Source organism: Ursus arctos, unplaced genomic scaffold (genome assembly GCF_023065955.2).
Source record: "Ursus arctos isolate Adak ecotype North America unplaced genomic scaffold, UrsArc2.0 scaffold_6, whole genome shotgun sequence".
Classification (NCBI taxonomy): domain Eukaryota; kingdom Metazoa; phylum Chordata; class Mammalia; order Carnivora; family Ursidae; genus Ursus; species Ursus arctos.
The window spans coordinates 70,104,305-70,351,633 of record NW_026623078.1 but is presented as its reverse complement, the minus strand read 5'-3'; the positions used below and the strand labels follow the sequence as shown (position 1 = coordinate 70,351,633).

At 49.3% G+C, this 247,329-nt stretch overlaps 1 protein-coding gene, 2 long non-coding RNA genes and 1 other non-coding gene across 7 annotated transcripts; 2 read left to right on the top strand and 2 right to left on the bottom strand.

Annotated features, from left to right (window-relative positions):
- Nucleotides 1-19,951: 19,951 nt before the first annotated feature.
- On the bottom strand, nt 19,952-172,290 carry ZHX2 (zinc fingers and homeoboxes 2). Its single transcript, XM_026495497.4, has 4 exons — nt 171,651-172,290; nt 102,728-102,798; nt 30,997-33,748; nt 19,952-21,235 (listed from the first exon to the last, which is right to left on the bottom strand). Exon 3 carries the CDS (start codon nt 33,520-33,522, stop codon nt 31,000-31,002), a length of 2,523 nt encoding a protein of 840 aa, XP_026351282.1. The 5' UTR covers nt 33,523-33,748; nt 102,728-102,798; nt 171,651-172,290; the 3' UTR covers nt 19,952-21,235; nt 30,997-30,999.
- Nucleotides 122,654-169,376, top strand: LOC130542960 (uncharacterized). The gene is made up of 2 exons (XR_008957906.1): nt 122,654-146,222; nt 148,599-169,376. It is a non-coding gene; the product is annotated as an uncharacterized LOC130542960 (long non-coding RNA).
- Nucleotides 172,291-188,641: 16,351 nt separating the features above from the next.
- TRNAE-CUC (transfer RNA glutamic acid (anticodon CUC)) lies at nt 188,642-188,714 on the bottom strand. The gene has a single exon. It is a non-coding gene; the product is annotated as a tRNA-Glu (tRNA).
- A 21,700-nt stretch (nt 188,715-210,414) lies between these two features.
- Nucleotides 210,415-241,567, top strand: LOC113252764 (uncharacterized). 4 transcript variants are annotated; one of them, XR_008957838.1, is made up of 4 exons: nt 210,415-210,573; nt 212,529-212,620; nt 217,039-217,194; nt 240,262-241,567. It is a non-coding gene; the product is annotated as an uncharacterized LOC113252764 (long non-coding RNA). The 4 variants fall into 4 exon arrangements; XR_008957836.1 differs by having other exon boundaries at nt 210,425-210,636; XR_008957837.1 differs by having other exon boundaries at nt 210,425-210,636; nt 212,526-212,620.
- The last annotated feature ends 5,762 nt before the right edge of the window (nt 241,568-247,329 follow it).

Below are 247,329 nucleotides of genomic sequence, written 5' to 3'. Positions count from 1 at the left end.
AAGTGAGAACTGCCAAATCTCAGAGTACGTGCATATTTAGCAGTAGTGGGAACTAGCAGTTTTCCAGAGTGAGTGCCCCACGCTACACTCCCCCAGGGGCCTGGTGTTTGAGGGTGCCAGCCCTTGGTTGTCTGCCTTACCCCAGCACTTCTTGAAATCCTCGTCCTGCTTTGCTCCATTCTGTCCCTCACACCTGAGCGTGTGCTAGACCCCCGATGCCTCACCTCCGTGAAAAGTCCCCAAAGGGAAATGTTTGAATCTCAACTTTTCCCCTTTGCTCTCTCTTCCCTCACCTCCATTGTGGTCGCTCCCAACCCCTTCCCCGGATTCTGTGTCCCTAAAACGTGGGCGCCAGCCAGGCGGGAAGCGAACCCACGGAGAGGAGTAGGGGTGATGGTGGGAGGGACTGGTGGCGGAGCTGAATACACCGAGATAAAATTTCCTTTAGAGAGAGTGGGTTGTTAGGGGTTGGAGCTGGGATCGCTCACTCATTAACAATGTCTGTATCTGTCACACAGAGAAAGGGAATTAAAGACAACCCTTAAAACCATTAAGATGAAATACCTGGGGGCGCGTGGGGTCTGATTAATATTCACAACCGCGTGGCGGGTGATGGGAGCGGTGAGCCGGGCACTGAAGTGGGGAAGTGACTCCCCTACAACCCCCCTGCCAGCCCCATATGGAAGAGGGGGCGGCGGGGTGAGGCGGGGCGCAGGGCAGCAAGGCCTGCTGCAAAGGCTCCTGGACACTAAGAGTCACCCCTGTGCTGGGGTCCTTGCCGCGCTCTTGCCCAAAGGTCACTGGTCACAGCTCTAGGATCCCCGGTGGTCGCCCTGATTAATGCGCACCCCGGGCGGGCCCTGGGGCAGGAGACAGAGTTGAATGCTCCCCACTCTCTTGAGAAATGCATAATCATTAATCAACATTACTGGGCCCCACTCAGACTAAGTGGCCTCTTGTGATTAGGAATGGGCCCTTGAAAAATAAAAACGTAGTCTTTTAGCATTTTGAGTGTGTGCATTTGACAATGGCTTTCTTGATAGCAGTGGGGGGTTGGGAGGGGAGCTTGCTGTGCAGGGCCTGTGGGGTGTGTGTGTTGGGGGGTGCGGGCCTGGCTTCAGGCTCTGAGGAACAAAGGCAATTGGAGGAGTTACGCGTTTGGCCTTAGTGGCGGGAGATTGGACGCTTTGCTGGGTTCATTCTGACGGCACCCCTTTCCCTGGGCAGGAACTGGCATCTCCAGGAGTGATGAGGGCAGTGGGGGCTGGCTTCCCTCGGGACTTCTGAGTCACAATTCATGACACACCCGAATGCCCCAGCTGGAAGGAAGTAATCTGGCTCCCACCTTGGAAGGCTGTGGTGAAAATTAACTCGGTAGTGTGTGTAAATCACTTGGCTCGCCTCAGAAACGTTAGTTTCCCTTCCCTACCCAACCATGAACTCATTTCACCCTCACAACTGCCCTCTGACGGTTTTACTGTCCCCGTGCCGCAGATGAGTGCAGCTGGGGCTCAGAGGAAGCCGACGACTCCCCTCCGCGGGGAGAGGCATCTACACCTGTGTGTATTCAGCACGGACTGGGGGGGTCTGGAGACATGGGCAAAGCTGATGCTGCCCTTTACCAGCCCTGTGACCTCGAGCCACATTTAGGACCTTATATAAATCTCTGAGCTCTACTTTCCTCAACTTTATAAAGAGAAGAGTGAGACCCACCTCATAAGATTATGGTGACACCTCAGGGAGTTAATGTTCGGGAAGCACCTGGTACAGAGACTCCCCACAGCGATATTCATTCACCTGCCTTCTTCCCCTTTCCTTCAGGTCGATCATCAGTTTGACCCTCACAACAACCGAATGAGGTCGGTGGTATGGTTACACATGAAGAAACTGAGGCCTGGGGGGGGTGACACTGTCCGTCTGCCATGTTCCCCAGCAATGAAACAGTGGCAGTGTCCCTTAGCACCAGCCTGCCACCAAGGTGCTGTTGATGACGGGAGGCTGTGGGCCCAGGGAGTCACCCTAAATGCCTCCATTTGAAATGATTGTGCTCACTTGAAAGCCGTTGGGGGAAATTTTTTTTTTTTTAATCACTTTTTTCCCCCTTGGGCACCTGGGTGGCTCAGTCGGTTAAACGTCTGCCTTTGGCTCAGGTCATGATCTCTGGGTCCTGGGATCGAGCGCCACATCGGGCTCTCTGCTGAATGGGGAGCCTGCTTCTCCCTCTCCCTCTGCTGCTCCCCCTGCTTGTGCTCTCTCTCGCTCTCTGTCAAATAAATAAATTAAATCAAATTAATTAAATAAATTTAAAAAATCACTTTTTTTTCTTTATCAAAATCTGAGCTGGCCTCAGGTCTGCGCCCCTCACGTGACTGCCCAGCGCGGCAATGCACGGGAGCGCACGTGCGGGAATGCTGACAGCAGCGTCAGTGATCATAAGCCTAGGAGCAGCCCCGTGTCCATCAGCGGCAGGACGGGTGAACCGTGGTTTAGTCCCCCAGTGGAATACCATACAACTAGGAACACAGAACATAGAAAGCAACATCCGGGAATCTCAGACAGTGTTGCACAAAAGAAGCCAGATGCAAAATAATATCAGCTTTATGCTCCATTTATGTAAAATTCAAGAAGAGGCACCTCGGACCTATGCTGTTAGAAGTCGGGGTAGTGATTACATTTAGAGAGGGGGCAGTTTCTGGGAGGGCCCCTGGGGGTACTGGTAATATCCTATTTATTGATATGGGAGATGGTTCCCTTTATAAAAATTTCATAGCTGCAAACTTACATTTGCAGATTTTTTTGTAACTTTTTTTTTAAAGATTTTATTTCAGAGAGAGAGAGAGAGAGAGAGCATGCAAGCATGGCGGGATGGGGCACAGGGAGAAGCAGACTCCTCCCTGGGGGGGGCTCAATCCCGAGATCCTGGGATCATGACCTGAGCCCAAGGCAGATGCCAGCCAACTGAGCCCCAGGCGCCCCCATTTGTATACTTTTTGTAAGGACGTTATACTTTAGCTTTCATGTTGCTGTCAAAAGATTGTTGGGTAAATCAGAGAATCTTGGGAAGGCTGGGGACTCGGCTGACGCTGACTGCCCCCCACTCCCACCCCGGCGCTGACCTGCACGACCCTGCCACAGAATGGATCCAGTGAGAAAGCGCCCCCATCAAGCAGTACAGGGAACGCCCCGCCACCGTGGTCCCCAGAACACCCCCTCTCCCACCGCCCGGGCCTCACATGGCTGCTGCAAGGGCCTCGCTTCTGTCCAGTCGCTCCCGCGGGCAAATCTGATTTGCGGAGCCGATGCCCCACTCCCAGCTGCAAGGGAGGCTGGCTGGGCGAGAGCTTCACTTCTGTTTTGCGGTCGGAGGCAGGAGCTCCTCACAGGTAAGGAGACTGCCGACAGGTGCAGGCCCGAAAGCACAGCCAGTGTGCCCGGTGCCTCGAGCTCCCACAAGGGCCTTTTGGGCACATCACCTTGTCTGGTGGCCCTAACGGTGTACAGATGTTGTCTGCTGCAGTTCGGCGCGACGCCTGCCCTTTTATCTCTCCCCCGCCCCCACTGCCAACACGGAAAAAGAGCATTGTCCGGACTCTGTTGCCCTAGGGTCCTGGTTAGTTTTTGCAAATGAAAGTTACCCGAGCGGGACTGGGAGGCGGGAAGAAGGGAGAAGGGTCAAGGATGTCTGGGCTCATGGGCTCTGGGTGATACCACGCTCTTCCTTTTGTGCCTTCAGCCCTCCCACTACATGTCATGAATGTTCTGTGGTCACCTACCCCTGTTTTCCTGAGGGACATGGACCTAAAATCATGGGGTGGGGTTCAGACACGTGTGTGTGAGGGCTGCCCGGGGGAGACTCGAGTCTCGAGCATCCCACTAAGGAGGAGGACCAGGCAGTTTCTGCGGGGCCCTCATAGTTACCATGTCGCAGGAAGGGCCCAGGGAGCGACTCCTCCCCTGGAACTCAGGCTGGAGGCTCCCCTGGGCAAGGCCAGAGGCCCAGTGTGTTCAATGATGGAAAGCAGCGTTGCTGGTGAACCAGTCAGACGGACCCAGGGCCCGCCAGCTCTCTGCCACCTCCCAGTGGCCAGGCAGGCAACTCAGCCACCTTCTCTGGGCCTCCAGTCCGGTCCCGTCTGGAAGTGAGAGATTAACACCAACCAAAGGACCCTGCTGACTGGAAGCAATCCCTCAGTGGCTCCCGCGAGAGAATAGATGCTCATGCCTCCCCCGGCCCGGCAGTCAACAGGCCTGGTGCTGTGCTGGGTGCTGGGCATACAGGGTTGAAAAAGACTTGGTCTCTGCCTTGAAGGAGCCCTAGTGAGAGACACAGCACGCAGTCTGGCAGTTACAGCTCTCCAGGACCTGGGGGTGGGATCGTGGGAAGCTTCTTGAAGTAGGGATTTCTAAGCTGTGACCTGAAAGAGGAGCAGGGGTTAACTAGATAAAGGATCGGGGCTAGGGCCAGAGGGTCAGGTGGAGGGGACAGCGTTTGCTCAGGTCTGGATGCAAGAGAAATGGGGAGCTGGAGGCGAGTATAGGCAAAAGGTGGGAGTGGGGAGCAAAGGGCTGGAGGGTGAGTAAGGCCAAACATGTCTTGCTAAGGGGATTGGACTCACTGGGCACATTGTCTCCCCAGGAGAGACACAGCTGGCCCTGGGCCCAGCTGCAGGCTGATTTATAAGCTCCCAGTGCCAAGAGTGGCTGTGTCACCTGTTCTGAAATCCGAGGCGCGTCAGGCTCTGAGGTGAACGCTCTCTGTGCCTTTGTCCAATGTTAACCTGAGCTGAGAGGAGAGGCTGCCCCAGGCGACCCTGTGGACTCTGGCCCTGACCTTCTGCCCCACGGCGAGCAGGACAGGTCAGGACTGCAAGCTGCCCCCACAAGGACCTTCTCCACCCTCTTCCCGCCTTTCGCCCTGCTCCTGGTCAGACCCGATGCCCTCTCTCTTCATACTTGTCAGGCCAGGCAAGAGCGACTACTGTGATTTTCCACCTGCCTTCTAGACAGGTGACTTTCAATAGGAGACCAGAATAGGCTCACACAACTGATGGTGATTTTCTCATCTGAGAGTAAAAACTGGTCAGCTCTGCAAGGAGAGGCAGAGAGCAGTTAAGCAGAATTGAAAACGAGAAGAGAGAAAAATCTAAGCCTGTATCAGATTGATTCTGCTAAACCCCGCCTCCTACCGTCTCCTGTGTGTGGGTTACTCTTACATGTCTCTGATCTCGGGTCAGCCGGCACCTGCTGTAGGAGGACAACCATACCCCTGTTTTGAATCGATGCCCCTGCTCTGTTTTCCCAGTTCTCTCTGTGTATATGTCTGATTGTGGCTGTTATTGACTTGTCTGCTTCCCTCATTAGAATGAGCTCATTTCATTTAACGAGAGTGGATTGGACACCTTCTATGTACCGGACTATATAACAGGTCCTGGGTTGTGAAGGAGGAACTAACTGGTCAAGGGCCTGGAGGGACCTATGACCAAACTGAGGGCACAGACAGTGGGGCCCATCGGGGGCAGGGCAACATGTACAGTTTTGTTTTCCTAGCAATTAAAGGCCTCGACACCAAGTAAGCACTCAAAAAGTGAATACTGTATGAGTGGTGTTGACATTGTGGATGCATTTTTTGAATTTGGTGGAAGATTTGTCCTTCATTATTCCTTGAGCTCTGAAGACTGCTCGTACTTCCTGCTTGCCTGAGCGCGTCAAAGATGAGGTGACTGTGGTTTCTCACGGCTTCTGTTGGGCACAGTATACAAGGGGTGATTAACCTCTTATGGCTCAGCAACTTTAGGGATAAGCACATTGATGGCTCTACCAAAGACAACTTTGATGCATGACTGCATAATAATGTGTATAGTTAAAAAAAAATAAAAGCTGGTTCTGGAGTCATAATACTTCAGTTTTGGTCCTGGATGTGTAACTAGCTAGAAGATGATCTTAGGCAAATTACTCACGTGGGGCAGCTCTTTTCCCATCTTTAAAACAAGGGTTGGGGGTGCTGGGTTCGATGAATTCCAACACCTTCCATTTGGGTTCTCTGAATTGATGGCTTGTTCACCTGGCTTCCTGGCCAGAATCCTCTTGAGTCCATTTGAACTTTGGCCTTCCTCAGACTCGACCTCCTCAGGTGACCTGGCTATTCCGTGCCCTTGCGAGACCACTGCTTTCTGCTGGGCTGCTGAAGGCAGTCAGCATCCCGGCTGCCATGACATTGGAAATCGAAACATGCCCCTGAATGGGTCTGCATCACCCAGAGTCCCTCGCCACTGCCCTCTGCTTGGGCTTGGCCCTGGTCACAATGGCAGGAGGCTGGAGGGCCAGAGGAGAGGAGATGCCGCCTTTCTTCGTTTTCTCTTTTTTTGGTCATGTGACCAGCAACAGCTACATCTGTGACTCCAGCCGCATGGCCCCTTCTCCACGGTGCTAGCAATCTCTGGGTTCTGGTAACTCGCTTCCCTCTGCTGTTCCTTCCACCCTGCAGGGGGTAATGACTCCCACTCGCTGTTGCTAGGCTCTGGGTGCCTTGCTTGTCCCCTGAACCCTGCCCACACCTGTGTGACAGGTCCCTGCCATGAAGTCTCTTCCGTTGAACTACCTGTGATGCGTAAGGGTTCCTCTTGGGCTTCGGACCACCCAGTGCTATACAAGCCCCCAAACTCCATTATGCAGCCTTTATCTTCCCATTTTACACCCAGGAGAACCAAGGCTCAGAGAGGTTGTGACTTGCCCTAAACTATAAGATTTGAATCACCTGGCTTTGAAGTCTGGGTCCTTTCTCCCCATTTGGGCTCACCACCCGAAGTTTCCATCTCCTTCCCTATCTCCACGCAGAGTGGCTTCTAAACCCTTTTGTTCTTCTTATTTTTCCTTTCTGGCATCTTAGGACAGGACATGAGTCTATCTAGGTCCTAACTTTTATGTCTAGAAAATGTCAATGTGCCTACATGGACCCTTCAATCATCCATGTTGGCAATCAGATGTGAGTTGTTAGTTTAGACCGACCCTCAAGCTCAGTCCGCAGGCAGCTCACACAGGCAGGGACGCAGCCTTCTAAGGAGCTTTGTTCTGGCTGCAGGGATAAGGCAGGGATGAGGAAAGACAACTGACAGCCCAATGCCACTCTCTCTGACTCAGGGCTTGAATCCTTGAGACATGGCCTTGACCTTGGGGACAAAGATCACAGTGGCAAAACAACTGGAAACAACCTGAGTGTCCATCGGCAAGAGGCTGGTTAAATAAATCATAGTCTGACATTGGAAATGGCTCATTTAAAAAATCCACTAAAACTAAGTTGCATGTGTTGACGTGGAAAAAATGTCCAGAGCAAGTTGTGAAGTGAGAGGAGCAGATTATAAGACCGTGTACATGGAGGGATGCCATTTTTATAGAAAATCATCTTTATTGTTTTGCTCTCTATCTCTATACCCAACCTGGCCATGCTACAGTCTCTAAACTTTAGGCACATTGACTCTGGGGACTGCTTCCAAACTGTGGCAGCTCCCGCTGGGTCGGGATGAAGTTACTTCCTGTCTTCCTCACCAGTGAGGCCGTGGTTGGATTCAGCTTGGGGACTCCAGAGCTCAGCCCCTAGGACATGCTCTGCACATGGTTCTTGAATCAGTGGCCGACATCTGGTACCTCCCGATGTGTCATATGGCATCTTAGGTCACATTGCTGCCTGAATCCTGGAAGATTCAAGAATCAAGTCGTGGACACACTTGCACAAATGTGACGAAAGAGCGTATCAATGTGAAAGGCAAAGAAAGGCTGAGAAACTGTTTCAGATCGAAAGAGAGCAAAGAAGCCTGACAAGTAACTGAAAAATGTGATTCACGATTGGATTCTGGAAACAAAAAATTGGTATAAAGGGCAACATTAGCCAACTGGCAGAACTGGAGTATGGGTTATATATAAGAAAGTAGTATTTTAGCGAGGATAATTTCGTGAATTTGATAACTGCACAGTGGTTTATCTGGAAAACTCTTTTATTGGAATTTTGTATCATAGAAATTTCAGAGTACAGAAAAATGGGGAAAATGGTATAATAAACATCTGTCTACTCATTACCTAGAGTTAACAATTGTTGATTTGCCATCCTTTGTTTTCTTAAGTATTTTAGATATTTACAAGTGAATTATATATAACTCATGATATTTCACCTCTTCATTGTGCATCTTTAAACAATAAGGACATTTTCTTAGGTGATCCCAACACCATTAACATACCTAACGATTAACAGTAATTTCCTAGTATCATCTAATACCATCCCTAGTCATATTTCCCCATTTGCCTCTAAGTATGTCTTACAGTTTGTTCAAGGCAGGATCCAATCAAGACCATGTATCTGTCGTAACTGGTTGTTACACAAGAAAAGCCGTAAATGTATGTCCTAGATCCTTATTATCTTTATCTTATTCAATTCAATTCCTTCCCTCCCTCCCTCTCTCCCTTCCTTCCTTCCTTTCTTCCTTCTTTCCTCCCACCACATTGATCAAGAGCCTTATGATGTGTTCGGCATTGGGGACGTAAAGATGAATGAGATGAAATCCCTGCCTTAGGGATGTCGCACCCTAATGAAGGAGGAAGAGTCACACAGACGGATGATTACAGAACAGTGTGTGAGAGCCCTGCCCGAGAGAGATGCTGGGCATTCCACAGTTCTTTGCAACTTCTATCAAATGATGAGCAGGAAAAGAAAGAAACACTGGTTTAGGAGGTAGTTGGAATAATTCAGTAATCAAGTGGAGCAGTTTTATAGGTCACGATGTGGACTTCGAATTCTCTTAATCTCCTGGTCCTTCATTCTTATGAGTAAACAGGGGTTGATTAGTAACAGCATTTGATGCCCAGTTGTACCAGGTCTGTTTTTATTTCGCCTCACAGCTCCTTGAAAGGCTCTCCTCAAGCCCTGCCTCAGTTCCCAGTCAACGTGCTGTGACCACAAACATGAAAGCCGGACTCCTAGGAAGGAGTCCTGTCCACCCCCCTGGTCTGGGAGCCAATGGCAGAATCCTCAGGATCTATGGCCCTTAGGGCATAGACCCCACCTATGTGGGGGTGCTCTTTCCACCGCTGGAATGGATTGTGAGCCAAGACAACCCACTGAGGAGGTGCTAGAGCATTCTGGTTGAAAACATGGGCTTCAGCCTCTGAGAGCCCTGGGTTCAAACTCTGGCTCTGGCACTTGTTAATTTCTGTGGCCTTGGCCACATTCCTAAATCCAATCTTGAAAAAATCTTTCTGGAGTCTAAACTTTCTAGAGTCTGGTGGGGAAAATGACGCAATTTTCACGTGCCCTGGAAGTCCTTCTTTCCCGGGGTCCTAGCCATTCTTACACAATATGTTCATGATCTGGCACGCAAAGGAGTTAGAGACACCGTGGGAAACTTCTGGAACACACATGGATTGAACAATCCCTTGAAGAGGAATTCATCCTGCTAAGGTCCCCTCAGTCCTCAGCCTCACCAGGTGGCCGGGGCCTGGGGTTTATTCACCTCTGCAGGGCAGGGACGGTGCTTGGGAGACTGCGTCCGGGCCTAGATGAGGGCAGCTGCCTTCCCAGAGCCGGTTAGATGACCCCAAACAAAGACTCCCTGTTTCTCGAACAAAGCCGTGGTGAACGGTGCTTGGCTGGAGGAGAGATGCGGAGTGACGGGTTCTGAATTTGGAGAAACATTCCGGCGCAGCCTGCTTTTCAGTTTTCCATGCTGCCATTTGCGGCTCTTTAATTAAACACTGTTTATGGGCACATATGCTTCTTCAAAGTTCCCCCAGGGAAGCCTGCCGACAGTCTTTGCTCCAAAGCTGTAGAGCTCTTGTCCTCAAGTTTCTTGAGCTCCCTGCTGTCCTGAAAAAACTTCCTGAAGCCTTCAGTTGAGGGGAGGGGTTGGGGAGCTGGCATTGGGAGACTTTGAAGAGGGGTATCGGCCCGGGCTCCTACAATCACAGAATCTGAGAGTTGGAATGAACAGTTAGTTGACGGTCATCTGGTCTAAACCCCCTCATTTTTCAAATGGGGAAACTGACGCTTCAAGAGAGGCAGTGACCCTCCCGGGCTCAGACACCCATTGGTGGTAAAGCAGGGGTCAGGATTCAGGGCTCCCGAATCCTGGGGTGACCTTGCCGTGGACAGTCATGTGATTGTGTCCCCTGCTGCTTGCCCACGTTTCTGCTGTTCCAGGACGCAGAATTCTTACCAGACAGAACAGTACGAGCAAGTGTAAGACAAGCAGGATCCATGGAAATGGGTGATGAGTTTTATCCTATTAATAGCAGGACATGCTTTCGGTTGGTTTCCTAGTTTCATTTTGCATTTGCTGCAACGACTTCATGGCAACCTATCCCAACTGTGACCCACATGCTCCAGTCCTAGAACGACATATAGACGCACAATCCAAATAAGCCAAAACCTGACAAGAGGGAATTTAGCTTTGTCCTCATCTTTCTGAAAGAACATGAAGCAGGCTTCCAGGTACTTAGCCCGCGGGCAGTGTGCCTCCTCTGCCGCGTAGGCTCTTGGCCCGTTTTCTATTTCCTACACGCTGAAGCTGTTCGCTAATCAAAACTTCAAAGAACTCCTTCCTTTTCTGCCAGCCCTAGTGACTCCTACTTCCTGGACTTTCCCGCTTTTCTCTCTCCACTCTTTATACACAGGGTGATTTAACCTCCTTCCTTAAGCCCTCCTACTCCTCCTTTGACCTTTTTGCCTGCTCTCCTTCTTTGCTCATTCCGGATCCTGCCCCAAAAAAGTCTAGAATAGGGGAGATAGGGGAGAAAGGAGAATTAGGTTGTCGACTAGAGGTTCTCTTGGGCGGGTTGGGTGAAGGGAAGGAGTTTGTGGACATTCATCTCTTTGATCCCATCATGGATGTTTCCCTGCAAAAAAAATTTGTTTTTCAAATATCTTACCACTATCCCTAGTCTAATTAAACTTGTGGTATTGCTGGTGCAGATTTCTTCCTACAACACACGATTGAATGCATGCTTGCTTTGTCCCTGTGGGGTGGACTCTGTCTGCAAGGGGACAATACAGAGATAGTTAAAATACCATGTGTCTAGAATTATAATAGAGACATGCGAAAGGGGTTTTAGGGGCACAGAGGAAGAAGCAAGTGACTCGGCTGGAAGGGGTCAGGAGAAGAGTCTTGGAGGACCAGATATTCATCTGGGACTTGCACGAGGCAGGGGAATTTGCCAGGTAAAGAAGGAAGAAAAGGGATGTTCAGGCACCTGGAACAGCAGGTGCACAGGCACAAGGCAAGAAAGAAACTGGAAGGGGTCCAGGACACTAAGTGGTCAAGAAAGGGCTTGAACTGTGTGTGTGTGTGTGTGTGTGTGAGAGAGAGAGAGAGAGGGAGAGAAAGAGAGAGAGAGAGACGGAGGGAGGGAGGAGTGGGATGGGGGATACAGCAGATGTGAGGTTAGGAGGTACAGGCAGGGGCTGGAGCCAAGAGGAACTTATGTAGAGCCCAGGAGCTTGGGCTTTGTTCTGTAGGCAGCGGGAGCCACTGACAGGCAGACAAGAAGTGTGATCAGACTTGGGTTGTAGGAAAAGTTCCTCTAGCTGCAGTCTGCAGAGCCAATGGGACCGATGGAGGTGAGACTGGGGTAGGGAGACAAGTTAGGAGGCTGTGCAGGGCAACAGGTGAGGGTCTGGATGATGACAGTAGTAAGGGTGGGGGTGGATGGGTCACTGGGGAGATATTTGGGGGCTAGAAGTGAGAGAACTTGGTGTTTGGTTAAAACTCAAGGAAGAATGATGAGGAGGTAAAAATTGTCGCTCCAGATTTCTGACTTGTGGCCATTCACCAAGACAGGAAATGCAGGGGCAGGTTATGGGGCAAAACACATCTGGGTGTGCCTTAAATTCCTGTAACTCACCATTTAACTTTATCTGTTTGGTTTCTGGTTTCTTTTTTTTCTTTTTTTCTTTCTTTCTTTTTTTTTCTTTTTTTGAGATTTAAAAAAAGATTTATTTATTTATTTTAAGAGTGGGGTGGGGGCAGTGAGGGAGGGAAAGAGAGAATCTCAAGCAGACTCCCTGCTGAGTGTGGAGCCTGAGCCCAAACCAAGAGTCCGACGCTCAACCTACTGAGCCACCCAGGTGCCCCTGGTTTCTGGTTTCTATTATCATAGTAAGTATATATATTATATAATATAATATATAAAATATATAATATAATATATTATATATAATATATAAAGATATATTATATATAATATATAAAGATATATATAATATATAAAAATATATTATATATAACAATTTATTTATTTATTTTTATTTTACATTTATTTACTTGAAAGAGGCTTTTTAAAAATTTTAATTCCAGGGGCGCCTGGGTGGCTCAGTCGTTAAGCGTCTGCCTTCGGCTCAGGGCGTGATCCTGGAGATCTGGGATCGAGCCCCGCATCAGGCTCCTCTGCTTGATGCCTGCTTCTTCCTCTCCCACTCCCCCTGCTTTTGTTCCCTCTCTCGCTGGCTGTCTCTCTGTCAAATAAATATATAAAATCTTTAAAAATAAAATAAAATAAAAATTTTAATTCCAGTATAGTTAACATACAGTGTTCTATTAGTTTCGGGTGTACAATATAGTGATTCAACACTTCCATACATCACCTGGTGCTCATCAGGACAAATACTCTTCTTAATCCCCATCACCTGCTTCACCCCTCCCCCCCACCCACCTCCCCTCTGGTCACCATCAACTTGTTCTCTAGAGTTAAGAGTCTGTTTCTTGGATCCTTTCTCTCTTTTTTCCTTTGCTCACATGTTTTGTTCCTTAAATTTCATATACGAAAGAAATCACATAGTATTGGTCTTTCTCTGACTTATCTCACTTAACTCGATACCCTCTAGCTCCATCCCAGTCTTTTGTTTATATTCCTACTGTCACACCCCCACTCCCACCACTTTCTGTCCTATAGATTTGCCTATTTGGGACATTTCATATAAATGGAACCATAGCCAATACATTTTAAAATATAATCTAACCTGCCCTTGCATTTCTAGTTATCACTTCTGCAGACGTGTGCTGGGCAGTGGGGTAACAGTATCTATTTTAGTCAAAACTCTCTCATTTCCAAATGACTGTAACACAACTCCAACTAACTAAGCAAAAGGGGGATTTACTGGCTCACATAACTGGGAAAGATGGGTGAACCTACCTTTAGAGTTAGCGGGATCTGACACTCAAATGATCCCAGACTTCTTTGTTGCTTTTTCTCTTTCCTCTCCCCCCTCTCCCGCTTAATTTTTATAAACCTCAAGAAAGATGTTGATTGGTCTGCCCGAGTCATGTGGCACCCCTTGGCCCACTCACTGAGGTCAGAGATGAGTGCCATGATTGGCTAGGCCAGAGTCACATGACTCCCCACAGCTGGTGCCACACCCACAGACAGCCATTGGCCCAGGGAAGAAACAGGTGCATGGAAGGCTTCCCCAGTGGGAAGGGATGGGAGTGTGGCGGAAACAGACGGGAAGGGATGCTGAGAGGTAAAAAACCACCGATGCTCAGCACACTTTTTTTTTTTTTTAAAGATTTTATTTATTTATTCGGCAGAGATAGAGACAGCCAGTGAGAGAGGGAACACAAGCAGGGGGAGTGGGAGAGGAAGAAGCAGGCTTATAGCGGAGGAGCCTGATGTGGGGCTCGATCCCATAACGCCGGGATCACGCCCTGAGCCAAAGGCAGAGGCTTAACCGCTGTGCCACCCAGACGCCCCCCTCAGCACACTTCTGACTAGGGGAGCGGCACACAAAGAGGAGGCTGAACAGCAAACCCACACGTGGCCAGAACTAGACAGATCCTGTTGCTGGTGAGTGCTCCAGGAGTTCCGAAAGCAGGGCTCCCTGAGAGCCGGTGGGGTGGGTGTCTTCCTTAAACCCAGCTTCCCGTCACCCAAGATTTACCTTTATTTGGTCTCGTGGGACTTCAGCTAGGCCTGGAAGAATAGGGGGTTAGGTGGGGGAGTCTAAGAGGGGAAACTGCGTGAAGACAGGGAGTGTTCAGCGGTCAGCAAGCCGACCAGTGTGGCCACAGGAAGAGCTTGTGGAAGGAATTAGGGGATAAATTTGGAAGTACGGACCTGATCCCAAGTTTTGTGACCCAAATTCAGCCATGGGAAGCAAGTCTGAGGTAAAAGGCTTCGAATATATTTTGTTTCACTTTACATCTGTTTTATATAATATTTTATTTGTTTTGGGAAATCCCAAACCACTTTTTGATTTCCCATCATACAAGCAAATAACAATCTTTGGCTGTTTTTCAGGTTCTTTCCAAGTAGATAATCACTTCTGTTTTTTCATGACGGGGTTTGAATTGAATTGGTTGTTCAACCCTGATGGTTTCTTCTTTTGTTACACGTCCTAGAGCGCAAGCTGGTTCCTAGTACTTACCACCCTGCCATTGTGTACACTCCTTCATTTCTGCTCCTGGTACCTTCTTCTCCTTTATCCATCTGGCAAACTCCTACTAATCCTTCAAAATATAGATCAGGTTTCCTTGAAGAGGCAACAGACTATTCCTACTTTTTCTCTCACCTGGCAGTTAGCACAGGGATAAATAAATACACGTGTGAGTGAAGGGGTTCACAGCTACCTAGCATAAGTATGGCACAGACATTTTGTGTCAGTTATCAGTGTAGTTGATTGCAAGTATCAGACAAATCCAATGAGTGGTGGGTTCAACAAATAGAGATTTACTTTTCTCACATATGAAGACGTTTGGAAAGGGAATCTTCGTCCACCGTTGGTGGGAATGTAAACTGGTACAGCTACTATGGAAAACAGTATGGATGTTTTTTGTGTTTTTTTTTTTTAAGATTTTATTTGAGCGAGAGAGAGAGGGAGATGGTGAGAAAGAGCACGAGCGGAGGGAGAGGGAGAAGCAGGCTCCCCACTGAGCAGGGAGCTTGACATGGGGCTCGATCTCAGGACCCTGAGATCATGACCTGAGCCTAAGGCAGACGCTTAACTGACTAAGCCACCCAGATGCCCCAACAGTATGAAGTTTTATTAAAAAAATTAAAAATAGAACTACCCTATGATCCAGCAATTCCACTTTTGGGTATTTATCCAAAGAAAAGAAAAACACTAATTTGAAAAGATATTTGTACCCTTATGTTCATTGCAGCATTATTTATGATAGCCAAGATACGGAAGCAACCCAAGTGCCCATGGGTAGACAAATTGATAAAGATGTGGTGTCTACATAATGGAATATTACTCAGCCATAAAAAAGAATGAAACCTTGCCATTTGTGAAAACATGGATGGAGCTAGACAGTATTATGCTAAATGACTCAGTTCCAGTGTTCCCTCTCTTTCCTGCAAGGATCTGGACTAAGGAAGTCTGTAATGCTTTGGGGGCTTGTTCTGGGTGAAGGTGTTAGAGTTACTGGTGGACACCTTTGTCTCGCCCTTCCTCAAATTCAAGGGTAGTGTGCCTCCTACGCTCCGCGGGATACCTGACTTGCCACAGGCTCTGGGATACACAAAAGGCTTTTTTTATTGATTTTTATTGGTCAACCCCTCAGGGACAATGATGCATCTCTGCTGTGGTTTTTAAGTACATTCAGCTGCGAGGCACTCCAGCTGGGAGCTTTCGGCAATCAGTAGGCGGGAGCTGACAGGCTGGTTCTCTCCAGACTATACTGGGGCAGGCCAGGGAGAGCTGTCATTTCCGAGAGCTGTTGGTTGGAAGTGGCCGTGCACCAGGTGGCCTAGAAGGACAAGGGTGCCCACACTTTGGTGGGCCACGCGCCCTCTGTCCTGTTCCTGCCTCTGGCTCCCTGCTCCCCAAGGCCTTGGAGTCTCCATTCTGGAAACAGGCTCCGTGGTGTGCTATAGGATTAGGTCCCTCCCCCCTCCCAGCCAGTGTGCTGCCGGAGGTGGGGGAGGAGACTTTCAGTGCCTTCAGAGCAGGGTTTCTTAGACTTGAATGAAGATGTAAATCAGCGGATGATTGGTGTCAGCTTGCAGGTTCTGATTCAGCAGGTCTGGGTGGGAGTCGGAGATCATGCATTTGTAACGGGCACCCTGGTGAGGCTGGGGCTGGGGCTGGGGCCCCTGGTCTAGGGAGCGCACTTGAGTGCAAGGACTCAGAGGTGGGCCGTCCATTCCGGGAGCTGCCAGCCAACAGGTGGCTGTGTCCATTTAGTGTCTTGCCTTCGATTCTTACCTCAATCTCATCAACCCATCAGAACCGAGTTTCTAGTAACAGCTATTTGGCTTAAATAAAAAATAGAAGTATGTTAGATTTTATGAAACTGGGAAGAGAGGATGCTGGCCTGGGGAATGGCAGGGTTCAGGGACTCAAATGATGTTGCCACTGTCATCGTCACCACCAACCACCTCTTTCTCTCGTCGCTCCTCTGCTCCTTTATTTTTTTTGGCCCCTTCCTCTCTACCTACTGGCTTCCTGACTCAGGCAGGGGCTTTGGTGGCTGGTGGCAACAGGCTAATCACACACTGTCATCTAAATGGAAAAAGGGAACTCTCTCCCCCATTCCGGAGCGCTCCTGCTAGACAAGGCACCCGGCTCTGGATAGGGGGCTGGAGCGTCCTATGGGAGGGGCAGGTCACCGCCATGGGCAGCGCCCCAGAATCACATGAGTGGAGGGGGAGCTGAGTGGAACCCCACGGGAAGAGACGGTCATGCAAAGACGGGGCAGACAGAAGCAGCAGCCAGTCAGGCCCCGCCACTGCCCTCTTCACCCAATGAGGCTCCTCTCCAGCTGTCCCCCCTAAAGAGCCTCTTCTTTCTTCTGCCACCCTCTCATCTCTCCCCGGCGAGCAAAGAGAGCTTGACATATTTTGCTGGATGCTTAAAAGAGCACAACCGTCTTTCCTGTGTGTTTTCACTGCAACCGATTATCAAGGCTTTCTCTTTGGTGCAGGAATTAAAATAAAAAGACAAATGTGCTGGCTTGGTTTGCCCTTTGGTTCCTTCATGCATCTGATAGCGTCTCACGCTGCCTTGCTTGAAGAATTTCTTTCCGTTGCTTGAGAGTTAAGCGGAGCTCAAGGGCAGTGAGAACGGGAGTGGAAGGCAGATGCCCAGGGGAGATGCTGGAGGCCGGGTTTGGTCTGATGTTCGTTGATGAGCTGGAAGGACAGGTCAGCGTGGGGAGATGAGGTCTGTGGCAGGTGCCGTGCTGGGAACACACAGGGAAGGCGGTGCAGGCGGGCACCGGGAAGGAGTCAACATGGCCACGCTTCATTTTTTTTTTTCCCTACTAAGAAAATTGCATGTTGGATTTTGGGGACTTTTTTTTTTTTTTTGGAAGAGGGGTATCGGGAGAGTTTGGGGGTCAAGGGGAGGAAGGAGAGTATTGGCTGCACATGGCGAAGTCTCCAAAGCCAGAAGCACAGGTGTCCGGAATATCATCTCCTAGACCTAGACCCCGCTTCCTGTCTGCCTTTCCCACACAGGCATCCCTTGTGGACATGGAAGGGCACAGCCATCGCACGGCCTGGCCTGATGTCACTCCCCAGTCAGAGCAGCACGAGGGGAATGGACATTTGTAGAGCACCCATGTGCTGGTTACTTCGAGTACTGGAGCTCAGTTAATCCTCACAATGGAAACAGCAAAGATCTGCACCTCCAGGTCTCAGATGAGGAAGTAGGGCTGCGGGAAAAAATTAAGTAAACCCCGCAAGAGCACTGAGCTTGTGAGCTAGAGAGCTGGGATTCAAACTTGGGTCTGACTGCAGAGCTGGCACTCTTCATCCATCCATCTGTCCATTCGTCCATCTGTCCATCCATCCGCCACCCATCCATCCCACAGATATCTAGGGAGCATCTCCTCTGTGCCTGATGCTGGGCTAGGGCTAGAGGATGTGGGAGAGGGGACAAGATAGACACAACCCTTGTCCTCGTGGAGCTTGTAATGCAGTGGGGTGCAAAAGACAGTAAACAGACATATGATGACACGTTGTGAAAAGCCAGATGGAGGAAACTAAAACAGGGCTGGAGGAAGGCACGGCAGCTAGGCAGGGCTAGGGTGAGGCACATATGGCACCTAGGAGGCAATATTTAAGGAGGTGTCCACTCTCAGGGTCCGGCATGTCCGGACTTGGCCCTGGCACGGCCTTGGTTCCTTACCTTTTGCACCCGTCGGAGCTTGCTTGCCTCAGTCTCATCCTGTCCTGCAGGAAGGGAATCCTGGAGGGCGGGAGACACTTGAACAGAGAACAGGTGCTCTTGCAATGGTCCAGGTGGAGTGTGGAGTCTGGAGCATGAGCTCCGGGGGGGAGGGGTAGTGGGGACCAAGCAGATTCCACTAAGAAGATATCTCTGCCTCTGGACTGTGTCAGGGACCAGGGGATGGAGAAGGAATAAGAGGAGAAAAGATTAGTGGGCAGGTCTCTCCAAGGCAACCGGAGTCCACAGACAACAGCCGCTGCAGGACTGCCTGGTTTTTCAGCCAAAGGCCAGCACGCTACGATAGTCAATACTGAGCGCATCTTCCAGAGAAGGCCAACTTCTTCAGAGTCCCTGAATTTTCAATGTTTCCTGTGTGTGGGGAGGTGGGGGGACTACCCGAAGAATATGCTTATACATGCTTTATACACGTGCTTAGTTTAGATAAGCTGGCCAAAAGTCAGTCCCTGGAAAATTAAACTTCGGGACCAGAGATTCCCAAAGCGGGTTCCCTGGACCAACGGCCTCAGCCTTACCTGGAAACTTGGTAGCAACGCAGATTCTCGGCTCTCGCTCCGGACCTACTGATTCAAAAACTCTAAGTAGCCCTTCCAGGTGATTCTGGGGCCTGCCCCTTTCAAAAGCACCGGGTGGATGAGTGGCACTGCTGAACAGGGAGGGACGCTTTTTTATTTTTTGTCTTAAGATTTTTTAAATCTAATTTAAATTCAACTAATTACCATACAGTATATTAGTTTCAGAGATAGAGGTCAGTGATTCAACAGTCTTATATAACACCCAGTGCTCATTACGTCACATGTCCTCCTTAATGCCCATCTCCCAGTCAGCCCGTTCCTCCCTCCCCCCCCAACCTGTCCCCTCCAGCAACCCTCACTTTGTTTCCTATGATTAAGAGTCTCTTATGGTTTGTCTCCCTCTCTGGGTTCGTCTTGTCTTATTTTTCCCTCCCTTCCCCTATGATCCTCTGTTTTGTTTCTTAAATTCCACATATGAGTGAGATCATGCGATAATTGTCTTTCTTTGATTGACTTATTTCACTTAGCATAATACCCTCTAGTTCCATCCATGTCATTGCAAATGGCAAGATTTCTTTTTCTTTTCTTTTCTTTTCTTTCTTTTCTTTTTGGTGGCTGAGTAGTATCCCATTGTGTGTAGATATATACCACATCTTCTTTATCCATTCATCTGTCGACGGACATCTGGGCTCTTTCCATAGTTCGGCTATTGTAGACATTGCTGCTATAAACACTGGGGTGCAGATGCCCTTTCGGATCAGAGTGGCTGCCCCAGCTTGCATTCCCACCAACAGTGTACGAGAGTTCCCCTTTCTCTGCATAGTGAGGGACTCCTTTAAACCTTACCTGGGCAGAGACACAAAAGCCAGCCTTCTCCGAGAAATGGCAGTGTCCTCGTCGCCAGTCATCAGCAGTCCAGGGGGGAAAGTGACTAATCTTGGGTCACCTGAGCGTGGGCAGTGGTGCTGCACATGGCCTGCGGATCTCATTCCCACCCTGCGGTATTTTATGAATCTATTTGTGAAGACCCTGCAGGAGGGAGGGCCTCACTTACTTGTCTGTGTCAAAGAGATATGACAGATTTCCCCATCACCATTTACGCCCTGTTTTTAAAGTCCCATTTGTGCTGTCGGACCTCGCCAAGACAGAAAATGAGAAATGACAAATGAATCTGTCATAACTGCTCTGAAATGGGGGGTGGCTGAGTTGCAACCCTCGCGCCGTGCCCTGGGAGCCAGACGGCAATGAAGAACGAGGAGCAGAGGAAAAGGTTATAAAAATGTTTAGTCTTTGCTTTATTGAGTTACAACAGATGAGCAACAAGTTAGAAAAAAAGGTTTTTTTCCAAACTCCCTAGCATTTTATTTGTGCATGTACCCAAATGGGGGGCAGTGGGGGGGTTGCAAACACAATTCATATTGCAACATTTACACCAGATATGTCTCTTGGTTTTTCCTCTTTAAAAGTTAGGACTAACTGGGGAAAAAAAAAAAGTGCACTCAGGAATCTAAAATTGGCCCAAAAACAAACACACAAACAAACAAACAAAAATCAATTCATGGTGAGGCTTCAGGCTGAAATCTTGTCAAAAACCACACTGAAAAAAGCCAGTCAGGAACAGAAATCAAAACCGAAGCTGTTCATCTTTGTACCATCTAGATAGGAAGACCTCTTTTTGTTTTAATTTCATAGAAGTAATGATAATGCTAAAAATGTGGGAGCCCTTTCTGCTGGTATCTGAAAAGAGGCTGAAAGTGGGGAGCCACCTGCTCCCCGGGTCTCTGGTGCTGGCTTGGCCCAAGGTCAGCCAAAGAGGCCAGGCAGCTGAGAAACCAGATCTACCTGTTGGCAGTTCGGAAAGCCTTGTGCGTGGCTAAACTGGGACCCCAGGGGTGGCTGGGGGAAGCACTGGAAATGGGTCTGATTGGGAAGATCTGTCATCTGTAAACCGTCTCCACTGTAAACCCTCTCCAAGTGGAGACAGATGCCCCAATCCTAGCCCTTCCCACAGAGAAATCACCCAAATTTCAAACTACTTAAAAAAAAAAAAGAACTCTCCCTACCTAAAATCCAGTAGATATAATGGCACTAATGCTAACATCCCCCCTCCCCCAAATTAATAAAATAAAAATTAAAAAAAAAACGAAAAAAGAGAAAAGCACGTGTGATCAGCCCTCCCGCCTGGAAAAAACCTTACAATGGTAGTGCTGGAAAAGGACGTTGCCCTTGATTAAAAAGGTAACAAAATTCCCACATTGTACAAATTGGTTCCAGTATAGCAAGAGGTGGGGGCCAGGGCAGAGGAGCAAACTATTTACAGGGACCCATTGAAAACGCAGTAGTAGGACTTTGGCACTATGAACAATTCCCACCGGTCCTCTGGGCGGTGTGAGTGAAGGCTGGGGTTCCTGTGCCCTGCAGCCGCACACCCGCTAAGTGGTTCCACTTGGAGTCTCTGGCCAGGGTGGCCCACGGCCGGGGAGGGAGGTTCTCTTCTTTCTTCAAAGACAGAGCGTCCCCTTTATCAGCAATGCAGTTCTGACGGACATCCCTAGGAAGATGACACAAAACCAGAGACGAGATGTCAGGAGATGATCATTCCTGGGTCGGGGGGGGGCGCTCTTCCTGGCTCTCCTGGGGCGGGGGGGCCCTTCCAAAGCCATCCTGGGGCTTGGAGGAGAGAAAAGTGCCCGTGTTCGGGGCCAGGTTTTAAAAAGAACTGTGTGTTTCTGAGCCCAGCTTGACATCACAGGAAACGGCCCCAGAAGCAGGCCTTTGAACACAGGAGGGTTTTCTGGGCACGTGGAGGTGGTGGCCTGGGATTCTTTACATCATTACAAGGCCCTTTCCTTATTCCTGGAGGGGCGGCCAGACACAGTGGTTCCTAAGAGGTTCCAGAGTCTGACAAACTGGATTCGGGTCCTAACTGTTCTGTTTACTGACAGTGGGGCCATACACACGTGACTAAATCTCTCTAGGGCTTAGTTTTTGCTTCTGTAAAACGGGTAATAATAGAGTTTGCGGTGACGATTACGTAAGCTGACATACGCCCCAGCATTTGGCACAGCGTCCGGTACGCGATTACATAGTCAGTATTATACTACATGGGATTACATACTTTCGTTGTTCTGTTAGGTGCAGCCTTTTCCAAGCATGGTAGGATCATAGCAAGAGGAGACATCTTAAGTGTATTTTTAATTTGATGTTCATAGCAACCCAATGATGTGTGACCATTATTCCCATTTTATGGCTGAGGGAACTGAGCACGGGGAGGCTAAATACTTTGCCTCAGATTACACAGCTAGGAAATGGCTCGGTCAGGATTCCAACCCAGGCAGTCTCCACAGTCTGCTCATAACGTACAAACAGTATTTAGTAAGAATCCGTATGAAGAAATGCTTAATTCTTATATTCTCTGAAGTTATGAACACAGAGCAAGGGCCCTCTGATGAGTTGAATTGTGTCTCCCCAACAAGATATATTGCTGTCCTAATCCTCCGGATCTCAGAATGTCACCCGATATGGAGACTCCTTCACAGAGCTAAGTAATCAAGATGAGGTCATTAGAGTGGCCCCTAATCCAGGACGGCTGGTGACGTTATACACAGGGACTCTGGACACAGGCGGAGTCACTTGGGGAGAGCACCACGTGAAGACAAAGGCAGGGACCACGGTGATGCATCTACAAGCCTACGGGTGCCAGGGACTGCCAGCGACCCAGCAAAAGCGAGGAGCGAGGCGTGGAACACTCTCCCTCACAGCCCCCAGAAGGAAACCACCCTGCCAACGCCAGACTTGCAGTCTCCAGCACCGCGAGAGAACACACTTCTGTTGTGTAAGCCACCCGCTGTAAGGAGCCCTAGGAGGGGAGGACGGGCCACCATGATCACCCCATGGGCTCCCGGGATCTGGAGCTCCTGGGAGACAAGCCCAAGGGGGGCGCCCAGGGCTGTCAAGGGTACAGCGAATAGTCCATGACAGACTGGAAGTGTATCGACTCTACGGATTCCTGAAGCCACTGGCTTTTTCTCTGCCTCCCTCCTGGTGAGGCTGCTGTTGCCTGGCCACTTCTCTGGCTGAGAAGGGACTGGAGGGGGCCCTAGGAGAGCTTTAGCACCAAGAGCCCGTCATCTATCTTGTCATTCGTGCCTACTGCTGATCCCATGGAGAGCCACGTGCACCCCTGGGTGGGCCCACGGACCGCAGCCGGCCTCCTGCTGTGATCCCCCAGGAACTGGGTTTCCCAGCAACCAGGCAGCGAAGGGGGCTGCCTCTGCTTGGATGTCCACCCGAACGGTGCTCGAGATGCCGGTTGACGAGGCCCGAGGCGGGTAGACAGCTACTGCTCTCCCTTCTCCCAGCCAGGCCGAAGAGCACCAGGTCGGCACGGGACTGGGGGTACTGGCCGTGGTGGGTCCGGGCGGAAAGAGCGGAGTAGCGGGGATCCAGGGTCTGCCACTTCCTCGCTGGGTGCCCGTCAGTCCCGCACCCTCCGTGAGACTCGCTTCCGTACTTCACACCTGCCGGGCCGCTGCGAGGGTTAGGGGTGAGCGCAAGGCAAGCAGGTGCTCCCGAAATACTGCTTCGTTTTTTCTTGAGGAAGGCCAGTGTAAAGTCGGGGCTGTAGGGGTCGGTGAGCTCACCGGTGTGCGTGTGCGTGTGCGTGTGCGTGCACGCAGTGAGTAAACCTATTTTCTTTCTCTCCCTCTCAAAAATGGAACGGAACCCCGTCTCTTCAAGTGAATGGCAGGAACTCTCACATTTTCAGACATACCTCAGTATTAAGGTGGTTCTTCATCTGCCAATGTGTTATGACGCCCTGTGTCACTTCTTGTGGACACGAACACACATAATCCTCCAACCAGATGTATTAATGAAGAAAAGAACTGAACAAAACCCTTAACCCCTCCCGCCCCCCAACAGACTGCAAGGGCAAAAGGGTGACCCGGAGGAAAGGAGACAGAGCTGCTTTTGCAGAGACCTGGATGTCTGTGGACGGCTCTGGGCCCTTGGGAGCGCCCTTGGAGCTGCTGGATGTCAACTCTCCTTTGACCTCTCCCGGGCTGTGTAGCAGCGGGCAGGACTGTGGGAGCTGGTGGTGCTCTCAGAGCGAGGCTGGGAAGATGCTGGAAACAGAAGGCAGGGTGCTGTCCCTGGGAGGGATATAGCCGTGGCCCAGACGCCTTCCCCGTGGGCAGCCTGGGCTAGCCACAGGCTGCTTCCCCAGAAGGCCTTGCTCCCCAGGGCCCTCGGGTCTCCTTGTGAAGTGCTCCTGCACCTGGGGCCTCCCCAGTACAACCGTATCGCACTGTCTTCAAACTGCCCGGTCAGTTGTACATCCTGCGAGGACGTGGTCGGGGCCCGCAGCTCACTGCTCACTGGCCCCTGACCCCCTCCCCGCACTGGGTCTGGCCCACACAGTATACTCCAGAGTTCATTCATGAATGAGAAACGGGAAAAGCACGGTGCTTCTGGAGGGCTGGCTGGTTACACAAGGTTGGTGACAGAGCTCCCATTTTCGAATAGCACAGTGATTTTGACGATGTGGCCTCTTGCTAATCCCCTGGGCTTCTAGCTGCAGTCTTACCGCTGGATCAGAGACATTCCCCCTGCCGAGAACCAGTAACGCGATGGATTGATTACTTGATCCTAGGGCACGGCATCTCAGCTTTGGGAGGAAGCAGCAAGGTCATCAGCCCTCTGCCTATGGCCACTGTTCAAACACCTCTACCAAGCCGACATCCAGCCTCTCCCTGAACACTTCCCAGGACAGGGAACCCTCTGCCTCCACAGCGTCCCGTTCTATCTCGCGGACAACTTGGAAGGTTAAAAAGTACTATCTAATTCTTTAGCAAAATCTGCTTTATTATTTTACCCGTTGGGGAAACATGAAAAAATTAGAATTCTTTTCCCATGTGATACCTTTCTGTTTCTGTGTCTCTTTCATTTTCCATGTAGGGATTTCCCTGAGCCCTGCAGACCCGGGAGAGAGTAACACTGTAACTCCGTGAGGAAGAGAAACAAGCACTGTGATAGGGATTTATTATCTTAATAATATTTGAGTCAAACTTCCTTTTCTTGAGAGAGGGCATGGTCTGATTTTAATTAGAATTGGGAAAAGGAAAACATGGTGGCAGGGAAGGGGATTAAGCAATTTCTCAGGGGACGAGGAAGACTCCATCCCATCCCAAATCATTCCCTTGCCAGGCTTCGGTCAGCTCAGGCACGGCTGGCCAATGCTTTTGCCCTGCAGCGGTCTGGAGAGCCTCTGGCCTTGGGGAAATTGCTAAGACATAAAAGTCTGGTAAATCTCCCCCAGGCTGCTTGCAAGGAGGCTCGATGGCCGAAGGAGTCAGAGGGGCTATTGGCTCTTCCTGCCCCCTTTTCCATCTGAGGATATTATCCAGAGGAGTCCAAAGAATTTGAGCAAACAGAATTATATTTTAAACTCACAAGGCACAGCCCTTGTGTTTCCCCATGTGGATTTGGGTTTGAATGCCGGCTCCCCCACAATGGCCACCTGATGTCTTAAGTTCCATCTGGCCTCAGGGCCTTTGAGCATGCTGTATCTTTTGCCTGGAATGCTGGTCCCCTCCTCTCTGCTCAGCCAGCTCCTACTTGACTTTTTGGATTTCAATTCATTTATGATCTCTTCAGAGAAAACTCCCCCAACCACTTAAATCAAGTCAAATCCCCCTATTCCGTATTCTCACAGACCATGTACGTTTCCTTCAAAAAACTTGTCAGCATGGCAGTCTTTCCTTTTTGTTTGCCTAAAGCTTCATTCCTCATGAGACTGTGGGCTCCATGAGGACAGGGACACGCTGGGCACCACAGCCCCCCAGAGTCTGGTGTGCTGCAGGCATTCCACAAATACCAGATGCACGAAGGGGCCAAGTCACTTATGACGGATGCTTCTGGACCAGTGACTTCCTCTCCTTGGGGCCTGCATCCTTCCTCTGACAAAGGAGGGAACTTAGACTTCATAGTTCCTAAGTTGCTACAAGCTTCCCAGAGCACAGTGAGAGCTCCTACTGTGAGAAGCTCCAGAATTAGGTAAATGGAAGTGGTCACAGCTAATTCTCCTTAGGTGCCGGGGCAGCGAGGCTAACGTGCAGTCCCTGAGAAGCATCGCCCAGCGAACACCCAGTGATGGATCCTCCAGCGGACTTTTCCCTTGAGCTGCTCGCACACATGGAGAGCAGACTGTCCCCAGCTCCCCTCCTCTGCCTGCTGTCAGCCAGGAGCAAAGGACTGAAATACCAGATTCCAGACAACTGAGAGCCAACTATGTTTGTTCGTTCTCAGGGTGGTTCAATACATCGCTGTTATGGATCCACTCTGAACCAGGCACTGGGGACTCAGAGATTAATGGGATATGGTCCCCGTGTTCAAGGGTCTGGTGGAGGAGAGACAGGGAAACAGATAATTACATTGCCAGCCAGCCAGCCAGCCAGCCATCTGCTCACTCAAATATCTGTATTTAGATAGCTCATCGGAACAGATCGTGGGGGCACACATATCCCGGGTCCTAAACTGTAGCCAGGATGCAACTCTTGGTAGCCTTGAATTTTTGAAGCAAGCTGAACTATGGAAAATATTTTTCTGACATTTCACAGACTTTAACTCTTCTCCAAAGCCATCCCTAGTGACGGGCTGGAAACTAACTGAGGTAGCAGAGTAAGTGAGTGAGTACTTGTGTATTAGTTTTTGTGTATGGTTATCAGGAAACGGCCAAGTCCTGCCGGTCCAGCCCGAGTGGGAGGCGTGCCCTCCCTGTGGTTGGGTCAGGCGCTGGCCTGACAGACGAGAGGTGGCCCTGAGCCCCCACCAGCCCCGAGCTGAGGAACCCAGGGCAAGTCTCTCCGAGCCTCAGTTTTGCCCTCTGCAAAATGGGACGAAAGCCATACCTATCTCACGGGATGACGTGAAGTGTAAATGACTTACTGGATGTGCTTGAAGAATCCCAAGCACGTGGCGCAGGCCAGTAAATAGAAACTCTTAGTAGTAGGAGTACTGGGATATTCCATCTGGCCAAACATCGAGGCATATGTCTGGCAATGTGTGGTTCAAGTATTCTGACTCATGTTTCGGAGAGGAGGAGTTTACTGTTCAGCCTCTCACCAGGACAGGTCTCTCAATGGATGGCTCGATCATTGGACCCAGAGGATGAATCAAGACACACAATTCAAGGTCTGGAAAGGACTCCTTATCTTCCTGTCTAACCTCAAGGCTGAGGGAGGCCGGCCTAACTCGACCGCTGTCGTAAGCCTTGTGAAGCTTTAGCAGCGGGGATGCTTAACTCCAACCGAGGGGAAGCCCTGGCATCTGCTCTCAGCTGCTCACCCAAGTTCATCCTCTCTCTCTCTCTCTCTCTCGTATATACATCCCATAACACCTTTCCCGAGGCCAAAACTGTGCATTATTTTCAGGGTTATTATATGTGTAACAACTGAACTCAACTGCAGCTTCCTAAATAAATATGTGTTTAAATGAAGGCATCACTGAATATTTATGAATTTCAAGAGACCCATGTGTTCAGTTCATAAAAGCTGTGAAGTCATTTGGAGGGATTTCTTCCAAATTGAAAGGTTCCTTTAAAGGGTCCCCCGTGCAGGATGCCACCACCAGCGCGGACCGCAGCCCCTTGCTCCATACAGTGGCACCTCAGAAATATTGGGAAGCCAGTTAGGGATGTCAGATGTCACCAGGTGTCGAGCAGACCTTAGCCTCTTGTTTGGGAACCTTTTTCAGCTCATGATTGTGGTGTTTACCATAAAGAAACATAAAAGAGGGTTCCTGGTTGTTCCTGATTTTTTTGCGGGGGAGAAAGGGGAGAAAGGGGAAGAAGACAGCTAGCTCCTTCAGCTCTGAATTGTCAATTCTCAACACCCGAGGTATTCCCCACCTCTCAACTCCGCCGCTGGTGGGGAGGGGTTCAGCCAGAAATGGGGAATTTCTTCTGTCAAAAATAGAGAGGCAGAGACAGCAGTAGAAGCCAGGGCTCTGGAGTGGAACTGAGGTGCTGGCTGGGAGAATGTGATAAGTTCCTTGGTTTCTGAACCTCAGTTTCCGGATTTATAAAAATCTAGAGGGGCGCGCCTGGGGGCTCAGTAGGTTCAGTGTCTGACTCCTGATTTTGGCTCAGGTCTTGATCTCAGGGTCGTGGGATCGAGCCCCGAGTTGGGCTCCACGCTCAGCAGGGAGTCTGCTGAAGATTTTTTTTTCTCTCTCTCCCTCTGCCCCTCTCCCCACTTTCTCTCTTTCTCTCTCGAGTGGGAACATAAATCTTAAAAAAAAAAATCTAGAGAAGCTTCCCTGTCAGGGTCACTAGGAGCACTGAATGAGACCATCTGGGGCCAGAGCGCCTAGCTCTGCCTCGGATCCTCAGGAGGCCTTGTAGGCCCCCTTCTGCCCTTCCCGCCAAAGCTTCTCTCTGTGGTTTCCGCATTGTGTCCCCTCTTTGTGTTTCTCTTGGGCCTCAGGTTAGTGGCAGCCAACACAGGTGGACATTACCAACTGCTGGCGGTGGTACAGCTTGGGGGAGAAGGGATGGGACAGGCGGCCTCAGGGGCCTCTGGGGAGCTGCCACCCTAGACAAGCCCCACTCGGGGTTGGGGATCTGGACATGCCATCCGAGCTCCCTTGGGGATCCAGGGACAATTCACATTCTTATATGCAAACTCAGCGCTGCGACTGGTTCGGAATAGCTTTGCCTGCTGGGGAAAACCATCGTCTTCTTCCAGCTGCCCTTCCTCCTCGTCTGCTGAACCCCACACTCGGCTTTCTGGCTATGCCCAAACGCTCTTGGTTCCTCACCTGCACAATTCCGTCCTTTGTCTCTGGAACTCCGCCTTGTCTGCTCCTTCCACATGCACCGCTCTTCCCTGTGGGCGCACTGGCTAACTCCTTCCCCTCCGCTAGCCCGAGACAGATGTCCTTTCCTCCAGGAAGCCTGCCCTGCCCTCAGCCTGGGTGCCCCTCGTGGGTGCTCCCACGCACAGCTGTGCACGGCTGTGCCACAGCAGGAATCGCCCCGGCTAGGAAAGAAAAGAGCCGTTTCCTCTCTCCGGGGCCTGACCGAGCTCCACGTGACTGCAGACTCTCATCTGTCTTCTTCATCCCGTTACCTCGGTGCTTAGCACAGAGCCCGGCACACAGTAGGTGTGCAGAATGGATCTGCTGAATCGAATTGAACCCTACTGCCTACTCCATGGCAGGAGGAGAAAGCAATCAATTAGGTGTCTGTCAGGCACTGGAAAAGGTCAAGGACAGAAGACAAGGCAAGCTAGGAGCTTTCAGGCAGATTCTGATTAGACAAAAAAAATTGCTCCCTCATTTCAACAAGGGAGATCTGGGCTGGGCTGGCAGGGTCTCAAAAGAAGGCAGGAAAATAGCCAGAGGGAGGAAGCAAGGTAGCCAGATGGTGGGGGGCAGGTGGTAGTATCGGTGGCCTCCGTAGCCTTTAGCCCCCTCCTATCACCAGCCCCTCCCCTCCTCGCTGCAGCCTCACCTGTAACCCATTACCACGCCCTCCTGAAAAGCCGGGGGGGGGGGGGGGGGGGGGGTTGGGCGGGGAGAAGACTTGATGGAATCTGCAATTGGCTGTTCCTTGATGGAACTGGCTAAAGCAAGGTTTCCAGAAGACTTTGTTTTGTTGCCAGGCACCTTATCTTACCACAGAATAAATGAATCGATGAGTGGGTGACCAGTCAAAGTTGTCCGAACTCATTAATAGAGGTATGGAAATTTCCAGGGCTCCTTTTGGGACGTTATCAATCATTCTAGAGGTTCCTACCTTTATTTCATTATTTGTAAAGATGACACCAGGCGGGGCGGGTGGGGGGAGAGTCCCCTTCTGTTGCCTTTTAAGCGACCTCTGGAGAAGCCCATCTGGGGAGACTGTAAATCGCACGTCCTCCTCCTGGTTCCAAGCTGCCCTTGGAACGTTTCAGCTTTGGCCAAGGTGATCTTTGCCTCCTGCGCCCCTCTCCCCGCTGCCCCCTCTCTTCTAAATCCACCACCAAGCAAGCGGCTGGGCTTTTAGGCCCTGATGTGCACAGACCTCTTGTGAAAGCACAAACACCAGGGCTTGGGTGGCATGTCCCGTCATGTGGATGACACGGCCATTAGTAACCATGGTAACCTCCCTTCCCAGGCTTTTGCGGCTCCCCAGGCCTCATTTACATCAGTCTCTTCCAGATTTGAAGGGGTTCCAGGGACCCAATCAGCACAATTATAAGCTGGGTTACTTAGTGAGATCCGTGCCTCCCTTTAGCCACGCCAAGGCAAATACCCAGACCTGTCAGGTTAAAAGAAACAACCCCAAATCTCCAGCCAGTAAACTTGGTTAACTACTCTTAAAAATCCAAAAAGGAAAGAAAATGAATAAAAAAACCACGTAAAGAAAAAGGAAACGACACAACCTTTTCCCGTTTGTTTCTTACAGCAGTGAACACAAAACAGGTGAACGATGTGTCCTTGCATCTAGACTTTAGAATGGACAGGCCCTGGAGGGTGGTGTCACCCATCAGCACAGCCCTGCAAACGGGGACACAGAATCCGCCAGCCCCTAGTGGGACAGGGAAACTGAGGGAGTCTATAAAAGTCTGCTTTTTGCTCCTATTCCTGCTTCTGTTCTCGCGAGGACCTGCACCCCCGCCCTACACACGCCTTAATGTATGTCCTCTTTGTAAGGGGCAAGGAGTTAATGATTTCTCTGGAGCCTTCCAGCACAACAGATAACATCCCAGGAATGACCAGGCGAGGCCGGCATGCGCATACGACTATTCCAGATCACTGGCGCTAGACATCTTGACGTGGAGACCCTCTGGCTCCGGGGAATGAGTGACTTATGATGACACCCTGACCCTGTCCTTGTTCTGACCCATTCCTGGGTGCCTGAGAGGCTACGTGCACTAGACCACGATCGTCAGTAAAACCCCAGACCCCAGGCACAGATGGGACTCAGGCTCCTTTCCTTTCTCAGTCTCCCAGACCCTCCATCTGTATCTGCTCTCTCTATACGTTCAGTAGACTCTGCTCTCGCTTCCTGCTGGCTCGCATCTGACTTCCATCCTACGTGAAGCCAGGGACCCCCTTGGAAGGTCCTGCGGGACCCCTCTGGGTCCTCTGACCCGGCCTGCTGGCATCACTACTACTTTTCTTCCTCCTAAAAACAAGACTCTTTACGAAGAACCCCTCCTGTGTGTCAACGTCTCTGGCCCCCCCAGCCCTACTGACCCCGGCAATAAAAAGAAGGAAAACCAGCATCCTCCCCTCGTTCCCTGATGGCGAGCAGGTGGAGCTTACCTGTTAGGCCTGGCCAGCCTCGGCAGGGATGCTGTCGGAGTCCGAGCCGGCCAGTTCTGCGGTGCCCTCGGCTGCGGTCTGACTCCAGCTATCGGACCTGTCTGAGATGGCGTCCTCCTCTCCGACCGTGACCTCGACCCAATCCACGACGCCCGACTCCTCATTCTCGTCGCTACCTGGGCCGTCCCGGCTGCTACCCTCCGACCTGTCCGAGGGGGCTTCTGAAGGCTTGGCCAGCGCACCATCTTTTGGTTGCTCGTTGCTCACTTTCACCCTGGGTACCAACTTCTCCAAGTCCTCTTCGCAGAGCTTTTTGGGGTCCTTGTAATGGGGCTGACCCGCCTCGCTCCCATTCTTTGGGTTCTCGGCGACACCGGCTCGCGCGGCCTTCCTCTGCGCCGCGTCGTAAGCGTGCTCGCCTGCTAGGTGCTGGGGCTGGGGCTGGGGCTGCTCCATCCACTTCAAGGTCCCCGTCTTTAGCAAGCATCTGTTCTCCTTGAACCAACGCACAATTTCAGTTCGGACCAGGCCGGTCTTGGCTGCCAACTGGTCGTACTCCTGGGGGGTAGGCCACTGGGTTCTTGCAAACGTGCTCCTCAGGAGATGGACCTGTTCTGGATTTTTCGTAATTGCTGGTGAAGGGCTGGGCAGAGAACTGGCCAGCTGGGCCCCGGAGAGCTGGTCGAGCCGAGACAGAGCACCGTTGGGGGCCACCACATCTTGGCCCTTTTTGCCAGCCCCCATGGAATCCAAGACGGCCTGCTCCATGCTGTCCCGAAGCTTCCGTCTCTCCGAGAACCAGGATTCAATCTCTCTCCTGCTCAGTTTCGTGTCCACCCTTAGCCTATCCAGTTCCGCTTGGGTCGGGAAGGAGCTTTTCAAAAAGCTGTCTTCCAGGATTTTAACCTGACCCTGCGTTTTTTCTTTGAATTTCTGTGGGGCAAAGTCTGGGTATGCGTGGTATGTGCGGCCGTGTCGGGAGGCCGCGATGGCCAGCTGGTCTTTGGCAAGGGATTCGCTGGTGATGTGGACGATGCCTCTCTGACACCGGTACCGGTGGTCGCTGAACCACTTCTTGATCTCGCTCCTGGCAAGGCCGGTCACGTCGATGAGCCGGTAGACCTCCGCGTCGTCAGGGAACTGGCTCTGGAGAAAACTTGCCTTGAGATGGGCGATCTGCTCCTTTGTCTTCTTGCGTTCGCTGGCCGGGGTCAGGGAAGGGTTGGCCACCTTGGGTGGGGGCTCTGGCACCTGAGCGATGTGTGGACGCTTGGGCTCGGAGGCAGCTTGGGGAGTCACTAAGGGTCTCTTTTGGCCGTGGTTGGTCACTCCGGCCACGGCGAGCGTGATGGGGGAGCAAGAGACAGTTGTCGACCCGCTCGTCACCTGAGTCAGCACCAGGCTGGTCTGGCCGAGAATCTGGCACGGCAGAGCTGTCTGGAGGATGGGCTGTGACATCTTTGTGGGGGCCAACTGGGCTGGCAGCACGGTGATCGTCGGGGGTACCGACTGGATGGTGCCATTAAACATCTTTTTCCGGGCCTCCTCCACCTCCTCTGGGGACCAGCTGATGCCGTGTTTCAAGCGCTGTGTGGCAAACCAGATTCTGATGTGCTCCTCGGGGTGTTTGGAAGCTGCGGTCAGCCAGGACAACTCAGCCTGGGTTGGGTAAGGGAACTTGTTGAAGGAGTTGATCATGGTGGCATTCGTGTCCAGGGCGGAGTTGTATTTGGTAGTATTCAGCGGGACGGGGACCTTGGGGACAAGGTTGATATTTGGTGGGAGCTGGACAGAAGGCATGACGTGCCCTAGCGTGTCCTGGAGGAGCTCCACGCCTCCGAGTCTCGACAGGATCTCAGCCGCGTCGGTCACCAGGCGGGCGGTCCCTTCCACGTGGTTCTCGGGGGTGGCCTCCTCGGGCTTCTTGGGCACCTTCTTGGCATCAGCTTTTGGTTTCCCTGGCTTCATGATGGGCGTCTTACTCATGGAGATTCCTGGATCACCGTCACCGCTCGCAGGGCCGCTGGTGGCGACGGACACGATGTGGTTGGTGGCTTCGATGGACTGCTCTAAGACAGTCTGGTTATTGCGCTTGATCAACTTCAGCTTGAAGTTGGTCTCCCCGGGATGGAACTTGGAGTTGTGGTCAGACAAGGAGTCGTACTTTTTGGTTGTGAAGTTACATTCGGCACACACGTAGAGGGGGTTGAGAATCACGTTGGGGTGCTGCATGTCGACGTGCTCCGTGAACTCGTTCAGGTTTTGCGTGGAGTAGGGGCAGTATTTGCATTCGTAACCACCTTGGAGTTTTTTGGATTGGTTTTCCCCTGTAGATTTCACCTCTATCACTTCATTTTCTTTGGAAGAGTTTTCGGGTTCCACTGTCCAACCGTCCTTGGCTGCCTCAGGCTGTGGCGTGCTGACTCCTTTCTCTTTGGCCCTGTCTCCTTCCTCGGGGACACCCTGTTCTACTACTTGTGGTGTCCGAACCATGCACGGGGTGGTGGATTTCCGCTTGCTCGCCATGCCGCCTGTCTGTTTGCTTAATTTGGGGGGAGGTGGGACGGGCAGGTAGGAAAGGGGCAGTGAAATTTTTGGAACAAGTAAGATAAAAGGCTTTGGGCTTCTATTCCCCCTCCAATGGCTTTGGCTTCCCTTGAATGCTGAAGTCTAATGTTTGAGTGTTGAGAACGATCTCAGCACAGAAAATTGTCACTGCTCCAATGGCTACGCACAAGAGACAGCATCGTATCTGTGGGACAAGAACAAAGACAGGGTCAGTGTTTTTCCACAAGGCGGAAGAAACTAGCATTTCTTTCTAAGCCACCCCAACTGGCACCCCAAACAAAGCAAACACCTAGGTAAGGACAGATGGTGAGAGCGGGGCACATGAAAATGAAAGATCATACTCTTCTCTTCCTTTCTTTGGAAATGCCAGTGGGAACTGGCCCAGAGCAAGCAAATGAGGGCGCAGGTCACTCGCTCATGTTTAGAGGCAAACAGATACAGAAAAGCAACAAAGGCACTGAGTGGTGGGCGGGCTGCTGGAGGGGATATTGAAGACGAGATGTCACTGGGCACTCAAGCTACTTTAATTGATGCTACATCAGAAGCAAGACGGGTACCCGGGGCCGGCAAGTGGTGTTTACACGGGCATTAGAAAATGGATTTCAACATTTGTTTCTTATCCTAAGAGTAAAACCACCAGTTGAGAAAATCCAGAAAATGCTTTGACGTATAAAGGAGGAAAAAAATCACCCCAAATAGTGTAGTTCCTTCCTTTCACTCATTGAAAGGTTTCTTGTTTCTATACATATTAAGCAAAATAATGATTTTTAAAAAATGGCTGCATGGTATTATCTTGCAGAGATAGTCCACACGTGATGTGTTCCGCCATTCAACTTCTGTTGGACATTTGAGTCACTCCCAATTTTTGGCTCTTCTCAACGAAATTATGGTCAACACCCTGAGTCCTTATTTCTGACGACTACCTTTGGGTGAACGCTTAGCTGTAGAAGCAGGGGGTCAGACAGTGTGTGCACGTGATGTCCTCTTGACTCACACGGACGACTCTAGCGCCAGCCAGCCCCTCCCCTGGCAGTGAACGAGAATGCCCGACTCACCACGCCACCTACACGAAATAGAACTGTGAAAAAGCCTTGCCGATTAGATAGGGTTAAACCGTCTTAATATGCCTTTGTGCTTTCCTTGATTGCTAATCAGGTTGAACTGTTTTCGGAGAATTACTTGCCACGTGTGTTCTTTCTTTTTGAAAGGCTTATTTATGCCATTTTTATCTTGTGATGCTCAGTAGTTTTCTTATTAATTTACAAGAGTTCTCTCCAGATTAAGAGTATCAGTACTTTATTATATTTGTTGGAAAATGTTTCTAGTCTATCATTTACCTTTTACTTTTGTATGTGGTGTTTTTCTTGTTTTACGTGTAAAAATTTTAAGCTTTAGGCAGCAAATTTGCCAACCTTTTTCTCTTGTGGGCCCCTTTCATTATGATTTTATATGCAGAAAGTGATTCCTAGCTACAAGAAACAAACTGCTGGTTACCAGAGAGGGGAGGGTTTGGGGGGCACATGAAATAGGTAAAAGGTAATGATCAAGAGGTACCAATCTTCGTTTATAAAAAAACAAGTTCTGGGGATGTAATGTACAGCATAGGGAATATAGTCAATGATACTGTAATAACTTTGTATGGTGACCGAAGGTAACTCGACTTATCATGGGGATCATTTCATAATGACAAGAAAACATGGAATCGCTACAACGTGCACCGACGAAACTAACAGGATATTATATGTCAATTATACTTCAACAGAAAAAATAAATAAAAATCACTTGCACGTTAAAAAAAAAAAAAAGAAAGTGATTGCCTTGATAGCTGAGACATGTTATTCTACATTTTCTTAGAGTGTTTTAGCTTTGTTACATGTAACTCATCTGGAATTGAGACGATCTTGGGTTAAGCTGTAAGATATAATTCTAACCATTTTTCTTGAAAGTTACCAATTATCTCATAGCATGTTTTGTGTTATCTTTTCTCTTCTCACTAATTTGTGAAATCATCTTTGTCATACATTAAATTTTTATATATTCTAGGGCGTTTCTGCGTCATCTATTCTGTGCCTCTTATCTAGCTATTGGGAGCCGTACTTACGCCTCACTTAATTTTTTTTTTAATAAATTAGAGTATGTTTTAGTATCTGGTTGAGTGAATTCCTCCTTATCACTCTTTTTTTGCAAAACATTTCTGGGTTATTTTGATCACTTATTCACATAAATCAATTCTCACAAATCAGAATCATCTGCAAAATAAAATCCTGTTAGAATTTTGATTGGAATTGCATTAAACAAATTAATTTGGGAGTACAGGAACAATTTGCTTAATAGGAGTAGGATATGTTAACAGAACGCAAACTGGGGAACTGCCCGTGCTGAGCGTCTAAACGCATGGGCTGATACAGAGAGGCCCTTTCATTGTGTGGTTAGAGGAGGGAGATGTGTTTTGAAACATGACTAGCTGACATCCAGGGAGAAAGGGAATGGAAGAGATGGCATATCACTTCCTGCCCCTTCCACTGGCTTAGGTTTGAGTCCCACTGAAGAGAGCAGTCAAGGGTGGAGGTGAAGCCTTATTTTTATAAGCAAGTCTGTGGGACTCTGCCCACACCCGTCTGCTTAGGGGCTCAGGTGACAGAGCCGAGCTGGACCCAAGGGGGGCATTTCCCCTCCTGAACCCAGGACCCAGCCATTCTGAGGAGGCGCCCTGCCCTGGAATGTCCATGCTGGGCAATGTCATCAGTAGTGGGTGAAGATCCCCCAGGGCACTCGTGAGGAGAGGACGCAGGGCACAGCAGAGCAGAGGGGACGTGTCTTTTTGCTGAGCACACCCAAACTGACCTCTCAGCCTCCCCACTCCTGCTGATTAGACTCTTCCTTCCCCCTCGGCCGCACGCTGCCTCCTCCAGTTTCTCATCTCTGCCACTGGCTTGACCATGGCTCATTCTGGCCCAAACCCTCTTTGTCTCACTCCAATGGATCCATCAGCAACCCTGTTGATGCTATCTCCAAAATAAATCTAGTATCAGACCGCTTCGTGCCACTTCCCCTTCTCCCTGCTTGTCTCAGCTACCATCGTCTCCTGCCTGGAAGCCTGCGGAGCCTCCCGCCGCTCTCCTGCTCCCTTCCTCTCCAGAGCAGAGGGATGTTTTAAGATAAGAATCAGTTCACGTCACCTTTCTGCATGAAGCCCTTTCTCCGTGCCCTTGTAACAGCCTGCAAAGCCTGGCATGTTCTGGCCCATGCTTCCTGTTCCCCCTCGGGCGTCACACTCCGGCTGCTGGAGCATGTGGGTCCCCTCCGTCTCGGGGCCTCTGCTCCACGTCCCGCCCCCCAGCTCCTCGGTGCTCACTTCTCCATTCAAGACTCATGCTGCCACAGAGAGGCCTTTCCTGACCGCCACCCCACCAAAATTAATGCCCCCCCATCACTCTATCTCCTTACCCTCCTTTGCTTTCTTCATAGCACTTTTCAATATTTAAGATTTACTCATACATTTTGTGGTTAAAGGAGGGAGGAGAGAGTATTTACCTACTTATTTCTTCCTCTACAACTGTGCTTTCAATACGCCGGCCACTAGCCACATGCTGTTCTTTGAATTTAAATTAATAAAAATAAAATTAAAAAACCAGTTCCTCAGTCACACTGGCCACATTCCAAGTGCTCAAGAGCCACATGTGGCTGGTGGCTCTTGTACTGAGCAGTGGGGGCTCTTTCGATCCTCGAGGGACCTTCTACTAGACGGTGCTATTTTGGAATATCAACTCCACAGATGCAGGAACTTTCCCTGTGGTTTCCCCAGAGCCTAGAACCATACCTGGCCCATAGTATGCTTTCTAGAAATGTTGGCTGAAAAATGAAATTAACTGCAGGATGGCTACCTTGTAGGAACTGTAGCTGACGTGGGGTGAAGAGGCACAGCAAAATCTCAGTCCTGTGTGTGCACACGTGTGTGTGCCCTCGTGTGTGCACCTGCGCCTGCGTGTACCGGGGCTCATGTGAGTGGAGGGACTCTGGAAGGGGAAGGGGGTCCTAAAGTTCCATGGAGGGTGCTCTTGACACAGCAAAAGGTGGCTAAATTTGCACACACTAGCCAAGAGACTTGGGCATTTGAAATACAATTTTTTTTTTTTAAGATTTTATTTATTTAGTTGACAGAGATAGAGACAGCCAGCGAGAGAGGGAACACAAGCAGGGCGAGTGGGAGAGGAAGAAGCAGGCTCATAGCAGAGGAGCCTGATGTGGTGCTCGATCCCATAACGCCAGGATCACGCCCTGCACCGAAGGCAGACGCTTAACCGCTGCGCCACCCAGGCGCCCCCTGAAATACAATTTTTTAAAAAGTTTTGTTTATTTATTTATTTGAGAGAGAGAGAGAGAGAGCACAAGAGGGAGAAGCAGACTCCCTGCTGAGCAGAGAGCCCAACGTGGGACTCAATCTCAGGACCCCAAGATCATGACCCGAGCCGAGGGCAGACGCTCAACTGACGGAGCCACGCAGGTGCCCTGAAATACAATTTTCAAGACAGGGAGCAAAAGGAGACTTTTCTCCTGCAGAACAAAGAAATCGGGCAGGAATGGGCACAGGGGAGAGGAGATTTTTTTCTAAGAAACTCCCCATATGTAGGATGATTTAAATCTCTTGGTAAATGAGGCCCAGAGGCAAATGAAAATTGTGGTAAAACATCCTAAAACTTCTCAATGTTCCAAAACCTGCATTTCAGAATAAACAGTATCTTCTAAAACTCACTGGGCAACCAGGAGTCCAGACCACAGCAGATCAAAAGGAAGGAAAGATGAAGGAAGAAAAGCGAGAAGTGGAGGCAGGGCTCGGAACACATCGGGCCTTTGAAGAATTCATCTCTCGGGGTCCCTGTGACGGAGCTGCAAGAACCAGTCCCCTTGGAAGAATAATCCTGGCACGGCGAGGGGGCGAGTGTCTACAGAACAGCAGCATGTGGCGTCTGTGTGTTTGAAAGCCTGAGAGCCACCAGCGAGGTCAGGACCAGAGCCACAAAGCCTGGTCCTCGCGGGCACGAAGGCTACAGTATTGCCAGCCATCTTCAGACTCAGATGTATACCGGGCAGAACTGGCAAAAATAAACAAATGAACGAATGACGGAATGAATGAATGAATGAATGAATGAATGAAATGCATGTGGAAACTCCCACGCAGCCCCTTCCATGCGGGGGTGGGGGTGGGGGGGTGAGTATCTTAAGAGACTCGCCCCGCGTTGCTGGTCTCTTCCTGGCCAGCGTCGCACGGGTCTGACATTCTGTGCCAACCTGCAAACACCCCACTCATGGGCAGCACCCCGTTGTCTGCTGGCTGCTCCAGTCACGGTGCCGAGGGCCGGACAGGGGGCGCCTCAGAAGGAATCCCTGCCTTCGGCGGTGGGGCCTGAGTAGGTGAGGACGAAGCCCATTTGTGACGAAGATTCCGGGGCCCCGAAGGAGAGGAGAGGTCAGGGATCTCCTTCATCTGTGACCACTCTGTACAGCATGTCCTTCTTTCCAGCCGTCCCAGCCCTCACAGCACGACGGAGACAGAGCGCGACAAGTTCACAGTTCATGGAAAGGGAGCCAAAGCACCAAACACAGACCCTTGCCCCCTCTGCATGTTTTGGACATGGATTGGTTTTCCTTGTATCCGCTGCGGCATTTATCACACACCACCAAGAACCCAACGCAGAATGAACAACGACAAAACCTTGGAACAAACAGTATATCATGAAGACGGCAGCCTCTACAGGCCATTACAAACATGGCCTCTCCCCTCACCACCTGGTGCTTCTTCCCTCATCACCCTCCGTGTTGTGGACAGAATGCAATTTGATCAGACCCCTGTGCTCGGAGTTTGGGCGTGGGCTGAGCCCTGTGCAGGTGGGAGCACGAAGAGGAAGAAAGCCACACTCTCGTCCTCCAGAAGCTCACAGCCAGAGTATCAGTCAGCCAGGCCTCCCTCCTCAGCTTGCAGATGGCCCCCCTCCCGCTGTGTCCTCACACGTCCTTCCTTCTGTGTGTGTCTACTTCCTGACCTCCCCAGAAGGACACCAGTCATACGGGACCAGGGCTCACCCCTACGGCTTCCTCACCTCTTTGTTTTATTTATTTATTTTTTAAAGATTTTATTTATTTGAGAGAGAGAGGAGCAGACTCCCTGCTGAGCAAGGAGCCTGAGGCAGGGCTCGATCCCAGGATCCTGAGATCATGACTGGAGCCCCCCAGGAGCCCCTCTCCTCACCTCTTTAAAAACCCTATCTGCAAATCCAGTCACACTCTCAGGGGTAGGACTGTAACACGTGAATTTGGTGGGGGGAGCAGGGTGGGGGGAAGCGGAGGGGGAGACACAATTCGGTCCATAACGGCCAGGCAGGGCAGTGCCGACCGAACACCTTCCACGGTACAAAGTGCTCTATTCAGGTAGTCGACAGACACTGAGCGGTAGGAGTGCAGACACACCCGGGACACCTGAGCGAACGGGCAGGAACAGGCCGAAGCCCGACAGCTGAGAAGCACTATGGAGAAGTCAAGCAGTGATGAGGATGGGGTGCAGACTGGGGTGACCTGTCACTCTAAGCAGGGAGCTCAGGGACTCCCTCCACGAGAGGGTCGTCAGGGGAGCATCTGGACGCTACACAGACAAGGAGGAGAAACAGTTTATGAAACACAGAGCAGGACAGGGTGGGAGGAAGGCAAAAGGCCTCCCTGAGGAGGTCATCTTCTTCTAGAAATAAAACGGCCATGACTCTGATTCACTGAAGCTCTCCTCGCTGTGTGGTGAGTCCTCACAACAACTCTGCCAGGCAGCTGTTATGAGCCTCAGTTACCCAGGCCAGGGAGGCCAAGTGCCTTGCCCAAGGTCACATGGTGAGGTCATGGCAGAGCTGGGATTTGAACGGCCAGTCCAAGCTGAACCCGTGCTCTTGGCACACGATGCAGCCTCCGCCGGTTAAGCAGGGCTCCAAGGGTGGAGCAGGGTCCTGGCGTAGAGAGAAAGGGGAGGGGGACCCCAGTCAGAGGCACGTACTCCCAGGCAGAGGAGACAGCAGGAGCAAGGACATATCTGAGGAATGACGGGACTGAGGTCAGAGGGCAGGGCGTGAGGGTAGAAGCTGGGAAGAGGCCGCCAAATCAGCTTGGGCCTTGCCCGTGGAGGGCCTTGAATGCCACGGTAAGGAGCTGCCATTTCATTCTGCTGTTCACAGAGTCGTGGAATTGGCAGGGTCTTGGAGATACGTTTGTGGGGTGGGAGGCGGGGGTGGCAGGAAGAGAAGGCACATCAGTGAAGGTGGGAACCCCCAAACCGAGCAGATGAGCAATAAGCTAAACTAACCCCAAATTAAACAGTGAGGGCGCAGGCTGCCAGAGACACTCCTCTCTCCATCCTGATGTTTGTTCGCTAAGCACGTGTCGAGGGCTCTTCAATTTTCATCTAGAAATTTCTCCCATTTGGTCTGGACCTCCTTCCCCATGGCTGGAAGATTCAGGTCTGAATGTGGTAAAACCAATTCTCCCTCAGTCATTTCCCAGTAACAATGACAGCTAACATTCACCGAAGTCTTAGTACATGTCAAGTGTCTCATGTTTCACTCTTCGAAAACCCTCTGTAGACGCGAAGTTCAGAGAGGTTAAGGAGGTTGGCCAAGGTCACGCAGCCTGGAGCAGCGTGGGGACACAAGCTTTATGGGGGTCTTGTTAAAATACAGATTCTGCTTCAGTAAGGCCAGGGTGGGACTGGGATTCCGCCAGCCCCCAGGGGAGGAGGGCGCTGCAGACTCGAGCCACAGGAGCCACACGAGGAGCAGCAAGGCTCTGGAAGCCTCCCCAAGGACACACCTCCCCGCTGTTGTCCCTCTTCACCCCCTCCTTTCAGGAGAAAGGGCGGTCGCATTTCCTGACCTCTCCCTACAAGTGGCCCGCGGTCCTTAGGGGCAGTAAAAATGGGTCAGACCGTCAGACCAGCCCCTGGAAACTGTCGCGAGGCTGTCAGCTGCGAGAAACGTCCAGGCTCCTGAGTTCCCTAGGAACGCATGAGGGGGGGAGGTGAAGCATCAGACGGCAGAGACCCCTGTGGCTGGGGGTCTCCAGCCCGAGGGGGAGCAGAGGTCAGAGCCAGCCGAGCAGCCCTGGCCCCTCAGGCCTCCCAGGCCGGTGTCGCACCTACCCGGGGAGCACATGGGCCGCTCGCAAGGACTCGGACCTCGGGGCTTCGCCGGGGATGCCACTTCTCATTTCAGGGCTTTTCACCGGGGCTGTCAGAGGAAATAACAGGGCTGTCGCTGGGCTTTCAAAGGAAGCATCTTGTCAAGACATCAAAGCCAAAAGAGATGCTTTTAGCTTTGCTGGGTCTTCTGACAGAGCTGCTAACAGATTCCGCCTCCGTTCATAAGGGTAGACCTTGTGTGTGTGCGTGTGCGTGTGCGTGTGTGTGTGATTGTTCCTTTATGGTCTAAAGTCACAACATCCCCCCACCCCTCCACTGTCCCAGAAGAAGGAATTCGGAAGGGTACGTGCTTTGTGGTGGAGCTGGTTGGCAGGTGGGGCAGAGAAGGGAATTGGACGCAGGGGTCTTGGGCTTTGCTCTGCACGCCCGGCCGCCCAGCGCCCTGCTCAGCCTTGTCCCATTCCCTCCTCTGTTACACGGGAACTGCTTTTGAAGTGTCATTGGTGGCCCTGAGTTAGTTCCTGAGTTTTACTGATTTCTCTCCAGGCTACTTAAATCTAAACTTGAATTTTGCGGGGGGGGAGGGGCTACAGTGTGGCTCCCAACCCATCAGTTACCACCTGGGTGCTTTGCAAAAATCCCCCCCGCCGCCCCTTGCAGACTTATTAAACCCAAACCACCAGCCACGGAATCTTTACTTCTCACAAGCAGCCACGGCGGCTAATGTGCCGCCACATTTGGTGGTCTGGGCAGGCCCACGTCACCTGGCCTCTCCTAATTCAGAAAGTGGATGGGTGGAGGCCAGCTCTACGCCGTGAAGACGAGAGATGTTTCTCACTGCACTCCATGTCAGTCTGGAGTAGAATGGCGTGCCCCTAAGGGCAATGACAATTCAGAGAACAATGCAGAAATGAGGGAAGAACTGCACAAAAGGGCGATGCTGGAAAAGAAGGAACAGAACGCAGGGTGCTCAGTAACATAGACACAACAGGTCCATAGCAGCAGAGCTGGTGGCTGGGGGAGGGGATGCTTTTTTTTTTTTTTTTTAAGATTTATTTTATTTTAGAAAGAGAGAGAGAGGGAGGGAGAGGGATAGTGGGGGAGGGGCAGAGGGAGAGAATCTCAAGCAGACTCCCCCCACTGAAAGCAGAGCCTGACACGGGGCTCGATCTCACGACCCTGAGATCCTGACCTGAGCCGAAATCAAGAGTCGGACGCTCAACTGACCGAACCACCTCGACACCCCGGAGGTGAACTTTAAGACACTATTTCTTGTGTTGTTATGGGTCGGTTGCTCAGCCGAACAATTTTTTCTCCCCCTGAAGAAGAAGCTTGCTGATCTGGTTAAGCACGGGTAGCATGGTGTAACGAGATGCCCTTTCCATGCATAATCTGTTACCCCATGACACCAGCATGTGGCCGTGATCCCCATCTCACAGATGGGGAAACAGGCCCGGAGAGGTCACCGGCTTGCTGGAGAGGGTGGGGCCCCACAGTTCTGGCTCTACACCCACCGCCTGGTCCCCGGAACACACAGCTGTTCTCTGTGAACAATTCCATTTCCTGACACTGAGTCTATAAATTAGATTTCTCACAAATTCTGAGTGGCTTTCTCCCTCTGGGAGTGTTCAAAGGAGTAAGATTTTAATTGAATTGTAATGTCTTTTTCCACTTGTTACTTTGAGATGCTCTCTTATTAGGTAGAAAAAAGCTTGCATGGTGTCCTCTAGCCAAACCAGTTTCAGGGGGCGCAATGAACTTTGTGGCCGCTCCACGCAGCCCCCATTAGCGTCACCATGCATTTAGGCAACACAGGGCTCTGCACGGGGTCTGGTGGCCTGCCAGCGGTGGGGTAGAAGTGGTGACCCAAGCCAGGGGGGCAAAGAAAGCCAGCAGTGCCTGAGAAGGCAGACCCGTTCTGGGCCTCTGTGAGCCCGGAGCCCAGAATGTACTCATAGACTCAGAGACAACAGATTCCACAGCTCATTCGCTAGGGGAGGACCTGGCCCCCCACGGTCTTTCTCCCCCTCAGTACTTGCCACTAGTGCCCGCCTGGATCGTGGAAAGGGATGCAGGCTGGAGCCAGCTCTCCCTGGGTTTAAATCCCCGTTCTGCCACTTACTAATGGAGGTGTCCCTCCTTCTCTGGCCACAGCCAGGACGCCCACCTCCCAGGCCCCAAACCCACATGCAGCCTGGAGTACTCCAAATGTTGAGCACTCATTCGCCAGGCCAGCCTCAGTTTCCACATCTATGAAATGGGGGGATTCTCCACCTGCAGAATTGGGCTGAACGAGAACCTTTAACAGGGGCCTGGGTTCTCCACATAGGTGACTTTAGTTAGTGAGCTGGTATTAGTGGCAAAGTGAGGTTAAGCGGTACGGTTACGGTTTGTTCTGCCTGCCCCCCCCATTTACCCTCCGACACCTGACCTTATTCCCCACATCCCCTTCTGAGCTGCCAGCCCCCGGGGACGGTGCTCTGCGCTCACACGAGCTCAGCTCATCCACGTCGTGCCGCTCGGAGATCTTCTTACTCATGTTTTGTTCATGCCCGTAGAAATTTCTATGGCAACTGTGCCAATATTTTTAATTTTCCTCACTTTGCCTGTCTATTTTAGAAGGTTTTGCCTTCTATCTTGTGAGACGATCAAGTCACAAGACAGAGGTCACCTTCTTCCCCATCTCCACACTTATCTCTTTTCTCTCCACCTCAGAGGGGTAGCAGGTCTCCCCACGACAAGGCTACCCCTCCACCTGGCCTGCTGCTCCTCAGGGACTTCAGCCCAGCACTCGTCGGCCCTCTCAGCTCCTCTCCTTTCCCCGAGTCCCCTTCCCTCTGGGTTAGGAACACCTCACGTTCCCATTTCCCTGAAACAGTAAACAAAGCAAAACAAAAGTGAAAAGCAACATCCTACTCCCAAAGCTGCTCAGTTCTGCCCTGGTCGACACATCTTAAAAAACAAAGATTTTATTTATTTGCTTGAGAGAGAGAGAGAAGTGTGTGTGCGCCCAAGTGCGAGAAGGGAGAGGGAGAGAATCTCAGGCAGAGTCCACGCTGAGCGTGAGCCCAGCGCAGGGTGGGGAGACCTACGCGGGGTGTGGAGCCCCATGTGGGGCACAGAGCCCAACGCGGGGCTCCATCTCATGACCGTAAGATCATGACCTGAGCTGAAATCGAGAGTCAGATGCTTAACCTACTGAGCCACCCAGGCGCCCCCCCCCCCACATTACTGTACCAACTCTTGCTTTCTATGGCCGAGGTTAGGAGCTCAGGCCCCGAGTGAAGGAGACCTGCTTTCTACGTCTGCTCCTGCCACTTGTCCCCGGGTGAGCCTGGATAAGTTACGTCAATTTACTGAAGCCTCAGCCTTTCTGTTTGTAGTGTGGGCGTGAAAATGGTACCATGTCAAAGGGTTGCCAAGAGTATCCAGTGAGCTATCTGGGCACATTTGTCTCTGGGTCCCCAACATGATGAGCTCGGAGCTTGCACCACAGGGTCCCTGTTGTTGAGACTATGTCACCATCAAACGTCTCAAAGGAAGTCTGAGATGACTGCGGCTCACCTTTTCTAGTATGGCCCTGCTCACCCCACCCCTTGGCATGTTCTGTCCTCCCTGCTCTGCTGCTGCTTTTCTCTCCAACTGCCAAATCTCTCCCCTGTCCCCGACTCTCTGGGGCAAACTGCCGTCCCCCAATTCCTCCATCCCAAAGCTCTACACTCATCCTTGCAGACAGCTAGCTCCAAACAGCCTTTCCAGCCTCGGCTCCTCACTGCAGAGCCCCGGCCCTTCTGCTCCGACAGCTGGCTGGCAGTGAAGCTGGACTATGTGGATAAAGGCTGGAGGGGGCATTCTCCACTGAAACCAGATTTTTTTTTTAAAACAAGGCCAAGATGGTTCATGAAAACCAAGGAAAATAATACATAAATTAAAAAACCAGATGAGGGGGGCGCCTGGGTGGTTCAGTCAGTTCAAGTGTCCGACTTGTGATTTCAGTTTGGGTCATGATCTCAGGGTCATGAGACTGAGCCCCGGATAGGGCTCTGTGCTTAGTGGGGAGCCTGCTTCTCTCCCTCTGCCCCTCTCTCTCCAAAATAAATAAATAAATCTTAAAAAAAAAATCCAGATGATCCATTCCTGGTCAGTTGGAGAACAGACTCCACTTGGTTACCCGACCTGGGAGGTATCTAAAGGGGAAATTCGGCAGAGGCTGGGATGGATGGCCTTCGAGGGTCTTCCAAGTGTGTATTCTGTGCATCTACAACCATCGCTGGGAGTTTCACGGGCACCCCAAATATAATCCTTCTAGAACCACATGGCTCCCTTGCCTCCCACACCTGATCTTTCTGTAATGTTCCTTACGCCGAATAAAGTCCCGTAATCTTCTCAGTCATTGACTGGAAACCCACATTCCCCTTCCCCCCGCCCTCCCTCCTCACCCCCCAGTTTATAAAGCACCCCATCGTCCTGGCTCTGCTTTCACCATGTCTCCCAAACCCGCCACTCCCCTGTGCGAGGTCAAGTTCTCCTCACGCCCTCCCTCAGCCGCCGCAGTCACTCCCCGCGTCTTGGCCCGGCCTCTGGGCCTCACCTGCTTGTGGCCGGCCCCGCCTGTCCAACAGGCTTTCCTGCCTCCTCTGGCAACGGCAGGTCAGCTCTTAGCAGAGAAAGGCCCCTGCCCACTCCTGGTCCACGTGGTCCCGGCGGTGGGCACACGACTGGGGTCCGCGCACTCAGACCGTCTCATTCCCCAGCAACGGTGAGCGATTCAAGAAAGGGCTCGTGACCCAAGCCGAGCAGTCAGAACCAGTGAGCTTCACCCTGCCGGTTCTTTCAGAAGCAGCTGGGGAAATGCGCTCCTTTCCGGTGGAGTTACCGAACCGACTGGATGGGGTTGCCTGATTGCTAGTGGCCTTCTTGCCGCAGGAGGGGGAGCACGCCTGAGAGCGGGCCCAACGCTGAGCCGAGAGAGGCAGACAGAGTCCCGGACACAGCCCGCTGAACGTCGCTCTGCCTGAATCCAACATACTTATGTCAGTTTGATGGGGTTTTCTGTCACCTGTAATTGAAAACATCTCGACAGACACAGTTTCAGGCCAACCTCTTCACTGCCACCACGCCTTTCTCAAACAGCCACTCTCAGCCTTTTCCTGCCATGAGAGACATGCTAGGTGACACGGCCATCGGCGACATTCTCTCATTCTGGTTGTGATGGCTATTACCCCACACCACCCCCTCTCACTTAAGAAAGTCTCAGAATGTGAACGGGAGGGACACGCGCAGAGGGTTAGCCTTGCATCCTTGCTAATCAAGAAAACCACGTCATCCACAAAACGTTAATGCTTTATTTCTAGAAACACATTTCTTGCCGCTGCATACCTCACAACAGCTGCCATGATTGAACACTCTGTTTCTACACGCGAATCTGACCACAGTGTCTTTGTCTTGCAAACCCTGTGAGGAGCAGTGGGAGCTGGTGGCGAGAGGTGCTTTTCACCACTCAGCTCCATCTGGATGCCCCCTTCCCATCCTCAAACATTCCTGGTATTTTCAAAGGGAAACATAGCAGAGGACCTGTGTTTTAGAAATAGAAACACGGGCCTTGGAAAAGAGAACACAACTCCTACATTCGTTCCTTCATTCATTCATCCATCCATGTATGTCTGCTACATCCCAGACACTTTTAGATCCTCAGGACATGAGACAAAAGATTCCTGCTCTCAAGGTGTCTCTGATCAAGATCAGAGGGGGAGACGGAAGATAAATGGAAAACAACTTATAGACCGCTGAGTGCTCTGCAGAGACTTTTGAAAAATGATGTGATGGTGACTGAACAGCCCCGTCAGTGAGATAATCAGGGGACGCCTCTTCGAGGGCCCGAGTCCTGGGCCTGTCTCTACTGAGAACCAGCCGCCTTGGCACAACAGTGCGTATCAGCGACAAAGAGGAACAGACTCGCTGACCGAGGAAAGGAATTTTCAAATGATTCCGTTATTATTTAAAAATTTTGTTCTCCCCAATGGTACGTTTTTGAAAGGTTTTCAAAAGGTTCATTGAAAAGTACAACTTTTCACTCACCCACGTGAAAACAAAACTCTTCAATGGTTTTATAATGGAAGAAAGTTCTTCTTTTCCTTACTTAGGACAATTGAGGAATAGCTGGACATGAGATAAGTTGAGAGCTCCGAACAGCTCTGAAAAAGTTTTGGAGGAAGGGGGTGTCATCTGGGAGTCTAGATAAAATATTAGAAAAAAATTTTAATCTCTAAGAATCGTTTTTATAAAGTGGATTAAAAACTGAAACTATAGCATACAGTTTTGGGTTTTTTGAAGTAGTTAAAATGAAACATTGCCTTCATGGTTTCCAAATATTTGCACCCAAATACCATACTCTGCTTTTTTTTTTTTTTTTTTTTTTGAGTGAGAGCAAGCGGGGGCAGGCAGAGGGAGAGAGAATCTTAAACAGGCTCCATGCTCAGCATGGAGCCCAAGGTGGGGCTCAATCTCACAACCCTGTGATTATGACCTGGGCTGAAATCAAGAGTTGAACGCTTAACCTACTGAGCCACCTAGACCCCTCCCCCCACACTCTGCTTTTAATGAAAGAAGCCAAAAGCTAAAGACCAAAATCAAGAAGGTCCACAGGGCATCAAAGTTGGAAGGTTCTCAGAGGTGACCTAAGCTTGTCCATTAGGTGACAGAAACCATGAGATGTGGGGAGGCACAGAAAGCAAGCATGGAGAGAGGACACAGAATCTTGTCCTTTACCATCATTGTAAGACTTAAAGCGGCCTATCTCCTGGGGCAGGTGGGTGAAATGTCTCTCAAAGGCAGTTGTGTCGGGGGGATGGGTTCTGCTGGGTGGCTATCCGTCCTCAGGGTCACGGTGGGGTCAAGGAGTTTTGAGCTGAGAAGCCAGTAAAGCAGAGTGAGTCAGTCCACTGGCTTTGGAATTAGAACAGACTAGGGTTTGAAGTGAGGCCCCACCCAACTCTTAACAGTTGTATGACATTGGCAAGATATTTCGCAAGATTTGATTTCTTTATCTATAAATCTGGAGCTAATGCCTACCTCGTAGGATTGTTAGGATGCCATAAATAGTATAATGCTTATAAAGACCCCATTGTGATGCCAGGTCCCAGTAAACGCTCAGTAAATGGTAGCAATGTCGATGATGACGTGATGTATAACAGACCTGAAATTATTATGGTAGCAAGAGTATGTCAAAGGCAAGGTGAATCTGATCCCCCAAAGGGGCTCATGGGAGATCCGATGCAAGCCAGGACAACTGGGAAATTGTGTTTGTGTTGGCCTGGGTTTCATATCACAAATCTATCACACTGTACCATCTTATTCCCTTTCTCTATCTGAGCAATACTCTTGTAAAAATGAAAAAAAAAGCAACAAGATAAAGACACATGTTGAAACAAAGTGGCTTCCTTATTACCGCAGTTAATTCCTGGTGCTATCATCCTCGCCAAGGCAAAGCGGCCTTTTTCTGGGAAGAAAAAATCCTGACAGAAGCCACTACATACCGCCACACCCCCCACACCCCCACCAACATGGCAAACCAGGGCCGGGAGCCGAGGGATGGGCTTCTGAAAGCAGGAAAAAAAAAATCTTGCTGAGACAGAAAGAAACAGGAATCAATTTTGGTTTTACGTGTCACATACATAAATAAATAAGGTGCTATCAAATGTTTAAGATGGGCCTGTTCTGATTTACAATCCATCAAATGCTGCTATCAAAACATTTAGAGAGGCCGTGAGACCACAGGGATTCATCATATCGACAATTCCCTGTGTAACCTTTTCATTCCCCTCCTTGCGGCGGAGGTGCACACACACTCCATCTTCCCGGAGCCGGGAGACGAGTGAGATTTCTCTGTCCCCCAGGCACGTATCAGGGCGAGACGGGGCTTTTCAGCAGTCACTCGGATTCTTGTCAGATCCCTCTCCCCATCCTTCCCCCCACTCCTGTCTCCAGCCCCTCAGCTCATCCTTTGCAACCCCGAACCCACGGCTTTCTCTCGAACCTCTTTCATCTCTACCTCGAAGAGACTTCCCTTCATCTCAAAGCCCGGGATAAAGGCTGAGGGTTTACTCTTGCTCTCTGATAGAACGTTCTCCACAAAGCCGTTCATCCAAGCCAGTCTCCTCCCAGATAAAAATCACATGGGTTTAAGCCGCATCCAGGGCTCCGGTTCTGTGTCTCTTTGTACAGGGCATAGGAGGTTAGATCATGGCCCCCAAAGATGTCCAGATCCCAGTCCCTGGAACCTGTGAATGGGACCCAATATGGCAAAAGGGACTTGGATGATGTGATTCAGTGGAAGACCTTGGGATGGAGAGATGATGCTGGGTTACCCAGGTGGGCCTTAATAGAATCACAAGGGTCTTTATCAGGGAGGCAGAGGGGGGTTGTGGCTACAGAGGAGGAGAAGGCGATCGCGGGGGCAAGTGGAGACCAGCAGATGTGCTTTGCAGGTGGATGCAGGAGCCACGAGCCAAGGAAGGCAGGCGGCCACTGGAAGCTGGGGAAGGAAAGGAAGCGGCTCCTCCTCCGGAGCCCCCGGGGCGGGGGACTGGCCCTGTCCACATCTTGGCTTTAGCTCCAGGAATTTGATGTTTGACTTCTGACCTCCAGAACCCTACGGGCATTTGTGTCATCCTGAGCTGCTTGGTCTGTTACCGCACAGCCGCAGGACACTAGCAAGGGGCCAGGTGACACGGGGACACAGCCCGTGACCTTCTTCTCACCCCACACCACCTGTCTGGTGAGCTCCTCCCTGCTCCCGGGCAGAAGCCGGAGGCTCTGGTTGGCCGGCCCTGGAGAAGAGGGGTTGTCGACCCTTGGGTATGAGCAATGAGCCGGAACCCTGCGCGGCTGGGCTCTGACCCGCAAGGCTGCATCGGCGCCCATACGACTGCCAGAACTGGGATGATCGCCTCTGCCTGGCATTCTCAAACGACAGCCTTCAGAGGGACACGTGTGAGCACGCATGTACACGCACCAGCTCGGCCTGCCCGCGCTACCTCCCAGGCAGGTTCACGCTTCGCCTGCCTCTCTCATTTCCCACTGCCACCCCCCTGATCTCACCGTCATCTCTCGTGGGGCCCCTGCAATCACTTCCTACCTCCTGCCTCCCCCCTCCTGCCTGGTCTTCAGCTTCCCATTCTTGGCCCCTCCTCCAAGTCATTTATCTTCCAGAAAGATCTTTTAAAATTATAAATCACATTAGCTTAAATATCCTGAGGCTCGGACTACACCCCAGAGGGTTTACACTGGAATCCTGGGGTGGGGACTAGGCGTCAGCATGTTCTAAACTGCCCCAGTGACGCCAACGGAGCCGCCCGAAGACACCCAGGCCACACGAGCACCAACGGGGCACACCCCCGTCATTACAACACTTGCTCTGTGAGGTGAATACCTTGCTTTGAGCCTTGTCAGAGCTGAACTGTCTTTAAGGTGACCTGATCCACATTTTGCTTCTCGCTTCCCAGCGCTGTGCTGAGGATCAGATGAGCTGATGGGGACAAGGTGCCTGCCTGCCTTCTCCCCTTCCCCACCCCTTCCTCTTCTCTCCCCTTTCCTTTCTTCCTGCTTTTAAAGGTCATCTAAGGGACAAATGTTCTGGAGTAAGTCACTAAACAGTGGCACGCTCCTCTCCGGGCCCAGGGCTAATGGAGAGAGGCACAGGTCCCATAGCACAAATTCCAGCCTCTCCCACACAGCCAGCAGCTACAGTTCCCGACCAAATCCCCAGGGCTCCCCGGGGGTGCAAGCACGGGGCCCCTTGCATGGCTGTGATCCATCATTGCCGAACAGTACCAGTCAGGCAAGGCCAAACCCAATATTTCTGGACAATTATGGAGCACAGATGACAAACCTCAACCTGGTCTTGTCCAGCCCCGCTCATTTTACCAGTGAGCACACTGAGGCGGAGAGAAGGACCACGTGACCTCTGGCAGCCTGGGGACAAGGCATGCCTGACCGGGACCAGAAACACCCCTCTCCGACCAGGGCGGCTTCCCGTGATAACCCCAGGGACCAGCTCTGGGCTGAAGGGCGAAGGTGCCCATTGACCTTGCTGATGGGATGTCTTGGTGGAGGGACCAAGGCTGGGGGCTGCAGGCGTACTGGCCACCCACTCCCACTCCCTCCTCCAACACATGGGCCTGGCAGCGTTCCTGGGCTCTCCGCTGTCAACAAATCTGAGATACAGAAGGAAAGCAGGAAGGGAAGGTCCCTTTTGGGATCACCTTTATCTCAGGGCAAAATTCTTACCAAGTCAGTCTAGTATGGGAGGACTCTAGAAAATTATCATATTTTTTTAACAATTTAAACTTGGGAAAGAACATGTAAAATTGCCCACTCTTCCAGAATTCCTCTTTCACGTTTTCTAAGCAATTTTGCAAACTGCTGCTCTTTGGTAGACGATCACTGGTCCACCTGTTCCTTCTTGCCAGCAGTCCTTCCTGCCCCCGCCACACCGATGATAATAACAGTGATGATACAACAGTAGTAAGCACCCCTCGGATCTTGATGGTGTTTACGCACATCACCCCGTAGGAGCTCCTACTCCTGAGAAGGCAGAGCAGGAAACATTACAGCCTCGGCTTTCCCATGAGGCCACGGAGGCTGAGAACAGGTTCTTCTCAGTGATCCGATCTGGAACCTTCCTTTCACCCAGCTCTCTGGTGTTGTGCAAACAGGAGACACGGTGCTGAACCGGCCTATTGAGATGGAGTAAGAACCCAAGCTGGATTCTTCCCTTGCCTTGTGGTTTTCCTTCTTGGTGGAACGCAATATTGGTTCATTATAACCAACCACGTGGCCTCCATAGCTTTGTAAATAGTTAGGTCTCTACTGGCCACTGCTTACTGTATAGATGAGTGTGCGAAATGGATATAGAAGTGTGTTATGCGTTTATAAGGACGGGAAACAAAAAAATACTTGGTGGATTCTTCTTCAGAGATGAGAGGCCTATCATTGTGATTGCTTTGGCCTTTTCCAGAGGAATTTCTAACTGGCAGACTTAATGTGTCAATGTGCTATGACCCCAGGTCATAAATATAAAGAAATAGATGCTGAGGATATGAAGGTGCTAAATCACATGACTAAGAAATGGGGTTCCTTCTTGGCTGGCTGAGTGGGTCACAATGGGGGGACATCAAGCTCTCTGCAAACCCAAAGCCACCTTGGATACCTCCTCTTGTGCCATTTTCCATATATGCGCCCAGGGTATGGTACATTAGCTCCCGAGTTTGTCTCGCCCTCAATCTGAATCCAAGCTCTATCATTTGTAACATTCTAGATGGTTCCACACTAAAGCTATCATCACACCTTGTCTGGGTTACTGACATGCAATGTCCTTCCTTCCTTCTCTCGTCTTGCACCTTGCTGCCTGCTGCCACGTAAATCTCCCTCCATCTCTGATTTTACGCCAACTCTTATTGTAGTAATGACCAGCTGTGGCTCCCGATTATCTACTGAATCTCATCTGATGAGCTTTTGGGGTCTCCCAAGACATGACTCCAAGGCTCTTACCAAAGCTCACACACTCATCTCCCGGAACCTTCTTCTTCTCTAGAGGGCTCTTCGAATCCAGGCCCCGCCAAATATTATTTAATGACTTGTCAGCCAGGCCACTAGTCCAGGCACTAGAGAATGACCTAACAGTCCAGTTTCCCCTGATAAGCCAATATTCTCAAAAGCAAGGCTGTCTAGCTCTTCACAGCCATTAGTCTGAAGTTCCTTTACTCACTTGGCAGATACCTGAGCCCCCACTAAGTGGGGGTCTGGAAATAAGGAGGGGGGCAAGCTAAGCTTACAGCTGTCCTCAGGAGTTTAAATCTGTTAGAGGAGAAAGGAAATTACAGAAGCAGTGAGGATGCAAGGGTGCCGGGTGCAATTTTAGGGGCAGTATGGGGTGTCAGGGGTGAGAGGAGAGAAAGCTGGGAGAGTCGAGGCGAGGAAAGAGCCTCACTGGACTTTGTCCCCAGGATAATGGAAAGCCCCTGAATGGGGAGGGGGAGAGGTGAGGGGTGTGTGGCGGGAGTGATGTGCATTTTAGAAGGCACCAAGTTAAATCCCTCTATGCCTGGCTTTTCCACAGCCTGCATTCAGCTTTCCTGCTGTGTCCCCAGGAGTCCAACTCGAATGCAATGTGATTTTGATCAGCTAATGCCCTGGGTTCATGCTATTCACCTGTTCACTCTGTGTCACTGTGTCACTATGTCCCGGACACTGTACTAGGTTGTGAGCCTACAAAAGCAAACAACAGTAGCATGAACCCCCAAGGTAGGCTGAAGAATGGCCCTCCAAGAGATCTCCAGGTCCTACTCCCTGGAATCTGTGAAGGTTCCCTTACAGGGCAAACAGCACAGTGCAGATGGGAGTGAGTTAAGGATCTTGAGACAGGGAGATAATCCCGGATTATCCAGATAGGCCCTAAACACGATCCTAAGTGTCTTTGTGAGGGAGGTGGAGGGACGTGTGAGCCAGCAGAGAGGAAGCCACGTGACAGGAGCAGAGGGCAGCAGGGTCAGAGAGAAGATGCCGGCTTTGAAGGCAGAGGAAGGGGCCGCCAGCCGAGGAATGCAAGGAACACAGCTCCAGATGCTGGAAAAGACAGGAAACAGAGGACCCCCCACAGCATCCACAGGGGGCAGCCCTCCAACACCCGGGGCCTCCTGGGAAGTTCCCTGTGACCCGTGGAACGTGCAGGAGAGCACACTCGGGCCTGGTTTACACGTGGTTCTGCACGACTGCATGCACAAGCTGTCCAGAAGTGACCAACAGCCCATGAAGTGTGGCGAGGGGCCATGGAATTCTCTGGTCTTCCCGGGGTCCCCACGACCCTGAAGCAACTGGCTTGACAGAACCGTGGAATGACCTGAAGGTTCTGTCACAGCAGCCACAGGAAACTAATACAATTCCCGTCCTCATGGAGCTTACCACCTAGTACAACGCAGAGTGCTTAATGAAGAAGTCCTGCCGATTAATAGCTAATGACAAACCGACAGCAGCTGGACAGCCTGAGAGAATTCTCCAGGGCAGGGACTCTCAACCTTGGCATCAGCAGGGGAGCTCTTAAATACCCCGACCTTCAGGCCACCCCCCCATGCCCATTAGGCCAGATTCCCTGGGGGTGGGATCCATGCAGCCATCGATGTATTTATAGGCCCCTCCAGAGGATTCCAAAGCGCAGCCCCGTGTGAGAAGCACTGGTCTCAGGCCAGCCACTTCCCAGGAGAGCAGAGCTGGGGAGCATGGGTGTGGCTTCTATGGGAGACACTCCAGGATGGGGGTTATTCCCACTCTGTTTCCCTGTTAGATGTGGTCATATTCTGGGTTCTTCTCCCCCTTGAGCAGGCGTCAGAAAGTCCTGTCCTTTCTATTTGCATCCTCCCCTCCCTCCCACGTCCATCCGCCCTCCCCCTGCCCCCCATCAGGCCTTCCTCCTGTGTCACTGGCACAGTTATGAGGGCCTTCCAATGATCTTCCACACTCTGCCACTGGGCTTTCCCAGGGCCTTGTCCAAACTACTGCCCCTGTGATCTGCCTCAAAAACAGATCAAGGCCCTCCTTCCTCTAAACCTCTTGCTCCCTACTGCTCCCCAAATATGTCTGAATTCCTCAGCATCGCCTTCAAAGCCCGGCTGCCATCACCTAGGCTTCTGATCCATCCTGGCGTGTGCTCACCGTTTTAGGACCTGCTCTGCCCTCGCCCACCTCCAGGCCTTGCCCACACTGTTCTGTCGGGAATGGCCTTCTCTCCCAAATCTTTCTATTGAAGGCCAACCTAGCCTGTCTTCAAAGTCTAGCTCAAATCCCCCCTCCCAGAAGAGCCTCTCTGATTTCTCTCTGTCAGGTTGTTTGCTCCCTCCCCTATTCTCAAAGAACACCATCTGAACTTTCCATAGGGATCTATCAGTTATCTCTCTAGGTATCCCTTTTCCCTGGTGGGTCGAGAGCTCATTTTGGGCAAGGACCTGATGACCTTCATCCCCATTTCGCCCACAGCTCTGAGCAGAGGGGCCCACTCAGCAGGTGCTCAACCGCCGTTTTCTGAACACCGATCACACACCATTACTTCATCCTCTATCCTGCATGTGTCCTTGGCCCCTGATGCAATCTGCAGAAGACAGGCCCACTAAGAACCTCACCTGGCAATTAGCCGACTTCAGGGGGACAGCAAGTTAGTACTCCATGCGGCAACCACCCATGTACCACACTCCATCCAAATCAGTTTAACTCCCTCCAAAGCCCCAAATCTCAAATGCTGAGAGGTCAAGCTGAGACGCCTTCTGTGAGCTTTCCAGTGGGACCACCCATATTTTCCTCAGCAGCAGACTGTTGCTGACACAACTTCAAAGGAGAATGAGAGGCTTATCAATAATACTCCGGTCCTGTCCGTAGCAGAAGTAACTGCAGCAGGAACTCAGAGACCCCCGATGACCTGGCCACTCAAGGCCAGGACCCGAGGGGTAAGGAGCACTCCTGGACCTTCTGGTCTGTCTGGACCACTGGCTGTTCAACGATCGGCTGACTGGTTCATGTACTCCTTCCTCCCTCCCTCTTTCCCTTTAATAAAAGAGGTATTGAGGGCCTCGTATATGCCGGCACTGTTGTGGGCAGCTGGGAACCCTCCCCTCTAGAGCTTCTATTTTGGAGGCCTGGGTTATGACCCCTCGAGCAGAGAGGCTGGGCGTGAGATGGCAATAGGGTCAGGATTTGATCCTAGCATGTCTCTGCTCACCACCTGTTAAGGGTTGAATTCTGTTTCTGCTAAAAATATGTTGAGGTCCTAACTCCCAGTACATCTCAGGATGTGAGTGTGTTTGGAAATAGCATCTTTACAGAAGTAATCAAATTAAAATTAGGTCATTAGGGTGGGCCTTTCTTCCCTGCGAGGGACGTCCCTATAAAAAGGGGCGGTCTGGATGCAGGGACAGACTCGCCCAAGGGAAAGACAATGGGAAGAGACACGGGGGAAAGACAGCCATTGACAAGCCAAAGCATGTCTGAGGATACCAGAAGCATGGAGGAAGGCCTGGAGCAGAGCTTTCCCTAAGCGCTTTCAGAGGGAGCCTGGCCTTGCCAACACCCTGATTCAGACTTCCGGCCTTCAGAGCTGGGAGACGGTAAGTTTCTGTTGTTTTAAGCCACCTAGTCTGTTAGCAGCAGGCCTATGACACTAAATATGCCACCGAGAGCAGGGATCTTCTCTTTCTAGGCAACCACGGCCTAGGGAACCAGCTGGCAAAGCCTGGCCTGGCTGCTTCTGCCAATGTTGAAAACCTGGACCCACCTTTCATTAGGAAAGAGCACCGTGACTTGAAAGTGCCTCACTTTAAGCAAATCTGATGTGTGCTTTCTCTTGGCATTTATACTCAAGAGAGATCGAGGGGTGGTTGTGCTATCATTAGGCATCTGTCAGAGAGCATTCCCATGGGTCATTCGCAATTAGGGGCCATTCCAAAATTCTGCTTTGCACACAACTCTTTAAGAAGCCAGCTACCCTCTTCAAGTGTGCTACCAGAACTCCACCTTCGTCTGTGAGCAGGAATGTTGATCCACCTTCAGCTTCTCAGACTTTCCTTCTAGGGCAAGCACGCAGCCAGGTGTGGTGACTTTGTGGCAGATTAGAGATGGCTACCAATTCTCTGACACTTCTCCCATTGAGAGGTGGGGTTCATGATCCCGTCCCTGCACCCTTGAATTGGGGCTGCCCTGTGACTGCTTTGACCAATAGAATGTGGGAGAAGTGACTCCATGACAGTTCTTAACCAAGGCTTTTAAGAGGACATGCACTTTCTCCTTCCTTACCCTGGGAGCTCTGGGCCCCCATGTGAGCAGCTGGACTGCCCCAAGCCTGCCATGCTGTGAGGAAGCCCAAGCTAACCACAGAGAGAGAGAGAGAGAGAGAGAGAGAGAGAGAGAGAGAGATGCTGAACCAGCCCCAGCTGTTTCAGCCCCATCATCTCAAGTCACCCAACTGAGGCCCCCAGACATCACGAAGTACCCATGAGCCCCAGCTACTACACTCTGTCCGAACTTCACACTCACAGAATTGTTAGATATACTAGGTTTCTGTTTGAAACTCCTACGTTTTGGTGTAGTTCTCAGGCAGCAATAGTGAGAACAGAGGCAGACCCAAGAGCTCAACCAAGAGTGTGAGAGGATACTCTACAGCTGGACTTTGGGACTGACAGGTGGTTTTAAGAAGGAAGGAATGAATGACACGGAGGAAGGCCTGAGGTTGTGTGGGGTCCACTCCTGATGGGCCACCCGGCCGGCTCTGTTGCAGGACGACAGACACAAGCTGAACCGCCCCCTCTGCAGCACCGACAGCCCCCAGGGCAGATAGGAAACGTGACTAGAAGGCATGAGAATCCCTATTACACAACACTGCCGCTAAGCGCTCCGTGCTGCCCACTGTGTTAGGTGCTTCCTGTGTTTTGCTCAATTTCACAAGCCCTTGGATGTAGGTGTTTCACGAATGTGGAAACAGCAGCTCATGGACCAGAGCTAGTCCATGGCAGAGCTGGGGTGCAGACTCAGGCTCCAAGGCTTGGCTTTCGGAAGGAACCCAAGGGGGTCCGAGATGGAACGATCTGACACATAGAGTGAGGGCGGGAAGAGGGAACAGGAGGAAGGCCTTTAAAAGAAATCAACGAAACAGAGTCCAGTTCCTCCAAGCTACCCCTTGAACGGCTACCATGTCATCCATTTGGTCAACATGGAAGGTTCCAGACACCAACCCAGAAATCTCCAACAGTCTCTCAGAGTTCCGTGGGATGATGGCGTGAAAATGCTTTGCAGTCTTCTGTGGGCCTGAGAGACTGACGCTGTGTAAGCCCTAACATCTGCTGATTTTGTAAGTGGATATATTTAGTGGTGGAACACTTTTTCTTCCAGTTTCGTAACACTTAAAAAAAAAAAATCCTGCTTGTCCTATTTTTTTCTTTTTTCCTTTTCTTTCTTTCTTTCTTTTTTTTTCTTCATGAACTCGAAGTGATATTGCCATTCTTTCCATAGCAACACACTAGGATACGGACTCTGCTTTGCTGAGAGAAGTCTAAGCAGGACCCAGGAGGAGGGAGAAGAAAATGCTGTCTTGGGTGGCGAAGAAACTGCCCAAACTTCAGCACCTAGAGGGCAGGCAGCCATTTTGGTAACTGAGAGCTGCAAGTGTCATCCCAGACAGACCCTGCTCCCGTGCTGCGTGCTCAGGGGGGTGCCTCCTGCACAGGCGGGGGGGGGGGGCAGGCAGGTTCTGGAAGCCCCTGTGTGCCCCTTCCCAACAGATCCTGACTCTGACAGTTGCACTCCCTTCCTTCAATTCTCTTTCCATCTTCTGAGGACGGTCAGGAGGCAGCTTCAACTAGGCGACAACCTATTTTCAATACTTTTCATTAATAGCAACTCATCCCTCCTTTTTGTTTTTTTCTTAAAATTTTTTATTTAAATTCAACTTCGGTAACATAGAGTGTATCATCAGCTTCAGGGGTAGAATTGAGCAATTCATCAGTTGCATACAACACCCCACGCTCACTCCATCAACTCATCTGTCCTTTTCCAATGAAGGTGGTTCTGGACCTTTCGCGAGGGGAGCGGGGGCTGGGAGAGCAGGAAAACCAGCCCCAGCGCTTAGTCCTGAGGTCCCCACATTCCCACACACAGCAGCCTTCCCTCCTCCCAACGGCCCCCATGGGGGGAGCACTCTTCTTGCCATTTCCTTAGGGAACTCTAGATCGGAACCCAGGAATCCAGAAGGGGCCCCATCTCAGCGAGCGCTATAAAAGCGCTGAGCTGGATGCGAAGGTCGGTGCTCGAGACTGTGGCTCCGTGGAGCTGGGTCACCTTGGCCTGGAGGCAGAGCAGCGGTGCCTCCCGTCAATGCAGCCGATCCATTCTGCCCTTGCTCTTTCCAACGTGACCTTCTACCTCTCATTTCTATTCTCCGGGAGGCTGCTGGGGTGCCCTGGAGAGCACGTGGGCTGGAGAGGGCCAGGCAGTCATGAAAAAAGGATACTTTGAAGAATATATAATGACACGGGAACATCTTCATATCATGTTAAGTGAAACACGAAGCTACAACACACTGGATGGTTTCATTTATGTGACATCTAGAAAGGCAAAACTATAGAGATGAAAACCAGTGGTTTCCAGGCACTGAGGGTTTGGGGGGCGACCACAAGGAGCACTGGGGAATGGCTGGGGGGACAGAGTTGTTCTATAGCTTGATTTGGTGGTGGTTATTCAACCACGTGCATTTATCAAAACTCAAAGAACTAGGCATTACAAAGGGGGAATTTCACTGGATGCAAGTGGTACCTTAATTTTTTTAAAAGGCCAAAAAAATGCAGCTATACACAAATATATACAGTTCCAATTTTTTGCAAAAACACATAAACATTGGTAAAAACATGCAGATGCTGTTAACATTGACTCTTTACAGCATAGGGATTATGATGTTTAAATTTTCTGCTTTATATATTTTTAACAATTTCTATAATAACCTGGATTATTACCTTTAGAAGAAGGAAAGTGGTTTTATTTTGTTTTAGGAGAGAAAACATGGCTGAAACAGTTTTGGAGTCAAGCTCCGTTTCCTGGAAGCTATGTCAGCCTCTGACTTTACTCTTCTCATCTGTAAAATGGGAGAATACCGTTGACCTCTGAGAGTTGTTACTATGATCAACTGAGAGAATGGATGTAGAAGGACTTGAAAGATTTGGAAGATGCAGCTCGACTAGTTCCTGCCACCCTCTCATCTTTGAGAATTTCCTCCACTTCTTAATCTAGTGATTTTCAAGCACGGCGTCATTACACATTGGTGCTGGTCGCAGCTTGAAGCTAGCACCATATTTAAAAAAAAAAAAAAAAAGAGGAGGGGCACCTGGGTGGCTCAGTCAGTTAAGCATCCAATTCTTGGTTCCAGCTGGGGTTGTGATCTTGGGGTGCTGGGGTCGAGCCCCACGTGGGGCTCTGTGCTCAGCGTGGAATCTGTTTGTCCCGCTCACTCCTTCTGCTCCTCCCCGCCCTCGCACATGCATATGCACGCGCACACTCTCTCTCTCAAATAAATAAATAAGATCTTTAAAAAAAAAGGAGGACCAAGTATGTAGTGAGTACACAATGAATACATGTGGAATGACTCAGTGTCATGCTATCCCCCACGGTTGTGCCAGAAAGAACAAAGCAGTGCTCGCTGATCACTGGCTCACTGCCATCAAGCCAAGCATCCAAACGGCGGCTCATGTCCCCAGGGCGGAATCTGAATCCAGCATGTTGCTCCATGTAATGGCACAGTGAAGACGCTTACCATGGTACTAGACGCAAACCGGTAAGAGGAAAGAGAACTGGGGGAGGAGGAGATGAGCCTACAGCGCCGTGAGGTGGTGGTGGGGGGCCTTCCCAGCCAGGTGAGGTGACAGCTGAGCCCCAAAGGGCAGGAAGGGGTAGGTGTGACAAAATGAGCGGATGTTCCAGATGAGAGAACAGTTTGGGCCAGGGGTTGGCAAACTATGGCCCACCTCCTGCTTTTGTAAATAAAGTTTTATTGCCACATGACAGACATGCCCGTGTCTGCATTGACACCTCGCTGCAGAACTGAGTAGTTGCGACAGAGACCTTCTGGCCCCCACAGCGTAAAATATTCCCTATCTGGCCCTCTTCAGAGGGGGCGGGCTGACCTCTGATCTGCGCCAACACTCACGAGGTCTGCAGAGTGTGCTGTCCGCTGAAGACCAGGTGAGAAGGGGCCCGGGTGTAACACAGGAAGCAGGATGGAGGCAAGGAAAAGACAGGACAGGTAACGGGCTCAGGATCGGAGGGTGATGGTGGTGAGGAGGTGAGAGCCTCAGGGCCCTGCAGTTAGTGTTGCCAGGAAAGCACAAAGAGCATTGTGGATTTGCTGGGGTGGCAGAGGTTCTAGGGTCAGGACAGCTGACACCAATCCTGCTGGGCCCTTCCCCTAGGACTGCAAGAGAGCCATCGGGTCCCCTGTGGTGGCCCCGACCCCCTGTGCAGGGGCTGCCGGAGCCGCCTCTGACAGAACCGTGGAACAGGGAGGACCAGGGAGGGGGATGTGAAGGCCGGGGCCCTTCCCCACAGCCCCCACCCACACCCCAGGGGGCTGCGGCTTCTTCACAACGCTGGTGCCCTTGGCGAAGCTTGGGGGTGTTGGGAGGGAGGAGGTAGCTTCTACAAGAACAGCGGGGGCTGTCCGGGAATAGGAAACATTAGTCAGGCTCCAGCCCTGTTCTCTCCACTCTCATTCATTTTAAACTCCTTGAATGAGCTTACTCTGCAGTCTCCAGTTTGCTTCCCATTCTCTAATTTAGCTCGCATCCTCCTCTCTCTCCATGGAAGTGGCCTTGAGACAAATGACTTCTTCAGGGCTGCACCAAGCGCTGTGCTAGGTCCCACTTTGGTCCTCCGCGCCCACTGCCGCGCCTGGCCCGCCTCGGTGCCTAATAAAAACGATGGCCAGCTGACCGAGATGACCAAGGTAGGAAGGACACAGTTTCTGACTGGGGAACGGCTGTAATTCTCGCATCTGAGTCTTCTCATCTGTAAGGTGAGGACGGTAAGGGTACCTACCACGTATGGTTGTAAAGGTTAAATGAGTTTAATGAGAGGCCCTTGGAACAGTGCCCACGTCAAGGTAAGAGCTCAGGAGATAGTAGCCATTAGTTGTGTTATTACAATCTGGATGAGACCAGACAAGAGTAGTGGGGGGGGGCGCTGAAAGGGACAGTGGGATCCTATCTAATGAGGGGACCCGGAAAGTCTTCAGAGTGGGGGTGTGCTCTGTGGCATATTAAGAATCCTAATGGTTTCACAAGGCAGAAACTGCTCTGTGATTGATTAGTGATGTCTGTTCCGGGCCAGGAAAGTAGGATGGTGGTGCGTGTGCTTCCTCAGCCTATGTTGGTAGTTTTAGGATCCAAACATGTCAGGGCACATTTGGAATTCCAGCAGGAGAGACCTGCCAATAATTTTTTGAATTCTAAGGCCCAAGGGTTATTTGGGAAGTAATGTATCTTTAGGGAGTACACATGCCCTGTCTCAAGAACACTGCCTTAGTCACCAGAGGACATGCAGTTCTGACTGTGGCCTGGTGCCTGATCTTCATCAGATCATCCTTTGGCCCAGATCCCAAGGATCCAAGTCTGATTCCAAGAGGAGGGAACAAGTAAGAACTGACAGAGTTGTTTCAACAAAAAACTCTGCACGAGTTAGCACTGCCAGGGCCCCGTCATGGACGTGATACACGGGCTATGTGGGGGCAGGACTCTCCTGGTCACAGCAGAGCCCACTGTGGGCTTTGGCACAGGGAGTGTGGGGGACACTGTGGTAATCTGGGTGCTCTGTCAGATGCTGTGTGCCTGCCCAGGGACAAGGACAGGAGGTCCAACTCTGGCAGGGGCAGGAAGTGGTTTCACACAGAACATTGCGCCACTCCTTGAGGACTCCCAGAAATAGTTAGGGAGCTGGAGATGATGGGGGCCTGGAGGTCCCACCATGGCACATGGGGACAAAGCCTTATGCACAGTGACCCAAATGTGAGCTCAGGCCTAGGAGCCCTGAGAAACACAGGTCACAGCTATACTACCACATGGGACGTGTGCCCCAAGTACACGGAGGAAGGACTTGCTAGCTGTCTAGTGTGGGGGGCAGAGGTGCGGGGAGCCTTCACGGAGACCAAAGTCGAGCCAGGTGAAGTTGTGGATGGGGCTCTGGAAGAGGAAGTACGGCCCAGATGGGTAAAGATGTCTGAGCAAAAGTGCAGAGACAGGAAAGAGAATGCTGGGTCAGCGAAGGGCGCGGATGTCCGGTGGCCGGAGGTCAGGGGACAAGCGGTGGGAGAGGGATCTAGAAGGGGCGGGCTGGGGAAGGCAGGCTGGAAGGAGCATGACCACTTGAGCGAGGCGTTTGCTTTATCCACGGTCACGTTCCCAGCTCCTCGGACAGCAGCTAGCACAGAGGGAAGGCTCCCTACGACACGCTTAAATGACAGGATGGAGGGACAGAAGGAAGATATTAGGATTTAGGACAGGATAGAAACTCGCCTTTCTTTCATTGAGAGCAATATGGGAAGGAAAGCCCGTCTGGGCTTTTGAAGCAGAGGGAACCTGAAAAGCAAGATTAGGAGGAGATACAGCCACGAAGGAAGGGTGTGTGTTTGTGTGTGTGTGTGTGTGTGTGCGTGCCATGTGTGTGTGCGCGTGTGTGTGTGCGCGTGTCCCTGCAGACATAAAGCAACAGCGCAAGAGATGCGCTATGTTCTCAGCCCGGAGCCTCAAAAAAGTACCTCTAGGTTTAAAAGAAAAGAAAAAGGAAAAGAAAGGCCCCGGAGCCCCTCTGCCCTGGATTGAAGTGGAAGGCACAAAGCAAAGGCGATGATTAGAGCGATCCCAGGATGCAATGCAACTTCCTCCCGGCGCCAAGGGGGAAGGACCCCTCTTAACCTGGTCCTCGGTGCTCCCTTCCCAGCCTCCACGGCTCAAAGGGACGCGGCTGGGGGATGCACAGGCCAGGTCGCCCTGCCCAGCGGGGACACGGGCTCCAATGAGCCTCCTCTCCTTGTTCTCGCCTCGATGCTTGTCTTTGGAGCCTTGCTGAGAAGGAGGAAAAACGGGGCCAAAGCGGAGATGAAAGTGCCTGTAATCTCATAAAAGAGACAGGCGGATGCTCTAAAAGGCACAGAGGAGCCAACACCTGCCATTTGCACTTCAAGGCAGGCGGTTTGAAACCCACCAAGGCAAGGGGCCTGTCCGCCCTTCCCTGCCAGGGCCTGCGCTTGGGGACCAGTCTGCTGGCCACACAACCCCCGGGGCTGCAGGAGGACGAGGGGGAGAAGGTGAATCCCCGAAGCCCCGAAAGCTGCATTTAGGAGAGCTGGAGACTGTAAGAGCCGTCACCCCCACGCCTTGCCTGACACAGAACTGATCTAGCCCTTTCCCTGGGGAGAAGTACCCACCACCACCGATGCCCCGTTCCCACTGCCGTCACAAAACGAGACGCGTCCAGAATGGAGAAAAGAAGGAGGCTGCTTGCGAGGAGACGTGAATGGTGGGGTTGTCCTGCTTTTGTTTGTTCTCCTGAGAAATTCTGCAACTCTGCTAGAACCCAAGACCCAGGCGGGGTCCTATTAATCACCCGTAACTGGGAGAGCAAATGTTTTCTCGCAGCATAAAGCCAAGAAAGGAAAAGCAGAAAGAGATGGACGATCTTCCAACTGAAATTCCCAAATGATCAGTGTAGGCCCTCTCATAAAAATTTCTTAGGGCTTATTTCCCATTTTGCACAAATGATCTAGGAGGAGCACTTCAAGAAATCTCCAAGTTTGAAAAGAACATGCTATCCTTTCAGGTTATCAAACACCAAGATGGTGGGAGACCAGGGGAAGCAGAATTAAGAGAAGAAAAGAGCTGCAGGGTCAGCCAGGAGCATTCACCAGCCACATTCCCAGGCTGGCTGGCGCTCGCTGATCTGCGGTGACTCTGGCTAGGCGTCCACGTGGAGAGAGCCCTTGGAGGGGAACCTGAATGCCACTCCGGGGCCTGTTCCTCACAGGTGTCATGGCATTACCTGGCAGCATGGAGACTGCGAGCAGGGGCTCTCAGGGGCTCAGGTGCAGCCTGCGGGGACTTTAAGATGCTAATGGCTATTCTCAGAAGGGAGCAGGGGCCTCGTCATGCGGTCAGCGTGGAGGGGGCTTGGCCCAGAAGATGTGCAGATTTGGCTGCAAGGAACCTGACACAACAGACTCAGCCAAAAATTAAGTTTGGGGATGGCAAAGAAGAAAGGCAAGATGCTCCCTGTTGGGAGTAACAGTAAAAGATTCATTGCGGCCGGAATAATCTTAGAGAGAGGAGCCACCGCAAAGCAGTTTCTCTGGGAATAACTGAATTACAGGCTTTGAACATCATAAAAATACAAGACAGAGCTAAAAGAGCTCAGATAACAAAGCAATAGGGAGAAAACTACTTCTCCAGGAGCTGACTTAAGGATCTGAATTAACCTGTAAGATTTCTTAACGAGCAGAGGTCCACAGTTTGAAGAAAGGAAATCAGTTGCAAGTTTTAATTAGTCGGGGTTTTGATAAGGGGTGAATCTTGGAAGCAGTAAAATGGCAAAGGATGGGTCTGACAAGGCAGGTCTCAGGAACCAGGGATGGGAGGGGGGCATCGCACTCTGGTGGTGGCATATAATGAGCTTGAAACTAGGCCAGACTGAACCCAGGCCTGCAGGCAGGGCTGGGAAATAACCAGGGGGGGCCCTGGGCCTGTCACTTGTAGGCAGATGCCACCTGCTCTCGCTCCTGTGCCCTCTGCCCCGTTCTGTTCCCACTTCACCATTCGTGGTTATGGTGACTCTGGCTCGTGGGACTCAAGCTCCCTTAGTGCTCTTCTGTTCCTTCTGGCTTAGTTCACTCTGCCATCTTGGCCCAGGCAGCCTGGCAGAGAACCGGCTGCCAGGATCGGGCAGCAGGATGAGAGCAGCAGCTCCTCCGTGCTGTCTGGCTTTGCCTGCTTCCTTCCATGAGCACCGCCAAGGCACCAAGCACCGCACTAGGTGCTTGGACTATGACAGTGAGCTAGCTGTTGTCCCTGGGTTCAAGGAAGCAGATAAGAACACAGGCAGGGACGAAACAATGGAGTAAGTTCTGCGAATGGATGGAGCGTAAAGTACCATAGACAATCAGAGAATAGAGTGTGTGGGGTCTATGGACAGAGATCACGAAAGGCTTGACCTAGAGGCATGGGAGCTCATAAAGGCCATAGTCATAGGATGGATTCGCCCATGGACTTCATAGCTTGCTGGGCTCTAGGCACACGGCCCTCCTCTCTATCGACTATGGTGACACAGCCCTTCTTTGACATAATGATTGGCTGAGGAGAAGCCACAGGTGACTTGAAGCACATGCTGTGTGGTCACGGAGCAAGTCCAGTGCAGAAGAGGGCCACTTCAAGCTCCATCACTGACCCCGCCCAAACCTCTCAACCAGCCCCTGAATCCCCTGAGTTTAGGGTTGCTCGGGACAGAGTGCTTCAGCCTTCGCTGCCTGTTCCTGTCATGAGGGGCAGGCTGAAGAGGAACACAGTTGCTAGAGAACTTTCTGGATTGTCCAACTCCCGAGAGCTCAGAGGGAGTTTCAGACCCACCAACAAGTCTACCAGGCTCGGCTAAGGCTGTGGTCTGTGACGATAAATTTTTTCCCCTCAAAACACGAGGCAGGAGGCTCATGAAGGCACGGGCTTTTGGGGGCATGGAAGCTGCTGAGGAGTGCAGTGGCTAGGCCTTAGAGACGAGCAGAACTGGGTTCAAATCCGGATTGCTGTTGTGCAAACACCTGGACATGAATGTTCACGGCAGCACTATTCTTAATCGTCAAAAACTGGAAAAGTCCATCAACTGAGCATGGATAAACAAAATATGGTCTATCCATACACCGCAGCCTTACTTGGCAAAAAAACCCACAAAAACTGGGCGGGGGAGGGGGCTGACATGCTACAACTTGTAGGTGCCTTGAAAGCATCATGTTCAGCAAAATAAACCAGTCACAAAAGACCACATGCTGTAGGATTCCATTTGTATGAAATGTCCACAATAAGCAGATCCAGAGAGACAGAGAGTAGATGAGTGTTTGCCTGGGGCTGGGGGAGAGGGAGCTGGAAAGTGACTGCAAATGGACACGTGGCTTCTGGTTGGTTTTGTTTGTTTGTTTGCTTGTTTGTTTGAGGTGATGGAAAGTATTCTAAACTTGTGGTGATGGCTGCAGGACTGTAAATATACTGAAAACCACTGACGGTCCACTCCAGTGAGTGAATTGTATGGTATGTGAATTACATCTCAATAAAACTGTGAAAAAAGATCTGAGTTCCCACGTCTTCTTGGTTCCTGCTGTACTGTAAGGTTCACAAAGGCAACGGCCCCTTTGTTTGGCCCCCTCACTGTCTTCTGAGGACCTGGTGCCCGGGAAGCGCTTTCATATTTGCTAATGAATGAACACGTGGCTCTCTGAGCCTCAGTGTCTGCATCTGCAAAATGGACATAAAAACACCTTCTGCCAAGGGCTGCTTGGGAGACAAGGCATCTGAGGCCCTTGGCAGCCCGAGGTGCACAGACCAGGACATAGAAGGGTCCTCCTTGGATCTGTGGCTCAATGCCACTGACAGGGCTCCACAAGGGGGATCCCTGCCCCTGGGAGTGCTGTTTGTTAGCCGTCCGCCCCACCTCCCCTCACGTGTCCCTTCCAGGGCCCAGTGACCATGCTATCACACAGGGCAGCCCGCACGATGCCATGAGGCTAGCGGTGTCTCTGAAAGGACAGCTCACATGCTGACCAGTGCCGAGGGCCCGGACCAGCAGGGGCCGGTGGACACGTCAGACCGGATTTTCTGTTTCTGTCTGGAGATGCGTCTGACAGGCTGTCCCAGACTGTGTCTGTCGCGGCCGGTCAGAGCTGTCTGAGGCCATGCTGCATGTCAACAGCACACACTGAAAAGGCACAGTATTTTCAAAACAGTGAGCTGAGTAAGGGTCAAGGTTATGACCCCGGAAGCCATGCCACCATCCTCACGAAGCCATCTTGCAAAAATGTGTAAAGGAACCTCCAGGCTATCAAACTGTCAGAACTCTGAGCCTGTCTCTTTCTCCTGTTCACGCCTGGGCCCCCCGACCCTTAGCCAGGGGTCCTAGTGGACAGGTCCTCAGAGGCACTCAGATCTCCTTCTGGAGAAGGCCCTCCTGTGGGAAGAGTAGGGGGAAAAGCGAAGAGGGAGGGAGCAGGTGTGTCTGAGTGTGTGGGGGTGACCACAGAGGACAGAAAAGGGTTGAGGACATGGCGAGGCGGGCCTGTGGGCCCCCTCAACTCTGCCCACCCACACCTCTACTCTCCACTGCTCACCTTGGCAAAGCCCCTTTCATCTTCTGGGCGCCCCGGGGAAGGGGAAGAGTTTAAAGTTAGCAGTTGATAGTTGACTGTAAGCGGCTGACCCACGGGTTTTCAGACCTCTTTGGCTGAGATCCACAGTGAGAAATAGATTTTATGTGGCAATCCTGTGTGCGTGTGTGTGTGTGTAGACCTACGTATAAAAACGAAGCGAACAAAACAATACCCTCACTACAGAGAGTGTATTCTAATACCTTCTTTTGTTTTCTAGTTCCCTTCAGAAAAACTTCCTACTGTGACCTGCTAACAGGGACATACAACCCCCACAGCGGACAGGGCTCACAAGGGGGTCCCACGCTTGGGCTTTTAGGCCCTGTAGTCACTGTCTCGAAGTTCTTAATAATTTTATCTTCAGACTTGTGTGGTGTGAGTGAAGTCGGGGGGGGTGTGCATGGCCACCCACTGCCTGTCCCCCACTCAGCACCTGCCACCGCCCTGTCCCTGGCCGTGCTCCGAGGGTCTGCCCTCTCCCACGAGTCCCCCTGTGCCTGAGGGAGTGTGACATTAAGTGGGGAATAGAAAACACCCTGACAGCCTGAGAGACTGCAGATGAGGGGGGAAAAGCTTTTTCCTGTTGTTTTGAACAAGGGCCCTGTGTTTTCATTTCACCCTGGGCCCCACAAATTATGTAGCCAGCTCTGTCTACTGGACGGATTTCACAACTCCCTAATGAATTGCGCCTGGCAGTTTGAAAAACCCTGCTCTGGACGGCTGAGTGCCGCGGCTGGCCCAGGGCAAGCTCTCGTCAGGCACACTCAAGCTGAAACCCCAGTTCTGCAACGAACTGGCTGTGTGACTTCGGGCAGGTCCCTTAACTCTGAACTTCTGCGACCTCATGGACAGAACCAGGATAATGAGAGCACCTGCCTTCAGAAGTGGGGCGGGGACTAAGTTAAGGCGACGTGCAAGGGAAGTGCCCTGAGTTTAAGAAAGAAACTAGTTATTGATGATGATGATGATGACGACGACAGTGATGTCTTTGGCCTGGCTCTGATCTTTCCGCATTTGATTTACGTCTCTGAAGAGGGGATTTCTGAGCTGGGTTTTGAGGAGCAAACAGGAGTTTACGAGGTGACTGAGAAAGGGAAGGAGGCTGTCTGGGCATAACAGAGAGGCTCAGAGGCTCAGGATGTTTAAGGGGAACGACAGCAGACCCGTTCTGTGCGCGTCTGTGGGGCAGGGGGGTGCAGGATGAGCAGCTGGGGGGCAGTGTGGCTGAGGCTGGAGGCGGGAGAGACCTGATCATGGGGAGGAGAGGCCCCCAGGCAACCTGGACTCACCCAGTAGCCGATGACGGCAGACAGGGTTGTAAGCAGGTGAAAAGCATGATCAGACCTGTGCTTTGAGAGATCACCCTGGCTGCAGGGAGGATGGGAGAGAGTAGAGCCGAAGGCTCTGGAAGAGACCAGGTGTGAGACAGGAAGCCCTGAATGAGAGACTGACGGCGGCGATGGACAGCTGATGGACAAGGATCACCCAGGAGGCTGGAGTGAAGGTGGGAGGCACCTCGCAAGCTTCTGCCCTGAGTGAGTGGAATCAAGAGAAAGAACCGGTCTCGGGGAAGCAGGAGGAGAATTAACCGGCCTGGCCTCTTGAGGCGAGTGAATCAGAATGATGTGTGTTTCGTCTATTTTTAGAAACCCCCAGGGATGCAAAGTCTATAAATTAACCTTAAAGAGCAATGAGTATTCATTTGTCCTATTTTTCACCATATCTAACTCCTTTTGGCTACGAAGCCCAAATCAGATAAACTTTATTTAAGCCACGATGTAGGTGAGTTCTAACCCCCACTGGCAGAGCGCCACAGATTCCTAGAACCAGGTGGAAGGAATCTTAAATTACCGAGCAAGTTAGAACTAAACGACGTCTATGGAAGGGAGGAAATCACAAAGGAAATCTGAAAAGGTGATTAATCCACTAACACCCCCCCACCCCCTCCCCGGAACCAGCCACGTTCCCAGCTGCCAGTGGAGCTGAGGCAGGCCCAGAAAGCGCACTCCGTTCAGACCAGCAGCCAAACATCTAGTTGAAAACGATGTCAAGAGATGCCATCTCTTCTGAGCGCTGCAAGCTCTCCCTCTGCGTCTCGCTTCGTGGTGATCACTCTAGCTGTAGCCCTCCACTGTCAAGTGTCTTTAAGGACCCCCCCGTGTTAATTTTGAAGTCAGTCTGTGATATTTGACTGCCGGGTGGGCAAGGGAATCAGATACTTCTCACAGTTGAAGGTCAGATTGAAGAGAAGACGGTGATAACAAGGGTTAGGACTGTCACCCCAACGTCACCCACATAGAACTTGCCGCCCTCTGTGACCTGAATTATGGGGTCCCAGGGCACGTATGGGGGCAGGTCTTCTGTCTTTCGCCAGCAGCCCCCCCCATCATACTGTCACTTAAGGCGAACCCCTTACATGCATATTTGGGAAATGCAGCAACAGGCATTACAATCAGTTTGGTTCAGATAAAAAGACACCTCCCACACCCCTGTAGTGCTTGTCACGTGCCTTTTGCAAGGGTCTATTCCGGGGCCTGGGGGGCTGGGGTACATAAAGACACCAACACTGCCACGCTCCTGAGTACTTACGATCTAGACACTTCACACAACTTTGACCTCATTTCATCCTCACAGCACACTTACGAGATGGGTGTCCTTAGCCATTCTATACATGGGGAAACATCCTCTGGCTGCACTCCGTGGCTCTGGGATCCAAACACAAAGGCTGGGGCAGGACTGGCTTTGTGCTGGGGGCCCCCTGCCAGGTAGCTTGTCTGGCGTTACCTTTTTCCCAACACTCCTGGGAGATTTCCCATTTTGAGGAAACTAAGGCTCAGAGGGGTTTAGGCAAGTTGACTGACCACTGGGATGCAGTGGGCTTTCATGCCCTTTGTCCCCTTTAAGTTGAAACCATTTAAAATTTTTGCATTACACAAGCAGCATGGGATTCCTATGAAAATCTTTTCCACTCCCCAGAAGTAACTGCTTTTAACAGTTTAATGTATATCCTTTTCCCATGCACAAACACACCCACACATGGAATTTATTTTTCACAAATGGGATTGCACTGGATGCATTATTCAGCAAGTTGTGTTATTCACTCAACCATGTGTCCTGGTTATCATTCCCCATCCACACATGAGGAGTCATTCTTATCCTCTTGGGCAGATTTCATTGTCTGAATGAAGCATCCACCCCCCCCCCCCATTGATGGACTCTTGGTTGTCTCCAATTTCTCATTAATTCTGCACCAAACATAATTGCAAATGTAACAGATGCTTGAGCTATAAGCTCCCAATAAACATTAGCTAATTTTTAGCCTTCTGAGACGGCTTTATTTAACTGATGGCCCCCATTCAATTCCTATTGCAAGTGCACATTTCGAAGAGCTGGAGTTAACTAGGTCTTTCTCCTGATCATCATGGAAACTGGTTACTTTCACGGCCCAGGTGTTACCGTCACCTAATCCAGGACTGAAATTGGATTTAGTTAGAAAGGTTTTGAACTGATACTACTTCTCCAAATTTTCTGACCCATTCTCTAACTGCAGCTCAGTTTTTGCAGGAAACTGCATGGCGGTCTAACGTAAGTTGTAGGTTTCTAAGAGAAACTGTGTAACTCCAGGGCAAAAGCTGGACAGCCTTACATTTCCGTTCTAGCTCAAATCATTATATTCTACTGATTCAAAAAACAAGAAACTGTATATATCGACTGCAGATTATGTCCCCTCATCATGTCCCCAGACTACTCTGCCCTGGGCAGAAACCAAGTCGTCCTCTCTTTCTTCAAGGATCCTTAAGACTTCGACTGTCTTCCTTTTGCAAAACCTTCAGACTCTGCTTTGATTTTATGGTCCTTTTCCTTCAAGATAGGCAGCAAGCAGAAAACAGGTTTGTGTTCTTTCTTCTTTCCCGATGTTCCAAGATTCCTTCTTCAATTATTTTCTCTCTGTCTTCAGAACTGCCCTCTAGCCATTCTTTGTGGGTATGTCTGCTGGCAAGAGATACCCTTAATTTTCTTTCATCAGAGAATGTCTTGATTTCCCTTTCATTCCTGAAGGATATATTTTTTTGCTGGATATTGGAATCTGGGTTGTCAGTAAATTCAAAAACACTGTGACATTTCCTTCTGGTCTTCATGGCTTCTGACAAGAAGTCTGCCATTCGTACTGATTCTCCCTATAAGTAAGGTGTCATTTCTCTCTCAGTGATTACAAGAGTTTTTGTCTTCAGTTTTCAGATGTTTGGGTTTGAGGTGTTTTGGTGTGGCTTTCTTTGGGTTTATCTTGTTTGGGGTTCACTCAGTTTCTTGAATCTGCAGGGTTATGTCTATAGCCAAATTTGAGAGTTTCCAGCCATGACTTACTTGACTATTTTCTCTTTACTCTTCAGATTGGGTAAGTTCTACTGTTTTATCGTCAAGTTCAGAGATTCTTTCCTCTGTCCCCTCCATTCTATTGGGGTCATCCAGTGAATTTTTAGTTTCAGTTATTGTAATTTTTCACTCTAAAATTTCTACATGGTTCTTTTTTTTCTTCTATTTCTTTCAGCCTTTTTCCCCCCATTTGTTTCAAGCATGTTCATAATTATTCACTGAAGCATTTTTGTAATGGCTGCTTTAAAATCTTTGTCAGATAATTCTAACCTCTGTGTCATCTTGCTGTTGTTGGCAACTGTTGACTGTCTTTTATTCATTCAGTTTGAGATCTTCTTGGTTCTTGGTAGGAGTGATTTTTAAATTGAAATATGGACTTTTGGGTAATAGGAGAGTTTGGATCTTCCTTAAGTCTGTTTTAGCTGGCTTTCCTGGATTCTGCTCTGACAGGGGAAGGGGGCGGTACCACCTCATTACTGCCAGCCGGGAGTCCAGCTTTTTCACTGACACTGAAGTGGGAAGCTTCCTCGTTACTGGGCAGGGATGGGAGTTCCAGCTCCTCACAGGCTTCCGTTAATACCTCCCCAGGCTGGGGAGTATCCCACACACTGCCTCTGTGTGGCCTTCACTGACACCAAGGTGGGTGTTGTGACCCCTGGGCAATGGCGGTGAAAGTGTCCTCTCCCTACTCTCCCTTCTCTGACAGCACCCTGGTGGGGGCAGGGGCAAGGGCAAGGTTGGGGCACCTTGCTACCAAGGTAGGGTGGAAGTTTAGGTGCCCTACTTACTCTTTGGTGGGAGTGGGGGCTGGGCCACAGTTTTTCTGCGGTGTTTGGCTGGGGTAATATGGTTATTATTCCCTAAGACTTTCTAGCCGAAATGGAAGCCCATCCCAGGTCATGGGTAATTACTGAAGGTGTGTGACTTAACTTCATCAGCTGGATTTTAATTTCACTAAAGAGCCAGGTCATGCTTGATATTTCTTCGTCCTGCGGCACACAGTGAACGCCCCGCACACACATTTTTGGAGAGAGTGACTAAAGGCTCTTGCCTGTCAGTGTGACTCTGTTGGCAGCATTCTGCATCAAGTAGTTAAGACAGATCAGGTATGTGGCGCCTGGGTGGCTCTGTCGGTTGGGTGTCTGCCTTCAGCTCAGGTCATGATTCCGGAGTCCCGGGATTGAGCCCCGCATTGGGCTCCCTGCTCAGTGGGAGTCTGCTTCTCCCTCTGCCCCTCACCCCACTCTTGTGCTCTCTCTCTCTCTCACTCTCTCAAGTAAATAAATAAAATCTTAAAAAAAGAAGATTAGCTATGGGGAAAATTATCTTAAACACAGGCAAGAAAGTAGCAGAATAGGCAGAGTTTGGAGCGTCTAATAATGAAAGTTATTGATACATCTAAAAAAAGAATACGCTTAGAAGAATGCTAGGACAGCAGTCCTTCAGCTAGGAGGTGGGTCCTGGCCTGGGGGAAGCCCACAGAGCCTGGAGGCAGGGGCAGCCCCATTGTGGCACGGAGGCCCGGTCCGGGACTGCATACATATGAAGCCAGAACCACGTCCCCGAGTTGATTCTGTGCTCACCCAGGTGGCCTTTGGAATCCAGCTTCCTATTGCCATTTCTGGACGGCGTCAGCAAACTGACCCAAAGATACAATTGTCTGGGCCCTTGGCCATCTCAATTTTCACCTCAAATAAACTGTCTCTGATCTCTTATGAGTTTGGTAAAAATGCATTTATAATAGCAATAGTTATAATAACAATACAAAATAAATTATTCAGTGCTTACTGCACACCAGGCTGGCCTGGGCATTTCCTGGACCATCTCATTTCACCTTTACCATCATTCTGTGAGGCGGATGCTGTGATCATCCCATCTTATTGACGGAGGACTCGAGGCTCAAAGAGACGGAGCTTGGCTAAGCTCAGAAGAGTTAGGATTTGAACCCAAGTCTCCTGACTCCGAGGTCTGCCCTTCACCGCTGGGCTTTCTAAAATAGCCCTCTCTAAGTGCCTTACAATATGAACTCATATACCCCCAGTTCTACCCCCAGTTATATTTCTACCGCCCATTTACAGCTGAGGAAGCAGAGGGACAGAGAGGTTATGGAACTTGCTCGAAGTCACACAGCTGGTGTACGTGGAGCAGGATGTGAAGTCAGGCAATATGGCTGGGAACATATGTCATGCTACCTCTGGACGGGCACCTGCCTGACTCTGTCTAATTGACCCAAGCCCCTTGAGGGAAAGGACCTGATCGTCCTCATTTTTGTACCCTCACCAGCTTCTGTAGTGCCTAGCACGAGGTAAGGCTGTGATACCTGTTGGTTCAGCTGAATTCCCCCGGATGGGCAGCCCCCTGGCTGACCTGTCCCAGCTACACTCTGATTCTGTGAAGTCCCTTGAATTTACAGCTGATCTAAAGTAGGTTTACGCCAGGCTGCAGGCTACTCATTCTGCTTCATGTCCTCCATAAAACATTCTTTTTTCACACACCATGGGCCTGAAGGCTCCTGAAAAAAGAGCAGAATACAAATTCCAGGGCCAGAGAGCTATGAATAATTTCTGCGGGAGCATATTTTTCACATCCGGGGACTTGAGTTTTCAAGTAACTCAGTCCTAGTCATGGGAAGCCAGCAAATCCCTTCTCACCATCCTCTTCTGAGTCCAGCTGTGACCAGAAAGATTTATCAGGGGAGCATAAAGTTTCCGAAGCAGCCCGGTGGTTCTCTCAATGGTGGCTGGTTTTGTCCCCATAGGGGCATTTGCCAAGGTCTGAAGACATTTTTGGTTGTCACAACAGTGGGGGTGGGGGTGGGGGGCGTCATCAGTATCTAGTGGGTAGAGGCCAGGGGTACAGCCGAACAGCGTACAATGCAAGGATAATCCATCATCACAAAGACTCAGCCAGCCTGAAACGTCAATAGTGCTGAGGGTGAGAAATCCCGACTAGCCGAGCAGCCCCCAGATCTGCATGTCCGAGCAGCTTTAAAGAGGAAGCGTTGCTCAACAATTAAATTAGGTCTCGTGAGATGTTATTCCCAGAGAGCAGGCATGGCTCACCGGGGGTAACATGAACGTGAACATTCTATGCCAGAGTGGACCCAGCTTTGTTTGCAAGCATGTTCTGAGGCAGAGCTTTGGGAAGTCAGGCTCAGACCTCCTCCCGCAAACCCACCTTGGAAGGTAACGCGTTCCAGGCCTCACCTCCACCCCGCTGAGCTGGGCTCTCTTGGGGAGACTATGGGGGATCTGCATTTTTAGGACACCCCACTGTGATTCCGATGCCCACTGACATTTTTCTTCCATTCTCCCAGGAGTACAAAGGATAAACAGACCACATGCAAGGGAGTTTTTAAAACTGAAAATGCTCACATGCTAGCCTCGTTTCTCCAACTCCAGCGTTTGTCACCTGTACCACACGTTGTGAAGGATGTCCTAGACAAATACTACCTGTGCTGTTTTCTTACTAAATTTCTTTTTGTTTTGTAAATTCTAGCATCATTCTAAGCAATAATTCCCATGAAAGCATAGGTTTGATCAGCTAGTTACATTTTTTTTTCATAATACTCCTGAGAATACATACATAACCATGAAAAGAAATGCCGCTTAAAATAGGCATGCAGTCCATGTAGGAAGCAGGGCATTTTATGGTGAAGCGATCATAGTTGGCTAGAACACTCAGAACAGTACCCGCATGCTAGGTAAAGCAGACATTTGAAATCTCAGAGCCACCTTTCCAGGGCTGGATGACCAATCCTGTGGCTTCCTGGAGGAGGAAGAGTAGAGTGGGCAAAGGCTCACGCCTGACTAAGATGTTGTGACTTCACAGACAGTGGCCAACTGCCATTTTGGAGCCTTTGAAAACAACCACGTGAAACCCAGCACCAGGACAAAAGGAAGGACCACCACATTTTGAATGTCACTGCACCTCAGAAATTGGAACCCACGTGTGAGGAGAAATCATTCCAACCATAAACAGGCCTCCATGATATCATCCCTGCTCCCAGAAGGCCCCCCTCCCGCCCCCCCCTTAGGTGAAGCATGGAAGGCATCGAAGGCTGCAAAACATTTCATGTCCCTGCTAAAGATTAGAACAAACATCTGCAGTTTGTTTTTCCATTCACATTCTTTTCCAGAAAGCCTCAGCTTGACAGAATGTTAGTTTTAACTGGGTCCTGCGCATAGCCCGCTTCGCTACGAATGCAGTGGATAAAGCAGCAGCTCGGAATCCCGGGTGTGACTGTATTAGCTTACACCACTTTTTATTTTTGTCTTTTCCCTCCCATTTGCATTAAGCTGCCTGCATAATTTCCACCTCAGGTGAAATCTCTCTGTATTAGTTGTTTCCTACTTGAAATACATTGATTTTCCATGTAAGTCAGGAGATTGGGAAGCGGGGTGGGAGGTGTGATGTGGAATTGGGTCAAGAAGAGGCTAAGGCATAGCGTTTCCGGACGCAGGTAAGACAAAGGCAGCAACACCCCTCCGCCCGACCTGCCCCCCAGGACGGCATTTGTCTTTGGGGTCAAAATCTACGACTCCGGGGACTGTCCCTAAAGTAGGCCATCCATGGATACCCTCTTTCTGCAGCCTTATATGGCTTCTTATTTAAGTAGTTTCTCTCTTTGTGTAGTTGTCAACCATCCCTGTTTGGATCTAACTGGAAAGACCATACCAGGGATGAGCTTTGGCTGTAAATAAGCATTTATTGGGCACCTACTATGAGCCAAGCAGGTCCCATGTGGTGAGGCCCAAATTCCTGCTTTCATCACACAGGAATGGGGAAGCAAAAGTTAACATTTCAGGAAGGAAACATGCTGTCAGTGCCGTGGGAGAGGGTCTCTGTGGGACTCTGGCTCTGGAGAGGGAGGGAAAACAAATTCAAGATGCACCCTGCCCTCAGACACGTGAAATTCCATGGATATAAGGATGGGGACCCAGACTCAGCGCCTAGTTTGGTGCTTCGGACCCAGCAGGGGTTCAGTGTAGGTTTGCTGAGTGGATGGATGTCCCGTGGCTGTTAACTGAACCCTGAGCCCTGGACAGCCGGGACTTTGCAAAATTGTGAGGAGACCTAGTGAGTGAGTGTTGGACAAGTCTGGGTGAAACAACGCTGCGACCGGAAGAACAAGGTCAGGAGCAGGTTGCGCTGGGCTGGGGCAGGAGCGCACGGTGCCGTCGGGAGCAGCAGCTCGGGGCCAGCCTGCCTGGGCGCCCATCCCACCCTGCGGCCGCTTTCCAGCTGAGTGACCTTACCAAGTGACTTAGCTTCTCTGTGCCTCAGTTTCCATATCTGTGAAATGATGATGATGATGGTGTCCACTTCATAGAATTCTTGGGAAGCTTTAAGGGGTTAAGACTGGTCTATGCTTCCACCAAGGCCTGGCACACAGAGAGTGCTAACTAAGTATTAGCTGCTATTATTTTTCTCTGGGCAGGACTTAATGGGCTGGCGTGGTCCTCTCTGGACTAGAAGCAAAAAAATCCTATGACGTGAAGCTTGTGAAGTAGGCAGGTAGGGAGAGAAGAGATCCAGAAGCAGGCCCACTGGGCTCAGTTCTGCTTTTGACGCTGGGAATTCATGCCCGCCCACTTCATTCCTTTTCAGAACAGAGTTGAATATGTATCTGTTAGTCCGTTTTTAGGTCCTTTTCTCAAAGTGAATAGTTCATAACATTCCATTGATGGTTAACACCGCCTCCTCCCCCACCTCCTGCATCACCACCACCACCACCTTTCCCTGGCGCTCTTTCTACTGTTTTCTCATCCTTAATGTCCCCCCAGCGGTTCACCAGGATGATAAGAGTTTTGGAATAAAGAAGAACTTGCTCCCTAACATCCCAGTTGGGTCCCCTTGGGCCGCTGACTTTACCTCTCTGAGTTTCAGCTTCTTCATGGATAAGGTGGGTTTCTGGGTAAAAACTAGTGATGACGTGTACCAAGCGCCTAGGAAAGGTGTGTGACATCCATGCAGATGTTGAATGAAGGGTGGCTTATTTGCACAGCAGGGACAAATCAGCAAATACTGCTCTGCTGATTTCCCTTTGACGGTCCTGAAATGTGCCATTCACTTCACGAGGACGGACAGCCATGATGTCTCCTCATGAATTTGGGTTTCCGGGTTGAGCAAGACCGCTGGAGGCCTCCCATAAGCCAGAATGTGGCCTTCCAGTGATCTGGGCCACCGCACCTGGCAAGAAGAACAAAGCTGTCCTTTACACACGGACAGGGACTTGTCCCTGTGTCTAGACGGCTCAACTCGCTTGGCCCACACTCTCAGCTGTTTGGTTAAACAGAGCTAACCCGGGTTTGAGAGAAGAGGCTTCAGCCCTGAGCCGCCTCAGGGAAAAAAGTCTCTCAGTTCTTTGTCAGAAAAACACGAAAACCACTCCGTGTGTGAGGTAACAGCCTGGGATGAGAACCTGCTCTTCAGTGTTTCTGTTCCTTTAACAATCTACTTTGCTAAATGGAAATGAAATTGCTCCATTACATTTCTGAACACCGCATTAAAGAAACAAAACAAACAGACAAAACAAAAAAACTCCCCATCTGAAGGGGATGAATCTAAAATTGAATAGAGGGACAAATGTTTTCCAGAAACAATTAGATTTGATTTTCAGACCGAGAAATGGAATCATCAGAGACGTCTTAGAATCACGGGGTTCTGCTGAGCTCTTTAAGAATGAGGCCACGGTGCGGAAATCACGGAGTCATACCGGCCGCTGCTGTTGGAACAGGATCATATAGCTCTTGTAACAATCCGAGGTAGGTGCTATCATCATTCCCATTTCATAGGTGACAAAACTGAAGCACACTGAGTTTAATAACTTGCTGAAGGTCAGATAACTAATAAGTGGAGAGCTGGAATTTCAAGCATGGCCATAACCACTAGGCGGTACTGCCTCTCATGATCCCGAAGAAACTCGGTGCCCAGAGCCAGGAGTAGCTGAACAGGCTCCCAAGATACACAAGGCCCACCAGGGTGCCGAGAAACAACTCCTGCTGGTTCAGGACATCACCGCCTCTGAAGGACGTTCTCATATCCTGGGAGTTTGGAAGTCCATCATAAACTGAGGTGTTATATGTATCCCCATTTCACAGCCGTGAACACTGAGGCTCAGAGGGGTTAAACAACTTCTCTGAGGTCATACCCATGATAGTCTCATTCCCAGGCACTGTTCTCTCCCCGATGACATGGCATCAAGCCTAAGCAAACCAGGGTGAGGGTGGGAGGGAAGCTTCAGACACTGACAGAGCTCCGTCCGTACTTAGCACTGTGCTGAGCCCCGGGAATGCAGCAAGGGCAGCTGAGCGGGGACTGCCTTCAGAGCCGGACAAGTGGCCGTGTGACCTTGGCCAAGTGACAATGTCTCTGGGCTTCCGTATTTTGGTCTATAAAATGGTATACAGCAGCTACTGGAACCTAAGCTCTTTGTCAGCCGGGAATCTGCCTGTTCATGGCGTGATCCCCAGCATGTTACATAACATTTGGCATGTAGTAGATGCTCGATAAAGGGCTTTTACAGAGCAAATAAACATATGAACCCCCAAAATCTCTTCCTAGCGTTTCTGCAGAAATTAAATGAGATACTGTGTGCATGGCACACAACATGGAACTGCTGGAGATGCCAATTACCTTATATTTCTTACCTCCCAAGAAACCTAGGAAATAGATCAGACTCTGCCCATTTTATGCAAGAGGAAAACCAGAAGAGGGCAAGAGTAAAAGAATTTTTAGAGGAGAGCTCATCCCTTCTAATAAAAAATGTGCCTTAAAAAAGAGTCACAGCAAGGAGCTGTAGGAAGGTTCTAGAGTCAGTCCAGGGAGAAGAGAAGGGCTGTGGGTCCAGACTGGTGGGCCAGTCTGCCTCCCTCCTGAGTCCTCTGCCTCCAAGGGGCACCCGTGGACCAGGCAGAATGGAGTCCCCGCCTCTGCATTTGCCATCGGCCTCTCCTGTCTGCAGAGAGCTCCGGCCCAGACACCGAGTGCCCAGCTGCGCTCTTGTTGGCGATAAGAGTAATCCTAATGAACTGCAGGCTGATGAATCGCTGATTGCAGGAGAGAAACAAAATTAAGACCGAGCTGATTGAGACTCTTAATAAAGCCCATTCTTTGGAAAGGGTCTGGCTTGGCAGGTGGGAAGACTAGGGATCTTTCCGGGATCCGATGGGAGATTTTTAAAGGCGGTACTAGGTACTGGTGAGAACAACAAGGAAACAGAAAGAACAGAAAAAAAAAAAATGCGCAGGGTGAGCACGCACAGATTTGCTTCTGAATTCCAATTGTAAAAGGGCTTATAGAAATTGATTGCTTGCTAAAACTTGAGCTGCGCAAAGCCAATTATGCTGGAAATAATCCCAGCGGCCACACCCTCTTCCTGCGCGGGGCAGCAGCAGCTCCCGCCGTGCCTCTGAACAGCAGCCAGCTCCCCTGCGGCAGGCGTTACCCCCTCGCCGTCCCTTCCGCCGAAAGTGAATTTCTCCACCTAATTTAATTGCAAAAGCCCTTGCCAGTGCTCACACCTCCCCTATGATGCGATTACTATTGGCTCGTCAATTTGCCACCACCTGGGTGCCCCCTTTAAGGAAAGGGAGGGAGAGGGAGCCAAATGCCAACGTTAATTGCAATTTCATACAGTTCACTGGCGATGACCCTGTGGAGAGGGACGGGGGAAATCAATTCTGGTGATTGAAAAACAGTATGAGAATTATGGGGCCATACTGAAATCTTCTGGAATGGGCAGAAAAATGCCTCTCTGAATATTTGGTCCGTGGTCAGTCGAGACTGTTAGTCATTCAGTGTAATGCCATTCAAACATTTCTCGAGGACCTGCTGTGCCAGGCACTGTACAGACAGGGAAGAAGGCAGAGAAGACCAGGACAAAATCCAGGTCCCCGTGTGGGTTTCTCTGTCATGGGTGGAGGATGGGGGTCTAGATACTAAGATGGATAAAAAGGAGACAAGGCAGAATTAGGAGAGAGAGTAACGCCACCTTCCCTTCCCTGCATGACATCACCTTATAAAGATGTGAAAACGCCAGAAGGGGCAGCTGGATCTTCGCTTCGCGGTTTGGTCCAGAGTGACCCGACCAGAAGCCCTCAGGAAACTGGGTGGTGCAGGACAATTCATTCTAGCACCTTCCAAAGGAGACAAGTGGCTGTTTCTGGACTCTGAACGCAGCAGGCACTGTCTGCAGGACTAGAGGTGGCTCTTTGGGATTCTGAGTTGCTTGTTCCCATGTCAGGATGGGACAGCTGCCGCCTGGTCCTCACATTCCCTTTCGAAAAGAGAATGGCCCTGGAGAAGGGGGCGGGGCTCCTGCTGCTGGATGGAGCTTTATGTACAACCTCGGGCAAGAGAAGCTGTCCAGGACCACCCAGGGCAGGAGGCTGGCTTCGATGCAGCTCTCAGGCTGGCCAGGGCCCAAGGGAAACACTGGTGAGCCTAGGTCACCGCCACACCCCATCCCATGATGAGCCCTGGTGGTCAGGCAGGGTAGAGGGTGGTAACACCTACAGGAAGAGACCCAGACACAAGACAGGGGGAGGGGACAAACTTCATTTGTGTGTATGTGTATTTCCACTTTTCGATGCTTTTCCTTCTCCTTTCCTTTTATCCACTCACACTCACCAATCATCCCATCCCTCTCCTTTCTCTGAGTGTGAGCATGTGTGCGCTCGTGCGTGCGTGTGCACACACACACACTCCCAAGTGTGCGCACATAAGCCCAGCAATTAGATCTGGTTCAAACCCTGCCTCTGACGGTCTGTGACCCTGTGCCTGTGACTCAACCTCTCTGAGTCTCCATTTCCTTGTCTATACAATGAAGATGATGATAATAGGACCTTCCTTCTAGGGCAGAGGTGGGGTTTAAACGTATAAGGCTCAATATTTTATCTGCTTGGACCTAAGCAATGCTCTCTAAATGAGAGCCATTCTTTCTACTCCATTCTTCCATTATGTCCTCACCAAGAGTGATGACAGTGACAACTTTTTATTATGTTTGCCCCTTTGGAAGCACTCAGTGTTTGCTATTATGATAATTACAATAATGTTGTTAATTCGGTTATATTGCTTAACGTTTTAAAAAATTAATAGATGATTTTTAGGGGCGCCTGGGTGGCACAGCGGTTGAGCTTCTGCCTTCGGCTCAGGGCGTGATCCTCGTTATGGGATCGAGCCCCACATCGGGCTCCTCCGCTGTGAGCCTGCTTCTTCCTCTCCCACTCCCCCTGCTTGTGTTCCCTCTCTCGCTGGCTGTCTCTATCTTTGTCGAATAAATAAATAATATATATATAAATAAAATCTTTAAAAATATATATATATAAAAACTATAAAAAATTAATAGATGATTTTTAGAGCAGTTTTAGGTTCATGGAAAAAATGTGCAGAAACTCCAGAATTCCCATAGCGTTCCTCTCCCCACTTCCATTTCCCCTCTTACCACCATCTTGCACTGGTGTGGTCCGTTTGTTACAACCGATGGAAGTGTACTGAAACATCCAAACTGATGATTAACCAAAGTTCATAGTTTCCACAAGGGCTCACTCTGGGTTGTTGTACCTTTAATGGGTTTTGACAAATGTGTGACATGCGTCCACCACTCCAGTATCCCTGCCGTAAAACCCCGTGCTCCACCTGGTCACCCCCTCTCCCCCCCTGCTCACCCCTGGCAACCACTCATCTTTTTACCGTCTCTCTCGTTTTGTCTTTACTAGCATGTGATGGAGTCGGAATCATACAGTATCCAACCATTTCAACTGGCTTCTTTCATTTACCAATCTGCATTTAAAGCTCCTGCAAATCTTTTCTTGGCCTGTTGGCTCATTTCTCTTTTTCTTTTTAAAAAAATATTTATCAACTTATTTTAGAGAGAGAGAGAGCGTGTGCACATGAGTGGGAGGGGCGGAAGGAGAGAGAGAGAGAATCCACAAGCAGACTCCCCGCTGAGCAGGGAGACCTACGTGGGGCTCGATCCCAGGATCCTGAGATCATGACCTGAGCTGAAACCAAGAGCCGGCCACCCAATCAACTGAGCCACCCAGGAGCCCCAGCTTATTTCTTTTTATGACTGAATAATGCTCCATTGTGTGGATACCATAGTCTGCCTATCCATTCACCTACGGAAGGGCACCTTGGTGGCTTCCAATTTTTGGTGCATATTGTTTAACTTTTAGTGGTGTGTTTGTACATTTTAATTGACTTTTTCCTGAACTTTCAGAAACGCTGAGCTAAATATATGTGTATTCAACTCTCCATTAATGCACCTCAAATACACAGAGCAAGAAACTCCCGTATCTGGTGTAGATACCAGCAGAGCCCACCGGGCCACAGGGTCAAATGTTCCAGACTATGGGATTTTGCGACAGGCCTGAAAAGGCCTTTCCCCCATGACTGTTGGGTGTTCAGGATATAATCAGGGTTTCTCAGCCTTGGCATGAGTGACATCTGGGGCCAGCTAACTTTGTTGAGGGGGACTGTCATGGGCATCGTAGGATACTGAGCAGTGCACGAAAATCCTTTACCTGCTAGAGGCCAGCAGTAACCCTGCCTCAAATTGTGATGAACCAAAAATGTCCCCAGACCTTGCCAAATGTCCGCTGGGGGACAAAAGTGCCCCCTTGCTCCTCCCACTGCTGAGAACCACTGTTTTCAATATTTTGTTATTGTCTGCTGTCATGATGAGAACTTTCAGTGCCACCCCAAACCTCCCACATAAAACCCCAGCCCCCGGAGGGGGCCTGTCCTTTACTGGGCAGCAGGCAGTGCCCTGATCTCCTGAGGCCTCCCTGCATTTCAGGCTCCTTGGGTGTGCGTGCTCTGACCACAGCCAAGGGCTGCCACTATTGCCGACTGGCCTCTGGATGTTTCCTCCAGAGACAACGAATTCAACATCTTGATGATTTTAAGCTGTCACTGACTTGCCAAATACCACACTGAATGGGGGTCAAGCCTGTCTCTGAACTACAATCCAGTGACTTTCTCATGAGCCAGAAGGGGCTCCCCAGAGGAGTCATGACAGGGAACGATCTGCTCTTCCACTCACCCCAGTTTCTCCATCAGCCAGTCTATCGGCTCTTCCTCCAGATTATTCCCGAACCTGCCCGCTTGCCTCTGACTTTTGTTCCCTGGCGATCCAGTTTCTGCACGGCTTCAGGGCCATAGTGAACCGATCTAACTCCCACCTCCTCGCTCGGGCTCCAGTGGCTTCAAAAACCTGTTTTTGTTTGGGGTTCTGCCACTCTATCTATGGTCCCAGCCTCCACCCCAAAGAGGTGTCTGTAAGTGGAAATAGGCAGAAGCAGGATCAGGTGAGAGTGGGTATTGGGGCCTGCGTGGGGGCCTCCCTACATGTGCTGGATCAGCTTGGCCCCCGAGGGCCCTGGGTGCCCACAGTTTGCTCCTGAAGCTACCACTCTTCTCATGCGAGGGCTGGCTGCAGCGTGGCCAACATTATATCCTCCATACGGGGGTCACGGGGATCATGGCAGCTTTTGGGCTCCGGTCCCACCTGATCGGTCCTTCTAAGGACTCTGGCTTCTCCGGTGGCTGTCCAAGGGGCCAGCTCGGCCCCCTGAGCATGGAGGAGAGCCAGGACTGACAGGGACCTGTGACGGGCAAGACAGGAGGCGGGGAGGAGCTCTCTGAGACACAGCCCTGTCAGGTCTGCACTAACGCCTGTCTTGAAGATGCAAATATGTTCCAACACGACTGCTCTGTTAGAGACCGAGTGGAATATACCATGGGTTTTGCATGTGATCGTGCACTAGTTCCTCCATGAGAAACAGCAGGTGGACAGACTTTATCCAGCTGACCCGAACCACAAAAAGCACACATGCACACACCTCCAACGTATGCCAGCTCCCTCAGTTTACCTTGTGTGTTAAGAGCCACAGCTGTCCACAGCTGGTGTAACAGCTTTCGTCGGGTTTCATCTTCCCTCTACCACCTCACAGTGACCCACCAGCTGCCACCTTCTGCCACCTGGTTCCTTAAACACACAGGTCTTGTCGCGAGAGGAAATGCCTTATTTACTGCAGGAGGTGTGTATGTTTAAACGGTGTGTCCTGTGTAAAACTGCGCTACTGCTTTTTTTTTTCTTAAGAGTGAATGCGTATGGGCAGGGGGTTGGGGGAGGGGGAAGGAGATGAGGAGGAGAGAGAAAGAGAGAATCTTAAGCAGACTCCAGGCCCATCGCAGAGCCTGATGTGGGGCTCGATCTCACAACCCTGAGATCATGACCTGAGTCGAAACCAAGAGTCAGACTTAACCGCTTCACTGGCTGAGAGATCCAGCATTGTTTTCTCTTTCTTACTTCCCTTTCCCCTGGTTTTCGTTGCTGCCTGGGATTGCACATCCATCCCCGTCCCCTCATGGAGCATTAGCAGCTTTGTCTCAGCCTCTGTTCTCTAGGGAAGCCAGGTTAGGACACAACATTGCACAGGGAGCAAACAGTAAGTGCAAAAGGTAGAAACTGGCTTGGTGTCCCCGAGGACAGGAAGAAAGCCTGCACGGCAGACACTCAGTGGAGGAGAGGGTACAGGCTGGGTGGGCAGAGAAGGCGGGATCTTTTATTTAGGCTTTGGTCAGCCAGGGCAAGGAGTCTGGACATCGACTGAATCGCCGTGAGAAGCTACTAGCCGGTTATAACCCTTAGAGTGGCGTGATTCGGTTTGTATATGAAAGTGGTAACTCTAGCTGAGGTGTGAAGGGTGGCTTGCAAGCAGCAGGACTGCCAGTGGGGGGACCTCTCAGGTCCAGGTGAAAGACGGGGTCTTGGGCCAGGGTGGCAGACGTAGGCCTCGGAAGTGGCAGGCGTCACAGTTGCCACTGCGGACTTGGGAGGAAGGGGAGAAACTCCAGGGGAACCAAGGTCCGGTTTTGGGCATTTCATTACTTTGCAATTTGGGGCAGGTCACTATTCTTTAGCGAGAGGGAGAAAAAAAGCATTTAAAAAATTAATGAAGCTTCTTGAGGGTGGAAACAGTTGCAAAAGTGCAAAGCTCATCTGCTGGCTTTGGAATTAAAAATAAAAAGAGGGGTGTGTGGGTGTGGGTGTTTGACAAATTATGCAAGGAAAGGAGGTTGCTTCCATTCACCCCTTTCAGGGAACAATAACCACAACACGATAAGACGCAGTGCAAGGCTTGTCTCTGTCTGAAACGTGGCCAAAGAAAGGAAAGATTAATCACACGGGGAAGGCTGGTATCTCAGGGGCAGATTAAGACAACAAGCTAGCAATTTGGAGTCTGATTAGAAACAGCTAAAATCAGAACTGCCAGTTAAGGACTATACTTTACACAGCCCTCTTTCTTGAGGGGGGGCACGGGAGCAGGGAGGGAGATTGATTTAAGTTAATTAAACCTAGTGCTTAATTAAGTGTGCTCAGATACAAACTGTCTCCCTTTTGCACGGTTAATACAAACCTGGGTTCACAGCTCCATGAAATTTGCTGGCTCAAGTTTTCAGGCGATGGGGAGGTTTCCATGCACTACACGAGTGCAGGCGTTTTTCTAACAGTGAGAGTTCTGGAAGGCTAGGATCGGTGACTTAGGGATGGGACCGAATCCCCTGCTCAGGAGAGTTTGCCAGCCTGGAAGAACAGAAAGGTCTAGGTTTGGGGGGTCAAAGAAGATGGGTTCTCATCTCCACGGGGCTCCTCCTCGGCAGGGAGACCCTGGCACGTCATCTGTCCTCAGGGACGCCTCGGCGTTTTCGTCACTCGAGATCCCTCCGTAACCCCACCCTCACGCCCGGTAAGGATTCGGTCCACAAACTACACTTACCAAACCCTACTTTATTTCCATTCGTGATTCATCAAAAATGCACGTAGTAATGGCAATGGGTAACAATTACCATGTGCTTCGTCTGTTCGTTCCAGATACTGCTGGAAGCACGTGACAGCGATGAACTGCTTGATTCTCGCAACATTTCTGAGAGGTAAACACTATTATCCCCACTTGCCGGGGGAGAAAACAGAGGCACAGAGAAATAAAGTAACCTCCCCAAGGTCACGCAGATAGTAAATGATAAAACAGAAATCTGGACCCAAGATTCTGATTGAACACAGAAAAACAGGCTCAGTTTGTGTTGGCCTTGACCTCTTTTGCCTCCCGTAAGGGCTGGCGGCCAAAATGTCACTGTTCCAGCCTTTGTTTTTTTTAAAACTGTAAACCAAATACTCATCCCTGCTCTAAACTCCCTCCAGGAGTTAACAGGCCCCGATGTCAAGGTGCTTAGAAAGCTTTACAGAGAGCTGGTGCACAGGGAGGAGGGTGGAGGGGCTCGCGCGCTCAGGCGGGCTCCTGGGAGAGTGCTCACGCGCCCAGCAAATGAGCTGGTGGCGATAACGCATCCGAATCCGAGGAATGTGGTCACATAGGTCATTCGGTGTTAATCAAGTGGCAGGACTTACAGAGATGACACCACTGCCTTCTGAGTCATTGGGCTCAGTGGACACAAGCTTCGGTAGGTTTTTTTCTCCCTGTTGTTTTTCGGGGTGTGGACTCGGGTTCTCTCACATGGTGTTCCTATTGTCTGAAGGGACCCGATGCTTGGGCAGCCTCTGTTCTAGATGCTCTTTAGAGTGGGGGCTGGGTTTTACCTTTGCTTCTCTTGTGGCATCGTGTCCCTGCTGTGCTTCTCTCTCAAGCTTCCAAAGGGACAATGACAGCTCATATTGATGGTGTCCTTGCTGCATCTTTATGTGAGAAGCGGCAATGCACCGGCTCTGGAGGCAGATGGCCTGTGTCCCAGCCCCAGCTCCACCGTGGTGGGACCCCTGGCAGGTCACTCTGTCACTGAACCTTAGTTTCCTAGCTATAAAAATGGGGTAAGAACAGGACTTCTCTCAGAGGGGTTTTGAGGATTAAAGGAGAGTGCTAGGAGCATTTCCAACTCACAATCTTAGTCATTAATTTTAAACTCATTTACTTCTCATAACAACCCTATCAGGGAGATAAGATTCTCTCCAGAGGCATGGGAGTTAGGTGAGTGACATATCCAAGGCCACATGTCTGCAAGAGGCAGAACAGTCCCTGAGGCTGAGTTGGAGATCCGTGGGGGAGGGGGGTTCCTGCATTCCACACCTGGCTTTGTCACTCTGAGAAAGTCAGTTCAGCTCTCTGGGCCTCAGTTTCCTCATCTGTGAAGTGGGAATAATGCTAGTCCTTCTTGTTATGAGAAGTATCGAGTATAACATAAACTCAAGGTATTGGGCTACTATTAAAAAAATGAGGTGGAAAAAAAGAGAATTCCTTAGACGTTCCTTTCATTTGACGTATACTTCTAGACAAATTGCCTTTAGGGCAAACCTTGGGTACCAAGTTCTCCAGGGAGGCACATGGCCAACCTTGAGTTGCCAGGGCTGTGCTGTCCCTGCTCCGTAGAGAAGCAGCTTAGGACAAGCAATGCATCCGAACCAAGGGCTGCTGGGAGCACACCAGGTCCCCTTTCCTCTGCTGCTGGGTTCTACTCGTCACCGCAGACACCGTGGACCAGGAGTCAGGTGTGATGTTGACCACACAGATGCTGACTTAAATGCCATGCATCGAGGACTCCCTTCGAGGTCCAGGTCACTTTGTAGCTCCTGGACTAGAAGAAATTATAGGACTATTCCAAGTTTGTCTTTGAGGATTCTTCCTCCCAGACGGCTTGATACTTTCATCTGGTGGATTTTGGGAAACATGTTATTGGAGGCAATAACAGTCCTGATTCTGTATCCCTCCCTGTGTCCTCCACTTGGACGCATAACCTTGTTGAGGCCTCCCACAGTGACTCTGGACATGTGATGTGTTAGCAGACAGGATGCAAGCCAAGGCTTGCAAAAGAGTGGGCCCTCTTCAGCTTGCACCCTTGCTCCTCGGCCGCTACCACGAGAATATGCTGGGGCAAGACAAGTGCAGGGTTAACCATGTGTGGAGCTTGATTGACTCACCCCTGTCGTCCCAGCTGAGGTCATCTTAGATCAGCCGATCCCAAAGATCTGGGTAAACTCAGCCATGATCAGCTGAGCCACTTAACCTTTAAGTAACCTCAGGTTCATGAGTGAACCCAACCCACGAAGGCTAACTCTTGTAGATTATGAGCTAAATAAATGCTTCTTGTTGTTCACTAGTGAGGTTGGTGGTTGGTTGTTATGAAGCACTATGGTGGCAGTAAGTAGCAGATACACACACATCCATATGTACGTATTAAAAAGTATAGTACACTCTGGCTTTGGTTATAATTTGCTACACAATCGCAACCTTCCTCTCTGCTTTTGGAGATAATGGTGCAAAATATTTCCATTTTCCATATACACACCCACTTAATGCAGACACTGTCACATCACGCCGATGAAATCTTGATCCAAGAACATGGAAAATTCGAATGGCTTTTCTCTCTTATGTCTCATGCTTCTTCTTCCAATCCACTTATTTTAAATAAAAATCCAAAGTATATTTTAAATAGATAGGTCCTATTTGTTTAAGATGAGCTTCCGTTCCATGTCAAGAATCTGCCCTTGGATAGTCAACCAGGCTGTGGTTCTCCTCCAAATGTGGCTTCTCGAAGCATTTCTCAGTCCTCCTACTTAGGACTGCTCTTCGGCCTTCACATCCCATCCTCTATCCACGAAGAGGCAGGAGCCTTCAAGGAACCTACCGCGGCCGCCCCCAGATGGCCCGTCAAGGGGCTGCCAGTGGGGCCCCTGTGCCCTCCCCCCAGCACCACTCATGCCTTTGGCTAGGTGACAATCGCAGAGCAACTGCATTCCCATCCCCTCTTACTAGTAGCCTCACAACTTCGGGCAAGCTCCCCAGGCCCTGTGAGCCTCAGCCTCCTCGTCTGCACGGAGAAGGTAACGAGAGTAGCTATCTCACGGGACTGCCGTGAGGCTTAAATGAGATAGTACGGCGCCAGCACACTCGGCATTGTGCGAGGCACAGTAAGCCCTTGATAGATGTGACTATTATTATAATTGTATGCATGGTGCCATGGGAACCTGAAATCCTAGCGAGCAGTTATTTAATACTTACCATGTGCCTACTGTTTTGAGTATTTTAAGAACTGTTTTAGTGCTTTTTATACGTTTATTTCATTTGTTAAACCTCATGACAACAGTTAGGTTGTCATATAGGTAGTGTGATCTCCAGTTTCTGGATGAAAAAAAACAGAGGCACAGAGAAGTTAAGTAACCTACCTAAAAGCACAGAGCTAACAGATCACCATGATAGCCCTCTCCCCTCACCCTACTTTAGTATAGTTCTTCACCCATCCTTCCCATCGGGCGTCTGGAACGTGTAATTAATTTGTGCCTTCTCCGTGCTTAGCACATGTCAGACCATCATATTAGTGGAGGTTGCCACAGAATGTTCTGTGTCCCCCTGGTCTTTTCTCTTTCGGCATTGGCCCCCTTGAGGGCAGAGGACTGGGTCTTCGGATCCCTGCACCTGCTCCTTCCTGAATCGGCCGGGTGGGACCAGATGGTGCCTTGGAGAGGAAACGAGCTCCTTCTCACAGTGGCACACACATGCTCCGGGCTCTCCACACGCCGTCTCACAATCCAGCTGGATTCAAGACACAGGAAGCAAACAAGGCTTTCAGCAGCCTCAGGCGAGCAGGGGTGAAATTAGTAGATTGGTGTACAAAGAAGCGTTTAATAATGCTATCACGCTACCCGTCCTCACGGAGCCGTTGTGACATTCTGCATTAAAGAAGTGACGAGTCTCAATTGCTGCATGGAACGGAGGCCTGGCATCACGGTGGCTCCCAGCCCCCCGAACACTTGTATTTTCTGGCGGCGGACGGCATGCATGCAGGGATCAGGGGAAACTGATGGCTTCGTACAAAAATGTCCTCGTAGACCCTCGAAGCCCTTTGTAATGTGGCTGCTCTTCTGCTCGCCTGTCGGGAGCATCATTTTTGTTAAATATTAAGGAGCTGTTTGTTGAACTAATGTCGTCATGGTAACTGGGTGGGGGGAGGGGTGCTGCAAGAGTCTGGTGCTGCCGAATTATAGCAGATTAATCAAGTGCGTGGTGTTCTTTAATGAGTTTCCCTGTGTGCCTCCCCATAACGATGAATGTAGAGGACCGGGGACTTCGGGTTTGCCCCCGCTGTCACCCTTAAAGACGTGTTCCCTCACCAGTTCCTGGTGCTGTGCTGTTTGGGGGCTGGCTGGCTGGATAGACGGACAGATGGACGGATAGATGGATGAATGCCGGAACCACAATTTTACATGTTCTCCTCCGAGCTGTTTCTGCCCACTCTCCCATTCGACAGTGGGAAGGGCTTTTGCCAGAGAGTTAGGGAAAGTCAGAGAGGTCAGGAAAGTAAACGGGGGCAGGTACGGCCAACGGTTTCCTTGCCTGAAAGGAGAACTCACGGCAACAACACGGGGGCAGAGCAGATGAGTGTAGACTCAGGCTGCCTGGGTCCAGATCCCAGCTCCATCTCCTCCCACGGGGTCACTCGGGAGGGAGTGGCCTGCTCTCCCAAGCAGCCCGTTTCCCCACGTGTCCGAGGGGTCGTGACCACGCGTGCTCGGAGGGCCGGGGAGGGGATTAGAGGCGAAGCTCTTACCACGGCGCTTGGTACGTGCCCGACCACATACTGACCATCACCCCCACACGGCCACCACCACCCGGAGGAATAGCCCCAAGAGAGGCCCTGCAGTGCTTTTCACGGTCTAAAGGTCTAACTGGGCCCTGCCCATCCAGTGCAGGGTCCACACCCAGGTCTGGTCAACTCCACCGCCATGCCATGTTCTCTCTGAGGTCGGCAAACTTTTTCTGGAAAGGGCCAGACAGTCAATATTTTAGGCTTGGTGGGTCACATGCAGTCTCTGTTTCATATATATATATATATATATATTTAAAATCCTTTAAAAATATAAAAACCATTCTTAGCTCACAGGCTGCTCAGAGATAGGCATAGTTGGCTGATCCTTGCCATGCTGTCTTATGAGGAAACGGGAAAAAAAGGAAAGCAAAGTGAAAGGCGATGCGTACATGGCTTCTTCTCCCACTAAGAGCAGGCTGAAGCTACACATAAAAAAGAAAAACTTAGGTCCAGGAATTTGACTTTAAAAATCAAAGTAATACCGCCCTGGTGATTCCTTGCAGTCCTGCAATGCTCATTCCAGCGTTTAAGAAGGGAGACGTAGAAAAGGAGGGTGACCCAGCCAAGATCACATTGCTAGTAAAGGACAGAGCTGGCACCTAAGCCCAGGGGTCTGGCGCCTGACAACTTCACCACCACCCCATCCATCTACCTCCACTTCGTCGAAAATACTCTCTATGTTCTATTATTCCGAGACTCCGGATATCCTCCACCAGCTGACTGGTAAAGAGCCAGACTCTGGGGTCTGGCCGATCTGTGATCCAGTCCCAGCTCTACTGTTACTGAGTCTGTGACCTTGGAAATGATGAACTTTTTGGTCTTCAGTGTCCTTGATGGTAAAATGGGGGCTATTTGCTGCACCCCCCTCCCCGGGTGGTTATGAGGTTAGCAAATGGCCTTGGACATGCCAAGTGCTGGCCAGACGTCACAACAGTTATGACAATGACGGTAGCAGGCAGAAAAATAGCCCCCAGACATCCTCAAGCCCTGATCCCCAGAACCTGTGAATGTGTCACTTTAAATGGCAAACAGGAATGAAGGCTGCAGATGGCATTAACGTTTCTAATCGGCTGACCTTAGAATAAAGAGAGTAACCTGGATTACCTGGGTGGGCACAATGCATCCCAAGAGTCACCAGAGGTTGAAAAGACAGGCCCAAGAGTCAGCCTCAGAGTGATGCAGCAGGAGGGAAACTCAACTGGCCATTGCTGGCTTTGAAGATGGAAGAGCTTCAGGAATTAGGGAAGCTTCGAGAAGCTGTGAGAGGCAGCCGTGGGATTCTCTCCCAGAGCCTCCAGAAAGGAGTGCATTGTGTTGACACCCTGACTTTAGCTCAGGGAGACCTATTTCAGACTTCTGACCTCCAGGACTATAAGCTTGTGTGGTTTCAGGCACAAAGTAGTTTGCTACCACAGCAGAAGGAAAGAGATGGAAAGGAGAAAGCCTCCTCAGCGGGGAGCACCGCCTGAAGCAGAGACGGCATCCTGCACAGGCTGGAGGGCGGGAGCAGGCCTCCTCGGTGTGCTCACCGGTGCTGCTCGACCCACAACCCGGGGCTGAGGCCTGGACACGTGACCCGACCCCCTCCGCTCCAAGACACTTGCTGGGATGGCCACCAAAGCAAAGCCCTCTTTCTCTGGGGGTTGCTGAGAGAAGCGGCTGGATCTTTGGGGGAAACTTGCCTAAGCGAAGCCCACACAGAAGAAATCTGAGTCTCGAGATGGAGAGAAGCGATGCCTGCTGACACCGTTTAGATCCAGCTGGGCTCAAAGCCAGACCAGCTCAGACTTTTCAATTACATGAACTGCTTTTTTGTTTTAGACTTCCATCAATTTGAATTAAATCTCCAGCTTGTAACCAAAAGTCTGACTAATATAATCAAATATCCACTTAAGTACTGTTACCTACTAGTTTCAACTGTTATCATTTCCTTGGCCAATAAACTTTGGGCTCTGGAAGAACATGGAACGGGGTTTAGGGCAGGGCCCTAGGGCAAGGTGTCAGACGGACAGTAGGGGAAGGTGGGATGCCATCTCTCCCGTTCAGCTCAGATACGCGGAGTCTCCCCCTGGGGTAGGAGCAAGAGGAGCCTCAGGAAGGAGCAAAGAACCCCTCACACACTACTGAGTGGGAGTGTGGTCTGAACCTGCACCTGGACCTGTGGAGAACCACACACCCCTAACGGGGTCTTCATGTCTGGTCCGGCAGGGCCGAGGGCATTTCAGACCAATGGTAGCTTGGTTTCCTGAATGAATGGTTCCTTCTGGTCTTGCCTCTTAAATGCCAATAGCGTCCCAGGGTTCTGTCCTCTGCTCTGAGCTGTCCCTGAGAAAGAATGCAATCACCCCACGGCCTTGCCTTGTTCCTCCGTCAGCTGTCTGCCCATCTTCATTCCTCTCCAGTAGGCCTGAGGGACGTGGCACATGCCCTTTGGTCATGGTGACAGTTGCCCACGTTGATTTTTCACAGGACAATGAGGGTGGGGTGGGGACTAGGCCACCATTGGGGAGGGTGACACAATTTGAAAAGAACCCAGCTAACGGTCCTCTCTTCCTCCCCCGGGACTATCGCCATCAGGGTGACAACCACTGGCCTATATACGGATGACCCCTGAATTAGTCCATCCCGTCCTGAAATTGCTTATGCCCATGTTGGACACTTCCACTAGGATGATGACACAAATGCTAACATGAAAATTAATAGCAAGACCACTGCCAACGTAATGCAGTGCCAGGCGCAGCCCCTGACACTAGTGTACGGACCTGTACAGCCTCTCACGCAGCTAGTAACTACGTAATCCCCATTATACAGATGAAGACAGAGGCTCCGGACAAGGAAATGACCCCTCTAGGGTCACACAGCTAGTAAGTGGCTGAGTCAGGAGTTGGGTTCTGCCATTCGGACTCCCAAGACCCCCTGCTTCACCACTGCTCTCTCCCCACTGCCTCCCAGTCCCTGGGCGTCCCACGAGTGCATCAAATACTACATTTCCAGGGCCTTCTGAACCACCTGGCACATTCTCCCTCTCTGTTCACTGCCTGGGGCTCCCTCTTGACTCCCCTGTCCTCACTTTCTGTGTTCAAGGCCAGTCAATGCGTTCTCTGAAGTGGTACCCTGGGAGCAACTCCCCTCGCTCCACCCCTGCTGTGACTATCCCTCCACAGGGCCACGCCTTCTCTCCAGGGCCAGCTCTCCGCTGCTGTCTCCTGACCGCGTCTATCTGTCCAAGCATCCGTTCTGCCTTTGATCTGTCTTACCTGAAGCCCACAGTCTGCACTATGGTCATGTCACGTTTCTACACCAGAGACCGCATCGCATCACCTGCTTCCTGGTTCCTGCAGGTGGTCCGATCCTGAGCGTGGCGTCTGAGGGTCTCTGGGCTTTGACTCACCCCAGCTGGCCCATCTCAGCCGCCACGTGCTCCCCGATCAGGCCCTACGTGCTCCAGGAACACCGGACTTTCGGCATCCTCCAAGCGTCCCAGACTTCCTCTCCCTCTGCACCTCTCCGCATGCTTCCCTGGCCTCCCTTTCTGCAGAAATTCTTCCCCTCCCTCAGACTCTAGCTGACAGCCTCCCTGAAAAACCACAGGCAGAGTGAAGGACTTTGTTCTTGTGGGTGGGAAGCTCACAGTCTTGGTGTCAATCAGGTGATCGCAGGACACACTGACCTCTGCACTGACTGACTTACTGATTTTGACTTACTAACTCTGGGCCAGCCCCTGTTCTAAGCACAGTCCCCAAACTCAGTAGTCCTAACTACCCTGTGAGGTGGCCCGTTCTGTAGATGAAGAAATGGATAGACAGAGAAGTTAAATAACTTGGTCAAGATCCAGGGCTAGCAAGGGTGGGGCTGGGGTTCTAACCAAGCCAAGTGCGTGGTCTTCACGACCCTGTGGTACCGCCTCGCTGGGTGCTGGGACCGTAAGGTCCATGGGAATCCAGAGAGGGGCAAGAGCTTCAGAGGAAGCTGCAGGATGTACTGAGGTGACACCCCTGGCTGCCCGGGCCTCCAGGTGACAGCTCCTCAGGTGAGCCTATGCTGGCCATGCCCTCTGACCTCAAGCTTCCCCCCAACTGTGCCCCCACAGCACTCTTAGCCCCATCCTCAGGAGCGACAAGACGAGGCTGGACAAGGATGAGGAGAGGGACCCACAGCAGGGCCATCACACAGGGAATGGAGGCTCAGGGGGGAAGAAGGAGAGGAAGCGTGAGGGACCCACTCCTCTTTCCCTGCCCATGGGGCCCTGGGCTGACTGCTGGCAAGGCCTTTCCCTGGGGTGGGGCAAAGGAGGCTCCTCAAGCAGGGGAGCAGGGCATGGGATGCACAACCACTCTGCTCCAGGCCTCAGGAGAGAGGACGAAAGAGGAGCATGAGGTTGTCCAGGCCAGGGCCAGGGAAAATGGGGCAGACGCCCCAGGAGGCCAGGATAAAGGGTGTGCGTGCACTTGTCTGCTGCCCCCTTAGAACCTCTGCTCTCGGCCAACAACCCAGGAGTCCCACGAACGCTCCTGGGCTTTCCAGGCCTGCCCAACCTCCCGCCTCCTGTGACCAGGGGTCTGGCCCCTCCAGCCATGTGGATTCCTCTCCCTTCCTCATATAGATTGAACTGGTCTTGATGTTTTCTTTTTTTAAGTGAGAACTTAATCTTTCTCCTGAAGATTCCCAGGGGCTAAGGCTGAAACTGGGGTTCCATTTCAAATGTCTTACGCATTTTTAACAAGTAGATCTGTTCCTTTGGCATGGCCACACTCAATTCCCTTGATATCAACCTGACATTTGACCACCTTTGCTACCCTGACTCCCTATAGTGGGCGTGGCACTTGGGTTTGACACTTGCTGAGTTGAAGGGAAGATGTGGGCACGGTCTGGTCACTGTGTGGTTCGGCATCCTCTGGACAGAACTGCGACCAAAGCCTTCACGCATGTGCCTGTCAGGACCCTGGAAGCATCCGCTGCTCTACCCAGGGAACCAAGAGTAATTCAAGTTGAAGGTTTAAGTGGACCTTTCCCATTGAAAAATCATTGAGAATAAAAAGGAAGAGCCTCTGAGAAAACTAACAAGAGTCATTTGAAAAGTATGATGCTATTTTAAAAAAATCTATCTGTAACAGCATTTTCTCGAACATATTGTAAGAAGAAAGCTATGCTTTCAGGGGGACTATAGATAGGAGGTGGTACGGGGGAGAAGAAATAGCAGGTTTCGGACCATCTTTTTGTGAGCAAGATCGCCGGCGAGGTCTCTTCCGCATTTTATCTCGGTTATTCTCCCGGATGGCCCTGTGGGGTGTATTATTTCCCCATTTTACAGATCAGGAAACTCCGGGAAAATCTAGTTCTGGACTGTTTTGTCTCATCTTGTGCATAGAATTCTGCAAAAACAGCTTATTCCCAGCGAGTGCAGCCAAGTCTAATTCAGATTCTCTGGCAATTTGAAATAGAAGCCAAGCTGCCCATTGAATGATTTTCTACCTCAAAAACACCCTGCTTTCATTGGCGTTGCGGTCGTATCCATCGTCAGCACACAGAGTAAGCGTCCGAGGCATACAGGTCAGGCGCGCTCAGCCGTGTGGTCAGACTTGCTAAGCACAGGTCACTGTGCTCCCCTGCACTGCTGCCAGTTAACTAGCTGGGAATTCATGTGATTCCATTCACTGGAAGGCAACAGACCTCCCGTATGCAGGAGACACCCAAAGATGAAGACTTGCCACTTGGGTGGCTTCTAACATGGTCCGGATAATGGAGTGGTGCTGTGCTTTGCTTCTCTGATGCAAAACAAGGCTGCTGATAGAAAAGCCTGAAGTATGGGGGTAGGGAGTGAGTGGTCTTAGAAATTGCTTTGTGCAGGGATGCCAAAAACTGGCCCGGATGCTACAAGTCCTCTTCCTCGCTCCCTCAGCAGACATCACTAATCCATTGCAGCACACTATTTCCCAGACATTCCTCGGAATCCTTCTCAACACTCTGCCCCTGGCAGCCATGAGCAATTGATTGGAGCCCAGAAGATGAAATCTATTTACCATCCCTGCCCTAGCCCAGATACCTCATCTAAATAGGTGGCACAGAGGTGAGAGAAGGTGCAGGCATGACAGCCAGGGACTGGGGCTGCTTTCCTCTGAATGCTTCCCCTTTGAAGCTGCCCAGGAAAGCCCCTCATCCCTGGCCCCTTCCTACTAAAGGGAGAAGTGAAGTGGGGGTCACTTGGCAAAATGTTAGACATTTTTTAAGATCCCGTAGGTATAGGGGCAGTGCCTGTGCCCTAAATGATTTTTTTTTTTTAAGATTTTTTTTGTTTTTTTGGTCAGAGCGAGAGAGAGAGAGAGCACAAGCAGGGGGAATGGCAGGAAGAGGGAGAAGCAGGCTCCCCACTGAGCAGGGAGCCGATGTGGGGCTCGATTCCAGGACCCTGGGATCATGACCCGAGCCAAAGGCAGACGCTTAACCGACTGAGCCACCCAGGCATCCCTGCCCGAAACAATTTTGGCTCACACTACAGTCCTGCTATCCAGAAGGGTCACAGTGCGATGAGCAGGGGCGAAAGCTAGGCCCCTGGGCAGGCTCATTCTATAGTCCCCGTCTACTACTAATGCCTGATAAATGTCTCAGGCAAGCGCAATTCTTTTTAAAGGTAAAAGCAACAGCAAAGAGTTTATTGAAAGGGAAAGTACACACTCAAGAAGGGAGTGCGCGCAGGCTCTGAGAGGGAGCCGCCCCAGGAGACGTGGGTCTCACCTACTTATAGGGAACTTAAAATGAGCGGCTGAATATTCATGGGAGGGGTGGGGGGTTTTCCCCTTTAGTGTGGAGCTTTGGGGGACCTTGCCCATACTTACTTTTGGTCACTTGACACGTGTCCTAGAATCTTCTGCAAGCGTACTTTGTGCCCTCTAGCGCCCCTGGTGGAGGGGTCATTCTCGGTCATTAAGGCACTTACACGCACGTAAGTCTTGGGTCTTGATACAAGAGCCTGGCGTTTTTTTTCTTTACTTAGGTCCCTGACTACCTGTAGGCTGACTGCAGCCTTCTCTGGTGCTTACTGCCTGACACCCTGTTTTGAGTTCTGTTCCCTCATCCCTATGCTACCCTGCCTATAACACCATTGCCCTGCCTCTCCGCACACCTGCTCTCCTTTGGGTCCCGGGCTCCCCACACCTGCGTGATACACAGTGCAGTGGGCACTCCTTGACCCATGTTGGAGACGCGGGGCTCGCTCTGCCTGTGGCACCTGGCCCACACCTGAACAGCCCGGAGCACACCCAGGGCGAAGGTACCCCGCCCTAGAAGGGTTTCAGAGGGGGCCACTTGAAAGTGCCGGCAGTATGTCCCCATTTAGCCTGCCTAGTGTAGTCTCCCACTTTTCCAGCAATCCCAGCTGCCTAGGTCTCTTAACGGTGTGTACCCAAACCAGCCCCCAGGGGCCCTCCCCGGCTATGCAGTCTAGACTCTGCTAGGTCTGCCTGGAGCGCAAATATGGGCATTTGTGGAGTGTGAGGCTTGGACTCAGGCAGGTGCTGGCTACACCCAGTTCAGGCAAGTGCCATTTTTATCTGAACCCTGCTACGAGTCCTGGCGTGGGAGGTGGTGCCTTTTACAAAGGGAAGCATCGTTCTGAGACTCGGTCTCCCAGCTGAAGAGGCAGCCAGACCTCACCGGGGAGGGCATGGGGAAGGGGCACTGGCTGTGAGGCTTGAGCTCATGCCACCCAAACTCAAGTCTTAAATGATTTTCCATCTGCATCAACAGAATCTTTCTTCTGTACAGTACTTTTCAAGTTGTTAAGATAATTTCTGGAAGAGGAGGCTCGCCCTGGCTTTCAGTTCACTGGGGGACAGGGAGGTCCTGAGAAGTCAGACCACTTTCCAGGAGGGCCCCCAGCAAGTAATAAACGGCCGAGCAGCCCCTGACTTTGGACGGGTGCCAGGCCTACGAGGGCCCATCAGAGAGAACGGGGGGAAAATGCACCCGCCTTCTCACAGCATCTCCATTTTAGAGAGTGGGCTCAGGGGTGCGATTGTTTCCCTGTCCCCCATCCCTCCAGTTAAGCCCGGGCTTCTGACTCCCAGCCCAGAGCTCTGTCCTCTGCCTCACGCTGTCCCAACACTGCACCTTAATCCAGGGCCATGCCCCACGTGTAGAATAAGAATAGGGCTAATGTTTATTGGGCACTTACTATGCACTGGCCCAGGGCCAGTTGCTGGACAGGAGTTAATTCCCTGACTCCTCACAGCCACCCTATGTGGTAGGTGTTATCACGATCCCACTATCAGCCGAGAAGACAGAGTATATAAGGTCAGCAACTTGCCTACGGCCCCGCAGCTAGTGGAAGAGGCGGGGTTTGAACCTGGGCCGACCGACTCCAGGGGCCCTGCTCCTCTTAACTAGACATCACCTCCCTGGATGCCTCCCCATCGCTCTTCCTTCCAGTCATTTGACAATCACTTACTGAGCACCTACTATGTGCCAGGTCCTGTGAATCAAAGATACAGCCCTTGCCCTCAAAGGCCCACTCCTGCTTAAAGATTTGCCAAGAAAGCATCAAGTCCTGGCTCAAAGGTATTGCTCAACCCTCCCCTCCCATTCCTTGTCTCCCCAACCCCCCCAACCCCCCCCCCCACCCAGCCCCTCACATCACTCAGGTCACAGCTGAACAGACAGCCTATGCACAACAACTGCCAAACTAAATTCTCATCCGTGTTGTCAGTTTCTTAAAGAAAACCCCATCTCTGGCCTCCCACGGCACCCTGCCCTCAGGGGCCCTTGATAAATATTTACAGCTGCAGCTGACCCAGGCCCAGGGGAAGAAGACCCGGTCACAAAGCACAAAGGAAGCCTGGGGGCTCATTACTTCGACCTTCCCATTCACAGTGGGTGTCCCTTCTGTGCAAATTCCCCACCTGGGTCTGGGGTGCCATTCTTCTCACGCCAGCTTGAGTTTGTGGTACCGGTCTTGCCAAAGGGCCCCGACCCCCTCAGGAAGCCACCGTCACCGTCCTCCCACAGTGGGGGACTGGGGGAATCCTGCCACAGTGTTCCCCATGCCTTTTTTTTCTGGTCTGTGTGGCCTGGATCAAAGCTCTCGATGGTAGGACTAGCTGGTTAATCTTTTGGTGGTTGGTGCAGGGGACAGGGCTCCCCGGAGCCTCTAATCAAAACCGCCACCATACGTGGGGAGTTGCCCACCCCATCATGTACGTGAGGTGCCGTGAGGTGTGTGTCTGTCCGACGGTAGCTCGGGTACACCAGAGGCCAACGGACGACAACAGGTCTCAGGAAGGCCCGAGGGTCATCTCCTCCACCAACTTCCGAGCAGTTTTGCAGCAGAACCCCGTCAAACAGGCAGTGCTGAGAGCGCGTGCGCTCACAAGCCCCCACCCCTCGTCCTACTACCCCTGCGGGTTCCAGATCAGGGGAACAGAGTCTGTAAGACACTACCCTGGTCAAAACCGCTCCTTCCTTCAACGGAAGCTTTCTTCGATGCTTCTGCAAACTGCACTTGGACTCTTCCAGTGACAGGGAACTCCCTACTTCTAGCAGGTGCCTATTGCACCTCGGCATGCCTTCTTTTGTTAGGAATTCATCCTTAGGCCGATTCTGCCCATTCTTCAATGACAGCCCTTTAAATGTGCAAACATGGCTTTCTCACCTCTCATTGGTCAGGTCTCCTCAGGGCTAGGGGTTATGAACTGGTGCGAACCAGGCAGTTCCCTCTCTGCTCTAGGAATATCTCCCTGACCCTGGACACAGCTCCAAGCACAGGCCCTCTGGGTGGTGCATCTGAGCGGAGAACGGAAGCCCAGGCGGCAGACTTGGTTCACTTCTAGGGAGGGATGGGCGGGGCCCCCGTGAACTCCAAGGGACTCACACCTGGATTCTCAGCACTGCGCCATTTCCAGGTGCACCTGGACGGAAACAGATCTCCAGCTGCGAAAGCCAGCCGCCCCCTTGGCCAGGCTCCGGGTCTGGCTGCCCCACGCCCCCTACTCATCCCCTTTCCCTTCTTGAAATCCAGCTGAGGCCCAGCCTCCGCCCAACACAGTGTCACTCACCAGTCCCGGATTGCTTACATCCTGGGAATCTTGGTACACGCCGACTCCAAGAGCAGTCAGTGTGTCGAGACCTGCAAAGAAGAGAAACTCAATATTAAAAGCAGGGCAGAGCAACTGGGCATCCAACGGTCTTTCCAGGCAGCCCGGAGGCACGGGGAGACTGGGACGGAGACACAGGACTGGAAAGGGAATGGGAAGGACTGGGAAGGACGAGCTGCTCATTACACCGACCTCAAAACCTCTGGGCTTTGTGGTGATGCTGAGAAGGGTGGGGGGAGGGGAGAGACCCTCACCCTGGGTGAGTCAGCAACTGGCTGAGAAGCAGGCCTTTCAGGAGAGGGAAACCAAAAGCAGGAGCAGATGGGGCGGGGTGGGGAGGTGTCTCCTGCCCCTCACTCCGGCTCTCCTTGAGTCTTTGGAGTCTGCTCCTAGCAGCGGCGGGCCGTGTGTGGTTCCATTTTGCTGAGGGTGAGGGGAAAAGCCCTGTGCGCAGGCCTCAAGTCAAAAAGATACTGCAGTCCTTAAAACAAAAGCCCCAAATGCGTATTTATATCCTGGGAGACTCCTGCCAAGCGAACCCTGTGTGTGCTTTGAAAATTCCTCAGGAGAGCTGTAGCCGGAGGAATAAGGCGTGTGCCCGGCTCAGAGGCTGCGTTCCCAGCATGGCAAGTTGAGGCCTGAGCTCTAGAGGTTTCTGCAGCGGGCAGAGGCCCACCTGCAGCGCACGTGTGCGCGTGGAGCAGCGTGCTGATGAGCCGCGGAGGCCGCGCTCCTCGCTCCCCACGCCCAGCCTGCCTCTGAAGCAAAACCTGTTTTTTCTTGTTTCCCTAAGAATTCGGAGGTGAGCACAGGGTTCTCTATTCATCTATGCCTGTTTGCAAAGAAGAACCTTTTGACTGGAGGGGGGCGGGGGGAGACTCTTCAGGGCAATAGTTTCTGTGGACATGTTACCACGCACCGGGCACTGTATACACCTGCTCGGTATTCTTGTTCTTCAAAGGGAAGCTCGCATCACCTGGGAGCTTGCTGGAAGAACAGCGTCTCAGGCCCCACCCAACACTACGGAGTCAGAACCTGCTTCCCAACCAGCTTCTCGGGTGATTCCTGGGCTCACTAAAGTCTGCAAAGTTCTCCTTCTCGGTCTTGGAAGGAATAGTAATATTCATCCATAACCATGGAAGGAGGGAAGGAAGTCGTAGCCCATCCTCCAGGTGAGGAAAACAAGCTCAAGAAGCCACAACTTGGCTATTGTGGTCTTACTGCCAGTAAGTGGTCGAGCTGATCCAAGCCCCTGTTTGTGTGATTCCCAAGTCAGTGTTCCTTTCCACGGCATGATCTCAGGGGAGCAGAATGGGGGGCTGAAGGGGTCGGCAGGCCCGGCTTGGTGGGAGGGCTGAGGGAAGGGCAGTGGGCCAGCGGTGGCTGGATGACCTCAGGCTCCACAGCGAGAGGGTCCTGGGTGTCCTGGAGAACACTCAGGGAGGGAGGTGTCGCACATGGCAGGCTGGTTCCCCTCCTCCCCGCTTTTGTGAGGGCCTGCAAAAATTTTCCAGCTAAAGGGTCTGGGCCTCCTTCCTGCAGGAGAATTCAAGCTTCTACATTAATCTCAGTGATTAATTTATGCCGATTCCAGGGAGTTTAGCTCTCTGGCCCCTTGTACTGAGAACTAACCATCCAGCAGAAGAGGTACCCAGGGGACCATTGAACCTTAGTATCCCAGACACTGACGTGCAGGAAGGCCAATACTCTGTAAAGTCCTTTAGAGTTTAGAAAGAGCTTTTCATCCATTAGCTAATCGCTCCTTAAAAGAACTTGGGGAGTGTCACCAGTGCTATTTTGCAGTTGAGGAAAATGAGGCACAGAGAAGTTAAGTGATTTTCCTGAGGTCACACAGCTTTCGGGCAGGTTGGAGTTGAGGTCCTCTGACAGCTCAGCTGCTCTTGGTGGGGAGACAGATCACGTCACGGGTTTATGGTGCTCTCACTTAGTTTCGCCCAACTCCATATGGCTTTGCTCTACACTCTGCTCACAGAATGCGTTTACGGAATAGACTCGTGGGCCAAGAGGAAGATGGTCCACAACCCACACAGGGGGTGTGATGGTTACCTTTCTCCATGGAAACTGGCCAGCCGGCATGCTTGGTTTATCAGTTACATGTTACAAGACAGATCATTCCTTCTGTTGCTTCCGTAAGGCACATGAGCTCACATAAGGTAGACAGGGGAGTGATGTCAGTAAAATCTGGAGGTCGCAGTGGTTCACAGGCAAAGGTTCCCAGCACATTAATGTTTTGCTCCAAGTGATGGCAGCTGGATGCAACACCTGGGCTCCCGGCTGTCCGGACGCCCACCTGGGCCATCCTCCTCCTTTCGGCTCAGTGTGGCCACATGCTCTGTCTTAGCAACTCCTGTCGCTCAGTTCTCTCGGAGGATCTTTGTGCAAAGGCCATGCGCGAGCCCATCCATCTCTGCTACTCTCTGGCAAAGGCTGCAGCTGCCCTTCCTCCTGGAACTTCTGACACAGGCATCTGTCCCCTTCTGCCTTCCCAGGCTGGACCCAGTAGCCCCTCCCATCAGGTCCCCCTCTTCCTTTGTAAAATATAGCCCATGCAGTGACTCAGGCCCTAGGTTAGCGATGTATTTTTTTATTTCAAAATTTAGCATGCGCTTTGAACTGCGTTTGTATGATCTCTATGATTGTGCTTTATTACAGAGTTGCATGGGTTGTGAGCGCCCTGCTGTCCCCCAATGGCCCCCCAGAGCACTGTGATTTTTGACTTTTTTGGAATGCAAGGTTTTACAGGAATGCATACATCATTTTACAGCAGAAATGCCTTCGTAATGTAGTTGCATTAGAGGTACTAGTATCTACTTATTATACATTGAATGTGTTACTACTAAATCCTGACTATATTAAACATTTGATTAATAGTCCTTTATTGAGTGCCCGTATATACCTGATTCTGTGCTAAGCACCAGATAGACATAAAGAAAGAAGACCCGGTCCTTACCTTTAGGAAACTCACAGTATAAAAAGGAGGAAGAGAAATACTAGTCTGAGTTTGAGAAAGGACCGTGTGTGCAGAGAATAGAGACCACACTCCTTACTGCAGGGCTTCCAAAGCCCTGCGAGGCCCAGCCCCTGCTCATCTCGCCCTGCCTCACCTTGCCCCCCTGTATTCTGGGCTCGCTGACGGACTGCTCAACTTCTTGAATCCGCCATGCTCTGGGCAGCCCCATGGTTCTCCTTAATCCCTTTCCTTCAATGCTCTGTCCTTCCCCTTCCCCTAAGTAACCCCAACCCCCCTAGAATCCTGTCAGCAGGTCCGTTAGCTGCTGTTATTACTGATGGTATTTCCTATTATCCTTCAGCCGGCGGGGTGCTTCTTGAGCAGAAGGAAGCAGAACGACTTGCAATGCACTGTGCATTGCACAGTGAACAATTCTCAGAGCTGGGGGGAGGCTCAGTGAGTCGGTCCTGTTTCCCCTGTTTATCGTCGGACCCAGCGCTGTACCATTGCCCACAGGACCCCTGGGCCTAACCAGCACGGGCGAGAGCACTGGCCTTGGAGACAGGACTTCCGAGTCTGGGTCTCACACGCTTGTTCGGTGCCTGCACACCCATCACTCCTCTCCTCAGGACCTCGGCTGCCTTACCAGCCAAGTCGGGCTCTAACAGAACCTCCTCCTTGGGCGGCATGGGGGCCCCAATGCCCTGGTGCCAAACACCGTTCCTGCACGTGGAAAACGGCAGCTCTCGTGGTGAGCGCTGGAAACGGACTAAAGGACCTTCCGATGTCCTTCAAGCGCTACCTGTGCACACGCTTCCAGTCTTCCTGGCTCAGGACTCCTTTTACCACAAAGTGCCGGTCATATGGAGCAAAATCCCAATAAGGAAAAATTCCCCTCCAGCTCCCCCCTCTCCCCTTGTGGCCTACTTTAAGCCTACTGGATTGCTAGACACCTGAAGGGGGGGAAAGGGAAAAGCTACTTGAACAGTTTGTAGGAGAAAAAACACCCCCACCCCCACCCCGCCACGGTCACTCCCACTAACACAATTTATTCCATTCCATGTCTTCATTCAGCAAACATTTAGCAGATGAGTAAGAAACTCCAGGTCTGGTGAACAGGTCACTATGTCCTGCGGTGATGGCCTCATATTGAGGAGAGGGTGAGGAACCCATGGAATACGGGGGGGGGGGGGGGCGGCTCTGGCCGGGGCCAGTCCAGACTGGCCACAAGAGGAAGGCCGAGTAAAAAAAAGGTGGGAAGCTACAACCCCTTCTGCGTAGCCATCATTCTGCAAGCTGGAGCTGCAGCCTTAAGTTGCCTGTCTTTGCTCCAGAAATGTTTCATGAACCCTGGGCACCAGCAACCGCGTTTAATTCAAAAGAGCATACTAATGAGTGACTGACACAACGGCCTGAGTGCTCGCTCTGGGCCAGGCACTGAGCCGAGCCCTCCACGTGTCTTCTCTCTCTCCCACAGCAAATCTGAGGAGCATGCATCCATGCACCCATTTTACAGATGGAAACCTGAATCTTCGAGCCATCGGATACACTGCCCCAAGTCACAAGTGTCCAAAGTCCAGCCCTGGGGTGTGAAGTCTGGCTGGACCAGATACAGTCTTTCCATTTTCTCCCTGACACTGCCTCTTAACCTTTGGATCCATGGCTGGAATTGCTGGCAAACTGGGCCATCTCTCTTCCAACCCCAATCCACTCTTCTACTAAGACACAGGAGTACGGAGGATGCCGAGTTCGTAACCTCCCCAAGGTGTGTGGGCGCAGCTTGACGTCTTGAACAGCACACTGAATTCTACTCTAGAATTGATCTGTTATTTGTTTCCAAATATTTCCTCTTCAAGACGTCAGCACAATGGGCCCTCCAGGAAGAGGTGCCCAGCCCTGGGCAGGGCAGGGTCTGTTTTGCTCACTGCTGTCTGGGGAGATAAGGTGAGCCCTTGCATCTGGGTTGGAGATGGAAACTTCGATGATATTATTGTACCAACCAAAGCACACGGCAATGGTGGCAAGCTCACCAGCAGGGGCACACGGGAATACAGCAGAGGAGGGCAGATCTGAAAGGCAAAGAAAGAAGGAAGAAGAAAAAGCTGGAGAAGGGTGTGTGTGGGGGGGTCCCTGCTGGATACAGATACTGGAAGCTGGCCGGAGTGGCCGTAGGCAAGCAGGCCAGAGAAAGAGCAAGGGCCAGACCTTTCAGAGACTTGCAGGTGTTTTAAGATGTCAGGTCCTTCTACCTGTGAGTGATGGGAACTCGCCAAAGAGCTGGGTTCTCCATGTCTGCAGGACCTGGCACATGGCAGCTCTCAAAAGTAGTTGTTGAGTGGACAGTGGAGTTCTGTTGACTCCCGGCCCCCTTCACATCCTCCAGCAGGCTGAGAGGCATCCCTGGGACCCTGCCATCTTTACAAAGGCCAAGCACAGGGCAATGTGACTGTGTAGGGAAGAGTTGTCCCCAGGCACCTGGCTTGAGCCTCCTTCTATCAGACCTCGGGGGAACCCTGGCTCCAGTGGCTGCTGGCAGATGTCTGGGGATGAATACACCTTTGATTACAGCTCCTGTTTCAGAGGGAAAAACACAGCTCCCTGGAGATTGGGATGCTATGAAAATGAGCCCTTGCAAAAGAGAGGAAAGTGAGCTGGAAACACAAGTCCTCTGGGCGGGTGGTGGTTTCTTTATTTAAAATAAACAACAACAGCAAAGAGGATCAGCCTGGATGAGAAGCAGCTTCTGGATAATCCCTAACGGGCAGGACTTAAAAGCAAGTGGCAGAAGGTGCTCGAAGAGACTGGTCTGCAGGAAGGCTGTACAGGGTTCCAATACGCAGACGTGGTCTCCCAGAACGGGATGTCTGCCTTCCCCCCGGTGGGAAACCCAGCTCCTGTGGACATTAATTTAACCCGAATAGGGAGACTGACAGATCCAGTTTAGAATATGCTTTCTAACATTAATGAGTTTTGTGTCCACAGACAATATATTTTGTTGTCTGGGCCTTAGTTTTGTCATCCATAAAATGGGTACAGTGGGGATTAGATGATATTATAAATGTAGGGTGCTGGGGCTTGAACCCACAGGTCTAAATACAATTCTTCCATTTTCTCCCACACTGCCTCTTGAACTTAAAGACCGGTTTCTTCCCTTCCTATCATGATTATCTGGTACATCATAGGTGCTTAATAAATGCTGGTTCCACCTTCCTTCCTTCCCCCACCACATTTAGCACAAATCTGGGTATCCAGGAGGTGCCTAATAAAGCCATCCAAATTAGACCCTCCTCTGTGCAACACAGTGGCTGACAATACACAAGGGAAAGGCAGCGAGCTGTGTTTTTTCCTCCACTGCATCCTGTTTTGAGCCCTTTATTAAATTCTTAAGTATTACTTGCCTTCAGGGTCAAAATAAAATTTCCACAGATTTCCACTTTGCACTCATAAATGATTCTCGCTAAACTCTTTTCCTTTTTAAATTTTTTTATGTGTGTGTGAGAGAGCATAAATGTACTGACTCATAGCTGGAAAAACTCTCCCTAACACATTCCAAATTTGTCGAGTCACATGAATTGAATAAAAGCGCTTCACGTAGCTGCTAGTCCCAGGCTGGCGAGCAGTTCCACCAGCTCTGGGGGCCCATCCCTCCCTCCCGGCTCCCACTCCAGGGGCCCAGGGAGCTTCTACAGCGGGCATCGATTACCTGATGCAGGTTCAATGAATGCAAGGATTAAAAAGGATTTAGCACCTACTTCAAGCCAAACTCAAATCTGCAAGGCAGTGTCACATGTATTCCAAACCATCAAATACAAATTTGCATACAGGATCGCAGAAATTCAACAACTTCATTTATTGACTCAAATCTGTGCTGGGCACTCTATCAAGCACTTTCCACGCGTGACTAGTTTAATCTTCACGGCCACCCCTGATTGGTGGGGTGATTACAATGAGCCTCCTTTTACAAGAGAGGAAACTGAGGTACAAGAGTGTGAGCACCTTGCCCAAGGTCTTGCAGCGTGCAGATGGCGGAGCTAAGATTCAACCCACTGCAGCGCCAGAACAGATGCTCTCACACACCCCGCCATTCATTCTGAAAGAACCCTCTGCGATGAAGAAAGAAAACTCCATTTATTCCACAATTATCTATCCGACACTTAGAATACAAACACTGCACCAGATGTCGATGGGAGGCTGTTGGTAGGCAATTTGGTTACTGATTTCAGTGAGTTTGGAATTGCATAGAGGAGCTATGATGTATGCACAAATAATTACGACCAAAGTGAGAATGCCAACAGCAGGGTTGTAAAGTGGGACGGGTGGGGAAGGCTTGGTAAGGTGATAACCCTGGCTGGAGGGATCCAGAAGGGCTTCCTGGGGGAGGTGTTATTTAGCTGGACTGAAGGACGTGTAGGATTCAGTCAGGAGGTGGGTGGACAAGGTCCTGCCTGCTTAATACCAGCGAGTATACACAGGTGGCCGATGGCCTTGGGAGAGCCCATCCTGGTTCTGATTTGGGACCTACCACCCCCAGGTGGGAACATCTTTCTTGGGGTGGCTGAACCTCTGTCTGGCAGGCTGGAAGCACAGGCAGAAAGAACAGAGGGAAAGAGGCGTCCAGGACGAGAAGATGGGGTAGAGAAGGCGGGGAGAATGGAGAAAGGGTGGAGGGGTGCAGGTCTGGCCAGAGCAGGAGCTCCAGGCCCGCCTTCAATGGGATTGGCTCTGAGCAAGCCCCTTGCTCCTGGGCTTCAGTTTCTTTTATCAATAGAGAGCAAAATGCAGGAAGTGCCCGAATATTCCAGCTGGGCGGAACCTTGGAGAGCTCCCAATTTATCCCATTACTCTGCAGACGAGAGAACTGAGGGCCAGAGACGCTGTGCTCCTGGAAGTCTTTGGATTTGGATCCAAGTTGGTGGGATGAGGACTCAGGGGGCCCTCTCCCAGTATAGATGCTCTTCCCACACCCACACGAGGGGCATGCTGTGGGAGGGGAGACAGAGACCCCCAGATGGGCCTCAGCGACTCTCTCAGGCTCTGACTCCCCCAGGGGCCCTGGAAGGCTCAGCTGCGGACCCTGCCAGGCACAGCCCAGGCCGCCAGCCTGGGCCCAGCCCCCGGCACATCCTCCTCTCTCAGCTGTGGCTGGCACCCCTCCTCGGAGAGCCCCTCCCCCGACACTCAGGAAGTTTCCAGGAAACCATGACCAGTTCTCTGCGGCCATGGTTTTCTCTGACAAGATGTGCATCTGGTTGTGACTCACAAAGCTGGATTTCCGCCCAGGGCCTTACATCTTGAGTGGGGAGCTCATTCTCTCGAACTGACCACCTGCCCAGCCGGCTGTGACAATGGAGGCCGCTGCTGCCCTTGTCAGCCCACACAGAGGTCATCCAAACGGCACCTTGGGCATTTCTCTCAGACCTGGCTCTGGCCCGGGTGGTCTTCGAGGGTCCCTTGGATGTCAGGCTCTTCAACCAAACTCCCCCTCCTCTGGAATGCCGGCCGCCCTCCCTCCCCACACATCCTCCTCCTCGCTCCTCCCTGCGCCAGCAGGCCCTCCTGACCACGCCAGCCTTCGCTGAGCTGCACTCCTCTGAAGGCCCAGTTTAGCGGGGCACTGCACCCTGGAGGGCTGGGCAGAGGCCCTGTGTCCCCACAAGGGAGGTGGCCCTGAGGGTGGGGCCACCCGCGAGAGTAAGCACAATGATCGCCCGAGTGTCAACAGCTCCTGTAGACACGGCGCCAGCCCACCGTCGGGCCCCTGCAACTCGGACTGGAGTCTCTGTGTGGCCAACAGCTTCCTGACAAAGTCGCCTCCCCAGGGAGGGCTTTCTTTCCCTGCAGCCCTTCGCCTGCCACCTGTTCTCTTTCCTTAAACCCCCGCCCTCTTCGCAAATGACTGATAACCTATGTTATCTGATCACAGATTCACTGGTTTGCTATCCGGCTCTTCCAGGAAGCCCAAGGACGAGGGATCCGCTCATCCTGGATTCCCAGCCCCCAGCAGAAGGCCCGGAACAGAGTACGTGCTCAGTAAATGTGGCTATGCATTAATCTCCCTAATCCTCACACAAACGCTGTGTCGTTGTGTCATGTCTCCCCTTTTACAGTCAGGAAACTGAGGCTTGGAGGCCTGAGTAGGCTGTCCGAGGCCACTTGGAGAATAAGTACCAGCGTGAGTTTCAAACTTGAATTTCTCTGATATGAAAGCCCATGCTTTTGACCACCGGACTCTGCTGCTTGCCTTCAGTGTTTCCAGAATTCCCATAGTAAGGACACAGGAAATACTTGGGGAGCAAATGATCTGGAATGCTATGTGTTAGCGACTGAATGTTTACACCCCCTCCCCCCACATTCATATACTGAAGCCCTAACCCTAACCCCCCCGTGTGACGGTCTCTGGAGATGGGAGCTCTAAGGGAGGTGCAATGAGGTCATCACGATGGGGCCCCGGTCCCATGGAATTCGTGTCCTTGCAGGAAGAGACACCGGAGAGCTTGCTGTCTCTTTCCATGTACGTGTGCTGAGGAGAGGCCATGTGAGGACACAGCGAGGAGCGGCTGTCTGCAAGTGAGGAACGGAGTCCTCACCAGACGCAGAATTGGCTGGAACCTTCATCTTGGACTTCCAGCCTCCAGGACTGTGAGAAAAAAAAATTTCTGTTGCCTAAGCCACCTGTTCTGGGTCATGGCAGCCTGAGAAGGTAAATTCTTTCTCCCTTCCTTCCCTCCCCCTCCCTCAGTAAGCACCCCTTAGTAAAGCACAAGAATCCTGAGGGCTCCCCAGAGTCTCATACTGGTGGCTGGTGGTTTGGACAGCCACAAAGTTGCTGTGTTGGGCTGGCGTGGTGTTCTAAAAAACAATGAGGAATCAGAATGCCCTTTAGTGGGGCACACACTCTCCTCTCCTTCCATAACATACTGTTCCCTGCTGTCCTGTGTCCCTCGGATCCACGGGCTGTGTTAGGTGCCCGTGACACCATACGAACTGTGCTAGAATGGAGAGAGGGACAGAGGGATGCTTGGGTGGGGAGAAGGGTGTGGAAGATGGTGGGTCTGCAGGAAGAAGGCTGCATGAAGAAGCTGCTTTGGCCTGCTCTCTGAAGGATGGGTGGGAGGGAGCGTGAATTCCAGGGAAGGGAGCAGAGGGGTGAGGTCCAGAGGAAGGGCATGGCCTGAGCAGGGAGTCGCAGGTGGCTGAGAGTGGCTGCCAGTGAAGTTAGTGGAGCTAGTGTGTGGGATGGAGGGGCAGAGGCAGGAGTTCAGGGGGGCCCTCCACACCACACCAAGGAGATTGGACGTTGCCCTGTCCAGGAGGCATGACCAGGAGTCCTCCGAGGCTTCAGCCAGGGAGGGGACCTCAGACAACCTGTGTTAAGCCATACAGAGGCTGGGTTTACCACTTCTTGGCTGTGCGATGATATGTAAGCGTCAGCTTGGGGCGGTGTGGTCTCGGGCACCTCATCTGTAAAATGGGCATCATAATGGGGTATTGTGGGGGGAGGGGGAAACAAAATGTGAAAGCCCCTAGCACGGTTCCTGACTCACCAAGGGTGCTCAACGAAAGATAGCATCTTTACGACGGTATTTATTACTAATCTGGTGATGGCAATGGTGTAGGAGGCGGCTGGGAGCCATCAAAGGTATTTACTGGGATGATTACAGTAAAGTAGGAAAAACCCCGAGGAAGGACCCAGGAAACACTTGTAGGAGGCAGGAGGAGGGAAATGTGACCTTGAGATCAGCTTTCACAACCTGTCTCTGTTTCCTCATCTGTAAAATGGGACTCTCCCTCCCTGTCCACACAGGGTTTCTGTGTGGCTAAAACAAGAGAAGGGATGTGAGGCTGCTTGGAAGTTACCGCCAGGAGACCATAAGGGTTTCCTTTTCCTTTTCCCGTACCGAGGGGAAGGACGTCTGGGGAGAGAGTGGGGATACGCACCTGTGGGCCCTTATTTCTGCAAACCGTCAAGGCCAGAAAAGTAGCAGATGCTGGGACCGAGAGATGCAAGCAAGGAGCCTGCATCATGGGCCTGGCCTTGTGACCTCCTCGGCTCAGCCCTGCTTCATCCCTGTTCACCTGAGCCTTCTGCACGCACGTCAATGACTCCAAACGACTACCAGAGTCTCAGCCCCAAAAGCATCACTTATTCAAGCTGGAAAGAGGACTGAATGCATTCCCCACAATGTCCAGCTGAAGCTGAGTCATGAAAGAGAGCTGCTCAAATCTCAGCCTCAGGAGACAGACAACCTGAGTTCACATCCAGGCTCTGCCTTTTATGAGCTGTGTGACTTTGGCTAAGCTACTGAACATCTCTGTGTCTCTGTGACTAGGATTAACTGGGGTTATTAAGAGTGCTTACTCCCAAGAGTGGTTTGGGCAATTAAATGAGTCAATAAGGATAAAGCTTGGCATGTGCCTAGCATCTGGGAGGAGGGCCACTATTACTAGTAAGGCCACAGGGTACTTGAGGAGTAGAGTTGGAAATGCACTCTTTGCCCAACCCCACACCAAGATATTTGATTCTAATCAAGATGCCACATTTACGGAAGGCAGGAAAACAGACTGACCTGTTTCAGAATAAATGACACATTCATGTGTGCCCCATTTCTGGAACATTCCAGGCCACCAAAATCTGACAGTAGCAGAACAGAGCGACGGTACTTCATAGACACCCTTCTCACCACCTCACCTACTATCACCCAGGTAGGTAGCACAAATAGTTCTCAAAATTTAAAAAATTAAACAAGAAGGCAACCAAAGCGATGCAGCGCCATCTGCTCGGTGAGGACTGGGCTACTGTCCTTCTGGTACTTCCAACGTGGCACGTTTCCACTCCCAAAGGTCTTTCACCTAGTCCGGCATTTCTGCCTCATGGTAGATGGTGATGCAGAAAGTGGGTTCTGGAGTAAGACTCGTGAGCTCCTGCTGCTACCACTCACCGGTGGGGTTGCTAGGGCGCTTTTATTTACTCTCTCTGCACCTCTGTCAAGTAAGGATATGGCCACACCGCTGTCCCTGGTCGTTGGGAGACACGAGGTCATGCACGCCAAGGCAGAGCCCAGCCCACAATAATCCCCTCATCTGGGAAACGTTGAGTATGCGCCTCACATGTGCTGGGGCTGGGACTGGGCGGGGACCACACTCCCTCCTTTCACGGAGTTGCGTGTAATGGGGGAAAGCAGACAATTCAACAAGCAGATCTGCGCGCAATGCCAAGCACAGGTGTGCTTTACAGAAAAGACAGGGTCAGGGACTGAAGATGCACAGCAGTGCTAGTTTAGCTATGACCCTATGGGGTCAGGGAGGACCCTGGGAGGGAGCGTCTTTTCGGCAGAACCGGAAGGAGACCAGGGAGAAAACCACAGACAGCTGGGAGAGCGTGTTCTAGGCTGAGCGAGCAAGTGCGTGTGTGTGTTGTGTTTCAGGCTGAGCCAGGAAGCCAGGTGGCAGAGGGCAGGTGCTCGTGCGGGGCCTTGTGGGTTCCCATAAGGACTCTGGCTTCTGCTCTGAGTGGGACAGGGGAACGAGTGGAGGGCTGGGGACAAGCGACTGATACAATCTGACCTCTGGTTTGGAAAAGCAGCTGTGGGGAGAGTCGACAGTTGTGGGGTGTGTGCAGGAAGTGGAGGAAGGGCAGTGGGCAAGAGATGACGCTGGGAGGACAGCCAACAGGACGGCAACGGTCCACTCGAGAGGTGATGGGGCTTGAACTGGGGGACGGTGGTGGAGGTAGCAAGAAGCAGCACCACCCAAGTGGCCGCGAGCAGGTGTCATTCACATCCACCGAAACGGGAAGGGCGCCCGTTGGAAGGTGCAATATGGTGCTCCCTGAAGGCCACGTGGCTCAGTGAGGACTGCTCCCGGGAGCAAACCGGGAGCGTCTGCTGTGTGCTGGGCACTGGTTGAAGGACTTCAGTCATTCACAGTGGGTTGAACTGTACCCCTCCAAACAACATATCCGTGTCCTTGTGCCCAGAATCTGTGAACATGGCCTTATTTGGAAAGAGTCTTTGCAGGTGTAATTAAGGGTCTCAAGATGAGATTATCCTGGATTATCCCCAGATGGGCCTTAATCCACTGACAAGTGTCTTCATGAGACACCCAGAGAGAGACACACAGACAGAAGAGAAGGTGATAAGAAGACGGAGCCAGAGCATGGAGTGATGCAGCCACAAGGAATGCCAATGGCCTCTAGACGCTGGAAGAAGCAAGGAAAAAATTTCTCCTAGAGCCTCCAGAGGGAGCATGGCCTTGCTGACACTTGCTTCATGAGCTCCAGGACTCTGAGAGATGAAACTTGTGTTGTGTGAAACCGCCAAATTTGTGGTCATCTGTTACAGCAACCACAGAAAACTAATACAAGGAAAACCAGGCACAGAGAAGTGAAGTAACTTGCCCAGAGTCACACAGCAAGGGAGCAGCAGAGCTGGAAATGTCCGGCTCCAGAGCTGCTCACTCAGAAGGTAGGTATGGTTAACCCTGTGTCTCCAGGGAGCCCTGAGGACATGCCGAGGAGCAGAGCTGGTGGACAGCAGCGCAGGGCTCCCTGGGGCCCCTAGCAGGGACGCCAGAAGCCTTTCCCACTCACGATCCCCACCTCTCCACTTCGAAAACCCCAGAAAGGCCCTCGGCCAGCCACTCCACTGCTTCTTGGCAGCCAGCACCTGGACCCGAGGCTTTGCTGGGAATTCTACCCAACCTGGGGATTTCGGTTTCCAGCTGCTGGGTCCCCACGCGAGCAGCCACGAAGAGACCCCAGTGGGGTAGCCACCTCAGTAAACACATTTCAGTGGTGCCTCAGGATTCCTAACAATCCCTCAGGCACTGCGGCCGGTCTGGGCTTCTAAACCGCCTCCTCTTTCCGTGATATGCACACTGAAAATCTCTTGGCTCCAGTCCCACCCCGGCCGCGAGGACAAGGATGGAGAGAGGAGAGGGCTGGGGGCAGGGTGGGCAGGCCGCTCCCAAGGCCTCCGCCAGCCCGCTCAAATCGGCCTCTGAAGAAACAGAGATTGTCCATTTCCTCTCCCTCTGATGCCCAGGAAAATATTTTACTGGACAAAAAAACAAATATTGGGGATCCAGGGAAAACATCCTCCCCAACCTCCACCCTCCCCTCCTTGCCTCGTCAAATTTTCATCATTTTAACAGAGATCGGCAGTGGGGCCTGTGAACAGACAGGGCCTGTGAACAGAGCCCACGTCTCTTCCCACACAAAACCGTGTTGTTAGAACACTTAATGAGGAGAGGTCAGTTAATTTTGGGGGTGGGGTGGGAATCGGGGCAGGGGGAGGTGCTCTCTTCATGAAGAATAAAATAATTAAATTCAGGTCAGTGGAGGGAGTCACTGGCCTGAAACAAATTTGGGGTTATGTCTGCTTCAAAGCAGGACTGTCTTTTCGGGGGTGGCTGGTTCTGCAGCCCCCCCAGGCACACATGTACGCAAATGAAATGACACACACTTTGGCTGGGAGATCATGAGCTTTTACCCAAAGGCTCACTCATTTGTTCACTCCTCTTGGCGGACAAATTTTAACCACACTCACAGAACTGACTCAGCCCAAAGTGAACCTTTGTTTCCACAAGGTCCCCGTGGCAGACCTTTTATATTTAGCTCAGTGATGTGACCCTTGCTTGAGACACATTTGGAAGCCCTTTCTGGAGCTGTCTTCACTGTCAGGTTAGCAGGCAAAAAGTAAACCGGGCACATTATCGTATAATTGGCCCTTATTCTCAACACCTGCTCCCCCCGCAACTGTATTTCTAAGGGGAGTCACCTTCCTGGTTCCACAGATGAGACAGGTGGAACCACCTTCAAAGGATTTGCCAACATCAAGGCTAAGAATGTGGTGGGGGGATATTCGGGGGGCCTGGGATGTTCTGAGCCATGGTGCTACTTTTGGAACAGAGGGGAGCTCCCCAAGGGGGTGACTTGGATGAGCCCACCACCCCTTTGCAGAGGTGGGTTTTAGGGATGATGACTGTGGTTATTTTTTGGAAGTCAGTTGTCTAATGTCATGGCACCTGCTCTGGGCTTGGCACTGGGCCAGGAACATGGGGCAAGGAGACTCACAAGGTACAAGACAAGGCCTCTGTCTCCACCTACCCAACGGGGGAGCCAAGACTTACAGGTGAGGAGTCCCCCGGGGGCCGATGAGGTCATGTGCCTTTCCACGGTGCCCACAATGGCTCCACCGCAGAGGCCCACTGGAGAAGAGTGCCAGGGGGGTGGAGGCCAGGGAAGGAGGTGCTGGAGTTGGGGCTTGAGCTCTACGTCAGAGGATGGGGAGGAGTGAAAGACGATGGGCAGAGGGGAGGGCACCTGAGGCAAAGGCAGCGGGGAGACGACAGGCTCTGAGCTGTCCCGGATGGTGCGCTCTCCCACCTCAGGTAGAAGACGGACTTGCGAGGGAGAGGTGTGGCAAGTGCTGGCTGACGAAAGGGAGAATTTCACGGGGACCTGGTCCTGGCGTCAGCCCCTCCATGCAGCTGAACATCACTTTGGAACACAGACCCCTTTAGAGGGCAGCATCTAAGAATCTCGCGGGCATACACGCCCAGGAGCCCGTCCTGCTACTGAGTGTACACATGGCAGCCTCACGGTGCCGCGGTCTCTCGATCTAGAAACGAATTGTAAGAAGAACAACAGCTAATGTTCATGTGCCAGGCCCTGTTCTGAATGCCTTAACTCTTTTTAAAAATATTTTATTTATTTATTTGAGAGAGAGAGAGGAGAGAGAGAGAGGATGAGAGAGGATAGGGCCAGAGGGAGAGAGAGAAGCAGACTCTCCAATGAGCAGGGAGCCCGATGCGGGGCTCGATCCCAGGACCCTGGGATCACAACCTGAGCCGAAGGCAGATGCTTCACCGACTGAGTCACCCAGGAGCCCCTGCCTTAACTCTCAGTTTAATACTACTATTATTATAATTTACATGCTCTTAGGCACCGCATTCCCTGGCTTCTCAAACAGAGCCCAACACACCATGTACCTTATCTCAGAGATTTTCTTGAGGCTAAAAAAAAAGAGGTCTTTTAATTAAATGGAAGGCTACAAAAGTTTGTTATTGTTGTTGATGTTATTATAATTTTACTAGGCTTCCTCTATTCAGTAAGCCACCACAGGGTAAAGGTTATTTAAGGCCTGAGTACAACATCAAAAAAAAAAAAAAAAAAAGAATCACTTTCAAATGTTAGCTGAGGAAAGATCCCGTGGAGATTGGCAAACGAAAAAGTTACCGAACGCCTGAAACGTTAGAAGGTAGGACATTGGGGTTTTTTGTTTGTTTCTTGTATCAGGCCCAATGTTCTGAGAAGGGGTCATGAATGGCTCCCTGGTTCCCTGGCGGCAGAAGGAACACAGCGCCTTGCCAGGGGCAGCATTCTTCACAGACAGGCTGCTGGGGATGGGCCTGAGCTCACCCTGCTCACTGAAAGCATTTATTCAACACCAGGAGCTAGTGAATGTGACCAGCTCTTTGCCATCAGAGGACCGAGTGTTTGGGGAAATAGATCCTCCTTCCCAAACTAAACGCAAACGGATCTCCTGATTCCCCTCCCTCAAGCTCCGAAACCTGTTCCTCTGTGGATGCCCCATCATCAACCACCCGCCAACCTGCCAGGGAGTTGGGCACCATCTTTGATTCTCCCCTCCCCACCAGCATCCATGTTTAGTCCACTGTCAGCCTGGCTGGTGACCTCCACATCTCCAACCCATCCGCTCTCTTTCTCTTCGGGAACGCCACCTCTCTCGCCTGAACTCCCACAGCCACCTTCTGAGTGATCTCCCTCTTTTCACTTTTGCTCTTTCTCCCCTCACTGAGAGATCTTCTAGAAGTGTGCAGATTGCAACCCTCTCCTGTTTTGACCTTCGAAGGCCTTCCTCTGAACTCAGGACAATCCACATTCCTTTACCAGGTCCCACAAGGCCCCGTGGGATGTGGCTGCTATCTTTCGTTCTCCCATGGTGGCTCTCCTCCAGAGACCCCACTTCCTCGCCTGCGGAATGGGTGACCTGCCATGTACCTTCCAAGCTGGTTGGGAGACCACCAGATGTGGGGATTATAAAAACGTGCTTTGTAAACTTGAAAGTGCAGCATCATGTAACCTCTCTCCCATGGACAATTGGGCTTTTGTGTTTTCACTCCTGTTTTCATGGTTTCCAATTCCGTTGTATCAGTATCTTTTCATTGTTTGGAATTTTATATCCTTTTCAGGTAGAAGGAGATTTATGCACACAGGTAGTACTGAAAGCTGCCACGAGAGCATCTCGGTGCTCTGAAGATAACAGCTCAGCTATGGAGTGCTTAACACTTGGACAATATTTGTTCTTCCCTGGGTAGAAAATTAGAGTTTTAACTATGCAGCCAGATTGCTGGAGGCCTAGGGAGATCTCATTTAAATGATAAACCAGTCAATTCCCTTATGAAGATGATAACAGCCGTCACATGATCTTCAGCATCCCTCCAACATGGGTCATAGTGGCAGATAAAGTTTATTGAGCTGCTACTTAGTATCCGTTCCCAGATGAAGCACTTTTTATGCTCACATCAATGTTAAGGGCTCTTATTATCACCCAGATGAGGAAGCCGAAGCTCAGGGAGGGAAAGTAACTTGCCCAAGGTCACACTGCTAGTGAGAAACAGAGTTCTGATCCTCTGACTGTTTTTTGTTTGTTTTTTTTAGAGAGAGAGAGAGAGAGAGGGTGTAGTGCAAGTTGGGGGGAGGGGCAGAGGGAGAGAGAATTTCAAGCAGATTCTGTGCTGAGCGTGGAGCCCGACGCGGGGCTCAATCCCACAACTGCCAGCTCATGACCTGAGCAGAAAGCAAGAGCCCGATGCTTAGCCGATGGAGCCATCCAGGAACACCCCTCTGGCTGTTTTAATAGCCCATGTTCTTCGGTTTCACTCTGTGTGTGTTTGGGGGCAACAGGACCAGGAATGTGTGTATTTGTGGGAGGGGAACAGGGATAAGAGGAGGCTGGGGGCTTTGGGCAAGTACAAGGCCACAAGCTCACAGATGCAAAGGAGATTGGGCAGAAGTTCTCCTTAGCTTTAAGCTTCACTCCTTTGCATCTTACAAATTAACCTGTCAAGTTAGATAATGCCCAGGAGATTTCCCCGGGATCAGACAAAAAGGGTGTAATTCTCTCCTGTGAAGAGCACTCGTTGCGTTTTTGCTATTTAGACTGAGGAATGTGTCTGTGAGAGAGAGACAGACAGACAGAGACACACACACAACGAAAACGAGAGTCCCCATCACCAAGCCTTGTTTCAGAAGCTCAAGAAGTTGTTCTGGCCAGAGACTGCCAGTCTTCCTTCTGCTTCCCTTCTGACTTCACTCACCACTCGCAGAACAATCGCACAGAAGGAGACAGCAACCATGACCAGAGCCTGCTTCCCTCCCAGGCCTGCTCTCCTGCCCAGAAAGTGCTCATAACCCCTGGGCCTCGTTTTCTCATTAGTAAAGTAAGACATCTCTATTTCTAGAACCCCTTCCAGCTCTCAGATGGGAGGGATGCTCTCATATCCACCATCTCTTTTCTTTCACCACCCCTCGGAAGAGATGGGCAGGTCAGAGCGGCCGCACGAAGCTGGGAGAAGGTGGCATGGTTCAGCGACAGATCTTGGACTGGAGCTGTTACTTTCGATGCCAATTCCTATGTCAGCGGACTCCACCAAGCTGGCTACGAGGGTGCACGTCCATCCTCCAGAAACAGAAAGGATAAAACTCTGAAGCCACGGCGAGGAGGCCTCTGCCACCGTGAAGGATCAGCGTCTGAAAGCAGTTCCTTCTTTCCTGCCCTCCTTCCTTCCTTTTCTCCGTAGAGAGAAGAGCACAGGTAGGAGAAGTAGGAGATATTACAGGAAAGGCACTAACGGCTCGGATAACTTCCTGAGCTCCCTGCCAGATGTAAAAATAACTGGGAAAAAAACTCCAATAAACTACACACGCGAGCATGAACTGTGTGTGTGTGTGTGTGTGTGTGTGTGTGTGTGTGTGTGTGTGGATGACTGGTAACAATAGAGACCTCAGTCTGGAACAAGCCCTTATGGTCACTGTATTTCCTAATTACTCTGTCTTATATTTCTTCCCAACTCGGGGAACTTCCTATTAAACAGCAGATGAATGTCCCAAGTTAGGGGGAAAGAAACTCCCAGACGCATCACAGCTTAAGTCATGACACAACCTTCTCCATCTGTATCTGCTGAATGTTTCCTGGGATCCCGTGCCAACTGTCCTTTTCCAAGGTCCTCACAGGCAAACAGAACGCCAGCCAGACCAGAACCCAGGCAGAATCCCACCAGGCTGGGGGGTTCTGCTGAGATCCAGCAGCTGACCCCCAGTTTTACCCAGGGAGCTCTGAGAGCTACAGATGCAATGCCCCCCGGGGGACACGAGGGGCCCCCTAGAAGTGGGCTACATGATGAGAGGAGGGGCAGCTGTGCTGTCCCACGGGTGTGGGCCAAAGGCCACCGGCAGAAGTAATGAAAGGCTCCTCCAGCCAGAAGTACCACCCCCAAGCTGCCTGGTGAACCCTCTCTGAACCTGGCTGGAGATTCCCATAATAGAATCACTCATGGTTGAGACAGTAGAGAGAGGCCCCCTGGGGTAAGGAAAGCGGCTGGAACACTGCTCTAGAAAGGCCTGATCACACTGGTAGTACGTGCAATCTCAGATGAGCACTCAGTCTAATGGATCCTCGGATTCTGAATCCACAAATCCTGTATGATCGTGAGAAACACTGACTGTAGACATCTAGCATGGGGCCTGGCAGGTAGCAATGTCTCCGGGTGAACAGTGGCTGCGATTGTATTACCGAAATCACTTTGAAGGTCTCTGTTAAAAAAAAGCCCATGTGCTGACAGGGCTTCTCCATGAGTAAAGATTCCCTTGCTGGTTACTCTAGTTGGGCTCTCAGGGAATGAGCTAGGGCACTGGTTCTTAAAGTGTGGTTCCTGCAGCACCTGAGAATTTTGAACAAATTCTGGGGCTCAGTCATTTTATGACCCCCCCCAAGTTTGAGGACTACCCAGCTTAGGCACGAATTATGAAATCTGGTTGATGATCAGAATTTCTTGGGGGTGGTTAGCAGAGAAATGCAGGTTCCCAGGCCCATCTCCCAGGGATCATCAGGTGCTGGGACGCAGCCCGGGGTTCAGCATGTTAACACGCTCCCCGGGCGATTCCACTGAGCTACAGGTAGGAGAGAAGAAAGCACTCACCGGGACTGGAAGAAACCCCAGGCTGGGGATGGGGAGGGGAGGGGCTGGGGGCCGAGACAGAAGAAAGTAATGAACACCAATGTTCTGATCCCAGCTGTACAGGTTTATGAGATGGGATCTCCTACCACCTTCTCATTTTCCTACCAGGGATACTGAGTCTCAGAGAGAAGTAGCTATCCTAAATCCTTGCAACTCATGCTTGACAGAGCTGAGACCCATGCCAGGGGCCTCCCTTCAGAAGCCAGCGTCCTTTCTCCCGAGCCCCACGACACATGCTCCCGTGTTCACTTCCCGGCACTGTCTCCCTCTCAGTCAAGCACTGAATCCAGGCCCCTTTCCCGAGTGTTGACCAGAAGGGTGAGCTTCACGGCGGAGCTGGAATCAGACCTCAGATCTGAGCTCGAATCTAGGCTCAATCACTAAGTAGCTGAGCCACCAAGTCGCCCTCCCAAGGCCTCGGTTTCCACATCTCTAAGATGGGGAGAAATTCTGACCTCACCAAGCTGCTGAGCAAGTCAAGTAAAATCATACAGTTGAAGGTGCTTTCCAAGCTGTGAGCTGCCCCCACAAACACAGGGACTAAGAAGAAAGAAGGACACACACTGTGACCCCTTGCCTAGGAGCACTGTCCAGCAAACACACTCAGAGCAACCAGACAACACTGACGTGCTTCGCTCCACGCTAAGTGCAAGGCGACACCTTAGTGTCTTTGCTCAAAGCCTTCCTCCGCCGGGAATGCACTTCCCCAAACCTCGTATGTGCACAAATGCCCCTGTGATTCGCTTCATAGTCTGTGCCTGACCTTCCCCACCGGTGAGCCCCGGGGAAAGGCAGGAAGTGACGCTCACGCTCGTTCAGTTTTGTGGCCCCAGAATGTGTGAATCTCAAAGGTGTTCTCAGAAAGTGGTTGATGGAGGTAAGGAGGCTTCCTTGCGCCCATCACCCACCCACTGCCCGAGGTCCTCGGGCTCCTGCAGAGTGCGGTCTGTGAAGGCAGGAAGGGCGGAGAGCGGAACAGCAACCATCAGCCCCTGACCCCGAGGTGGCATCCATCGAAAGCCACTAAATGAAGAAAGTCACTAACCAACCAGGAGGCCCACGGCAAATGCTCAGGAACCTGAGCAAGGGTTTCTGGGGATCTGGTTCTTTCTTTCTCTGGTTTCTCCCTATTTTCCTGGTCTGGAGGATTAAAGGAGGCCTGCAGAGGGAACAGGGCCCTGCGGAGTGAAGAGCTCTAGAATTAGCACTGCCCCAGTGAGCTGTGTGACCTTGTGTAGTCACGTAGGTCATCCTGGCCTTGCTTTGCGCCCTTCGAAACGGAACTGGGTGAATGAGGGGCTACCGCGTTGTTTTCCCCTAAAGGACACAGCAAACAATACAGCCAAAGGGGGAACTGTCACTGGTCCGGCAAAGCAAAATGGGTTCAAAGCTGTCACGGCGTCCTAATGGTGGTCCTCCCACGGAATACTGACAGTAACAATGACATGAGAGACTCATCTTTATGGAGCCTGTGCTGGGCGCCAGGCACCGGACAGACACTTTTCATTCATAATGTCGTTCAATCCTCACAACGGCCCTTTCAGACAGATACTATCCTTAGTCCCATTTTACAGCTGGGAAAACTGATGCTCGAGGAAGTTAAAGCTGGGATCGTGGACTGGTGAGGGAGGGAGGCAGGGTCTGAACCCAGGCTGTCAGGAGTCCAGAGCCCACCTTCTTTCCCGCTGTACCCTACTGAACCTGGACACTTGTTTCCACAGTTAGGAGAGACTGAAAAATCTAGAAGGGCCATTAAAATAACCAATCGTTTTGACTGACCACTGTTGGAGCATTCACGAATGCAAAGTCTATGCAGTTATCCCCAGTACAGGAAGCACATCTCAGGCGCTTGCTTTCAACAGAGAGGCAGAAGAGGCGCCCTGGAGGCAGCCCAGGCCTCAGAGCCGGACAGCCCGATCCCGGTCGCATGCTCAGGGCACCGGCCTCCTCAGCTGGGGTCGGCTAGCCGCTCTGCAGTCCACCTCCACATCTGTCAGGCAGGAGTGCCGGAACATTCCTGCCCGCTCCACCTCACAGGTCCGGCCCAGATTAGCAGAGTCCCGTCAATGTCTACCTTCTCCACATGCCAAATTTTAGAAGATTCTGTCTCTCCGACATTAATTAGTTCCTCCATTAACAAAATAATGAAACACTTGTATAACTGCTGGGGTTTCTGATCAAAACAAGGTGACCATTGTTGCTCGATTCCAGCCCAGAGAAAAACACAAAACACCCCGCCACCACACACACACACACACACACACACACACACAGAGCCCCATGATATTTTTAGGCAGCCAGTGCCACCGTATCCTGGGTACCGTACAATTTCCACTGGTTTCTGGAAATAGTGACTCTCATTATGTGAACTTTTCGGAAAACACTGGCCTAAACAATTTCTGAGGTCTCTTTCAACCCCAAGTTCGTCAGTTCTACCAAATTGAGCTCGTCTGTACGTGCGCTTTGCTCAGTGTGCACGTGTCACTGCTGTCCTTACTTTGTTGGCTCTGTGCTGGAAGTGCGGAAGCGAGCAGGACCCCTCGGAGCCTGGGGAGGTCAGCTGAGGATACCCAACGGGCAGGCCTCTGCCACCCCACACCGAGGGCGGAAAACACATGGAACTTGTTGGGCCCGAGAGGCTGTACCAGCTAAAAATATAAACAAGTTCAAGGAGGGTTTAGATGAACTTGGGGCGGAGTGAGTGACAGGTGAGGGGGATTAGGTACGTGCAGGTTTTGTCCAGTGTTCTGTGTCCCGCGAGCAACCCAATGCTTGGCAGAGCCCGGATGGTCCCACTGACGGCAAAGCTGATGTTCTCGTGCCAGGAGATAAGAAAGGAAAACAAACAAGGAAAGAGGGCACAGGATAGTATCCTGCTTCAACATTTAACTTCTATTGTCAGGGGAAAAAAAATCCACTGTGAAAAAAGCCTGACCGATTTTCAGGGGAATGAGTTTGTTCCTCCCTGCGTTGCCCGGAGGTGTTGGGACAGTGGGGTTTCTGAGTGATTGCCTGTAGTGTGGTTCCTCCCTCCAGGTTGGGAGGCAAAAGCCAGCATCCAGGAATTCTCAATAAAAATATTCTCAATAAAGAGCAATATTTATTACTTAAAAAAAAAAGAAAAAAATCCATTGTAGAAAATACAGAAATCAAGGAAGAAAAATAATCATCTCTGATGCCATGTCTAAGGATTAACTGTGTGAACATTTGCTGTATTTCCATCTTTCTTTTTTTTTTTTAAGATTTTATTTATTTATTCAACAGAGATAGAGACAGCCAGCGAGAGAGGGAACACAAGCAGGGGGAGTGGGAGAGGAAGAAGCAGGCTCATAGCAGAGGAGCCTGATGTGGGGCTCGATCCCAGAACGCCGGGATCACGCCCTGAGCCGAAGGCAGACGCTCAACCGCTGTGCCACCCAGGCGCCCCGTATTTCCATCTTTTCATGGGTTGTTTTTTTTTTTTAAACAATATAGACAGTATTATACTGCATTCTTCATTTAACATTTAACACTTGAAAAAAATCACACTACTAAATAGACTTGTTGTATGGGTTTCTACGCCTTATTTAACCATTAATTTATTTAACTGTTGAATTATTTTACCCTTCACCTCTTGCTGGATACTGCTTTCCTTTTCCCAATTTTCTGCCACGTAGATAATGCTGGGATGGACACACTTGGTTACTTCTTTTTGGAGAAATGACAATAAATCTCAAAATCTCAATAGTGCAACATCTAATAAGTTTCTCAGGGCACCTGGCTGGCTCGGTGGGTGGAACATGTGACTCTTGATCTCGGGGTTGTGAGTTCGAGCCCCACGCTGGGTGTAGAGATTGCTATAAAAATAAAATCTAAAAAAAAAAAAAAAATGTTTCTCTTATGTGGACAAAGGGCACGGGAGGGATGCACATGGAATATTCGCCAGGGCTGCTCTGCGGCTCCCTACAGTGGAGGCTCGCAGCAGGAAGTGCCCGCTGGTGCCTTCCTCTCCTTCCATGCAGCTCTTGATTCCTGCTGAAGATTCTTCCCTGCGTCCCCGCAAACTGAACACTTGGAGAGCGACAGAGACAGCACAGCCAGCCACGGGGCTGAAGCACACCAGGACCTGACTCTGATTAGAGATGCAAATCTCTCAGCTGACAAATCCCAAACACCAGCCCATCAGAGCCCCCCACCGAGGGCCCCTCAGTTGGGTGGCCTCAGGCTTCCATTTTACCTGAAAGAGCTGAAAAGGAGTTGGCTGGGCCCTGGCTCGGTAATCTGAGAAGGGAAGGATCCGTCTGAAAAGGAATGGTGTCCCTGGCGTTTCAATTTTACCCAATAAGAGAAAGTCAGTCCCTTTCTTCCCAGCCTTAATGCCACTAAAAGCCATTAAGCACCGCCAGAGACAGGAGACATTTATCTGTTGGCAAGTGTGAATGCTGCATTCTGTACCTCCAACAGGGATGGAAATTAAGCTGTTTACTTGGTGGCCACCCCAAGGGACTGAAATGAAGCTCTAATGTGATGGCATTTCTGAAATGCGTTCTTTAAATCTCAAATTCTCTGTCCTGCATTCCCCACCTGGAAACCCATTCGGAACTTGCCAAAGTAATTTATCCGAATTACACTCTGACCAGCTCTGACCACCAAATGCAAATGAGGGGACGAGCAGGAGACCTCACTCAACTGGGTCTCATTTTGGAAAGGAGGGTGGGCCTCTGAAGGATGTTGGGGGGCAACAGGGCTAGCTTATTCGATAAGACCGGAGAGAGGTCCGGGACCCGGTGCTCGGGTGCATTTCCTTTGGATGCTCAGTCATGCTCAAAATTGAATGTGATCAAGTCCCTCCACATGGCAGATTCTCCCTGTCTGGAGCAGCGAACCCACGTCCTCAGCACCCACAGAGTTCCCCTTTACAATCTGTCGACGCCAGTCCTCCTTCCAAATGTACCTTCTATATGCAGAAAACCTGTCAAGATGAATGCCATCTGGGGTCATTTATTTTGTATCCTTTTGCCACTCTTAAAATTCAGAGCCCTCGACTCCTGGAGTTATTGCCCTGCGACTGCTGGCCCATGACTTTGCTTGTATGTTGGTTTTCCAACCCTACGTTCCTTAGCACTCAAAGGTGGAACCAGTCTTTAATGTTTGGTTCCTGTTATACTGAAAGTCTGTGTTCCCCTAAAATTTATATGATAAATCCTAACACCCAAGATGATGGTATTTGGGGGTGGGAACTTTGGGAGATGATTAGGTCATGAGAGTGAAGCTCTTATGAATGGGATTCATGTCCTTCTAAAAAAGAGCCCGCAGAGAGACCTCTCACCCTGTCTGCCATGTAGGACACAGCAAGGGGGCAGCCATCGTGACCCAGGAAGCAGGCTCTCGCCAGATACCAAATCCACCAGAGCCTTGATCTTGGACTACCCGCCTCCAGAACTGTGAGAAATACATTTCTGTGGTTCACAAGCCACCCAGTCTAGAGTATTTTTGCTATAGCAGCCCAAATGGACTGAGTCCCCAAGAGAGCTCAAGCAGAGAGACTTTCTTGCCCAGCTCCTAGAATGAGGTGGGAGAGTTTTCACATTGTTCTTACTCTTGTTTTCTAATGTATATGAATTTGGATACATGTGTATCCTTTTAAAGGGACTGTCAGCACATTAAATGAATGTTCAAAAAGTACAGAAATTCTAACCACTGTTGTAAGTTCTTGAGGTCCTTTAATGAGAGTAAAAGGTAACAGGCCTTGTTTAAGTGCAAATTTTGCACAGTTAATCCAACTACTTTGGATTTTTTAGATTTGGACTTAAAACATATTATAAGATGCCCTCTGTGGTATAGTAAACTGGTGATTAGAACAACATACTCTGGGGTGAATCCTGGCTCAGCCACTTACCAGCTGTGTGACTTTGGACATTCTAGTTAACCTTTCTGACACTGGGCATGTCCGGATTCCTTAAACAATGTTATGCTACCACACATGCACTTTATATATTCCTTGTTTTACCTACTGCATCATACGAGCAGCTAATCTTACACACCATTAAAAGAGTTGTGTAACTTTCTATTCAATCACTGGCTCAGAGTTAAGTAAACGTTTTCTAACTTTTTGGCTGAAATGCAGTGTTTTCATGACTTTAAAAAAAAAGATTAATACCGTCAATTTGTAGGATGTATGAATGGTTATCTGCCATCTCTGGATACTCGGCGTAAAAATAAAAGCCAGCCCCCAGTACACGCCCAGCCCCACTGTGCTCTGTTTATACCCCAAGGAGAGTGATCTGTAAGTAGTCATCCAGGAGCCCGTTGACATATACGATCCACAGCCCCGGGAAAGGGAAGGAAAAAACCACGCGATGACATGAACCACTCAGCCATTCAGGGCAGCCCCCGCCTCTGGTCCCGTAGCCCACCTCAGCTCACCTCGGCCCACGGGGCCGCCTCAGGACATCGCCTATGGCTACACCTCGCACAGTTCTCTCTCGACTGCGTGGGGGGCTCTCTGCTCAGACAAGGGGAGTTACAGGATGACTCATCCTGAGATCACTTTAGCCACACTGGTGGACGCAGGCGTGGGTCATGGCTGTCCCTGTCTTCCCCGGTTCCAGCGTCCCTGCTGACCAGGCCTCTCTCCCTTTTCTACATAATGACCCTGGCTAAGCCAGTTTGAGGACACACTCTCCCTTACAAGTTACTCCTGGGGGGATGTGTGAGTGTGAGTGTGTGTGTGTGTGTGTAGAAGGAGGACCCCCGCGCGCGCACACACACTCTTTCTCTCTCTCTCTCTCTCTCCAGGCATTCTCTCTCTCTTCCGTCTCCAGTTCCCGAAAGACCGGGAATCTTTGCTCCACTCCTCTCCTGAGCTCCAGGTCTGTGCCTCTGCTCTTGGGTCACGGCTGCTCCTGCACTGACATGGGAGTCTCACTCCCGCCCTGCACCTCACTCTGCTCCCCTGCCGGCACCTTCCTGCCAGGAGCCCGTGGTGCTCTGCGGTGTCCCCACTCCTTTCGCCCTCATCCTGCGTCTGTTCTCAAGACTGTCCGGGAGCTGGGGGCCTCGTTACTGCCATTTCTGTGTCACTGACTTATGGATTCTCTCCTTTTCTTCTAAAGATTCTGCTGCTGCAGCTGGTCTGGGTAACCTCGGGCTGGTTGCTTGATCTCTGAGCCTCAGTTTCCTCATCTGTAAAACAGGGCTATATTGGTACTAACTGGCTTCACAGAGCTGTTGGGAGGATTAAACACGGTCACACAGGCACAGCACTTGGCGCAGTGCTCGGGACAGAGAAAGCACACGGATGTTAGCAACTATTATCATTATCATGATTAGTCATAATATTAATAACAATTGTTATTCCAAAAGGCCTGAGGCTGTCCCACAACTTGTCATTTCTATGTTCCTCCATCTCAGACTTCCTAATCTCCCCCTTCAAATCCTAGCCAACTCCACACCCCTACTTCCCGATTAATTTTTTTTCTTTTTTTAAAAGAGATTTTATTTTTAAGTAATCTTTACACCCAACATGGGGCTCCAGCCCTCAACCCCGAGATCAAGTCACACGTTCCAGTGACTGAGTCAGCCAGGAACCCCTTAATGTTTCTTCTCTATGGACCTGTAAAAATAACAAACCTGGATTTAGAGTCAGGGGATCTGACTCCCAACTTTTTAAGGAAGAGTAAAAATGGTCTGTGACCCTGGGCAAGTAATAGTCTTTCTGGGGTCTCCTCTCCCTCACCTGAGAAATGAAGAGGTTGGACCAGATCTGCGCTTCCCAAAGCACGTTCTGGAAGCTTCCACCACACTCATGCCCCTACACAGAGCCCCCATGGCCAGAGCAGTGCCATAAGTGACTAACCTAGCCCCCTGCCCCCAAGCTCCACCTCCGTTAGCTTGTTGTCTAGATTTGGATACTGTCTACACTGCCTGGCGCCTCAGCCGACTGTTCCTGGGCTGACCCAGACCCTCTCATAAAAGGAGATTTTGAATTGGCATAAATCTCAGCTCTGTAAGGAAGGAGAATGAACTGCCAGCTCGGCTGAAAAACTAGGACAAGGTTCTCTTTAGCAAGTCTCCAGGTACTGTTCGGGCAATCACTGGGTATCATGAGCCTTAAAATCCGCCCTGCCTGGTACAATGTCTCCCGATTAAGTTGGCTGCCAGGCCCAGGGCATTTCAGACAGGAATGGTGAATTTTAAAACCGCACAATTACTAGTAGTTTGGAAAACCCTTTTGAAACACCATGCCAATCATTTAATTCATTTTCCAAGTCCTTTTTAATGCAAAATATGCTAATATATTGCTGGAGTGTCCAGCGGAGAAACCTGCTAGAAAGTGGGGCCTCTCTTGCTTGGGGGTTAAGCGGGGAGCTGGTGGGAATGGGGCACGGGGAGAATAATGGCTCATTTTCCCTCCAGTGAAGAAAAGCGGGCCGATGCCACCGGGTTCAAGTGCTGCTTTGTATGCCTTCAGCTGCAGCAAGGTGCCATCACCCTCGCAGCCACAGATTTGGGGCATAATGGGCTTCTCTGCTGCCCAAAGCCCAAGTCCCGCCCCTCGTAAGTGAGATGCGTCCTTCAGTTGGCTGTCCCCTCCTCCTGGTGTGTAGGGGACAGTGGAGGAGGGAATGAGGAAAGGGTGAGAGAGACGTTTAGGGCTTGAAGGAATACATTAATTTGGGCGGGGGGGGGGGGGGGAATGGGGGGCTTTGACGAATGGCCTAACCCAGCAGGACTCCATTTCTACCTGCACAAACTCCATTAGGAGCATAAACTACAGACTAGGGGCCTCTCTTAGAGGCTGTAGGTCAGTCTACTTCCTAACCAATGCCACAATAGCGTTAAAGGGTGCAGTTCTTGCTTATCTAGTAAGCAGAAACTACTGGGTACACCTTTGTCTGTGCTGGTCCTGGCATGTGCTAGTCCTGGCGTGTGGGGTACAGAGGAGTATAACACACGGATCCAGTCATTCATGGCTATCGGTAACTGAGCACCAGCTATCCCCCAGGGACAATATATGGCTTGCTTGCAGCGAGCGAAACACACGTCCAGGCACAAAGAAAGCGCGGTATGCATGGCAGCATCCCCTCGTATCAGCGTGGGAGAGCTGCAGTGTAATCTACCCAAGTCTCTGGTCCAGGGCTTGCAAACGGGTGGCTGGGCTGGATTCGGCCCTCAGACATGTTTTCTTTGACCTATACGATGTTTTCAACATTTTGGAAGTGTCTTTTAAAAATCAAGATTTCCAACTTTCCTTGAAAAAATTAAAAGGGGCTCTCTGGCATCACTGAATCCATATGCCTGCATGGGAATCAGTCCGTGGCAGGTGTCCCTTTTAGACTGGGCATGGACTCTCTTATTTCGCCAAAGGTGCTACTACTCCCTATTCCGTACCTCTGGCTAGCCTCCTTCATTCCCTCTACCTGCCTGACTTCTGTCCTCATTTGAGTTTGCAAGCCTAACATAGGATAGGCCTCCTACTTTGCCAAAGATGTCCAGGTCTCTGATGGACATCAGGGTCTGGGCTGTTTTTACCATATCACACTGTGTGTCACGAAGGGCAACCTGGGGGTACACAGTGCCTTCAATACAGGAGGACCATCCTAAGGACCTGATGGAGGGACGAGCAAATGAATGGTTGGATGGATGGACCAGCCCGAGCCATGGGGGCCGTCGGTGATGCAGGGCCATGGTGGAGAGAAGGGCTGGAGGAAGGGGGTGGGTGGGGGGTAGAATAAGAGTAGCCCGAAGGAGCTCAGAAAGGGAGTAGGGGGGTCTTGGCTACTTTGTGGACCTGAAACCCCGTTTAGTCCATTTTGTGACTTTTAATATGTATTTTTATTATAAAACAGAACACAGACACGGAAAAGCACATAACATGTAAACATACAAATTGTTTGCAACTGTTTATGATTTTGGGGGTCCTGTTTTCTTTCTAAAAGCCATCAAAGATGCTTCAAAATCAGGGCTTCTCATGCTTTTTTCGGCTGCACTCACTGTAGATAAGATACCTCCCTCGCTCTTCCAGCCTGATACAGCATAGCAGAAACACCAGGGGTTAGGCAGCTGGGAGACCCGGGGTTCAAGTGCCAACCCGAACACCTGGAGAAGGCAGTTCATGCTCTCTGGACCTCAGATGGGGAGACAGGACAGGGTCTCTCTGGGGTGCCAGCATCCAGTGCTCTAGGACTCTGCCAGGCTGAGAATACTGTGGCAAGCAGAGGGAACCTGCTAGGAGGTCCGTGAAAGGAAGGGCAGTGTAGCAATCACTTACTGGCTCAGGTCAGAGCAAAACCGCCCTCATGGCTACATTAGAACCAGAAGCCAGGTGTCGGCACGGATCATAGATCCCTCCAGGTAACAGGATGCTGGCGAAAAGGGAACCTCGAAGTCATGGGCTCCAAGCCCCTCGCTGACTGCTAAGGACACAACAGATGAAGAATGTGACTCACCCAAGGTCTGATCCTGAATATTAAACTGCATCCTAGGAGCTTGTCCTTCAGCCTTTATTCCAAGTATCACCTCTCCCCGGGTCTGGAGGCCTGGCGGTGTGACTGGGAAGGCTGCTCAGACCAGACCTCTCACCCACGAAAGGGCGTAAATGGAAACTTTTGACACGACTGTGTGTGGCAGTCTGAAGTAGGGCCTGTAAGACCTGTACAATAGCCTGAATTAAAGTATTTTTAATATAAACCTTGTATCTAAGCTCACAATTCTACAGCAGAGCATTTTGGATGTCAAAAGAGTTAATCTGTTGATTTAAATATTTTACAGATCCATGATTTCTGTAATCAGTTGGCACATTTTTTTCATACTCTAATACGGCAGAAGACTAAAAACCTGGCTGTGGCCAGGGTCTCTCTTGATCTCTTTGAGGACTGATCCCATGGCAAAACTCGATCATCGGAACCTGCGGGGAGGCCCTTCCAGGCCACTGAATGCAAGCAGGGGGTTGGTGCGGTAAATGGAGTAGGTCCATCTCAGCCAAGCCCCAGGAGCGTGCTAATGGCTGGGCACAGAGCTGACTGCCCCGCCCATGAGGAAGTCATGGCCTAGCCAGGCAGCCAGACACAGAACTCTAAAGTGACTCTAAAGTGATGTAACAACAACTACAGAAAGTGCTGGGGTGGGGCGCCCGGGTGGCTCAGTCGGTTAAGCAACTGCCTTTGGCTCAGGTCATGGTCCCAGGGTCCTGGGATCGAGTCCCGCATCGGGCTCCTTGCACAGCAGGGAGCCTGCTTCTCCCTCTGCCTGCTGTGTTCCCCGCCCCCCCCCCCCAGCTGTGCTTTCTCTCTCTGAAAAATAAATAAATAAAATATTAAGGAAAAAAAAAAAAAGAAAGTAAGTGCTGAGGCAACATGGAGGGGAAGAGAATGTGCGTTTGCCTGAGGGTGTTCCAAGAGGCAGAGGGTGTGATGGGAGGCGTGGCAGTCAGAATGACGCCCCCTCCAAAGATGTCCACGTCCTAATCCCGGGGACCTGTGAATATGTTATCTTACACGGCAAAAGGGCCTTTGCAGAGGTGATTAGGTTACCGATGTAGAGATGGGGAGATCATCCTGGCTTATCCGGATGGGCCCCATGGAATCACAAAAGTCCACAGAAGTGAAAGAGAGAAGTGGGAGGCTCAGAGTCAGAGCGACACAGTTCAAGAAAGACTCAACAGGCCATACCTGGCTTTGAAGATGGAGGAAGGAGCCATGAGGCAAGGAATACAGGCAGCTTCTAGAAGCTGGAAAACCCAGGGAAACAGATTCTCCCCAGAAGGGGAGCGCCTCCAGAAGGAACTGCCCTGTCAGCACCTTGATGTTAGCCCAGTGAGACCCATTTCAGACTTCTGACCTCTACCAAGTTTGTTTGCAGCCCGAGGTGAAATGAATGCACGAGGAAAACCCGAGTAAGACACAGGCGCTCTGGGGACCGGTCCTGAACTGGCACCATCTGCTCTCTCAAAGCCCCCGTTCCTCCCTCGGAAAGACAAGAGCATGGCGGGGGTGGGAGGGATGGCCGGCATAGCTGGTGGAGCATGCGACTCTTGATCAAAGGGTCGTGAGTTCAAGCCCCTTGTCAGGCTTGGAGCTTACTTTCAAACAAACAGACAAACAAACAAACAAACAAACCCAACATCACTGGGGGTAGATGCTCTTTGATGTCCCTTCTGGTTCTGACACTTGGAGATTTCCAGAGGAGTAGAGTAGCCACTGTGGTGTAATAACTGGCGAGTGGTTGGGGGGGCTGACAGAAAACGGCCTGTCCCAAAGCGTATTTGGTGGAGTTAAGTTCTATGGGCTGTGGATAAGGGTCAGTCGGCAGAGGGCCATTTGTGCAGCAAATCATTATCCAGCACTTTCCAGGCACTGTTCTGAGCTCTGCGGAGCCAGTGGTGAACAGGACAGATGATGTCCCTACCCTCACAGAGCTCGGATCAGAGGAGGGAACCCACGCACAGAGAACTAAGAACAAGCCAGTTTCCGTTGGTCATTCTACCAGGACGAAAATGCAATCTGGTGATAAGACAGTGCGGGGCAGGGAGGCTGGCTACTGCTCAGGGCTGGCCACCCAGGGTCAAATTTGACCTGGGCCTATGTGATGAGAAGAGCTGGGCATTTCAAGAAAAGGGGGAAAGAAGTATGAAAACGAGTTAAATAAAATTAAACAAAATTCTATATAGAGGAGTCCTGAGGGTTTGGAAATATTAATTGGTTCATGTGCTCATTGTCCAATGACACGTTATTTTATTGAACCAGGCAGTGTTCTAGACACAAGAGATACAGAACTGAACAAAACAGGCAAAGTCCCTCGTGTGTGGAGAACTGTTAGTGTGGGGGAGACAGACAATACGAAACTCAACAGACAAATATAAAATCAGGACATGGAAGGACTCTGAGAAACATCAGGTATGGGAACAGGTGTTGATGGTGATTGTAATGATGGTCTGGGAAGATATCTGGGGTAGATATGTGAGCAGAGAATTAATGTGCAGGGTGAGTCGGTATGCAGCATTTCCCAAACCAACATGACCATGGAACCCCTTTGTCACAGAGCATCATGCAGGACTCCTGCTCCTTGGAACACACTTTGAGAAACACCGGCACAGAGACAGTTGAGGCGTGAAGGTGGCATCCGTACACTCCCACAGGGCCGAGGCTAGCACGTCAGCATAGAGACTGAATCTCATGAATGCCAAGTAAGACATTTTGTACGGGAGTCCCTCCTCCAAATGCATATCGGAGTGTAGGAGGGGGCGCCTGGCTGGCTCAGTCTGTAGGGCATGTGACTCTTGATCTCGGGGTGATGGGCCCGTGAGTTCAAGCCCCAAGTTGGGCATGGAGCCTACTTAAAAAAAGAAAAAAAAAAGGAAAGTGGGAGTGACTGGGAGGTTTCTGCTTGGCTTCTGGGTTAGTAAAGCCCTGTATACTTTCTTGGGCTGTCCTGGAATCACCCTCAGTTCTGGGGGATTCACGAAGCTTGAGAATACAGTAAGCCCATGATTAGACAAGATGGCCTGAGCACATGCTAGTTCTCCCCAGAGAGCAGAATATAAGAACAGGAATCCTTTTTCTAGGATTTTATGTTGCAAAGAACATGTCCTTCTTTTTAAACTGTATCTGGGTGACAGCAATCAATGTCCACATTTCCGGGGATCTTTACCCAACTCCCCTCCCAGTTCTGATAAAGGAATGAACGGTACACCCAGCCCCAGAAACAAGATCTGGACCCTGACTCAGGGCCTATACGCACGCAAAGTGCACAGCCTGAGAAAAAGACTAATATTCTCTCCTCGAGGCCACAGGGAGTTTCACTGCAAACAAACCCCACCGTCCCTGCAATGTCCTTTCCTGTCTAGAGAAGGCTGTCTGGACTTTCTCACGGCTCCAATCAGACGAGGCACATTATGTATTCAAGTCCTGCCGCAGCAAAGCCTTCCAGCACGCCATCCTGCCCGGGCTTCGGCAGAGACGCCTCTCTCAGGAGAGGGCTCTGTGCAGGAGAAGCTGGGCTCCAGGTCGGCCAGAGGACCGCGCTGAGCGCCCGCAGAACGGGGCCTCACCTGGCAGGTGGTAATGCCGCTCACCTTGCTCCTTCCCTAGGCGCGAGGTCAACACAGACAGATGGGAGGTCTTCCCATGAGAGCTGCCGCCTTTCCCGAGCCGTGGGGAGCACCTGACCAAGCACCTGTGTGGTTCCTCCGCTCGGACGCTCTCCCACCCCTCACCACCTTCTTGTCACCTGTCATCTTTTTCATCGCAGCTCAGTGTCACCTCCTCCGGGAAGCTGTCTTGACCGGATCAAACACCACCGTTTGGGGTTCTTATGGCTCATCATGCCTCTTTTATGAGCACCTGCAGTGGCTTCAAGTCCCTGGTCTGCCACTCACTGTCCCTTGAACAAACCCCCTCCCCACCCTGGGCCCTGGGCCTCAGTTACCCACAAAAGAAGGGAGTTGATAAGATGCTCGCTCTGTCCCCCCCCCCAACCCTCCGGGCTTTCCCTTCCTAGGACAAGAATCACAATCACACAGCAGTTGGCCCCGAGCCAAGGTCTTGACCTTGGGCTGACTTTGGGAAAAACCCCTTCCCTCTCTTTCATTTACTCAGCACTAAAATGACACAATTGTGAGCCACAATACTGGTTTCCAATCTTTTTAGGGCCAGATGTCCCTTTTCAAATGATGCAGTCTCATACCTAACCCAGGTAACAGCGGAGCTACTTTTTGTTCGCAGTGGGAGCCGGGCCCTCCGCCTCGGAGGCACTTCCCCCACCCGGGCTCCAGAAGCAGTTTTCAAGCCACTCCCTAAGACGGGCTTTCCAAATCTGACACGAGGGCAGGGCAAGCTCCAATGTCCACCCACTCACACCTCATGTCGACTGGCTGCTTGAATCCTGTGAGGTCCGCCGCTCTTCTGTTGACAAGTGTCCAAAAGATACAAAGGTTTGTCTGTTCCTCTTTAATTTTTCTTCTAACGTTGGACTGCACAGGCAGCCGCAGGGCATGCACGGAGTGAGGGTTATAAAGGGAGGACAGGAGACACCAATCAATAAGCCCAAATCTCTGAAATGCACGCAAAGGCGACAAGCGCTGGCACAGGACACAAGGGACCGCTGCTTAGCCCTGCCCTCTCTCTCGCAGAAGAGGCCCCGACCCCCATGGAGGGTGTGCTGCCCTCCAACACATCCCGGGTGCCTGTGTCCCATCGTGCCCAGAAGCGCTCCCCGAGTTCCAACTGTGGGGTTCTGACCATGGAGGACTGGGCAGTGAATCAGGAGACCTGGCCCTGGGCCCCAGGATCACCCAGTACAGCCCAAGTCAAGGGCACACATGAGGACTCAGGGCCCTGCAGTAGCAGCCCACCCCTCTCCAGAACTCAGAATTTGCTGGAACATCTACCAATCAGTCTAACCCAAGTGAAAACGGCTGGGTGCTTTCCACAGCCAGAGCTGCACACTCCTTATTTCCTTATTTTCTAACACCTTCCAAATTCATCACCCTCCATGTGGTGGGCAAGACAGGCAGACATTTGTGGAGAAGGTGTGAGTGCCCCTGCTCCCTCCATGTCAGGGAGACACACAACCCACTGAGAAGTCTTCTGGAGCAGACTCCACGGATAGGCCTTTGTGGGCACCTGTCCTCAGGTTTCGATCTGGAAGCCGCAAGAGCTGACCTTTTGGAGCCGGAGAGAAAGGTTTCATATTCTGAGGCAACTGATTGTTATTATTATTATTCTGTTTTAAAGACTCTAAGACCATCTCCTTAGAGGTTTCCTTAGTTTCCCCCCAATACTTATTTGGCTTATAAAAACGCGTTAAATCAGTAGTCAGTCTGCTCCTCTAAATGTGTCCCACTCTCAGCCCCGTGGTCTGGTGACAGTTCTCTGTATCAGTCTCAAGACAGCAGCTAAACTTCTGCGTGACCTGGCCTCTCCCCCTCCTCCCCACTCCCTGCCCCCTTGTCGTGTCTGGTCCTCTCCAACTTAAACCGTGAACCCTCGGTGACAGACGCGCAAGCTGGAAGGGGAGGGAGGCGGTGCTATTTATAATTCGGCGGAGTTGGCCCTCAGAACACGGCCATTTTTTCCAGGCGGCCTGCCATAGCCCACATTCCCCAGGCTCCATATATGGGCCTCCCACAGGCCCCTGTGGCCTTAGCCTCGCCTCTGAGAGAACCGAGGCCGCCTGGCCAGTCAGGAAGGTAAGGCCCAATCTGTTCCTCCAGGGCCTGAGCGGGGGGCCACACACAGCCCTGGCCTCTGCTTGCTTTCCCTGAGGGGTGGTCGGAGACAGGGGAGAAAGGAATAAGGATCCCCGAGGTCCCAGCCTGACGGAATTGGAGAGCAGCCGGCTTTCCCCCCAGGGCTTGAATAAGAATGGTGAGGAAAAAATGTATTCTTGCTACGAAACATTAGGTCACCCCTTCTTTTTGCCAAGTGGTTTTCAATTGTTTCCATCGAGATGTGACTGAGGTCCATGGCAGCCTTGCCAGCCCCTGAGGGCTCCGAAAGCTGGATTTATGGACGCCCTTGAATGGGCAGATGGGAGGGGAAGCCCAGGGAGGGTGGGCAAGCCAAGGCAAGGGAGCGGGGCTTTGCCAAGCAGATATTTTCTGCAGGCTCTCGGCCTTGATTAGCATATGTTCAGGGCACAGAGAGAGAAAGGTGTCTAGCCTCTCTGGGCATGCGGACATAAGCGCCCCACTACCTTCTGGAAGCCAAGCACTGAGGCAGGAGGAAGGGCCTGACCGGTTGAGTTGTCACCCCAGGCTTTTCTCATCTCTGTCCCTTCTGTGCTGACGCCTGTCAGGCCAGGCTGGGGCCACACATGGGCGGTGGCGGAAGTTGGGGAGTGTACAGAGCAGGAGGGCTGGAAACCCCCCTCCGCGTTCATGTGGGAGATTTTACTTCCATTTCTTGGACAGTGTTTCCAAAGCCTCCTCAAGAATCGTCTGCAGTGGACACAGCTGTGTCAAATCAAGTTCGAGTCCTTTCTCTAAATAGCCTTCTGTGGCCATCTGGATATCTCTTCCTTAGGATGGAGAGCATCTGGTATTATTATGAATTGTTATTTTTAATATTAGTAATAATACTTTGGCTTTATTGAGCGCTTACTATGCCAATCACTTAACATATAGCATCTCATTTAATCCTCATAATAACCCCAAGAGATGGGTGTACTTTTGCAGGTGAAGAGACTGGGGTGCAGAGACATTAAGCAGTGTGTCCATGCTTCCTCTGTGGGTAAGGAGCAGACCCCGAGTCTGTCCAGCTCCTTACTTCCCACCTCTCTGCTATAAGCTCCGGCTCCCTTCACTTGCGCCTGCGTCGTCTTTGTTACTTTTATTCCTTGCAGGTGGAGGCCAGTCTTAAATGCACCACCCCTTCTCTTCTCCCCTGAACATCTAGAACAAACTCGACTCATGGAAAATCTTCACTCGTGAGGTGGTTTGCCGGCCAAGGGCACCTCTCACCTGTGAGCTCTTTTCAGCCTTGGATGGATTCCGGATTCTCTTTGGACTCCGTGGCCTCTGCTGCCCTCGATGTAGGGCCAGGACCCTCTATCCGCAGAGGTCCCACTGTCCCTACCGTTACTTGCTTGCCTGCGACAAATATGGGGCTGGCACTTCAGCAGAGAAAAGCAGCAGCAGGAGTTGATCAATTCCTAAGCAACAAAGATCCTGTTTTCATGCAAACGTCCTCGGCATTAAAACAAAAACAAATTCTTCCCAGGGCGCGTCCTGGATGCCAAGTCTTGTTGCAAGACACATTTTTAAGCAGGGTTTTGCGCCTGCGTGAGAGACTAACAGGGAACGAGAGGAGAGCTGTGTGCCAACTGCCAAGTGCTACGAGGCGATGCAGGACCTTAAGGTGGGATGGCAACAAGTGCCTTGAGTTCTGAACAGGTAGGGACCATTGAGAGCTTCCTGGAGGAGGGAGTTATTCTGATGCAACTCAGAGGTTTCCTAACAGATGGTGTTGGCCTGATCCTGCAGGAGGACCTGGGTGCCCACCAACACCAGCACTACTGGAACATTGCCAGGGTCACTGGGCTTGCCCAACAGTTATAGAAACATCCACAGGGCATCTGGCCTCCAGCTGGCTCCAGCAGTTTTGTCCTCTAGGATCATGGGGTTCAAAGGCAACACACATTAGTTAACAGATGAAGGGCAGGCCACACGATTCATTTTTGGCAAATAACCAGCAATACCACGATGGTGGCGTTTGAGTGATGAGATCACCTGGTCCCAAGGCTCATGGTCTAGCCAAAAACCCAGATCAAACCTCTTTTCTCCTGCTCTCTGAAACCTTCTGTGCAGCCTCCTATTCTCACACCGAGGAGGTATTCCCCGGCTTCAGCACATGAACTAGAAGCAGCTAGTGGGCTCAGGACGAGGAGATACAGAGAACGTAGCACCGGGTTGCAGCCTTCTCAAGCTAGCCTGAGTGCGGCTGCAGGGTAAGAGGAGCTCCTTGCCAATGCATTTCTCTTCCCGGCACCTACCACAGCAGCAGGGACTGAGCAGGCAAAGGTCTGGTGCTGGGCACAGTAAGTGGGCAAGTCTGGCAGGAGAAAAGGGCCCATAAAGGAGCTTTGTGACAAGAATCAGCTAAATAGAGTGGAAAGAGCACGGACTTTGTGTACAAAAGACGTGGGCTGGCATCCAACACTGTCACCGTGTCAGGGACTGAGCGTGCTCCCCAGTATCCAGGTTCTTCTTTGCCTGCCAGGCATGCATGCAGCTGGACTCCATTTCCCAGGCTTCCCTGCAGTTAGGAGTGGTCACATGACTGCACGCTGGCCAATGGAATGCCAGCAGAAGTGATGTGGGCCAATTCCAGGCCTGGCCTGGAAAAACCATCCGCTTGAGGTTCTTTCTCCACCAACTGAATGGGGACCACTTCCAGGAGTGAGAAGAAACAGAGCCACAGAGAGAAGGAGCCTGGGTCCCTGAATCACTGTGTGGAAGACCGCCTACCAAACAGACACGCTGAATTGTGTTTGCAGGAAATAAACTCCTGAGGTGTTCAGCTATTAAAATCTAGGGGTTGTTACAGCTGTTAGCCCAATCCGACAAATACGGCCTCTTGCTGGCCAGGTGGCTTTGGGTAAGTTTCTTAACCTCCTGCAGCTTCAATTTCCTCATCTGTAAAATGCGAATTAAAAAAAAGCCTTCCTGAGAACAGACTGGGCTACCATTTATGAAGATCCTAACAACCAAAGGTGCATTACGACTTTTGTGAGCCCTAGATATTTTTGCCTTTGTGGACCCCTTCCGGCATTAAAAAAACAAAAACAAAAACCCCACAAAAAACAAAAACCAAAAAGCTCAAAATAAAAAACAGAACAAACTAGGTTTTAATATTACATTGGTGTAACGATGCATACAATCTAGGCCAGATAAACCATTATGTCTATTATTTTTATATTATTATTATATTCATTTTTTCTTCTGATTTTAAGGGAAATTAAAATTAAACATTTTCTGGGGCCCTTAAAGTATTGTGAGCACCAGGCACTATGCCTATGTGCCTAACAGAGAAGCCGACCCTGCTTACTATAGTGTCTGGCCTATGATGCATGCAATAAATCCAAACTATTACAGATTAAAAAATAATAATAGAAAGATGGAAGCATGAAATAGCAACAAAAGGTTACGAAGCCCTTTTCACAGACTTCACATCCATCGTATGAGATGCTTTTCACTTATGTTTCCCAATGAAAAAGGTGAGGCTCAAGGAGACTGAGGGTTATGCTCAAGACGGGTAGGAACTTTGCGCGTGATGCCTTATATCAGGCACAATGCTAGACACCTGTCTGACTTTATCACTTTTAATTTTCTCAACGCTATGATGAGATAGGGCTTCTTTTTTTATCCCCATTGTATGACTGAAAAAAAAGAAGATATCGATGTAAGGACAAGTGGCTGAGCTGAGAACTGAAACCACTTCTCGTGCCAAATCTAATGCTCACTCTACCACCTCGCCTTTCCATCTATCAGTAGCTCTGTCATGAGAATTGATAAATGGCAGTGTCTGCGGAGGGTGTCAGACACCCCAACACCTTCTTTCACAGCGCACAGAAGAACCTACTCGAGGCTGAAATCCAAACACATCATGCCAGATTAGACTTGAGCTTTCTCATTCTCCACCCAAATGTACTCCTTAGAAGGTCTAATTATAGTGACTTCTATTTTCTTGTAAATAATCACATCTGTCATAACTGATTTAACTGATCCAAGGCTCCAAGTTGGCAGTCTTGGAGCCCTGAGCCAATGTGTCAATTATGCCAAGTAGTCTGTAAGCAAAAGTTGCACGAAATGGAAGAGAGAGGGGAAAAAAAAAAAAGTCGCAGGCATATAGATGGTGGGGACCAATATGTGCTTTTTCACAACAGTAATATCAACACAAACTCCTAAACGTGGCCAATGGGTGTCAATCCATCGGCAACCTAATTCAGTAAAACAGACACAGCCAGCCAGATCCTGGGGGATAAGAACAATCTTTTTTCGTGGAGACCCAATCCCAGAAACTGGTTTTTCCAGTATCTTTTGAGTTTGAGTAAATACCCCCCAGGAATTTGCCACAGCTCTTTCTGCTTGTTTTCAGGGAAAAAAGATGGGTTGAAGGGCTCACATCTAGAATATACAGGTATCCCCTTTGTGAAAGTTTGTGTTAGGCCACTTGGCTGGTACGAAAGACCTTCGTTAGTACCTGGTTTCACTAATGGAAAGAAATCCAAAGAAGACCTTGGCTTTTATGGAAAAAAGGCAAAAAGTGAAGATAGCATTCAGTACTGGTTTTGCAGTGGTGGTTACAGAGGTGTCCGTACCCCGAGGAGGGGGAGGGGGCCCCCCCCAGCTCCTTCCCCAGGAACCTACACTCAGTGCCTGATGCAACCAGAGCCGTGAGCTGTGTCTGTGAGCATCTGTGCTTTATCTTGACTTAGTTTGTGCATCCGTTAGCAAGATGTGTCCTAAGGTATCAGAAAAGCCTAAGAGAGGTGATTCTGGGGGTCTGGGAGTGCTAAAAAATCTCCCATAGAAGTTAATGGTAATTGCTTCTTTGCTTTATGCCATTTCAGCTTGCTTACGAAAGGTTTCATAGGAACGCTCCGCTCCAGGACAGCAGGGGAAACCTGTTATAAATACAGGGTATAAATTGAGTGTGGCCATTCAGCTGGCATAGAATGGTAGCTAGAACTTTGGATATGGACTTGGTACAAGTCTCTCTCCACTTATCACTAGTGTGACTAAACAAATCATGTAATCTTCCCCCAATTCATCTCCTCTTCCTTATCTACAAAATGGTGACAACCGAGAACCCTCGTGGGACTGAATGATATAATGACCAAGTGTGACAGCCTGTTGGAAAGTGTAAGCACCACAGAAACGCGCATCATCATTATTATGAACAGATCAGCATATACTGAGGCCGGTTTTCCACCCACGGGGATGGCTTCTTTCTCTCCTAATATAACTCCGAGCACAGACAATCACACTTGCAGTCGCAGAGGGGATGAGAGATCAGATCTACTTGGGATTTCTTTCCTAGGCCAGTGCTTAAAAGCCTTCTTGCCAATTAAGCTCTGAAAATCCCTGTGTCTGAAGCTTCGAGAAAGGAGCATCTTCCAGGTAAGAATGTGGAAAAAGTGAAAGGGGACTCTCATCCACTCCCCAGCTGCCCATGGGAAATGGACACATGCTTTTGGTGCCCCAAATCCTGCAGCTGGTGTAACCTCCTTTGGGTCTGATCCATCTGGGTGAACGGACTCTGAAGCCAGACTGCCTGAACTTTGAGTCTAGCTCAGTTCTTCTTCACCTGCGCTGTGACCTTGGGCAATTTCTCTTTCTGTGCTTCAGTTCCTCAACTATAACATGAGGGTAATAACAGTACTTATCCCTTAGGTTGGTAGTGAGGAATAAATGAATGAATACATGTCATAAGTTCACACCTTCACGTAGGAAGCAATCAGCACGTCAGAATTTACTATAATGGCTACAATGGTCATACTACAGCCAATGGAGTTTGCGTCATCCAGTGTTTATTCTATTTTTTTTTAAAGATTTATTTACTTATTTGAGGCGGGGAGGGGCACAGGGAGAGGGAGAGAGAGACTCTCAAGCAGACTCCCCATTGAGCGTGGAGCCCGACACAGGGCTTGATCTCACGATCCTGAGATCATGACCCAGCTGAAATCAAGAGTCGGATGCCTAACCAGCTGAGCCACCCAGGTGCCCTTCATCCAGTGTTTATTAACATGCATGCTTAACAGCTTTTCCATGCCAAACCCCTGACTAGGAAGAAAATTCTGATCTAGATCTGAATCTGCAAGAGAGTCCCAGGGTGACCTCCTTCAAAGGAAGTTCATTTCCGGGGCAGAAATGTGGGAGGAAGGGCTCTGGGATGAGAATCAGGGGGCCCAAGTCCTAGCCCAGTGCCATTTTGCCCACTCTGTGGCCTTGAGCAAGTCACTCCTCTCTGGGTCATAATGTTCTCAGTTGTAAAATATAGAGGGCTTGTGGCTGTGAACCTCAGTTTATTCATCTATAAAAAGGGATAATAGGAAGAACTATCACATCACACCCCATGATGTGCTGTGAAGCAAGTAACGCACCCCACGTGACGATGGACAAGGGTCCTGAGCCGGGCCTACAAGGCCCTAGGCCATCCAATTCTACACGTTGGTCTCCCGGCTTTTCTCCCACCCTCGGGCACATCCTGCCACAGGGCCTTTGCCCCAGCTTTTCCCCTCTGCCTGGAATGCTCTTTCCTCAAACAGCCCCATGGCTCACTCCCTCACCACTTTCAAATATTGGATTACTATTTTTTCCACAGCAACTATCCCTTTCTAGCATAGTACCTGATTTTCTTACTTATGGTGATTATCACTTATTGTTGGTCTCCTCCCAGGCCAAGAATGTAAGTTCCGTAAAAGCGGGAGTCTCTTTTGGTTCTGTTCCCTGAGAGCCTAGAAGATGACCTTGCACATTCTAGGTGATCAGTAAATATTTGCTGATTCACTGAATGAATGAATGAATGAATGAATGAATGAATGAATGACAAAAGAGAGTACTTTGTACACCAAGAAGGTGCTTAATGAATTTTGGGCATCCTTCCTAAATGTGAAGGGGGGATTCTTACTCCTCACTTGTCTTCTTTCCATGAGGAAGGAGCCTCACCCAGACAGCCTGGACCAGTTTCCCTCCCCTTACCCATGTTGGCCCGGACGTGGAGTAAAGCATCTGGCTGGCAGGTGAGTCACAGTCCATTTCTCGACTCGGTGAAGTTAAGCTGCAAGCATCACAGAGGAAGTCCGCCTGCTCTGGCTCCCCCATCACAGAGCAGCAACGGGCCTAAGTAAGCGTGTCTGCTCTGCAGGCTCTCGCTTCCCTCGCTGGATTCTTTACGGTGTGGAGTGCAGGACAGGGAGCGTTCGAAAGATCTTCTCGCCGGCAGATGGGTGTAAGTTCCGCTCACTAGCCTGGTTCTGCAGGGAACAGAGTGTGTATTTTGATCTCCACCTGTCTGCCTCCCATGTCTCTCTTCATTGGTCCTGAGCCTGGTCAGGTAACAGGGTTGTGCCATTTCTGACCCCTAAAACTCCAACCAAGTATTCCAAATTTGAACAAGTGAAGCCTTATGTTCCCTGGTTCCAGATTGCCTACGATCCTGGTCACTCTCCTTGGACATATTAGTTTGTGGCTGTCCCACGTAGCAGACAACATTCCACACTGAGCACAATTCTGCCATGAGGCTCGTGCCCCAGAAGAGAGGCGCTGTTCCCAGCTCATTCACTCCGGACACAGTCAGCCACCGATGCTGTTAAAGGATAGCTATCCATCCCTCTCCCCGCTGCCGCCCCACCCCGGACCTGCAGTCCGCAGAGCTCTTCCCACCCGGGATCCGGGCTGCCTCGGGGCTCTGGTTCTCACTCGCGTGGGACTTGGGGCTGTTCCACAAGTCACTAGATTGAGCTCATTCTTCTTGAGATCTTCTGGGAGGCTGCGTCTATCAGCCAACAGACCGACCATGGCTCCCAGCTTCATGTTATCTCTGACCACACTGAAATGCAAGTGATCAGGGGCTGAAGGTCTGCAAGGTGTCAGGCACGATTTACTACCAGATTTTCTCCTTGCCTTGCCCTTCCAACAAGCTAACAAAGGTAGGTGTTTAATCCTCAGAACAAAACCAGGGAGGTAGGCCTTACCATCCCCCATTTTACAGATGAGGAAACTGAGGTTTTTAGAGGGGTGGGGTCTTCATGTATCATCACAGCTTATAAGGACACCGGATGGCTTCTAGGGCTAGCACTTAGGTCGGAATAGGCACGAGCTCAGAGACCCAGGCTGGGCACCAGGAACCTCAGTCCAAACAATTTTACTCAGATCTGTCGACACCCTTTGGCATGCCCATTTAACCTGCAAACTTATCCACTGGCATCATCCAATACTTCTCCATCATGTTCCCCTGGAGCTCGTGAGTGGCTTTCTCAAACAGCTTGACAAAAACCAGAGAGGCTCAACTTGTGGCATTTTCCTCATCTACCAGCCCCAGAGCCATTTTCGAAAAAATGAAGTAAATCTCATTCAGTCTGATCTTGGTGAGCCCATGCCTGGGTCTACTGACCACCACTCTCCCCTCTCACAGCCCTGGTCAAACAGCCTTGGACACAGTCCAGAGAACCTGGAGATTTAAGGCAACTAAGCCCATCACTAGCCAAGTCCAGGGGCCAGGTGAGACCTGCGATGAGGTCCTGGCTGCCTTCTCCAGCAAGCTGGTGGCAGGGGGTGAGTTCGCGTAAGGATCAGGAAGGAAAACAATTCATCTGGCAAGAAGAGATCTGTCTGAACCACACCTGTTCCCCTTGCCCAGTATAATTCTGGAGTGCTACGCTGCTCTCAGCAGAAACAGCAAGCCCGGCCTGCCTTCCTGGAGCATTCAGGAACTAGTGACAGCAAGTCATCTGGGTACCCAGAAATTAACAGCCTGCATTTATTAAACTCTTACTATCTGCCAAGCACTGGGCACAGTGCTGGGTTTACATGCTCTCGTAAAATGCCTTAAAACTATTTTTAGCAAAGAAATACATGCTCATAATTAAGAAATGAAATACTACAGAGGCTTATAATGAAAACCACCAGCTTGTGATAAAAACTAATCCCCTCCAACATACTCCCCGAGGCCACCTTTTCTAACTCTGGTTCTTTTGGTGGCCACTTCTCCAAATATAAGATTTCCCCTAATCTGCAAAAATACTGGCTGACGTAGACAGAATGACGGCCTCTCTTTACAGATGAAGAGACGGTGGCACCCTGCGGCCTCAGGTCACACAGCTGGGAAAGGGGGGAGTCCGGATTCAAACTCAGCTCTGCCTCACTCCTGGTCCTGCTCTTGAACTTCACGCTCCGCAGCCGGCCTGTCTGGGGCCTAGTAAAGGATGTGGCCCAGGTCACATCAGGCACACAGGCCCACGATGGCTTCTGCAGTCACCTGTTGTCCCAAATCACTCATGGTGGACATAACTAATACCATGGGATGACACATAAGTGAGCTTTCTTTGTCCCTGGGAGGTTTGTTTCCAGCACTTCTTTCTAGTCTCTATGGTTTGTTTTTTTTTTTCCTCTTCCAGCCACTTCAGCCATCTCTATACCCTTTCTGTTACGATACAACTGCCAACATGACTTCCGAGGGCTGGTCTCTGAGGCCCACAGCCCTCTCGCAGCTTCCTCACTCTTATCCTGGAAGATGGTACAAAGGGCATTTATCCTCATCTCTGCTAGGATGTTGCAAATAAAAAAAAGGACCAGTCTCTTCCAGATTCAGGTTTTATAAAGAAAGGCTTTTCCTTTATTTTGTGGTCATAGCTCGTGCTTCCGAGAATGTGTGCTGTGCCAACTTTGTTCATAATACAGCGACTAGTTAGGAGCTCCAACCCAGACTAGTCAGGTTCAAATCTTAGCGCACTGACTAGCTTTGATACCCTGGCAAGCTACTCCCCTCGCTATAACAGAATTCAGCTGTAGGTCTGGAAGGAGTGTGCTGAGGATTACGGATTATGAATGACAAGTTGTGTGGGTTAACGCGAGTGCTCCGAACTCTGCTGACCAGGATCAGTGCTTTATACGTACTGTGATTATTTATGAGAACCCTGTTCGAGCCCCCCGCAGTGCACCCGAGGCATCTCCGTACATTGTGTGTGGCCCTCGTGTCTAGAAGGAGTCGGCGCAGAGATGACTAGCAGTCTCTTAAAAGTACTCAAAGGTATAATTATTAGCCCCGTTTTGCAGATGAGTAAGTAAACTGAAAAGGAGGTAAGTGAGCTGCCCAAGGCGACGGGATGGTTCAGAGTCAGAAGCGGTCCCTAAGACCCATTGGAACTCTCCTGCTAACAAGGCTGGGTGACTTTGGACAAGTCACTATCCCTCTCTGAGCCTCACTTGTAAAAATAAGAGGGCCTCATTTGACAGAGAGGCAATAACCCTGCAGTTAAGAGATGGTATTCTGAGTCAGACTCGACTTGAATTAGGGGTCTTCCACTTATCACTTGGGTGACTTCGGGCAAATTACTTAATTTCCTGGTGCCTCAGTTTCCTCATCTGCAAAATGGGGGTACTAACAGCACCCACCCTAGAAGGCAGTTATGGGAACTGAATGAGGAAACCTGTGTTAATGTGTTGGGACAAGGCCGGGATGTGAATCGCACAGCAAACATCAGCTACATTACTACTGAGCCTTCCATGGCCAGCCCAGCCTCCCACACCCTGGTCTGCGCTAAGCCCCATGTGTCGGTACCGTGAGCTCTCTCTTAACAGCGGGCAGGACATCACCTGTGGCGTCCAGGTTGGGTGGTCTCAGACAGGAGCGCTAAACTTTCGATCTAAATTCAAAGGCCACCTACAAGTGTCTAACATTTCAATCTGAATGGAAAACCCAATTTTTCTATCTCCACCTATAACCTTGACCTTCCTTCCCATACAGTCTGGAAATCCTGAATAAATGTCAAAGGAATTCACCGACTCAACAAATATGTAATAGTATTAAAACTCTTAGAAGCGAACCATTTCCTACACTACCAGAAGCTTAACGGGCTGATATTTTCAATTTCATTACTCAGTAAATATGCCCATTTAGGGCCCAGGCGATATGGCTATAATTCGTTATCGGTCAGTGTTTTGTTCAGTCGGTTGGGAAACATCTGCACCCGCCTAGCAGCCAGCCTGCCCCATACTCTGACAGCCCAACCGCCCCACAGGACCCCTCTCTGCCCTTCTCCACTCTGCTTTGCAGCCCTTGTGGGCTGTCTCAGCAGGTGACCTCACCCCAGAGCTTCGAGGTGCATTCTACCAGTGGGAAGAACCAGCACCGAGCAGACAGTCAAAGGAGAGGGAGGTCTCACCCCCACTTCAGGACCATAAGCAAATGAATCTTTCTGTGCCTCAGCTTTCCCATCTGCCAAATGGGACAAATAGGAATAACTCCCCCCCACCACCAATAAATGTGGCTTAAATGATTTAGAACAGTGACTGGCCGTAGTAGGCACACAGTGAACGTGGGCTCTTACTCTCTATTATCACATAAGACAGGCTGTCTTAAGCTCCAGGGGCCACCGCTCCCCTGACCCCTTCATGCCTAGGGGAGGTAAGCCCTTCAGCTGCTTCTAGCCCATGGTTTTCCACTTCTTGTTGGCTCTGCTTACCCCTTGCCCGCCCACCTGTAGCCGGTCCCTTCATTAACTTCCCTCACTACTCCATTTTCTGCAGGGACCCTCACTTGGATACCTCACTTGGTATCTACTGTGTTCTAGGCAGTTTTCCTAAGTTTCTCTAATGCTTACAACACCCCTGTGAGGGAAGCGTTATGCACCCATTTCTAAGGATATGAAAACCAAGGCTTAAAGTCCAACCCAAGCCCTACAATTAGGAAGCTGTGCAGCTGAGTTTCAAATTCAGGCCTAGCTTTCATACCCAGGCCGAGTTGAATGCCCAGTGAAAAGGACACATGCATCTGCGGCTTCCCCAAGGCTTACAGATAAGGTGTGATGACTACTCTGATAGGAAGAATAGTGACCTTGACAACAGCCAAGGGCACCTGGATTGGCATGTTAGTCAGAGATGGCTTCCAGGAGGAGGTGATATTAACCTGACTCATCCATGACGGGGAGTTATTCTGGGAACGAGGAAGAGGAATGGAAATGTGTAAAGGTCCAGAGGGAGAAGAGAAAGAGAAGCAGCTTTTTTGGGAGCTGCAAGCAGTTCAAAACTCCAGGAGCAGAGAGCTCCAGGCGGAGGTGATGACGAGAGGGGGCTGGGTCCTGCCATGAAGCGCCACGAATGCTGAGCCAGGGAGCTGGGACTTGCACATTTGGATGCCTGCATCTGCAGAGGTGAGGCTCACACGGGGAGCGCTCTGGTCCCCTGTCTGTGACTCCCAGCTCCTTCAGGACAGAGTGCCTACTTCAAACCTTCAAACCCAGCTTGCAGCTCCATATACAACTGGTGCTCAAAAACGAGACTGACAACTGAAAACGATAGTCAAGGTGCTCCTCTGGGTCTGGGCAGATGCTGCCCGTGCCCTGCCAGGCGTCCCCTTGCCCTTCCCCCCTCAGTGCCCTTCAGCCTCGCTTCTAACTGCCGACACCTGGGTTTCCTTGCTTGGGGGCTCTCTCTGGTTTCCGGGCCCACTTAGCTTCCTGAGTGGCAGGCCTGAAGTGCAGGGCGATGACAGCCCCTTACGGAGCAGCCCAGAGCAGTGACTCGTGGGAGCTGGTGTGTCCCAGGCCTGCCTCACCCCTCAGGTGGGATGGGCTGAGGGCCATGCAGCCTCCACAGGCCCAGGTGCTTGAACGCGCTCTGCACACACAAGGGAACCCAGGATCCTGGGCTCTCGTCTTGGCTCCCGATGCAGCAGCAGATGCTGGAAGGAACATGGGCCTTCGAGGGAGGCAGATCCGGGTCTGCGTCCAGACGGGGGGCTACACTGAGGCAGGTGACCCCTCTTGGAAGTCATGTGGCCTCCGGGTACCTCAGTTTGCTCAGCCGCTGTGGTGGTCAAGTGTCAACATGTAAGGAAAACAGCTCACTAAGCGAAACTAGGCGCCTTTCTAGTGTCTTTTCAGGAACTCCTGAGTCTGCGTTCTAGCTGGTTTCTACACACTGCCAGTCTAGCAGTGATCTCAGTCTACAGGCAACCTCGAATTTTGCATATTTGCCTCCTAGGAGACTGGAGGCGCCAAGAAGACGCGGGTCAAGTTTTACTCAGCTTGGCACCCGCTAGCATTTAGCACCGCCCCTGGCACATAGCAAGCATGCAATGAATGTTTGTTGAATGACTGAGTGACAGCAGTGAAAAACAAAGAACACCTACCAGTGAGGATGGGTTCTCTGGAGCATTTGCTCATTCATGGCATCTCAGTGCTGAGTCCTACTACGTGCCAGGCATCATCCTCGGTACTTACGACTGTGGTCACAGCCGCCGTGCTCCCCCCTCACGTGGTGAGTGATAGAGGGAAAGAGCAGAGATCCTCACCCCAGGCCGCCCAGCAGACCCACCCGGGAAGCTTTTACAGAGTCTCTCTCAAGATTCCAAGGGAATTACCTGGGGTGGGGCCAGGCTTTGGATTTTTTTTTCAAGGCTTCTCAGGTGAATATAAGAACGTGTTGCTGGGGCTGAGCACCGGTGGGCTCAAGACAGGGGAACAAGATCACGTCAGAGAGCGAAGAGGGTTGTGAAGAAAACAGAACAGAGAATGTGGTTTGGCCTCATGGTTCTCAGAGGGAGGGGACAGTCGTGCCTCCCAGGAGACATCTGGCAGCATCTGGAGGCACTTTTGGGCGTCATAACTGGAGGGAATGGCATCTGAAGGATAAGGACCAGGGCTGCTGATATGCCCCTTACAAGGCACGAGACAGCCACCACGACAAAGAATAAGCTGACCCCGAATGTCAACAGTGCCGAGATAGAGCAGTCGTGGTCCAGAGGGGCAGGGAGCAGAGACCACTTCGGGGAAGGCCTCCCGGTGGACAGAATACTAGAGCCGAGAAGTGAGTCTCTGGAGGAAGCGAGGAGAAGCACTGAATGTGAGGTGGGCCCAGAGCCACCATCTCAGCCTTGAATAGAAAGACACCAGATGGTTAAACCACCAAGTCTGGCTCACACCACCTACTAACCTAAGAGCCCTCGCACCTCTGCTCCTGCTGTCATTCCTGGGTTGTTTGCTAGGGTGGGGTGGGGGAAGGGAGAGGGAAATCCTGCGGCTTTTGCTTGGCTGCTTTCACTTTTCAGTCCCCACCCTCCTTCAAGGCTCAGAACCGGAAAGGGGGGAAGGAGAGGGTGGTCAGTTCGGCTGACCACTCCACAGTCCCCAACACCACCCGCAGGCCCACTTCCTCCTCTCCTCCTAAAGCATCTCCCGCTGCCACCCCCTGGTCTCCAAAAGCTCTAACTGTGGGGGAAGGGAGGCTTCTTTGGAGACACCCTGCCAGCTTCCCCCAGCCCTGGGAGAAGTGATTTCCCAAGAGACGCAGGGATCCACAGCGCCGTAAATAAACACGGCATTCCAGAGGAGGAGGGGTGGGAGGGCAGGCCCGGTCAGCTTTGCCCCCTCACGGAGATGGCCCATTAACTTTCCAGCCAGGCAGCCGGGCCCTGAGAACCTGCCAGCCCGCTCTCCAGCCACTCTCCTCCCGCCCTCCCATACACACACCAGCCGCCCCTTCTCGATGCTTCCCTGTAAATCAGTTGCAGACCCACTGCCTTGGGAGTTTGGACTATCAGCAGCTGCGTGGAGCAGGCTGCTTGCTCAATACCACGTGGGCTTTGCAAGGAAACGTCACCATAGTTCCATGGGCAATTTCGGTGGAAAGTAGAGTTCTTTTGTGCAAGGCTTCCAGAAAGGTCTGAGTCCACAGGCCACTCCAAGGGAGGCAGGGTGGCAGCAGGCCTCTGACAGGCAGCCCCACCTGCAGGAGTCCTGCCAACCTGGAGTGGACAGAGAAGAACCTACCCTACTACAGACTCCAGAGAAGGAAAGTGACCTGGGCTGTAGGGCCACCCCCACTTTACAAGCAGGGAAACTGAGGCTCGAGAAGGAATGAATGACCCGCTCTAAGTCAGCGGGTAGTGGGTGGCTGAGCTGGGTGCCCCCAGGCCTCCTGCTATGCATCTGTGCATGGAAATTCTTTCAGGCCACATACTCATTCCAGAATAGTGGAGAAGTTCCATGTCAGCTCATCTGAACAGAAAGACAGCAACTGTGCAGAACTGATAGCCATTCTCCAAATGTGCATTTGGGGGGTGGGAGGGCACCACTAAACGTCTCTGCTTCCTTAGTTTCTCGAGTTCTCTTCTGAAATGAAAACATTCCCCTGTGTTCCCAGAGTCCCCAAATATAAGCTCCCTGTCAAAATTCTGTCCGCAAGGAAAGATGTCAAGTCCCAACCTATGAAACTCATTTCACAAAATGGGGCACTAGGGGAAATTTGCAGGAATATGTTTACTCAAGTCATTATTTTATTAAAAATGATACTTTGCCCAATATACCCTGAGAATGTTATCATAGGCGCCCCTAATGAAGTAGGTTAATTAGCAATAAATAGAGCCTCTCTGCAAACCTAGGATTAAGAATTTTCTCACGGGCTGTGATTTTAAAGAAACACTACACAATATAGTCTCTTCATTCATTGAAAGCCTTGATTTGCACAGTTGAGTTTCTATAACTCAGAACTTACAGAACAAACTATTAGTTCAATGTATATTTTCTGCTATTAAAGTTGTACACAATACCTATTCCCTGTCAAACAAAAGACTCAAAAATACTAAACTTCTTAGCTGTACTGTGTTTTGGCTGTGTGTGTATATGTGCGTACGTGTGTGTGTGTGTGCGTGCACCTGTCGACACAGGATAGAACTTCCAGCTGCAGGTTTTTCTTCTGTTCTTATATGTCTTTCAGGCAAGCCTCTCACCTGGTTTCCACCCTGGGGGAAGGAAACCTGTGTTCTTTGTTCTTTCGCTCCTGCAGTTTAATATGATTTTCATCCTCTGTGCCTCCCAGCCTGACTCCCCCACCCCCACCCCTCACTGCTCTCTCTCCCTTGGGAAAAGACTTGGCTCTCAAGTGACGACTAGCTCTTCTCCTGACTAAGGCAAGCATCCGCTGGTCACCTGCACCTGGGGGTGCCGAGAGCACATGGTGCAAAGATGTTTCATTCGTTGCCAGAACAAATGGCCCACGTACCAAAAGCTCCAACAGCTTGTGTCCCAGATCCGGGTCACGGTGGGTTCACGGGTGCTGCCTGCCTCAGAAATTCCACAAATATTTACTGAGCAATGACTCTGCACCAGGGGCGGCCCCCACAGCTCGGGGCTCCGCTGTGCTGTCCAGGACACAGTTACCACCCCTCCCGGAAGGCATTGTAGGCCTGGCCCTGGCTTCCTTGGAGGGTGCCTGGCAGAGCAGAAAAGCCAGGGGCCACCTGCACCCTGGGTACAATGACCATGTGAACCCAGGATGGGGAGGAGGGCGGGATGGGATGGAGCTGGGATGAAAGAGGAATAATGATGGCTGCTGTCTTCCGTGGTCAAGGTCATGTGACCCGCAAGACACATGGACTCCAGCTATTCCAGATGAGCTAGAAGTGTCAAAGGCATTTTGTTCTTCTCGTAAGTAAATTCAAATGCATGTTATTCATGCAAAGCAAAGGTTGGTGGGCTGCAGGAGGCCAGGACTCCTCCAGAATCTCAGAATTGAGGGAGGCTGCCCACACCCCAGGATCCAGCCCGGTCACCTAGACAGAAAGCTGCTCACAGTCAGGAAGATCGAGCCCTGCAGGTTCCCTCATTGGATTACCAGCATCACTAAAACCAAGTCCTCCCCTCCCACGAGATAACCAAGTCATGCTATTACTTTCTGGGGGGCCCAAATGCCACAATTTAAACCCTGAGTGAAAAAACGTGAAGTTCTCCAAAACCATTTAATAGACATACTTCTCTATGTGTATCTCCTCCCCCCTGCCCCACTGCCTCCTGACCGTGGAAGTCTAAAATGATTAGCTTTGCCAGAGAACTTGACATAAAAATCGGATACCGAAAAACAAGCAAGAAAATCACACACACACACACACACACACACACACACACACACACACACTGAAGCACAAGCAAAAAGCACAGGGTTCCAGCCCAGGTTTCACTGCTAATAATTTGATGTTGCACACGTCCTTTACCTTCCCCGCGATGGAGGGAAGAAAGGCTGCCTCCTTAACCACCCCTCCAATCTGGGGGCTAGGCAGGAATGAGGCTGTCAGCTCTCCGGCCCTAGGCACTGGGGTGGTGAAAAGGTCTATGGTCAAAGGAGTCAAGTGCTCTGAGGGGTAAAACACTGTGTCTTTATCAAAGTGCAGAAGAGGGAGGAGCACTCTGTACCACTGGTAAGATCTGCTCTGGAGGGAGCTTTGATATGAAACATGTTAAAGAAGAAGGGCCTTGAGCATTTCACAACCTAGAGCGAGCCTCGGTTTCCTCTACTACAAAACCTCAGAGGGTTGGACCAGGTGATCTCAAATGTTGGCTTTCTTATTGGTTGGCCGAATGAGACACGAACTAGTGCAAAGCTGTAACCAGCAGACGCTGGGCTGATTAATCAAAGCATCAGCTGCCCGAAGAGGGTCCTGACTTTGCAAGCAGAGCCCAGCTGCCACATGCCACGTTTCTGAAGCCAAAACTCAAATACATGATCATTCCTGCGCAGGAATGATCGAGGTTCTGAAGGTTCTCTTTCAAGGACATTTTTTTGTTTCTAATCTAGAAAGTCCCACAGAGAAACACGTAGGTGGAGATTGAAAGCAGTATCTCAGCCCCCCCTGTAGCATCCCCAGTATTTAGCACGGCGTCTGCCGCAAAGTAGGTGCTTGAGTATTTCCTGTATGGATAAACAAAGCGTCCACCACCCAGAACGCTTTCGGCACACCTTGCAATGGACAGGCATGGCTGAACACCCCCAAAGCATTCAACGACTCGAGTGAAGAGCGCTGCTACTTAACCCTTGGCCTGTCCTGCGTCCCTCAACATCCTCCCAACCTCACCTACTGAGTGCTGGGTGGGGAATCAGCTAGATCTGCCTGGAAGCTGGGCGTCCTAGCTCTGCCGACCTCCCGGAGCTTCAGAGTTTCCTCATCTGTTACATGCAGATCCTCAGGCCTCTCTCAGGGGAAAGTAAGAGTCAGGACCTCCTAGGGGAGCTGGGTGGAGTACAGAAACGAACCCGCACAGAGCTGAGAACCTGCCCGGCACATTGCATGCTCCAGGTAAACGCTGGCCCTCAGTTACGCTTGTGCTCGGCATCCCAAGTGCTTGGCGGTGACTGTGGACTCATTAATGTTCATTTTCTTTGGGCCACACTGGATATTCAATGTAAAACCAAACTGTAACGGTGTTCTATGAAACATAAAAATCGGAAATATGTTGCAAAAATGTCTTATTTTTAATGTTTGGGGGGCCTTCTGAGTGTCAGGACCACTCCTCCACATCCCACTGGGTGAGACAATTGAGCACTGTCTTTAGAGCCAAAAATGGCACTGGACGAAGTGTCCGGAAGCTGTGTTTGAGGCTGGACTTTCCACTGATCCTCTTTACTCCCTGATACTCGGCAAGGCTGAGAGGAACAATGACTTGCTGGAGTATCACAGCCAGTCCTGGGCTTCACGGGATAGAAATACATATTACTCAGCAAACGTTCACATACCACCTCCCACCCCCTGCTCCCCCAGCATCCTTGAGTTAGGCGGGGTCCCGTGAGTAGAGGTGATGCCTTTAAAGAGTGCGTATGGGACCCTTTAATTTTCTTCTCCTCTGCTCCAGAAGCCTGAAAGCCAATTATTTCAAATGATGTGGACACCAAATCAAGGCCGCCTGGGTCCCTAAGTCCCAGCTTGGAAGAAAGCTACCTTGAAGAGTTGTTGGCCTTCAGCACTCTTCCCAAGGGCAAGAGCTAAACCTTGCTTTGTTAAGACAGTAGGACATGGGGGTTTCCTTGTCACGGCATCGCAGGTTAGCCTAACCTGACTTCTTCTGCATCCTTATTCAGTGCCATTCCAGAAGGTTCGTGCATGTTTGTACCAGAATGACCAGTTCTTCTCCACCACACACACACCAGACTGGAATCTCAGCGAGGCCATTTTCCCATTACATAAGATGGCCCAGCAAAATTTTTAAGATGTGCTAAATGTAGCCATCTCTCTCATGACAGGTATTTTTTTCTTCCCTCCCCTAGTGCCAGGAAGCACCTTGTAAGGGAAAGGAAAAAGATGCTCCTGGTAGTAATGCTACCTATGCAGCTTTTCATAAGCAAAATCTTAAACTCTAGAAGGGAATACAGAACTAGTGTCCCTGGTATCCCATTTGCTGAGGCATGTAACACAGACTTTTTTTTTTTTTTTTTTTGTAATCTCTGTACCCAACATGGGGCTCAAACTCACGACTCTGAGATCAAGAGACACACTCTTCCAACGGAGCCAGCTAGGTGCCCCCACACAGACTCTTAATACTCTTTACCTAACACTCCAGCACTGTGATGTGGCAAGCCCCTGGGGTCTGATGTCACGCTGACCCCGCTCTAAATCCCAGCTCGGCCATTTCCTGTGTTAACTCAGGCAAGTTAATTTCTTGAAGCTTCAATTTCTTCATCCATAAAATAGGTATAAAAACATCTACCAAGTGGGGATGCTGAGAAACTTAAATAACTTAAAACAACGTAGAGTATACAACATGCTTTGTTCAATGGTTGGCACGCAGCGGCATTCAATCAGTTGGTTTCCTTCCTCTCTGTCATCTAGACTTTGGTCTCAAGTTTAGACTTGGTTAAAAAAAAAAAAAAAGACAGTTTACTATTGGAAGTGGTAGGAAGACCGTGCAGCAGCACCTGGGATATTGCTGTAGGTGCCGTAGGGGAAGGCGAGGACAGTGTTCCCAAGAGGACACAGAGGGTACAGACGAGTCAGAGGGAGCAAGTGGATCCAGGCTGTACACAGAGGCCAGAGGTCCAGACAAGGCAGTGGGGCGGAGCCAGAGAGTTAGGGAGTTTGGTAGAGTTTGCCCAAAGATCCTGAATCTGGGACAAAACCAGCCTGGGACGGAAGCTTCCTCCACCGCTTCCTGTTACAAAATGGTCCAGTGACTGTCCTGGACCTGCCACCAGGGGCAGCAGCGAGCAGCAGCGCATTTTGCTAACTTGGGCTGACCTAGAGCACAGGCTCCCCGACGGGCTCCGGAGGAAGGGTCCTTTACTCATCCCTGTAACAGTCCGATCACATGAGAAACATTCATTTTGAGCCTACTGAGTGGGCCAGCCTCGTGCCAGTGCTGGGAACATGGAGACAAATAGGAAACCCTCCCTCGGGGTGGAGGGGTGGCTCACAGTTTTTCAGGGGGACAGACAGGCAAACGGATAAAAATCCAAGTGCTAAGATTGCTAAGGGGTTATTTCTACAGCACACTATGCTCTTGGAGGAGGGAGCAAGCTCTCTCTCTAGCAGGAATGAGTAGGTCTTGCTAAGTTTGGGAGAGGAGTCTTTCCGGGGAAAAGGATCTATGTGTGGAAAGGAAAAGGAGAGAGGGTGGCTCACGAGGTTTAGGGGTCAGTTTGTAGGGCTGAGGTGTGGGGCATATGGCGGCGGGGGACTGGTTATAGCAGAACGTGCCTGGTAGGCAGAGATCAGGTCTCAAACAGCCACCACGCGAGGGTCAGGGATTTGTGGACTTGGTCCTGTGGGTTAGAAGCTACTAAGGGGAGGTCCTCATTAGAATGGACAGAAAAGCACATTGGAAAAAAATGGATTTTGAATGCCTTCAGACTGGGCTCAGGCTTTCCACTTTGACCCACTCCCCACCACTCGCTACCACCCTCTACTTCACCCCTTCACCCTTGCGTGTATGACCTGCAAAGCTCGTGAAAGCATTTGGGCTTGCGACTCCTGGACAAGCAGTGACATGGGGAGGTTTTTAGGAGGATAATGAAACACGATCAGATTTGGTGCTTTAGAACCACACACTTCTATCACTTTTGTAACTGGAACGTATCTTTTCTACAACCAGAAATCTTGACGTTGATCACATGAATCCCCTCCCAGGATCAAGCAGTGCACCCCTCCCCACCCTGAACAAGCAGCAGGCTGATCTGGTTATAACCGAGGCCACTGACAGGGCCCTTTCTCCCAGGTGGGGATTAAACCAGGGGCCTGTCGGTTCAGCAGAAAGGCCCCGAAGCCCCCTTCCCTGGCTCACCTTGGCCCCAAGCATGATGGATCAGGTCTTTCCTCACACCTGGGAGCACAGGGATCACACTCTGGCTTGGGAGGCAGCAGGGCCAGACACAGAGCGTCGACAGCCCCGCCAGAGAACGCCAGAAGCCCAAGCGGAGCCAGTGCTGGGCTCTGTGGACAGGACCCGCCACCCCCAGGACCAGTTCAGCAGGTCTGAGGAGAGCCTGGATGGCCAGGTCCTTCATCCCAGGCCACTTCTTGCTCACCGGGTGATGGCCCCTTCGGTGGGGTAGGGGTGTGGCCCCTAGTCATAGATCCAAGGCAGAAGGATGTCCCTCAAAGTACAGTGACTCTGAGGCAGCCTCACAGTACAGAAGGTCAGAGATATGTCAGCAATAACACAACAGTCTGAGCTGACATCTCTAGGGCCCTGCCTAGGTGCCAGGTGCTGTGCTAAGTACTTCACAGGTATTACCCCTTGGAATTCACACAGCGACCCTGGGAGCAGGGGCCCCACCGTTGCAAGTCCAGCTAGGTCAGCTGTGTAGAGCAGCAAATGCACACATTCCCCAGCGAGCCTGGCTAGGAGCACCTCCAGGAGGGGCTGTGGCCTGGTCATCTTTGTGTCCCTTGCCCTGCTCCCAACACTGAGCACAGGACCCTACACGCAGGGAGCAGGGTAGGGGCAGGGCCAGGGCCAGGAGCAGGGTGAGGTGGGCGGCAAACCAGGCACCCCAGGAAACAAAACTGAAGGAGGCCTTCTGTCTCAGGTGTGGACCCTGCACTCGCAGAGCCTGACAGCGAGCGCCACCTGACATTCTGCAACTGGATGCCTCGCTTGCTTCACCCGAGTCCAGGCCCCGGGTAGTTTACTGGTCAGACTGGTGTGTGACTCCATGTGACTGACCTTCCCCATCCTGTGCTCAGTTTCCTCACCTGTAAAATGGGACTTACAACAATGGCAAGGGTTGGCGAACACCCCGAGAAACCGGAACCCTCCTACCCTGCTGGTGGGAATGTGAAATGGCGCTGCCTCTGTGGAGAATGGTCTGGCAGTTTTTTAAAAAGTTAAACGTAGGGGTGCCTGGGCGGCTCAGTCGGTTAAGCGTCTGCCTTGGGCTCAGGTCATGATCTCAGGGTCCTGGGATCGAGCCCCGCATCGGGCTTCCTGCTCAACAGGGAGTCTGCTTCTCTCTGAATCTCTCTCTCTCCCTCTCCCCTCTGCCCCTCCCCACTGCTCACTCCCTCTCTCTCTCAAATAAATAAAGTCTTAAAAAAAAAAAAAAGAGTTAAACATAAAGTGACCATCTAACCCAGCAATTCTACTCCTAGGTATCTTCCCGAGAGAAGCAAAAACACACCTCCACGCAGATTACACACAAGTGTTCCGAGCAGCATTATCACGATGCCCCAGATGTAGAAACCCAATTGTTGACAGGCGAATGGATAAACAAAATAGTGGCTGAACTGTATCCCCGCCCCCGAAGTCACATGTTGAAGCTCTATCCCTAGTACCCCCACGTGTGACTGTATTTGGAGGTAGGGCCTTTAAAGAGGTGATTAAGTTAGAATGAAGCCATTAGTGAGGCCCCCAAATCCAATCGGACTGGTGTCCTTAGAAGAGGAAATCTGGACACACAGAAGGACCCCAGGGATGCGTGTGCACCGAGGAAAGGCCACACGAGGCCACGGGAGCAGGCGGCCATCTGCCGCGGAGAGAGGTTGCAGAAGAAATCGAAGGTGCTGACACCTTGATCTTGAACGTCCAGCCTCCAGGGCTGTGGGAAAATAAATGTCTGTTGTGGAAGCAACCCCGTGTTCCGCATTTTGTTTGGGCGGCCCTTGCAGACATGGCCATACAATGGAATGCTCTCGAGCCATAAAAACAGTGAGGTACTGCTGCACCCTATAACACGGAGAAGCCTCAAGAATCCTATGCTAAGTGAAAGACGGTGAATGCGAAAGTCCACGTATTCTATGATTCTCCGCCAGGGACTGCTCGGCGAGGGCAGATCTGCACAGAGCGTAGATGAGGTTGCTGAGGCTTGGGGCCGGGGGCTGCAGGGGCAGCTGGGCAGTGACGGCCAGTGGGCACAGGATCTCTCTTTGAGATGATGGAAATGTTCGAAAATGAGATGATGGTTGTACAGCTGCAGATTCACTAGAAATCAACTGATGGTACACTTCATAAATGGGTGAGTTTTAAGGGATGTACGTCACACCTTAAGCTCTTTTAAAATACGGGCTAAGGCTAACACCCGTGCACAGAGCCTGGCACGCAGCACCCTGAATATTATAACTGGTACTTTTTTTTTTTTTTAAGATTTTATTTATTTATGTGACAGAGAGACAGCCAGCGAGAGAGGGAACACAAGCAGGGGGAGTGAGAGAGAAAGAAGCAGGCTCCCAGCGGAGGAGCCCGAAGTGGGACTCGATCCCGGAACGCCGGGATCACGCCCTGAGCCGAAGGCAGACGCTTTAACGACTGCGCTACCCAGGAGCCCCTATAACTGGTACTTCTTAATAGGCTCAAATAACTATCTGCTGCTCAGCTGCAAGTTGCCTAAAGTGCCCCAATTCCTTTAATGTTGGGGGGACTTTTAGGGTGATTTCGGTGTCCCTAAGTGACCTGTCCCTGCCCACAGAAGACTCCCAATCAGAGCGTGATGGCTGCAAAGCATGCCTGCTGTGGCAAAAACGGCTCCGGTCTTGGATTCCACGGGCCTGTGCTGGAGTCCCGGCTCTGCCCTCACCTGCTCAGCTGGGTCCCTGTACGAACGACCTGGGCTGTGGTGTGGCGGTGTGAGGAGCCTACACACAGCTGGCATTCCATAAATTGGGGGAAACAAAAAAACGATGTTTGAGAAAGCCCTCTGTCAAACCCCAAATGCATGCGCACCTTTGCATTATCCTCAGCGGACTGGTGGCCCCGCTGAGAGTTCTAATCCGAGGGCGGGTGAGGCTGCCCGTGGCCGTGCCCGAGGAGCCCCAGGTGCGGAGAAGGCTGCCTGGCTCCCAGAAACCTTGGACAAAGGGTTGCCCACTCCGCTCTTCCTCACCTGTTAAATGGAGATAAAAGAGTTCTTCTATCTCTTATTACGTTCATGAGCTGACCCACAAAAAGTGCTCGGCATTGCGCTTATCATGTCAGTATGAGGACCACCGTAGTTGCTACGTGCCAAATGACTGAGAACTTCCTGCGGGCAGGGACGCCCTTTTCCTCCGCTGCTGAGTGTTCGCTGGCCAGACAGAGGAAAAGAAGTGCGAAAGGCCCAAGCACACAAGAGCTATAAACTAGACCGTATAGACAAGGAAGACTGATATACTGCCTGATGACTGTGTAATCTTGGGCAAGTTCACTTCCCTCTCTGGGCCTCAGTTCCCCTAAGATGGACTAGGTGCTCCCTGAAGTTTCTTCCAGCTAGAACATTCCCTGATCCTACTATTGTACCATGTTGCTATTAGACACATGCCCCATTCCCCAGCATCCTCCTCCAGAGATCCCAGAAGACATTAGACTTTGTACCAGAAGACCCATAAATCCCACTTCTGAAAGTGCTGAAGTCAGGCCATGTTCAATTTCCCAGTGTCGAACACAGCCCTCCATCTTTGGAATGTCTACCATTAACCCACGGAGTGAGCCAAACGGTTTCCACGCAGTGGCTCTGTGGGCCCAAGAGCCCTTGCTCTTGGAAACAATGTGAAGTCTTCCAGCTCCTCCTGAACGACCTGGTTCTGGCCGAAGTTCACTGCATGCTCATAATTAATTCTGTAACACAAAGTTCCCCAGAAGAAAGTAAGAGGCCTTTCTACAGGATAATGAACCCCAGCGCTGTCAGGGGAGGGGAGGTGAGGGTCTGTGGCTCTCTCTGCTCCTACCTGGTGCCACTGTGCGCGTCCCTTCCCCTAAATTTCTTGGCCAGGGGGCAGTCTCTTTTTCCAGCTTCTAGCTGTCAGTTCATATCTCTAAATTTCCCACTGCCCCCCACAAAAAACAAAGATACACCCCATCCCTACCAGCACTGGCATGCTGGCCTCTCTCTGCCCCTGCTGGGCCACCCCCCCCCCCCATAAACAACGTGGCTGTGACATCTAGCTCTCACCAGACTGTGTGCAAATATCTTAAAGGAGCTGTTTCCAAAAAGGCAAGGGTGCAGTACAAATGAGAACAATTTCTAAATGTCCTCCTCCACAGGCCAGGGAGATTCCATGGGGGCTCTGGGTACACCCGGGGGCTGGGGCAGCCTGAGATGGCTTTGTCCTTACCGTGATTCAGCTCAGTCTTGTATTTTAAGAACAGCGGGAAAGTAATATCGGCTGAAAGGAGTTTTCTGTGCGCTATTTAACTAAATGGCTCTGCAGCTGGAGAGAGCCATAGGCAGACGTGTTATGATTCAAGGGCTCCCAATTACAATGATCCTCTTTTATTGTATAAAAACAGCAACACAGCCATCTCCACCCTCCCAACGCCTGCTCCCTCCATCTCCTTCTCCCATTGGCTGGCAAGGGTGTTCAGCCTCTCCAAAGTAGCACCCAGAGTCTCCTCGGTCCCCAGGAGTGCAGCCTGCAGCCCACTGGGATTCCTTCTCCCTAACAGCCAAGGAGAGGGTGCAAAGGGTGCAGTCCCCCCTGAAGAATGTTCTGTTAGAGACACTGATGGAGGCTTTAGAGTTGTCTTTCTTGGAGCGCGGTGCGGGGGGAGGCGGTTGGGGTACTAAGGATAACAAGCATGGATTTGGAAATCTCTCCTGTTTTGACTAAACTTACACACATACACACACACACTAACTCATGCATGCATGCACACCCACACCCCTATACCCCTTTAGCAGAAAAGCAATCAGGTTGCCCAGAAGCACGTGCTGAAACCGTCTCTTCTCCCCATACTTCCTTCCCAGGAGGGTGGGGCACCTCCAGACTTCAGAAAGACCTGATGACAGCTCAGAGCATCAACTTTGGGATCAGACTGATCTGCGTGTGAATCCTGACCTGACTACCTCCTCTCTGTGACCTTCAGCAAGCACCTAACCTTTCTGAGCTTTGGTTTCCTGTCTTTACCATGGGGCTACGCTCCTGCTCTTGAAGCAGTCCTCACCATCGCACTGAATGCCACAGTGAAAGGAAAGTGTTTCGCAGAGTGCTTGGTACATAGGAGGCGTTCCATTTGGGGGAGTGTTGCTGTTCTTAAGGCAGCAACACCATGTGTTTGCGGTGTGTCTGGGTGTATAAGGAACTTTGTAGTCGTTCCATCTCACCAGTCAGAGTAGACAAGGCAGGGAGGGGGTGAGGGGCAAGACAGCTGGGGGCGGGCATGAATGTCAGTGCCACCAAGGAGTGTTTTTCTGGGGTCTTTCTGCAACACTGATTTCAACCCTCGTGTCTGCACAGCCCATGAATGTATGCATGCATGCTCCCTCCTCAGTTTAGACTCCTGGTCCTTCCTCGGTTTTCCGCAGATGTTTTGGAGTCTAGAAGCTGCAGTGGCAGCCTCCCAACCAGGCCCACGAGAACCTATAGCCCAGCAACTCCTGTTCATGTCTTCCCTATTCCCTTCTATCTCCCACAGAGTCTGTCCTGGGCCCCCGACCGGGAGGATTCCCTCCCAAAGAAGGAGCTAACTCCATTTGGCTACTCTCTGAGGCCCCGGGGATGCATGAATCCACTCCCCACGCTGAACTTGACAGCAAATGGTTCCCAGGATTTTGCTGGTTTCCGCCTGCAAGGTAAAACCAGCATGGCTTTAAACCCCAAAGTAAACCCATCATATGCTTCTCACTTTTCTATCCCAAACCAAGCCTGTGCACCCCCAAAACAGATCTCTAATACCAAAGTGAATGCCTGGGTCACACTCCTTAACATTGATCTCCCCATGGATCAATAGTACAAGCAGTTCACTCACTGCGGAGTCTCTGTGGTAACTACTATCGCAGTGAAACACGGTGTAATAAGATTTAATCTCCACTAAGTGTTTCTAGTACTAGAGGGTTGGAGGGGGGCAGAAGGAGGAAGAAAGTGTGTGAACTGTGGCTTTTAAGAGGTAAACTGTCCACCAGGGGGGTAAAGAGAGGTGTCAGTCAGAAAACTGGTTCTGGCTCTGGCCTTTTTGTATTCCATTTTAAAGTTTGGGTGGAAACTGATACACTTCTGTCAGGACCGTTTTTCTCCTTGGGGGTCGACACGCGTGCACGCACACACACACTCACACCATTGCCAACCAACCCCTCTCAAATGCATGACTATAAGCATAGGAACAGGAAACAGACCGTGGGTGGATGTTCTTAAAATCACAACCTGTTCCATGGAGGGTGGGGGCCTTACAGAAGGGTGGGGGAGGGGAAGCAGGAGGGATTTTTTTTTTTCCAGTTAAAAACGAAACTACCTTGCCAATACTAAAAGCAATGTCTACTTTACTGTCTACCACAGGGGCATGTGAGTAGCCGAGCATCCTCTCAGAAGTGCGCTGTCTGGATCTGACCATGACACAGCACATTACAAAACCTGAGCACTGCGCCGGGGTCTCGAGGCGCTATCCCGGGAAGGCTTTCTACTTCAGTGGTTGCTCAGACCTGCCACCAACCAGTGCGGATGCATATGGGGCAGGAGGGGGGAGAACGCAACGAGAGGGGGACAGTCAGGGTCTTGGAATCAACGCTATACATCCATGTATGTCCATCACTTGGCACATCCAGGATACAAGAAAGTCACACGCCAGAGGCCATGAGGCAGTGACCACGCTGATGCTGGTGGTGATGACGGTGATAAGAGGGGACATGTACTGAACACAGTGTTAGGCTCTGTGCTAACCAAACCCCTTCCTAAGTTTCTTCTCAAGCGGCACAACAACCCGTAAGGCAGCTCTTTGAACAGTCTCCGTTTTCGGGATGAGGAAATTGAGGTTGAGAGACGTAAGTAACAGCCCAAAGTCATAAAGCTAATACATTGAGCCGAGAATCAGGGATGTGAGTCCTTGCTGGAGGAATCCAGAGTGGGGAACCTGTCAGAAGGCCTTCTGATGCCCTCTGATATCATCCCCTTGATTTAAAGCAAAGGTGAAGCAGGGCGCGCCGGGGTGGCTCAGTCAGTTAGGTGTCTGACTCTTGATTTCGGTTCAGGTCATGATCTCAGGGTCATGAGATCGAGCCCCGCAATGGGCTCCGTGCTCACTGGGGAGTCTGCTTGGGATTCTCTCCCTCTCCACCCTCCTCCCTGCTTGTGTGCACATGCACACGTGTTCTCTCTCTCTCTCCCTCTCTAAAATAAATAAATAAATCCTTAAAGAAATAAAGCAAAGGTGAAGGGTTATGACCAAAGTTATTCTGCTGATGAAGGTAGGTCCCAGGTGTCTGACGGTCAGAAGAAAGGCCAAGTGTAGTGTTTGGGGAGTAATGGTACCTACCTCCACGGTTTTCAGCTCCACTAACTGAGATATGATAAGGCAGAGCTAGTTACCTCCTGGTAACAGCTGACTAACATCAGGTTAATTTTGGATTCCTATGGGCAGGACCTAAAAGAAATCTCCCCATCATCCATCCCTTTCTTATTGTACTCTGTCTTCTTTCTGCCCTAAGGCAAAACTGGTCCCTTGATCCAAAACTTTCCAGAACTCATTTTATTTTAAATAAGAACCAAGCTGGTTTGTCTGCACAAGGCACACCGCTGTCAGTCTTAGCTTCCTAAACACATGACTTCCCTCCTCAGAAACCTGCCGTAGCTCCCCAGTACCTCTGGATTAAAAGCCAACCTCCTCCACCCCCAAGTCTGGTATCATCTCTGCACAACCTTCCCTGCATCCCCCTCTCCGCCCCCTCAGAATAGGCACGGCTCCCAGGACGCAGTTTTACCTTCATCAGGAAAACCTTTCTTCCTCTTCTCCTCTTAGGCCACACACACTGTAACCACCAACTCAACAACCAACCCACCATTCACCCCAATTTGCTCATGGCAGCAATGTGCCTCCACCAAAATCATGACTGTCCCTCCCTGGGTGGCCAGGTGGCACAGTTCTGGCTCATGAACTAAGGACAGAAGTCTTTGAGAGGCATCTCTTCCCAAATGCAACAGTAAAGCCATACTAGGTAAATGTTCTAAGCCTCACTCATCCTGCTTTCTCTTTCCTGGAATGGAGATGTGAAGCCTGGAGACACAGCAACCACCTTCCCACCACAAGAACACAGACCTGGGGCCGAAGGCCTGTACCTAAGGATGGCATGGTGGAAAGACAGAGCCTGGGTCCCCAGTGGCTCGTCGTCCCACTCACACTTCTTGTTGTCTGACGCAAGTAAGCCTCCTCTGGTTAAGCGGCCAGTGGTTAGGATGTCTGCTGCTAACAGCTGAATGCAATCATATCCGACACACCTCCCCAGACATTGTTCCTCATCATTCCATGGGTCAGTTCAGATGCTACCCCCTTTAGGAAATCCTCCACGATTCCCTCAGAGCACAGTAATTACGCCCTTCATTGTGCTTCCGAAGTAGTTACTTTTCTCAATTACAGCACTTAGTTAATCCTGCTTGATTTGGCCTGCCTGGCTGCTTAGACTCCTAGGGGGTAGGGGGCCTGGAGCCTGCCAGCCTCTCCTGCAGCAGTGTTTTGCATTGAGGTTAGGGGGCGTATTTATGAAAGGGACAGAATGACAGTACTTACCCCACAGGGTCGTCATAAAGACAAAATAATCATAAGCACTTATAAGGGTTCTTGGCACATAAAAATGTTTAATGACTGTACTCTTATTAGGATGATTATTCTAGCTACTGAATGAACAAATAAGTCAACACATAGCTGCTAAATAAACGGATAAAGGAATGAAACCCAGGAAAGTTCTGGAGTTCAGACCCCAGGGTAGTGGTCACTGTTCCTTCTTTTTCATACCTACACCTGCCCCTTTACTTTTTCATACTAATGAGGACTCCCCATATCCTGGAGCTGCCGTAACGGGAGTGTTGAAGGCTAAGAAATAAGGCCTGGCTTGGCACACTGACTTCACCTTTTGCTCTGCAGCTTTGGGCAAATTTCTTCACCTCTCTGAGCCTCAGTTTCTTCAACTGTAAACTGGAGATAATAATAGTACTTATCTCATAGGGTTTTGGTGACAAAAAGCACCTAGAATATAAAGCATTGTGCCCGGCATACTAAAACAGTAAATGTTAGCAACCATTATCAAACATTGTCATTATTATTTTTGTCAAATGCATGGCATCCCACTCAATCACATGGCTCTGATGGAGATGAGACACTTGGGGTGGGGGTCACCTTTCTGCTGGTCAAGATACGTGGCATTTCCATCAGGAGAATACCCTTCTTGAGTACCAACAAACACTGTCATTTTGATCTTTTCCTTTCAATGGGGATTGGTTAATATATCAGATTTACCCTAAATCCTCGGCCTCTGAATTTCCCCTTAAGAGCTGTAAACTTCGGGGGGATCCTCACTGACATCAGATCTAGCCAGAAGGTGCACGTGCCCGCAACAACAAAGTGTGGCTTTTCAACACCAGCAATATTCCTACAGATCACAGGTCCAGATACTGCCAGTGATGCACTTCAATCTTACTTGTAGATTCCCTACCTCCCCTCAAAGAAGCTGTGTATACAGCTTTATATAATTTTCCCTTTAAACTTGAATCAAACCTTTATGTTAGTCCCATTCAAGCACTTGAGGGCTCCATTAATCTATTTTTACTTTTAAACATGCCATTTTACAAGATATTTATTCCACTTGGTCGTAATCCAAATGCTTTTTGACATTACTGCCCTGGGACTGAACTGCTTAAACTCAGGGCCCTCATAAATAGAAAATCACCTTTTGACTGAAATCTTGAAGAGCTCTCAGAAGCTCACCCCCTTCACTTCAACAGGCATTAATTTCTGCTCTACATAAAGGAGTGTGAGTGTGTGAGTGTGTGTGTGTGTGTGTGTGTATGTTTGTGGTGTTTTAAGAGGGTAAGTGTGGGAGGTCTGAGCTACCCAAGGGATGAAGGGGAGGGATTCCTGCCCCTTGAAAACCTGCCCTAAGGGGCCTGCCTCAGACCCGGAGAGCTGCTGACTAGGACATACGGTGATCGTCAGAGACCAGGTAAGTGAAGAACTCGAGGGCCTGACAAGACTTAGTGGACCCCCGGGCCCACCGGATAATGCCTCTTTCAAAGGAGATGGGTCCAGGGAAAGTCATTATTCCCCCCACTCTCCTCCCCCCCACCTCCGGACAAACAAAAGGCCATCCCCCAAACAGCTGAAGGCAGAGACCCCACTGGCTTTGAAGCCGATCAATCAGGTGGAAGCCCGAGCAAATCACGACTTGGCTTCCCCAAGTTTTCTCCCCAGCCTAAGGAGCCACCCTCCTCCTCCTCCGCCTCCGAGCTCCGCACAGCTACGGGGCCAAGGGGACCGTCCTGCGATGCTCACTGGTTCCCAACTTTCCGCTCCTCTCCGTCTCCGCAGCCTCCCGCAAAGCGGCTGGGGAAAGGGCAAGTTTGCCAAGGCGAGGATACCAAGTCCCGGGGAAGCCACAAAGACGCCGCAACACCAAGGATGAACCCCTCTCCCGTGGGGCGGACGCCAGCGCCAGCTGCCGCTCCGGGGGCGAGCGTGGGCTCGGCTGGCAGAGGCGGCCGCGGGCGTGGGCCGGCCGGCGGCGGACAGCGGGGCCACCTCCCCCCCGACCCCCCCCCCGACGCGGGCGCCCCGCCACCTGAGCCGGGCGTGGGGGCCGGCGCCGCGCTCCGGCCCTGCGCCCGGCAGGTAGCTCCGGCGGCCGCCCGCAGCCACCGGCGGCGACGAGAGGAGAGGCAGCCTCAACCCACGGCGTCATGCTTCCTGCCACCACAGTACGGCGAATCGTCACCGGGAGAGGGGAGAAGAGGGGAGCGCGGGGGAGGGAGGGCAGCTCGCACACGCAGCCCCCTGCCTGCCAAACCCGCCGGGCCGGGCCACGTCCCGCCGGAGTCCCCGCGGGACCTGCCCCGTTTGCACAAAGCGCCGCAGCTGGGCCACGGAGGGAGGGAGACGGCCACGAAATAAATAAATAAAAACAGAGTCGGGTCTACGTAACGCCCTGTCGAAAGCGGACGCCATATTTTTTTGTGGCTTATGTCGACATAGGGAAACGTAGACATGTTTTTCCTCCTCCTCCTCCTCCTCGGTCTGGCTCCCATTTATCCAAACTTGTAATCAAAACTCTTAAAAAAAAAAATCTCCCCCCCCCTCCGGATCCTCTTATTTCCTCCCACCCGCAAAAAAGGGCCCGCACCCCCCCCTTCCGCACCCCCCCTTCCAATCACAAACCCGGCCAAGTCCCATTAACAACACATTTTCGGGAGCCGCGGCGGCGGCGGCGGCGGTGGGAAAGTTGGGCTGGAGTGGCCGGCGTGCGGGGCTCGGGGCTGGCGGCGCCGGGCGGGGGGTGCCGGGCGCCGAGGCGAAGTTTCTTACCTGCGCCGGGGCTGGGGACGCGGGGACCCGGGCTGGGAGCGCGGAGACGCGGCACGGGCGTTCCAAAATGGAACTCTGCTGGCTCCCCCCACCCACTCCCCACTCCCCACCGGGCGCCGGGCTCGGGCTCCGTGGGAAAGAGGGGCACGGCCAGCCTGCCAGACAGACGGACAGGAAAAGCCCCCGTACGGGGAACAGTGGCCAAAATTTTTAAAAGAAAAAAAAAAAAAAGGAAAAAAAAAGGGGAAAAAAATGTCTCGATCAGTGGGGAATCTACGCCAAAACCCACATGATCTGTAACGTCAGCATGCGTATTTGCATACGATACCACCACCCGAGCTGCCACCCGGGCTCGGGTTCCGCAGAAAGTTACAAAGTGAAATTCAGCCCCCTCCGGAGACGCCGGCGAAATGTCATTTTCAGGCGGGAGCTGGGGGGGAGGCTGGCCCTAAAGGCGCTGGTTACTAGCCGAGGTTGGGGGGGCGGTAAATTAACTTAAAAGTCTGAGCCCAGTAACGGACTCGGTGGAATTTCTGCGAGGGGAGGAGGGGGAGGCGCGAGCGAGATCATTGAATATTAAGCACGACCCGGCCCGGCGGCCACGGCCAAACCCTCCCGGTGCAATACCCATTTTCTTTATGAAAAGTTCAAGGTGTCACTGATGAGCTCAACAAACTGTTGATCCTGACCACGTGGAGCGGCAGACAGAGGGAATGCGGGGCGCGGCTGCTGGCCCTGAGCCGGCGGCACCCCCAGACCCCGCGTCCCTCTCGCGGCTCCAGGGGCCGCGCGCGGGTGGGGCCGCCACGCGCCCAGGGCGCTGCCTGCGCCTTCTCCCGTCCTTGGGCTCGGGGAAATAACTTAAAAAAAATTTTTTTTTTTAAAGCGAGATACGTTTTGCTCCTGGAATAGTAATAAGAGGGCTTGGGGTAGGGAGGATGAGAAAGAGCCCCCACTTATATAACGACTTGAAATTAGGTGACTTTTGCTGGGGAGATTTAGAGATTTGCGCTTGCGCCAGGTCTGAGGTTGGTTAAAGATCCTCAAACTTTTTCCCTTAAGAGCCAATAAACAAACAGACGCCCCGGGAGCTGACTTAAACTCTTGTCGGGCCGGCGTTCACTGGGATTCTCAGACTCGGAGGAAGGCACACCCCTGCGGCGCTCGCAGGGAAGTCTCTCGGAAGCAGGGCGGGTCACTTTCGGAACTGGGACTCTGGCGTTCCCGGCGGGAAGGGATCCCTAACCGCCGCCGCCTGGCTCCCCTCGGGCATTTTAGAGTAAAGGCGGGCGGGGATCTCTCTGCCCTTCGCCCGCGGCCTCGGTACCGTGAACTTGCGTTCTGGGCGCAGCGTTCCTGCGGCACTGCTACGCTAAGGAGCCCTAAGGTATTCGGGATCCAGGGGACGCTTCGGAATCTCACGGGGCAACCTGTCTGCGTCTCGCATTCCTGCCGGGACGGACCCGTTTCCCCTCCAAGGGCATCTGGACGCGTCAGCCTTTCCCGATGTGAGTTGGGCGCAAGCGCGCACGAGCGGAGCCGGGACCGAGGGATGTTGTCCGGGGTCTACTTCTGACAGTCTGAGCGCAGCGAGAAAACAAAGGGAGCCTGGGGCTGGGAGGCTCGGCGGAGTCCCCGCCCGCCCTGAGGATTAGCAGGCGCGGAGCGTCGGGGCTTCCCGGCCAGCCTCTGCTCCGGGGAATTAGAACGAACTCTAGCGGCGGTTTTCGACTCAGCTCTGGGCGTCAGGGCAGCAACAGGTGGCCGTGCGCGGCGGAGTGGCCAGAGGCGAGGACGGGGACTGAGGTGGGGACGGCTGGCCTTGGGGGCGGACCGCGTGGCCAAAGCAGTGGGTGACCTTTTGACATTTTCGTTTCTTAGGCTGGGGAGAAGAAACTAGGTGAAAGGTTTTTCTAGGGTCTCCCCTAGGGCCTCCAGTTCCTCTAACGTAGCCCCATTGGGTCTCCAGAAATATTGACAATAAAAATAGCTCGTATGCAAAATTTTCTTACTGGTCTGCACCTGTTTGTTGGGTTATTTCTCATGTAGGGTCTGTCCGTTTTTTAACAGCACAGAAAACAAGGTCCTGGCCTGGGAGGGGTCTCTTGCGTGATGTTCACATACCCAAGAGGCGAACTGACGCAGCTCTTACCGGATTCATTAACAACTTCCTTGATGACCATGACCCAGATCGCGTCACATCTTTCTCAAACTCATTTGATAACTTCTAAAATCCTAATGTATTTGCCATCAATGTGAGAATCTAGGAATACTGTTTTCTTTTTCTTCCCTCAAGGGTGTGCCCAAAGCATAAAAGAAAAAAAAAAAAGATCCCTCACCAATTTTAATAATTTTATATTGCTTACTCTCAACTCTTCCAGGTCTTGCTCGCTATTACCCTTCACTCTTCCAGGTCATTCCACTGCCCACCGCTACCCCCCTTAAAAGTAAGTATATTTCTCAGTTTGGGTCCATGGAAATTATGGAAACCTTAAGGAAACTACTCCCATTGTGAGGCTGCGCCTCCTCCTGATGGTCCGTCACTTAGGGCGGTTTTCTATAAGCCAAGTTTCCTGTGCCTCCACCTTATTTATTACCAGCTGCCTTTGGCTGGGTGAGACATTAACAGGGTGGCAGTGGTCAGGGTTGAGCCAAGCGGGGTAGCCGTCTGCACTGTCCACTGAGTTCCCATGTCTTCAGGGCACTTCCATGTCATGGACACCCTGGAGGTTTCTGAGGCACTGTAGTGTCTGCGAAGTGTTCAAAGTTTAGCATGGACTGAACTTTCGCTACACAAACAGCAGGGAATAAAACAAGGGTGACTTTGCATGAAGTGCTATGATTTCAGTTTGCTTTATGTGTAGGTGGAGTAGATGGACCCTTATGTGATTCAGGAGCTTTGGAATCAATCATTATAAGGGTAATGTTTATTGAGGGCTTGGTATGCATATGCCACTTGCTGCTTAATCTTCACAACAACCCTACCAAGCAGTGATTCTCAAAATGTTTTGTTTCAGGTCCCTTTAAATTCTTATAATTATTGAGGACCCCAAATACATTTTGTCTGCATGAATTACATACATATTGATATTTACTATATTAGAAATTAAATTGAAAAAAATTAGAACACCAGAAATTTACACTTTCTGTTAGCCATCAGAGCAATGACACCATAACAGGTCATGCAGCCTCAGGAAAACTACTGTATACTTGTGAGAGCATGAGAAAGAAAAGGGGGAGTAGTATGCCCTATTATGAAAATGATTTTGACTTTGAGGACCCCTGAAATGGTCTTGGGGACCTCCAGGGTTCTTGGATCACATTTTGAGAACCCCTGTTAAGGTAAGTTATATTATGATGCCCAATTTAAAGATGAGGAAGTTGAGGCTGGGAGCAATGTCGTAGCTTGCCTGAGGCAAATGGAGGGAACAAGGATTTAAACTGGGTTCATAAGAGGTCTGAGCCAGCATTCTTAATGATTGCATGATTCCTCCTTTTTTAGTAACAACCTGAGCTCTTCTTCCTTGTGCCCCCTCCCCAAGCCTAGAACAGCCTCTTGTGCTTCCCAAGGCTACTTTCGTTAACAGCCATTACATTTTGAGGCTGTGCTAGGTGCAAGTCCTTCATATGCATTATCTTGTCAAATCCTTACAACCACCTACCCTGGGAGTATTGTCTTCCTCATCTTATAAATGACAAAACTGCAGTTCATAGAGGTTAAGAAGCTTCTCCAAACTCACGCAGCCAGTAAGTAGTAGAACCTGGATTCAAATCTTTGTCTAGTGGCTTTGAAACCAAGGAAGGACAAGAGTCTATCATGGTATTTTATAGATGCCTAGCAGGGAGAAAGCAGCTCCTATTCATGATTGGGTGAGAACCAGGCCCAGCTAGGACGTCTTGCAAATTTAGCAATTGGAGGAGGAGAAGAAATAAAAAAACCCAGCATTATCCCTGAGGAGCCCCTAATCTAATGAGAACAAATCCATGCTGGTTTATAAACCCAAAGGAAAGGTGGCAGAGCAGAAAGATTTGGAATTAAGATGTGAATTGTAGGATCGCCCCTTCCAGCTGTCTGATCCCTAGATAAATATTTTTTAGAAGAATGAGAAAAGAAAGCACAAAGTACAGAGAAGCAAGCAAGAAAAAAGAAAATGATTATCAGCAGTCCAAGGAGAACTAATTTCGGTATATATCCTTCCACATGTTACATTTATTTAATTTTTCCATTATAAGACGGGTAAGAGAAATGAAAATTATTAAATATCAATTTACCAACTATAGCATAGAACAGCCACTACTGGCAAAACTTATAAAAAAGCCAGACAGAGTATGACCTTTTGGAACATTCAGATTGCTTTGCCAAATACCTGCAAATGGGAGGAAAATGGGAAGTTTGCTAGACAGATGCTGTTTCCCGCCAAGTCTACAACCCCGTGCGCCATGATTTGATACAAAATGTCTTGTGCCTTGAGATGGAATCCCACACCCCTGGTAGGATCAAAGGGGGTAACTTGATGTTTTCAAGTCTATAGCAGGAAATCTGAACCTGCTTGGAGTGTAGAACAGAAAGTGTACAGAGTGGGGAAAACTCAGAGCTTGTTACTTATTTGATTTCGCAGTCTGGCTTGATCCTTGCCTCATTCCTACATGGTAAGCGGGGTGGGGACTACCACCTTCATTTTACAGAGAAGGCTACTGAAGCTTCTACAGGTTGCAGTGGTTGTACACAGGGCATAGTAGTTTTTAGTTCTGAGACTATGCCCAGAACCGTGATTTAACCCCAGGTCTTGTAACTGCAAGGCCAGTGCTACTTCTGTGCCCTTCTTCATCATTTGCTATTGTACCAAAAGGAGACCAAACCGTGGCCCTGTCAGACTTTGTCCCTCTCTCTTGCAATATCCTGGAAGAGAATTATCACCTGGTAAGTTCTCTGTTTCATGTGCTCATTCATTTATTTGTTGTCTCTCTACTATAATGTAAGGTTCCTGTAAGCACGTACTTTGTTTCTTTTGCTGCAGTATCCATGTGCTTAAACCTGCCTCGTGTGTTCTATGTAGGTACCCGGTAAAAGATTGATGAATGAATGAATGATTGAATGAATGAATGAAGTGCACTCTTGTCAGGGCTCATCCAGTAATAGGGAGCCAATGCTGTTCAAGACTGCACACGTTTTCTGTTTACCTAGAATGATCTTTACCTAGAAAGAGCTTCATTTCCTGTGCTCCAGGCTTCTATTTCTATGGTGAATGGGCTTTGGTCTGGTGAGGAAGAGCATCACTGGTCAGTCCTCCTTTGGATTCCCAGCATGAAAAGCATTTGCTCTGCATTGTTCCTTGGGGATCTGTTTCTCAACCAGCTCATTTTACAGGTGGGAAAACTGAGGCTCTCTGTTGGTCCAAGACCAGAACCCGAGTCTCCTAACTTCTGGCTTATATTAAATCCCATGCAGATTTGCTTAGAAGCAACAAAGCCTGAAGCCTGCCACAGAGCAACAGAGCTGTGTCTTCAGTCGGTATGCAAAGGAAGGGTGTACATAGCCCTGTATTGTGGGGGGGAAAGGCTTATTGAGCAGGGGAGAGGAAGCACCTGTTGCAAAGATGTGGTAGGAGGCAGATGGCAAGATGCAGTCATATGGGTGCAAGACTTGGTCTTTGAAGTGGGGATAATAATGCCTGCTGGCTTACCTTCGTAAGATTTTCGTGAGCCTCCAATGAGACAACATGTGTGAATGTGTCTATTTATTCTTCATAATGAGCTTATGTATGCATCCTGATGTATACATTGTCTGGTTAGTTATTTGGCTATAGCAGAGAGATCTGGCGTTTGAATTCCAGCCCCAGTGCTCATTTAACTTCTCTAAATGTTAGTACCCTTATCTATGAATACTAAATGGGGATAATGATTAGACCTATCTCCCAGGGAGGTTGAGATAATTCATGTAAAGTATTGAGCTTTAGTGCTTGACCCACGGTGAGTGCTCAGTAAATGTTACCTATTATTATCATTTCTCATGTGAAAATAAAATAATACATATTAATCATTGAAAATGAAAATTCACATAAATAAAACGTATTTGTTGAAAGAATGCATAAGCAGAAATAAATACATTCGATAAATAGATAGCACTCAATTTTACCACCAAGAAGAAAGCACAGTGAACATTTTGCTGTATATGTATACCTGCATTAAATTAAAAAAAAAAGTGTCTACTTTGTTTCATACATCCTTTTAGGGCCTGGGATACACAGCTTATTTTAAAGCTAGATAATAAGTAAATCTGTAATATATCAGGTAGTGACAAATTGCATGAACGTGAATAAAGCTTGGTAAAAGGATTAGAAAGAAATGGCCTCTTTGCTGAGCTGATATTTGGGTGAGTAAGGAAGGGAAACTGGTGGGAAGTAAGAACATATTTTAAGTGGCCCTTTGTTTAGTGAACCCTCCATAGTGAAGGAAACCCTTATATAATGACTATTTTTTTCTTGTCATTAAATGCCTTTAGTATATGCCACTGTTAATGGGACCATAATATTGTTCATTGGAAGATTGAACAACAACAAACACAACGTTGTACTAGTGGGAATGGGCTAAAATACGCTTCAGTAACAAATGACCCCCTGATCAGTAACTTAAAACCACTTTATTTCTTGCTTTTGCTACGTGTCCGTGAAGGATTAGCAAGGAGACTCTGACCGTCACAGTCACTCAGGGACTCAGGCTAACAAAGCGGTCAATACATTCATCGGACGTTGCCAATTGTTGAGCAAGAGAAAAAAGATCTTGTACAGACAATTAAACGTTCAGCCAGGAAGTAATATATCACTTTTGCTTACTACTCATTGGTCAGAACTAGTCACAAGGTTACCTACATGGAGCCATGAAAGTGTTATGTGCCTGGAAATAGGGGAAATTAGAAATATTTGTACTGAAACCATAGCACTAATGACTGCAAGTAATAATGGCCTTTCACTTTAGTGATCATTCGCTGTATGCTGACCCTTTTCCATGGATCATTGCAACAATCCATGTTTTATCTCCTACAGATATAGAAACTGAGACTTACAGAAGTTATTTAAGTAATTTGTCAACATCATCCAAATATCAAATGGCAGATTTGGGATTTAGGCTTAACTCTGTCTGGTTCCAAGGTGTAGATACTCAAAACACTATCCTCAAACACCATTGGGTTTAACTGGTCCAAGTACTGTGGGATAGTAGGTAGTTTCATTTTCTTTTCCCAACGGACAGCCTTGTGTTGAATCATCCATGATTACTTCCTTAGGATAAATTCCTCGATAAATATTTGCTGGGTTGAAATACACACAGTATTTTAGAGTGACAACCCTTTGCAAAAAGTGAGAGCTTTAGGAGGTGTGGGACAGAGTCTTCTAAGATGGCTGCCATCAATCCTTTTCCTCCCTGTATGAAAGTTTACTTCACCATTAGGAGGTGAAGTTTATTTCCCCTCCCCTCGACTCTGGGCTACTCCTGCGATTGCTTGGGTGTGATGAAGTGAATGTCTAGGACATCTGAGTCCAGGCCTTAACAGACTGGCAGTTTCTGTCTCCTTCCTCTTAGAATCCTGTCACCATTCTGTGAGAAGCCCAAACTTCATGGAGAGGCCGCATGGAAGGAAACCAAGACGCTAGGGACAACAGCTCCTGCCATTTCTGGCTAACACCCAGTCAGACTATAACCACAGGAGCGAACCATCTTGGATGCTGTGGACTAATTGACCCTCCAGGTGGCGACAGCTCTAGTTGACGTCATAGCAGAACTACCCAGTGTAACCCAGTCAACCCATAGAATTGTGAGAGATGATAACAAAATCGTAGTTATTAAGCACTACGAAGTTTGGGGGTGGTTTATTACACACCAATGGATAACTAAAGTGGGAGGTATTTTCTATGTATCTTCATTTGCATATATATATAGATGTTCCAGACCCACTTCCAACTGATCTCTGCAGGATGTAGCATTCTGAGATCTTAGAGAAGGCCAAGACAAGGCCCTGAGGGCCTGGTCCATGACTCCGGGGCTGGCAGCTCTGCGGTAAATGCTTTTCTCCAGTATAAGCTGTTTCTCACAAAACAGCTGGATTCTGCCTAAGAACCACTGGTACCCACAAGTCCCAGATACTAAGCGGATGAATGCTCTTAGGTCATATTTACCAGGCCCAGCTTCTCAGTGGGTGCTGGAGTTAAGTCCCTGTTCGTTTCGTGTTGCCAAAATCTGAGGTTTCCTTCTTCAGAGATAGGCGCTGTGAAATCCAGATGCCTACTATGTACGAGTCATCTAGAAGCTTCTTTCATTTAGTTTCATTTAATCATCACCACCTTCTGAGGAGGTAGATCATCTCCTTAATTTGTCGGGAGACACTGAGGTCCAAAGAAGTTTATGAATTATTCATGGGCCGTCGAGCTGATAAAGTTAGAAGTGGGTCTTGTACCCAAGTTGGACTGACTGCAAATCCTGCCTGCTTCCTGTTCCACCTGTGTGTCCCAACTTGACTCGTTTATAAACCACCTTCACAACTTTTGCAACGGCAGCAGAATATGTACTATCTGCAGGATTCTTTAACGTTTTTAAGTTACGTTGATTCACATCTGAAAATGTAAATGTACTTAATAATAATAATAATAATAATAAAGCTTTTTATCACAATGGGAAAAAATCCAATACTGATCGGAACAAATGAAAGGAACAGCAAAAATAACCTACAGAAAGAAATAGTGCTATTAATCTAGCTAGATATTGTTATTTGCAGAAGGTGGAACTTGGGAGAACGGTCTTAGAAAGGTGTTAAAGACAGACTACCTCCAAACTGAGAACTTTTCCTTGAGCTAATTGAAAGGATGGAAAGAGGACTGGAAAGGAGCAACTTTCTCTCTGAGTCAGAGCTATTTACTGCATGTCCATGCATCATTTAAAACCATCTCATGTCCCACACATGCTTCCAGCGACACATGTCTCATAGTGCTGACACCTGTGTGCCTCTCACGGATCTATCAGTTATAATATTGTTCCCTCTGGAAGCATAGGGTTAGTCTGAGGAACTCAAAATGCTGCACACACAAACTGACTCATTCTCCTGGCTCCAATTTCTGCCCTCATTATTGCTGCTGTCACCAAAAGCACAGATCTTGCTAGGTCATTTCCCTTCTTCTGATCTGCGGTTGCTTCTCTAGGATGGCATGGGTCCTCTGGCACAAATGGGTCCCAACCACCTTTTCCAGCGCAGTCTTCTGCCTCTTCTAACCTTGTCCTCTGAAGACTCAACAGCACTGGGTTACTTGTCACTCCCCAGATTTGTTCTGGTCTTTTCCATCTTTGTAAATGGAGCATTCTCCACCTGGAATGCCTTCCCTCTTCCTATGCTTCAAGACTCAAAGCAATTGTCACTTCCTTTGGGAAACCAACTCTTCCCAAGAGAGTGACACCAGCCTGTTCTGAAGTCCCATAGAACATTGTCTTTTCCTTGAATTAAAAGTATTGCTTTGTAATCGGGTCCCTTCTTTGTATTTGCCATGTCCCCTGTAAATCCCTCGTGGAGGCGTATTATGCCAGGCTTCTCTGTCCTCATGTCTTGCCTAACGCAGAATCTGTGGTAGGTAGAACTCTGACATGGCCCCAAGATTGCCAGCCCCTGGTTGCTCAAACACTAAGCTAGGTACCGCTGTGAAATTATATTGCAAATGTAATTAAAGTCACAAATCAGTTGACCTTAAACTCTGGAGATTATGAAGATTATCTGGATAGGCTCTATCTAATCATATGAGCCTTTATTTAATTTTTTTAAAAGATTTTATTTATTTGTCAGAGAGAGAGAGGTACAAGCAGGGGGAGCAGCAGGCAGAGCAGGCAGAGGGAGAAGCAGGCTCCCTGCTGAGCAAGGAGCCCGATGTGGGGCTCCATCCCAAGACCCTGGGATCATGACCTGAGCTGAAGGCAGCCACTTAACTGACTGAGCCACCCAGGTGTCCCATATGAGCCCTTTAGAAGCAGACAGGTTTTTCTGGCTGGTTGAAGAAGAAGTCAGAGACATTCCAACAGGAGAGGGATTTTATACAAGGGAGGTGCTCCGTGGCTGAATGGAAGGTTCCGTGTGGCAAGGACTTGAGAGCCACCTCTAGGAGCTGAGAGTGATCCCTGGCTGACCGGTAACAAGACAACAGAGACCTCAGTCCTATGACCACAAGGAAATGAATTCCGTCAATAACCATGGACCTTGGAGGAACACCCTGAGATTCCAGACCAGAACTGCAGTTCTGGTCCACACCCTGTTTGTACCCATTGAGACCCTGAGCAGAAAAGCCAATGGTTCCATGTCCGGACTTCTGACCTACAAGTTGTGCAATCATGAATTTGTGTTATTTTATGCTGCTCAGTTTATGGTGGTTTCTTACACATCAGGAGAAGACTGATAAAGGACAGATGCTGAGTAAATGCTGAATGAATACGTGAATGGGAACATGCACTTTGGGTAGTCACAAGCGACGGGGGAGGGAAGGCATCTCCTCATTCCTAGTTTCCATGAGGAGGGGTTATGGGTAAAAACCTTCTGCTTCTGCCTCTCAGTCTCTGGACACGTGTGGCCCAGCTCCACACTTCCTCTCAGGGGCACTGCTCCTGAGGGTCCAAGTCTCCTTAGTTCTGATTTTAGCATGGGTAGGGGTGTCCCTCACAACACCGCCTTCATCCTGATGCTGGGTTCTGGATCAACAGCTCACACAACCAGCAGACTCCCTTAGTCTCTTAGTCTCTTCTGGCTTCCATAACTAAATACCACAGACTGGGAGGCTTCAACAACAGACCTTCATTTCTCCCTGTTCTGGGGACCAGGAGTCCAAGACCAAGGTGCCAGCCACATCGATTTCACCCTGAGGCCTCCTTCCTTGGCTTGTGGGAAGCTGCCATGTCACGGTGTGCTCACGTGGCCTTTTCTTTGTGCCTATACATTGGGGTGGGCCTAATGTCATTTCGAGGGTCTTTGTACGAGGGAGGCAAAGGGTTGGAGTCAGAGGCGATGTGACAATGCAAGCTAAAGGTCAGAGCCTTTTAGCTACAAGCCGAGGAATGCAGGCAGCCTCCAGAAGGAAGAAGAAGCAAGAAAATGGAATCTCCCCCAGAGCCTCCACAAAAGAATGTAGCCCGCCAACACCTTGATGTTAGCCCCATCACCCCCCTTCCAGACTCCTGACCTCCACGCCTGTAACATAATACTCCTGGGTCGTTCTGAGCCACTAAGTTTGTAGTAATCTGTTACAGCAGCCATAGGAGCTTAATACAGGTGGTATAGATGGTGGTGTTGGGGGCAAGAAGCCCACCAGATGGACCCCATGGGTTGGGGACCTGTGTGGACCAAGTAACTCGGGGATGATGGATGATGGATCCCTAGAAGATGGCAGTGTGCACAGAAGACTCCGCAGGTAAGAAGGTGCTTCTCCCCTACCCCCGCCCCCTTCACCTCACCTCACATTGATGTCAGACTTTATGGATGTTTCCTAAAACTTGGGCCATCTCCCCAGGAGCTGAATTGCCTGAGATGATTTCTGCCACACTGGCTGAACGGGAGCTCAAAATACAAATGAAATCGCATTATAGAAACGAAAGAGACTTGTGAGTCTTGTATGCCTGAGTTGAGATTTCTGATTTATAACTGATGTGCAGGTCACACACAAAGAAAGTGTTCTTTCCAGGGTTGTGGGTGTATCTATATTGTGATCCCATGGACACACAGGCATCAGGACCTATATTGGTCTGTGGTCCTTCAAGAATTGATCAGAGGCAAGAAAATAAGAATATTAAGTGGTTTTTAAAAAATTAGAACTTTTTTATTTTGAAATAGTTTAAGATTCCCAAGAAGTTGCAAAAATTGTATAGGAAGATCTCGTGTACTCTTCACCCAGCTTCCCCAGGGACCCTGGTACATTTTTCACAATGAAGGAGCTGATATTGGTACAACATTAGTACAGGCCTTATTACTATTACTTATTACTGGGTTTTACTAGCTTTTTTGTTCCCTGCGGTCTTTAAAAAAATTTTTTTTTTTTTTTTTGGTCTATGAAATTTGAAGTTTAGTTTTTTATGTTGTAATTATTTCTTTAATTAAGATTTTTATTTTGAGATAATTATAGATTCACAGGCAAAGGGTCCCTCCTGTTGCCCTCGTATATCCATACCCAATTCTCTTCCTTGGCAACCATCAATCTGCTCACTGTTCCTCTAATTTTGCCATTTCGGGATCTTCCATCAGTGGAAGTGTACTGTATATGACCTTTTAGGACTGGGGTTTTTCCACTCCGAATAATTCTTTGGAGAGTCCAGCAGGTTGTTACATGTATCAATAATTTGTTTTTATTCTTGAATCGTATTCTTTGATACGGATGTGTTGCAGTTTATTTGACCGTTGACATGTCGAAGGACATCTGACTTTTCCAGTTTCTGGCTATTCTGAATAAAGATGCTACAAACATTTGTATACAGGTTTTGGTATAAACCTAAGACTTCGTTCATCCGGGGTAAATGCCCAGGAGTGCGATTGTGGGTCCTAGGATGAATGCACTTATAGTTTTGAAAGAAACTGTGAACTGTTTTCTTGAGTGGCTGTACCAGTTTATTCTAATTCCCCTAGCAATGTCTGAGTGATCCAGTTTCTCTGCATCTTTATCAGCATTTGGGGTTGTAAACATTTTTTTAATTTTAGCGTTTCTGATGGGTGTGTAGCGGTATCTCATTGTGGCTTTAATTTGCATCTCCCTAATGGCTAACGATATTGAACATCTTTTGATGTGCTTATTTGCCATCTGTATCTCGTCTTCCGTGAACGTCTCATTGTGTCTCTTGCCTGTTTTCTAATTAGATTGTTTGTTTTTATACTGTTGAGTTTTGAGAAGTCTTTATATGCTCTGAATAGCACTCCTGTGTTGGATATATGGTTTGCAAATATTTTCTCTGACTCTGTAGCTTTTTCTTATACTTTTGACATGGTCTTTCACAGAGCAAAAATTTTAATTTTGTTCAAGTTCTGTATTTAATTTTTTTTTAAGTTTTCAAGTATTTGGAGATTTTTCTGTTATTTCACTGTAATTAATTTCGTTTGATTCCATTGTGGTTGGAACCTTTTGCTCCCCCTTCCCTGTGACAGAGTGGTGGTAGTGGGTTGGTTTTTTTTAATTGAAATATAGTTGACACACAATGTTACATTAATTTCAAGCATACAACATAGTGATTCAACAACTCTATACCTTATGCTACGCTCAGCACATCGACATAGTTACTCTTTAATGAAAGAATACTCTTTAAAGGAAAGTGGATCAAAACTCATCTTCTTTGGAGCACTTGTGAGAACTTCCTAACATCTCTTCTGATAACTGATAACTGGGGAGCTCCAGGGATTCACCACAACTGGGGATAAAGCAGCCAGTGCTTCTCTGACCTGCTCCTGGGATGTGACTCTGATTAGTGCCGGGGTGGGTGACTGCCCCCTCAGCAAGCCAGACTTCCCACCAACAGCTGGATGGCTCCCAGGAGGGCTGGGAAAGCACATCCCAACTGGGGCCAAGTGTAGGACTCTCGTTTCTCCTTCCAACTTACCTCCTGCCTGTCGAAAATGCTCAATTACATTGTTTTGAAATATCCTCACATTACGAGTATAGAAATCACTGCCTTTTTTGGTTCACTGCTTCATCTTCAAACACTTGGAATTGGGTCTGGATCTGCCATATAGACTCTCAACAAATGTTTGTTGAGTGAATAAACTCCATGGTTGTATTCATTGAACTCTATATGTTATTAGGCAGGGACCATTTCTGTTGTATTGGGTCTCTAAGGCTTCCTACAGTACCAGGTACATAGTATGTGATCAATAGATATCTACTGACCTGGGCTGCTTCTGGGATATTCCTTAATTCCTTAGAGGAGTTGCTGTGGCCTCGTGGTGAGGAGCGGGGTTCAGAGGCAGGCAGTCCTGAGTGCGAATACTGTCTCCAACGTTTCGTCTCTGAGGTTCATGCGGCAAGGACAGCTCTTTGACCCTCTGTATCCTTCGTGAATGATAGGGCTAACAATACTCACCAAGCGCCTTTGATCTACTGGTTGTTGAGAGGGTTAAATTGAAGGCACGTAGCACTTAATAAGTGGCAGTTAGAAGTATTATTGTTGTTGACGGTATGTCTAATTTCTGTTTCTTATGCAGAAAATTATGCCCATACCACTCAGCTGGGTTTTAAATGGCAATATGCCAGGGAGAGCTGGACAGGGCCTGAGCTGTGTATCCAGACGGTAGTAGTCCTTTGTCTGGAACCCATGGGCGGTGACGTGGGTACTTTGAGAGTTACCTGCAGGCTGTAGAAAAGCCCTTTGGAAATCTAATCTGTCCTTGATGAGACTGCATTGTGTGTGTGTGTGTGTGTGTGTGTGTGTGTGTGTGTGTGTTGCGGGGAGCGTGGGCATTGCATGCTGAGAACAAGGATTGCTAGCCACACATGACTTCAAGAAAACAAGGAAGTGATCATTACATAATAAATGCTGTCTGGTAGACAAAGTATTCCAATCCCTGGGAGTTGTGAGGGGAAATAACCAAAGGGGCCTAAATGTTGCTCCTAAATGACTCGCAGTCTTCATGTCTCCCAGAGCAGAGAGGTAATGAAGCATAGTGGTTAAGAACAGGAGCTCTTGACCCAGTTCTCTGGGAATGGCATCCTGACTCCGCCACTTACTAGCTGTACTGCCTTGGGCAAGTTACCCTTCTGTCTCTTTGTCCTCATCTGTGACATGGAGGTAGGGTGGTAGTGACCATGTAATTAATGGGGATTCAGGACTAAACGAATCAACTCATATAAAGAGCTTGCAGCCACTGTGGGGCATGGTGGATGCTAAGACATGGTATCTACCATTATTGGATAATCCCAGTTGCTTTGCCTTTCTCACAGGTGTTGCCTTCTAGCCAACATTCTGGCTCCCCTTTCAATGCCGCCATGTTCTCCTGACTCAAGCTGGTTGTAGGGCACGGGTGTGGACCCAGACCTCATATGGGGTCAGCCATGACAGTGTAAAGGGAGGATGACCTCAGCCCCAGGAATACTTCCCGATGACCGCTGGCTTCTATTTATACAGCCCAGCACTGGGCTTGCTCAGAGGATGCCTACATTACATATCTGTGATGCCATCAGCTTGTCAGTCACCGGAGTCTGGAATCATCCTCTCTGTCATCAAGTGGCCTGGGATTACAGCATTTTGGAGCTCAGTCCTACGGATAGATGCGGTTGCAGCCATGTCCAATGTAGGAAATACGGAAAAGCCCAATATTTGTGAGCCCTTGCTAGTTTCCAAAAACATGTCTACACACTCTGTCTCTCCATTTTCACTATTGTTTCTTGCTCGGACTCTATGAGGGCCTCCTAACCAGTCTTGCTTCTTGTATTGTTGGTCATCTCCAATCTATTCTCTAGAGCAGAGGTTGGCAGAATTTCTCTGTAGAGGGCCAAATGGCAAATATCTTAGGCTTCGCAGGCCACAAGTTTGTTTCAACGGCTGAATTCTCCTATTAGAGCATAGAAACGGCCTTAGAGGATACATAAATGAATGCAGCGGCTTTGTCTCAATAAAACTTTATTTGTGGCTGCTGAAATGTAAATTTCATTAAATTTTCATGCATCAGGAAATATTCTCCTTTTTCCTCTTTGTTTTTTAAGGCAATTTAAAAATGCTAAAACCATTCTTTCCTTTCTCTTTTTTTTTTAAGTTTACTTATTTATTTATTTAAGTCATGTCCACACCCAATGTGAGGCTCAAACTCACAACCCCAAAGATCAAGAGTCACATGCTCTTTGGACTGAGCCAGCCAGGCACCCCTAAAAATGTTAAAACCATTCTTCCCTCGTGCACAGCACAGAAATAGGAGGTGGGCTGGATTTGGTCCAGGGGCCATTGTTTGGCCAGCCTCGCTCTAGCAGGATTTTTCAGAAATGCACTACGACTGCCATTATGGCTGCTGCCGCTGCATAGCCCTCTGTTGAGTGTGTAAGAGGCACCAGGCACCAAGCTAAGAGCTCCCCCGGGATGCACTTGAACCTCATACACTGTACCAGGGGCACTATGTGCCTCCTTATTGAGAAGCATAGGGCTGCCCCAGGGCATCCAGCCAGAAAGTAGGAGAGCCAGGACTGGAAGCCGTTGTCTGAGCCTGTGCCTTGCTCTGCCCTGCCACACTGCCTTAGGTGGGCCCGCAGCGCCTTCCCCCTGCTTCTGGAACATACCCATGGCCCTTCCCATGGTTCCTGGAGGCTCAGGGTGTTTTCACCCCCCCCCCCCCATGCCTCCAGCTCTCCCCTCCAGCTCGCTGCTCCCAGTCATTTTGATTGTCTTTTGGTTCCTTGAACTCTCCAAGTTTATTTCTGGCTCAGACCTCTCACCTGCAATGGCCCTCCCTCCTCTGTTGGCAGAGCAGATGCTTGTGGGTCTGAGCTTAAGTGTCCCTGTGTCGGGAAGGCCTTCTGTAACCCCAGCGGGATTCTGCCTCGCAGAGCCGGTTCGCCACTGCTGCAGTATTTATGACAACAGGCGACTGCATAGCTCTGTATTGATTTCATGTCCTTCTCCCCCGCTAGACTGTAACCCCATGATGCATGAAGGGGGAGCCTCACTGCTGGACACACCTTGTTAATATGTAGTGTGAGCTCAGGGCCTGACCCGGAGTAAGTGCTCTACAAATATCTGGAGAGTGAATAATAAGCAAATACACTTTGCCTCCTAATCCTCTCCATCATCCCTGGGAAGTAGTTATCGCTACCCCCACCCTCAGCCTTATAGCTGAGGAAATCTGGATTCAGAAACATCAAGTCGCTTTTCCAAGGTGACAGAAACAATAGTCAAATTCAAGGTCTCTGATGCCATGTCCAGTGATGTTATTAATGTACCACGAACATTCCTTTATGGTTATTCATGTGTGTGTATATTTACATAGATATATATTTTTTAAGTAGGCTCCACACCCAACATGGGGCTTGAACTCATGACCCTGAGATCGAGAGTCACATGCTCTACCGACTGAGCCAGCCAGGCACTCTATATAGATAAATTAATTTTGGTGAAGGTGCTTAAATTCAGAAGGTATGAAAATGGGATGGAGCAAAAAGTCTTTGTCCCACCTCTGTGTCCCAGCCACCAAGATCCCTTTCTGAAAGCAACCGATGGCACCCATTTCTTATATACCCTTTTAGAGGCCACCTATGCATATCCAGGAAAACATCTGTATTTATCCTTCTCCTTTCCCATATTTGGCATAATGGCAGCATAACCGACATACTGTGACTACTTTTTTTTACTTAGCAATATGTTGTAGAGATTCCTATCCTACGTATTCTGACATATCCTTTCCATATCCCTGCAGATAGAGCTTTATTCTTAAAAAAAATTTTTTTATGGCAGTGGAGTATTTCATCATATGCACATTCCACAATTTCTTTAACCATTCCCCCTTAACAGACATTTGGGTTGCTTCCAAATTTTTTGCTATTACAAACAATGAGTAACTTTGTAAATATGTCAATTCACACATGTGCAAGTATGTCTGAAGGATAAAATTCTTGAAGTGGAACTGCTGAGATAAAGGGCATGCCACAATTTTTTTTTTCCTCTAACGTCTGTCTTTTCAGAAAGCATGACGCATCATTTCTAAGATTCACACTGACCACGACAATTGGACCATGGTTATGCTGGGTCAATGTCTAGAGAGAAGCTGGTGGAGGAGAGCTCCCTTCCTAGGGGGATCTGAGAATCAGCCAAGTGCATTCTCCCCCCTCACTCCCTCCCCACACACCACCCCTCCATCCTGGCTCTTCAATTAACTCTCACTCCTGCAGATTCAGTCTTTGAAGGGCAGGCAGCATCGTATGGTAGAATCCGCCTGGGATCCAAGATCAAACATACCTCAAATAAAGTACGTGCTCTGCAATTTATAAGCTGTGTGACCTAGGAAAAGTGACTTCGCCTTTTGAACCTCAGTCTCCTCACCTATAAAATGGGGCAAATGATTCTTACCCAGCTCACTGGGTGCTTGTGAGGAGTAAATAAACCAATCCATGCATCACAGCAAGCCCACAATACAGGCAAGCGTTTGCTATTATTATTATCCTTAACTTTGAGGTCACAGAACCTCAAATGACAGATACTGGCTAGATACAGAAGGGTTAAAGCGGTGAGGATGTAGGTCTGGTAGGGGGAAGGAGATGGGGCAAGGCAGTTGCGTCCCAGCAGACCAGGGGTCAGCCTCAGGGCACACGGTGCCAGGGCCAGGGGTGAGAAGGTGACGTAACAACTGCAGAGATAACCTTTGTCTGTTTCCCAGCTTAGCGAGAGCCAGCTCAGTTAATGGTTAAGTGAGTGGCGCCTGCAATGTGGTGAGCGTGGAAGGCCTTCCTGCATACTTGGGACTGAACGCTGAACATAGCCAAATTAAAAACATCCTCTCGAAGTAAAGGCTCCTAAGGTTGTCTCTGCTGGAAGAGCTGTGGAGAGTGTGATCAGGAGTCAGCTCCCCCTCCGCTGGGGAGAAGCTTTTGATATCTATTGGGATATCTTCGCCATTGTTGGTGCTCTTGCCATCCCTCTCTCCTCCATAGCAGTCACTGTGCCATAGCAGAGACTGTGCTAACAAACTGACATGCATTTTTCTCTTCTCAATAACACCCTGAAGGAAATATTATTCCCATTTTGCAGATGAGGAAAACTGAGGCTCGTTGACGTTAATTGCCTCAGATCATATTATGAGTAAGCATGGAGCTGGAATTTGCACCCAGGTCTCTGTGAAACTCCAAATCTGTATCTTTACCCACTGCTCTATAATGCGTCTACCAACACCACCTCTTCATCAGCATCACCTCCCTCGTTCACCTCCAGCTGCCATCACCATCACTGGTATTAGTACTAGCATTATCGACCTTATCATCAGTTTCACATGTATCATCTTGATAATGTTTCTAACATGTGATGAGTATCACAAGTCCATTATCTCTGTTTAGTAGATGTAGTCAGTGGGTTACCATATGTGTGTTCAGAGCAGTAACTGGCACATTCTAACCTCGCAAAGAGTCTTTGTTTATTGTGATTAAACTCGATTATTACTACTACTAATATTATTATTATCTCAATACTGCCCAGATCAGACCCCCTGCAAAGTCACTGGGGCCTAGGTCCAAGCTCCTTCCCCAGACTTCCCCAGACTCTAAGTCCAAAAGGGGTGGTCCTTGCAAGGTCTCCCATCTGACCTCTTCTTGTCAGGCTATTGCCGAGGAGCCCAGGGTTTGGACCCAATGACACTGCACCGTTGAGACTCATGTCTCAAGCTGAGCAACCTTCTTTGCCTGCTTAAGAAACCTTTGCACAGGGTCCTAAGATGAGACCTTGAACCCAACCCCGTGAAGGCTGGCTCCCAGCTGCCATCTTGAGCAGGTTTGGTCTTTGTGGCTGGTTTCCTTCCAGGTTGCTGTTCCCGGGGTGCCCCAGTCCTCCTTCCTGGAATATGTGGCTTCCTCCCACCTGGGGCTTCTCTCCTCTCACCAGCTCCTTTCTCTAAGACTCTTCCCTTCTCCTTTCTGTCATCTGCATCACCTGCCACACCCCCGGTTCCTCTTAGAGTTTTATTTTTTACAAATAAGACCCGAGGTTTGTATTTCAGTGATGGTTTTGCCTCACTTGTTCCAAGCCCAGGTCCTACAGAACTTACTGGGCACCTGACTGGAAAGCTGACCACTTATTGATTTTGAGTGTGGTGGTTGTAACTTTCCCGGTATCACACTGCCACAGAGAAGGTGGGGTCAGGGGAAGCCAGGGCAAGGCCCTTATCTGGCTGGGACTGAGATCTTCCCTCAGCTTCCCTCTGGGTTTTCCAAACCCCTGAGCTTATAGTCCCCAAAGAAGAAATTGTAAAGATACACACACACGAGGCAGACATTCAAAGCAAGGGGTGTGTGTGTGTGTGTGTGTGTGTGTGTGTGTGTGTGTTTGGGAGGGGGCGTGGGCTCACCGCCCAGCTGTATGCTTTTGTGCACACACGTGTGTGGGCCACACCCAAGTAACCACCCATACGGATACTCTGAGTAGGTAAGAACAGTAGACCGGGGCAACCCTGGGGTCTAGTTCTGCTTACTCCCCCAGCACCCCCCACTATCATCCGCATAGGAGACAGAATAAAAGCCATGAAAGGTGTGCGCTCAGGAGTTAGTTTGCCTGGGTGCAAATCCTGGCTGTACGCTGATTGTCAGTGGGACAAACTGGTTGGTGTCTCTGAGCTTCAGTTTACCCACCTGTAAAATGGGGACATCATTCCACTGATCAGTGCGGCTGTCATGAAGTTGCAATGAAATGTGTGCGTATCAGTTATTAACTATCCCAGGCCTGCAGGTAAATGTGAGAAATTGCAGCTGCTAGTTTCTAAGTATATTTTATTAGGCCACTAATTGTTCCTAGTGCTTCTCTTTCTTCTGTGACCATGTCTGAGGAGAAAGGCCGAGAGATCTCAGAGCTGCTTAACCTCACCCTGACCCTCTCCTGGTCTGACCCGGAGACTGGATTTGCCCATCGGAGTCACATGAACAGGAGACAGAATCCTTGGTGGTGTTTGCAGAGCCAAATGGTCAAGATGTCAGCTGTCTCGGCTGGTTTCTCTCCTTCCTTGGCTTCAGAATTTCCAGTCCAACGACTTGGCTGGGTATCCTCAGATTTCACTGTGAGAGTAGATTTTGCAGGCTTTTCCCAGTGGATCCCTTGCTGGAGATGTTCTCAGGCCAGGAAAATTCTTCCTTCTCTTCTCTTAATGTGACGATGCCATTTACATCAAGGATGCAGTGAAAGAGACACCGTGGTTGACTTTCCTAGATTCTGTTCTGTATTCAAGGCTGCCGAGGACATCCGGCCATCTCATGAGGGCCTAGTTTAATGTGTCAAACCCAAAGTACCTGCAGTCCAGGGGTGGGGAGACAGAATGGGTGGGTCTGCAAGGAGCCCAGGGGCTCTCTGAGCAAAGAGCTTATTAGCACATGGCTCCTGATGTAAGTGGAGGGTTCTCTTCTTCACCCAGACCTCCAGGGAAAAAAGGGAAGGATGGAAGGAACCGCGGGGTCCTCGCTCCTCCTGACTTTGAGGGAGGTGGGGGTAGATGGAGCACGGGGCAGGCTCGGATGTCGTTCTCCAAGGGGTGCATTTCCTGGTCTGTCCACTGTAGCAATGAGATTGTGACTGATGGCAGCAGGGTCTACCTCAGGTGACACTGTAACTCTCGCTGCCCCTGCCTCACTCATCCCAGGAGAGGCGGTGGAGCAAGGTGGGGATGACATCAGTCTGGAGTTGAAGTGACCTGGTCTTGAATCCTGGCCTGCCCCTTATGATCCGTGTGGTATTGGGTAAGTTACTTAACCTCTTGGGGTCCCAGTTTTCTCAGACACAAAGTGGGGGGAATCATAATATCCACTTGGTAAGTTTGTGGGAAGATTGAAATGACACGTGAATGGTGTAAACATATGACACTCAATAAGTGGAAGTGATATATATATACAAGCCAAACGTCTCATGGATTCCTTTACCTTGCGGTCCTGAAAAGAAAAACTGAGCAGTTGAGAACGACAGAAGTCAAGATATGGAGTAAACTACAAACGATTTACCAAACTGTATTTACAGCTGTCCTACGATGCGGGTCGGGGCTTAACTATTAATTCTCTGCTTCCTGAACAACAATGAAGTGTGTGGCCAGGGGATACCAGAAGAAAGGCTGCTGTCCTGGGTCTCCCTGGTCTCTGCTGTCTTTGAGCTGGTTCTGGGTCGTCCACTGGTACATTTCCACGTGTTATATCTATCTCTGCTGATTCATGCTGGAACAGTTACTTTCTTGTAACAGCTAATGAAAGAGTTACAGAGAATTCTTGGTCTTCCTGTCTTGTAATTTCCAACTTCAAAGACCTGAGTCTCCCCCAGCACTACGCCTGTAGCAGCTGCGATTTATGTTCCTATTAGCAACTGTACGGATCCCAGCAAGTGCCGGCTGCACAATCTCAGTTCTGCAAAGTGCCTGCTCGATCACTTAGTGAATGCTGCCAGAGCATTAAAAGGACAACAACAAAAATCCTTTAATTTTGAAATAATTATAGACTTACAAGAAATTGCAAAGATACTACAGAGAGGACCCTTGTACCCTCCACCCAGTTTTCACCAGTGATTACATCTTATGTCACTATGGTGAGCAGGAACTCGACATTGATACAATGTGTGTATATCATTTATCACAGGTGCAGATTTGTTTAACCACCTCCAAAATCAAGGTATAGAACTATCCCATCACCACAGTGATCTCCCTCTTGCTTCCCCTTCATAGTCACACCTACTCGCTGTCCCCACCATCCTTAACCCTTGCTACCACTAGTTTGTTTTCCAAACTGGCGTGCTTTGGGGAGTGAAAGGGGACTCCATCAATCATTATGCTAAGACAGCGGTGTAAACTGTGATGTTGGGTCCCCTAATTAAATGTTTCATTTCTAGGTGGCGGTGCTGGTGGAGGTATGTGTGTGTGGTTGGGGCTGCTGTAGGGAGTGAAGCTCTTAATGAAGCTCCTTAGCTGTCCTAGGGCATATTACCTGCCCAGAGCTGCCTGAGAGATTTCCCCCTTCAGCCTTTGGAGTGTCCTGCTATGCAGGGTCTGCCCCCAAATCAAATCGTTTTATACCCATTCCTGCTTGCAGTAGGATACAGCAACCCGGAGTTCAGGTTGGTTTATTTTTGTTTTTAAGATTTTATTTATTTATTTATTTATTTATTTGAGAGATAAAGAGAGAGCGAGAGAGCACAAGCAGGGGGAGCGGCAGAGGGAGAGGGAGAAGCAGACTCTGAGCGAGAGAGCACAAGCAAGGGGAGCGGCAGAGGGAGAGGGAGAAGCAGACTCCCCGCTGAGCAGGGAGCCCGATGATGCGATGATGCAGGGCTCCATCCCAGGACCCAGGGATCATGACCTGAGCCAAAGGCAGGTGCTTAACAGGCTGAGCCACCCAGGTGCCCCTAGAGTACAGGTTTAGGAACAATTCCTTGTTTTGCGTCTACCCCAAACCACATAGCTGCCCTCCACTCCCACCATAGCAGAAAATTGCAGTCAGCCAAGTCACCACTGACTCTCCCTTGCTATATCCTGCTCTTGAGAGTTTTCCAGAGTCCTGGCACAGTCTCCCTCTCACCCTGCATTCACCCTCACTCTTGCTGGCTCATCTCACGCCAACCGTGGGGCTTCACTCATCGCTCAAGGTGATGACATCATGTTGTTAATTTCTCAGATTGTTAGTCCCCGTGCTGACCTGCACCCTCGTCCCGAGGCAGGGCTTAGTGTCCCCACACTCACAGTGGCATTTCAACCACCCCTCATTTGGGAATTTAGTTCAAAATTGTTTTTCTTTCCACTTTTCCCCCTGAGCTGGTCTCCCTCTCCTTACCTCAAGTTAAACAGGCATCTCACCCAGAGCTTATACACGAGTTCAGTGCACCATAATCATGTTGAGTAATCTTACAGAATTGCTTTTACCTTTTTAGTATGATCAGAAAATACTTACCTTCTGATTTGCTTTTAGGTTTTAAATTGAAGCAATATACCAGCAGGTGCTCCGTGTTTTTTCTCCCATCACCTGCAGACTTCATTCCGCTTGTCCTTTCCCAGCCTGTGCTTCTTCTCAGTTTCCCTTTGTGCCTTATTATTGTTATTGTTTTTATTGGCTGGTATTTTGATGTTGTTTTCCAAAATGGATGCCTCAGACAGCAGGGGACATGATAAATAGACCAGTGTGGGTCGTATGTGTCCTGGATCCTTCTGTCTTTGATGTCCAGCTCAGACACCACGTTCTCCATAAAACCCTTTCTAATTTCACAATCAGAAATTCTTTTCAGTTCTTCCAGTAATCATAAGCACTTCTTTTTAGTCTTGATTCACTCTGCCTTGTGTTGCAGGTCATTTAATGTCCCTCCATTAGTCTTGAGTATGGAGATCATGCTTTATTCATCTTGGAACCACCTCAAGTGACAGAATAAAGGTTTGCTTGTGCGAGATGCTCAGGAAAGGCTTGTCAAAGTTCTATCATTTTAGGCAAGTCAGTTTCCCTCTCTGGTTATCCTCCATGTCTTTATCTGTGAAGTGCAGAGGTGCACAGGGTTGGATAAGATGATCGTTAAGATTCCTTCTACCTCAAGAACACTTCAAAGAAAACAGTTGTCTCCCTTGACAGCTCTGCCACTTCTGGAATTGTCATCCAGAGCCAGTCTGTGTCCTCTCTAGCATAACCCCAGAGAGCTGTGGAGCAGCCTTCCATAGAACCAACAGTCTCTTAGATTTTAATACCACATGCATGTATTACTCTGTCAAAAATAAAATTAAATACCCCCATCCCACTCAGTCAGTTAAGCGTCCAACTCTTGATTTCAGCTCAGTTCAGGATCTCAGGGTCGTGAGATTGAATCTGCATCAGGCTCCACGCTCAGTGGGGAGTATGCTTGAGAGTCCCCCTCCTAAAATAAATAAATAAATCTTAAAAAAAAAATACCGCCACCCCAGACAAACAACCAAGCAAAAACGTGCATACATACAGTGCAAGCGGGCACCCCCCCCCACTTTGTTGGTCAAAAAGGAAAGGTTTGGTTTACACAGGGGGAGACGGTGGGTGAGGAGGGGCCCCAAACACATCTCTGACCATATATATATGCTCTGCTTGCATTGGATCCCCACCCTGTGACGTTCCAGTTGTAATCATGTCCTTTCCTTGCTCACCTTACTCTTTCCCCTTGGTTATTATTTACAATTTAAACATACCCATGTCGTTCAGGCGCAAGATATTTTCTAGTCCAGTTTGTATGGAAGAACCTTAGCAAGATAAAGGCATTTGCATATTATTTCCTAAAAGAAGGAAGGGAAGAAAAGACATACCATCCCTCCAACAACATCCCACAGTCTTTCTAAAATAAATGTTACTTCTTAATTATCCTGAATGGACAACTCGATCTGTTTCATATGAATGTAAAAGTGTTTATACTAATTAAGGAAAAAGAAAAGCACAAATAACCAGTAAGAACTTAAAATTCTTCCTTATATTTGTATAGGGCTTCGCAGTTAAAGAAAAGCATGCTTTTCCAGGTTTTCTTTTATTTAATGACTAAACCAACGCGTTGGAGGAAGTAGGAGTATTACACAGTAGCGCCCTCCCGTATCCACAGGGGATATGTTATCCTCTCTATCCATTTGTCTGTTGACAGACACTTAGGTTGTTTCCATACATTGGCTATTGTGAATAATGCTGCATTTTCCCTGTTTTAAAACCTGTCTAGGAAGGTTTCAGGAGTGTTCATTCAGTGCCAGGTGCTGGCGTGAGGGAGTGCATAACACAGACCTGGTCCTTGCCCTCATGGAAATCCCAGGGCAGCGGACAAGTGGGCACTGAGCAAACAGAAACATCTGGAATTGCAGATTGTGACAGCAGAGAGAGGGAAGCCTGGGAGAAAGAATGAGAGGGGGCTGAATTGAGAATAAGAAGTCTGAGATCAGAGCACATAGCAGGAAATCTTTTTAGTGAGGTTGACCTGCATTCAAAAAAGTGAAGTGAAATGAAAAATCTTAAAGCGTGATGGATATAGCAAAGGTAAGTTGTGCAATTTTGGGGGGGAGAGGAATTTTGTTCTGATGACACCCCCACACTCATACACGTACATGGATTGCAGTGTCCACTCTGGATCCAGAGTAATTTAGTGGCAACTCTGCAGTCCAGGCTCATGGGATGTCCTCTGGCCTGGAGCTGCACCATCTAGAACATTCAGCCTCTTTGTAGGTAGGCTGGGAGAAGAGGGCTCTGGAGGGGCTCCAAGGGGCAATTAAATGCTTGGGTGTGGGAATGACACACATCGTCTCCGCTCACTCTGTTGGTCAGAATAGGTCATGTGGCTCCATTCCAGGGTAAGGGGACTAAGAACCTCAATCTGGTGTACTTTACTCTTGTCGACCACACACCTGGTCCTACTTTGCCACCTAGGTCCCTTAATAGCGCTGTGTGAGCCCCCCACCACCGAAGACACTTCATGATAGCTGCCTTTCCAGCTCTTCTCAAAGCATCTCTCACCTTAGGGATTAGACAAGACTCCAAGGGTTAAGATCTCACCCTCTCTGTTCCTCATCCTCGTCATGTGTGCAATAGGAAAACAAAGCCCCAGCTTCTGTTGTAGTCATGAAACATCTGAGCCACTGGAGAAGAGTAAAAGGATATTATTACTGAACACAGGGAGAGCCCACCTGGGGCTGGATGGCAGGATTTGATCTGATAACCTGAGTTATGATTTATGCCGGGTAGCTCAGAGGTAGAGACAGTGAGATAACAGCTCTCTGAAGCTGGTGATAAGCAGAGTAGGGTTGTGGACAAGGCACACAGTTTAAGGCAGCTGGAAGGATATTATTAACAACTGGCCTTGGGGCCTCGGATAATAAGGACGGAGATTGGGACAAGTTGAGGGACTGGCGTCCATGGAATTTGACACATAAGTAGGCAGGGCATCATCAACCTTCCCAATGACCTTGTAAGGTGGGTAATATTATTATCCCCAATTAACAGATGAGTGGTTTTGTGATTGGCTCCAGCTCATACAAATGTATCTTGTAAGAAGTAGCAGCCAGACTAGGGCCCAGTTTGTTTAACACTAAGAACGGTGTCCTCTTCATGCAGAGAGAAGAGTGAAGGTTTGAAAATACCGATATAAGCCAAAGAGGCCACATCTGCCTCTAGGTAGCCATGGTGGCTCTCCGCCTTCCCAGCCCAGCCTAGGGGGGCCCAGCGCTCTCTGTCCAAAGGCTCTGGAGAATGGCATCTGGACGTCCAATGATGTCTTCTTGCACGTGGTCCTGTGTGCTAGCCTGACAGGTAAAGGTCACGGCTGCAGTGAGGGATTTCCCATCTGTTGATACTCAAGTTTTTCAGCCAGCCACTCCAAAATTGAAATGCGTATTTAATAGCCGACTCTCTGCAACAAAGCAATTTAACTCACTGATAATTATGCAGGTCCACCTCTCACTCTCAGGATGCTAGCTTCACTCACAGTGTCCTCGATTTGGCATATTGAAAACCCTTACATATGTCTTGGGCATTTAAATTCCCAGAGATGTGATTATTATTTTGGAAATGTCAAGAATTCAGAGTCCTGCAAAAGTACTATCTTTCCACTAGGGTTGGCAGGTAAAATACAGGATGCCCAGTTAAATTTGAATTTCAGACAAACAGTGAAGCATATTTCAGTATAAGTAGGTCCCAAATATCACATGGGACATACTAATTTTTTTGTTAAATATTCAAATTTTATTGGGCACCTTACATTTTTCTTTGCTAAATCTGGCAGCTCTAGTTTCCACACTGAATTAAGACTTCTAATTGTTCAGATTTCAGTTGAATCTTTAGCTCTATTGGAAGCTTGAGCATATGAAAGGACCTTGAAGTTGGGGACTATAGTTCAGCTTACACTGACTGTTTTTTGTTCGTTTGTTATTATTATGTTTGATTAGCCAACATATAGTACATCATCAGTTTTTGGTGTGGTGTTCAGTGATTCATTGGTTCAGTGATTCATATAACTCCCTGTGCTCATCACAACATGTGCCCTCCTTAATACCCATCACCTGGTTACTACATGCTCCCACCCCCTCCTTTCTGTAACTTGTGTCCAGAGTCTCTCATGGTTTGTCCCCCTCTCTGATTTTTTGTTTGTTTGTTTGTTTGTTTTAAAGATTTTATTTATTTATTTAACAGAGATAGAGACAGCCAGCGAGAGAGGGAACACAGCAGGGGGAATGGGAGAGGAAGAAGCAGGCTCCCAGTGGAGGAGCCCGACGTGGGGCTGGATCCCGCAACGCCAGGATCACGCCCTGAGCCGAAGGCAGCCACTTAACCGCTGTGCCACCCAGGCACCCCTATTTGTTTGTTTTTTAAGGAAACCCTGTGTCCAATGTGGAGCTCAAACTCATGACCCCAAGATCAAGAGTGGCATGCGCTACCAACTGAGCCAGCCAGGCCACCCAACCCGGACTCTCTTTTTTGACAGTTGCTCAAGGTAGCCATGTTTATCCTGTGGGATCCAGACTCTCAGCAAGAGTTGATTGGCTGAAGTTGATCAGGTGAGACAAGTTGGGCCAATCAGATCTCTTTCTGAGAGTTGGGCTTCAGAGAGCTCCAGTTAGTTTTGTGATGAGGTGATGGCTTGTGAGATATCCCACTCTTTATCTCTTGTGCAACTTTTAGCCTTTTTCACTGAGTTACCCTGACTTGATTTTTGTTACTTGAAACCAAAGAGGACTTACCTGAGAAAAGGTGGTCACCCTCGACCAAGTTTAGTAGCAGCATGAAGGAATCCTCTCCTGGAATTCCTATGCCAATCTCTCGCCCACTGTCTTAGTCCATTTGGGCTGCAGTAACAAAATGTCACAGACAAGGTAGCTTATAAACAACAGAAATTTATGTCTCACAGCTCTAGAGGCTGGAAGTCCAGGGTCAGGGTGCTAGCATGGTTGGATAAGGGTTCTCCTTCAGGCCACACACTTCTCGTTGTATCCTCACATGGTGGAAGGAGCTAGGAAGCTCTGTGGAGCCCCTTTTATTAGGCACCAATCCCATTTAGGAGGGCTGCACCCTCAGGAATTAAGCCCTTCTCAAAAGCCTTACCTACTAACACCATCATTTTGGATTACAACATATGCATTTGGGAGAAACACAAACATTCAGACCATAGCACCCACCTACTCAAATCTTATTCTTCAAGACCAGATTAAGTCATCTTCCTCATGAAGCCCTTGTTAATGGCCCAGCACATTGTACATTTTTAAAAACTGACTCTGATTTCCTGTTTACCAAGGGCTTCCTCAGTTGAAATGTGAGTGTATGGAATTCCATTGGAAGACTAGGACTTTACTGGAAGCTGTAAAAAAGGTATTTCTTTTCAATTTCTCCGCATTTTCCCTTTTGAAAGCTCCATAGGCATCCTTTCATTACCTGAGACCCTTCCAGACTGCACCATCTATGAGGTATGCCAAAGAATACTCCATCAGAATGCAGTGTATTAACCTTCTGGTTTGACTTGCATGCTTGCTGTGTACCAAAGTGTGACTTTGGACAGCTCACTTGGGATGCTTTCTTCCTGCATCTCATCTTTGAGTCTGCATTGCTTTTAAGTAGACAAACAATTTCCTAACTAATGCCTTATCTTCAGTTTTTCCCCACAATAACCTACTCCATATACTGTGACAGATTACATCTCTAATTTACAACACTACCAGACAAGGGAATGTTAGCCTTAATTTATAAAGAATTTCTACAAACTAATAGGAAAATCACTATGACCCCCAAAGTCTATGCCTTACCACACCTGGAAATGACACTGCTTTTTCTTCGTGCATACTGTTCCCTCTGCCCAGAATCTCCTTCTTTTGCTTTTTTCTCTCTCTTCAAGGGACAGCTTAAATGCCACTTCTTCCGTGGAGACTTCCGGTCTCTTTCCCATCCCCTCTAGCACTGTTGAATGTGCTCTCTTCTCCGTGCTCACCTACACTTTATTTCTCACCTTGGACTGTTCTTACTATTACACACATTTGCTTACATATCTGCTTCCTCCCACAGGCGAAGAGCTCCTTGGGAGCAATGATAGGGTCTTCCGTGTGTGTTCAGGACCTGGCACAATACCTGGAACATATCTAGTTCATATTTCAGCTCTTAGGATGAGAATAAATCTTCCCACTCATCTCTGCTGCCCCATGGGTTCTTGGCCAAGTCATAAATAAGGAACGGTAGCCAAATGGGGAACAAAGTACGAGCTTGCTTAATGATCTGCAAGCACCATAAAACCCCCCAAAGAGGGCCTCTTTTGATAAAAGCTGGAGGAGATTGGGGCCTCAGGCGCTTCCTTCTCCCTGTTCTCTCCAATCTAGAATGGCTGGGTCTAGAAAGCTAGCTCTAAGCCCATTTACCCAACCACCTGTGTGGGCAAGGATGGCCAGCTTACACCCAGGGGTGGGCACTAAGCCCGGCATGGAGGGTGAACTGGGTCCAGCGGGCCCTGCCCTGTGATGCAGGAATTGGGAAGAAGACTGCGTTCATGGGTGCAGGATGTGAAGGGCGTAGTAGGTCCACCAGCTCATAAAACATAGTCCAGTGATCACCGCAGGCTCTGATCAGTGACAGGAGCTTGTCTTTCTCTTTGGGGAAAGCTATTACAGGAGGGAGGAGGCTGAGGCACTAGAAGTGATAAAAGGGATGACAATTCCTCTAATCCTATTGTGAGAGAGAAAAACCAGAGAAAGGCAGAAGGCTTTCCTCCTCCTCTAAAAATCAGAAAATATATTTTGAGTGACTGTAAAGATTCTCCATACAGTCTCCTCCTTTCCTTACTTATACCCCGAATCCCACCTCAAAGGAACATCTGAGAACATGAAATGCTACCAAAAGGACCTCAAGATCAGAGATTAGAAAGCCCAGTGTAAATAATGCATTTCCACCCCCTGTTAAAATCTACTGGTAACTTCATAGAATCAACCTATTTTAATCAGTCCTCAAGCAACATAAACCAGCAGGTAGCCCTATTTCAATGATTAAAATTTGGAGATGGAGAAATTTACTGGGAAAAGCATTTAATTTCCTTTTCTGTCTGTGGGCTGTATCTTCTCATTGCAAAAGCCTGTGTGTTTTCAGAGATGCCCCTGGCTCAGACGGACTACTTAGGGACTGGAGGCAAGCCCGTCTTCCAAGGTGCCTAATCTCAGGACATTTCATAGGAGAGAAAAATACAAGCCTATTTGGACAGGCAGCAAGCTGAGCGGCGCTGCACCTTCTTGCAGCTCTTCCGTGTTGGCAGCCTGGAGCTGTCAGAGGGGCCCTATCACACATGAATGCAGTCGAACATTTAGAAAATACAGATAAGGGGGGAAGGGAAATTAAAACACAATTCAAACACTCGGCTATTATCACCGTCATCAGTTTAGTCATTATCTTTCCCGGTCTTTGCGTGCTCGTGCATGTGCCTATGCGCGTGCTTGTGCCTACACGCATGCGTGTGTGTATGTGCACGCGTGTGTGTGCGTATCACATCGCAGCTCTTCTCAGGTCATGTCCTACATACTAGTTTACGTGTGTATAGATCTGCTTTTGAAAAGATGACTGAACGATGGCATGGTGAGTTTTCTGTGACACGAAATATTTTTTTATAAAATCATTTTCAGTGGCTGCCAGGGATTTCAAGGCAGGGATAAGCCACGGTTTCATGATCTCCTCTCCCTTTGGACATTTGGATTGTGTCCAGTTTTTCACAATTATAAACAGTTCTGGAAACGAAAATGGTTTCAGCTGTATTTTGGTGTACATCTCTGTTTAGTCACCCAGGATAAATTCTTTGAAGTGGAATCGCTGAGTCAAAGAGTTTGCAGACTTCTGCGGCTTTTCGGATAGATATTTGACCTCACATTGTACTCATGTCCTGCAGCAACCGTCCAGTCTTTCAGGAACATTCCATGACTGGGCAGTATCGGGTGTCCAGCATACCACCGTCGTCTAATCGATGCGGGTGACGCTTTCTTCAGGGCTCTCCCACGACGCCGAGCTTCATTTCCCACAAAGGTAAGTCTCCTCACACATTCTTTATTGGCTCTTCGCTCTCCGTGTCTCATTGCCCTGTCTTCTTCCTTTGTCTTCCCTGGATTGCTTCCCAAATAAACTCCTTGCATCCAAGTCCTTATCTCAGAGTCTGATTTTAAGGGAACCCGCACCAATTTTAGGGAAGCCTAACCGAGGTGGGTAGGCACACACTGGAGGAAGATCCATTCTGCCTGACTTGGTCCTTTGGGCTACTGTTAACAGAACACCGCAAACCGGGTGCTTTGTAAACAACAGGAATTTATTTTTTCCAGTTCCAGGCTAGAAGGGCAAGGCGCTGGCAGATTCGGAGTTTGGTGAGGGCCAATTTCCTCACAGACGGCGCTTCCCGGCCGTGTCCTAACATGGCGGAAGGGGCTAGTGAGCTCTCTACGGCCCCTTTGGTAAGGGCGCTAATCCTACCCATGAGGGCTCCACCCCATGACGTAATCATTTCCCCCAGGCCCCCCACCTCCTAATACCATCCCATTGGCCTTTAGGATTTAATATATGCATTTTGGGGGAACACAAACGTTCAGGCCGTAGCACTAGTGAGCAGGTGGTAGTGATAGTTGCTGGTAAGTAACAGCGATGGTGACATTAAAGCTCGGTAACGGTGTGAGGCTTCTTGTGTGCTTAGTGTGTGCCAGGCTCTGTGATGAGCTCTTCACGTGCGTTAGGTCCTCAATCCTCAAACTCCACAAGCATGTGCTATTTGTTACCATCCCATGTGATGGGCGAGGAAACCAAAGCTTAGGAGGGTCAGGGGAGCTTGCTCGAGACACCTGGTAGGAAGCGGCAGAGCTGGGATTCAAAGCTTGACCCCAGGACCTGTGTCCTCAGAGAAGCGGACTCCAGAGAAGGGGGCAGCTGAGCTGGGTCTGCCAGCTGGGCAAGGGAGGGGCAGGAGCAAAGGCAGGCTGGGCCATGGTGAGTCTTGCAGAGGGGCTGGCAGAGAGAGTGGGGTGTGGTGGGAAGGGTAGCCATAGAAAAAAGAAATGCAAGCATCTGGCTGGGCCAGGCGGTGGTAGGCTTCACTCACCCTGCTAAGATCTTTGGGCTTAGAGGGGTTGCAGGGGACGCTTTTTAGCCCAGTATGCCATGCTCAGACTGGTGTAGCAGAGCAGAGTAAGGGACAGGGATGGGAGAGGTGGCAGGCAACCAATTACGGAACAATTGCGATTTGATTTGCTTCGATTCTGCCATTCTCCCAACTCCCTTTGTGGAGACAGGTCTGGGCTGGCAGAGGAGCCGAGCAGGTCCCCCGGGATGACCCTTTCAGCAACTGGCTGCTCTTCTGATAGAGGAGCCCACAGCCCGTCCTGATCTATAAATAAGCCTTATCTGTCTCCATTCACCCCCATCCCCCAATGCTCCTGGCAAAGCCTTTTCTAGAATTCAGACAACCAGAGAGATCTGCGGAAGCCTCTGCTTGGTGGGGATGAGGAAGGGGCGGGCAGTTCTGAGGGATGCAGTTGGTGGAGTTGTGCATGTTTGAGCCAGCAGGACCTTGAGAAGAGGGAAACTGAGGCCCAAAGATAAGAGCCTGGGTCTCCTCACTCCTGTTCAGTTACATGGCCCCACCTTAAGCCCTTTGCTTTAGCTATTTAGTTATTTATTTTATAATAACTGGAAATTTGCAGTTATTGACCCCTTTCCCTCATTTTGTCCATCCTCTGACCCGTCTCTCTTTTGGCAACCATCAGTCTTCCGTATTTATGAGTTTTGTTTTGTTTGTTCATTTGCCTTTGTTTTTGTTTCTTTGATTCCATTATATAAGAGAAATCATACAGTATTTGTCTTTCTCTAGTTGATTTTTTTTTTTACTTAGGATAATACACTCAAGGTTCATCCATGTTCTTGTGAATGGCAAGGTTTCATTCTTTTCTAAGGCTGAGTAATATTCCATTATATATATATATATATATATATATATATATATATATATATATATGGCCATCTTATTCATCCATTCAACCATTGATAGACACTTGGGTTCTTTCCATATCTTGGCAATTGTAAATAATGCTGCAATGAACATTTGGGTGCATAAATCTTTTTGAATTAGTGTTTTGTCTTCTTTGGATAAATACCCAGAAGTGGAATTGCTGGATCATGTGATAGTTCTATTTTTAACTTTTTGAGGACCCTCATATTGTTTTCCACAGTGAATACACCAATTTTCCATCCCACCAACAGTGCACTAGGGTTCCCTTTTCTCTACATCCTCATGAACACTTATTATTTCTTGTCTTTTTAATTTTAGCCATCCTAACAGGTGTGCGGTTTCTCACTGTGGTTTTGCCTTGCATTTCCCTAATAACTAGTGATGTTGAGTATCTTTTCATATGCTTGGCCATTGTATGTCTCCTCTGGAAAAATGTCGATTCAGATCCTGTGCCCATTTTTTAAGTGATTTCTTTTCTTTCTTTCTTTCTTTCTCTCTTTCTTTCTTTCTTTCTTTTTAATTGAGAATTATATGAGTTCTTTATATATTTTGGATATTAACCCCCTATCAGGTATATGATTTGCAAGTTTTTCCCCCAACGTACCATTCAGTGCGTTGCTTTTTCATTTTGCTGATGGTTTCCTTTGTTGTGCAAAAGCTTTTAATTTTGATGTAGTTCCACTTACTTATCTTTTGTTGCCTTAGCTTTTGGAGTCAGATCCAAAAAATCATCATCAAGACATGTCAACGAACCTACTGCCTATGTTTCCTTCTAGGAGTTTTATGGTTTCAGGTCTTACATTCAAGTCTTTAATCCATTTTGAGTTAATTTTTGTGTGTAGTTTAAGATAGTGGTCTAGTTTCATTCCTATGCATATTCCTGTCCTGTTTTCCCAACACCATTTCTTGAAGAGACTATATTTTCCCCATTGCCTTGCCTCCTTTATCATAAATAAATTGACCATGTATGTGTGGGTTTATTTCTGGGCTTTCTATTCTATTCCATTGATTAATGTGTCTGTATTTATGCCAGTACCATACAGTTTTGTTTACTCTAGCTTTGCAGTATAGCTTGAAATCAGGGAGTCTGATGCCTCCAGCTTTGATCATTCTTAAGACGGCTTTGGCTACTTAGGGTCTTTTGTGGTTCCATATAATTTCTTTTTTCTGTGAAAAGTACTGTTGGAATTTTGATAGGGATTGCACTGAATCTATAGATTGCTTTGGGCAATATGGACATTTAAACAGAATTAATCCTTCCAATCCATGAGCTTGGACTATCTTTCCATTTATTTGTGTCATTTTTAATTTTTTTCATTAATGTTGTGTAATTTTCAGTATACAGATCTTTTACCTCCTTGGTTAAATTTATTCCCAGGCATTTTTTTGGGGGGGGGGGCAATTGTAAATGGGATTCTTTTCTTCATTTCTCTTTCTGATAATTTGTTGTTAGTGTGTAGAAATGCAACTGATTTTTGTATATTGATTTTGTACCCTGCAACTTTACTGAATTCATTTATCAGTTCTAACAGGTTTTTGTTGTTGTTTTTTATTTTTATTTATTTATTTATTTTTGCATGTATGTAGTTCCTTAGGGTTTTCTACCTATATAATCATGTCACCTGCAAATAGTGGTAATTTTATTTCTTCCTTTCCAATTTGGGTATCTTCCATTTCTTTTTCTTGCCTAAATGCTCTGACTAGGACTTCCAATATTATGCTGAATAAAAGTGGTGGGATTAGGCCTCCTTGTCTTATTCCTGATCTTAGAGGAAAACCTTTTAGCTTTTCACTGTTGAGCATGATGTTCGCTGTGGGCTTGTCATGTATGACCTTTATTATGTTGAGGTACATTCCTTTATATCCACTTTGTTGGGAGTTTTTATCATAAATGGATGTTGAGTTTTGTTAAATGTTTTTTCTGTATCTACTGAGATGTTCATGATTTTTATCCTTCATTTTGTTAATGTGGAGTACCACCTTGATTGATTTGTGAATGTTGAGACATTCTTGTGTCCTTGACGTAAATCCGACTTGATCATGGTTATGATTCTTTTAAAGCATTAAATACGGTTTGCTAATGTTTTGTTGAAGATTTTTGCATCTACATTCACCAGGGATATTGGTCTGTATTTTTATTTATTCATGTATCTATTTATATACTGATTGATAGATTGTTATGTTCCTGTTTAGTTTTGGTCTCAGGGTAATGCTGGCTTCATAAAATGGGTTTGGAAGCATTTAAATCTTCTTCATTAATACCAAAATATTTGAAAATGAAGGCAAATTAGAGAATAATTCCAATAACATATTTGAATAAAAGTATATAGATATGGATCTCTATCTCAGAGTTCCTGATGGCAAGGGAGCTGTGATTCGAAGGCAAATCTGAGAAATGTGGAGAGGAGAGTAATCGATATGCATCAGGGGATGACACCTTGGAGTGTGAGCTCCCTGGAAGCAGGTGGCATGCTCTATACCTTGGGGTCCTCCGCACTGCCTGGTCCATAGGAGGCTGTCAGTGGAGAATTACATTCAAGCCTTCTAATAGTGATAAAGGAGCAGCAGGCAGGGGTTAGTATTTTTATTTTACAGATAAGGAGCTGATGCTGAGAAAAAGGTGAATTGCCCAAAGTTTCCAGCAGTGAACAGCCAGGTCAGGCCAGACCTCACACCTCCTGACCCCCAGACGAGTGCCTTTCTAGTCCGCCCGGGGCTGCTCCGTCATCACCACTGATGGGAAGTGAACCAGCCGCTCTCCATTCATCCAGCTTCCACCCTATATCTGCGACAGTGGGTGTCACAGGCAGAATAAATGGCCCCCAAGGATGTCTACCTCCCAGTCCCCCAAAGTGGTGAATATGCGAGATCACGTGGCAGAGGCACATGGAATTAAGGCTGCTAATCAGTTTACCTCGCGTAGGCTTCTTATTCTGGATTATGCAGCGGTCCAGTGCTGTCGCGAGTCCTTTAGGTGGAAGAGGGAGGCAGGAGAGAACTAGGAGAGGTCAGCACGAGAAAGAGACAGCCCAATGCTGCTGGTTTTGAAGATGGAGGAAGGACCATGAGCCAAGGAATGCTCTAGAAGCTGAAAAAGGCAAGGAAATGGATTCTCCCCCAGAGCCTCTAGAAAGAAAGCAGCCCTGCCAACAATTTGAGCTTTAGTTCACTGAGACTCAATTGGGACTTTTGACTGCTAGAACTGTAAGATAATTAACTTGTGTTGTTTTGAGCAATGATATTTGCGGTGATATGTTAGAGCAGCAATGGGAAACAAATACAACAGATATTCCTGGATTCCTGCCTGGGCACCTCCGAAAAGAGCATTGTGACCTACCTCAGTGAGGGGAGAGGTGTGGACAAAGCCCGCCTGGTTAGAATTAGTCCGCATGCTTAGTTTCACTGTTTACTGATCCAATTAATAATTTATCCATCTGCCGTGATTAAATCATTTTTAGGCCAAGATCAGGTAAAATTCCTAGTGAAGCATTGGAGGGAAAATACCCTAAAGGGAGGCTTACGTGAACCCTTATGACAAGCCTCTGTACCCATTTCATGGATGAGGAGACTGAGGTTCAAGAGGGAGTCAGTACACTGTCCAAAGTCCCATGGGGAATGGCAGAGTCAGTGCTTGAATCCACGTTGGGCTGGCCTGGCTCTTCTCCATACTACACTCTCCAGCCTTAACTGCCTTCCTTCTATGTTACAGAGGAATTTCAGATTTCCTCTGTGGAGACTGGTTCTCTGTTGCCTACTACAGTTTTCATGCTTAGTTACCACGCGTGCTCTCTGTGTCGCCAGGACATTATCCTTTATTTCCCCCACAGAGGTCTTGCCCTCTTAATTAGATCACACACTCTGAGAGGCCACATTGGGTCCTTCTGAATTCTGCTCAGTGCCTGGAGCCTGCTTTAGGGGCTCACCAAATTCCTCCTGGAGGAAAGAATGAAATCTGCCAGGACAGCAGGAGAAACCCCTTCCTCTGTATTCTTTTTCTTTTTTAAAGATTTATTTGTTTATTCCAGAAAGAGAGAGGGAGAGAGAGAGAGAGCATGAGCAGGGAGGGGCAGAGGGAGAGAAAGAATCCCAAGCAGGCTCCATACCCAGCATGGAGCCCTGTGTGGGGCTCGATCTCAGAACACTGAGATCATGACCTGAGCCAAAACCAAGAGTCTGACGCTTAATCGACTGAGCCACCCAGATTCAATCTGTGGGGGAATTCCCACCCCCTTTCCCTGAAATTCTAAACCCACGTTTGCAGTTTGTCCTAACTAGATATCATAGCAAAACTATGTGTGTATTAGCCTAGAAATTCTTTTAGAAGTTTGTTTTTTTTTTTTTCAAGATTTTATTTATTTGCCAGAGAGAGAAAGAGAGAGAGAGAGAGGGAGAGAGAGCACAAGCAGGGGGAGTGGCTGGCAGAGGGAGAAGCAGGCTCCCCACTGAGCAGAGAGCCAAAGATGGGTCTCAATCCCAGGACCCTGGGATCGTGACCTGAGCCGAAGTCAGATGCTTAACCAACTGAGCCACCCAGGTGACCCATTAGTAAAAGTTTTAAAAACTCAACATTGAAGGTGGGAAATGCTTGGCAGTCTTTGATGTGCATGAGAGAAGTCTGCTAGAGTTTTGTTAGAGGGTATCGTACACACACACACACACACACACACACACACGCCTCTCTTCAGCAAATACGAAAGATTCTCTTGGCTCCCTCCATCCTCAAATAATGGTCGGTTTTAATTCCTGGGATCCTCTCTGTTGCTGTCCTGGGTGGATGGAGAGGTCTTTTTGCTTTATTTTCCTCAGTAAAATCCTTTGAGTGGGATTCCTGCATCCCTTCATTGCACAGTGCTACAAAAAGGGCTGGGAGTTTGGACAGTAACGTGGGGCAGGAGAAAATACACTGGCCCTGAAGCCAGAGGACTAGGATTTCCCCAAGGTCAGGCACCTAAATCCGTGGCCCTGAATACTCCTTCCCCTGTCTCCATGAAAGTTACACATGTGAGCGCTCAAAATCTACTTAATTGACAAATTGGTGTGTGTCTCTGGAATTGTTTGTGCAACCAACTGCATGTGAATCTGAGAATGGCGAGGGCGTCAGAAGGGCGAGCTGGGATATTTTAATATTCAGTATTTCCAGACTCAGCAGGCAGCAGGCTAAATCTGTCCGCTGATGGGCAGACATGAATTATGAAACCACTCACGTAGGTTGAGAGGTTGCCTGGAGCTGGGGAAGGACCGCCACCAGTGTCTCCGCAGGCTGGCTGGGGGTGGGGTCGCGCCCCAGTCGGCAGGAATGGTCTGCGGACAGGTGCGTGATCGCAGTGCGGTTGTGGCCCGCATGCAGCGGGACCTGCAGGAGCCCTGAGACAAGGTGGGCAGCGGGGATCGGAAAACCGGCCAGGACCTAGAGATGACCCTGGCTTTCTGTGTGGCTGGAGGGTGAGGCTGCCCCCTAGTGGCAAAGGTTCACATGGGGCTGAAGTTGGAGGGGTCCCAGGGACTCTGACCGGCTTCCTGCCGTGATGACCAGGGCAATGCGAGCTGGGGGTGCCCCAGAGAGAGGCTGGAGGCTGGGAGGCCGGGTCTAATCACCCAGGAGAGAAAACTGAAGGCTAGGGGTACGGTAGCTGCTGCTGCTGGTGGTGGTGGATTGTGTCCAAGGGCAGGGAAGAGAATGGAGGAGCCAAGCTCTGCAATAATATTTAACAAGTCAATAATAACCATTTATTGCTGCTGTGTGTCTGCAGTGGTGCTGAGCACATGACACATATTTTCTCAATTCCCCACAGCAGCCCTATTCATTAGATATCATTATTTCTCCATTTACAGACAAGAGGCAAAGAATCCAGTATCATTCCCATGTCTGTGGTAGTTAACAGTTGGGTAATGCCTAATGTAACAGAGACACTTTACAAGCAGTATCTCACGTAATCTTCATGCTTATTTTAGGACGTAGGTTTTCTTATTCCTTATTTCCATTATATCATTGAGGAAGCAGAGGCTTAGAGAGGGTGTGTATCAGTTAGCATTTACGTATAACAAACCACCCCCAAATTTAGTGGCTTGAGACAGCAATCCCTCATTTAGTTTTTAATGCAGTGAGTTGACAGTTTGGGCTGGGTTCCCCTGGGCAGGTCTTCTAGCCTCAGCCGGTCCAGGGAGAGCATCATGGATCTGTGGTCAGAGGCTGCTCAGTGAGGTGGCTCTGCTTCAGGGGACTGGGTGGTTGTAGCCTGGGGTAAGGGTGGAGACTGGTGTCTGTGTGTCTCATCACCCAGCCGGCCAGCCTTGGCCTTGTGGCTAGGCAGGGGTCCAAGAGGGAGCTTGGAAACACGCAAGGTCTCTTGAGGCCCCCCACCTCAAAACTGGTATGAGCTTACTTCTACTGAATTCTACTGGCCAAAGCAACCCTAGGATCAAGGGACAGGGAATAGAGACTCCTGATGGGAAGGGCTGTGAAATCACAGAGCAAAGAGTGAGCATAGATATGGGGGGGGGGGGGGGCGGAGAGTGGGGGCCATTTTTGCAATATATCTCTAGATGTGTATGGGGAGCAGGTCTGGGAAGAGATCTGGGTGGAGTGGGATTCCTGGGTGGAAAGAACAGTATGTGCAAAGGCCCCCTAAGACTTCTAGGCAGAAAAGAGCATGTATTTCTGGAAAGTAGGCTGGGGTGCCTGGAATACAGGAGGAGAAATTTGGAGAAGTTAGGGATAGGGTGTTATTCTGAGCGTTTCATCTGGATTAACTCAATCCTCACAAAACCCCATGTGGTTACCTCCCCTTTTCTAGATGGGGAAACTGAGACTATTAAACAATAGTCTAGGTCACCCTGCTAGAAGCAACAGCGTCAGGGTTCCAACTGAGGGGTCCAGCTATAAAGCCCCCACCCTGAACCACTTGCCACCCTGCTGGTGCCCCAACGGGTAGGAGAAAGAACGTGGGAAAGAGGGGTTCCAGTGTTACAGGAGGAGGGCGGATGTGGGAACTACTTTCCTGAGAGGCCTGGGGACACTAAGGCCGAGAATCCCTGTCACCTCCTATTTGCCCCAGACTAAGACGGCTTGTTTCTGTTGGATGTGGGAAGGAGCTGGTCCTTCTGACTCTGCGACCCTACAAATAAGTGAGTGCCCAAGAGTGCCAATCAACAGCTAAGATACTTTTTCTTTAAGCAACAGAAACTGATTCCATCTAGCTCAAGTTTAAAATGAAGTATTTCTTTCTTCTTTTTTTTTAATTTTAATTTTATTTATTTTTTAAGTAGACTCCATACCACGGTGGGGCTCAAACTCATGACCCTGAGATCAAGAGTCCTGTGCTTCACTGATGGAGCCAGCCAGGTGCCCCTAAAATGAAGTATGTCTTTCTTTCTTTCTTATTTTTTTCTTTTAAAGATTTATTTGACACAGACAGAGAGCACAAGAAAGGGGAGCAGCAGGCAGAGGGAGAGGGAGAAGCAGTTTCCCTGCTGAGAAAGGAGCCTGACGTGGGGCTCGATACCAGGACCTTGGGATCACAACCTGAGCCAAAGGCAGACACTTAACTGACTGAGCCACCCAGGTGTCCCTAAAATGAAGTATTTCTTAGGAAAGTGCTGGGAGAGCTCACAGAATCAGACCATCCCAGGAAGGGCAAGAACTAGACAAGCCCCAAGTCTCACTTTCTCATTTGCTGCCAGCCTCATCACTATGACTTACTGTCTATGTCTTGACTTCCCGTGAGAGAGAATCTGGCACAATTTGAGCGGCGTGGTTTTATTCTGGACAACCTGGATCTGTCCTGGGAAACAGGGACATGAGCACAGCCAAGGCCACCGGTGGGGGGGATCACTATGAAGCCGTCCTACTTGATGGCTATGCTTGGCAGCAGAATTAGTTCTAAGCACCACTACCTACATCTGTCTGGACAGTTCCAAGGACATACCTTTTCCCAAGGAAAGGAAACAGCTTTCCTCTCCCAGGGATCTAAAATTTCCAGAGCTCCTGACCAAACTCACACCCTGCAGCTTTACTGCGATATAAATTCTCAGCAAGAGCATTTGAATATGGTTTTATTAATTGCGTTTTTTCAAGTCTAGCCAATAGTTTTCATTAAATTATAACAATCTGGGGTGGGTGATATCCTTAAGCTCAAACAATTTTGCCATGCAAAGATTATATTTGAATGCTTTTCAATCCTGACTTCCTAAGTGATCGGGTTATAAAATATTTATTAGTGGTTCAAAAGCATTGCTTTTGCGAATTCAGGCTCTTCTCTAGGATAGTTTAGGGCAGATAGCGCTTTTGGTTGAGGTCACGGTGTGACGTACAGAGGTGCGTCCTTGCTTTTATGGAGGGGTGAAGCTGGGCTCTGTAGGTGGTCAGCTCCTGCTCCGAGCTCCATGTGTGATTTGCCCCAAGACTGAAAAGCCACTTGCATGGATTAAATGCAATTCATGGTTTTCAAAAATTAAGTTTGTCTACTTAAATTTCTAGATGGGAGGTTCTTACAGACAGGCACAACTGGTTTCCATATAAATACTTTGTAACTGCCATTCCGATTCTTGACATAAATATGATTTTCAGGGGCATGGAATCTATTAGGAGAGTATTTGGGGTGGGAATTTCAGACTCAAGATATTCATCAGGCCTGGATTTGCCACCAATCAATTCATGATATGACCTGGAGCAAACATGCTCGCATCTCTATATTTTGTTTATTTCAATATATCAAACTAGAATTTGTAAATATCATTAGGAATGTGTTTAGCTACAAATAAGGAAAAGACTGAAAGGGGTTTAGTTTTCTAACGTGACAGACCAAGAGGCAGGGAGTCAAGCATTGGGATGTTATTGAGGGCCCAGGCTCCTTCTCTGTTTCTGTGCTCAGCCTATTGTTTTTGTCCTGATGGTGGAAAGTTGGCAGCTGCACCTTCAGAAGGAAGAAGAGGGGAGGGCAAGGGAAATGCTAGCTGACCTCCTTCCCCCTGTTTTTTTTTTGGCGGGGGGTACCTAAGGTCCTGGAAGCCCCCTCCTAAGTCTTCTCCTTATAGCTCATTTGTCAGAACTGAAATATGACCACCTCTACTCACAAAGGAACCTGGGAAGCCGATCCTTTTAAGCATATTGAAGCCTTGAATCAAAACAGGGGTCTGTTGGTAAAGAAAAATAATGAGTGTGGGGTAGGGATTTAACTGTGTCCTTTGTATCCCAAAGGGGCAGAAGGAAACTGTCACGTATTGGCTCACCTGGTCTTTTAGACGGCCGTAAGCGCTGTTAAGCCCTTCCACTGGTCAACTCGAGAACATCAATGTTTGTATGGCAGGCAGGAACCCTAGCGGAGAGGTGAAGAAACTAAGTCTCAGGAGCATTGAGGAAATTGCTTGAGGTAGCAGAGAGGAAAGAATTAAAAAGTATCTCCTCTCTCTGTTGACTTCAAAGGGCTGGACAAGGTCTCGAGTTATTCTGAATCATTTCTGGTGGCTTCCAGGGGAGGGACTAAACATTTTCTTCCTTCTTTTTATTCCCCACCCTGAAGAAGGTTGGGCTTGGGGGTAAGGGAGGATTCCCAGAGGCTCTCATGCTGATATTTGCGGGTGCTGGGACTCCTGTCCAGACCTGTACTTCCGTGAGGACATCATCATTCCTTCCCAGATTTCCTGGAGCAGAGCGCTGGCAGGCTCCTCCCTGGAGCAGGGAGCAGGATGGCCTCCTCACTGTTGTCCCCCACCCCCCAGCAGACTTCACTTGGCACCTGCAGTGACTGGAGAGAAATTGGGCAGGAGTCAATTGCCCCCAGCCCTCCACAGCAGGTCACAGTGATTAGCCGACCCCTACAAAAGGGGTGACGTTGTAAATAGTCGAGCACACAGTGCCGGGGGGCGGGGCGGGGAGGGTGCCCTTAAAATCACAGCGGGCCACTTCCTGGCTATGAGACTTGCAAGTTGATTGCTGTACATCTCAGTTTCCCCATCTGTGAAATGGGAGATGATAACAGTACCTATGTCGCAGGGTTGTTGTGAGCACTGAGAACAATGCCTACCAGAGCTCCCGTGGGCGTGTGCTGAAGTTAGCGCTTTCCGAGGGTCTTCTCCTTCCGACATCTTTATGATTAACTTGCTTTCATAGATTCATTCTCTGGAATCTTGAAAGCCAAGTCTCCCGGGGTTGTTCTTAAGTTACTATTTGTTTTTAATGAATCCTGTAGTTATCAATTAATGCCTCGGTTCCTGCTGTTAATGCAGAGCAAGGAAAATAATAGCTGGTATTTTAGCTTTTACTCTTCTGCCTTTGGAAAATACGAATTCGCAGTACAGTGTGCGTTATGCCCCCCGGAGTGGTGTCGTATGGTGGGCCTCCGCTTCGTCAGCTTGGGAGGGACGGGCTGGTAAATAGTGAAGATCACTTTGTTTTCCTCACAGTTGGGGCTGAGCCTGCATGTTTTTCATCCAGTATTTTCCTTGGCACTGGCTCCACTTCCTATACACACATTTCAGTCCTGAGTGTATATGCTCGCATGTCAGTGAAATAGATTTCTCAGCATGGATCATGGTGGGCCCGAGGGAGCGCCTTCAGTGTGCTGCTCCTCTGTGTGCCCTCAGCTGCTGCCAGTAACATGCCATCTGGAGATGACAGGCCAGGCCTCCGGGTCCCAGGCCCTCGTCTGCTGTTGCCTCAGGCCCTGAGAATCGGGCAAGTGACTCTCCCGGGTGGGCCTTCAGCTTCCCCCTCTACGAGATGATCTGGAGGGCCCTTCCAGCTCTGCAGTTTTCCAGGATTTTCTGAAAGATGCTTGTGGACTTTGGAAGCGCAGTGTGCTCGGGAGATCTTGGTTTTGAAGTTTTCCTTTTGAGGATTGCCTTCATCGATTGGGCATCTTGTGGCTGAAACACACCATCAAGCAAGAACAGACCGAAGTTCCTTTTCCTTCCGCAAATGGGATGCTTGAATAAAATTCCGTTTCCTGGAGCAGACACAGGGGGGTAGGAGTGGGTAGGGTTTCTCCTGTCTTTGAGCAGTCCCAGAGGAGGCTGTAAACAGCAGGACATCCCTTCAACCAGATGGGCCTCTGAGCCTGGAGAGCCAGGCAGCCACAGAGAATAGAGAAATCAGTGACAGAAATGAGGAAAAGCTGTCTGCTGTGATGTTGGCTTATTCTCGCAGCTGAACGTTGTCAGCCTGGAGGCCGGGGAGAAGAGGGAGATTAACCCCGGGCTGGCCGCCGTGACGTTCCAAGTCACAGTTCCGATCTGATGAGAAAACGGCCCAGTGAGCTGACTTTGGATGCAAGACCTTCGTGAGAGCAGAGCCAGGCTCGGGACATTGGGACAGGGCAGGGTTAGCTGGTGCTCAACACCCCCCCCCCCCGCCCCCAGCCCCGTTTTGGTGGTTTTGCCTCATTTTCCCTGGTGTTAAGAACAGCTTCAGGTGTCTGGGCTTCTCCAGCTTCAGGCACCTGGGCTTCTCGCTGCCCCCAGGGCCCTTCCCACAGGCCTCACCTAGGCCAATCTTGATTTATCCAGTGACACTCTTGATCTCAAATGTTTTCCTGTCCCCTTTCTTTTACCATTAATCTTATTAAGATTTTACTGGGGGGATAGCATGGTGCGGTAGAAGGAGTCATGGCCTTTAGATACAGTCTTGGATGGTGATCAGTTATGGTCCTTTAGCTCATAACACTGGGGACTTGGGTGAGTTACTTGATTTCCCTCAGCTTCAGTTTTCTCACCTTTGAGATGGGTACAGTCATACGTAAGATAAATAGTTTTCCCTCATCCTTGGTTTTGTTTTCTGCAGTTTCAATTACCTGCAGCCAATGGTGGTTTGGAAGCAGGTGATACTCCTGACGAATTAACAAAGTCAAAAATAGTCTACCACAGGTCGAAATGCCTCGTTCACCTCATTGCGTCTCATCACGCAGGCATTTTATCATCTCACATCATCACAAGAAAGGTGAGTATAGGACCATAAGATATTTTGAGAGAGACCACATTCACATAACTTTTATTACAAGGTATTGTTGGAGTTCTATTATATTATTGTTGTTAATCTCTTACTACTTTTTGTTTTTTAAAGATTTATTTATTTGAGAGAGAGAGAACGAGCACAGAGGGAGGGGCAGAGGGAGAGGGAGAGAGAGACTCTCAAGCAGACTCCCTGCTGAGCCCAATGCACGGCTCAATCTCATGACCTTGAGATCATGATCTGCGCTGAAATCAAGAGTCAGACGATTAACCGACTGAGTTACCCAGGCGCCCCGACTGTGCCTAATTTATAAATTAAACTTTTATAGAGTTTGGTTCTAACTGTGGTTTCAGGCACCAGCTGGGGTTCTTGGAACGTATCCTTCGTGGATAAGGGGGGGCTACTGTGGCATTATTGAGAAAATTAGATGAGATATAAAGGGTACCTCACAAAGAAAGCCACCAGAAGAAATGTTATTTCTTCCTTCTTGTCTCATTTTATACTTCCTGTGTGTTAGAATCTGGGGAATTTAAAAAATATTCGGATGCCTCAGATCCACCCCATCTCCCGGTGGGAATCAGTACTCTTTAAAAGCTCCTTAGCTGACTGTCGCAGCCTGAGTCAAGACCCACTGCCCTCAGGCATTGCTGATTACGAGTTTGCTGCTCCGTGCCCAGGGCTGCTTCTAGTCCCATCCCATTGGATCTGACTCCCAAAGTCAGTTTATCTTCTGTGTTTTAATCTGACAAACGGCAGGTGATTAATCAAGGTTTGTGCGCTGAGTCCTGGATATTCGTTTTCATTGGCAGCTTGACAGGAGTAGGGCCATATTCTCTTCTGACACTAAGGGGAGGGCAAGGGTGGATAAAGATTTACTGAAATGCTGTGGCAGAGATGGTAGGCTGAAATGAGACATTCTCTGAGACATTGGCTGAGAATCAGAGGGGCCAGGTAGGACTGGTGAGCCAGCCGGGCAGACTTCCTGTCTCCCTTCAGCCATGCTGAAGCAGGAAAGCAGGCAGCCAGTCCAGGACACACTTGATGAATTTAGAAATCAGGGGGTTGGGTCAGGATGTGCCTGACCATATGGTGTGGAGGCAGGTGTTTATGACTGACAGTGGCTTTCTGAGTTAGTCCTTCTTCCTCCCAGTTACGTCTTGCAGGAGGACTTCAACCTGTATACTCCTGACCCACCCAGAGGTCATCTAAAGATAATTTCCATACAGCCCAAAGTTTCCTGCATCTCTCTGCTTAGGGGCGTTCTCTGGCCATAGGAGCTTGGCCCTCACTTGGTGGCAGCCTGGAAGTATTGGGAAATTAATGGCTTGGGTGCCACCTTCACATGGAGGAATGTCAGTGGGTAGATGAACACTCCAGCTTCCCTGCCCTTTGGTGGGACAGTCTCGAGGCACAGTTTCTCAGAGAGTCTCCTGTGGGACAGGGCTCCAGATGCCAGAGTGACAGCACCATCACTGGCTTTCCTCCCTTCCCTGTCTCACTTCCCTCTGGAGTCTTCATGGACAGAGAAAGGAAGGAAATCATGGTAAGTATAGTGCTTCCAATCTGCAGGTCGTGACCCATGAGGGCATTGCAACATCCATTTCCATACATTGAGTGTGCTACACATTGTAAGGGGACACACTGTTACATGAAATTTTCATTTCAGTCGTGTGTGAATACACTCACGTGCTGGGGAAATATGTTTCTCAACATGGGTCATGGTCAAAAAATTCTAAAAGCATTGCCATCGTGGGCCTCTGTGATTGTTGTCTTCCCAGGATCCCTTCTTCCTTTTTCCTGCAGTAGTAGCACTTCAGTATTCCTCTCAACAAGGAAAGGGGACTTTGTCCCTAATTGGAAATAGTCTTTGTGGGACCATCAGTCAAGGTGTTATTACCTCATTCCTTGGTCAAAAGATGGTCTCATGACCCATGATGGGTCAGTCAGACGATTGTTCCAGGGAATTTGAATCTAGAGAGGACACACAAAAGGGCTAAAAATAGTTAAACATGCTTCATTCAAAAGGGATGGATGTCTAGATGTTAACATATATATGTTTCCTGCTACCTAGATCTTTGAACTTCCTTATTTGTTTTTTTTCCTTTCCAGGATTTGATTTTTGAGCTGTTGGGTTGGTTCTGGGAAATACCTGTGGATTACTTCTTTTCTTTTCTTCCTTCCTCCCTTCTCTTCCCTTCCCTTCCCTTCCCCCCCCCCTTAGGGAGATAGAACTGTCTTCTGTTGCTAGAAACAAAAGAATCCTCCCATACTTGAGGACTATGGAATTAGCTGAGCCTTACTCTACTGTCCTTTGCCTATGTGGCTGGAAAATTACTTCTCTAAGCTTCAGTTTCTTCTCTTGTAAAATGAGGATAGTAGTGCCAGATTGGAGGATATAGAGGATGTTTATATGGCCATTGGCCCTAGACCTTCAATTAATGGCAGCCACTATTGTGAACCAAATTTTAATCATCTCTCCTTTAATAGTCATGACTTCCCACTTACTAAATATCTGCAGAGTGGATGAATGAATACATATGACAAGGTAGATTTTCACAACTAAAACCCATGGCTGAATTTCTTTAAGGAGTTACAAACTACTTGGGTATTAAACATGTGATTTATTGTTCATAAACTTAATAGGAGAAAATCTCTGTGAGCTGGGGTGAGGCAAAGAGAGTTCTTACTAAGGACAACAAAAGCAAAGCCCATAAAAGAAAAAATTGATAAATTGGACATTATCAGAATTGAAAACTTCTGCTCTGTGAAAAGCAATAGAGTAAAAAGACAGCCTAGAGACTAGGAAAAAATATACAAATCACTTATAACAAAAGACCCGTATTTAGGATATATAAGACCTTAAAAACACACAACCACTTTAAAAATGGGTGAAAGACTTGAACAGACATATCACCAAAGAGGACCTATGGAGGGCAGAGAAACACATTAGAAGATGTTCAGCATCATGAGGCATTAGGGAAAAACAAATTAAAGCCATAATGAGACACAATTGCATACGTATTGTAATGGCTAAAATAAAAATACTGATAGTATCAGTATTGATATCCTGAAAAGAATGCGGAGCAACTGGAACTCTCCCACATTGCTGGTGGGAATAAAACGTGGTTGGGCTACTCTGGAAGACAATTCGGTGGTTTCTTATAAAGTTAAACATGCACTTACCACATGGCCCAGCAATTCCAATCCTGAGAAACGAAATGAAAACTTATGTTCACACAAAACCTGTCCGCGTATTTACAACAGCTCTGATCATAATCATCCCAACCCGGAAGCAATTGCAACGTCATTCAGCCGCTAAATGGGTATGCGATCGTGGTCTATCCATACAGTGTTCTAAAACTCATAACAAGAAGAATCTCAGAGGGATCATGCTGAGTGTGAGAACCCAGTCTTGGAAGGTTACCTACTCTATGATTCCATTTGTACAGGGATTAGGGGAGGATGGAAGGTTTGGCGGTAAAGAGGTAGCACCAAGGAGTTTTTTGGGGAGTGATGGAACAGCTCCATATCCTGATTATGGTGCTGGTTGCATGTGGTTACATGAATCTGAACGTGTGTTAAAATGCATAGAATTGTAAATAAAAAAAACCAACTTTCCAGTATGATGGTTCAAAAGCCCTTAGCATCATGTAGAGTGACGTTGTATTCATTCGGATATTTTCGTATCCTGTAGACCTACCCCATCCAATATAGTGGCCACTAGCACATATGCTAGTCCCAGTGAGGTGGGGTAAGTATCAAGTGCACATCAGACTTTGAAGACTTAGAACCAAAAAAAAAAAAAAAAAAAAAAAAGGACATGCATAAAAAATAAATTTTTTATGTTGATTACATCTGGAAGTAGTACTCTTTTGGACAGAGTTGGTTAAATAAAACATATTATTAATTTCACCTTCTTTTTACTTTTAAAAAATGTGGTTACTCGAAAGTTATAATTACATTATGTAGCTTGGGTTATATTTTTATTAGACAGCGCTACTTCGGATGACACAATCAGGGAGGAATGGGGAGGTCTGGATTTTTCTCTCTTCATCTGGATCAGCAGGTGCAGGATGGCCATACTCAGGGCTGAACAAGACACACCCAGGCTCCTGCATCTGGGGTCCCTCTCCCTCCCCCCCAGGCTGTTTGAGAGGTGAATGCCTCTTTCCACATGGGCTTCATTTCCTGTCTGTCTGGCTTCTGCTAAGCTTCGGAGAAGAAGCAGGTGAGGCCAGGGTGAGACGGGGTTTATCAGAGGTGGGCGTCAAGCAAGGGGTCAGGTGCTGGAGAATGTCGGGCTTTTGTTAGACTTGAGCTTGGATTCCATTTTAGCCACTAGTTAGCTGTGCAGCCCTTGATCTTTCTTAGCCCCGGTTTCTTTCTGTGCAGGAGAGAAAAATCGTTCCCGGAGGGGTTTCCCTGCCTGCGAGGGCTGTGGCGAGGGTGGGCAGGAGAGAGCGTGGAATGTAACCAGAAGGCCTTTGGCGGTGGTCCTTTTGCTCCTGCTCCTGCTGCTCTCCCACCTTGGGCTCTGGTCTCCCTCCCTCCCTCTCCCCCTCCCCCTCAGTTGAACCCCGCAGCACTCTGCCCAACTTTTCTCCCTGATTCAGCACTGAGAAATGCCAAGGCAAGCGTTCCCATGAAGCTGCTTGTCAGCAAACACCCACTCCTGCCTCCGCTCCCCCCATGTGTCAGCGACGGGTTTGGACTCCACGCGAGGCCCGGGGCCGTGCCAGCTCTAGGGCTGACTCACACCTACCCCGCTGCACTGAGACTTCGGGGCTAAACTCCCGGCCTGTGAGATTAGAAATTGGAGACTCCCGAACACTGCAACAATCCAGGGGGAGAAGCCCTCCAACTATCTACAGGGGTGCCTGCCATATCCCTGGATTCAGTTTCAAAGGCATAAAAGCCTTGGTTTCGAACATTTGTGCATGGCCTGTCTTTTTCACTTTTTCTCCTTTGCCTGTGGTTTCAGTGGAGCTGCTGCTAGTTAGTCTTGTTGCATGCCTGCTACTGCTGTGCTGATATCAGACGGTAGGTAGGCACGTTGGAGCCTTATCAGCTGCATAGATTTTTATCAAGGGAGCTTTATTAAGTACCTGTTTGGGCAGGCACTATGTGAGGCTCTGTGGAAGGGAAGTTACATGGACAGGTCTCTTGGGGTTCGCACACATGGTGGGTGTGGTTGCTACCAGGTAGGGCTGTCCTGATCTCCAGGACTTTAAGAGCTGGAAGGTTCTGTTGGATCCAAGTTCAGAGGGTCATGTGGCTTGAGGACCTCAGAATTAGACCTGAGGTGGAACCTTGGGCCACCAAAAGAGACCCTGTTCCATGATAGGGGGGCAGTGTGGTATGGTGGTCTAGCACATGGGTTTTGGCATCTGGTAGCCGTGAATTGGCATCTGGACTCTTCCACCGAGGAGCCCCCTGGCTTCAGAGTCTGATCTACTTAGGCCTTAGTGTCTCAGCTGACCCCTGGGGTCACAATACCAGTCTCACAGCTCGTGATGAGAATGGGACACCTGCCCTTTATTGAGCTGCTGTTATGTGCTATGTATCATGCTAAGTACTTTCCAAGGGTTTTCAAATTCCTCTAACAACCCACGAAGCAGATATCGGTTTTAACCTGCATTTTACAGGTGAAGAAACTGAAGCTTAGCGAGGTTAAATAATATGCCCAGATATAAATTCTAGTACTCTGCCCCACATGCCAACTGGCTCAACATTCTCCATGTGGGTGCTCAGAAGGGGGCAGGGAAGGGGGCTTCTGGAGCACGTGGGGTAGGGGCACAGACGGCTGAGAGTCCTCCCCTGGGAAGCTGGGAGGGTGCAGGAGCTGGGACTGCGTGTGAGCTAAGGCTCTAGGCCTCTGAAGCATGCTCTACCGTTCCATCCAACTTCACTTGCAAAACACACACTAAAGGTAGAATTGGAGAACTTCAAGATGGCGACCACAGAGCATCAAACTCCGAGCGCAGGGGGCGCCCCCTGAGGGCTGGGCCTGTGTGACTGCACTGAGCAAACGGTCACCAAGTTGACACTATTTTAAATGCTTTTTATAGCATAAACTTTTCTAAAGCGAGAAGTAAATGTGTGTGTGTGTGTCTTGCTATGTCTTAGGTTTCCTAAACTGGTAGTGGACTCATCTACATGGATGCGTATATTTTAAAACACCCAACAGCAGCTCAGCCCTTGTGACTTGGGGAAAATGAGTGCAGTGTCTGGCCATCTGCTTACACGGAGTCTTGGTTGCCCGTTCAGTGGCCACACTGAGACTCCGGAGCATATAGTGCTTCTTCCTGCCCAGTCCGAAGAGTGTTCCGTTCATACCTTCCTTGGGAGGGAGAGTAGTGCACTGGCTAATAGTGCCCATTCCAAGGACTCCAAATACTTGGGGTTCTTGACCAAGCTCCTGATTCTGCAACTTTCTTGCCATTTGACCTTGGGCCAGCTACTTACCTCTTTGGAAGCTCAGTTTTGCCAACTGTAACATAGGCCGATGGTACCCAAATCCTCTGACCCTTTGGAGGTTATAGTGACAAGGGCATGAAAAGCATCCAGCACGGTCCCTGATGTATATTGACATTCAGTGGGTGTTGACCACTGTCATTATTCCTGAGTTTAAGAACAGCATCAGAACTTAAGAATGTGTGTGTGTGTGTGTGTGTGTGTGTGTGTGTGTGTGTGTAGAGGAGTAGTTAATTATCAAGCTGAGATGGTACTGGGTATAAGATGAATGAATGAATTCTGAGACTTTTTCTCAGTAGTTTATTATCTAATAATAATGCCTGAGATGTGTTCAGCATTTTATAGTCCCTAAAGCACCTCCTTACATGTAATTCCATTTTAGCCCCACAATAGCCCTGCAAAGGAAGAGGGGCAAGACATTTATTCTCCTGTTTTACAGATTGAGAAACCAGAGGCCCAGAGATGAGTGACTGCTCATTTACTCAACTGTCGTTTAATGGGCACTGACTGTGCAAGATGCTATGTTAGATTTGGGGATAAAAATGAGTAAGAGGCTTTTTCCCCTGCCCTTTTGAAGAAATTACTGTGGGTCAGGGTGGCTAGAGCAGGCTTTCAGGGGGATGATGACCTTAAGGAAATGTATCTGTCAGGATAAATCAGGTGATGGTGCAGAAATAGCAACAACACATTTCTGTGGCTTAAAAAAAATGAAGATTTATTTCTCATTCATGCTATTGGTCCATCATGGGTCAGCTAGTGGCTCTGCTCCCGCTAATTTCACTGTGAACCGGACAGAGGGAGCAGCCGCAGGTTGGAATATTGCTGGTTGTTGTGGCAGGGGAAATGGATCTGAAATTGGGGGGGGTCTCACACCAGCAGTCAGATTCTCCACACTTGCACCAGACTTTTAATAGGGTTGCACCCAACCACAGGGGCAGGGCAGGAAGTAAAATTCCACCATGTGCCCAGAAGGCAGAGAGCTGGAACTATTTGGTGAACAGATGAATAATTACTCCAGCTGGGCAGCCTCCGAAGGGTGGGTAGAAATCAGATGAATATTGGTCGGGTGGGTTTGGTGGGGAGAATAGAAGGATGAAGAAGATGAATTGGGGCCTTAAGGAGATGGAGGCAGGTAGAGGGAGTGGGGGATGGGAAACCATGGGAGAGACAGGAGACAGAAATGTGCCAGGCACTGGGGGAAGGAATAGTGAGTCTGCCAGTCTGGCTTGGAAAAATCTAATTCAACAGTTTATTTAACGAATACTGACTCAGCTCCTATTGTGTATTACGCGCCAGGGATGCAAAGAAGGAAAAGCAAGGTGCCTGCCTTTGAACAGCCCACAGTCCAGTAGGAGAGCTAGATTTTGTACTTGGAACGAAGGGAATCAAAATGTAAGATTAGCCAGTGCTTATGCTTGCCAGATACTTTTCCAGGATCTGTAACACATTTGAACTCCTGTAATCATCATTGTAACTTAATGACGTAGACGCTATGATGATTCCCATTTTATGGGTGACAAAACTGAGGCATGGGATGGCTAATGGATAGCAGAGGTGGGCTTCAAGTCCAGGCATTCTTGGTCCAGTTTCTGTGCTCTTTTTTTTTTTTTTTTAAGATTTATTTTATTTATTTGACAGAGAGAGACAGCCAGCGAGAGAGGGAACACAAGCAGGGGGAGTGGGAGAGGAAGAAGCAGGCTCCCAGCAGAAGAGCCTGACATGGGGCTCGATCCCAGAACTCCGGGATCACGCCCTGAGCCGAAGGCAGATGTTTAACGACTGAGCCACCCAGGTGCCCCAGTTTCTGTGCTCTTAATCCTAAAGCTTCACTCTACTGTTTTTTGTTTGATAACTTGTTAATTGGGGCTGTGCCTGTAATCTTGGATGGCAAGTAGTTTTGCCTGGAGATCCAGAATGATAGATTGTTTTTGGCTGCTTGGAGCTCCATGTTGGGATGGTTTCCAAGACGAAGCTGGGACTCGGGGAGGAGAGAATGATGTGATTAATTACTAATGCCTGCCATGGCATGAGAGGTGGTATTGTCAGCACAATACATTTGGTAACCCTGGTCTATTTAATGCCTAGAGTGAAGTGGATTTGATCAATTTATTAACAAGCAGAGTCAAAACCAAACAACCAATTCATTGACTATTTGCCTCACTTTTCAATCTGTTTTCTTACTTTAAGGCTCCATCACGTTTATGGCAGCCTAGGTATTCCTTGTTTGAACAGTTAGCTTTCCTTTCTGGAGATTAATGTTTAAAATATCAAAACTGTAACCCCTCAGGCAAACATAATACCTTTATTGTCAAAACAACAAAAGTATCAGCCATGGCCCACGTTCAATGCATCACTCCCCTGGTGGGGTCATCGACTAGGATGGCATGGCCATGATGATAATTAAAAAGGATTCTAATTGCTGAATCTGATTTCTGTACAAGGAAGAATCCATCAGCTAACTTGGGGAATTTAGCCATGAGAAAACCCAGCTGTAGCATGCATCATTAGTGGAATTTCCTGCCTGGAAGTGTTGTAAGGCTTTCCTCTGCAGGGAAGGTTCTAGAAGCATTGTCTCTGTGCACCCCCAGCCCCTGTCTCTTTTCTTGACTTTTCTTTCCTGGGTACCACTTCTATCTGCCCAGACTTTCATTTCTTTCATATTATTTCCCATACATTCCTAGGAATGGATCCCAAATCTAGTTGCATGGAGATACAGATAGAACTCGGAGCTCAGAGCTCAGATGATAAATAGGTTTCCTCTCCTGGGCCAGCTCTGATCAATTGCTTGTGGCTACCAAAATGCTGAGCTGAGAGGGTTTGCAATGGACGCAGCCTGAAAGCATACAGGGATTTATTAGTCATGTCTGCTATGAGCGTGGTCTAGGGACAGTAATTTGTGTAGGCTTCCCCTGGCTCTGCCAAGATGGAAAGCCTGCACTGTTCCTATAGCTGTGATGTTAGTGAATGAGCTTGCTGTTTGGTCCGAGGAGATGCTGGTTCAAGTCCTATCTCCTCTCTTTCAGTGTGAATCTTGGAAACGTCACTTACCTTTTCTCAGTCGTAATAAAACTCGAGTAAAAATAATCCTTCTTATGGAGTGATTGTAATATTGTAGGCGTCTCTCCACTGCAGAAACATACAATCAAGAGCTTGTTTGTAAGAAAGAACAGATATAGATATATGGAAGACATATACACAAGAATAACACTGGTGTGATAATTGCTATGACAAGGGAGATTCAGAGTATAAGAAAGCACATATGGGGACACTCAAACAGATTCAGGGTCATCAGGACTTCCTGGAGGAAGGATTTTTTAAGCCGAGACCCAAAGGATGACTAGCGTTAGCCATATCGTAGGATATTTTCCAGGTGCTACTTCTTTTCATGACCGCATGCCACCCGGAATTGGAACATGTTTTCAGATAAGGTCTTTCCAGTGCTTACAGTGAGACCCTTTCCGTACTTGCTCTGGAATCTTTTCTTTGTTAATGCACCCCACAGAAAATCAGCTCCTGGGATCAAGTTTTACAAGCTGACGACGAGAGGAGTACCAGGCTGAGAGCGTGATGGTGGGTCAGGAATGGGATTCTAGGGATTCTCTGTCCAGCTAGTGTCAGTTCCCACTGGTTCTCCCCTGGAAGGAAGGGAAGCTGATGAAGGTTCTAGGACAGAATGAGGGAACCACTATCTGTTTTAGATTGGGCTAGTGGTTGAAGAACCTATGGCTTAACCAGAGCTTTTCCCATTCCACATAGATCTGTTTAGAAATAACGAGAGCATTGACAGTTGCTATTCAAAGTCATGTCCCAATTTGTTCAGCTTTTAATAGGCATTACTTGCTATTATTGAGAATAATGCATCATAGTCTTGAACATTTGCTGTGTGACAGGCACCAGCTAAGCTCTACGTGCTTGAGCTGGATTATCTATCTCAAGAAGAAGCTTCCAGGGCACTTGGGTGGCTCAGTTGGTTGAGCCTGCCTTTAGCTCAGGTCATGATCCCAGGGTCCTGGGATCCAGCCTTGCATTGGGTTCCTTACTCAGCGTGGACTCTACTTCTTCCCCTCCCCCTGACCCCCTGCTCCCTGATCATGTGTGGGCTTTCTATCTCTCAAATAAATAAACAAAATCTTTATTTAAAAAAAAAAAAGAAGCTTCCTCCATGTCTTCTAACACATGAAATGCTGGTGCAAAGATTGTCTTCCCTTTTCCTTGCTGCTTATTAAAGCTCTCCTCATCCTGCATGCTCCATCTCAAGTCCTACCTCTTCTACGAAACTGGCCATGAGCACTCCGGTGCCTATCATCCCTCCACCAGCTGTTCACCCCCGTCAGCCTCTGTCTTCCATCTCTTGTAACAAGAATCATAGCATTATGGTGTTCTGACTCACTTGTCCCTTTCTAGCTGCACTTCTGCCTTATGACCTGTCTCTCAGACAGTCTGACCACAGTCAGCCTGGTCTCTCTGCCTGCAGTTCCTGCCTCTGTCTGCTCCATCCTGGGCAGCATGGACAGACTTGATTTTCTAAAGTTCAGACTTGTGTGAGTCACCTGTGCACACGGCTCCCGGGGAGTATGGTTCAGCACAGCGTGGTGCCACTCAGCGGACATGATCTGAGAGGGGAAGGGCGGGCTCCTCGAGAGGGTGGCGGTGGCACCATGGAGAACAAATTTATGAACTTAACGTTTGATGATGATTGGAACACGAGCAAATGACTTCTGTGTCCCAGCCAAGCACTGGCTTCAAGTGACAGTCATCTGTGGTTCTGGGTTAGGAAATATGGCCAATAAATTAACTGAGTCCCAGAGTTTTGACTACAGTGAGATACCGAACGTTCCCCAAATACAGTGCCAGGTCATGCTGGTCGACAGCTAGAGCCCAAGCCCTGCCGTGTAGATGCCCTGGGTGTGACTTGGGCTGTTGAACTTGACACAGGAGCTACTGCTGTCCTTTTGATATAATGCTTTCACGTTCCTGGGGACTCAGTTCTGCCTTCTCCAAAGCACTAGCACCCACACAAGGGCCAGCCCAGTCCAATACCTCTTGGACTTTAGTACTATCATATGTTGAGAATGAAGAGAAAGATGAAAAAAAAAAAAACCCAAAAAACAGAAAAGTTCCAGTTCCTGATCTTTAATCCACACCAATTTCTCCTCCCCCCTTTTTTTGGTAATCTCTACACCCAATTGTGGGGCTCGAACTCATGATCCTGAGATCAAGAGTCACATTCTCTACTGACTGAGCCAGCCAGGGGTCCTTAATCCACACCAATATCACTTCTAGCAATTTATCCCAGACGTATCTGCCCGTGTGTGGAATGATGGCTGCCATACATGCCGAGGGCTGGCTCGATGGCGGTAGCGGCAGGTCAGAAGCAGCTGCACCCTCATCAGTAAGGGCTTGGCGAATAAGGTCTGGTATGTTTGTAACTGCGGTTTTTCAGCCTGGTTGCACATTCAGGTCACCTGGGTGTGGTATAGTAAGACAATCTCCAATTCTCTGCCACTTCCCCTATGGAGAGATAGAGTCTAATTCCCCTTCTGTTAAATCGGAATAGCCTCTTGTTTAGGGACTTGCTTGACCAATAGAAGGAGAATAAATAGCTAGTCTGAGAGCTCCAAGGCTAAGTTATAAGAAGCTTTGTAGCTTCTGCATTGGCCTCGCTCTGGGATGAGCCTCCTGCTATGTAAAAAGTCTGACTATCCTGAGACCACCATACTGTGAGGATGCCCAAGTTAGCTGCATGAAGCGGGGGCAGGTTGGGGGGAAAGAGAGAGCGAGAGAGAGCGCTGTATTCAGCCCCAGCCCAGGCACTAGGCATGTGAGTCAGAAAGCATTTTTGCGTATTTCAGCCTCTGCAAATATGATGTGGACAGTAACCAAGGATTCCAGGTGATGTCAGAATCAAAGTCCCAGATCCATGGCTCCAATCAAACCATTCCTGCCATCTCCTAGCCATCCAGACCACCCCGCCGAGCCACTCCCCCCCCTCCGCCAGTCACTGTGGAGCAGAGACAAGCTGTCCTCGTGGTGCCCTGCCAGAATTCTTGGCCCTCCAAATAGTGAGCATAATAAAATGGTCATTGTTTTCTGCTTCTTAACTTCCGAGGTGGTTTATTGCAGAGAACAGATAACTGGAACTCCTGGGGGTCTTTCAAAATCTTCCCAGACCATTCTAATGAACAAGCATGTTGAGAATCACTGGTCTATACAATTAAATGCTATCTATCCATTTGAAATGAATAAAGAAGCTCTCTGTGGGGGCACCTGGCTGGCTCCCTCGTGGAGCATATGACTCTTGATCTCAGCGTTGTGCATTTGAGATTACTAAAAAAATTAATGAATAAACTTTAAAAAAAAGAAGCTCTCTTTGTTCTGCTCTGGTATGATATCCAACTTGTATTGTCAAGGGGCAATTAGAAAGTCACTGGGACAATTTTTATACTATGCTACCATTTGTGTAAAAGAATTATGTAGGTATGGATCGCTTCTGAAATAGTATATAAGAAAGTGGTAAGTAACATTTTTGGTCTCAGAGAGGGAGAGTGGATGGCTGGGGATCTGAGGAAACATTTTGTATACCCTATGATAGCTTTCGTATTTTGAAACACATATATGCACCAATTTAATGGTAAAGAAATTCTGCCTATTGCTTAGTGAATCCTTTAGCCTGAGCTGGCCTCAAACTTCATTTCCAGGCTTATTATTCACTCCTCCGATTTTACACTAAAAACTGGTTGTGTTCAGCAGAATAATGCCTTCTTCCCCTCCCCCCTCCCTGAGATGTGTTAATGCCTGGAATCTGTGAGGAACTTTGCAGATGTGATCCAATTAAGTAGTTTGAGATGAAGACATAATCCTGGATGATGTGAGGGGCCCAGGGTAATCACAAGAGTCCTTGTGAGTGAGAGCGGGAGACAGAAGTCAGAGAAGGAGGGCGGGGGAAGTTAGAGGTGAGAGTGATGTGGCAGCTGACTTTGAAGATGAAGGAAAAGGGGCCCTGAAGCCGGAATGCCGCAGCCTCTGGAAGCTGGAAAAGGCAAGGAAACAGATCCTCCCCTTCCCAGAGCCGCCAGGACCAACGCAGCCCTAGGAACACGGTGATTTTAGTCCAGCGAGACGCATTTCAGACTTCTGACCTCTAGAACTGTGAGATAATCAATTTATGTTGTTTTAAACCACCAAGTTTGTGGTAATTTGTAACATCAGCCATAGGAAACTAACACACTGGTGTTTCTCCAGATGGTGTTCAAAGGAATAGGCCTTTTGAGGGAATAATAATGAAAATAATTAAAAAGTTCTCCAAAGTAAAAAAAAAAACAACAACAAACAACAAACCCAACAGAGTATTATAGTTTTTAATCAAGTTACATGAGGTATAATTTACACACAAAATGTACAGCAAAATATATGCATTTTATGTGTACAGGTCAATGAGTTTGACGTATATATATGTCCGTGTAACCTACCATCCCAATCAAGATTACCCCCCAGATGTTTCCTTATGCCCTTTCCTATCCCCACAACCTGCCCCACGTAACCGCTGCCTTGCTTTTTTCACTAGACAAATAATTTTTTTTTAAGATTTTATTTATTTTCTTTTCAGAGAGAGAGAGACAGTGGGGGGAGGGGCAGAGCAGGAGGGAACAAGAATCTCAAGCGGATGTGGGGCTGAGCACGGAGCCCAACGTGGGGCTCGATCCCACGACCACAAGATCATGACCTGAGCAGAAAACCAAGAGTCGGATGCCTAACCGACTGAGCCACCCAGGTGCCCCTAGACAAATTATTTGTAACTGCGGGGTTTCTCAGGATCTTTAGCATGTTGAGAGGGTCGTGAATGTGCAAGGAGACAGACATGCTGTGATTGGAGGCTGCATCTCTAGGTTGTTTGTGACTGTGGGTCCTTTTGTTCCAGAGCATCTCACAGGATGAGGGGCTCTCAGAATACACCTGAGAAATGCTTTCCTGCTCACCGGCCTCAGCTCAGGCATTTCTTCCCTCTTGGAGTACCCATCTCTCTCCTTGGAAAACATACTCATGGATGAGCGCCTCCGTGAAGTAGATCTTTCCCTTGGCTAAAGTCTTACATTCTTTGTTTCACAACTCCTGCAGCACACACATTGTAGAACTGTTAATGTTATAGCAGTATTATATTTGCATTATAGATACATGGTTGTATAGACTTTTCTGAGGGCAGTGAATGCTATTTGCTTTACTGTTACATGATTACCAAGAAACGTTCATCGGAGTCAAAGAAGCGATGCCCCAAGGTAATTGTTGAGCTGCCCTAGACTTGGAGCCCTCACTTGCTAAAACATTTTTAAGCTCTGCTTCAGCAGCCCATAGGTGTGTGAGTTTAATGGGCTGATGGTGAATGACTCCCTCATCTTCTTACCCCACACCCAGCCCAGCACATTCCTGAGTCCTATGGATTTTTCTTCTGAGTGGTCTCTCCCATCCTTAGCTTCCTTTCTATGCCAGTGGGCTTGTTCAGGTTCTTACCATGTCTCACCTGCATTATTAAAATAACATCCTAGATAGTCTCTCCGCCCTCAGTCTTGCTCCTTCTCTCATCTATGTTCCATTCTAATGCCAAGATCCTGATCTTGTTCTGCCTAAAAACCTCAACATAGTTGCCCGTTGCTTATAAGATCACATCGGAAGGGCTAGCATGGCAAACTTGATTCTCCCCACATGGGACACTTTGCCTCTTAAGCTTCATGTCCTGTTCTGCTGTTCCACGTCCCCCTTGTTCCAATGACTGTGGCTCCTCACAGCTTCATGCGCACACTGTGTCCTTCCAAGGTACCGTGTTGTTTCTTCAACTTGGGATGCCCTTCCCTTTCTCCATCTGGCAAACATCTAGTCATTGGAAGAGTGTTTCAAATATCACTCCAGGAAGACTTCTCTTCTTCCCGAGGTGCAATGAAATCTTTTGCTTCATTACATATCAGTAGTAACTGTATGCATTTCTCTGGCATAGCTCTTAACCTAATTGCGTCACAATTACAATGTATTGGTTTAGATGCTGTCTCCTCTCTACAATGTGAGATGTGTGAAACACAAGTGACCCACTTTATATTTGTATCCCCAGCACTCAGCACAGTGCCTAGCAAAATGTATTTGTGACAAATAATGACCAACACTTACTGAGTTTTTACTATGTGCCAGGCATTGCACTAGGTATCTTTGTGTTAGCTTGATCATCTCACTTATTTCTCACACAGCCCTAGAGGAAGATTGTGTTAATGTTTGTTTTGCAGAAGAGAAAACTGAGCCTTGGAGTAGTCAGAAACTTTCTGGTACAGCTATTTCTATCTCACATAACCAGTAAGTAGTAGAATTTGTATTTGAACCTGTTTGCTCTCCTTTTTTTTTTTTTTTAAAGATTTTATTTATTTATTCGACAGAGATAGAGACAGCCAGCGAGAGAGGGAACACAAGCAGGGGGAGTGGGAGAGGAAGAAGCAGGCTCATAGCGGAGGAGCCTGATGTGGGGCTCGATCCCATAACGCCGGGATCACGCCCTGAGCTGAAGGCAGACGCTTAACCACTGTGCCACCCAGGTGCCCCTATCCATTTGCTCTCCTAATACTAGCTATTAGTATTTCTTGAATGAATGATTAAGTGAATGAATGCATGAGCACAGTTAGTTACTTGAATATTTAAAGCGTGTACCTTCAAGCAGCAGACCGGGACCATTTCCTTGGCTTGGAAAAGGCAGAGGGAGGCTCTGGGCAGAGGTGATAGCAGGAGTAAATTCTGAAGATAAGGGGGTGCAGACTCAGAGAAGTGAGAGGACGTGCCCCAGGATGCAGAGTAGTAAGTGGCAGACTCAGAATTTGAACTCAGGTGGGTTTCCAGGATGGGGGCCCTGAAGCGACCTTCCCCAGCATTACTGGGCAGACTCTCCATGCTCCTCTGTGGAGCTGGCCTCTCTCGTGTGCTCCATTTCATCCTTTTCCACCTATGAGAACTTCATCAGCAATTTCTTCCCTCTCCCTCAAACAATCATCAATGGATTACTCTCATCCACATATGCACATGCTGTATTTTCTCCCCCTTGGGGCTTTGCATGTGCTGTTCCCTTTACCTGCCATGCTGTTCCAGGAAATATTTGCGAAGCTTGTCTCTTCGTTTCCTTTGGATCTTTGCACAAGTATCATCTGACCGTATTATGCTAAAGGGCAAAAATTGCAGAGCTATGCTCTCCTCTCCTTTTGGAAACAAAAAGAAGGAAAAATGTGAAAACAGAGATTTAAATTTTTTTTTAAAAGCGCAAAAATTTCACCCTCCCTATCCCATTTTCATTTTACTTCATAGTGTTTATCACCACTTGATCATGTATAGACTATTCATTTGCTCCTCTAGGGCAGGGATTTTTCTTTTTCTTTCTTTTCATTTCTATATCTCAGCACCTAGAATAGTATCTAGCACGCAACAGGCCCTAATGAATATTTGTAGAAAGACTGATTCCATGACTTCCCTTCTCTGACATCCCTGCTGGTTTGTAGCCACGCTGTGATTTTTCCTTACAAAGAGGGAGAGCTATTCAGAAGGGTATTACCACCCACCGATGTCACTCAGAAGTTCCTAGGGCAGAGCTCCTCAAGCTTTGCTGTGCGTTTGAATTACCTGGGGCTCTTGTGAAAATGCAGCTTCTGAGGCAGCAGGTCTGGGGGCCTGAGACTCGGCATTTCTAACCCAGCATGTAGATGCTGGGGATCCAGACCACACATTGAGTGGGCCAGCTGCTTTGTTCAGCTTAAGCACCATTCTTTTTTTTTTTTTTTTTTTTTTTTTAAGGAATAGAATGCGTACACATATTTACATAGCGTATTTACATACTGACAGTGTCAACATGACCCTGAGTGCAGGCAGTTCTGTGGTCAGTGCGTCTCTAGCTATAGGTTGCCTGGTTTGTGCGGAGAGTTTCATCCGTCATTCTAGATGCCGCAGGAGGAAATGTTGGTAGTTAGTCTGTTGAATGAGGACTGTCCATTGTTCTGGGCGATGTAGTTTAGTTTAGTTTAGTTTAGTTTTGGTGTGTGTGTACGCATGCAAGAAGAGTAGTATTGACACTAATAAATTTCCTAGCAATTGTCTGATGCAATTTGCCAGGTTTTGGCATGAAATCAATACGAGGACAAGTCCTGCCTTTCCACTCAGAGGATTATTACATCACTCCGCTTCTGTCTAGAGAACAATGTGGAGTGCTTCCTATGATCATCCCCAGGATCAATGAGTTTTAAAATCATAGAGACTCCCCACGCGGTGTGCGTGGTTTGTGTGTGCCACAGAGGGACCCAGCTGGGGAAGGGCAAGCGGAGACTGAAAACCAGCTGGCACGCCTTTGCCAAGCCAGGTGTTCTGGCTGGAGGTGCGTTGCCTTTTTCACCTAGGGAGGGTGCCTTTTTGCAAACTGAACAAAAGTACCTGATGTTTGATGACTCTGGTGCTAAAGCTGGAGAGAGCTGCAGAGGCAAATGGGGAGGGCTGAGCACAGCACTTGGGCTTCAGGGAAGTGGAGATATAGAGGACCAGAGCACTTGTCTTGCTTTTTTTCAGCATCTAACATTTACTGAGGTCTTACTATGCAGGACGCACTGAACCAATTGCTTTACGTTCATTGTCTTGTTTGTTCCCTACTGTAGCAATCCCCAAAGTTAAGTAGGGCACCTGGTTGGCTCTGTTGGTTAAGTGTCTGCAAGCATCTGCCTTCGGCTCAGGTCATAATCCCAGGGTCCTGGGATCGAGCCCCACATCGGGCTCCCTGCTCAGTGGGGAGCCTGCTTCTCCCTCTCCCTCTGCTCCTCCCCGCCACTAAACCCCAATCTCACTTGCTCTCTCTCTCAAATAAATAAATAAATAAATAAATAAATAAATAAATAAATAAAATCTTAAAAAAAAGTTAAGTATATTATTATTTATTTCATCCTTGCTTACAGGGATGTAAAACTTGGAGCGGTTAAGTGACTTGCCTAGGGTCACGGAGCTCTGCTGAATCTAATTTTTAAAAATGCACATCATGACCCTCTGGTAAATATTAAATTAATTAAGTTAAATTCAAGTACAAATTGCATCATGTCAAAGATTTTATTTAAGTCATTAATTAGTGCGAGAACCAGTACAATGTTAAAGTGTACCCAAAGAACTTTCGAGAATTTAGGTCGATTCAGGTGATTTAACCAAGAAATCTAAGAAAGGTGTGGTAGCCTGGATAATGCCCCTGCACCCTCCATAGATGTCCACATCCTGATTCCTGGAACTTATGACTATGTAAAAGAGACTCTGCTGATGTAATTAAGTTGAGGATTTTGAGATGGGGAGATTATTCTGGATTATCTGGGTAGTCTGGTATCATCACAAGTGTCCTCATACAAGGGAGGTAGGAGTATCGGAGTGAGAGACAGAAGAGGGAAGCAGAGGTGAGAGTGATGTGCTTTGTAGAGGGAGGAAGAGGCCACAAGCTACAGAATGTGGGGGACCCTAGAGGCTGTACAAGGCAAGGAAACACATCCTCTTCTAGAGTCCCCAGGAGAAACCAACCCGGCTGACATTTGATTTTGGCCCAGTGTTGTTTTAAGCCCTAAGATGTGGTACATTGTTACAGCAACACGAAATTAATACAGAAAGATTACTGGATTAGATAGAAAGCTGGTTAATGTCCAACAGGGCCATAAACCATAACCCTTGGAGCTAATTCTTTCACCAGAGTTAAATTATTTGCATCTTTCCTGGACCAAAATTTACAAGTTAACCTCTGCCCCTGCAGAGATGAAAATTGCCTGGTCAGTAGAAAGTCAAGTACAACACTGCACCAAAAGAACACCCAGTACTCTCTTCTGGATATTCCCAAATTTAGGGTACTCTCCTGGATAGCCAGGAAGTGGAGGAGCTGGGATTTGAACTGGGTTCTCCCAAGTGCAGAGCTTAGGCTCTTCACTGTTAAGAGACTAACTGCCCACTATCGTTAGTTGGTAGAGTAGCAAGGCCGGCTGGGACAAAGAAAATTGTGCATAGGAATTGAGAACATAGCTCAAAGATTGCCAAAGTGAAGTTACCAACTCTTTCATGGTGCTTCCCCTGAACGGAGGACTTGCTCCCTTCCTCTCCGATGGTGGAAATTCCTGCTCTGGGGCACCTGCTGACTCAGTCAGTAGAGCATGCAACTCTTGATTCAGGGTTGTAAGTTCAAGCCCCACATTGAGTGGGGAGATTCCTTAAAAAGAAAATCTTTAGGGGCACCAGGGTGGCTTGGTTGGTTGAGCGTCCAGTCCAATTCTTGGTTACAGCTCAGTTCATGATCCGAGGGTCCTGGGATCAGGCTTCATGCTCAGCACGGAGTCTGCTTGTCCCTCTCCCTACCTCTACCCCCGCTTGCATTCTCTCTCTCTCTCTCTCTCAAATAAATAAGTGAATGAAATCTTTAAAAATAAATAAAATCTTAAAAAAAAAAGAGAAATTTCTGCTCTAGCTCTCTGAGAACTTAGAGTCAAGCTTTTAATAGGTGGTTTAGATAGGTTCCTGGTTGGTGTAACTTGAGAGGTGTGAAGCTGAAATGCCCCCCCTGCCACTCCTCCCCACCTTGTTTAGGAGCAAAGGTCCCCGAAGTCCCTTCTTTAAAAATATGTTACTTGGTTAAGCATCATAACACCTTGCCCAGTAAATGCTCGATGAAAGTTTGAATTGCGTGCGGCTTGGGGGAAGGGAGGGGTGAAGAATTTGGGGTTGGGGACTAGCTAGCAGGAGCAAGTGAGTGGTGCCAAGAACGCGCATGGCCTTCTTAAGAGATGGTGCAGTGAAGGTCCTGACTGAGGTGGGGAACTTTTATAGGGAAGTTAGATCTGTGGTTGGACAGGTAAAGTGTGGGCCAGTGTCTTGAATGAGGGCTGGGGAGTATAAGTTTACCATATAAAGTAATTATTCTTGACACATACTGAGCATTAGAATAAACTGGGGAGAATTAAGAAATACTAATGCACCAACCCTATAGTAGTTTCCTAGGGTTGCCACAAAGTACCACAGACTAAGTAAACAAAAATTTATTTATTATGGTTTTGGAGGCTAGAAGTTCAAGATCAAATTGTCAACAGGGCTGGCTGCTTCTGGGGCCTCTCCTTGGTTTGTAGTTAACCATCTTTCCTTGTGTCTTCACATGGTCTTCCCTCTGTAACTGTGTCCAAATTTCCTCTTCTTCTAAGGACACCAGTCAGATTGGATTAGGGTCCATCCAAAAGACCTCATTTTAACTGAATTACCTCTTTAAAGATCCATCTCCAAATCTAGTCACATTCTGAGATCCTGAGGGTTAGGACTTCAACGTAGGAATATTGGGGGGACACAGTTCAGCTTATAACAGACCCCATCCCCAAAGGCTGCTTCAGGCCCTCAGGAATGGGGCTGAGGCTTTGATATGGAAAGTTCCATCGTATTGCATGCTCAGGAATGAGAACCATTGCTGTGGGGTCTACACTGCACGGAACGCGGAATGAAAGTTGAGGATGAAGGGGGCAGACTTGTCTGCCGTGAGAGCTGTGTACCTGGCTCACCAGGAGGGCTTTGGGAAAATCATTCAAAGATGCTGAGCAATAGCGGTTTCATCTGTAAAGTGAAGACAATAATTTTGCCTGCCTTCAAGCAGGAGGCTGGACCGGATACTTTTTGAGGTTTCTTTCAGACCTAAGATTTCTTATTCTGGAAGCAGCTGTAAGGTCAGTTTATGGTGGTGGCGAGTGTTGGAGGAGACAGGAGGAGAGTCACTTTTAATGTGCTAATGATCACCACTGTAGCCATCCCAGCCCCACCACCATGACCACCATTAACAACATCACCAACGTCACCAGGTTCGCCAGCATCATTATAACATCATCGCCATTGCCAGTTCTCTCTCTGCGCCTCCTCCCCCACCGGCACCAGCAGCTCCATCAAACTCACATCCCTGTGCCTGTGCTTCATAGTTCCCTGTGCAAGGGGCTGAAAGGCTCCAGTTGAAGGCTGGGGCATGATCTTTCTTTTCATTGTTTCATTTAGGACTTGGTCAGTAAACAGTGACATAAGCCCAACCAAACACAGAATAGGCAAAACAGAAACTTACTGGCTCATGTAAGAGAGAAGGCCAAGGCCAGCTCTGATGTCAGGCATGGCAAGATTCTGGGCTCACAGATGTAATCACGTGTCTGGCCTTTCTGTGTGGCTTGTGCTCTGTTGGCTCAGTCTCAGGCTCCCTGTGGTGGCAAGATGGCTGCTCTGGCCTCTGTCCTCTCAGATTTCTGGTACAACAGAAAAAAAATCATGGAATTAAATGAGTCAAAAAATATTTATTGAAGGGAGCCTAGGGGGGCTCAGTCGCTTAAGCGTCCAACTCTTGGTTTGGGTTCAAGCCACAATCTCAGGGTCCTGGGATTGAGACCCCCATCCCGGGAGTGGGCCACCTTGGGGATTCTCTCTCTCTGTCTCCCTCTGCCCCTCCTCTCCCTCTGCTCTTCTTCCCCTCACACACACTCTCTCTTTCTCAAGTAAATAAATCTTTTAAAAAAAATTTTTTTTTAATTTTTATTGAGGGCTCACTACATGTCATAGGCTCTTCTACATGCTACGGATACAGAAAGAGAACAGCCTCCTCTTGTCATGGGGCTTTCACAGGAGAGCCATGGGCACTCTGGATGTCTTTGGACACCTGCCATCCATGAGCCAATCACTGTAGCCAAGACTATGGGATGTGCTGATTGACTTGGGCTGGGTCACGTGCCCCACTTAGGCGATGCAGCTTTCTTTTTGAGTGTAGGGACTACGTCATAGTTCTATTTGTGGTGTGCCCCCAGGGCACTACTCAGGGACTTGCCCATCATAAGCAAATGGGAAATGACATGAAAGGAGTGAACAACTGAGTAAGCAGAAGACAGAAAGCGTATGATGGGCAAATGTATAAAAACACTTTAAAAGTGGACAGGTCTGAACAAATCACACCATAAAATGATGGCTTTCAGTTGCCAATTCGAAAACAGAATATTCACTGTAGATTATTTGCTAAAAATATTTGCACTGTGTGTTTCTTATCAGGATGAGAAAATCCTGCTTATTATTCTGGGGGAGCATTAGAAACAAAAGAAACACTGTAGTTCCTTTCAGAGTTGTCCTTGGGGCCAACAAACCCAGGGGTCACTCTTGGTCTCACAGGTACAGGAGCGCATGAAAGAAGAAATGAAGACAGGCCCACAGCTGGCAGCTAAAATATGTTGATGTCATTATGTAAATGTCGGCTACCTTCCCCTTTCCTCTTTCCCTAATTCTGCCTGCTATGGGCACCTTGGAAACATTTCTCCCCAGTGCCTGATTCTTGGGCACAACTTCTCAGTTCCTTTGATAGAGGCTGCCCTCGTGTTCCTTTTGTGCATATTCCAATTGGTTAAAAAGTACAAGGTGAGAAAAAAGTCTAGAAGAAAAATGTATACCTCTAAAGCTTAGCATATGAAGGAGCCTTTCATTGGTTCTGGATACTGAAAGTTAGGTTTCATCTATCTTGTACAACACCTAGATGGGTCAGCACTTGCAGGAATGTGTGTGATTTCGTTTCAGCACTCAAGGAAGGACATGTGGAGGACACATCAGAAGAGGCAAACTAAATTATTAAGAGGAACCTACATTTGAGCAGGAATGCAAAGGGTATGGCTTCCAGTATGGCAAGACCAAAGCTTTGAAGAAGTAACAAATGCTATGAACTCATGAAAGACCTAGGAAATATGTCTGTAAATAAAATCGTTCACCAAATTTCAATAAACTCAAATAAGAGGGGCACCCATGGGGTTTCAAAAGGCTAAAAGAATTCCAAATATTGAGTGTAAGTATTTTCAAACGAGGGGGATAAACATATGGAGTTCAGTGACGTTAGAAGTGGCAGTGCTTGAAAAGATAAAGTCCTTTAAGAATGTGGATAAATCCATGGATGAGAGACCAAGAGTGAGTCTTCAGGGAGTGGAGGGTGTTCCAGATGCAGCCTCACCCACCTAGGAAAATCCAGTCCACCCTCAAAATGCTTCTGTCAGAGATGGAAGGTAAGACGAGTGTCCACATGGATCACAGGCAGGCCGAGGACAGCTCTCAGCGATGCTTTGAGAATAAACAAGGAGATCTGCTGTATATTTGAGGGTTTGGTGTGTTGGTTTTTGGGTTTTTTTTTGTTTTTTGTTTTTTTGACATGGATGGTTATCATTAGAATTAATACCATGAATAAATGATGACTAGAGGACTTTTTGTAATTTTTAATTTTGAAATAATTATAGACTCCTAGGAAGTTACAAAAATAGCACAGAGTCACATGTACCCTTCCCCCAGCTTCCCCCAGTGGTGATATCAAGCTGTAGTACAATATCAAAACCAGGAAACTGACATCGGTATGTTACTGTGAACCAAAGACTTCATTTTGTTCTCATGATTTTTGAAGTGTGTATGTTTGCATCTATGTAACTGTATTCATGTATGGATTCATATAGCTACCATCGCAATCAAGATCCAGACCCACTCCATCACCACGGAAGGACTCTTTCACACTACCTCTTGTATTCCCACTTCCCTATCCTCCCCCTTCCCTGGCAACCATGAACCTACTCTTCATTTCTATTGTCTTGCCGTTTTTTATAATGTTACAGAAGTAGAATCATACTTCAAAAGGCACGCGACCTTTAGAGACTGACTTCTTTCATTGAACATCATGCCCTCGAGGACCATTCAGGTTGTTGTGTGTGCCAATAGTTCATTTTTGTTGTTGACCAGTGTCCCATGATGGATATACCGGACTTTGTTCTACCACTCACCTATTAAAGGACACTGCAGCTGTTTTTAGTATTTTGCGATTATAAATAAAGCTGCTGTGAATATTTGTGTACATGTTTTTGTGTGACTATAAGTTTCCATTGCTCTGGGATAAATGACCAAGGAGTGCGGTTGCTGGGTTCTATGGTAAGTGCATGTTTGGTCTTATAGGAAACTGCCAAACTGTTTCCCATAGTGGTTGTACCATTTTACATTGCTGTTAGCAATATCTGAGAGACCCAGCTTCTCTGTGTTCTCATGAGCATTTGATAGTATCCTTATTTTTTTAAAGATTTATTTTTATTTATTTGAGAGAGAGAGAGATATTGAGTGGGGGAGAGGCAGAGAGAGAGAATCTTTTTTTTTTTTTTTAAAGATTTTATTTATTTATTTGACAGAGAGAGACAGGCTGTGAGAGAGGGAACACAAGCAGGGGGGGAGAGGAAGAAGCAGGCTCCCAGCAGAGGAGCCCGATGTGGGACTCGATCCTGGAACGCCGGGATCACGCCCTGAGCCAAAGGCAGACGCCTAACGACTGCGCTACCCAGGCGCTACCCAGGCGCCCCCCAGGGAGAGAGAATCTTAAGCAGACTCTGCACTGAGCATGGAGCCCCATGTGGGGATCAGTCTCACAACCGTGAGATCATGACCTGAGCTGAAACGAAGATTCAGGAGCTTAACTGACTGCGCCACCAGGCACCCTTGATATTATCCCTACTTTTTATTTGAGCTATTTGAATAGGTGTGTAGGGATGCATTGTTGTGGCTTTAATTTGCATTTTCTAAATGGCTACTGATGTTCACTAACTTTTCTTGTGCTTCCTTGCCATCTGTATCTCCTCTTTTTGGAAATATTTGTTCATATCTTTGGGCCATTTTCTAATTGGATTCTTTTTTTTTTTTTTTTAAGATTTTTTAAAAGTATTCTCTAAACCCAATGTGGGGCTCGAACTCACAACCCTGAGATCAAGAGTCACATGCTCCACCCACTGAGCCAGCCAGGTGCCCCTAATTGGATTCTTTATTTGCTTTTGTACTATTCGTTGAGTTTTGAGAGGTCTTTAGATAGTCTTCCTACAAGGCGTTTGTCAGATATATGGCTTGCAAATATTTTCTTCTAGTCTGTAGCTTGTTTTTCATCCATTAAACAGGGTCTTTCCCAGCACAAAACAAGTGGAGGTTTTAAATTCCCATTTAGAAAAGCCTGACCTGTACTTGAGAGCGCTGGACATGGTCGCTCCATTGGTTGCCGCTCATCAGGGCAGATCATGGGTCAAATTCCCATTTGGGTACGCTCAGTCAGCTTTAAAATAGCTCACCCCCCGCCCCAGGGGTTAACGCTATTCAGTGGCCACAGGTCAGTGTTTTTCGGAACATCACAAAAAGATGAGCTGACAAAGAGCGGTCCACCACTGAGAGAACAATTCGAAGGGCATGTCCTCACTGATCCGGGAGGGGGGTCTGGAGCATCATCCCTTCTTAGAAAACTAGAAAATGCACCATCACCAGGATGGAGTGAAAGCCAGCATTCCAAATGCCAAGAGGGTTCTCAGGCCATTTCACCACCACCTCAAGTAACAAACAGACTTCAATTCAATGGATGAGTTTAGCCAAAAAAGGGAGCCAAGACATACATGGAATTCAAAACCAGAAATAATCTCAAGTTTGAGTCATCCAATGCACTTGTCTACATTGATTGCATTCACCAGATAAAAGTCAAATCCACTGCACGAGACAAATGCAGCCTCAGCTCAGGTTAAGGGTTGCTGCCATGGGGACTACAAGAGTAGAAATTTTCTGACACACTGCAGGCATGAAAGGAATGGATTACAGCTATGTCTTATGTAAATTTCCACTGAGGGGAAAAAGATTAAAAGGAAAATAATCATGCTTTAGTCATTTTCATTTAGGGTAATAAAATCCTTTAATTCCTTCTTGGAAAACGAGGCAACAGCTGTCCTGTCATAAATGGTAACACACTTTCCTTGACATTTTGCAGGAAACCAATATCCCGCTGAAATTTTGACCTAATGGTGGCACCAACTTATGTTTTTAAGAGAAAGATAGATTTTCTTTAAATATATGACCTAAGCCAATTGGCCCCAGAATGAAGAATTAAGTACAAATTGTACCAACCTCGATGTCTGAGGTAGACAGAGAAATCTTATCCTTCCTTCCTCTCCTCTCCAGGCTGAGCGGGTCTGAAGGAGGGTGAGCTATCAGGTAAAGACTATTTCGCAGCGTTGGTAAGTGAATGCTCCATGTTTGCTTCTGCGACATTCATCGTCCTTCCATTTTGGCTGCAGCCCCCAACTTTGATGTGACGGTGCACTTCACCCAGCCCTCAGCCTGTGCGGTCTCCTAACGAATGACCTCATCGCCCTCACATAGCTCTTTGATGTCGGTGCTGTCATTATCATTATTACCATTTGCCGATGGGATGACTTCTTCTCAGGCAAGGTAACTTGCTCAAGGTGTCAAAGATGATAAGAGGGAACACGAGGATTGGAACCCAGATGGTCTTACTCTGGAGTCCATATACTCAAGCCTTCCCACTCTGCCTGTGTCAGGCTGCATGTCCATCTTTAATCTCCACCTGTAGCCCAGGGTAATAGCTGCTCTTGGTTGTTTGTCTCAGGGGGCACAGAAGTACAGAGTGTTTTTTAGGCGAGTCATCCGGAGAAGTTTATCTTATTTTGGGAATTCGACTGGCAGCTGAGGATGGGGAAATTTTGTTTTTCCCTGTTCCCCTCTGGGTTCTACAAGGGAGAGAAAAAAGTTTGTGAGGGAATAATATAGAAATGACTGTATTCTCTCTTTGCTCAGATAATGGGTAAGTGGCTTGCTGGCTATGAAGTTTAGGGAACCAGACTCTCAGCTGCCAGAGATGGGACCCGGTGCGGGAACACCTGCCTTTTTGGTCCAGAGGGAGCCAGGAGTCAAGTGCATAACTGAGATTCCCCAGAAGAGCCCAAACTTATGTGTCAGAGGCATCTAATACCCATGAGCCGGGGTTTTGTCAGTTTTGTTCACTGCTGGGTCACTGGTACCTGGACTCTGCCTGGTTAGGTAGTGTTTTCATAATTTCATTCATTGTTGAATGAATAAATGAATGAAAGAAAGAATGAATGTATCAGATGCTGGCAGGACTTCCTGTGTCTTCAGTCTCCATGAAGGTGTAGGACATCACAAATAGGGAGATATAGACACACTTTAGGAATTTTTAGCTGCCATACCATCTGAGTTGATACTTTCAAAATTTATTTCCCTTATAATTCAATCTCTCTTTTAAACAGAGTAACTCCCTTTTCTTTCCTTTTCTTCAGACTTCCTTCCACCTGCTAACTCAAGTCCTTTACAGTCTAAAATATCTTACCTTGATCCTGTATCTTTCTCTGTAACCTCTCTGTTTCTACTTCTTTCAGCCAAATTTTTTAGATCATCTACAGTTTTGTTTCTACTTTCTCTCTTTCCTTGGCCCATTGCCAAATACCTCCTTCTCCAGCCTCACAGCCTCACCAAAGTCTTGCCATCAATCACCAATGTCTACTATTTTACCAATCCAATGAATACATCACATTTTTATTTTAATGAAATATACTTTAGTTGCATTTGAAAGAGCTGCTCAGCCAATGTTAAAATTTTCCTTCCTTAGTGTTTGTGACATCAATTTTATCCTGATTCTACTCCTAATTCTCTGACCACTCTTCCTTTGTAGATTTCTCTTTCTTTGTTCACACTTTTATTCGGCAATCCATCGTCTGGCCATTGTTCATCTTGCTCCACACATTTTTCTTATGGGAACCCTGTGTTTTAGCTCATGAATAGTCACACCATCCAGTCAGGCCCATCAAAGACTTCCCTGGGAATTTTGTTAGAATCATGGAGAAGGAAAGTTCTTTTTGGAGACAGTAGCTTTAAGTATCACATTAGTCTGGAGCTGTGAGAGACTATCTTCTCTAGGAGCAGAGAGCCTGCCTGAGAATAAAGTCAGAACATGGAAGAGCAGAATGGAGAGATGTGTTGTTATCATGGTACCCCCGGAATTAGCCATATCTGAGGCTCAAATTAATCCTGACTCTAAAGTTGTGTGAACTGATGATTTCATGTTTGTGTGGATTCCCTGTAGGTATACCTATTAAATTTGATTTTCTCCTCTGTGTGTGTCTGTGTGTGTATGTTTAATCAAGTAAGCTCTATGCCCAGTGTGGGGCTTGAACTCACAATCCCAAAATCAAGAGTCACATGCTTTACTGACTGAGCCAGCCAAGCACCCCTGATTTTCTCCTGTTAATCTGTCTCATGCCAACTTGATTCTAAATCCAGCTAGAAGGACCATGGGGCAGAGGAAGGTCTTCCTCCCCAAAAGCTGGCGGAGTCGGCAGGATCACTTTAACTTGCTGGACACTGCTCACCCTGGACTCTGCTGCAGCAGAGATGCTTGGGACACCTGACAAGCAGCCAGCAGAAGGTGAGATTTCTTACCGTGTCAGCCTCCTGGACTCTATCTGCAGAGTCCAAAGGCACAAGAATGGTAAGAGTCCTTTTCTGTTTTTCAAAACTTAGGTTAACAAGAGGAAATACTTGTGGAAGTTCCTTGGGCCTAGCAACTCTTTGGTTAAATTTGGTAGAGTACTCTTTGGTGACTGATCCGTTTCCTCCCAGATATGGTCTTTGTATGTGTCGCGTGATGTGCACACGAGGTAAATGGTGTTGCTAAGGGCCATCTTGGAAGCCTAAGCCACAAAATCGACGGGCACAGGGCAAGTACTTAAAAGCCGTTAGAGTGCTCGCCACCTTAAGAAGACTCCCCTGATAGGAGAATTTGGTCATGGAATGAGTTATATTGAGATTAGGTCACCTGCCAACCTCAAGAAATCTTCTGTGTGGGCACCTGGCTGGTTCATTCAGAGTTGATCATGAGGTCAACTCATGATCTTGGGGTCATGAGGTCGAGCCCCACATTGGGGAGTGGGCTGTATTTAAAATAAAAAAAAATTAAAAACAAATTTTAAAACCCCCAAAATATCATTTTAAAAAAGGGAAAGCTTTGGTGTATCCAGGTACACTGTAAGACATCACACAGTCTCCAACCCCCTGGCACAGCTCTCTTAGGTGTTGGTGTGGTTCCAAGAGACCTAAGGTTTGACCAAGACTGTTGATGTGCGTATATTTTCCTTCATCTCCTTCTGTGTCCTAAGAGCTTGGCTTTGTGACCAATGCGAATATTCTCTTTGGTTTCCATCACTGGAGGGTGTACTTATTGGGGTACGTTTTGGTGACCAACCAGACTGGGGAACTGACTCTGACTCTCTCTCTCCAACCCCCCTTCTCTCTCTCTGTCTGGTTGTGCCAGCTCTCATGAGAGTTTCCAGCTCACAGGAACCTTTGTTGTCTAAACCTTTGTTGCTTGTTAGTGCTGTAAAGTCCCATTCCAGTATTGTCTACCCGTGTCACAGATTAGCAGGTCTGTGACTGGAGGCATCTCACAATTTTGTGGGAGACTGAACATCCCATTTTCATCACACCATTCTTTCCACTTGTGTAATGAAGGTCTTTGCTTTCTTAGACTAATTGGGGGAGTAAACTTCTGGATCATGGGATGTATCACCTATGCCCTCTTTGGATGAATCTCGCATCTTTGGTTAAGCGATTAAGGTTTATTGGTTTGAGTTGCTATTCGATTCTACTTGTCAATGGCCAGACGATGGATCCTTTCAATTGGCTATATTTAAAAGAAAATATTCTTCATGAGACCTCTCAATTTTCTTAGTAGTATAATGGCTGGACTTAGGGACTCCCTTGACAAGATAAAATCGCAGAAATTAGGCTTAA

Bases quoted from the DNA above. Each gene is read 5' to 3' on its own strand.
- ZHX2 (XM_026495497.4), bottom strand. From the start codon at position 33,522: ATGGCGAGCAAGCGGAAATCCACCACCCCGTGCATGGTTCGGACACCA.